The following is a 288,358-nucleotide window of genomic DNA, read 5'->3' as shown; positions in this document are numbered from 1 at the left end:
ATGCTCTTGGGACTCATCTGAGCGCCTGTTGGAGGGCAGTTAATTTAAATAAAGTGCCTAAGTCGTGCGAGAAACGGAAATATGCCTATGATTAAGGAATGACTTTTTTCTGAAACGCGTCATGCAAAATCGATTGTGAAGGTGAATACTATGCCCAGGGATGATGACTGCCTTTCGAGTGCGCTCCCAAGCTGCAGAAGCACCTGTGAATTGATGTATCACGCGCCGGCCTCGGGCGCGGGGAGCTGCACCACCCAGCGAATTCCATGGGGCCACGGGGCACGGAATTGTTCGATGCTCCGACATGTGGGGAAGACATACCACGGATTATGGACGCAGTTGACACCTCCGGCTCATCTGGGGGCCGATTTGTAATTAATTTTATGTCCACCCATTTGGGTTTAATGTGGACTGAAGGCACTGCATTTCCCAGGATGCTCTTGGGACTCATCTGAGCGCCTATTGGAGGGCAGTTAATTTAAATAAAGTGCCTAAGTCGTGCGAGAAACGGAAATATGCCTATGATTAAGGAATGACTTTTTTCCAAAACGCGTCAGACAAAATCGATTGTGAAGGTGAATACTATGCCCAGGGATGATGACTGCCTTTCGAGTGTGCTCCCAAGCTGCAGAAGCACCTGTGAATTGATGTATTACGCGCCGGCCTCGGGCGCGGGGAGCTGCACCACCCAGCAAATTCCATGGGGCCACGGGGCACGGAATTGTCCAATGCTCCGACATGTGGGGAAGACATACCACGGATTATGGGCACAGATGACACATCCGGCTCATCTGGGGGCCGATTTGTAATTAATTTTATTTCCACCCATTTGGGTTTAATGTGGACTGAAGGCACTGCATTTCCCAGGATGCTCTTGGGACTCATCTGAGCGCCTATTGGAGGGCAGTTAATTTAAACAAAGTGCCTAAGTCGTGCGAGAAACGGAAATTTGCCTATGATTAAGGAATGACTTTTTTCCGAAACGCGTCAGGCAAAAACTGATTGTGAAGGTGAATACTATGCCCAGGGATGATGACTCCCTTTCAAGTGCGCTCCCAAGCTGCAGAAGCACCTGTGAATTGATGTATTACGCGCCGGCCTCGGGCGCGGGGAGCTGCACCACCCAGCGAATTCCATGGGGCCACGGGGCACGGAATTGTCCGATGCTCCGACATGTGGGAAAGACATACCACGGATTATGGACGCAGTTGACACCTCCGGCTCATCTGGGGGCCGATTTGTAATTAATTTTATTTCCACCCATTTGGGTTTAATGTGGACTGAAGGCACTGCATTTCCCAGGATGCTCTTGGGACTCATCTGAGCGCCTATTGGAGGGCAGTTAATTTAAATAAAGTGCCTAAGTCGTGCGAGAAACGGAAATATGCCTATGATTAAGGAATGACTTTTTTCCGAAACGCGTCAGGCAAAATCGATTGTGAAGGTGAATGCTATGCCCAGGGATGATGACTGCCTTTTGAGTGTGCTCCCAAGCTGCAGAAGCACCTGTGAATTGATGTATTACGCGCCGGCCTCGGGCGCGGGGAGCTGCACCACCCAGCGAATTCCATGGGGCCACGGGGCACGGAATTGTCCGATGCTCCGACATGTGGGGAAGACATACCACGGATTATGGGCACAGTTGACACCTCCGGCTCATCTGGGGGCCGATTTGTAATTAATTTTATTTCCACCCATTTGGGTTTAATGTGGACTGAAGGCACTGCATTTCCCAGGATGCTCTTGGGACTCATCTGAGCGCCTATTGGAGGGCAGTTAATTTAAATAAAGTGCCTAAGTCGTGCGAGAAACGGAAATATGCCTATGATTAAGGAATGACTTTTTTCCGAAACGCGTCAGGCAAAATCGATTGTGAAGGTGAATACTATGCCCAGGGATGATGACTGCCTTTCGAGTGCGCTCCCAAGCTGCAGAAGCACCTGTGAATTGATGTATTACGCGCCGGCCTCGGGCGCGGGGAGCTGCACCACCCAGTGAAATCCATGGGGCCACGGGGCACGGAATTGTCCAATGCTCCGACATGTGGGGAAGACATACCACGGATTATGGGCGCAGTTGACACCTCCGGCTCATCTGGGGGCCGATTTGTAATTATTTTTATTTCCACCCATTTGGGTTTAATGTGGACTGAAGGCACTGCATTTCCCAGGATGCTCTTGGGACTCATCTGAGCGCCTATTGGAGGGCAGTTAATTTAAATAAAGTGCCTAAGTCGTGCGAGAAACGGAAATATGCCTATGATTAATGAATTACTTTTTTCCGAAACGCGTCAGGCAAAATCGATTGTGAAGGTGAATACTATGCCCAGGGATGATGACTGCCTTTCGAGTGCGCTCCCAAGCTGCAGAAGCACCTGTGAATTGATGTATTACGGGCCGGCCTCGGGCGCGGGGAGCTGCACCACCCAGCGAATTCCATGGGGCCAAGGGGCACGGAATTGTCCGATGCTCCAACATGTGGGGAAGACATACCACGGATTATGGACGCAGTTGACACCTCCGGCTCATCTGGGGGCCGATTTGTAATTAATTTTATTTCCACCCATTTGAGTTTAATGTGAACTGAAGGTACTGCATTTCCCAGGATGCTCTTGGGACTCATCTGAGCGCCTATTGGAGGGCAGTTAATTTAAATAAAGTGCCTAAGTCGTGTGAGAAACGGAAATATGCCTATGATTAAGGAATGACTTTTTTCCGAAACGCGTCAGGCAAAATCGATTGTGAAGGTGAATACTATGCCCAGGGATGATGACTGCCTTTCGAGTGCGCTCCCAAGCTGCAGAAGCACCTGTGAATTGATGTATTACGCGCCGGCCTCGGGCGCGGGGAGCTGCACCACCCAGCGAATTCCACGGGGCCACGGGGCACGGAATTGTCCGATGCTCTGACATGTGGGGAAGACATACCACGGATTATGGGCGCAGTTGACACCTCCGGCTCATCTGGGGGCCTATTTGTAATTAATTTTATTTCCACCCATTTGGGTTTAATGTGGACTGAAGGTACTGCATTTCCCAGGATGCTCTTGGGACTCATCTGAGCACGTATTGGAGGGCAGTTAATTTAAATAAAGTACCTAAGTCGTGTGAGAAACGGAAATATGCCTATGATTAAGGAATTACTTTTTTCCGAAACGCGTCAGGCAAAATCGATTGTGAAGGTAAATACTATGCCCAGGGATGATGACTGCCTTTCGAGTGCGCTCCCAAGCTGCAGATGCACCTGTGAATTGATGTATTACGTGCCAGCCTCGGGCGCGGGGAGCTGCACCACCCAGCGAATTCCATGGGGCCACGGGGCATGGAATTGTCCGATGCTCCGACATGTGGGGAAGACATACCACAGATTATGGGCGCAGTTGACACCTCCGGCTCATCTGGGGGCCGATTTGTAATTAATTTTATTTCCACCCATTTGGTTTTTATGTGGCATGAAGGCACTGCATTTCCCAGGATGCTCTTGGGACTCATCTGAGCGCCTTTTGGAGGGCAGTTAATTTAAATAAAGTGCTTAAGTCGTGCGAGAAATGGAAATATGCCTATGATTAAGGAATTACTTTTTTCCGAAACGCGTCAGGTAAAATCGATTGGGAAGGTGAATACTATGCCCAGGGATGATGACTGCCTTTCGAGTGCGCTCCCAAGCTGCAGACGCACCTGTGAATTGATCTATTACACGCCAGCCTCGGGCGTGGGGAGCTGCACCACCCAGTGAATTCCATGGGGCCACGGGGCATGGAATTGTCCGATGCTCCTACATGTGGGGAAGACATACCACGGATTATGGGCGCAGTTGACACCTCCGGCTCATCTGGGGGCCGATTTGTAATTAATTTTATTTCCACCCATTTGGGTTTAATGTGGACTGAAGGCACAGCATTTCCCAGGATGCTCTTGGGACTCATCTGAGCGCCTATTGGAGGGCAGTTAATTTAAATAAAGTGCCTAAGTCGTGCGAGAAACGGAAATATGCCTATGATTAAGGAATGACTTTTTTCTGAAACGCGTCATGCAAAATCGATTGTGAAGGTGAATACTATGCCCAGGGATGATGACTGCCTTTCGAGTGCGCTCCCAAGCTGCAGAAGCACCTGTGAATTGATGTATCACGCGCCGGCCTCGGGCGCGGGGAGCTGCACCACCCAGCGAATTCCATGGGGCCACGGGGCACGGAATTGTTCGATGCTCCGACATGTGGGGAAGACATACCACGGATTATGGGCACAGTTGACACCTCCGGCTCATCTGGGGGCCAATTTGTAATTAATTTTATTTCCACCCATTTGAGTTTAATGTGGACTGAAGGCACTGCATTTCCCAGGATGCTCTTGGGACTCATCTGAGCGCCTATTGGAGGGCAGTTAATTTAAATAAAGTGCCTAAGTCGTGCGAGAAACGGAAATATGCCTATAATTAAGAAATGAATTTTTTCCGAAACGCGTCAGGCAAAATCGATTGTGAAGGTGAATACTATGCCCAGGGATGATGACTGCCTTTTGAGTGCGCTCCCAAGCTGCAGAAGCTCCTGTGAATTGATGTATTACGCGCCGGCCTCAGGCGCGGGGAGCTGCACCACCCAGCGAATTCCATGGGGCCACGGGGCACGGAATTGTCCGATGCTCCGACATGTGGGGAAGACATACCACGGATTATGGGCACAGTTGACACCTCCGGCTCATCTGGGGGCCAATTTGTAATTAATTTTATTTCCACCCATTTGGGTTTAATGTGGACTGAAGGCACTGCATTTCCCAGGATGCTCTTGGGACTCATCTGAGCGCCTATTGGAGGGCAGTTAATTTAAATAAAGTGCCTAAATCGTGCGAGAAACGGAAATATGCCTATGATTAAGGAATTACTTTTTTCCGAAACGCGTCAGGCAAAATCGATTGTGAAGGTGAATACTATGCCCAGGGATGATGACTGCCTTTCGAGTGCGCTCCCAAGCTGCAGAAGCACCTGTGAATTGATGTATTACGCGCCGGCCTCGGGCGCGGGGAGCTGCACCACCCAGCGAATTCCATGGGGCCACGGGGCACGGAATTGTCCGATGCTCCGACATGTGGGGAAGACATACCACGGATTATGGGCGCAGTTGACACCTCCGGCTCATCTGGGGGCCGATTTGTAATTAATTTTATTTCCACCCATTTGGGTTTAATGTGGACTGAAGGCACTGCATTTCCCAGGATGGTCTTGGGACTCATCTGAGCGCCTATTGGAGGGCAGTTAATTTAAATAAAGTGCCTAAGTCGTGCGAGAAACGGAAATATGCCTATGATTAAGGAATGACTTTTTTCCGAAACGCGTCAGGCAAAATAGATTGTGAAGGTAAATACTATGCCCAGGGATGATGACTGCCTTTCGAGTGCGCTCCCAAGCTGCAGAAGCACCTGTGAATTGATGTATTACGCGCCGGCCTCGGGGAGCTGCACCACCCAGCGAATTCCATGGGGCCACGGGGCACGGAATTGTCCGATGCTCCGACATGTGGGGAAGACATACCACGGATTATGGGCGCAGTTGACACCTCCGGCTCATCTGGGGGCCGATTTGTAATTAATTTTATTTCCACCCATTTGAGTTTAATGTGGACTGAAGGCACTGCATTTCCCAGGATGCTCTTGGGACTCATCTGAGCGCCTATTGGAGGGGAGTTAATTTAAATAAAGTGCCTAAGTCGTGCGAGAAACGGAAATATGCCTATGATTAAGAAATGAATTTTTTCCGAAACGCGTCAGGCAAAATCGATTGTGAAGGTGAATACTTTGCCCAGGGATGATGACTGCCTTTTGAGTGCGCTCCCAAGCTGCAGAAGCTCCTGTGAATTGATGTATTACGCGCCGGCCTCAGGCGCGGGGAGCTGCACCACCCAGCGAATTCCATGGGGCCACGGGGCACGGAATTGTCCGATGCTCCGACATGTGGGGAAGACATACCACGGATTATGGGCACAGTTGACACCTCCGGCTCATCTGGGGGCCGATTTGTAATTAATTTTATTTCCACCCATTTGGGTTTAATGTGGACTGAAGGCACTGCATTTCCCAGGATGCTCTTGGGACTCATCTGAGCGCCTATTGGAGGGCAGTTAATTTAAATAAAGTGCCTAAATCGTGCGAGAAACGGAAATATGCCTATGATTAAGGAATTACTTTTTTCCGAAACGCGTCAGGCAAAATCGATTGTGAAGGTGAATACTATGCCCAGGGATGATGACTGCCTTTCGAGTGCGCTCCCAAGCTGCAGAAGCACCTGTGAATTGATGTATTACGCGCCGGCCTCGGGCGCGGGGAGGTGCACCACCCAGCGAATTCCATGGGGCCACGGGGCACGGAATTGTCCGATGCTCCGACATGTGGGGAAGACATACCACGGATTATGGACGCAGTTGACACCTCCGGCTCATCTGGGGGCCGATTTGTAATTAATTTTATTTCCACCCATTTGGGTTTAATGTGGACTGAAGGCACTGCATTTCCCAGGATGCTCTTGGGACTCATCTGAGCGCCTATTGGAGGGCAGTTAATTTAAATAAAGTGCCTAAGTCGTGCGAGAAACGGAAATATGCCTATGATTAAGGAATGACTTTTTTCCGAAACGCGTCAGGCAAAATCGATTGTGAAGGTAAATACTATGACCAGGGATGATGACTGCCTTTCGAGTGCGCTCCCAAGCTGCAGAAGCCCCTGTGAATTGATGTATTACGCGACGGCCTCGGGCGCGGGGAGCTGCACCACCCAGCGAATTCCATGGGGCCACGGGGCACGGAATTGTCCGATGCTCCGACATGTGGGGAAGACATACCACGGATTATGGGCGCAGTTGACACCTCCGGCTCATCTGGGGGCCGATTTGTAATTAATTTTATTTCCACCCATTTGGGTTTAATTTGGACTGAAGGCACTGCATTTCCCAGGATGCTCTTGGGACTCATCTGAGCGCCTATTGGAGGGCAGTTAATTTAAATAAAGTGCCTAAGTCGTGCGAGAAACGGAAATATGCCTATGATTAAGGAATGACTTTTTTCCGAAACGCGTCAGGCAAAATCGATTGTGAAGGTGAATACTATGCCCAGGGATGATGACTGCCTTTCGAGTGCGCTCCCAAGCTGCAGATGCACCTGTGAATTGATGTATTACGCGCCAGCCTCGGGCGCGGGGAGCTGCACCACCCAGCGAATTGAATGGGGCCACGGGGCATGGAATTGTCCGATGCTCCGACATGTGGGGAAGACATACCACGGATTATGGGCGCAGTTGACACCTCCGGCTCATCTGGGGGCCGATTTGTAATTAATTTTATTTCCACCCATTTGGGTTTAATGTGGACTGAAGGCACTGCATTTCCCAGGATGGTCTTGGGACTCATCTGAGCGCCTATTGGAGGGCAGTTAATTTAAATAAAGTGCCTAAGTCGTGCGAGAAACGGAAATATGCCTGTGATTAAGGAATAACTTTTTTCCGAAACGCGTCAGGCAAAATCGATTGTGAAGGTAAATACTATGCCCAGGGATGATGACTGCCTTTCGAGTGCGCTCCCAAGCTGCAGAAGCACCTGTGAATTGATGTATTACGCGCCGGCCTCGGGGAGCTGCACCACCCAGCGAATTCCATGGGGCCACGGGGCACGGAATTGTCCGATGCTCCGACATGTGGGGAAGTCATACCACGGATTATGGGCGCAGTTGACACCTCCGGCTCATCTGGGGGCCGATTTGTAATTAATTTTATTTCCACCCATTTGAGTTTAATCTGGACTGAAGGCACTGCATTTCCCAGGATGCTCTTGGGACTCATCTGAGCGCCTATTGGAGGGCAGTTAATTTAAATAAAGTGCCTAAGTCGTGCGAGAAACGGAAATATGCCTATGATTAAGAAATGAATTTTTTCCGAAACGCGTCAGGCAAAATCGATTGTGAAGGTGAATACTATGCCCAGGGATGATGACTGCCTTTTGAGTGCGCTCCCAAGCTGCAGAAGCTCCTGTGAATTGATGTATTACGCGCCGGCCTCGGGCGCGGGGAGCTGCACCACCCAGCGAATTCCATGGGGCCACGGGGCACGGAATTGTCCGATGCTCCGACATGTGGGGAAGACATACCACGGATTATGGGCGCAGTTGACACCTCCGGCTCATCTGGGGGCCGATTTGTAATTAATTTTATTTCCACCCATTTGGGTTTAATTTGGACTGAAGGCACTGCATTTCCCAGGATGCTCTTGGGACTCATCTGAGCGCCTAATGGAGGGCAGTTAATTTAAATAAAGTGCCTAAGTCGTGCGAGAAACGGAAATATGCCTATGATTAAGGAATGACTTTTTTCTGAAACGCGTCAGGCAAAATCGATTGTGAAGGTGAATACTATGCCCAGGGATGATGACTGCCTTTCGAGTGCGCTCCCAAGCTGCAGATGCACCTGTGAATTGATGTATTACGCGCCAGCCTCGGGCGCGGGGATCTGCACCACCCAGCGAATTCCATGGGGCCACGGGGCATGGAATTGCCCGATGCTCCGACATGTGGGGAAGACATACCACAGATTATGGGCGCAGTTGACACCTCCGGCTCATCTGGGGGCCGATTTGTAATTAATTTTATTTCCACCCATTTGGGTTTAATGTGGACTGAAGGCACTGCATTTCCCAGGATGCTCTTGGGACTCATCTGAGCGCCTATTGGAGGGCTGTTAATTTAAATAAAGTGCCTAAGTCGTGCGAGAAACGGAAATATGCCTATGATTAAGGAATGACTTTTTTCCGAAACGCGTCAGGCAAAATCGATTGTGAAGGTGAATACTATGCCCAGGGATGATGACTGCCTTTCGAGTGTGCTCCCAAGCTGCAGAAGCACCTGTGAATTGATGTATTACTCGCCGGCCTCGGGCGCGGGGAGCTGCACCACCCAGCGAATTCCATGGGGCCACGGGGCACGGAATTGTCCGATGCTCCGACATGTGGGGAAGACATACCACGGATTATGGGCGCAGTTGACACCTCCGGCTCATCTGGGGGCCGATTTGTAATTAATTTTATTTCCACCCATTTGGGTTTAATGTGGACTGAAGGCACTGCATTTCCCAGTATGCTCTTGGGACTCATCTGAGCGCCTATTGGAAGGCAGTTAATTTAAATAAAGTGCCTAAATCGTGCGAGAAACGGAAATATGCCTATGATTAAGGAATGACTTTTTTCCGAAACGCGTCAGGCAAAATCGATTGTGAAGGTGAATACTATGCCCAGGGATGATGACTGTCTTTCGAGTGCGCTCCCAAGCTGCAGATGCACCTGAGAATTGATGTATTACGCGCCAGCCTCGGGGAGCTGCACCACCCAGCGAATTCCATGGGGCCACGGGGCATGGAATTGTCCGATGCTCCGACATGTGGGGAAGACATACCACGGATTATGGGCGCAGTTGACACCTCCGGCTCATCTGGGGGCCAATTTGTAATTAATTTTATTTCCACCCATTTGGGTTTAATGTGGACTGAAGGCACTGCATTTCCCAGGATGCTCTTGGGACTCATCTGAGCGCCTATTGGAGGGCAGTTAATTTAAATAAAGTGCCTAAGTCGTGCGAGAAACGGAAATATGCCTATGATTAAGAAATGACTTTTTTCCGAAACGCGTCAGGCAAAATTGATTGTGAAGGTGAATACTATGCCCAGGGATGATGATTGCCTTTCGAGTGTGCTCCCAAGCTGCAGAAGCACCTGTGAATTGATGTATTACGTGCCGGCCTCGGACGCGGGGAGCTGCACCACCCAGCGAATTCCATGGGGCCACGGGGCACGGAATTGTCCGATGCTCCGACATGTGGGGAAGACGTACCACGGATTATGGGCACAGTTGACACCTCCGGCTCTTCTGGGGGCCGATTTGTAATTAATTTTATTTCCACCCATTTGGGTTTAATGTGGACTGAAGGCACTGCATTTCCCAGGATGCTCTTGGGACTCATCTGAGCGCCTATTGGAGGGCTGTTAATTTAAATAAAGTGCCTAAGTCGTGCGAGAAACGGAAATATGCCTATGATTAAGGAATGACTTTTTTCCGAAACGCGTCAGGCAAAATCGATTGTGAAGGTGAATACTATGCCCAGGGATGATGACTGCCTTTCGAGTGCGCTCCCAAGCTGCAGAAGCACCTGTGAATTGATGTATTACGCGCCGGCCTCGGGCGCGGGGAGCCGTACCTACCAGCGAATTCCATGGGGCCACGGGGCACGGAATTGTCCGATGCTCCGACATGTGGGGAAGACATACCACGGATTATGGGCGCAGTTGACACCTCCGGCTCATCTGGGGGCCGATTTGTAATTAATTTTATTTTGACCCATTTGGGTATAATGTGGACTGAAGGCACTGCATTTTCCAGGATGCTCTTGAGACTCATCTGAGCGCCTATTCGAGGGCAGTTAATTTCAATAAAGTGCCTAAGTCGTGCGAGAAACGGAAATATGCCTATGATTAAGGAATGACTTTTTTCCGAAACGCGTCAGGCAAAATCGATTGTGAAGGTGAATACTATGTGATGACTGCCATTCGAGTGCGCTCCCAAGCTGCAGAAGCCCCTGTGATTTGATGTATTACGCGCCGGCCTCGGGCGCGGGGAGCTGCACCACCCAGCGAATTCGATGGGGCCACGGGGCATGGAATTGTCCGATGCTCCGACATATGGGGAAGACATACCACGGATTATGGGCGCAGTTGACACCTCCGGCTCATCTGGGGGCCTATTTGTAATTAATTTTATTTCCACCCATTTGGGTTTAATGTGGACTGAAGGCACTGCATTTCCCAGGATGCTCTTGGGACTCATCTGAGCGCCTATTGGAGGGCAGTTAATTTAAATAAAGTGCCTAATTCGTGTGAGAAACGGAAATATGCCTATGATTAAGGAATTACTTTTTTCCGAAACGCGTCAGTCAAAATCGATTGTGAAGGTGAATACTATGCCCAGGGATGATGACTGCCTTTCGAGTGCGCTCCCAAGCTGCAAATGCACCTGTGAATTGATGTATTACGCGCCAGCCTCGGGGAGCTGCACCACCCAGCGAATTCCATGGGGCCACGGGGCATGGAATTGTCCGATGCTCCGACATGTGGGGAAGACATACCACAGATTATGGGCGCAGTTGACACCTCCGGCTCATCTGGGGGCCGATTTGTAATTAATTTTAATTCCACCCATTTGGTTTTAATGTGGACTGAAGGCACTGCATTTCCCAGGATGCTCTTGGGACTCATCTGAGCGCCATTTGGAGGGCAGTTAATTTAAATAAAGTGCCTAAGTCATGCGAGAAACGGAAATATGCCAATGATTAAGGAATGACTTTTTTCCGAAACGCGTCAGGCAAAATCGATTGTGAAGGTGAATACTATGCCCAGGGATGATGACTGCCTTTCGAGTGTGCTCCCAAGCTGCAGAAGCACCTGTGAATTGATGTATTACGCGCCCGCCTCGGGCGCGGGGAGCTGCACCACCCAGCGAATTCCATGGGGCCACGGGGCACGGAATTGTCCGATGCTCCGACATGTGGGGAAGACATACGACGGATTATGGGCACAGTTGACACCTCCGGCTCATCTGGGGGCCGATTTGTAATTAATTTTATTTCCACCCATTTGGGTTTAATGTGGACTGAAGGCACTGCATTTCCCAGGATGCTCTTGGGACTCATCTGAGCGCCTATTGGAGGGCAGTTAATTTAAATGAAGTGCCTAAGTCGTGCGAGAAACGGAAATATGCCTATGATTAAGGAATGACTTTTTTCCGAAACGCGTCAGGCAAAATCGATTGTGAAGGTGAATACTATGCCCAGGGATGATGACTGCCTTTCGAGTGTGCTCCCAAGCTGCAGAAGCACCTGTGAATTGATGTATTACGCGCCGGCCTCGGGCGCGGGGAGCTGCACCACCCAGCGAATTCCATGGGGCCAAGGGGCACTGAATTGTCCGATGCTCCGACATGTGGGGAAGACATACCACGGATTATGGGCACAGATGACACCTCCGGCTCATCTGGGGGCCGATTTGTAATTAATTTTATTTCCACCCATTTGGGTTTAATGTGGACTGAAGGCACTGCATTTCCCAGGATGCTCTTGGGACTCATCTGAGCGCCTATTGGAGGGCAGTTAATTTAAATAAAGTGCCTAAGTCGTGCGAGAAACGGAAATATGCCTATGATTAAGGAATTACTTTTTCCGAAACGCGTCAGGCAAAATCGATTGTGAAGGTGAATACTATGCCCAGGGATGATGACTGCCTTTCGAGTGTGCTCCCAAGCTGCAGAAGCACCTGTGAATTGATGTATTACGTGCCGGCCTCGGGCGCGGGGAGCTGCACCACCCAGCGAATTCCATGGGGCCACGGGGCATGGAATTGTCCGATGCTCCGACATGTGGGGAAGACATACCACGGATTATGGGCACAGTTGACACCTCCGGCTCATCTGGGGGCCGATTTGTAATTATTTTATTTCCACCCATTTGGGTTTAATGTGGAATGAAGGCACTGCATTTCCCAGGATGCTCTTGGGACTCATCTGAGCGCCTATTGGAGGGCAGTTAATTTAAATAAAGTGCCTAAGTCGTGCGATAAACGGAAATATGCCTAAGATTAAGGAATGACTTTTTTCTGAAACGCGTCAGGCAAAATCGATTGTTAAGGTGAATACTATGCCCAGGGATGATGACTGCCTTTCGAGTGCGCTCCCAAGCTGCAGAAACACCTGTGAATTGATGTATTACGTGCCGGCCTCGGGCGCGGGGAGCTGCACCACCCAGCGAATTCCATGGGGCCACGGGGCACGGAATTGTCCGATGCTCCGACATGTGGGGAAGACATACCACGGATTATGGACGCAGTTGACACCTCCGGCTCATCTGGTGGCCGATTTGTAATTAATTTTATTTCCACCCATTTTGGTTTAATGTGGACTGAAGGCACTGCATTTCCCAGGATGCTCTTGGGACTCATCTGAGTGCCTATTGGAGGGCAGTTAATTTAAATAAAGTGCCTAAGTCGTGCGAGAAACGGAAATATGCCTATGATTAAGGAATGACTTTTTTCCGAAACGCGTCAGGCAAAATCGATTGTGAAGGTGAATACTATGCCCAGGGATGATGACTGCCTTTCGAGTGCGCTCCCAAGCTGCAGAAGCCCCTGTGAATTGATGTATTACGTGCCGGCCTCGGGCGCGGGGAGCTGCACCACCCAGCGAATTCCATGGGGCCACGGGGCACGGAATTGTCCGATGCTCCGACATTTGGGGAAGACGTACCACGGATTATGGGCACAGTTGACACCTCCGGCTCTTCTGGGGGCCGATTTGTAATTAATTTTATTTCCACCCATTTGGGTTTAATGTGGACTGAAGGCACTGCATTTCCCAGGATGCTCTTGGGACTCATCTGAGCGCCTATTGGAGGGCAGTTAATTTAAATAAAGTGCCTAAATCGTGCGAGAAACGGAAATATGCCTATGATTAAGGAATGACTTTTTTCCGAAACGCGTCATGCAAAATCGATTGTGAAGGTGAATACTATGCCCAGGGATGATGACTGCCTTTCGAGTGCGCTCCCAAGCTGCAGAAGCACCTGTGAATTGATGTATTATGCGCCGGCCTCGGGCGCGGGGAGCTGCACCACCCAGCGAATTCCATGGGGCCACGGGACACGGAATTGTCCGATGCTCCGACATGTGGGGAAGACATACCACGGATTATGGGCGCAGTTGACACCTCCGGCTCATCTGGGGGCCTATTTGTAATTAATTTTATTTCCACCCATTTGGGTTTAATGTGGACTGAAGGTACTGCATTTCCCAGGATGCTCTTGGGACTCATCTGAGCGCCTATTGGAGGGCAGTTAATTTAAATAAAGTGCCTAATTCGTGTGAGAAACGGAAATATGTCTATGATTAAGGAATTACTTTTTTCTGAAACGCGTCAGGCAAAATCGATTGTGAAGGTAAATACTATGCCCAGGGATGATGACTGCCTTTCGAGTGCGCTCCCAAGCTGCAGATGCACCTGTGAATTGATGTATTACGCGCCAGCCTCGGGCGCGGGGAGCTGCACCACCCAGCGAATTCCATGGGGCCACGGGGCATGGAATTGTCCGATGCTCCGACATGTGGGGAAGACATACCACAGATTATGGGCGCAGTTGACACCTCCGGCTCATCTGGGGGCCGATTTGTAATTAATTTTATTTCCACCCATTTGGTTTTAATGTGCACTGAAGGCAATGCATTTCCCAGGATGCTCTTGGGACTCATCTGAGCGCCTTTTGGAGGTCAGTTAATTTAAATAAAGTGCCTAAGTCGTGCGAGAAACGGAAATATGCCAATGATTAAGGAATGACTTTTTTCCGAAACGCGTCAGGCAAAATCGATTGTGAAGGTGAATACTATGCCCAGGGATGATGACTGCCTTTCGAGTGCGCTCCCAAGCTGCAGATGCACCTGTGAATTGATGTATTACACGCCAGCCTCGGGCGCGGGGAGCTGCACCACCCAGCGAATTCCATGGGGCCACGGGGCATGGAATTGTCCGATGCTCCTACATGTGGGGAAGACATACCACGGATTATGGGCGCAGTTGACACCTCCGGCTCATCTGGGGGCCGATTTGTAATTAATTTTATTTCCACCCATTTGGGTTTAATGTGGACTGAAGGCACTGCATTTCCCAGGATGCTCTTGGGACTCATCTGAGCGCCTATTGGAGGGCAGTTAATTTAAATAAAGTGCCTAAGTCGTGCGAGAAACGGAAATATGCCTATGATTAAGGAATGACTTTTTTCCGAAACGCGTCAGGCAAAATCGATTGTGAAGGTGAATACTATGCCCAGGGATGATGACTGCCTTTCGAGTGCGCTCCCAAGCTGCGGATGCACCTGTGAATTGATGTATTACGCGCCAGCCTCATGCGCGGGGAGCTGCACCACCCAGCGAATTCCATGGGGCCACGGGGCACGGAATGGTCCGATGCTCCGACATGTGGGGAAGACATACCACGGATTATGGGCACAGTTGACACCTCCGGCTCATCTGGGGGCCGATTTGTAATTATTTTATTTCCACCCATTTGGGTTTAATGTGGACTGAAGGCACTGCATTTCCCAGGATGCTCTTGGGACTCATCTGAGCGCCTATTGGAGGGCAGTTAATTTAAATAAAGTGCCTAAGTCGTGCGAGAAACGGAAATATGCCTATGATTAAGGAATGACTTTTTTCCGAAACGCGTCAGGCAAAATCGATTGTTAAGGTGAATACTATGCCCAGGGATGATGACTGCCTTTCGAGTGCGCTCCCAAGCTGCAGAAACACCTGTGAATTGATGTATTACGTGCCGGCCTCGGGAGCGGGGAGCTGCACCACCCAGCGAATTCCATGGGGCCACGGGGCACGGAATTGTCCGATGCTCCGACATGTGGGGAAGACATACCACGGATTATGGACGCAGTTGACACCTCCGGCTCATCTGGTGGCCGATTTGTAATTAATTTTATTTCCACCCATTTTGGTTTAATGTGGACTGAAGGCACTGCATTTCCCAGGATGCTCTTGGGACTCATCTGAGTGCCTATTGGAGGGCAGTTAATTTAAATAAAGTGCCTAAGTCGTGCGAGAAACGGAAATATGCCTATGATTAAGAAATGACTTTTTTCCGAAACGCTTCAGGCAAAATCGATTGTGAAGGTGAATACTATGCCCAGGGATGATGACTGCCTTTCGAGTGCGCTCCCAAGCTGCAGAAGCCCCTGTGAATTGATGTATTACTCGCCGGCCTCGGGCGCGGGGAGCTGCACCACCCAGCGAATTCCATGGGGCCACGGGGCACGGAATTGTCCGATGCTCCGACTTGTGGGGAAGACATACCACGGATTATGGGCGCAGTTGACACCTCCGGCTCATCTGGGGGCCGATTTGTAATTAATTTTATTTCCACCCATTTGGGTTTAATTTGGACTGAAGGCACTGCATTTCCCAGGATGCTCTTGGGACTCATCTGAGCGCCTATTGGAGGGCAGTTAATTTAAATAAAGTGCCTAAGTCGTGCGAGAAACGGAAATATGCCTATGATTAAGGAATGGCTTTTTTCCGAAACGCGTCAGGCAAAATCGATTGTGAAGGTGAATACTATGCCCAGGGATGATGACTGCCTTTCGAGTGCGCTCCCAAGCTGCAGATGCACCTGTGAATTGATGTATTACGCGCCAGCCTCATGCGCGGGGAGCTGCACCACCCAGCGAATTCCATGGGGTCACGGGGCATGGAATTGTCCGATGCTCCGACATGTGGGGAAGACATACCACGGATTATGGGCGCAGTTGACACCTCCGGCTCATCTGGGGGCCGATTTGTAATTAATTTTATTTCCACCCATTTGGGTTTAATGTGGACTGAAAGCACTGCATTTCCCAGGATGCTCTTGGGACTCATCTGAGCGCCTTTTGGAGGGCAGTTAATTTAAATAAAGTGCCTAAGTCGTGCGAGAAGCGGAAATATGCCTGTGATTAAGGAATGACTTTTTTCCGAAAGGCGTCAGGCAAAATCGATTGTGAAGGTGAATACTATGCCCAGGGATGATGACTGCCTTTCGAGTGCGCTCCCAAGCTGCAGAAGCTCCTGTGAATTGATGTATTACGCGCCGGCCTCGGGCGCGGGGAGCTGCACCACCCAGCGAATTCCATGGGGCCACGGGGCACGGAATTGTCCGATGCTCCGACATGTGGGGAAGACATACCACGGATTATGGGCGCAGTTGACACCTCCGGCTCATCTGGGGGCCGATTTGTAATTAATTTTATTTCCACCCATTTGGGTTTAATGTGGACTGAAGGCACTGCATTTCCGAGGATGCTCTTGGGACTCATCTGAGCGCCTATTGGAGGTCAGTTAATTTAAATAAAGTGCCTAAGTCGTGCGAGAAACGGAAACATGCCTATGATTAAGGAATTACTTTTTTCCGAAACGCGTCAGGCAAAATCGATTGTGAAGGTGAATACTATGCCCAGGGATGATGACTGCCTTTCGAGTGTGCTCCCAAGCTGCAGAAGCACCTGTGAATTGATGTATTACGCGCCCGCCTCGGGCGCGGGGAGCTGCACCACCCAGCGAATTCCATGGGGCCACGGGGCACGGAATTGTCCGATGCTCCGACATGTGGGGAAGACATACGACGGATTATGGGCACAGTTGACACCTCCGGCTCATCTGGGGGCCGATTTGTAATTAATTTTATTTCCACCCATTTGGGTTTAATGTGGACTGAAGGCACTGCATTTCCCAGGATGCTCTTGGGACTCATCTGAGCGCCTATTGGAGGGCAGTTAATTTAAATGAAGTGCCTAACTCGTGGGAGAAACGGAAATATGCCTATGATTAAGGAATGACTTTTTTCCGAAACGCGTCAGGCAAAATCGATTGTGAAGGTGAATACTATGCCCAGGGATGATGACTGCCTTTCGAGTGTGCTCCCAAGCTGCAGAAGCACCTGTGAATTGATGTATTACGCGCCGGCCTCGGGCGCGGGGAGCTGCACCACCCAGCGAATTCCATGGGGCCAAGGGGCACTGAATTGTCCGATGCTCCGACATGTGGGGAAGACATACCACGGATTATGGGCACAGATGACACCTCCGGCTCATCTGGGGGCCGATTTGTAATTAATTTTATTTCCACCCATTTGGGTTTAATGTGGACTGAAGGCACTGCATTTCCCAGGATGCTCTTGGGACTCATCTGAGCGCCTATTGGAGGGCAGTTAATTTAAATAAAGTGCTTAAGTCGTGCGAGAAACGGAAATATGCCTATGATTAAGGAATTACTTTTTCCGAAACGCGTCAGGCAAAATCGATTGTGAAGGTGAATACTATGCCCAGGGATGATGACTGCCTTTCGAGTGTGCTCCCAAGCTGCAGAAGCACCTGTGAATTGATGTATTACGTGCCGGCCTCGGGCGCGGGGAGCTGCACCACCCAGCGAATTCCATGGGGCCACGGGGCACGGAATTGTCCGATGCTCCGACATGTGGGGAAGACATACCACGGATTATGGGCACAGTTGACACCTCCGGCTCATCTGGGGGCCGATTTGTAATTATTTTATTTCCACCCATTTGGGTTTAATGTGGAATGAAGGCACTGCATTTCCCAGGATGCTCTTGGGACTCATCTGAGCGCCTATTGGAGGGCAGTTAATTTAAATAAAGTGCCTAAGTCGTGCGAGAAACGGAAATATGCCTAAGATTAAGGAATGACTTTTTTCTGAAACGCGTCAGGCAAAATCGATTGTTAAGGTGAATACTATGCCCAGGGATGATGACTGCCTTTCGAGTGCGCTCCCAAGCTGCAGAAACACCTGTGAATTGATGTATTACGTGCCGGCCTCGGGCGCGGGGAACTGCACCACCCAGCGAATTCCATGGGGCCACGGGGCACGGAATTGTCCGATGCTCCGACATGTGGGGAAGACATACCACGGATTATGGACGCAGTTGACACCTCCGGCTCATCTGGTGGCCGATTTGTAATTAATTTTATTTCCACCCATTTTGGTTTAATGTGGACTGAAGGCACTGCATTTCCCAGGATGCTCTTGGGACTCATCTGAGTGCCTATTGGAGGGCAGTTAATTTAAATAAAGTGCCTAAGTCGTGCGAGAAACGGAAATATGCCTATGATTAAGGAATGACTTTTTTCCGAAACGCGTCAGGCAAAATCGATTGTGAAGGTGAATACTATGCCCAGGGATGATGACTGCCTTTCGAGTGCGCTCCCAAGCTGCAGAAGCCCCTGTGAATTGATGTATTACGTGCCGGCCTCGGGCGCGGGGAGCTGCACCACCCAGCGAATTCCATGGGGCCACGGGGCACGGAATTGTCCGATGCTCCGACATGTGGGGAAGACGTACCACGGATTATGAGCACAGTTGACACCTCCGGCTCTTCTGGGGGCCGATTTGTAATTAATTTTATTTCCACCCATTTGGGTTTAATGTGGACTGAAGGCACTGCATTTCCCAGGATGCTCTTGGGACTCATCTGAGCGCCTATTGGAGGGCAGTTAATTTAAATGAAGTGCCTAAGTCGTGCGAGAAACGGAAATATGCCTAAGATTAAGGAATGACTTTTTTCTGAAACGCGTCAGGCAAAATCGATTGTTAAGGTGAATACTATGCCCAGGGATGATGACTGCCTTTCGAGTGCGCTCCCAAGCTGCAGAAACACCTGTGAATTGATGTATTACGTGCCGGCCTCGGGCGCGGGGAGCTGCACCACCCAGCGAATTCCATGGGGCCACGGGGCACGGAATTGTCCGATGCTCCGACATGTGGGGAAGACATACCACGGATTATGGACGCAGTTGACACCTCCGGCTCATCTGGTGGCCGATTTGTAATTAATTTTATTTCCACCCATTTTGGTTTAATGTGGCTGAAGGCACTGCATTTCCCAGGATGCTCTTGGGACTCATCTGAGTGCCTATTGGAGGGCAGTTAATTTAAATAAAGTGCCTAAGTCGTGCGAGAAACGGAAATATGCCTATGATTAAGGAATGACTTTTTTCCGAAACGCGTCAGGCAAAATCGATCGTGAAGGTGAATACTATGCCCAGGGATGATGACTGCCTTTCGAGTGCGCTCCCAAGCTGCAGAAGCCCCTGTGAATTGATGTATTACGTGCCGGCCTCGGGCGCGGGGAGCTGCATCACCCAGCGAATTCCATGGGGCCACGGGGCACGGAATTGTCCGATGCTCCGACATGTGGGGAAGACGTACCACGGATTATGGGCACAGTTGACACCTCCGGCTCTTCTGGGGGCCGATTTGTAATTAATTTTATTTCCACCCATTTGGGTTTAATGTGGACTGAAGGCACTGCATTTCCCAGGATGCTCTTGGGACTCATCTGAGCGCCTATTGGAGGGCAGTTAATTTAAATAAAGTGCCTAAGTCGTGCGAGAAACGGAAATATGCCTATGATTAAGGAATGACTTTTTTCCGAAATGCGTCAGGCAAAATCGATTGTGAAGGTGAATACTATGCCCAGGGATGATGACTGCCATTCGAGTGCGCTCCCAAGCTGCAGAGGCCCCTGTGATTTGATGTATTACGCGCCGGCCTCGGGCGCGGGGAGCTGCACCACCCAGCGAATTCGATGGGGCCACGGGGCATGGAATTGTCCGATGCTCCGACATATGGGGAAGACATACCACGGATTATGGACGCAGTTGACACCTCCGGCTCATCTGGGGGCCTATTTGTAATTAATTTTATTTCCACCCATTTGGGTTTAATGTGGACTGAAGGCACTGCATTTCCCAGGATGCTCTTGGGACTCATCTGAGCGCCTATTGGAGGGCAGTTAATTTAAATAAAGTGCCTAAATCGTGCGAGAAACGGAAATATGCCTATGATTAAGGAATGACTTTTTTCCGAAACGCGTCATGCAAAATCGATTGTGAAGGTGAATACTATGCCCAGGGATGATGACTGCCTTTCGAGTGCGCTCCCAAGCTGCAGAAGCACCTGTGAATTGATGCATTATGCGCCGGCCTCGGGCGCGGGGAGCTGCACCACCCAGCGAATTCCATGGGGCCACGGGACACGGAATTGTCCGATGCTCCGACATGTGGGGAAGACATACCACGGATTATGGGCGCAGTTGACACCTCCGGCTCATCTGGGGGCCTATTTGTAATTAATTTTATTTCCACCCATTTGGGTTTAATGTGGACTGAAGGTACTGCATTTCCCAGGATGCTCTTGGGACTCATCTGAGCGCCTATTGGAGGGCAGTTAATTTAAATAAAGTGCCTAATTCGTGTGAGAAACGGAAATATGTCTATGATTAAGGAATTACTTTTTTCTGAAACGCGTCAGGCAAAATCGATTGTGAAGGTAAATACTATGCCCAGGGATGATGACTGCCTTTCGAGTGCGCTCCCAAGCTGCAGATGCACTTGTGAATTGATGTATTACGCGCCAGCCTCGGGCGCGGGGAGCTGCACCACCCAGCGAATTCCATGGGGCCACGGGGCATGGAATTGTCCGATGCTCCGACATGTGGGGAAGACATACCACAGATTATGGGCGCAGTTGACACCTCCGGCTCATCTGGGGGCCGATTTGTAATTAATTTTATTTCCACCCATTTGGTTTTAATGTGCACTGAAGGCAATGCATTTCCCAGGATGCTCTTGGGACTCATCTGAGCGCCTTTTGGAGGTCAGTTAATTTAAATAAAGTGCCTAAGTCGTGCGAGAAACGGAAATATGCCAATGATTAAGGAATGACTTTTTTCCGAAACGCGTCAGGCAAAATCGATTGTGAAGGTGAATACTATGCCCAGGGATGATGACTGCCTTTCGAGTGCGCTCCCAAGCTGCAGATGCACCTGTGAATTGATGTATTACACGCCAGCCTCGGGCGCGGGGAGCTGCACCACCCAGCGAATTCCATGGGGCCACGGGGCATGGAATTGTCCGATGCTCCTACATGTGGGGAAGACATACCACGGATTATGGGCGCAGTTGACACCTCCGGCTCATCTGGGGGCCGATTTGTAATTAATTTTATTTCCACCCATTTGGGTTTAATGTGGACTGAAGGCACTGCATTTCCCAGGATGCTCTTGGGACTCATCTGAGCGCCTATTGGAGGGCAGTTAATTTAAATAAAGTGCCTAAGTCGTGCGAGAAACGGAAATATGCCTATGATTAAGGAATGACTTTTTTCCGAAACGCGTCAGGCAAAATCGATTGTGAAGGTGAATACTATGCACAGGGATGATGACTGCCTTTCGAGTGCGCTCCCAAGCTGCGGATGCACCTGTGAATTGATGTATTACGCGCCAGCCTCATGCGCGGGGAGCTGCACCACCCAGCGAATTCCATGGGGCCACGGGGCACGGAATTGTCCGATGCTCCGACATGTGGGGAAGGCATACCACGGATTATGGGCACAGTTGACAACTCCGGCTCATCTGGGGGCCGATTTGTAATTATTTTATTTCCACCCATTTGGGTTTAATGTGGACTGAAGGCACTGCATTTCCCAGGATGCTCTTGGGACTCATCTGAGCGCCTATTGGAGGGCAGTTAATTTAAATAAAGTGCCTAAGTCGTGCGAGAAACGGAAATATGCCTATGATTAAGGAATGACTTTTTTGCGAAACGCGTCAGGCAAAATCGATCGTGAAGGTGAATACTATGCCCAGGGATGATGACTGCCTTTCGAGTGCGCTCCCAAGCTGCAGAAGCCCCTGTGAATTGATGTATTACGTGCCGGCCTCGGGCGCGGGGAGCTGCACCACCCAGCGAATTCCATGGGGCCACGGGGCACGGAATTGTCCGATGCTCCGACATGTGGGGAAGACGTACCACGGATTATGGGCACAGTTGACACCTCCGGCTCTTCTGGGGGCCGATTTGTAATTAATTTTATTTCCACCCATTTGGGTTTAATGTGGACTGAAGGCACTGCATTTCCCAGGATGCTCTTGGGACTCATCTGAGCGCCTATTGGAGGACAGTTAATTTAAATGAAGTGCCTAAGTCGTGCGAGAAACGGAAATATGCCTATGATTAAGGAATGACTTTTTTCCGAAACGCGTCAGGCAAAATCGATCGTGAAGGTGAATACTATGCCCAGGGATGATGACTGCCTTTCGAGTGCGCTCCCAAGCTGCAGAAGCCCCTGTGAATTGATGTATTACGTGCCGGCCTCGGGCGCGGGGAGCTGCATCACCCAGCGAATTCCATGGGGCCACGGGGCACGGAATTGTCCGATGCTCCGACATGTGGGGAAGACGTACCACGGATTATGGGCACAGTTGACACCTCCGGCTCTTCTGGGGGCCGATTTGTAATTAATTTTATTTCCACCCATTTGGGTTTAATGTGGACTGAAGGCACTGCATTTCCCAGGATGCTCTTGGGACTCATCTGAGCGCCTATTGGAGGGCAGTTAATTTAAATAAAGTGCCTAAGTCGTGCGAGAAACGGAAATATGCCTATGATTAAGGAATGACTTTTTTCCGAAATGCGTCAGGCAAAATCGATTGTGAAGGTGAATACTATGCCCAGGGATGATGACTGCCATTCGAGTGCGCTCCCAAGCTGCAGAAGCCCCTGTGATTTGATGTATTACGCGCCAGCCTCGGGCGCGGGGAGCTGCACCACCCAGCGAATTCGATGGGGCCACGGGGCATGGAATTGTCCGATGCTCCGACATATGGGGAAGACATACCACGGATTATGGGCGCAGTTGACACCTCCGGCTCATCTGGGGGCCTATTTGTAATTAATTTTATTTCCACCCATTTGGGTTTAATGTGGACTGAAGGCACTGCATTTCCCAGGATGCTCTTGGGACTCATCTGAGCGCCTATTGGAGGGCAGTTAATTTAAATAAAGTGCCTAAATCGTGCGAGAAACGGAAATATGCCTATGATTAAGGAATGACTTTTTTCCGAAATGCGTCAGGCAAAATCGATTGTGAAGGTGAATACTATGCCCAGGGATGATGACTGCCATTCGAGTGCGCTCCCAAGCTGCAGAGGCCCCTGTGATTTGATGTATTACGCGCCGGCCTCGGGCGCGGGGAGCTGCACCACCCAGCGAATTCGATGGGGCCACGGGGCATGGAATTGTCCGATGCTCCGACATATGGGGAAGACATACCACGGATTATGGACGCAGTTGACACCTCCGGCTCATCTGGGGGCCTATTTGTAATTAATTTTATTTCCACCCATTTGGGTTTAATGTGGACTGAAGGCACTGCATTTCCCAGGATGCTCTTGGGACTCATCTGAGCGCCTATTGGAGGGCAGTTAATTTAAATAAAGTGCCTAAATCGTGCGAGAAACGGAAATATGCCTATGATTAAGGAATGACTTTTTTCCGAAACGCGTCATGCAAAATCGATTGTGAAGGTGAATACTATGCCCAGGGATGATGACTGCCTTTCGAGTGCGCTCCCAAGCTGCAGAAGCACCTGTGAATTGATGCATTATGCGCCGGCCTCGGGCGCGGGGAGCTGCACCACCCAGCGAATTCCATGGGGCCACGGGACACGGAATTGTCCGATGCTCCGACATGTGGGGAAGACATACCACGGATTATGGGCGCAGTTGACACCTCCGGCTCATCTGGGGGCCTATTTGTAATTAATTTTATTTCCACCCATTTGGGTTTAATGTGGACTGAAGGTACTGCATTTCCCAGGATGCTCTTGGGACTCATCTGAGCGCCTATTGGAGGGCAGTTAATTTAAATAAAGTGCCTAATTCGTGTGAGAAACGGAAATATGTCTATGATTAAGGAATTACTTTTTTCTGAAACGCGTCAGGCAAAATCGATTGTGAAGGTAAATACTATGCCCAGGGATGATGACTGCCTTTCGAGTGCGCTCCCAAGCTGCAGATGCACTTGTGAATTGATGTATTACGCGCCAGCCTCGGGCGCGGGGAGCTGCACCACCCAGCGAATTCCATGGGGCCACGGGGCATGGAATTGTCCGATGCTCCGACATGTGGGGAAGACATACCACAGATTATGGGCGCAGTTGACACCTCCGGCTCATCTGGGGGCCGATTTGTAATTAATTTTATTTCCACCCATTTGGTTTTAATGTGCACTGAAGGCAATGCATTTCCCAGGATGCTCTTGGGACTCATCTGAGCGCCTTTTGGAGGTCAGTTAATTTAAATAAAGTGCCTAAGTCGTGCGAGAAACGGAAATATGCCAATGATTAAGGAATGACTTTTTTCCGAAACGCGTCAGGCAAAATCGATTGTGAAGGTGAATACTATGCCCAGGGATGATGACTGCCTTTCGAGTGCGCTCCCAAGCTGCAGATGCACCTGTGAATTGATGTATTACACGCCAGCCTCGGGCGCGGGGAGCTGCACCACCCAGCGAATTCCATGGGGCCACGGGGCATGGAATTGTCCGATGCTCCTACATGTGGGGAAGACATACCACGGATTATGGGCGCAGTTGACACCTCCGGCTCATCTGGGGGCCGATTTGTAATTAATTTTATTTCCACCCATTTGGGTTTAATGTGGACTGAAGGCACTGCATTTCCCAGGATGCTCTTGGGACTCATCTGAGCGCCTATTGGAGGGCAGTTAATTTAAATAAAGTGCCTAAGTCGTGCGAGAAACGGAAATATGCCTATGATTAAGGAATGACTTTTTTCCGAAACGCGTCAGGCAAAATCGATTGTGAAGGTGAATACTATGCACAGGGATGATGACTGCCTTTCGAGTGCGCTCCCAAGCTGCGGATGCACCTGTGAATTGATGTATTACGCGCCAGCCTCATGCGCGGGGAGCTGCACCACCCAGCGAATTCCATGGGGCCACGGGGCACGGAATTGTCCGATGCTCCGACATGTGGGGAAGGCATACCACGGATTATGGGCACAGTTGACAACTCCGGCTCATCTGGGGGCCGATTTGTAATTATTTTATTTCCACCCATTTGGGTTTAATGTGGACTGAAGGCACTGCATTTCCCAGGATGCTCTTGGGACTCATCTGAGCGCCTATTGGAGGGCAGTTAATTTAAATAAAGTGCCTAAGTCGTGCGAGAAACGGAAATATGCCTATGATTAAGGAATGACTTTTTTGCGAAACGCGTCAGGCAAAATCGATCGTGAAGGTGAATACTATGCCCAGGGATGATGACTGCCTTTCGAGTGCGCTCCCAAGCTGCAGAAGCCCCTGTGAATTGATGTATTACGTGCCGGCCTCGGGCGCGGGGAGCTGCACCACCCAGCGAATTCCATGGGGCCACGGGGCACGGAATTGTCCGATGCTCCGACATGTGGGGAAGACGTACCACGGATTATGGGCACAGTTGACACCTCCGGCTCTTCTGGGGGCCGATTTGTAATTAATTTTATTTCCACCCATTTGGGTTTAATGTGGACTGAAGGCACTGCATTTCCCAGGATGCTCTTGGGACTCATCTGAGCGCCTATTGGAGGACAGTTAATTTAAATGAAGTGCCTAAGTCGTGCGAGAAACGGAAATATGCCTATGATTAAGGAATGACTTTTTTCCGAAACGCGTCAGGCAAAATCGATCGTGAAGGTGAATACTATGCCCAGGGATGATGACTGCCTTTCGAGTGCGCTCCCAAGCTGCAGAAGCCCCTGTGAATTGATGTATTACGTGCCGGCCTCGGGCGCGGGGAGCTGCATCACCCAGCGAATTCCATGGGGCCACGGGGCACGGAATTGTCCGATGCTCCGACATGTGGGGAAGACGTACCACGGATTATGGGCACAGTTGACACCTCCGGCTCTTCTGGGGGCCGATTTGTAATTAATTTTATTTCCACCCATTTGGGTTTAATGTGGACTGAAGGCACTGCATTTCCCAGGATGCTCTTGGGACTCATCTGAGCGCCTATTGGAGGGCAGTTAATTTAAATAAAGTGCCTAAGTCGTGCGAGAAACGGAAATATGCCTATGATTAAGGAATGACTTTTTTCCGAAATGCGTCAGGCAAAATCGATTGTGAAGGTGAATACTATGCCCAGGGATGATGACTGCCATTCGAGTGCGCTCCCAAGCTGCAGAAGCCCCTGTGATTTGATGTATTACGCGCCAGCCTCGGGCGCGGGGAGCTGCACCACCCAGCGAATTCGATGGGGCCACGGGGCATGGAATTGTCCGATGCTCCGACATATGGGGAAGACATACCACGGATTATGGGCGCAGTTGACACCTCCGGCTCATCTGGGGGCCTATTTGTAATTAATTTTATTTCCACCCATTTGGGTTTAATGTGGACTGAAGGCACTGCATTTCCCAGGATGCTCTTGGGACTCATCTGAGCGCCTATTGGAGGGCAGTTAATTTAAATAAAGTGCCTAAATCGTGCGAGAAACGGAAATATGCCTATGATTAAGGAATGACTTTTTTCCGAAACGCGTCATGCAAAATCGATTGTGAAGGTGAATACTATGCCCAGGGATGATGACTGCCTTTCGAGTGCGCTCCCAAGCTGCAGAAGCCCCTGTGAATTGATGTATTACTCGCCGGCCTCGGGCGCGGGGAGCTGCACCACCCAGCGAATTCCATGGGGCCACGGGACACGGAATTGTCCGATGCTCCGACATGTGGGGAAGACATACCACGGATTATGGGCGCAGTTGACACCTCCGGCTCATCTGGGGGCCTATTTGTAATTAATTTTATTTCCACCCATTTGGGTTTAATGTGGACTGAAGGTACTGCATTTCCCAGGATGCTCTTGGGACTCATCTGAGCGCCTATTGGAGGGCAGTTAATTTAAATAAAGTGCCTAATTCGTGTGAGAAACGGAAATATGTCTATGATTAAGGAATTACTTTTTTCTGAAACGCGTCAGGCAAAATCGATTGTGAAGGTAAATACTATGCCCAGGGATGATGACTGCCTTTCGAGTGCGCTCCCAAGCTGCAGATGCACTTGTGAATTGATGTATTACGCGCCAGCCTCGGGCGCGGGGAGCTGCACCACCCAGCGAATTCCATGGGGCCACGGGGCATGGAATTGTCCGATGCTCCGACATGTGGGGAAGACATACCACAGATTATGGGCGCAGTTGACACCTCCGGCTCATCTGGGGGCCGATTTGTAATTAATTTTATTTCCACCCATTTGGTTTTAATGTGCACTGAAGGCAATGCATTTCCCAGGATGCTCTTGGGACTCATCTGAGCGCCTTTTGGAGGTCAGTTAATTTAAATAAAGTGCCTAAGTCGTGCGAGAAACGGAAATATGCCAATGATTAAGGAATGACTTTTTTCCGAAACGCGTCAGGCAAAATCGATTGTGAAGGTGAATACTATGCCCAGGGATGATGACTCCCTTTCGAGTGCGCTCCCAAGCTGCAGATGCACCTGTGAATTGATGTATTACACGCCAGCCTCGGGCGCGGGGAGCTGCACCACCCAGCGAATTCCATGGGGCCACGGGGCATGGAATTGTCCGATGCTCCTACATGTGGGGAAGACATACCACGGATTATGGGCGCAGTTGACACCTCCGGCTCATCTGGGGGCCGATTTGTAATTAATTTTATTTCCACCCATTTGGGTTTAATGTGGACTGAAGGCACTGCATTTCCCAGGATGCTCTTGGGACTCATCTGAGCGCCTATTGGAGGGCAGTTAATTTAAATAAAGTGCCTAAGTCGTGCGAGAAACGGAAATATGCCTATGATTAAGGAATGACTTTTTTCCGAAACGCGTCAGGCAAAATCGATTGTGAAGGTGAATACTATGCCCAGGGATGATGACTGCCTTTCGAGTGCGCTCCCAAGCTGCGGATGCACCTGTGAATTGATGTATTACGCGCCAGCCTCATGCGCGGGGAGCTGCACCACCCAGCGAATTCCATGGGGCCACGGGGCACGGAATTGTCCGATGCTCCGACATGTGGGGAAGACATACCACGGATTATGGGCACAGTTGACAACTCCGGCTCATCTGGGGGCCGATTTGTAATTATTTTATTTCCACCCATTTGGGTTTAATGTGGACTGAAGGCACTGCATTTCCCAGGATGCTCTTGGGACTCATCTGAGCGCCTATTGGAGGGCAGTTAATTTAAATAAAGTGCCTAAGTCGTGCGAGAAACGGAAATATGCCTATGATTAAGGAATGACTTTTTTCCGAAACGCGTCAGGCAAAATCGATTGTTAAGGTGAATACTATGCCCAGGGATGATGACTGCCTTTCGAGTGCGCTCCCAAGCTGCAGAAACACCTGTGAATTGATGTATTACGTGCCGGCCTCGGGAGCGGGGAGCTGCACCACCCAGCGAATTCCATGGGGCCACGGGGCACGGAATTGTCCGATGCTCCGACATGTGGGGAAGACATACCACGGATTATGGACGCAGTTGACACCTCCGGCTCATCTGGTGGCCGATTTGTAATTAATTTTATTTCCACCCATTTTGGTTTAATGTGGACTGAAGGCACTGCATTTCCCAGGATGCTCTTGGGACTCATCTGAGTGCCTATTGGAGGGCAGTTAATTTAAATAAAGTGCCTAAGTCGTGCGAGAAACGGAAATATGCCTATGATTAAGAAATGACTTTTTTCCGAAACGCTTCAGGCAAAATCGATTGTGAAGGTGAATACTATGCCCAGGGATGATGACTGCCTTTCGAGTGCGCTCCCAAGCTGCAGAAGCCCCTGTGAATTGATGTATTACTCGCCGGCCTCGGGCGCGGGGAGCTGCACCACCCAGCAAATTCCATGGGGCCACGGGGCACGGAATTGTCCGATGCTCCGACTTGTGGGGAAGACATACCACGGATTATGGGCGCAGTTGACACCTCCGGCTCATCTGGGGGCCGATTTGTAATTAATTTTATTTCCACCCATTTGGGTTTAATTTGGACTGAAGGCACTGCATTTCCCAGGATGCTCTTGGGACTCATCTGAGCGCCTATTGGAGGGCAGTTAATTTAAATAAAGTGCCTAAGTCGTGCGAGAAACGGAAATATGCCTATGATTAAGGAATGGCTTTTTTCCGAAACGCGTCAGGCAAAATCGATTGTGAAGGTGAATACTATGCCCAGGGATGATGACTGCCTTTCGAGTGCGCTCCCAAGCTGCAGATGCACCTGTGAATTGATGTATTACGCGCCAGCCTCATGCGCGGGGAGCTGCACCACCCAGCGAATTCCATGGGGTCACGGGGCATGGAATTGTCCGATGCTCCGACATGTGGGGAAGACATACCACGGATTATGGGCGCAGTTGACACCTCCGGCTCATCTGGGGGCCGATTTGTAATTAATTTTATTTCCACCCATTTGGGTTTAATGTGGACTGAAAGCACTGCATTTCCCAGGATGCTCTTGGGACTCATCTGAGCGCCTTTTGGAGGGCAGTTAATTTAAATAAAGTGCCTAAGTCGTGCGAGAAGCGGAAATATGCCTGTGATTAAGGAATGACTTTTTTCCGAAACGCGTCAGGCAAAATCGATTGTGAAGGTGAATACTATGCCCAGGGATGATGACTGTCTTTCGAGTGCGCTCCCAAGCTGCAGAAGCTCCTGTGAATTGATGTATTACGCGCCGGCCTCGGGCGCGGGGAGCTGCACCACCCAGCGAATTCCATGGGGCCACGGGGCACGGAATTGTCCGATGCTCCGACATGTGGGGAAGACATACCACGGATTATGGGCGCAGTTGACACCTCCGGCTCATCTGGGGGCCGATTTGTAATTAATTTTATTTCCACCCATTTGGGTTTAATGTGGACTGAAGGCACTGCATTTCCGAGGATGCTCTTGGGACTCATCTGAGCGCCTATTGGAGGTCAGTTAATTTAAATAAAGTGCCTAAGTCGTGCGAGAAACGGAAACATGCCTATGATTAAGGAATTACTTTTTTCCGAAACGCGTCAGGCAAAATCGATTGTGAAGGTGAATACTATGCCCAGGGATGATGGCTGCCTTTCGAGTGCGCTCCCAAGCTGCAGAAGCACCAGTGAATTGATGTATTACGCGCCAGCCTCGGGTGCGGGGAGCTGCACCACCCAGCGAATTCCATGGGGCCACGGGGCACGGAATTGTCCGATGCTCCGACATGTGGGGAAGACATACCACGGATTATGGGCGCAGTTGACACCTCCGGCTCATCTGGGGGCCGATTTGTAATTAATTTTATTTCCACCCATTTGGGTTTAATGTGGACTGAAGGCACTGCATTTCCCAGGATGCTCTTGGGACTCATCTGAGTGCCTATTGGAGGGCAGTTAATTTAAATAAAGTGCCTAAGTCGTGCGAGAAACGGAAATATGCCTATGATTAAGAAATGACTTTTTTCCGAAACGCTTCAGGCAAAATCGATTGTGAAGGTGAATACTATGCCCAGGGATGATGACTGCCTTTCGAGTGCGCTCCCAAGCTGCAGAAGCCCCTGTGAATTGATGTATTACTCGCCGGCCTCGGGCGCGGGGAGCTGCACCACCCAGCGAATTCCATGGGGCCACGGGGCACGGAATTGTCCGATGCTCCGACTTGTGGGGAAGACATACCACGGATTATGGGCGCAGTTGACACCTCCGGCTCATCTGGGGGCCGATTTGTAATTAATTTTATTTCCACCCATTTGGGTTTAATTTGGACTGAAGGCACTGCATTTCCCAGGATGCTCTTGGGACTCATCTGAGCGCCTATTGGAGGGCAGTTAATTTAAATAAAGTGCCTAAGTCGTGCGAGAAACGGAAATATGCCTATGATTAAGGAATGGCTTTTTTCCGAAACGCGTCAGGCAAAATCGATTGTGAAGGTGAATACTATGCCCAGGGATGATGACTGCCTTTCGAGTGCGCTCCCAAGCTGCAGATGCACCTGTGAATTGATGTATTACGCGCCAGCCTCATGCGCGGGGAGCTGCACCACCCAGCGAATTCCATGGGGTCACGGGGCATGGAATTGTCCGATGCTCCGACATGTGGGGAAGACATACCACGGATTATGGGCGCAGTTGACACCTCCGGCTCATCTGGGGGCCGATTTGTAATTAATTTTATTTCCACCCATTTGGGTTTAATGTGGACTGAAAGCACTGCATTTCCCAGGATGCTCTTGGGACTCATCTGAGTGCCTTTTGGAGGGCAGTTAATTTAAATAAAGTGCCTAAGTCGTGCGAGAAGCGGAAATATGCCTGTGATTAAGGAATGACTTTTTTCCGAAACGCGTCAGGCAAAATCGATTGTGAAGGTGAATACTATGCCCAGGGATGATGACTGCCTTTCGAGTGCGCTCCCAAGCTGCAGAAGCTCCTGTGAATTGATGTATTACGCGCCGGCCTCGGGCGCGGGGAGCTGCACCACCCAGCGAATTCCATGGGGCCACGGGGCACGGAATTGTCCGATGCTCCGACATGTGGGGAAGACATACCACGGATTATGGGCGCAGTTGACACCTCCGGCTCATCTGGGGGCCGATTTGTAATTAATTTTATTTCCACCCATTTGGGTTTAATGTGGACTGAAGGCACTGCATTTCCGAGGATGCTCTTGGGACTCATCTGAGCGCCTATTGGAGGTCAGTTAATTTAAATAAAGTGCCTAAGTCGTGCGAGAAACGGAAACATGCCTATGATTAAGGAATTACTTTTTTCCGAAACGCGTCAGGCAAAATCGATTGTGAAGGTGAATACTATGCCCAGGGATGATGACTGCCTTTCGAGTGCGCTCCCAAGCTGCAGAAGCACCAGTGAATTGATGTATTACGCGCCAGCCTCGGGTGCGGGGAGCTGCACCACCCAGCAAATTCCATGGGGCCACGGGGCACGGAATTGTCCGATGCTCCGACATGTGGGGAAGACATACCACGGATTATGGGCGCAGTTGACACCTCCGGCTCATCTGGGGGCCGATTTGTAATTAATTTTATTTCCACCCATTTGGGTTTAATGTGGACTGAAGGCACTGCATTTCCCAGGATGCTCTTGGGACTCATCTGAGCGCCTATTGGAGGGCAGTTAATTTAAATAAAGTGCCTAAGTCGTGCAAGAAACGGAAATATGCCTATGATTAAGGAATGACTTTTTTCCGAAACGTGTCAGGCAAAATCGATAGTGAAGGTAAATACTATGCCCAGGGATGATGACTGCCTTTCGAGTGCGCTCCCAAGCTGCAGAAGCACCTGTGAATTGATATACATATATATATATATATATATATTACCTACTGGCGGTCGCCAGTAGGTAGTTATAGTTAGGACCGTGTTTCCATAGGAAATCTCAAAATTCTATTTTGAATAACTTTGGCGCCGGTTGAGGAATCCTCGCAAAATTTTCAAAACTAATGGGGCGCTCTGCTCAGCTCCTACCCTGAAAGTCTCGGGGGGATTTGACAAGCGGGGGCTGAGAAAAAAGGGGGGGTCCCAAAACGCGTTTTCCCCATGTATTTTTCCATAGGGAATTTAGTCGCAGCTACAGCCCGAACGGCTGATCAGAATTATGAGAAATTTGGCAGAGAGGTAGCCATAAGGTCCATGAAGTGCCTTTTGCAGGCTTGGTGTAAATCTGTTCAGTATTTCCTGAGAAATTAGCATTTAAATCAATATATATATCTGTACGCGCGTACCGTGCGCGCACTGAGCAAGTCCTGTGCGCGCACCTTGCCGATCGCGAGCGCACTTCTGATTGGTTCTTAGATGTAAGTAAACATTCGAATCGGTGGAAATCAGGAAGCGGCGGCCGCCATTTTGTCTCACGCATAAAGAGGGGGTGATAAACAAAGGGGGAGAACTTGAAAAGGGGGCAGAGTGGGGAGATATTGACCCACTAGGCAGTGTAAGGGGGTCACAGTAGGACCTTGTAGGGCAAAAAAAAAGATTTATATTTTGAAAAAAAATATCGCCGAGTGCGCGCACCCAGCGCGCACCGGAAAAATAAAAAAAAATAAAAAAAAATTGCCTTTAAGTGTTTAGATATAAGGTGGCTCTAAAAAGAGCCCTTGTGTTTATTGTGTGTTTTTCGGTACCTACAAGTAAGTACCGATGCAGAGTCTAAAGTTCAAGAGGAAGACTCTGTTGCCTTCATCAGTGAAGTGTACACCATCTCCTCTATAAATGTCTTGCATGTTGTAACGCAAGTTGTTGTGGTATATAGAACCCTTACCATAGTCTCTGAGGAAAGCAGAAATAGATTTGTTGACGTGCTTCCTTGCTTTGTCAATCTGCGGACAAAATTGGTTGGACCAGTTCCACTTTTGCCTTTGGCATATGTTAGAATATACGAAGGCAGATTGAGGAAAAAGCGACATCAATTGCAGAAAGGTGTCCTTAATAAGCATTTCCAGACCTACCCCAGTTAAAGTGCCTAGGTCATTTCCACCACAGTGCACAATAATAAGGTTAGGCAGTGGGAGATGTAGAAAGGTTTTCACCAAAGGCATTAATTGGTGCCACTTTAACCCTCTCTGACCAATCCATTTAATGTCTACATTTGGCAAAGCAAGGTCTCTCACCATACCTCTTTTTTCTGCATACTTTTCACTCCAGAAGACATAGCTGTGACCTACAATCCACACTGTGAACATCTTCCAAGGAGATCTGGATGCACTCAGGAGGTGTCTTTCAGTAGAAAGGCAATATGAAATGAAAGACAGTTGAAAAAAGGAGGCACACATACTTTTTTTTATAAAAAGAACTCATTGGCTGTTTCAAACCATTCTACACTAAAAACTAGGCTGTATGTTTAAATTTTAAAAAGCATGTTTTGTATTGGTTGAGAAAAATGTGTGAACAAAGAACATTAGTTTGGATTTGCTGTTAGGTTTGAAAAGTCAAGCAGTCTTGCTCTTTGAAAATGAAACATTGTCTGCTGAACTTCTGACCTCTCTGCTCACACCTGTGTTCCATGACCTGTTGCTATGGTAGCAGGCAGAAGTCAAGTTGGGGGAAGGGTACATTTGGAAAGGGGTTGAAGTTTTCAACCAATAGAAATGTGTGATTTCATTTGAAAAAATGTGGGAAGCACAGAGATTTGAAATTAACATGTATATGTGTGAAAAAAGAGAGGGAAACTGTGCCATTAACTGGTTCTGCTGAGAGGAGAGAGGTGTTCAGCTCAGAGATTCTGGTCTGATAAACTGCGGTGTGACTGTCACATTTCTTTCACAACTAACTAATTTTAAAGGTGAGTTATGAGTTTGAGAGGGGGTGTTTGTGGTTAATTTAGATATAAAAAAAAGAATTGTGATTATTTGTTTAAAGTTGTGATTTACGTTTTCTGTTTTGGGATATATTTTACTGTTTTGAATATGTAAAATATTATGGAGTATGTTTTCACCATAAGTTAATGTGTACTGGTAATAATGAGGAATACTGTTTTGTGCCTACCATCAAACCATGAGTCTGTGTGCAGAGAAGAATTGTTGACAGAGATTTAATTTGTGTTGCTGTTGAAAAGTAAGACTTGCAGTTGAAAGAAAAGGACAGCTTCTTTTTAATTGTGATGGTTAGCATTTAGTTCTGTAAGAATTGATAACTCAGGAAAGGGGCAGCCTGTGTTTTGTGCCTACCAACACAGCATGAGTCTGTGTGTATATAGGAATTGTTGTCTGAGATTTAATTTGTGAAGTTGTTGTTCAGTAAGAAATGCAGTCCTAGGAAAGGGGCAGCCTGTGTTATGTGCTTAAAATGATGGCATGAGTCTGTGTGCACACAGGAATTGTGGGCAGACGTTTAATTTGTGAAGATGTTGCTCAGTAAGAAATGCAGTTCCAGGAAAGGGGCAGCCTGTGTTATGTGCCTAAAATGATGGCATGACTCTGTGTGCGCACAGGAAATGTGGGCAGAGATTTAATTTATGAAGTTGTTGTTCAGTAAGAATTGCAGTCCCAGGAAAGGGGCAGCCTGTTGTGTTTATACAAATTATCCCTTAGCACACATGCACTGTTACATACATCCCTGCAGTCTTCATGCAGTTCTGGAAGTCTCTTTGCTCATCTGTCTTGCACCAGACAATACACAGTGTTCAGAAAGACACTCTTGGCACACACGCAGCAGCTTCTCCAACACTCTCATGTGTAGTACTCAGCTCTGTGTGCTGTTTCAGATAGCACTGTGTAATGCAAACACATTCAACGTCACCAAAGCCTCATTTAAATTGATCTAGTCTAATCACTCACCCTGTAACACTTGGTCATGGTCTTAAGGAGCTGTTAGGACATGTGCTGTTTTCTGCTTCTGTAAATGATAAGGGAAATGTATCAGGCTGTAACAGTAATTTGGTACTATTCAGGGACACTGTTTTGTTCCAAAAAACATAGCATGAGTCTGTGTGCGCACAGGAATTGTGGGCAGAGATTTAATATATGAATTTGTTGTTCAGTAAGAATTGCAGTCCCAGGAAAGGGGCAGCCTGTGTTATGTGCCTAAAATGATGGCATGACTCTGTGTGCGCACAGGAAATGTGGGCAGAGATTTAATTTATGAAGTTGTTGTTCAGTAAGAAATGCAGTCCCAGGAAAGGGGCAGCCTGTGTTATGTGCCTAAAATGATGGCATGAATCTGTGTGCGGACAGGAATTGTGGGCAGAGATTTAATTTATGAATTTGTTGTTCAGTAAGAAATGCAGTCCCAGGAAAGGGGCAGCCCGTTGTGTTTACTGAAATTTTCTATTAGCACACATGCACTTACATACATCCCTGCAGTCTTCATGCAGTTCTGGAAGTCTCTTTGCTCATCTGTCTTGCACTAGATAATACACAGTGTTCAGAAACACACTCTTGGCACACACGCAGCAGCTTTTCCAACACTCTCATGTGTAGTACTCAGCTCTGTGTGCTGTTTCAGATAGCACTGTGTAATGCAAACACATTCAACGTCACCAAGGCCTCATTTAAATTGATCTAGTCTATTCACTCACCCTGTAACACATGGTCATGGTCTTAAGGAGCTGTTAGGACATGTGCTGTTTTCTGCTTCTGTAAATGATAAGGGAAATGTATCAGGCTGTGTAGGAGAGTAGGGTCTGCTATCCTATGGTCACCCCAAATTTTTGCTTTTTGCTTCACTGGTTTTTGACATATTGAGGCTGTGGGCCTGCCAATCAGACCCCCAGCCTGCTGTTCTCTCTACTAAATTTACACTATGCACCCTAGGTGCATAACCAATTGGAAGTGGATCACCCTGTCAGCCCCTGTACCAGTGTACACTAGGTACCCAGGGCATTGGTGTACCCACGGCCTGCCAGGGGCTGAAGCATGTATTATGCCACCCCAGGCTTGGCCTAACAATCTGACACAACTGGCTGATCACTCAGCTGGGGTAAGTTGGTGTAATCACCTCTTACTTAGGTGTAGTATACCTGTACCTAACCTTAAATGGGACACCTGGTAACCTATAAGTCACTCCTATGGCAGGCCTTAACAATCCTGAAGGCAGAGTGCTTGGTTCCATGTGAGATGGTGCTCTGGCATGAGCTGAGCCTGTCTGCAGTGGTCGGAACAACTTCCTTCTACTGTTTCCAGATATCGTCATACCATATACTCTTAAGTGCATTATGAACCTCGCGGTTAAATGCTATCTTTGGTTTGGCTTTATCAAAACATGTCGAGTAAGGTGTCATACGAATTGGAATACTAACCCCTCGCCAATTCTGGCGACGGGGTTAGCATTCCACCCTTCTAGAGGGACACGACATGTACAGTACCTGAAACCCGGGAAAAATCAGACATAGCCTCAGCTCCACAAAATGGATGCTGCCACCACAGACACAAGTCTGCCCTCCTGCTGCTGGGAGTCCTTCCAGCTTGGGAGGTGTGGACAAAGGGTTTCCTGCCAGGGGAGGTGCATGCACCACCCCAGACAGGATTTTGTGTATTGGTCAGGTAGGGCTTGAAAGAAACCAGACATGCCTGTGGCTCACAAGGAGCCTCGGTGCATATGCCAGTTCAAACCGGTCCTGGGGCACACCAGTCCCGGGCCTGGGGCGAGCTGGACAAAGGATTGGGGGTGTAACCACCCCCCTTCCTGGTCCCACCCATAGGGAGGGACCTAGCAGGTAGTCCGGCCCCTAGAATCCGCTTAAAGGTAGGAGCTGTGTCCTAAGACTTCAGACATCCTGGAATCAACTTGAAACTAAGAAGAAGACGGGAACTTCGACATTCTGCTGCACAGAAGACTGAAGGAAATCTCCCCTGTGGTCAGGGAGTGACCACCTTGCTAACGCAAGCACCATCCAGCGAATCATTGTCTGCTTTGCCGCCGCCTCCCGCCGGAGCCCGAGCCCAGAGACTGACAAGACCTGGACCTCCAGACCTCTCACCGCCCGATCCACAGTCCCTGAAAAGAGGAGACCCGATGAGGCACCGAGACACGTGGAGCCAGCCATCTTGAAACGACCACGACAAGCTGACAAGTGCAACAACCGAGGCTCCCTTCAAGTTGTGCTTTGGGATCTGAGAAGCCCAACCCTCGAGCAGCATCTGTACCAAAGGTGAGCCCTCCAGCATCTCCACGATCTGCGTGGGGCCCTTCTGCATTTTGCCACTCGATGCGCCTAACCGGTTGCTGGCCCGCTGGCTAGTAGCCATCTTGGCGACGAACTTTACAAAATACACCGCTGGTCTGGTTGCTCCAGGCTGGCCCTTGCTCCCCTCCAAAGGAGCAGTCCTTCTGACCTTGCTGGTCAGAACCATCAGCTTATTTCATCTCCTACAAGAATTGCTTTTGCCAAGGCTTGTTTGCTTCGATCAAGTCGCCGACACCGCCGACAGCGAGAGCCTGCGTGCGACAGCTCGTGACCCGACTCCTGGACGTCGTCGACCTCCAGGGACCACGTGGCTGCAGAGACAAGCTACACCTTTCTTCCTGTTTGCACCCGACATTGCCTGGTACCCACCTGGTGCCACGCTGGTCACTGGCTAGTGACTGTGAACACTGTCCCCTCTGCTTACAGGTCTTCAACATCTCTGATCCACTCTTGGATCCACTGCATCTCTCCCGGACCGACCGCCTGCAGCATCTTTGCCTTCAAGCTCCACGGAACAGATAGAAGAAACCCGACGCACTTCGAGGCCTATGCACCCGCTTCCTGTGGGTGAGGTAAAGCTGGCACACCTGTGCCCAAGTGTAGTATTACATCTCTAGTGCCTGTGTTCCAAATCTTGAGTTCCTAGTCCATCCGGAAGATCCTCTTTGCAGTAACTTTGTACTTTTTACGCACCCATTGAAACCTATGGGAGCACGCGTGTGACTATTTGCTCTGCACACGCCACCCGTGGACCTCCTGGTCACTAACTGAAGTTAGCTCCTTGTAGTGTGGAAATGTGGATTTTTCTGGTCAGTTATGTCCCCTATCTTGGACCCCAACGGTTCTATGTGCATGTCACAAGTACATGTATGTTCCCTCCAGTTCCAGTTATGAAGACGCAAATACATGTGCGTCCACCGTCAACATGTCCTCTGTCAGATCCGCCATGAATAGGCCGGATATTCCATTCCTAAGTATGAAAAGCCATCGGCTTTATATGGTTCACTTATGTCACTTTTCAGTCCAGGCAAGTAGGCCCTGATTCTGTCATCAAAACTCCTCTTGCCTTCTGCCTCTGAAAGCTCCAGCCCGAGCCTGCATCTGTGACCATGAACTTTGTCTCATTCTCTGCGCGGCTCACGAAGCCTGACATCAGCCTACTCTCTGCCAAGAACTGTATTTCACCTTCGAATTATCTGCTTCCCCCTCAGCCGATGCATTCCTGCCTAGTAGTTTAAGTAAACATTCTTCCAGTTACCAAGCAAAAAGGCCCAACTTCTCTGTCCTCATGCAAGTAATTCATAGCCCTGTTACCATGGAATATTCCTACCCCCTCGCATTCAGTGTAGACACTTAGACGCTTGTACACGCACGCACAGTCAGTATAGAATAGATTCTGTCCGAGAGTCCTTCTTTTATGGATAACATAGTTCTTTAAACATAGGATGTTAGATATGATTTGGGATTAGGTTGACTTGACCCCCCAGACTTCTTGTCTCCACATGTAGAGCTAAATGTCAAATCCCCGTCACCCCCTAGTTACACGTCAATTACACGTCATACTGCTGCGCGCGCATCAATGCCAAGTATTATCTTATAGATCCACCTATGTATTACGTCATAACCAATCATGTTCCTTTTTACTCATTATTACACCCATTTTTCGGTTACGCAGCCCAAACGTCAATTTCCTTATCAATTGTTACGCCTACTGTATTCACTTCATTATAATGTATGTACTATAAAAGTTACTTCTTGTCAATAAAGTATGTACTTCACTTCCTGAACCCCCGTGGCGATGGAACTTGAAGCATCCGATTATAATCGCTTATTGGAATAAAGCCCATTCCGAACCTCTAATACCACGGATTCTGCCTCTCATTTTACTGAGCTATTTTATAATGTTTCTGTATCAAATTCAGTCCCGGTAAAGGAATTTTTATTTACCACATGATGGCGCCCGAACAGGGACACTTTCTCATCTCACGCGCCGGCGGTGCGTTGCAGGCCCGGTCTCCTGCCACAGCTGGACGGACAATAACGCGTACCAGCAGGATTTCCTGTATCTCCCTCCGGTCAAGCGGGGGCGACTGAGACTGCGATCAACACCCAGACGAGGCGGTGAGAAGTGCGAAGTATCCCGACCAGAGCCTAGCTGAGAGAGCAAGATCCGAGGTATACAGAGACCCACCAGTCCGAAGTCAAGCCCAGTGTCCGACGAGTCGAGTCGAGTCGAGTCCGGTCCGGTTCAAGTTCAAGTTACTAAGGCCTTCCGTTTCCGAAGCTACCCGGTGAGTACCATTGCTGGGGAGGCATTTCTGACGTGCACATAGGTTGTGCCGGTCAAGACGGGTTTGGGTACACAAATCCGGTCTGCACTGTTTTAGCAGTGTATCTGTACTGTTTAGCAGTATATCAAGTATTCCGAAGTATTCCGAAGTGTCTAGTTATTGTCTAGTTATTATCGAGAATTAAGCTTGGTGATTAGTTATGCAGACGATCATCATTGTTGTTTCAGTTAAAGGTTTAATGTTAAATGTTTAAAGTGTTTAAGTATGTTCTGAATATCGTGGTATGAATGACTGTTCATTATCGTGTTTATTGTATTAAGTCTGTTCAAATTCAAGTATCAGGTCAAAATCAAGTATAAGGTCAGTTCTCAATATGCCGCTCTTTTCGAAATTAAGACAGATCACTACCAGAAAAGGGGTTCTCGAAGAAGCCGTCCCTATTCCTCCTAGGGACACTCCAGGGCACTTTATGTATCACAAACATGGCTTAGACGCTATATTATTTCTTGATTTATGGGTAGACTATACCAAGGGATTACCAGAAAGTCAGAGGTGGCCCACAGCGGGAACCTGGGATGCAGAGTGCATCATGAAAGTCGAGGAAGAGTTATGGAAAAGAAAAGTCAGACAGTCACAGAAAGACGCCGTTGAATTATGGCGTAAAGAATCACATAGACGAACAGAAAAAGCACGTAGACAGGAAGAGAAGAGTAAAGAGAATTCCAATAAAGTTCGAGAGAATCTATTAATTGAGGAAGGTATCCGAGTGAAATCAGAACAAGTAGACAGACAAAGAAATGCCCTTATGAATGGTATGTATCCCCTTCTGGCCGAAGGATTACCTAAGGCTACTCCAGAGATACCGAAAGACTTGCCACCCCCATTATTCCCAATCAAGGTACATCCTAAGGGGCATCCTAGAACCGCAGAAGATGTTTTTCTTTCCTCATATTTAGATGACGCAGCACCCGAGTATGCTAATTCCGCCCCACGTAGACCGCATACCAGGGAGGTCCAACACCAAGATCCAGCACCCGTATCCCTGCAGCAACAAATCGAGTCACAAGTTCCGGCAAGCACATCTGTTTCTGCATCTGTTCCTACAAGTACTTCTATAGCTGAGTCCACACCTATAGTTGCTGTGTCACGTTCGACGAATCCTTTCACACCCGACGCCCCAGACGGGGCCACGGGAGGTGCTACCAATATTTTTTCTACGCCACCTAGAATAAATAAACTTATTTTTCAAGAGTCAGCGCATTCACGTACACCCAAATTCGTAAGTGATCGTACGCTTAAGGAACTTCTTATAGATTGTAGATATGACCCGGTGCTCGGCAAAGAGGACGAAATGATCCTGGCATCATTACGTATCAGACGAGCCGCAGGGTATTTAGCGAAGCTACCAGGAATGACTACGCATCTAGATAAAATATACCATTTTGTTCAAACAGGGCGAGATCCAGAATGTATTAACAGAGCTATGGAATACCAGAAAGTAGAGATACAGGGGGAACTGTTACGTTTCCTCATAAACTGTGTGATCAGAAATCAAGACCGACCGGGGGTAGATCCGGAAGCAATGAAAATTCTTACAAAATGGTGCCAGAATATATCAGAAGGGAGACACGATAAGCAAAATTGTATAATAGCCATGTGCCGAAAGATCCGTAAAGAAATAGAACGCCTACACGAGGAGAGATTAGAGATAGACGAGTTCGAACAAAACGAGGAAGAAGGGTCAGGACTGCCCACAGGACAGTCGGACACCATAGCCTATGTAGGTAGAGGAAGATCTTGTAATAGGAATCAGACTAGATATCATACTGACTCAATACATCCGATATGTCCAGATAATAACAGGAATTTTCAAATACCTATAATTAATATAAGGTCTAACGAGCATTCGTTCCAAACCGCCGACAAACTACTCCGAGAACGAAGGGGTTATCATTTTCTCGATTCTATGGATGAACAAGATTTAGCAAGGGCAGCTGTCCACTGGGTGGACAGTCCCGGAAAATATAGTGATGAGACAGTAGTACGCACATTTTTGAATCTTACCCCAGATGAACAAAAGCTAGCTGGGATTTATATGATTCAACAACTCATTATACTATATCGGAGTCAGCATTCGGACCCTGGTCCCTTACCTGACATATTGACTGAATTGCTTATGAAGAAATGGAGAGGTCCAGGTACCAAATTAATTAAAGAAATTCTAGTATCTAGAAAGCAGTATATTCTTTTTGTATGCTCAGAGCATGTCTCATTGCCTGTCAAGGAAAGAACGACGTATCACCTGGATAGACAGAATCCCTTACGAGAAGTACACCCAATAAAAGGCGAGGACAATGAGTTTAAACGTGTATTTGTATATACGCCTATATCGAAAATAGAATTGTTGGAAATGAAGAAAGTAGTACCCAGTCATGACAAAGACCCAGCGGGTTTTCACCGAGAAATCAAAGACATGTTACTCATGGGAGAGTATACCTACCCCGACATTATGACAATATTAAAGGTGTTGATGCCTGCTGGCATTTATGAGAAACTCAAGGAAAAAGAGTGGGAGGTAGGTGATCAAAAGATAGAATGGTCAGCATTAGAAGCAGAAGAAAGGGCGCGAGGTCCAGGTTCGGGGCTTGGGGACAAAACTAAAGCACTACCAGGTCTACTAGTACAGGTACTGCCACGTTTATTAACTACGAAAAAGGAAGATTGGGGTACAATTTCAGCCTGTAAACAGAAACAAGATGAAGACACTAGCGATTACTATGCCCGATTCGAGAAATGTTTTGGTATAAATAGTGGCATAAAAGCAAGTAGCGAATCATACCCGCATCTGTTTGTAACAAAATTAGTGGAAAATGCCCTGCCCCCAGTAAAGAATAGAGTATTAAAATTCGAGAGTACCTGGCAAGGTAACACTCCAACACAAATGTTACAAATGTTACAGTACCACCACAATAGAATTAAAGAGGAACAAGAACATGAACACAGACGCATGAAAGACACGAAAATGAAAATGCTAGTTTCCCAGACAGTTCCAGCTGAAGGACATAAAAAGGGTATGACACATTCCGATTCAGCAGGACCTGTAAAAGGGACATGCAATTATTGTAAAAAGCCAGGTCATTACGTACACGATTGTCCAGTGCTAAAACATAATATCGCCATAGGTAAAACACAAGAAAGATCACGGCCACTAAGACAAGATCAGAATGAACAAGGAGCTACGCAGCATGCCCAGGCCATGCCAGCCGCACAACAGCCAATACAGTTTGTGCCAGCTGCACCACCGTTGCCTGCTGCTGCCACACAGACAACAACACGACAAATGTATCAGACCGCACAGTATGAATATCCCGAGTATCAGCGTTACGCATGAACAAGCCTAGAGAGGGAAGTTGACTTACCCCTTATTGAAATCCCAGTAGACCAAGAAGGACCTTATGTACATAGTGAATTATTAGGCCAAGATAGAAAATTTCTACTCGATACAGGGGCAAGTCGAACGACCATAAAACGTAGTGAAGTTCCAGGGGCACCCCTCTCAGGCTCACAGAATATTTCCCTTGGTTTTTCAGGAAAACCTATTGTTAATGAAGTGTCACAGCCTCTTCCACTTACGATAGGACCCCTGACCCGAACTACAGATTTATTGCTTACTAAATCATGCCCAGAAAATCTGTTAGGAATAAAAACGTTGAAAGCTCTAGGAGCCATAATATGTTGTTCTCCGGAAGGAGTAAGGTTGTTTTTACGTGATTTTAAAGGTCACTATGTATCTAGAGACATGGATCCCCGACTGCAGACTTTACCTACACATCTATGGGCACAAGGCCCTACTGATGTTGGTTGCATGAGTATTACACCATATCGAGTCACACTAAAGGCAGGAGTGGTGCTACCACGAATGCGACAATACAAGTTACCACCAGATGCTGTAGTGGCTTTGCTGAAAATCATTGACGAGCTAATTGCCCAAGGAGTAGTTGTAGAAACAGACTCCAATGTATGTAATTCACCGATAATTCCGATTCTTAAACGAACAGATCCTACAGCCCCGCCAGTGTATCGATTGGTTATTGATTTACGCGAATTAAACAAATGCATTGTGCCACAATTTCCTGTGGTTCCAGATATCTCATCATTATTGACAGCCATTGATTCCGAAGCAACATTCTTTACTGTAATTGATCTCAAGAATGCTTTTTTCAGCGTCCCCATAGATCCGGAAAGCCAATATTTGTTCGGATTTAGTTTAAATGGGCGTAGCTTTAAATTCTCCCGCGCACCTCAAGGATTTACAGAAAGCCCCAGCATCTATAGCCAAGCACTGAAACGAGAACTTGACAGTATACACATGCCAGTTAACACTGCCCTGCTTCAATATGTCGATGATCTGCTGATCACCGCTAGAAGCGAACCCGAATGTGAGAAAGCATCACTGACAGTTTTACAATTTCTAGCCGAAAAGGGGCACAAGGTGTCCCCTTCTAAGCTGCAATTCTGTGTCCAGCGAGTTATTTATCTTGGTCACTCGCTGTCCAAGGAGGGAAGGCAGCTTACACCCGACCGCATTCAGTTAATAGCTAACATGCCAATACCCAAGACACAAAAGGAAGTACGGGCTTTCATAGGCCTCACTTCATATTGTAGGCAGTGGATCCCTCAGTATGCATTTCTAGCAAAACCACTCATTCAGTTAACCACACAGGAGGCAGCCACATCGACTGTTCACCCTTGGACTCAGGAACACACACAAGCTTTTGAAAGCCTAAAGAAAGCTTTATGTCAAGCACCCGTTTTAGCAACGCCATGTTACAGAAAACAGTTTACACTCTTTGTTACAGAACGCGAAGGTACTGCTTTGTCAGTACTCACACAGGATCAAGCAGGAGCACACAAACCATGTGCCTATTTCTCTAGTACATTAGATCCCGTAGCTCAGGCTTTGCCTGCGTGCCTGAAATCAGTAGCAGCGACAGCTTTAGCAATCAGACAAAGCGATGCCATAGTGTTAGGACATCTATTGACAGTTCAAGTACCACACGCAGTAGAGGTTCTTGTAAATAGAACGCAAACACAACACTTGACTATAGCGCGACTTACAGGATATGAACTTACATTGTTTCAGCCACATATAGAAATCAGACGCTGTAACACATTGAATCCTGCCACACTTCTACCTGTAATCGGAACAGACCCACTAGCCCATGACTGTATTGAAGTTATTACAATAACAACAAAACCCAGACAAGACTTAACCGATGTCCCATTGCCAGATCCAGACCTGACCTTGTATGTAGATGGTTCATGCATGAGAACAAGTACAGGAGAGTTAGTAGCCGCTTACGCAGTCACAACAGATACTGAAGTCATTGAAACTAATCGCATAAACACTTTGTCAGCTCAAGCCGCAGAACTTATCGCTCTGACACAAGCCTGTATTCAAGCCATGAATAAAAAAGTCAACATATACACTGACTCACGTTATGCATTCGGAGTTGTACACGACTTCGGCGTGCTGTGGCGAGAGAGAGGTTATTTAACTTCCCACGGTGCCCACATTCAGCACGGACCCCTCATTCATGCATTATTAGATGCAATACATCTACCCACTGAAATATCAATTATGAAATGTAAGGCTCATACGAAGGTTACTGATATCATTTCCCAAGGCAATGATCTAGCCGACAGAACAGCTAAACTGACTGCTCAAACTCAAACCCCCGACATGACAAAGACAATAGTCCCGACACCGACACGTTGTATGACAGTTAAAGATCCTACTCTTGACGTAATTGACATACAGACACATGCTACACCAGACGAAATAAAGAAATGGACTGAATTAGGAGGGATCCAAACGGACCAAGGATGGATGATGAAGGAAAAGTCTGTATGGTTCCTTCCTGATTCAATGGTCCAAGTTATAATTAACACTATACATAGTCCAGCACATCTAGGAGAAAAAGCTATGCTAGACAGCATTCAACACATTTGGTTCAATAAACATTTACGAGCAGCAGCAAAACAAAAGGTTCGTACCTGTATGATCTGTTGTCAGTTCAACCCAGGAAAAAGCGTTCCCGTAGAACAGGGTGGATTTCATACTCCTAATCATCCTTTTGAAGTACTCCAGATGGATTATATCCAGATGGAACGATGCAGAGGATTCAAATATGTTCTCGTAGTTGTTTGCGCTCTGTCCCGTTGGACGGAGGCATACCCGGTTTCAGATTACACTGCCCCGACTACTGCCAAACAGTTGGTTCGAGAATTCTTCCCACGATACGGTTTACCACGTGCTGTTTATTCAGATAACGGCCAGCCGTTCTCATCCGAATTAATGAAACACGTTTCACTTCTGTTAGGATATCAGTGGAAATTCCACTGTGTCCGACACCCCGAGGCAGCAGGTCTCGTAGAAAGACATAACCAGATACTGAAAATTAGAATGTCCAAAATATGCAGAGAGAAAGGTGTCGACTGGGTAGTAGCGTTACCAGTTGCACTCTTTTACATGAGCATGGTAGCACATTCACGAACAGGGCTATCCCCGTATGAGGTGATCTTCGGTAGACCACCAAATATGTGGGGGACGCCCGTACCACGCAAAATAACTGATATTGACTGTAATATGCTGACAGATTACTTGGCTTCCTTGATGTCTGCACTACAATCTTCTCGTTCACAGGTAGCTGCAGCTTTTCCCGACAACACTGAGGTGAAACCCCATGACGTTGTTCCGGGTAATCTTGTCTTTGTGAGGAATTTCGACCGAAAGACTCAGCTGGAGCCCAGGTGGAAAGCACCCAAGTTGGTCCTGTTGACCACAAGAACAGCCGTGAAGATCGAGGGCCGCAAGGGCTGGATTCATTCAAGCCACATCAAGAAATTTCGTGGACCATCCTCGGATATAGACACTGTGCCCTGCACTCCCTCACAGACTGATTCAAAACTTCCTTTGGTGGAAAAAAACTGAAAGCGAACTTTACAAAGTTAAGTTAAGGCCTAGGACGTCAGACGGTTTGATTGTTTAAGTCCTCCCCTAGGTGAAGCGGTTGAATCTGTCTCTGACATGTATCCTCTAGACCTGAATCATGAACAATCGCGAAAAATGATGAAACGACAGGCGTATTGTAAATCACTGCGTAGCCATTGTATAGGGACCTTATTAATTTTGTTTTCCTTAAGTCTTTTAATAATTATTACCAGTATGTTGTTGCACATATATTACCCTATTGCCAGAAATGTTCACAATGTTATTGCAGAACATTCTTTTAGTGACTTACCCCCGCATGAATTGTCCTATAGACTTGCGCTGCGCAATAACACTTTCATTAGTATGTTACATCATTCCCATCAGACTAGTAATGCCACCAATTGTTGGGTGTGTGGCCGACTCCCTCCCTATCAGAATTATGAAGGAGTCCTGCCTTTCTTTCCACATCCATTTACACATAATGGCTCCTGTGGAGCATGGTTCAGTTTAATCAATTCCATAGACTCAGACACAGCAGTTTACCAAGATCATTGGATATGGGGAAACCTGAACCTAGTTTTACTCAAAGTCTGCTACCCTGACAAGGAGGGTCGCCCCAAAAGAACAGGAACTGATCTAGAAAATGAAGTGTATGGATTAGGTAATTTTACACCTAATCTCATGATTCTAAATGTCGTATCCGAAGTTGAGCTAGTCTTACCCACCATGTCAGTATTCCCAGCAAAAGGTGAATTGTGTGTAAGAAAGGTTGGTTCCATACATATGGGCCATAGTAAATGCACTACTATAGTAGAATTCAGTGATCAAGGAAAATCTTCATTCAGAGCTTCTCGCCACTCCTACTTTATATGTGGTCAGACTGCATATATGCGTCTACCTCTAGATTGGGATGGTACCTGCTACATAGCATTCCTTTTGCCACCTGTTTTCCTAGCTCCTCCTGATTATTACAGAAATATTCATTTAGTACACAACAGAGAACGGAGAGATCTCCCCATTGTCGATTACACTGAGACGGCATGGGATAAGTATGTAGATTTTAATAAAGGCATCTTTCCCTATATAGGTACTGTTACTAATAGTAAGCTGATACGTAGATTAACTAGAACCCTTGAAGCAGTAGTGAATGAGACTATTTCCGCCTTAGGCAATTTAACGGAAGAGCAGTCTGCTATGCGGATTGTTGTGCTTCAAAATCGTCTTGTCCTTGACGTCATCCTGGCTGATAGGGGCGGAGCTTGTAGGGTCATCGGATCAAGCTGTTGCGTATTCATACCAGAAAATTCGCCATCTGTATATAAAGCCATCACTCGCCTTCATAAGATTGTAAGCCAGATACACCAGAACCCAGGCACTTGGACTTGGTCCAGTTGGTTTTGGAATGCGGTATCAGCCTGGGGATGGAGAGTTCTATCCTTCCTAGGTATTGGCCTTCTCATACTATTCAGTTGCTGTCTATGTCTGCAATGTGGACCAGCGATTTGTGGTCTGTGTGCCACATCATGTATTCCACATCAAGATTTTCATTCAAGATTCCGGAAGAAGAAAGAAGAACAAATGATGCTATATGAACAGATCAATGGATTGATGAAGATTGATATCTCTTGAAGGGCAAGGAGGGGACAAGGAGGGAATGTGGAAATGTGGATTTTTCTGGTCAGTTATGTCCCCTATCTTGGACCCCAACGGTTCTATGTGCATGTCACAAGTACATGTATGTTCCCTCCAGTTCCAGTTATGAAGACGCAAATACATGTGCGTCCACCGTCAACATGTCCTCTGTCAGATCCGCCATGAATAGGCCGGATATTCCATTCCTAAGTATGAAAAGCCATCGGCTTTATATGGTTCACTTATGTCACTTTTCAGTCCAGGCAAGTAGGCCCTGATTCTGTCATCAAAACTCCTCTTGCCTTCTGCCTCTGAAAGCTCCAGCCCGAGCCTGCATCTGTGACCATGAACTTTGTCTCATTCTCTGCGCGGCTCACGAAGCCTGACATCAGCCTACTCTCTGCCAAGAACTGTATTTCACCTTCGAATTATCTGCTTCCCCCTCAGCCGATGCATTCCTGCCTAGTAGTTTAAGTAAACATTCTTCCAGTTACCAAGCAAAAAGGCCCAACTTCTCTGTCCTCATGCAAGTAATTCATAGCCCTGTTACCATGGAATATTCCTACCCCCTCGCATTCAGTGTAGACACTTAGACGCTTGTACACGCACGCACAGTCAGTATAGAATAGATTCTGTCCGAGAGTCCTTCTTTTATGGATAACATAGTTCTTTAAACATAGGATGTTAGATATGATTTGGGATTAGGTTGACTTGACCCCCCAGACTTCTTGTCTCCACATGTAGAGCTAAATGTCAAATCCCCGTCACCCCCTAGTTACACGTCAATTACACGTCATACTGCTGCGCGCGCATCAATGCCAAGTATTATCTTATAGATCCACCTATGTATTACGTCATAACCAATCATGTTCCTTTTTACTCATTATTACACCCATTTTTCGGTTACGCAGCCCAAACGTCAATTTCCTTATCAATTGTTACGCCTACTGTATTCACTTCATTATAATGTATGTACTATAAAAGTTACTTCTTGTCAATAAAGTATGTACTTCACTTCCTGAACCCCCGTGGCGATGGAACTTGAAGCATCCGATTATAATCGCTTATTGGAATAAAGCCCATAACGAACCTCTAATACCACGGATTCTGCCTCTCATTTTACTGAGCTATTTTATAATGTTTCTGTATCAAATTCAGTCCCGGTAAAGGAATTTTTATTTACCACAGTAGGCCCAGCGATTCTAGAGGCCCTAGGCCTTTTCCCTTTTCTGTTCGTGGTACTTATACCACTATTTTAGTATATGGTTCGAGCGGCCACCAGGGCCTATCCATATAAAGTGCAACTTCTGTGTATTCTACTGTAATCTTGTTTGACGATTTGTGCTCCTGTGCTCATAAAGAGACTAGGGGTTACTTTGAGAAATAAATACATATATATTTTGAATATATATCTGTGTGGTGTCCTTTCTTTGGTATAAAAGGGGGTTGCATTTGGTAAAACAGCTGGCTTAACACGCTTCACGAGTTTAGCCTCAAAGACTGCTTAGCCTACGCTACCACTAGGGCAGCTAGTCCGAAAAGGTTGACTTACAACCACACCATAAGGGTTGCTTGGCATGGTACAAGGTGATCACTTTAACTAGTGAGCATCATATACCAGGCCAACTTCTCACAGGCTGTAACAGTAATTTTGTACTATTCAGGGACACTGTTTTGTTCCAAAAAACATAGCATGAGTCTGTGTGCGCACAGGAATTGTGGGCAGAGATTTAATTTGTGAAGATGTTTTTCAGTAAGAAATGCAGTCCCAGGAAAGGGGTAGCCTGTGTTATGTGCGTAAAAAGATGGCATGAGTCTGTGTGTACACAGGAATTGTTGGCAGAGATTTAATTTATGAATTTGTTGTTCAGTAAGAATTGGAGTCCCAGGAAAGGGGCAGCCTGTGTTATGTGCCTAAAATGATGGCATGAATCTGTGTGCAGACAGGAATTGTGGGCAGAGATTTCATTTGTGAAGTTGTTGTTCAGTAAGAATTGCAGTCCCAGGAAAGGGGCAGCCTGTGTTATGTGCCTAAAATGATGGCACGAGTCTGTGTGCGCACAGGAATTGTGGGCAGAGATTTAATTTGTGAAGTTGTTGTTCAGTAAGAATTGCAGTCCCAGGAAAGGGGCAGCCTGTTGTCTTTACACAAATTATCCCTTAGCACACATGCACTGTTACATACATCCCTGTAATCTTCATGCAGTTCTGGAAGTCTCTTTGCTCATCTGTCTTGCACCAGACAATACACAGTGTTCAGAAACACACTCTTGGCACACACGCAGCAGCTTCTCCAACACTCTCATGTGTAGTACTCAGCTCTGTGTGCTGTTTCAGATAGCACTGTGTAATGCAAACACATTCAACGTCACCAAGGCCTCATTTAAATTGATCTAGTCTATTCACTCACCCTGTAACACATGGTCATGGTCTTAAGGAGCTGTTAGGACATGTGCTGTTTTCTGCTTCTGTAAATGATAAGGGAAATGTGTCAGGCTGTAACAGTAATTTGGTACTATTCAGGGACACTGTTTTGTTCCAAAAAACATAGCATGAGTCTGTGTGCGCACAGGAATTGTGGGCAGAGATTTAATTTGTGAAGTTGTTGTTCAGTAAGAATTGCAGTCCCAGGAAAGGGGCAGCCTGTTGTGTTTACACAAATTATCCCTTAGCACACATACACTGTTACGTACATCCCTGTAGTCTTCATGCAACTTTCCTCACTAAAATATACCTTGTTAGAAATATTACATATATATCACAAGTACTTCTCTAGATGAATAAAAATTTTCTACACAAACCGTCTTTAAACCTTGTTAAAAAAGCACACATGCCAAAATAATTTCTGTCAAAGGAGTCCACAATTGTTTTTATTATTTTTCCTTTAGGCCAAATAGTAATTTCAAAATCCTTTTTAAGTGATATCTTCAATTATAATCCCTTAAAATGACAAAAAATGCTTTCTTCAGATGCAGTTTTTAGTTTTCAAAATTTAGGTTTCAGAAAAATTAAGTAAGAATTGGGTAAATCATAAGGCAAACGTTGCTTAAAAATCAATTGGGAATCATTACACAGTGTCCAGCCTTTTTCACATTTAAGATAAACTGTGTAATGTCCAGAAGTTACAGTAGGTCCTTCATGAAAAATTATTGCAACTGTAACAAAAGTTTTTCCAGAAATTGATAATTGCTCTCCTGTAAACTTCTTTATTAAAGTGTCCAATTTTGAACCATCAGCTCTACAACGTTGCATCATTAAAATTACATACTGACCATATTTCTGTAAAAATAACGTTGAAAACATGTCTGATTTACATTCAGAACATTCCATGTTGTGATTGGCATCTTTAACTAATTTACTAAAAGTCACTGATTTACTTTGTGGTAATGGTAAAAATATGAACCTTTCTGAATCAACATTACTACTGCATGTGTTCATACAGTTTTCACAGCAATGTTCCCATTTGTAAGAGACACCAAATAAGTTTTCTACTTCTACTCCTTCATCTTCTAGTACACTCAAAATATATATTAAGAATTCCTGTGCATCTTGCTGGACATTTTCTTTAAACTGTGTAGAACCACAACATACATCTAAAAGATTTCTCACATCAGTAGCACTTTCTATTTCAGTTTTATCAGTACTCAGCTTCTCATAAAGGAGACTCAGCAGAGAACACAATCTTTTTCCATGATTTACTATTATCTGTTCTAGCAACTTTTCAAGATAAAATACAACATTCAGCACTACATTTGCATAGCAGTTGACACCAGAGCTATTTTCAAAATGGCAACCAACAACCTCTTCAACACTGTCCTTTTTCTTTTTCCTTGCTATCACATCACTGTCCTTTTTTTTTCTCTCCTGTACATCCTCATTACAGATATTCTCAAATCTCCTTTTCCGACAAACAACATGTTTTTCAATCACAGGATACTGACCTAAATGAGGAGCATAGGTTCTTCTTAATCTGTTATACTCCTTTACACAGTTTGTATCAGCACTAACTTTTGAGTCATCAAAGTCTATCATAAATAAACCAGATAATGTTTTCACTCGTGACAAAGCAACATATGCCATACCTTCTTTGAACACAGTAGAACCAATGTTTACAAAAGCACTTTCTACAGTTAATCCTTGTGACTTGTGAATAGTTACAGCATATGCTAGAGAAAACGGAAACTGCTTCCTACGTACATATAAGTCTTTCACAAGCATTAAACGAACTGAACAACGACAAATATCTATAACTTCTTCTATCTGATCAAATTTTATTTTTAAACATTCAATTCCAACTTTTTTCTGGTAATTAATAAAACCCACAACTCTTCCCATAGCTCCATTCACTAAACCTTTTTCTACATCCAAATTTCTCTTTAAAATCACTCGACAATTCATGCAAACATATAGATTTTTTTCTAATCCAGCTGTTTTGGAAATATTCTTCTCTAGTGAATCCAATTTATTTTTCAGTTTGCCTGTTAATGTAAAAGTAATTCTTTCATGCTGAATTTTGTCCTCTGCTTCCATTTTCTTAATCTCTTCCTTTTCCAATTTCAAAAGTTCCTCATTGAATATTGAGCACTCACGTAGTGTTGGCATTAAGCAGATTACAGTTTTTTTTCTGCAATGTTCTGGTATATTTTCTCTGCAACTATTTCTTCATTTGGAAATAAGTTATGTAGCAACCGACTCTGTAATGCTTTTTTGCCAACTTCTGTGAGTAGTCCAATTCTGATATCTTTCAGAATACTTGCATAATCTTCGTCGTTTGCTTGTCTCATATTGGTAGTGAGTTCTTTGTACTCAAAGAACGACCAAATATTCGCATTACCAATGCTTCCTAATGACTTCTTCGTGTCTTCATGTGTGACAGTATTAAACACTGGTTGTCCTTTAACTGGAGTGAGCTGCAGAAGATCCCCAAAAACTATGACGTGTTTACCTCCAAATAACACGTCATAGTCTCTCTTAAGAATTTGTTGCATTCTTAAATGCACAAAGGCAAGCATTAAATTTGAAACCATGCTCACCTCATCAATAATGAGAACTTGCATCTTCTTCAACACTCTTGAAACTTCGAGGCATGCTTCTCCAGTTAGCTTGTGGTATTCTATTTTGTTCTCATGCTCCACTGGTAACATTAGCAAGCGATGTAAGGTAATTCCTTTTATGTTATAGGCTGCTAACCCAGTTGGAGCAGTTACCACACAAGACAAATTTGAAGCTGTTTTTTGCTGTAGGTAGCTTCTGATGACTTTTATTAAGAAACTTTTTCCAGTTCCAGCTTGTCCACTCACATACATCCTGATTGGTTCAAATGATGTGCATGAGCACTCTTTCTTTTCATGTAGTATTCCATGATCAATTTTTTTGGTGACTTCTTCATAAATTTCTTTTTGTTCTTCATTCAGTTGTTGTTCCAGATTTAGTAAGTCGATTGAATCTTCCTATGCTTGATTCATAGCCGTTTCTACTTCAGTCATGGCTACTGCAGCTTCATTTTCTATGATTGGTTGTCCTAGGGGATCTTGACTAAGTGTTACTGAACTTTGGCTGTCTTGAGAACTGTCTCTAGCTACTTCAGCTGCAATTTTTGCTTCCTGTTCATTTTCTTCATTTAACATTTGGACATAAGTTGAGAAAGTACTGCATTCTATACTGTCTTTGCTAGCATTAAAAGAATCTTCATAGCTTTGAAATTCTCCCAGTAGTTCGTCCTCTGAACGCCATGGTTTAAACAGCTGTAAAAGAGCCAAGTAGTAAAATTCCTTTTTGTCAGTAGTTTCGCAACTCAGCTTCCTGTGATTAATCAAACTTCCTTTTGTTTGCTTCACCAAACATCCTTCCTCACCAATGACTTTATATTTTCCATTGTTGATGTCTTCTGTGGCTTTCCGTGAATAAATGTAGTTCTGCAGCACTTCATAGAGACACATGTTCTCAAGATGATGACTTCTCTTTGGGTAATATGTGTCCAACATGTTTGATTTCAAAATATCTGTACTTTGTGGGTCATTCTCGGCCAAATATTCAATTTTTCCAACAGATTTCAGTACCCGATTTCTCATTCCTGCAAGGCCTAAGCTTACCCAAATTATTCTTCTGGATTTCGAGTAAAGACTTGCAGATGATAACCTATCTGAGCATTCGTAGGATCCAATTTCTCGATGGGATAACATCTTTAAACTGAAACTGTACAGCTTCTTACTGACAGTCTTCTCGTGAGAAATCTCTTCCCACATTTCCTTCAATTCTGTTTTCTCAGATTTAGTGATGTAAGATGTCACATACCGAGCAACAGCAATAGAATTGTCTGCCACATACTGAATATCCATGTTAGCATTCCACATGGATAAAACGACTGGGTTGAAGTCATTTATAAATTTTGACTCTTCTTTTCTTTTTAGGTTGTATGTATTTTTGGGAGATTTTCTGGTTATAGTATGTCGCACAGCTGACATTAAACTGTTGACTCTTCCTTTTGAAATAACAGGTCTAGGAAATCCAAATCGACACTTTGTGTAGAATTTATCTTTCGTCTTGTACTTCTGTCGACAGTATTTTCCACACCGATGACTTTGGAAACGTAAAACTTGCTCTTTTAACTTTTTCTCTTCTGTGGTTTTAGGTATAGCACATGTTGCATATTCTTCAATGAAAGATAACACTGCTTCATCAGTATCTGTTCCAAACTTTGGGGCATCCTTGATCCACAACAGCATATGAATATGAGGAGCACCTCTAGCCTGGTACTCTTTTCTCCAAAAGAAATCCACTACTTCTCCAAGAGGTGGATTTTTTTTATTGCAGATGAAGGACATCATAGCCTCAAATCTATGATTGAAATATCTGCAAACATTAACTGGATCCAATGAGCACAGTTCTCCAGCTGTCTTGTATACAATGTTTTTAATGTTTGAATTTGCCTCTCTTAGAAAATCCAGTAAATCATCCCAAGCGTACTCGGCACAGCTTAGGGTTAGAAACCATGTAGGAGTTCCTAAATTCCATAACATGCATTTTAATTCACCATGGCGTCGGTACCAATATTCATTTGTCCCACGCTGACAAGCCATCAGATTGATCAGTTGTGTTTCCAAATGATCATCTCGGTGCTGCACTTTCTCCATAAAATCCTTAGCAGACACATTTTGTAAATGTACTCCACTTTTTAAAATGTGATTTACTGCATAAGATAATGCAGACAAGTCGCTTTCAAATAAAAGATGGAACAAATAAGGAATACTTTGACAAAATCTTGGATCTTCTGCATATAGTCTTGTAGTCCGATACTCAGAAGCTGGAACCTGTTCTGGACGTTCATCGTATCGTCCTCCTTTTCCTGTAGGAAACAGCTGGGGAAAACATCGAGCTTCCAAGCTCTCCTCCCATACACTCATGGGAGTTCCTTTTGCTTTCTTCATCTGAAACAGATCAATAGTGTCTCCCATAACTTCTTTTGAATGAAGAGGATGTATGCTAAAATGTTCATAAATTTCTTCTTCCTTTGACTTGTCCACTTTTTCAATTTGACCAGTTGGTGTTTCTGTGTCTTCTTGTAAATCCTCTTCTTCTTCTTCTATATAAATTGATTCATACCATTTATTATTTTTTTTCAAATACAAATTTGCTCTTTGTACTTTTCGTACATCCACCAGCTCTTGCCAAATCTTCTTATTCTTTGTAGGTACACCATTAACCAGAATTACTAATGGTTCAGTTTCCAAAGTATCTGCATCAATAGTTTCCATATTTTTTTTCAAATCCAAGGGCAAATACACCACTCTTCCTTTTAAACCTCTCAGTAAATCAGAAGGAGGTATTTACCAGTTTTGGGCTCCATACGTACTATGGTCTGGAACGGATGAACACATTGAATGAGTATAGACTCATATGTATTTAATTCAGAAAGTTCGGCAGGAATAGCATCCAATTCTAAATTATTATGTACAGCTCTGGTCGGCATTCTATTTTCTTCTAACTTATTATAACAGTATTTACAAATACGCTGATCTTCACCCAATTCAAAACAATTTTCAAGAAATATATATGTTGCAAAATCCTTCCACTTATAATTACCTTCATTTTCACTTTTTTTATACAGATCAACACTCCTTGTTTGAATTTTATAATGACTTCTGCGGCAACAAGTACAAGTAATATTTGGTCTTTCGTTAGAGGTGATAGTAAATTTTGTCATTTCATCCTCAAAATTTTTAGTAATAATGAGTTCTACATTCTGTTCCTCATTTTCCTCATTTACTGTGTCCTTTTCTGCACTTTCTTGTTCTGGACCAAAGTAACAAAACTGAATCTCATCAGTAACCTTCACTACATCTGATACAGATCCACGGAACAGAGCATTATTCAACTCATTCAACTTTACTGCTGGACTTTTAGCAAAATACAATGTTCTCACAAACTTTCTCATTTCAGTATGATGAACAGCCAGCATCCTAAAATGATGAAAAACACTTTTACACACTTTTCTAGATAGACAAGCCAGAGAATGTCCATGCAAACCAGTATTTTCTCTCACTCTGCATGGATCTAGTGTTTGAAGCACCTTCATCTTCTGTTTTACACTCTTTTTACTATATTCTCTTAGAAAGTCACGTCATTTATCAATAGATTCCTGACGCACAGTACAAATACTACTACAGTTCCAAGTGTACACTGGGGCTTTTGGACGTCTCCCCATAGCCTCAGCAGCCATTACTTCTTCCTCATTTCTTGGGACCATTTTCTCTTTTTGCATCACACAACCATCCTTAACTTCATATGCTCTACCATTGGTGTCAACTGCATGCAACAAACTATTACTTTGAAGATAACTCTCTTCATTAAAAAATGGTTCAGTACTTGAACTGTGTTTCCATTCTCCCAAGAACACTTTACAAAAGTTACTTTTTTTCACTTCTCTTTTCCTTTTGCTTTGTGACTTCATTGCATTCACTAATTTTTCTAATCTACGCATCCTATTCAAAATTAGAATAAAAAGTTTTCTTTTTATTTCCAATGCCTTACTTACAATATTTTCTATACATTTTTTTTTCTTAATAAATTTTGTTTTTTTCTTATATTTTTTCACATCCTTTAGCAAATTTAACATCACTCTTCTATGAAACATTTTTTGACGAATGTTTTTAAAATCTAATTTTCGTGTTAAATCACTTTGACATACTTCTGATTGTTCATTAGCTTTTTTTTTTGCTGTTGACTGTGTTGTTGCTTTGTACATAAAACTCTCTTTTTTTTACAGTTATTTTTGCCATTTTTTTGTTTTTTGAAAATCTTTTTTAAGAAATCTCTGCTCTGCTTACCAGTAGACTTTTTCTTTTTGCCATCTCCAGCTTCTCCTGCTATTTTTTTTTTCCCAGTTTTGTCCAGATATACTTGTTGTTGCTTTTCTTTCCTTTTTCTTGTCCTTAAAGGCATTTTTTTTTCACTGTTGCTCAGCAATACCTGCAAGGAACTAAAAAAAAATCCTTTATGTAATTATAATTCTTTAAAATATTTTTTTTTTACTTTTCATTTATTTCAAATGTTTTTCCATTTGTCTCTCATTTGTGATTTACTAATTTGTGCACAGTACTAACCACCACAGTTGAAAAAAAACAAGCTGCCCCTTTCCTGCAAGTGCTTTTTTTAACAGAACAACCACAACACAAATTATATCTGTGGCCACAATTCCTGTGCGCACACAGCCTCATGGTGTGCTTCTAAGCAGAAAACAGAATTTGATTTGCAAATTCAAAGCACATTTACTACTCTGGTAGATCAAGTGATAATTGCTGTTACAGCCTTACACATTTTACCTGGAAAATCACAGAGGCAGAAAAGAGCACATTTCCTAACAGCTACTTCATACCATAAGTATCTGCAACCTGGGTGAGTGTTTAGAGTAGAGCAAAGAAAAAGAGGCCTTGGTGACGTTGAATGTGTTTGCATTACACACAGACCTGAGTAGTACGCATGGGAGTGTTGGAGAAGCTGCTGCGTGTGTCCCAAGAGTGTGTTTCTGCAGACTATGTATTGTCAGCTGCAAGAGACATGACCAAGGAGATTTCCAGGACTGCATGAAGACTACAGGGATGTACGTAACAGTGTATGTGTGCTAAGGGATAATTTGTGTAAACACAACAGGCTGCCCCTTTCCTGGGACTGCAATTCTTACTGAACAACAACTTCACAAATTAAATCTCTGCCCACAATTCCTGTGCGCACACAGACTCATGCTATGTTTTTTGGAACAAAACAGTGTCCCTGAATAGTACCAAATTACTGTTACAGCCTGACACATTTTCCTTATCATTTACAGAAGCAGAAAACAGCACATGTCCTAACAGCTCCTTAAGACCATGACCATGTGTTACAGGGTGAGTGAATAGACTAGATCAATTTAAATGAGGCCTTGATGACGTTGAATGTGTTTGCATTACACAGTGCTATCTGAAACAGCACACAGAGCTGAGTACTACACTTGAGAGTGTTGGAGAAGCTGCTGCGTGTGTGCCAAGAGTGTGTTTCTGAACACTGTGTATTGTCTGGTGCAAGACAGATGAGCAAAGAGACTTCCAGAACTGCATGAAGACTGCAGGGATGTATGTAACAGTGCATGTGTGCTAAGGGATAATTTGTGTAAAGACAACAGGCTGCCCCTTTCCTGGGACTGCAATTCTTACTGAACAACAACTTCACAAATTAAATCTCTGCCCACAATTCCTGTGCGCACACAGACTCATGCCATCATTTTAGGCACATAACACAGGCTGCCCCTTTCCTGGGACTGCAATTCTTACTGAACAACAACTTCACAAATTTAATCTCTGCCCACAATTCCTGTCCACACACAGATTCATGCCATCATTTTAGGCACATAACACAGGCTGCCCCTTTCCTGGGACTGCAATTCTTACTGAACAACAAATTCATAAATTAAATCTCTGCCCACAATTCCTGTGTACACGCAGACTCATGCCATCTTTTTACGCACATAACACAGGCTACCCCTTTCCTGGGACTGCATTTCTTACTGAACAACATCTTCACAAATTAAATCTCTGCCCACAATTCCTGTGCGCACACAGACTCATGCTATGTTTTTTGGAACAAAACAGTGTCCCTGAATAGTACCAAATTACTGTTACAGCCTGATACATTTCCCTTATCATTTACAGAAGCAGAAAACAGCACATGTCCTAACAGCTCCTTAAGACCATGACCATGTGTTACAGGGTGAGTGAATAGACTAGATCAATTTAAATGAGGCCTTGGTGACGTTGAATGTGTTTGCATTACACAGTGCTATCTGAAACAGCACACAGAGCTGAGTACTACACATGAGAGTGTTGGAGAAGCTGCTGCGTGTGTGCCAAGAGTGTGTTTCTGAACACTGTGTATTATCTAGTGCAAGACAGATGAGCAAAGAGACTTCCAGAACTGCATGAAGACTGCAGGGATGTATGTAACAGTGCATGTCTTCTCTCTTCTCTCTTTTACCATACTCGGGGACCTGAATTTTCATCTTGAGGATACGGGCTGTAATGATACTCACGCCTTGCTGGATTCGCTTAACGCATGTGGCTTCTCCCAAATGGTCAGTGGCCCTACTCATCAGGCCGGCCATATTCTTGATGGAGTATTTACCAGTGATCTGAGACTGGCGGTCGATCTACCTATTCGCTTGGCCTGGTCTGATCATCTGGCAGTACCCCTGGAGTTGAAAGCTCCTCTAGCATGTGTGGCTTTACGGAATACCTGTAACAAACAACTTAAAAGGAATTTCAAGAATATTACTAATGAATCCCTATCCCCTTTTATAAGGGCTGGGCCGTCTTCCTCTTGTGGGGAAGCTGGGGAAGCTGCACAAGCACTTGTTAACTCTATTTCTAGAGCAGTAGAAGCATTGGCACCCGCTTCTTTCCGGTACATAGCAAGGCGCAGCCCCTCGGCCCCCTGGTATAATGACACACTAAGACTCCTGAGGCAGTCCTGTAGGAGGCAGGAGAGAAGATGGCGAAAGACATGGGATCCCTCTGAAGGCGAGGCTCACAAGCGTTTGCTACGAGATTATAAGGCTAGGCTAATAAGTGAAAAGCAGGAGTTTTTCACCAACCTTACTGCCTCCCTTACCTCATCTAGGGAGCTTTTTAAAATTGTGGACTCCCTTTGTTCTCTACAAATGCCTGATCCGGTAGTTGGATCTCAGGAGCTCTGTAATAACATCTCAGACTTCTTTCATAATAAAATTGAGGACATATTAACTGCCCTGGAAGCTCAGAGAAGCACTTTGGGCCCCCAACCTCCTTTGGCCTATTTAAGCTCTGAAGCCTGGACGAGAGATCCTTCTAAGACGCTCTCCTGTTTTCCGCTACTATCTTCTGAGGAGTTGGATCTTCTCTTAAATAGAATAAAATCAGCCTCTCCTTTGGATCCCTGTCCTTTGAAGGTGCTGAAAGCATGTAAGGATACCTTAGCACCCCCTTTGATGGAGGTGATGAATAGTGCGTTAACACAGGGAGTCTTTCCGGCGGTCTGGAAAAAGGCAATTGTGAAGCCCTTGCTTAAAAAGCCCACCCTGGACCCGGAAACGCTTAAGAACTTTCGTCCGATATCTCTGCTTCCAGCACCGGCGAAAATGCTAGAACTCCATCTTAATCTGCATTTGTCGGCCTTTCTAGATCTTTCTGGATATCTGGATGACTCCCAGCATGGCTTTAGGAAGTGTCACAGCACTGAGTCAGCACTCACTATGGTGACGGACTATATTCGAAAAAAGGTGGATCAGGGTCAGACCACTCTCTTGGTCCTCTTAGACCTCACTGCAGCATTTGATACTCTTTCTCCCTCGACGTTAACATCTCGTCTGAGGGAGTTAGGAGTGACGGGTACTGCCTTGAGTCTTTTGTCCTCCTTTTTAGAGCGAAGAGAACAGAGGGTTAAGCTCGGCGAGTTTCTCTCCCCTGCTAAAGCCTTGCAATGTGGGGTCCCACAGGGTTCGGCTCTTAGCCCGACCCTGTTTAATATCTATATAGCCCCTCTGGCAAGGCTTGTGAAATCGCAGGGGATGGAGGTTGTGTCATATGCCGATGACACCCAAATTATGGTGTCCCTGACCCACTCGAAGAATATCTCAGCGTTCAACTTTAGGAGCTGCATGCAGGCAGTCTCCGAATGGATGATTTTAAACTCTCTGAAGTTGAACGGTGATAAGACCGAAGTCCTGATTTTCGGGAACAATCAGGACTGTTGGTCTGATGAGTGGTGGCCCCCTTCTCTGGGTTCTTGTCCTGTTCCATCTCAGTCCGCCAGGAACCTGGGCGTCATATTTGACACTTCACTGTCAATGACCCTCCAGGTTAACAGAACGGTTTCTACTTGCTGGGGGGTCATTAAGATTTTGAGGAGAATTGTTCACTATCTTTCTCCTCAATCATGTATGCAGATTGTGGTGTCATTGGTTGGATCAAGACTAGATTACTGTAACTCCTTATATGCTGAAATTAATAAGGGTTTGATCCATCGCCTTCAGGTGATACAAAATGCGGCAGCGCGATTTGTTCTATCTGTTCCTGCTGCATCTTCGGCCACCTTAGCCAGGAAAAGCCTTCACTGGCTTCCCATTCAATATAGGATTTCTTTTAAACTTCTGACTCTGGTTTTTGGAGCCTTAAGGGCAGATCCTCCTAATGCTCTGGGCTCTCTCTTGACTTGCTACGCTCCTTGCAGGGCTCTTCGTTCTGCAAATATGCACTTGTTAGTAATTCCTCGTTTTAAGAAAGTTAGATGGGGAAGTAGGGCTTTTTCTGTTGTGGCCCCACGGCTGTGGAATGTTCTCCCCTTTGATATCAAGGTTCAACCCTCTATGGCCATGTTCAAAAAAGCACTCAAAACCTGGTATTTCTCTAAGGCCTACCAGTAAGCAACTGTGATTGAAGATCCTATATTTGGTTAGGCGCCTTGACGCCCATTGGGCTAAGTTGCGCGTTATAAATTTATTTTCATTTCATTCATTTAATTTCATTTCATTTCATGTGTGCTAAGAGATAATTTCAGTAAACACAACAGGCTGCCCCTTTCCTGGGACTGCATTTCTTACTGAACAACAAATTCATAAATTAAATCTCTGCCCACAATTCCTGTGCACACACAGACTCATGCCATCTTTTTACGCACATAAAACAGGCTGCCCCTTTCCTGGGACTGCATTTCTTACTGAACAACATCTTCACAAATTAAATCTCTGCCCACAATTCCTGTGCGCACACAGACTCATGCTATGTTTTTTGGAACAAAACAGTGTCCCTGAATAGTACCAAATTACTGTTACAGCCTGACACATTTCCCTTATCATTTACAGAAGCAGAAAACAGCACATGTCCTAACAGCTCCTTAAGACCATGACCAAGTGTTACAGGGTGAGTGATTAGACTAGATCAATTTAAATGAGGCTTTGGTGACGTTGAATGTGTTTGCATTACACAGTGCTATCTGAAACAGCACACAGAGCTGAGTACTACACAAGAGAGTGTTGGAGAAGCTGCTGCGTGTGTGCCAAGAGTGTGTTTCTGAACACTGTGTATTGTCTGGTGCAAGACAGATGAGCAAAGAGACTTCCAGAACTGCATGAAGACTGCAGGGATGTATGTAACAGTGCATGTGTGCTAAGGGATAATTTGTGTAACAACATCTTCACAAATTAAATCTCTGGCCACAATTCCTGTGTGCACACAGAGTCATGCCATCATTTTAGGCACATAACACAGGCTGCCCCTTTCCTGGGACTGCATTTCTTACTGAACAACAACTTCATAAATTAAATCTCTGCCCACATTTCCTGTGCGCACACAGAGTCATGCCATCATTTTAGGCACATAACACAGGCTGCCCCTTTCCTGGAACTGCATTTCTTACTGAACAACATCTTCACAAATTAAACGTCTGCCCACATTTCCTGTGCGCACACAGAGTCATGCCATCATTTTAGGCACATAACACAGGCTGCCCCTTTCCTGGAACTGCATTTCTTACTGAACAACATCTTCACAAATTAAACGTCTGCCCACAATTCCTGTGTGCACACAGACTCATGCCATCATTTCAAGCACATAACACAGGTTGCCCCTTTCCTAGGACTGCATTTCTTACTGAACAACAACTTCACAAATTAAATCTCAGACAACAATTCCTATATACACACAGACTTATGCTGTGTTGGTAGGCACAAAACACAGGCTGCCCCTTTCCTGAGTTATCAATTCTTACAGAACTAAAGCTTTTTTCAAATGTGCTGCCATTTTCCTCTCTTTTCTTTCAAAGTGATTTCTGCTAAATGCTAACCATCACAATTAAAAAGAAGCTGTCCTTTTCTTTCAACTGCAAGTCTTACTTTTCAACAGCAACACAAATTAAATCTCTGTCAACAATTCTTCTCTGCACACAGACTCATGGTTTGATGGTAGGCACAAAACAGTATTCCTCATTATTACCAGTACACATTAACTTATGGTGAAAACATACTCCATAATATTTTACATATTCAAAACAGTTAAATATCTCCCAAAACAGAAAATGTAAATCACAACTTTAAACATATAATCACAATTCTTTTTTTATATCTAAATTAACCACAAACACCCCCTCTCAAACTCATAACTCACCTTTAAAATTAGTTAGTTGTGAAAGAAATGTGACAGTCACACAGCAGTTTATCAGACCAGAATCTCTGAGCTGAACACCTCTCTCCTCTCAGCAGAACCAGTTAATGGCACAGTTTCCCTCTCTTTTTTCACACATATACATGTTAATTTCAAATCTCTGTGCTTCCCACATTTTTTCAAATGAAATCACACATTTCTATTGGTTGAAAACTTCAACCCCTTTCCAAATGTACCCTTCCCCCAACTTGACTTCTGCCTGCTACCATAGCAACAGGTCATGAAACACAGGTGTGAGCAGAGAGGTCAGAAGTTCAGCAGACAATGTTTCATTTTCAAAGAGCGAGACTGCTTGACTTTTCAAACCTAACAGCAAATCCAAACTAATGTTCTTTGTTCACACATTTTTCTCAACCAATACAAAGCATGCTTTTTAAAATTTAAACATACAGCCTAGTTTTTAGTGTAGAATGGTTTGAAACAGCCAATGAGTTCTTTTTATAAAAAAAAGTATGTGTGCCTCCTTTTTTCAACTGTCTTTCATTTCATATTGCCTTTCTACTGAAAGACACCTCCTGAGTGCATCCAGATCTCCTTGGAAGATGTTCACAGTGTGGATTGTAGGTCACAGCTATGTCTTCTGGAGTGAAAAGTATGCAGAAAAAAGAGGTATGGTGAGAGACCTTGCTTTGCCAAATGTAGACATTAAATGGATTGGTCAGAGAGGGTTAAAGTGGCACCAATTAATGCCTTTGGTGAAAACCTTTCTACATCTCCCACTGCCTAACCTTATTATTGTGCACTGTGGTGGAAATGACCTAGGCACTTTAACTGGGGTAGGTCTGGAAATGCTTATTAAGGACACCTTTCTGCAATTGATGTCGCTTTTTCCTCAATCTGCCTTCGTATATTCTAACATATGCCAAAGGCAAAAGTGGAACTGGTCCAACCAATTTTGTCCGCAGATTGACAAAGCAAGGAAGCACGTCAACAAATCTATTTCTGCTTTCCTCAGAGACTATGGTATGGGTTCTATATACCACAACAACTTGCGTTACAACATGCAAGACATTTATAGAGGAGATGGTGTACACTTCACTGATGAAGGCAACAGAGTCTTCCTCTTGAACTTTAGACTCTGCATCGGTACTTACTTGTAGGTACCGAAAAACACACAATAAACACAAGGGCTCTTTTTAGAGCCACCTTATATCTTAACACTTAAATGCAAATTTTTTTTTTTTTTTTTCTTTTTTAAATTTTTTTGGGTGCGCGCTGGGTGCGCGCACTCGGCGATATTTTTTTTCAAAATATAAATCTTTTTTTTTGCCCTACAAGGTCCTACTGTGACCCCCTTACACTGCCTAGTGGGTCAATATCTCCCCACTCTGCCCCCTTTTCAAGTTCTCCCCCTTTGTTTATCACCTCCTCTTTATGCGAGAGACAAAATGGCGGCCACCGCTTCCTGATTTCCACCGATTCGAATGTTTACTGACATCTAAGAACCAATCAGAAGTGCGCTCGCGATCGGCAAGGTGCGCGCACAGGACTTGCTCAGTGCGCGCACGGTACGCGCGTACAGATATATATATTGATTTAAATGCTAATTTCTCAGGAAATACTGAACAGATTTACACCAAACCTGCAAAAGGCACTTCATGGACCTTATGGCTACCTCTCTGCCAAATTTCTCATAATTCTGATCAGCCGTTCGGGCTGTAGCTGCGACTAAAGTCCCTATGAAAAAATACATGGGGAAAACGCGTTTTGGGACCCCCCTTTTTTCTCAGCCCCCGCTTGACGAATCCCCCCGAGACTTTCAGGGTAGGAGCTGAGCGGAGTGCCCCATTAGTTTTGAAAATTTTGTGAGGATTCGTCAACCGGCGCCAAAGTTATTCAAAATAGAATTTTGAGATTTCCTATGGAAACACGGTCCTAACTATAACTACCTACTGGCGACCGCCAGTAGGTAATATATATATATATATATATATATAATTGTTTCCAAACCACTTTCGGTATTGCAGCTGCAATGCACAGAATGCTTACTCGTTTGTGGTTCAATGAAGAAAGATCGTAAATCCCTAAATACTGCTGAATCTTCTGTTTTAATCCAGAAAGACCAACAAACTCAACCCATGATCAAGGCGTGTTCGATCCCGAACTGCGTTGGGTTTGTTCAGCTTTTTGGATTAAAAGATAACGTTCAGCAGTATTTATGGATTTATGATCTTTCTTGATTGAACCGTAGACGTGTGCGTCTTCTGCGCATTGTAGCTGCAATACCGGAAGGGTTTGAAGATTGACGGGGCTCCTCTACCCCGATGCGCACCGGTGCTATATATATATATATTCACTGAAAAAACCATAGGTTTCAGGGGTGTTATAGTTAGCTGGACATTTCACTCTTACAAAACCATTGAAATTCCTCCGTTATAGTTAGTTCTAATAACTATAACTCGCGCGCCCACAATCCACTGCTGATGACGTCACATATTACATCGACTAGATGATGTCATCAGTGATGTCATTTGAGATGTCATCAGTGATGTGACTGACCATGTCATGAATGATGTAATATGTGACATCATCAGCAGTGGATTGCGCATGCACACCAGCCAAACCAAGTTTGCTATGGGAGGGCGGGAGACTCCCGCCCTCTCATAGCAAACAACAGTGTCCTGGGGGTGGATACCCCAGGACACTGCAGGAGCCGGCCCTGGGGGATGGCGGTCCCCAGGGCCCTCGAGGGCTTCAGGAGGGGGGCCACGCAGCCCTCCTCTCTCAATACATAAAGCCCCGGGGGGTGGTGGTCCCCGGGGCTTCGGGGGGCCCGTTGAGCCCCCCCCACAAATTATACAGGGAGGGGCTTTCGAGCCCCTCCCAATTTATTTTGTAGCCCTGGGGGGGTGGTGGTCCCCAGGGCTGGGGGGCCCCACTGGTCCCCCTTTAAATTTAATAATTTTGCCCCCAGGATTTGATCCCCCGGAGGCTAATTATAAAAAAAGCTCTGTTTTATTTATTTATCTTTACCTCAGGATCCACGCACCCTGCGCGCACTGTGCGGTTTAAAAAAAAAAAAAAAAAATTGGGGGGCCCTGGGAGTCCTTCTGGGACCCCCTAAGCAGGTCTAGAGGGTCAAGGTATTTCTACCCTGCCCCCTTTATACGTTTTGCACACTTATTCCACAGACTTCTTCAGCCTCGCTTCTACCGAGGCACAAAATGGCTGCCAACAGTTTCTGGTTTCGAATGTTGACAACCACTTGACAGCCAATTAGCATTCAGCACGTGATCGAGAGGGTGCGCTCAGGGTGCGCGGATCCAGCACAGCCGTAGATATATATGTACTTTTAACTGTAATTTTCTCAGGAACTACTGAACAGATTGACATCATTTAAGCTAAAGGCACGAGTCTGAACTGAGGACTACCTCTGTGCCAAATTTGGTGTAATTCCGTTTAGCAGTTCGGGCTGTAGCTGCGGCTAAAGGTCCTATGGGAAATTGCATGGGGAAAACACGTTTTGGAATCCCCCTTTTTTCTCGGCCTCTGCAACACGAATCATCCCGAGACTTTCAGGATAGGAGCGGACCGGAGCTGGACAAATGTTTTGAATATTTCGCGAAGATCCGTCAATCGGCGCCAAAGTTATTGGGAATAGAATGTTGCGGATTTCTTATGGAAAATAGGTCCTAACTATAACTACCTACTGGCGACCGCCAGTAGGTAATATATATATATATATATATTTCATGGCATATTGATGGTGTGTTGAACAATAAATGGCTAGCACCAAACCTGTTTCTACGTTTGTTTGTTTTTCGGAAAAATCACTGAAGGCGAGGTTCATGGCATATATATACATATATATATTCACTGAAAAAACCATAGGTTTCACACACGTTATAGTTAGGAATTAGCATTTAAAAAACCTTGCAAATTCACTGAAAAAACCATAGGTTTCACACATGTTATAGTTAGCTGTACATTTCACTCGTAAAAAACCAATGAAATTCCACGTTATAGTTAGTGCAGGCAACTATAACTCACGCGACCGCAATCCTCTGCTGATGATGTCAGATATTACATGACTGATGACATATGTGTCTTTATGAAAAATAAATATTTGTAATATATGTATAGCTAAAGATACAGTATTAGCATCAACAGAGGATCTAACAACCAATCAGAATCGCATTCGCGCACGTAAGCTTACCGTAAGCGCACGGTAAGCGCACAGAGAGCGCTTACAGATATATATATTGATTTAAATGCTATTTTCTCAGGAACTACTGAACAGATTTACACCAGAGTTCATATAGTTAGCATGAGCGCCATCTTTGAATGGTAAGAAGATACTGGATTTCAATGATTAGGTCACAGCATATTAACTTAAAATTCGACACAATCAAATGGACAATACATTGATATATCTATAATGAAATTACAAGTGTAAATTTATCGACTTGTCCAATGATTGCAGAACATAAATAATAAACGATTTCCTCATCGTAATTAAACCGGTCATGTCAGTTAACCCAAGTGGGTATGCTGTGATATGTGATTCATTTAACAGCCCCAGTGGGCAAACATTTCTCAATTGAAATTCAATCCTTTAGTTCATTTTTCAACAGATTGCTAATGCTGCATATTCTCAACCTCTGGCAAAAGCTCCGTCTCCTATAAAGAATAATAAATGTGTATCAATAAAATAGTATCGTATATACAAAGATTTTTTAAAAGACATTTTGAACATCATATCCAAGGAGGCAACGCGACTTCATCATAATTCTATTTACATTCTATTTACATGACAGTTCATGAAATTCAGAAAAGGTCAAAAAGATGTTTGTCAACCAAGGTGGACTGACAGTTCCTCATCTTTGTTAATGCCCACCGGATGTACCGTATCATACTTTATAATCAATCTGGATTCTAACCTGCGCAAATCTTGGATTCTATTCCCTCCCCGTTTGGATAAAGGAATTCTATCTAGGGCACAATATCTCAATAGACTGATGTCTTTGTTGTGGCATTCCTTAAAATGCCGTGCAATTGGATACTGTTTATCCTCATTTGTTATTGCCCGCATATGTTCTAAGATGCACAATTTCACCTGGTTGATGGTACTACCAATATAAACCCGTTCGCAAGGGCATAGACACAGAAATCTGACTTGCAGCTTAGATGTTTGGAAATAACAAATGGTTTTAAAGATTTTGACAAAACTATCTGTTTGCAGTTCAGACTATTCTTACAAGCTTTGCAAGAAGCACATTTATAGAATCCCTGAATTTTAAAATGGGGATCCTTCTCATCAGTTAGCATACTTTTACATAAAAGATCTTTCAGTGCTGGACACCGTCGGAATGTAATACTAGGATCACTTTCAAAGCTCTTTTCAAAAGTACTATCGACTCTTAGTACATTCCAATATTTTTTCAGACATTTTCTAACGTCATTTGCTTGATTACAAAAGATAGTAATGAATCTTATCGGTTCTGTGTCAGGGTCTGTTTCTTCTTTTCTGACAAGCAGAGCTTCTCTTTTTATTTTTCTAACCTTTTCACATGCTTTTTTAATGACCTTTTGTGAGTAGCCCCTCTCCTCAAATCTACTCTTCATGACATCCATTTCTTTCACAAAGGCCATTTCTGAACTACAATTTTGTCTGGCCCGTAATAGTTCCCCATAAGGGATACTGTTAATCAAATTTGGGGGATGACAACTTGAGGCATGTAAAATGCTATTCCCAGCCGTGTTTTTACGGAATAGTTTACTATCTAAATGGTTCCCATTCACTTCAACTAATACATCTAAAAATTCTATAGATTTTTTGTCTATTGTGTGGGTAAATTTCAGATTCAGACTGTTATCGTTGAGTGAATTTACAAACTCCATTGCCTCTGTTTGATTTCCTCTCCAAATGCAAAAGATGTCGTCAATGTATCTAGCCCAGAGGACGACATGGTCGTTAAAGGCACTGATGGTTTCCGCCACCTGCTCCTCCCACCAGCCTAGGTACAAACCCGCATAGCTGGGGGCAAAGCAGGTCCCCATTGCCGTCCCCTGGGCTTGACAGTATATCACATGATCAAATGTGAAAAAGTTGTTCTTAAGACATGCTGACATCATGTTTAGCAACATTTCAGTATGCATCAAAAAACACACAGATCTATCCTTTAAGTAATGCCTGCAGGCTTCAAGGCCCAACTCATGTGGTATGCAGGTATACAAGCTGTTAACGTCCAGTGTGAGTAACATCATATCCTGTTCCCAACAGACATCTTCAATTAATTTCAAAAAGTGTCCACTGTCTTTTACATAAGATGGTAATGCTTGTACATACGGTCTCAGAAAATGGTCAATGTATTTTGAAGTATTTTCAAACATACTACACATTGAAGAAACGATAGGGCGACCCGGTGGGTCTTCCTTATTTTTATGTATCTTAGGCAAAAGATACATGGCTGCCAATTTGGGATATTTACAATACAGATATTTATATTCATCTTCTGTGATTAGATTTCCATTCCTCCACCCATCCAATTTTTCTTTGTACAATTCATTGCTTTTCTCATAGATTTGTCTATTACTCTTAGTATAACTTTTAACATCATTTAGTTGTCTCATGCCTTCTTCAATGTACATGTTCCGTGGCCATACCACCACGTTACCCCCTTTGTCTGATTTCTTAATTACAAGAGATTTATTTTCTTGTAATTCTTTTAATGCACTTTCTTGCTTTTTTGTTAGATTACTGTTAAACTGTGGTTTATGTTTAGCCAACTTTTTAAACTCCTTCAGAACTCCTTTCTCAAAGACTTCAATAGATTCATTATACAATTGGGGCAGAAAAGTAGATTTGGGTTTAAACCCACTGTCACATGAGTTGGTGATCCCAATTTCTTCTTGTTCTAGGGTAATTAGAGGATCATCTACCCAGTCATCTGCTCCCAACTCCCTTAATGTATGTAATGTCTCTATGTCCCCAATAGATAGTGTGGGTTATTTGGGTACAGGAGTAAGTGTCTTCTGTTGTGTTTTGTTGGCATACCATTTTTTTAATTTCAATTTGCGCGTGAAAAAGAATAAATCAATTCTACTTTCAGTGTAATTGAAACTTCTAGTGGGACAAAAAGTCAAACCTAAAGATAGTACATCAATTTGTTCATTAGTCAAAGGGAAATCAGAAAGGTTCAATACCGTATGTGTGTCCTTCATTTTGGCGCCGTTTTGCCCCTTGTGGTCATTCCCATGAAGCTTTGAATATTTCCTTGCTGCTTTACGCCCCACTTGGCGCCTCTGCCTCCTCGACCTCGACCTCGTGCTCCTTGGGGACTCGAGAATTCTTGCCTTCCCTTTGCAATGATGTCGTACTTCTTTAAAATACTGGATTTTACTCCTTCCGGGGTTTTGTTCTGTTCATTTCCCCTAATTTCGTTGTCACATATTCGCGAGGTTGTTGCAGTCTCGTTTACAGTTTCATTCGTGATCTCGCATTCAACCACATTATCCGGTGTAATTTCTACATCGATATTGCGTTTTTCTCCTAGATGATCAAATTTCCTCCCAAAAGTAAGGATCTGCCCTTGCTTGTAATCTAGCTCATCACGATGAAACTTGCGTTGTTTTTTCTGCTTGATTTCTTCTTCTGCTTTTTCAAGTTTCTTTTTAAGTTTGGCCATTTCCATATCGAATTCATCCGTTGTTCTTTTGCCTTTTAGCAATTCTGATAATTTGTCAATTTCTGCCGCAAGTCGTTCAGTATCTTTCAGTGCATACTTAACTAGGAGTTTAAGCATGATCGTGGAACATTTATGGTTGTTATCCATCCATTCCTCTATTAGATTGGGATCTGGGTCTTGGAACGTGGGAGTTAGAAAAATGCGTAAACCTCTCGGTACTCTTCCGCAATCTATGTATTTCTGCAAGGCTGTCGCCTCCCACCATTTGGATTGTTCCATCTTTGCCGCTTTCCACAATTTGTCCCAAAGTTGGCGTTTGCTCTGCGCTCCTTCCATAGCGGTGCCGCTAGTAGGAACATCATTCCTCTGGCCATCTGAAATTGTTATGAAAAGCAGCTCCGCTGCTTCACGTCGCGTTGCCTCCCGGTTTGCCAACATTTTAATCCGAATGAAGGAGCCCTAATTCAAAGAGTTCCTGTAAACTGAAAAATTTCAGTTACACGCTTGCAGTATATGACGAGCCCGTCATACTGCTTCCACCAGCTTCTTAAAAAGAATCACTCACAGTGGTCCGCCGAGGAAAACGGGTTCTTATTCCGGGTTCTCACAAGCTGCAAGCAGATGAAACCGCGTAGTCTCCCGACAACACAGAATACAACGCTGCGCTGCACTCGTAGCCTCTCCGGAAATGCTCCCACCTCCGATAGACTTGTGAAGAAGTAAGAAGCGGGCAGAGGAAGATACTCAATAAATTCAAACCTTGTTTCGCGATATCCTCTGCCTCGGAATGGTGGCGGGCTGCCGGCAAGGACGCGACCCTTATTATTCCGTCAATCAATCCTTTGCTCGAAAAAGATTGCGATGAGCCCCAATTTAGTTGATAACAGCGTGCTTTATTCGATCAGGTTTGTGGCAAACAACACCCGACGCGTTTCGAAACCCTCCGGTTTCTTGGTCACGGGTCGATATGATGTTGACACTCGTCACATGATATAGTACACAATGTGTGAAAAAAATTATATAAACAAAGGACTACAATGCTGCCAAGTTCATATAGTTAGCATGAGCGCCATCTTTGAATGGTAAGAAGATACTGGATTTCAATGATTAGGTCACAGCATATTAACTTAAAATTCGACACAATCAAATGGACAATACATTGATATATCTATAATGAAATTACAAGTGTAAATTTATCGACTTGTCCAATGATTGCAGAACATAAATAATAAACGATTTCCTCATCGTAATTAAACCGGTCATGTCAGTTAACTCAAGTGGGTATGCTGTGATATGTGATTCATTTAACAGCCCCACATTTATTATTCTTTATAGGAGACGGAGCTTTTGCCAGAGGTTGAGAAATATGCAGCATTAGCAATCTGTTAAAAAATGAACTAAAGGATTGAATTTCAATTGAGAAATGTTTGCCCACTGGGGCTGTTAAATGAATCACATATCACAGCATACCCACTTGGGTTAACTGACATGACCGGTTTAATTACGATGAGGAAATCGTTTATTATTTATGTTCTGCAATCATTGGACAAGTCGATAAATTTACACTTGTAATTTCATTATAGATATATCAATGTATTGCCCATTTGATTGTGTCGAATTTTAAGTTAATATGCTGTGACCTAATCATAGAAATCCAGTATCTTCTTACCATTCAAAGATGGCGCTCATGCTAACTATATGAACTTGGCAGCATTGTAGTCCTTTGTTTATATAATTTTTTTCACACATTGTGTACTATATCATGTGACGAGTGTCAACATCATATCGACCCGTGACCAAGAAACCGGAGGGTTTCGAAACGCGTCGGGTGTTGTTTGCCACAAACCTGATCGAATAAAGCACGCTGTTATCAACTAAATTGGGGCTCGGCGCAATCTTTTTCGAGCAAAGGATTGATTGATGGAATAATAAGGGTCGCGTCCTTGCCGGCAGCCCGCCACCATTCCGAGGCAGAGGATATCGCGAAACAAGGTTTGAATTTATATATATATATATATATATATATATCCACACAAAAAGAAGTTTAGTTTGTGCGCTCTCAGTAATGAACAGGTAAACCACGAGGTAAATAATCCAAGAGTTTAATACACACTACGCGTTTCGGCGACAAGCCTTGATCACGTGTGACAATGTGTTACAAAACAGTCCTTGATAAAGCATTGAAAATACGAGGTCATCACAATGAAGAAGGGACTACGTTCAAACATAGGTAGCGGCCATCTTTGAATGGTAAAATCAGTAGATCGCATTGATATAAACGTAAACATTGCATACTCAAAGTAAATTCGAAAATCAAAGTTATATTTTATAATAAATGATGCAATAAGGACCGCCTCCTCAAGTGCGGAAAGTCCCTTACGCTACACTGCTGGACCAAATAATTGTAAAGGTAGCATACAAAGTGAAGAGTAGTTGCCATAGTAATGATGCCCGAAAAATGCGTGAGCTAAAAAATGGGTCACGTGAATAACACTCTCCGGGCAAATGCCCAGGCAACCTCCTGGTTATGCTAGTGTCTCGGGCTAAATAACGAGAACGGTCAACATAATACTAAAATAGTACTGCTCTAACACATGAAATGTGCAGGTGATGACTTAGGTCAATAGGACTTATCTTAAACCAAGAACGTGCTCATATGCTCTACCAAGGAACCGTCAGTGAAGAGGATTGAAGTGGTGAGCTAGTGAAGGGTGAAATCATGGAGGAAAAGGGTAGGATGCCCGTGCCGGTGAGTCAATGTGAAGGGCTCCTTCCTTCTCTCCTGTAAATAATACAAAAAGAATGAACATGTCAGTGCAACGAATAACATAGCTCATAAAAGTAACACACTAAAAAGTTATATAGCATAACATACACATGGAATAAGAGACTGTTTAAAATGCAGAGAGGCAAAACAGCTACAAATTGCTGTAAATAGGTGAGCATGAGAACACTGTATGCTGGAAGAGTAACGCAGCAGCTAAGCCAATGAGGATAAAGATATACCAATACTAGCCTGCTGCAATTACAATTACATGGTTGTTCATTGTTTTAGGTGGATTGACATTTCTTCGTCCATGTTCAATCCACCTGGGCTCTTTGTTTGAAAATCAATAATATACCTAGATTCCCGTTGTCTGAGGTTGAGAGTTCTGTCCCCACCTCTGGGATTCCTAGGTATATGCTCCAAAATAAAATAGCTCATGTCGTTGATGTTGGAACCATGTTTTACGAAAAAGTGACGGGCAACGGGGTATTTGGGGTCATTGTTGGTAATAGCCCTCAGATGTTCCATCACCCTCTTTTTGGCAGGACATGTGGTACTACCTATATACCAGAGTCCGCACGTACACTCAATGGCATAAATCACGAAACAGGTGCTACATGTGAGAAATTGTGTGATCCTCTTGGACACCCCACCATATGTCAGATTGTCTTTGAATGTGCTGTTTCTGCAGGCTTTACAGTGGCCACATGGGAAAAATCCCATGAGGCCATGGCCAGTATTAGTGGTGCGATCAGTGATATCATTTCTGACTACTATGTCCCTTATGTTCCTGTCCCTCCTATAGGTTATGCTGGGCCTGTCAGGAACCAGATTGCCAACCACCCCATCTGACTTCAGGATATCCCAATGTTTGGCGAAGATGCGTTGGATACTATGCGCATCAGAATTGTATGTGAGAATCACACGGACCGCATCAGCAGTATCTTCAGTAGTTCTCTCTACTCTGTCTTTGAGGGTATCCGCCCTATTAATCCCTTCTGCGCGTTCTTTCGCGTTCTTGAGAACCCAGTTAGGATAGCGTCTGGCTTGGAAACGGCTGACAATGTTATCCCTCTCAGCTAAGTAGGCATCGGGATTATTGCAATTTCTCTTTGCCCTCAGCAGCTCCCCGTAAGGTATACTCCATTTGAGAGTATCAGGGTGGCTGCTGAGGGCATGCAGGATGCTGTTGCCCGCTGTCGCTTTCCGAAAAAGAGTGGTGCATATCTTGTTCTGTATTACTTCCAGTCCTACATCTAGAAAGTCAGTTTTGATGTTATTGATACTCCCAGACAGAACAATGTTGTAGCTGTTGGTATTCAGTTTCATGATAAATTCCTCAGCTTCACCTCTGGTACCATTCCAGACGATGAACAAGTCATCAATGTAGCGACGCCACATGACAACTTTTTGGAGATCGGTTTCCAGGGTCCTGCTAGCTGTTATTTCTTGCTCCCAGTAGCCCATGAATAGATTGGCGAAACTGGGAGCAAAGCAGGAACCCATGGCAGTACCGTTCACCTGCCTGTAGAGGGCGCCATTGAAGGAAAAAATATTGTTTTTGAGACAAAAATCGATCATTTCCATTATCATACGACTATGTTCCCTGTATCTGATCGGTCTTTGCATCAAAAAATACTCCCAGGCTTCCATCCCCTGTTGGTGATTGATTATTGTGTACAGGGACTGGACATCCAGCACAATAAAGAGGTAGGTGGGCTCCCAGGTCAACTCCTCAATTTTACCAAGAAAATCCTTAGTATCCCTCAAGTAGCTAGGAAGGGATATGACAAATTCCCTTAAGAAATGGTCCACATACTTAGAGATGTGTTCACTTACACTCCCTATGGAAGAGACTATGGGGCGACCAGGAGGTCTGACTTTATCTTTGTGGAGTTTCGGCAGTAAGTACAATATGGGAAGTTTCGGGTGGTCCCTTTTAAGATAGCAGAATTCTTCCCATACTAAGAGGCCCTTGTCTTTCCAATCAGTGAGTTTGTCCCAGATCTCTGTGATACTCAAGTTATAGATGTCCCAAGATATAGTTATGTAAAAGTTAGTGTCTTGGAGTTGTCTTAGAGCTTCACTAATGTAGTAATCTCTGTCTAGGATAACCACATTGCCCCCCTTATCTGCCGGGCGTATGACTAGAGTGGTGTCACTGGCTAGAGTTTTGAGTGCCTGTCTTTGAGTGTAGGATAAGTTGTTGGTGCGGCTGCCTGAGTATTTTTTGCTGAATCTAAGATCTACTAAAGATTTAGCAATACAGTCCTGGAAAGTGTCAATGTTGTTGTGGGGAAGAGGGGGCACAAAAGTAGATTTAATTCTGAAATTAGTGCACGCTGCTGCCCCTTGGGTGAGATCCATATCCCTCAAGATTTGAGTGGTGTGGATCTCACTATCATTGGATGTATTGTCATGCGCTAAATCAGCCAAAACCAGAAGATTATCAATATCATTGATCATAAGATTACCCATGACATCATTATTGGCAATATCCCTACCAGGTACATGTTCTTGTCCTTTCAGTTTAAACCACTTTTTGAGTTTCAATTTCCTCACATACTTAAACAAATCAATCCGTGTTTCAGTGTAGTTAAAAGGGGAGGACGGACAAAAGGAAAGACCCAAACATAGGGTTCTCTTTTCTATATCGGATAAGGGCCTTTTGGATAGATTTACTACAGTTAAATTTACCATGTTCATATCCATTAGTAATTTTTGTTGGAGCGTGTTTTTCTGTTTCCCATGGCTCCCCTTCCTTTGTCTGTGTTCCCAACGTTGTTGTAATCTCTTTTTTCTGTTGCGGCGCTTCCCCTGCCTCGTCCTCTTCCTCGTCCCCGGGTTCTCGGTTGTTGATTGTCCCGTGTTGTTTGTCGGTCCCTCTGCAGGACCCAAAACTCCTCTAAAAAATTGACCTGTCTGACGTTCTCGTTATTTAGCCCGAGACACTAGCATAACCAGGAGGTTGCCTGGGCATTTGCCCGGAGAGTGTTATTCACGTGACCCATTTTTTAGCTCACGCATTTTTTGTGTTATTAGTGTGGGGCATCATTACTATGGCAACTACTCTTCACTTTGTATGCTACCTTTACAATTATTTGGTCCAGCAGTGTAGCGTAAGGGACTTTCCGCACTTGAGGAGGCGGTCCTTATTGCATCATTTATTATAAATTCTAACTTTGATTTTCGAATTTACTTTGAGTATGCAATGTTTACGTTTATATCAATGCGATCTACTGATTTTACCATTCAAAGATGGCCGCTACCTATGTTTGAACGTAGTCCCTTCTTCATTGTGATGACCTCGTATTTTCAATGCTTTATCAAGGACTGTTTTGTAACACATTGTCACACGTGATCAAGGCTTGTCGCCGAAACGCGTAGTGTGTATTAAACTCTTGGATTATTTACCTCGTGATTTACCTGTTCATTACTGAGAGCGCACAAACTAAACTTCTTTTTGTGTGGATATTATCTTTGCTGGCGTGCTCCGCTGGCGTGTGCGCCACCTCTCAAGGGTCCCAGCAGATCCGGAAGGAGCTTCTCTGTTTGTGGATATATATATATATACATATATATACACAAAAAGCTCCACTTTACTGGGGGCCTCCGACTCTGCAGGGCGGGCTCCCAAGCAGGTATGAAGAATCCTGTTAGTTGCACAATCGAAAAAGAACAGAGCCCACAGCTACGGCATCCTTTGAAACTGACGCTTTATTTGGTCAATGAGGAGTGGCAGCGTGAAACAACCCTTTAACCTTACGCGTTTCGGCGCCAAGCGCCTTGATCACAGGTGAGTTGATTAGTGTATGATTGTAGTCCAAGTGGTCACATGGTCCTTTTTCTGGACCACCATACCCAGAATGCATCAATATTCAAATAAATGTCTTGGCTCACATTTCAATGTATGCTGAAATAGCGTTGCATGATTGCCAGTCCAAGTGTTCACGATGCACACTGAGAAATAAAATAAGACGCACAGTGCAATTTGCTGTCGCTCCGAAAAAAATATTTGTTTGAAAGGAAACATATATATATTCAGTACATGTAAACTCCCGCAACCTCCAAGCGGCGAAGAAGGAGAGACGGACCACTCAATTCTTCAGGCAAGATGTTTATTCGACCATATCTTCACAGCAAATGACGCGTTTCGGGCTCGAAAGCCCTTGTTCACATGCGGATCATAGTCAAACTGAATGTTTTTAAATGCTGCATAGTGTACACCCACTTCCACGTATTCCGAGTCTCATGATCATGGACAGTGAAAACAGACTTCATAGGCATTGAAAGATCTTTACATCGAATTAGGATGAACCATATTAGATAAATAATGCAAAACATCTTAAAGCAATTGATTTTTCATTATTGAGTTTCAACCTCTTGAGAGTTCTATTTAAAAGAAAAATAGAAACATTATGCCGATTTAAGGACATATGGGAAAAGAACGTGCAAAACGTTATAACTGAACATCTGTTATTATAAATATTCAGAATCCACACATTGCAACAGAAAGATAGCTCTCTGCAGCAGAGCATATTTAAATAGATGCTCTTTTGTATAGTATTTCCACAATCAATATATATTTGTGGTGAAAATGTGAGAATGGGAGGGGGCATGTAAATATAAAAACACACTATAGCTCAATTGCCCTTCACCAAAATTAGGCCTAGCGCCTGTGACAGGAAAGGGCATAAAATTTGACATGGACGCATCTAGTTCTTCCACTGAAAATCATCCTTTTTTTTGCAATGTGGATTTGGGGGTTTGTCAGTGCCACCACCCAAGGAAACCTACCAAACCTGTACATTTCTGTAAACTAGACAAGGCTCTTAAAGCTTTTCTTACCCAGAAGTGAAGGACTGGGTTATTCTAAGACCCAGCGGTGCCAGGGAACAACACCTGAAACCTTCGTGGGTTACCTGTTCTGGCGTACAAAACACAGAGACACGGGACACTTCCAGCGACGTCAGAGATCAGCGTTTATTTACTGCAGGGATACAGAGGTCACAAGAAGTACACAACGTGTAGGTTCTCGGAGACTGCTTCGATTTGCAAAAGTGGATCGCTCCTTTTATACACGTTTTTGCCATTGCACAGTATGGCGAACAAAGGTTACAACTCAGTTCCCACAATAAACTTCAACAGAGTTGTGTTCATGTTTCAGGAGGCCGGAACATAATTACAACAGCATTGCCGGTTCCCAACTGTAAAAACATATCTTTTCTGCAATAAAACACATTCCATCCTGACCGTAAACACATTAGGAAAAGGGACGAAAACAGATGCAAAGAAAGGACAAGGATGCACAATAGATTAGGAAAGAGTGTTGGGAGTAATAAAGGAAACTTGATAACGGGATCAAAGACCTCGTGTCCAATGTATGCATGACTGAAACAATAGACCGGCACGGCAAGATGAGCCTCGGACGGGGCCATCTGCCTTCGCCGTGTCATTTCCCTCATCGTAAAAAGTCACCCTCAAAGAAACACGTGTCCCTCGTGTAAGCTTGGGAATCCCAGGGTCACGAAGCGGACAAAGTCCGTTCGCTGGCTACTTGAGGGCAAGAAACAAAATGGATGCTGTATCTAAAATGGAACCCGAGGGTTCGGATGAACAAACCCAAAAATAAGACGAACCATACGTGGTTGTATAGCGAAACTGAGTACACCCACTATACTCGTCATTTGCGGTTCGTAGACACCAAACTCATCCATATTCGTCACCACTCAAAAGTGTCGTTCCGTCCCACACGGAACCTCAGACGCTCCTTTTGCCCTCATGTAGGCAAGCACTAGTCAAGATCGGAATCTATTTCAATATTCATCAGATCGTTCAGCTGCTGCTGAAACATCATTCTATTCATCAACGTCTCCTTGGTAACAGATGGCCGTCTTATACACGTTGTAGCACAGAGGCCACATAAGGCAGGACCACACTGTACACAAAGACAACACGTGAACAGAAACGTTACAACAACCCCTCGATCATCAGAATCTTCCAACCCCAAGTTGACATCAGGCCCCAAAACCATCCTAGAAGCGTCCAATTACCTTCGTCCACGTGTATGGACTCGGAAATCTTGTGCAACTTCGAGATGGCTTGGTAGACAGTTGGAGCATTGTCAGGAATAAAAATGCAACAACTCGAATGGATAACTTTACACACACCACCTCTATCTGCAAGAATAACATCTAGAACCATACGGTTCTGCAACGTCATGAGTCTATCCGCCTGAAGTTCAGCTGTTAAATTACCAAGGGCACTTGCAGTAATATTAGCAGTCGACTCAACTACACGGGTCAACTGTCTTAGGTTCCTACTATTAACCATAGGCCCCCAAAACGGCAAGAAACCCTTAAAGAAGTCTCCTGCTTCTTGACCGGCAGTATCCTCTTTGCTAATAACGCCTCTCACAACTCTAGTTTTGTGATAGTCTGAGGCAACTGTGAAAGTCGGTGGTAAAAGATTCGCAATATAACAGGTACCCGAAAAATCACGGGGTAACCATGTATATGCGCGTTCATAACATACAAAATAAGTGCCCCTAGCGGTCAGAAAAACAGGGGAAGAGAGCATCGGTAGGACATACGTGTCAGTGCAAGCACTGTTCCCAAGTTGTGCTCTCGGATTTCGACCCAAACCTTTCAAGCAGAAATTACCGAGGTGTGGTACAATCCATATTGGGGACGAGCTCTTAAGCTGTCTATCACCCACTGACGTACTATACTCAGCCTCACTCAGATCCTTATAGGCCTGCACTTCTTCATCTGGGATAAGCGATGCATCAAAAACATCTCTATCTAAATCCGCTATCGCTATCGCCAAAGGCTTGTGATACGGCCCAGGACCAAAATTGACAGAACGTGGCTCTCGACTGGGGTGGGAATCTAGTGCACTACGGAACATAGTTTGGAATGCTCGAGCTGAGCCCTGGGAGCTGTAAGGAAGGACCAAATACGGAATACCCCTATCCATGGTATGTGGCATTAACCCACACACCCAACAATTGGTAGTATTCATCACCAACTGATGCTGATGTAGAAGTTGAACGAAGGAGTTATTCATAAATTCCGCACGTCTAACCTGTTCATGTAGAGGCAAAGGATGAAAAGAATGTGGGGAAACAGTGGTGAGGGAGCTTAGTTTGGGAGAAAGAGTAGGTGGAACAGAAGGTAATAACAACGGTACTCCAAAATACACTCCACCCACCAATAGCATAGATACGGTCAGAAACAGTAGGAACACCTGAAACAGAAAACATTTTGTTCGTACAACCCTCCGTAACTCTAATCTCTGCGCCGACATCCTTTCTACTTCCAACAGCTTAGAGAATGCCATCCTCTACAAACCGTCCGTGACGTACTTGACGCACTTCGTTCTGAGTAGCGATTATCAATCCCCAGGAGTTCCCAGGAATCGACAAAAGTAACCGACCTAGTGTCAGAAACCTGCTAAACAGAAAGGAGTACCCGCACGGCCCTACGGTAACCCGGATGGTAGGGTTTCCTCAAAACGTTCAGTTTTATTACAAATCTCTTAGCAGTGAAAAAGCACATAAGAACTCAAAAAGAAAGGATATAATTGTTCATAATACTCATAGCCTCAAAAAGCAAATATACAACTAATTTTCATTAGTCCTTGAACGAAGCAAGTATCGACTTCTTCCAGGTCGAGTTTGCTCTACAAACAATTGTTCAGCTGGCGCAACAGTGTTCGATGAAGTGAACGACGAGTCAGACCTTGGGTTCACTGCTACCGATGACTCCACATATGGGTTTGGCAGTGACAAATCATCCCCTACAGGTTGAGCGTCACTAAACGGCACAAAGTGTAAAGGAGTCTCAGTTTCCGTTGCCGAAATCCCAGTTCTCACCCAACCGTCTGTTGGTAAGGGGATCGGTACCTTTTTCGTATGGCTAGCGTGGACCCAGTTTTTCCGGCCCTCCAGTCGAACCGCAGTCCTCGTTGTCAACAAGACTTGAAAGGGTCCTATGAATCTTGGCTCCAAGTTACGTTTCCGACCAAAATTTCGGGTAACGACCCAGTCGCCTGGCCGGAGCTGATGTCCAGGACCCTCTGTCTGCGCCGGTAGAGCTTCAAAGACCTGTTGATGGATTAACCGTAGTTTAGTGGTCAAATCATGAAGGTAATCAATTAGCATTGGATACTCAAGACTATCAAAAGCCTTAGGTCTCCGGACTCCCCAAATGTTCGCAGGGCGGCCGAACACAATCTCATATGGGCTAAGCCCTACTCGAGAGTGTACAGTCGCTCCGGTTGATAGGAGAGCCAGAGGCAAGGCAGCTGGCCATGATAGACCAGTCGTAGCTTGTATCTTTGCGAGTTTGAGTTTCAGGGTACCATTGTACCCTTCAACCAAACCCGCTGCCTGAGGATGATTAGCGCTATGGAATTTTTGACAAATTCCAAGGCCCTTACACACACTCTGCATTACACTTCCCACAAACTCGCTTCCATGATCCGACCACACGATCCGTGGCATTCCATACCGAGGAAAGTATTCCTTCAGCAGGATTTTCGCTGTGGACAGGGCAGTATTATCCTTAAGAGGATAGGCCTCAATCCATCTGGAGAACGCACAAACCACAACCAAAACATACTTCAAGTTATTGCATCTCTCCATATGGGTAAAGTCCAGTTGGATAACCTCAAAGGGACAGACAGGAGGAGCAAAATGACCAGGTGGAGTGGGGGTGCCCTTGCCAGGATTGTGCATCAAACACACCATACAATTCTTAACCACTCTCTCGGCACACTTAGCAATACCCTCATTCTTCCATACAGGAGACAAGAACCTACATATTCCTTTTGCACTAATATGTGACAACCCATGAGCCATCGTCACGACAGCTAATACGTACGCATCTGGTAACATCCACCTCTGACATTCCGTCAGGTCAACCCAACATCCATGCATATCCAACTTCCCCGTACTTTCTTTCCACTTGGTCTTTTCAGCTTTAGTAGCTTCGTTCTGAATTGCTTTCACACTCTCAACAGTATTTTCACACATACCAGTCTCCGTCGGCCACCTCACTGAACTCGTAACATACATTCGGGTCGTACAATCCTTAGCCGTTTCCTTAGCAATCTCATCCGCAAACGCATTACCACGACCAACATCATCCGTCACTTTCCGATGTGCACTACATTTAACGATCGCCACATGTTTAGGCAATGTAAGTGCATCCAAAAGGTCATTCACGAGCTGCCCGTGTTGGATCTTCGTACCATGCGATGTCATAAATCCTCTTTCTCTCCACAGTCTTCCAAAGTTGTGCGCAACGCCGAATGCGTACTGACTGTCGGTAAACACATTCACTCGCTTTCCTTTAGACAAAACACACGCTCTTGTCAATGCAATCAATTCTGCCGCTTGTGCTGAATTCTGATTCAATCTCGCAGTTTCCACAACCGTGCTCAACGTCACTACAGCATATGCAGTCGTCACATCGCCATTCTGCAATTTGAAGCAAGAACCATCCACATACAAAGTACCATCAGGATCTGTCAAGGGAGTGTTTTTCAGGTCCACACGACCCTTTGTTTCTTCCTCAGTTCGTAAATAACAAATCATGTGGCGGTATATCATCTGATTCCATATTAATCGGCAACAATGTCGCCAGATTCAGTACATTACAACGTTTGATCTGTATATGACTTGCCAAAAGGGTCAGCTCGTACCCAGACAACCTTGCACTCGTCAGATGTTGAGTTTTTGTCCGGTTCAAGAGTGTCAACCGCATGCGGAACCATCACCATGAGCATATTATCCATGACAAGACCTGCGGACTGCCGAATAGACGCCGCTGCTGCCGCTGCCGCCCTCAAGCAACTTGGCAACGCTCTGGCTACCGGGTCTAAGGTCGAGGAAAAATATGCACACGGGCGCTGCTTGCCACCAAATTGTTGCGTTAAAACACTTAACGCACAACCTTCCCTCTCGTGGACGTATAGTGTGAATGGCTTGCTGTAATCAGGAGTACCTAACACAGGAGCCGAACACAACGCATCACGTAGTTCAGAAAAACTTTTCTGACATTCCTCCGTCCATGGCAAGGGAGTCGAAACATCCTTGCACGTGAGAGCTATCAATGGCTTCGCTAACAGTGAAAAATTTGGAATCCACTGTCTACAGTATGACGTGATACCTAAAAAGGCACGCACATCTCTCTGAGTCGTCGGCACAGCCATTCGAGCAATTGCTGCGATTCTTTCAGGGGTCAACCTTCTTCCCGCCTTTGACAATAAGTGACCTAAGTAGGTAACTTCTTGACAACAATATTGTAGTTTAGAAGGTGACACTTTGTGGTGTAAATCACAGAGATGCTGTAACAGTGACACAGTAGCAGTCTTGCAAACTTGTTCAGTGTCTGCAGCTACCAACAGATCGTCGACGTACTGAATCAAAGCCGCACCAGTCGGCAGCACAAATGCATCCAGTTGACTCTTAAGAGCTTGGCTGTAGATCGATGGGCTCTCACAGTAGCCTTGAGGTGCACGTTTGAACCGGAAGCTGCGACCTCCTAATGAAAAGCCGAACAAATCACGACTTTCCTCAGCAATCGGAATGCTAAAGAACGCATTCTTCAGATCGATTACCGAGAACCATGATGCAGAGGCTGGAATCAGAGTCAGTAAAGCTTTAATGTCGGGTACCACAGGAAACTGCGGGACAACAATTTTATTTACTTCCCGTAAGTCAATAACTAGACGGTACACAGGAGGCTTGGAGGGATCAGTTCGCTTCAAAATAGGCAACATGGGACTATTACACACCTTACCTCGTGTCTCCTCGATAACATCTTTATCGATCAGATCATAAATGATCGCTAATAGTGCCCGTTCACCATCAAGGGAGATACGATACTGTGGTATGCGTGGTAAGCGCGCATCAACTTTCAATTGGACAACATAAGGTGGTATATCCAGCAGGCCCACATCATTGGGACCTGTCGCCCACAAAGAAGCCGGAAGAGAACTCAATTCCGGTGGGAGCTTATCGATCGATAGATACATAGGAGAAATCACCCTCTCACCCAATGTAAGCTCCACACCTGTAGGAGAGCAGTACAAAGTCGCATGTAACCTCTTTAACAAATCCAAGCCCAAGAGATTCTCACCACAACCAGTAGTCAAAATCAAAGGAGCTTCTAACTCATGAGACCCAACCGTAAGGGGCAAGGGGCTAGAAACTGGATTGCTAACGGGGGCGCCAGAGAATCCAACGGAAACATTCGTTAAGCCAGACAAAGGTGCGCCAGGGAGTTTCGAATGCATAATGGAACTTTTTGCTGCACCAGTGTCCAACAGAAAAGGCTCAACGACGCCCAATGCAGCAACTGCAACATAAGGCCCTCTCTGATCAACCGGAACTGATACTTCTCCCTTCCTTTGTCTATGGCTGTCCTAGTAGATACCATCCGTATCAACATCACGCTCAACGTAATAGTCATCCACATGATACTGTGCAGATCTACCAGACGAGAGGTCGCGTCGATCGAAACAATTCTGCGAGTCTGAGGAAGTGGCAAGACGCTCGGCCTGATTCTGAGTAACTCCACGACCTCTACCACGTGAAGCTTGTTGAGGACCACTACGACCTCCTCGAGCTGACACACCATTGTTCCTATCACGGAGAACTGGACAATTAAGCTTCAAATGGCCCTCCCCTCGACAATACGCACACTGATTATATCCCAACACAAAACGAGGTGCGGGAGAGTCATTTCGCGTCTGCGACCTGGAAAACTGTGATTGTGATCGATTTGGCTGTTGCGAGTCACTGAAATTTGAGCGCGGAGGATACGCTTGCTGCAATAAGACCTTAGTTTTAAGATCCTTCGTTTTCTTATCTGCACGTTCACTTTCTTCCTTTTCTCTATTTTCGTAATATTGGGCCGTAGCCAATATTTGAGCAGTGGTAGAAACAGCCCACGAACTCTCAGAATTTTTCAACTTGTTGCTAAGTTCGGGCAACAAGTTCGATACAAACTTATCAACGAACAACCGCTGACCACCCTCCGAACTCATGTCCTGACCACTATGATCAACAAATGCTTCCTCGAATCTCGTAAAGAAATCGGAGACGCTTTCATCCCTCTTTTGCTTGCACGCGGACAACTTGTCCCAATTGACGCGCATCGCTGGCATAAGCGTTTTCATAAGGGTAATTATCCTCTGGGGCAGCTCCACAATAAGCTGTTCAGGTTTAGCCCCACCAACTTGCTGAGCGTCTGCCGCCGTAAGGGCAGCCCAGTCACCGCCTAACTCGGCCGCGTGATTCTCGTGACGAATTTTTGCCCAAATCGGCTGAGGCACTACATTGCCAAACAACATGTCAATATCAGCAAGGTTCATAACAGTAGCATCCACTAATTGGGACAGCTCCTTATAATAACCTGCAGGATTTTTACGAGGATCAGGCAAAGTTTGCTTCACCTGTAAAACTTCCGATCGTTTCCAAGGGAGGTGTATCCACACTCTCTGAAAACGGCCTGGGACAGCAGGGTTAGCATTAGGATCACCTGGCATCCACACTGGAGGAACTTCCCGCATAGGATATTGACCAGGTTTCGCCATCCACTCTGCGGTCTCTTCTTTAAACAATGCTCGAGGTTGCACTGTACACCGAAAGGATAACAGGCGTTCTAGAGCATCTCGAACCTTATCCCCTACAATCATGCCAGTCGTGAATTGATGCTGGAGCTCAGAAACCTCAGACGGTACATTATCGACCACATCATGATCCCACTCCTCCCTCAACGATTTACACATTTCCTCAAACACGAGTCGTTGCGTAGGCGCATTAAACTGAGAAAATGTTTCAAACACTACACGCGAAGTGTATTTAACAGGATTACGAATCCATTTACGTGCCATTTTTACCAACGATTCACGTTCCCTACCATCAGAAAGCTGGCTGCGCCTCTGGGCAACATCTGAAAGAGTCGAGCCGAGTATTGGCCCAAAAAGCGGAGAATAAAGAGTAGCAACAGCAGTCAGGAGACGGCTACGAACAGAAGGAGAAGAGGAAGAAGGTGCAGGCGCAGCAACAGTAGGAGTGGAGGCAGTAGAAGTAGACGCGGCACCAGGAGTAGCGGGAACGACAGTCTGAGGAGGGGCTTGGAGAGGCGCAGTAGGAAGAAAAGTCGGTAAAGGAGGATGAACGATCTGCGGTACAAGAGGATTCGGGAGAGCGGGCTGACCAGCTGCCGCCAAAACAGCAGGTTGAGGAAGAGGTAGAATCACAGGACCCACAGTATCAGGAGCATAGGGAGGTGGCGATTTCAACAAATAAGATAGTAGCGAATCCTCTATCGCTTCTTCTCCCGTCTTATCGGCATTAGACGGTAACACCGGATAACATTTATCCACCGCCATATGATGAAGTCGAGCACTAATTTCTTGCTCTTTCTCATTTTTGTTTCGCTGATACTGTTCTGCATTTCGCATCACCGTAATGACACCTTCTTTTTTATTTTTCTTACTCTGTTTGATTTCTTTCTGCTTGGCCTCTTTCCGCCATAACCGGAAGGAATCAAAAATGGCCGGCCTAGCCTTCTTTTTAAACAGTTTAGCTTCCAAATTATCTAAGACGGCAGTTTCGAAACTACCATGTGATGGCCAACTAAGAACGCCATCATTTTTAGTGTAGCGGACCCAATATTCATTATATACGATAGGACCCACGCCATGGCGACTATAGAGCTTGTAAATTGGAGTTCCAACCGGAGGTATCGGACACGAATCCTCCAGCCGGGAATCCATTCTGCAACATTTGAAAAACCCAAACAAAGTACTACCGCCAGGCATTGTGCACGCTAACCGAGTATACAAACTTCAAGAGCTATCGAATTATGATGTCCTCGCACAAAAAAAATGCAAGACCCTCGGTTTTTGGCAATTGCAATCGTCAAATAAAATCCAACAACTAAGAACCACAAATGCTATGGAATCATGCAAACAACAAAGGAACACTGGGAGCGACCCACAAATACTTAACTGAAAGAACAATGGCGTCACCAGGAAGGCCCGTCTATCGTCTCGCCGTACAAAGGACTACGCCAGGCGCCAAAACAGGTCGACAGTCAGGGCATCAGTCCGTCGCAGCCGTCAGGAGGCGGGGATCTTCGCGGGAAAAGTCTTCGGGCCACTTATTTCGACAACTGGATCGATGAAGCGGGGTGCACCTTCCCTCGGAGATTTCACACGAAGTTCCTCACGATCGTCGGGCTTTGGACCGGTACCGTTGATGTCGCCCCACGTGGGGCGCCAACTGAAGGACTGGGTTATTCTAAGACCCAGCGGTGCCAGGGAACAACACCTGAAACCTTCGTGGGTTACCTGTTCTGGCGTACAAAACACAGAGACACGGGACACTTCCAGCGACGTCAGAGATCAGCGTTTATTTACTGCAGGGATACAGAGGTCACAAGAAGTACACAACGTGTAGGTTCTCGGAGACTGCTTCGATTTGCAAAAGTGGATCGCTCCTTTTATACACGTTTTTGCCATTGCACAGTATGGCGAACAAAGGTTACAACTCAGTTCCCACAATAAACTTCAACAGAGTCGTGTTCATGTTTCAGGAGGCCGGAACATAATTACAACAGCATTGCCGGTTCCCAACTGTAAAAACATATCTTTTCTGCAATAAAACACATTCCATCCTGACCGTAAACACATTAGGAAAAGGGACGAAAACAGATGCAAAGAAAGGACAAGGATGCACAATAGATTAGGAAAGAGTGTTGGGAGTAATAAAGGAAACTTGATAACGGGATCAAAGACCTCGTGTCCAATGTATGCATGACTGAAACAATAGACCGGCACGGCAAGATGAGCCTCGGACGGGACCATCTGCCTTCGCCGTGTCATTTCCCTCATCGTAAAAAGTCACCCTCAAAGAAACACGTGTCCCTCGTGTAAGCTTGGGAATCCCAGGGTCACGAAGCGGACAAAGTCCGTTCGCTGGCTACTTGAGGGCAAGAAACAAAATGGATGCTGTATCTAAAATGGAACCCGAGGGTTCGGATGAACAAACCCAAAAGTAAGACGAACCATACGTGGTTGCATAGCGAAACTGAGTACACCCACTATACTCGTCATTTGCGGTTCGTAGACACCAAACTCATCCATATTCGTCACCACTCAAAAGTGTCGTTCCGTCCCACACGGAACCTCAGAAGCCCTTGCAAACATTCAACTTGGGCTAAAAACATACATTCTACTCACACATCAGTACTGGAAAGTTACGGAATCTGGAGTAGATTCACAAATTTCCTACCACCCAGTGTTCCCACATGTGTCCTGATAATAAGGGTGGCCCATATGTGTGGGTGGTCCAAGACATTCTACTCACCTATCTGTACGGAGAAGTTCTAAAATCTGCGGGGATCCACAAATTTCCTACCACCCAGTGTTCCCACATGTGTCCATATAACAATGGTACTCCACTTGTGTGTGTGGTCCAAGAGTCCACAACACAAAAGGCCCTAAAGTGCTACATTGATAGATAAGTGATAGGGGTGGCTGCGGAATTTGTGGCTGTGCCGTGGCGCCATCCATGCAAACCTAGCAACCACAGAAATGTTTTACAACTATATAACTGGGGTATTCCAGGGAGCTGTGCCTTTCATAGACTCCACAAAGTTTGTGAATACCTGCTGATTCAGGCAGTTTCCATCGCAGAAATGCATGATTTTAGGGAACGTTTGAAGTTTTCAGAGCATTGTGGGTAAGAAAACCTTGTGGAATCCATGCATAGCACACCACTCTGGATTCTCCTGGTTGTCTAGTTTTCAAAATTGTCTATGGGTTGCAGATTTGAATGGGTGTTGGATAAGCCCAATACCACATCTATTGCTGATCTCTCCATGCAATGCTTTAGGGCCTTTTGTGTGGTGGTTTCTTGGGGTACCAATGTTAGACCTGTGGGAACTTTGGCTGGAGCAAAATGTGTACATCTCAACAGATTCTGAAACTTTCTCACCAAGAGGTGTGAGGAAAATGTCTGACAAATTTTGAGGTTTGCAAGGGCTTCTGGGTTGGGAAAACTAGTGAGAGCCACACAAGTAACTCCAGCCTGGATTTCCCTAGGTGTTTATTTTTTAGAGGAAACATGTGTTTTGGGCCATTTTCTGTCACAAGCCCTAGGTCTGCCCACACAAGTGACATACCATTTTTATTGGGAGACTTGGGAGAATGCTGCATGGTAGGACATGTGTGGCTTTTTGTAGACTTCAGTAGATTCCCTCACAGAAATGTAAGAAAAGGTGTGTTTTTAGTCAAAGTTTGAGGTTTGCAAAGGCTTCTGTGCATGAAAACCTGATGAGAGCCACACAAGCTACCCCAGTCTCGATTACCTTAATTATCTAGTTAAAAAATGTTAAGGTTTGCTAGGTTTCCTTTAATAATTGCTAAGCTAGGGTCCAAAATCCACAGCAACCCACATCAACAAAAAAAGTTGTTTTCAGTGAAAAAATGTGATATGTCTCTTTTGCAATTTGGGCCCTTTCCTGTCACGGGGTGCAGGCCTACCCACACAAGTGAGATGGCATTTTTACAGGGAGACATGTGGAAACACAGAATAGTAAAACATTTGGTATTACCAATTTGATTCCCCCTCATTTGTGCCTTACAAATGTAAGCCAGTGTTTAAGAAAGAAGACATTTTGAAAAATATCCTCTGTATCACATGCTAGTATCCACAAATTTAGAGATGTACAAATAACCACTGCTTCTAAACTCTGTATCCTGTGTCCATTTCAGAAACACATAGGTTCCTTTATACTAATTTTTCACTCGTTATATTTTAACATATGAATTGCTCTATACACGGTACACAATGAAAAACAGTTCTACGATGCAGCTTAGTTGTTAGCTCTGAGTACCTTGGGTTCTTGGACAACCTGCAAATCCTATATAACCTCATAGACAAAAGGGTATAGGAAACATAAGGGTATAGGAAACATAATGGTATATTGGTTTGGTAAATCAAATATTGTGACACAATGTTATAGGTCAAAACTTTATCACAAATGGCAGGTTTTTCGTACTAATTTCCATTATTCTTGAATTTCAGCACTAAGGGCCATATGTAGGTAAGATATATTTACCGATTCATAAATACCGAATTTTACAGATTCGGTATTTATGAATCGGTAAATAGAATGTAGGTAAACATTCGGTAATTATTACCGAATCGGTAATATTCGGAATTTATGAATCGGTATTTACCGATTCGGTAATAATGCATCCCTTCCAATTCATTCCTATGGGCCTGGAGGCCCATAGGTATGAATGGGAAGCAATTCACAATTACCGTTTCGGTAAATACCGAATCGGTAATAGGGGGAGCATATTCATGGGTGGCAGGGTGTCACATTGACACCCTGTTGCACCCCTGAATCGTGCATGTGTGCACATGTGGCGCACATACATGCCCTAAGGGCATGTATGTTTGCCACATGGCACTTGTCAAAAAGCACAAAATTGCTTTTTAAAAGGTTTTCATTATTTACCATCAACTTGTAGTTGGTGGTAAATAACGAATCCAGACACCTAAAATGCACTCACTTGAGTGCCCCCTACATTGGATTTCAGGATTCGGTAATTTACCGAATCGGTATTTTACCGATTTCTTAAAATTCCGATTCGGTAAATTACCGAATCCTGAAATCCAGCCACCTACATCTCAATTGCCTAAATACCGGTCGGTAACGGGATATTTACCGATTTTCGGCCGTTACCGACCGGTATTTAGGTACCTACATATGGCCCCTAGTTTCTTTGAAAAAACCTGAGGGATCTACACAAATCACCCCATGCCTTTAAAATGTTGTCTAATTTTCAAAAATCTATAGTTTTGCGGTATCACCCATGGGTTTCACACAGGTTTCCACAACAAACTGGAACTAGGTAAAAGGGGAAAATTGGGCTACCTCTCTGAAAAATGCCAAAACAGTGGTAAACAAAATAGGTTTTTGATTCAACTCTGCATGTTCCTGAAAGCTGATAAGATGGTGACATTAGAACAGCAAACCTTATGTTGAGGCCTTTTTTTGAAAAAAAAAAAATAATCAGACACTTTTTTGGGGAACGCTACTTTTCTCAAAAACCTCAAAATGTAACTATATTTTGGCTATTTCTCGGTCCCCTCCAGGGGAAGCCGCAAAAACTGTGTATCTTTAGAATCATCATTATGTTGGAAAATAGACACAAATTTGGCGTAGGTAACTTATGTGGAAAAAACGTATGGAGGCCAAAGAGTAAACTATGCCAAATAGCTGAAAAAGGATGAAGAGCTTCAGTAATTATGGTGATAAATGTAGCTAACGCATGCCTACATGTTAAAATAGCGTGAGATATTGGGTTGTTGGTTGACCGGGGTGTGAGCCCTGGTCAAGCAACAGCCACAATCCCTTACAGGGTAAACCAAACAAAGTCTTTAAGTTAACCTGTGCTTAACCCTGGGTAGCTTGGCACAAAAAGTAGTTAGGCTTAACTTAGTGGCAATATGTAAGGTATTTAAGCAGCACAAAAACCGTAATAACGTGAAAGAACAATACAAGAAAAGTCCCAAACCATTTCAGAAAAATAGAGTATATTGTAATAAATTATTTGATACCAAAACAGCAAAAATACAATCAGCAGAACCGGAGTTATGAATTTTAAAGGTGTTCAGTGAAATCTAGCGCCTAGAAGATCAAAGCGCCAAGTGTGGAAATCTGGTCTCACAAGCCCACGTTAAAGTAAAAGTTAAGGACAGCTGTGATGAAGTGCAGTTCAGATAGAAGAAGTGGATCGGGCCCGGTCAGCACTTACCTTCAGACTTAGAAACATTCCTGAAGAAAAATGTATAAGAAGGTAGAAGTTCAGCAGGCCAAAGCTGCAGGGGTGTCCGAGGAGCGAATGTTGGCATTGTATGGCCATGCAGCGAAGCGCTGGTGGGTTTACCTTCTGACTTAGTCCCCTCAATGGAAGTCGAAAATCTCTAGCAGGACGAGGCAGAGGGCTGTAGCCAAAAACAGTTCTACGAGGTCGGATACACCTTTAGTGAAAGACTGCTTAAACAGATTTGCTGCTGCAGAAAACAACATAGCAGGAGAAGCCACAAAGTCAATTTAACCGAAGATACACATCGGGCAGCTAGGTGAGCAAGTTGGTCATAGTTTTACCAAATTTTGTCTTAGTCCTCCGTTTTGGATATTAGCCATCTAGGAAACTTAAGCACCACAACCGAGGCGCCAGGAGTAGATAGCGACATATTGGGGGTTCAGGACTCACTCAGGCTGGGCACAAGTGTGGGTTCAAGATGGTGGGAGCATGTTATGTTCCTGTGGCTCTGAACAGGAGGCCAGGAAACTAGCTCTTGAAGTCACTCCTTGTAGTCTTCGGTGCAGATGCAGATGCAGGGCACAAAAGCAGAGCTGGCCTCTGAGGGTTCAAGGCAGGCTCCAGCAAGGATGGCAGTCCTCCAGGTACAGAGGCAGTCTGTCAGAGTGCACAGCAGGTCACAACAGCAGGCAGTCCTCTGAAAATCCTTCCACATGGCCAGTAGTGAACTGAGGAGTGGGTCTGAGGGTCCTATTCTTAGATCTCATATAGACAGCGCATGCGCCGTCTCTTTGAGACATTTTGTTTACTGTTATACTTGTATCCCTTCCACTGCTTCCACTTTTGGGAGCTATTTTCTTCGGGTTGTTGAACCACGCTACAGAGTACATCTTTTGTAGCTGGCTCTGTTGGCTTCTCCCTCCTACCCTCCCATCTGTGTTGGCTTGAATATTTAGCTTTCACTATTGTGTGCAACTGCGTCTTGGCCATATCCTTACTGTTTTTTATTTTTATTTTCATTTGTCTGAGTTATGCATTTAACGTGTGACTGCGAGGGGACCTTGTATGTGAGTGTTTGTTTATTCTTAGCTCAAGTACACATGTTGTCATATTCAGGGAACTGTTTGCCTGTTACACACACAGTCTGTCGCACTCCTTTGAGAGAGGAAAATATGCTTCCAATGCTGATGCTGGACTTTTACGGGTTCCCCAGCTTCAAAGGACATTGATCTGCAGATAAGGAGACCTGCATTGCTATGTATTTCATTACGAGCCAAGCTGTGGCCTTTCAGGCTGGGGAACCCCATTCATGTCTCAGCACTGCCACAACTTCTTGTGATTGTGGTGCAGATTAGTTAATGTGGATATGTAAAAAAAAGATGATGCCAGTCCCCCTCCCCTTAACTGTAGGAGAGTAGGATCTGCTTCACATGGTTACCCCCATTTTTTGCTGGTGTTTCACTGTTTTTCGACTTTAGTCTGGCTGGGACCCTGCTAGTCAGGGCCCCAGCCTAGCTGCTTCCTCTCTAAATTGATTGCATGTACTATAGATACACTCCAGATTAGATTCTGGGGTACCCTTGTGAGTCCCTATTATATGGTATACTATGTACCCAGGGCATAGGTACCCCAGAGGCCTACCAGGGGCTGAAGCATGTATTGTGCCACCCCTGGAAAGCCCTCCAAAATGACACCACAGGTCCACTACTGCAGCCTGGGTAAGGTGGTGCATGCTCCCCTTACTGAGGTATATGTTCACTATACCTCACCTACCACTGCACATAGTAACCTATCAGTCACCCATATGGCAGGCCTTATCAATCCTGAAGGCAGGGTGCTTGGTTATATGTGAAAGGGTGCCCAGTCATAAGCTGAGCCCCTCTGCAGCCTTTGGAATCTATTCCCCGGGGTTGTCAGTGGTGCAGTCTGATCATATACTCTTAAGTGCATTATATCTTAAACGGTTAATGCTAACTTTGGACTGGCTGCACGGAAACATGTTGTGTTTAGTGTCAAACACCTGCGAGTCATACCCACCACACCAATTCCTGATGTGAGAATATGATCCCACCATTCTAGAGGGAGAGACATGGCAGTACTGGTATACCCGCTAGAAACTTAACAGAGCCCTGGCATCACAAAATGGATGCTGCAGCCACAGACACGGGTCTGGCCTCCTGCTGCTGACCGAAACTCCAGCAGGGGAGGCCTGGACTATAGGTTTCCTGTCACAGGGAGGTGTAACCACCTCCCAGACAGGCTTATGTGTTTTGGGGCTGGGTGGGAGCACTCTTAGAGTGATTTGAAGTCCTGCACTGGGGGCACATTTGGTGTTCCTGTACATAGTCCAGCTCAAACTGGTTCAGGGGCTCCCAGCCCCTGCTCTGGCATGAAACTGGACAAAGGAAATGGGTGTAGCCACCCCTCTTTCAAAACCCTCCCATAGGTGGGTCCCTAGAGCTAGTCCAACACTTTCCTTAGGTATAAGTAAGGAACCTCTGTAACCAGAAATTTAGATATCCCTGGACGAAACTCTGAAGCTGAATCCTGGAACTTCGATGCTCTACTAAAGACTAGAGGACTGAAGAAATCTCCCATGGGGTCAAGGAGTGACTCCCCTGCTTGGCAGGCACCAATGAAGCATTCTGCCGGTCTGAATCTCTGAAGCTCCTGCCAGACTCCGAAGTATTTACAGCCCAGGAAGAGGATTTCCAGACATTTCAGAGGCCGACCTGAGTCCCCAGCAAAGCTGAGACCCACAGCCCTCGTGAGTAGCGTGGAACCAGAACTCCTGGTGACCGTGCACATTTGCAAGTGCATTGACTCCTCGAAGTCTCTTGAAGTCGTGCTTGGGCTTACTTGTAGCCCCCACCTCGAGCAGAGAATCCACTGAAGATTGTTGGCCTGGTCACCCCGAGTGACCCGTGGGCCACAATTTTGTGTTTCCTTTGAGGTCCTTTTGCGATCCCTGGTCCGTCGACTGGTGGGTCCCTGAGGGGGTAACTTTGATTTTCATTGGGCTTCCCTGGTTGCTCCAGACGTGCCCTGACTCCCTACCAAGTGGTGAGTCCCCCAGACCCGAAGCATCTTTCTCCTTTCTGCGTCGGTTGCTGTTGCCAAGGTGTTTTGTGTCCAATCCGGGCACCGATGCTGCAGCACTCAACATCCTTTGTGGGACAGTTCAAATCCAGCTCATGGTCATCCTCGACACCTCCTCATCCTCGTGGCTGAAGAGCCAAGCTTCACCTTCTTTACCTGAAATCACCCGACATCGATGGACATCCGCCTGTCGTCCTCCTGGTCACTGGCTAGTGACCCAGACTCTGCCCCCTCTGCTTTCAGGTTCTTCTCGACTTTGATCCAGGCTTGGATCTCTTCGGACACATAGCATCTTCCCGGCAGCAGCACTTCTTTGCCAGCTCCCATTGAAATCGACGACGCAACCCAACATCATTTGACACCTATGCACCCGGCTTCCCTGGGCGAGGTAACACGAGTACTCCGGTGCTCCAGTGGGTGTTGACCCTAGAACTTCCTAAGTTCCAAAGGGTTTGGTCCTGACTCATTCTAAGTGCCCCTAATCTTTAAAAATCTAACCGCGATTCTCCCCATAGAAGCTAACGGGAGCTCACAGCTGTGTTCTTACACTGCACACTGCCCTCGTGGGTCCCCTGTGTCACTACCTTGGGTGGTTCCTTGGGGCCCAAGCGATTCTACAGACTCTAGGCCTTGTGTCTAGTTAAGTCGTGGTTCGTTCTTATACCACTATTTTAGTATATGGTTTGGCTCGCCCCTAGGGCCTTTACGTGTATTTGTGCTTATTACTGTGATATTTGAAGTGTAACTTATGTGTTTAGACCTCTAGCCTCATAAAGAGACTAGGAAGGTGTGTTTAGAAATAAATACATATATTTTATATATATACCTGGTATGGTTGTCTTTCATTTAGCCATCCAGGAGATTATAGACTGGTAAAACAAGCTGCTTTACATTCCTTCAAGACTGAGCCTGAAGGCTGCTCTCCATAGTTACCACTAGGATAGCTTTCAATAAAGGTTGTCTTTAACCTATCATCCATAAGGGGTTGTTTGGACTGGTACAGGATGCCCACTATAATTAATGGACAGCATATACCAGGCCAACTTCTCACATTAACATTGCAAGTAAAAGTAGAATGGGAAGCATATATTTAAAACGAAATGGACCTTGCATGTGACGGCTTGTTTATTTACCTTTATTCCACCTTGAAAAATGCTGCCTTCAATTATTTTGTTAAACAACTTTAAACAATAGTTGTGACTGCAAAAACCCAGAATGTGTGCAAAGTAGCAGGAAAATGTTACCCCTTCACTTATTTTAATGTATGGGTGTTCACAAACTGACCATGAGTACAACATTTACATACAGCTTCAAAATTACCTTTATTCCAGCTCAGACAATTCAGCATTTCATTTATTATTTTAGACACCTTTAAACAATATTTTCAATTGCACCTCAAGCACAACCTAAGTTGTATTCCCCTCGAACAATGCTGCCTTTCAGTTCTTTTGTTAGAAAGCTTTAAAAAATAGTTATGACTGCAAAAATACAGGATGTGTGCAAGGTATACAGGAAAATGCAACCCTTCGCTTATTTTAGCTTATGGGTGTCCAAGAAGCGACCAAGAGGGCAACATTTGCATTCAGATTTAAATTGATTTTTTCCTCAACTTCAAACAATGCTGACTTTAATTCTTATGTTAGATACTTTTAAACAATAGTTGACACAGAATGTGTGCAAGGTACACAGAAAAATGTTACCCTTCACTTATTTTATCTTTTGTGTTGCACAACCAAGAGGGTAACATTTACATTCAGCTTTAAATTGACCTTTATTCCACCTTGGACAATGCTGCCTTTCATTTGTTAAGTTCAAGAGCTTTAAATAATATTTACGACTGCACCTCACCCACAATCTAAGTTTTATTTTTAACTTTACTGTACGAAAAAAATAGCTCCAAGGACACACTTTATTAACTACCACTCTCTATATGAGGCACCCCCTAACCCCCATAAAAAAGTGCAGTGTTCACTATATCATAATACCTATTTAAGACAGTTGTCAATCATGTTACTACTTCTCTTCTGTAACAGTTTTCGAGACGCAACACCTACCAGTGATATGGGATGTGAGTTTTTATTTAAAGAAATCAAGAACATATAAGAGGAAAAATAACTTGTAGTCCTGAGTGTCCATCCACCATGGGTTTCCTTTTCCTCCTCCAGCAGGGTAACTCGCAGGCACTTCGTTCCCAAGAAGAAAGATGACCCTTGAGAGAAGACAAGAAGAGGTCCTAAGAAATCTGTAATATCTTCTTTGTTATTACAAACCTTCATTGTCACCTGAGCTAGTGCTACACCTCTAGTCATAACAACAGTTGCTTGTGATTCCCTGTGAAGTTTTGCCTTTATCTCAGTTGTATTCGTGCCACAAAATTAGTCTCCCCTGAAGTCAGGTCCCAATAACCAACATGTGGTAAATCTTTCCACCCAAAGACAAACTTGGGTAATGAAAATCCGGGTACTTGCCTGGAGCCACAGTTCCAGGACAGAGCGGAAGCAGTTGGGACCAGAGCTCCTTTCTCACAAGGGTCAGCGGACACCCACATCCATTTCTCCTCTTGCCGTATCTTCTCTCTCGTCTCTGTCCCTAGGGACTACTGGCCACTCTGCATCTCCTCTCCTTTCCACCTCCGATAGTGTTGGCGCATTGGACATCGTCTCCACTGATGACCTGGTCTCTGCTTCCACAGCACAGTCACTACTGTCTTTCAGATCTATACATCCCTCTGGATCCTCTTTGCATGCCAACTTCAGCTCACTCGGCATTCCAAAATACACCTTAATTTCCAGACTACGCCCTTCATATTTGTCTGGCCCCTTCCTTGTGGTGGTGAGTACATTTGCTGCTGGTCCACTAACGCCTGCAGCTCCCAGGCATTTGATATTGGCCTAGTTTAAATCCTTGGCTGCAGTAACTGATCCTGTGTCAAACCTTCGAATTCATATTTTAATTCATAGTTCATACTATCCCACACACTTTAACAAATAACAAAAGAATCAGGGCTGTTTCATAGCCATTTACATTAAAACTTTTAAACAAACTGTGTAACCACAGTGCCGTACGACACAGCTAAAATAGACCAAACTAGTAGCTCTGGCAAAGGCGAGACCTATTGGCTTCGCCAATGCTTGTTATATCCTCTGTCCTTCTCCTATAAGGTAGGAGAAGCTTCTGGAAAGATTATTTTAAGTGCATGGAAGATCCTGATTCCTCTGCCCTGGCTAAACGCTGATAGCAATGACAACACAGGGTTATTAAGCCTTTTAGGTGGACACAGCCTATTCAGGTGTAAGTAGGGCTGTTCTCCGCTCCACTTACCATCCTGCCACTGATGGCCCATTGAGGCACCCCTACTCTCTCTATTGTGTGACTGTCTGGGAGGAACTCTTAAAGTTGAACTGTCAACTACACCTAGTCATGTGACCCAAGACAAGCTGCATGCACAAAGCGCTAAGGGCAGGAAAAGGCCGAATTTTTCTAAAAGTGGCAGTTTCAAAATTGGATCCTACTTTGCTATTTTAGAGGGTTTATCATAATACTTCCATAGGTGCCAAACAAGACACATCCATCTCCTCTTAATTAGGAATTACTGCTTATTAAAGGTAATAAGGAATCCCAAATATTATCCTATAGGAGGGTGTGCCTACCAATAGGAAGAAACTGATTTGGGAGTTTTTCACCACCAGGCCATGTAAAACTTAATATTACATGTCCAAACTTTTAATTATATAGCACCCTGCCCCATGGGCAGCCTAGGGCCTACCTTTGGGGGAGTTTCAGGCTTGGCAACGAGGATTACATTCTAAGTCGAATTGGCAGTTTAAAACTGCATTCAGGCTGCAGTTGCAGGTCCCGGACATGTTTTAAGGTGCTACTTAAGTGGGTTGCACAATCAGTGCTGCAGGCCCACTGGTAGCATTTCATTTATAGTCCCTGGGTATATAGTATACCACTCTACAAGTGATTTACAAGTGGTTTACAAGTACATTAATTTGCCAATTAGGTGTATGCCAATCCAACCATGTTTAGGGAAGTGAGCAAAAGCACTTTGAGCACTTTACCACTGCTAACCAGTGCTAGAGTCCTAAGGACAACACAAACGAATTCGCCAAAAAGTGGAAAGTAAGAGGCCAAACGTTTGTGGGTGACCCTGCAAAGAAGGCCAGATCCAAATGTGTGCATTTTATTTCTAGGAAAAGCTGAAGTCTAAATTAATAAACGCAATGTGTCTTTGCATTCTTTCCTATTCGAAATGTTTTACTTACATGATAACTGTAAAATTTCCTAATTGGTTGCAACAGTACACCAGTTAAGTACAGGCTGGTCCAATCTATCTTGTTTTGCTGCAGATAATTATATGTTTGAACAACGCTTAGAGAAAATGGATTGTAGAGGATCCTGAGAAACTACTGACTTTGAGATGGACAAGTTACTTACATTATCTTTATCTGGTAGAAACTCTATCTAGGCATGGATTCCTTACCTTACAATATTCCCCAGGAGTCAGACTGGATACAGAAACTTTTTGAGCAGTACCTCTGCACGTGAGTAGGTGGCATCGATTGGCTCCGCGCCGGAAGTGACATGAACGATGCCTATATAGGTGACACAGAGTGTGTTGACATCAGTTACTTTTCATGACATTTCCACACCAGACGCATTGAGCAATGAAAGGTGCTGATGTACAAATGCTCAGACACCAAGGACCTCATAGGGCTCACACTATAAGGGGAAATCCATTTGGAGAGATGGGAGTGTGGGAGGGTCGGTAAGGAATCTGTGGCTGGATAGAGTCCCTACCAGCTAAGGCTTTAATCAAAGATAAGTAACTTGTTCATGTGATAGAGACTTTTAGCCACATATACCTTACCTTAGAATAGATACCCAAGCAATACCTCTCCAGTGGTGAGTCTGCAGACAGAGTTAGACCAGGAGGTCCTGGAGGACCAAACAGGCAATGTGCCAGTTCTGACAGAAATTACTTTCCAGGTAGTGGTACTTGGTGAACTTGTGCATAGATGCCCACAACTCGACCTGACATATGTTGCGGACAGGAACTCTGCAAGCTAAAGCAGTGGTCATAGCCTTGGCCCTGGTGGAATGAGCACAGAGTACGAGCCATCTTGAGATTGTCCTTATGTGCACAGCCTTTCCTTTCTTTGGCGAACTCAATGAAGAGTTGATTGTCCTATTGGTGTTAATTAGAATGATAAAGCTCTTTTTGGGTCCAGGCATTGAAGCTTCTCTTCCTCTTTGGAAGGGTGAAGCAGAGCAAAGAAGGCTGGTAGTGTAATGTCTGGCCATCGTGGAATAGTGTCACCACTTTTGGCAGAAAAAGACAAATGTTCTGAGAACTGGTTTGTATGGAGGGTGCTTGGATAGTGTCTGTAGTTTGCTAACCCTCCTGGGCAATACTATGGCCACTAGAAAGGCAGTTTTGATAGTCAGAAGACATAAAGGACAGATGAGCATGTTCGAAGGACGAGCACATCAAGAATGCCAATACCAAATTCAAGTCCCATTGGGGCATTAGGTTTTGGAGGGAACATATGTTGTAGTCCGTAAAGAGAATACGTCACAACGTGTGACTTAAACAGAGAGAGCTGATCTGGCAACCGCAAGAATTTTGATAGGGCTGAAAGATACCGTTTAACAGTGCCCAATGCAAAGCCTTGCCGGGCTAGTGAGAGAACAAACAACAAACCCTCACATAAAGGTTCAGAAAGGGAATCAACATTTTTGGAAGAATACCTAGACACAAATTTGACCCAACGGCAGGTGTGTACTGTCTTTGTTCAGTGACGTCAGGCTGCTAGAATGACATCACAGACTTCTGTAGGGAGTAAAAAAAACTGTCAACAGCTGCTTCTCAATCTCTATGCATGAAGGAAGAGCGTGTGCAGGTTCTGGTGCAGCACACACACTGCCCTGTTGCTATGACTGAAGATCACGCCGAAGGAGCAGCCTGATCGGAAGACTGATGCTCATTCTCTAGAGTTTGAGATGCCATACTCTCTGTGTCTAGGCTGGTGCGACAAGAATGACTTCAGCCCAGTCATTCCTGATCTTCTTGAGAACTCTGTACAGGAGTGATATTGGCAGAAAGGCTTACAGGAGGCCTCAGCTCCACTTGAGCTGAAAAGCATCTCCGAGCGACAGTTGTCTTAGAAGCTCCAATGCTTAAAATTGTTGACATTATGCAATCTCAGCAGTGGCAAATTGATCTAACCAAGGTTCTGCCCAATCTTGAAGAGACATTGCACCACTGCTGGATGATGATGGTATTCGTGATTCACTAGGCATCGATAGCTGAGCTTGTCCACTCTGGCATTCAGAGAACCTGCAAAATGTTAAACCACTAGGAATATATCCTGACTTTCCAGCCATGACCAGAGACGTGGGCCTTTTAACACAGGGTCCACAACTCGTACATGTTTGCTGCAATACCACATAGCAGTGGTGTTGTCTGTAAAAACCTGAACCAGGGTTCCCTTGATGGAAGGAACAAAGGTTTTTAATGGCAGGCGAATCGGTCTCAACTCCAGTACGTACGTATGTGAAGCTGAGACTGCCGGAGACCAGAGTCCTCTGATCTCCACCACTCCCAAAGAGCTGCTCCAATTCAGGAGTGATGCAGCTGTCACCACAGTCAGCTCTGAGTGGGTAAGGTAGAGGGGTCTGCCGCTGACCTTCTTTTGTAGTTCCTTCCAAAATCTGGACCAGGACTGAAAGATTTCCTGGATGCTGTGCCCACTGGCATTTCATGTCCCACTACAGAGCCTACATATGCCAGCGGGCATGTCTTTCCAGTAGAATGCAGGAGGCAGTAAAGTCCAGCAACCTCACAGTCTGTCTCACGAAAATCCAGGATAAAGGCTGAAACATCAAAACATAACCTGAATGTCCTGGATTCATTGCTCCAGAGGATAAGCCAGAAACTTCACTGTGTCCAGAATGGCTACGATGAAAGGAAGCATCTGAGAGGGAGTCAGGTGTGACTTTGACATGTTGATAGTGAACCGCAGTTAGTGCTGGAGAACTGCTGTAGACTAGAGGTTGGTGACAACTGTCTGGGGTGAGCCCACCTTCAAAAGCCAGATGTCGAGGTAGGGGAAGACTGAAACCTATTCAGGTGTGCAGCAACCACTGTCATCATCTTGGTGAACACCCGAGGGCAGTTAAGGTCAAAAGAGAGCACAGCAAAATGAAAGTGTTCATGACCCACTGAGAATGACAGGTAATGCCTTTGGGCAGGCAGGACAGGGATGTGGAAGTAGGCATCATTCAAGTTCAGGGCTGCGGGACCGGTTGTCAGGGTCCAGGGCAGACAGAACTTGTGCCAACGAGAGTATCTTGAAATTCTCCTTCTTCAGGAAGAAGTTGAGAGGGTGAAGTTCTAAATAGAGCAGAGGCCTCTGTCCTTCATGGGGACCAGGCATGGCATCTGAGTGCCAGTGATGATGCAATTGCTTTGCCTAGCTGCTTGGTTGTATCTTGTCCATAGCGAGTGGTGAACTTTGCACCATCTCTGTCATCGGCAATAGTGTGGGTCAGTATGACTTGGGCTTCCCCCGAGACCAGTGGCAGCACTTTCTTAACCAAATCACAAACTCTGTGGGTGTAGTGGCCCAAAAGGCATGTGGTATTTACTGACCGCAGTGCTAGGCTGGTGGAAGAAAAATCTTCTTGCCAAAGGTATCTAGCCTCTTGGATTACCTATCCAGTGGTGTGGTAGGTAACACACCAGAGCTAACTTTGGAGGTGGAGCCCTGGACATCAAGACTCTTTGGGGTGGGTTGCTGGATGAGGAAGCCTGGTCCCCAGGTGTGGGTTGATGGTGGCAGGCAATTGTCCTGTGCACAGGAGCACTTGTGGAGGGCTTGGCCCATGATCCGAGCAAAACATCTGTGAGGACTTCATTAAAGGGGAGGAGAGGTTCTGAGCTGCAACTCCCAACTGAAGCATCTCTGTCCAAACGTTTATCTTGATCGCCACTGAGGGCAATGTACGGTCCAGGATTTCAGCTGCCCTCCTCACCACTATGACAATAGAAGTCCCTTCCTCTGTAGTCATGCAAGGAGGAGTGATTAAGTCTGTGTCTGGTGAGTTGTCCAGACCACTGGCATCTGCCACTTCCTTGTACCCGTTATCCTTAGGCTCGTCTAAGAGATTCCAATAACCATTAGGATCCTCAAATCCATCCTAATCATACTCTTCTTATGGGCAATCAAAAAAAGTAGATGGTGGCTCTGGCTCAGATGGTCAAGTTCTGGTTGGCACCAGAGGCTAAACCAGATGGGGATCTGTCACAGACATCTGTCTGTTACAGGAACCACAAGGTTTAATCCCCACCATTTTTTGGAGGACATCCCTAACAGACTGGGAGGCAAAGTCTCCCAAAAACTTGACAAAACATTTTTAAAGTTGCCCATCACTCTCCAGATCTACACCGATGGTAATGAAAATAAGCATTTGCAATGCAATAGGTCTCGCATTTACTCGAGTTTAAGCTATTGGCATTGTAAATAACAATGCCTTTTATTTATGTTTTAAAAAAACAAAAATAATAGGCATTGTCATTTACAATACCAATAGCTTAAACTTGCGTAAATTCAAGACCTATTGCATTGCAAATGCTTATTTTAATTAGACACGTCTTATAATAGCGCTCAGATTGGTGGTATTCAAGCACTGTCTAGTACCAGCAAATTGTGAGATCGCTCACTGGGTTTATGCGCCTGCTACAGAACTTTTACAGCGCAATGCAGTGACATCAATCCAAACGTGTTTTTCTTTTTTTAACTTAGCGCTTCTTACAGCTCTTTTATTGTTTCTAGAAGCTGTAAGTAACAGATATAGACCTTTCACATGTGTTGCGTGCTGAGAGCGCTGCCAGGGTTCATGCCATTGACTTTGGTGCTTGAAGGTCTGTCTGCACATCAAGCAATGCATAACCCACTTTCCATTCCCCAAGGGATTATAAGCCACCCCTCACCACCCCGCCTCTCCTGCACTTGAAAGCTCACATGCACCATCACTATGCTTGGGGGGACCAGCGCTGCTGCATGCTTTGTAACGCAACCTGCGCATTTTATCACAGTTAGATTCCTCCTGCTCTCACTAATGATCAAAACAAAGACGTCCCTTCTGCCTTTCACCAGCACAAGGTTGTTAAATGTGTCGATAAATGGGCGATATGCCCACAACATTTCATTGACCATTTTCCGTACAATAGAACCATCAGAAAAAGCCATCTGTATGATGCCCTTTACCACCCTATTGGCCCTTTCACAGATCCCATTGCCTTGTGGGTTGTATAAGGATGTGCGATGGTGAGATATCCCACACCCCATGAGAAAGGATTGCAGATCAGAAGAGATGAGTTGGGTACCATTATCAGTAATGATTATAGAAGGAAGACCCTCATCCTTGAACAAATCTCCCAAAAATCTGATAGTGGTGTCAGTAGTAATATTGTTGGTAAATTCTACAACTAACCATTTTGAAAAAACGTTAACCACCACTATAGCATGTAACTCACCCATGGGACCAATAAAATCCAAACAAATAGTGTGCCACGGTGAACCTGGATTAGGTAGATGCCCCTGCGAAGTACCAGGACAAATCTTGAGTCTCTTTTCCCCCTCTCTGCATGTCGGACAGTTTTCCACCCAATCCACAACTTGAGAATCCATACCAGGCCACCAGAAATTGTCTTTAAGACGACGTTGAGTGAGAGTTTGACCCAAATGCCCCTCATGTGCCAAGGCCAAAAGTTTGCTTCTTAGGCCACAAGGAGGTATGAACCTTTCCCCTTTTGCGATAAGAATGTCCCCAACAAGCGAAAGATCATCCAAAACCTTGAGAAAAGGACGCACAGAAACTGACACCGCACTCTCCCTTCTGGAGCCAAGCGAAATAAGTTTGATAACCTCTTGCAACGTTGCATCCACAGCCATCTCTCTCTCCCAATCACAAGCCTGAAAAGCCCCTTCACCAACAAACACAGCATCTTCCACTGAAGCTACCGCAATATCATTAGAGGTGCTAGAAGTGGAGGAATCAATAACTGACCTCCAATCTAAAGACAACCTTGAAAGACAATCAGTTTGAGTGTTCTTCCAGCCCTGGATATGTTGAACAGTGTATTGGAATTCTTGGAGCTTAGAAGCAAGCCTAGCCAGTCTAGCTGAGCCCTTGCCCGTGCCCCCAGGAGAGAGAACTTTTATGAGAGGTTCATGGTCAGTTTTCAGCACAAACTTCAAACCCCACAAATAAGTTCTAAAATGATCCACCGCCCAAGCAGCAGCTAGAGCCTCCTTCTCAATTACCGAATAATTTTTCTCCGCATCAGTTAAAGTTCTAGAGGCAAAAGCAACCGTACACTCAGATTGATCATAAACTTGAGATAGCATAGCCCCTAAACCAGTAGCACTGGCATCCACCGTCACCACAGAAGTCTTTTTAATGTCAAAAGGAGTAAGCACCTTTGCATCACAGATCTCTCTTTTGATGGCCTCAAAAGACTCTTGCAACTGGGAAGACCATACAAAACTAACACCCCTCTTGAGAAGTGACCTCATAGACACAGTCTTATCCGAAAAAATTTTCACAAACTTTGAGTAATATTCAATAAGTCCCATAAAGGAACGCAACTGATCTTTGTCCTTAGGCCTAGGAGCAGAGTGAAAAGCATGACATAAGTCCTGTTTTGGACGTACACCACTCGCACTAATAGTGTATCCTAGGTAATCTATCTGTTCAGTCAAAAACGTACACTTGTCTCTACGCAACGTCAGCCCAGCTGACAAAAGTCTATCTAAAACAATCCTGAGAGTGACATTATGTTGCTATTCAGAATTGCCATAGATCAAAATGTCGTCTTGAAAAAAACAGTATTGCCCACACCTTCAAAAAGATCAGTTACCATCCTCTGAAACACACTGGCAGCCGAAATGAGACCAAAGGGCAAGCGTGTAAATTGAAACGTGCCAAACGGTGTGATGAAGGCTGTCAAGTGTTTAGAGTCCTTGTGAAGATTAATTTGGTGATAAGCACTTCTAAGATCCAACTTAGAAAACACCCTAGCACCATGCAGAGCAGTGACCAGTTCTGAAATGTTAGGAAGGGGAAAAGTATCCGCAATCACACAGTCATTCAACGACCTCAAATCAACACAGAAGCGGAGTTTGCCATCCGATTTTTTTGTAACGACAATGGGAGAAACCCAAGGTGAAGCCTCCACAGGTTCAATAACCCCAGAAACAAGCATGTCATCAATCATACTCTTAACCTCTTGCCTAACAACTATAGGAATGCGCCTGGCTTTGTGTTGCACTGGAACAGAATTCTCCTTTAACACAATACGATGGGAATACCCCTTGAGCTGACCCAGACCCTCCCTGAATACCAAGTTGGCCTTCTCTAGGATATCCAGTAAGCCACTGTCTTCTACAACCATTACTTGTGGAGAAGCACGGGGGTTGACAATTATCCCTAAGTCATACTGATGAATCCACCCAAGTATCGCTGGACCTACCTTTGACACATAAACCTTGCCATGTATTTTCCTATATGAGAAAGTAATGTTCGCTGTGAAATACCCCACAATGTCAATGGTCTCACCTTGATAACCCCCCGGGGAGATGTCCTTGGGTAAAAGGCACCTAGAACCCCATTTGTCCCTGAAAAGTTCATAAGGAATGATTGAGTACCTGGAACCTGTATCCACCATTAAGTACACTTCTTTACTATCAATGGTGAAGAGAGATTTAGGCCTAACCTTACGCCTATCATCAACTTTCCCTGCAGAGTCCTCATCAATGACCAAAATTTTATGACCCTCCTCATCAAATAGAATAGAGTCTTTGACAGTGGTGACAGAAGAGCGAGGTTTGCCGCGACAAACTCTGGCATAATGGCCCATTTTACCACACTTAAGACACTCTTGTTTGGCTGCAAAACAAAATTTTGAGTCAGAGGAATGGACAGAACTACCACATCTGTTACACATGCGAGATGAAGACAACTTTTGTGTATTTGGTGGTTTGGAAGTAAAGTTCTTTTAAAAACATTTTTGTTCTTAACTGCAGCAACATCAGACAGTTCACCAGAGGCAAAAGTTTGTTCTGAGTACTCTTGAGTCGAGATTTCATTAACATCACTAGACGGCTTCTTCTCCAATTCTTTCATATATCCTTCTGACTCTTCTACAATTTTAGCTAACTCAATAGCGGTTTGTAAGTTAGGATTTTTAGCCGCCCAAAGACGCTCTTGGACTTTCTTATTGTTACATTGTACAATAAGTTGATCTCTAATGAGCTCGTCAGTCATATTGCCAAACTTACATTTCACAGACATTTCTCTAAGTCTTTCCACAAAGTTATCAATCGTTTCACCCATCTTTTGACCCTTGGTATAAAATCTATACCTATTCATGACCAAATTCTCTTCTTTGGCATATCAAACTTCTAAGCGACAAATTGCTTCCTTATACTCATCTGGGACTGGTTGGCCGTTTGCCTGTAAGGCTTGTGGTAAATAGCGAAAAACGCGTTGACCTTCCTTGCCCAAAAAACCCAGTAGCAGGGCTTTCTTCCTTTTCGCGGAATACTCTTGTGCATCCAAAGCGTCTAGATAGTTCTCAAACATAGGGAACCAATCATCCCACGAGATGCTGGGTTGACCAGGACTAGCTAAAAAGCTTGGAGGGAGAACTATCGACGGATTCTCGTTGGTCATTTTAATTTAAAGAGAATTGGCGCGCATACACAGAAATAAATTCAAGAATAAGGAACAGAATACACACACACACACAGGAAGGACAACAGAACCTGTGTGTGTCTTCACCATACACAAAGCGTGTGTATCGCCGCTGTTACCAGTACAAGGCACGAAGGGAGATCAATGACAGACGGTGAATTGGGGCCGTAGTCTACACACACACAGAAAGAACAACAGTACCTGTGTGTCTCTTCACAATACACAAGGCGTGTGTATCGCCGCTGTTACCAGCACACTGCACTGGAAGATCAGAGACAGACGGTGAGGCGCGGCTGATGCGCGGCCGTAGTGATGACAACAGTGTAAACAAAGATGGCCGCCACGTACAGGACGTCAGAGCGTCAGAGCGTCAGAACGCTTGAGCACCTCACACAGGACATCGGATTCCGAAGGACGAGGATTCCACTACACCGCTGCAGAATTCCACAACGTCACCATTCCGACTGCAGTCACCAAGAGGAACGAAGCTCCCGCTGCACCAACCGTCAACTCAATGCCAACCGGCACAGGAGACAAGGCAGAAGACAACGATGCGCAGCAACCTGCAGCTGGAGACCACCAGGACTTGGCTCAGCCTCACACACCACCAAATCGCACCCGCAGCGACTCGAAGCACTTCAATCCTGTTCAACGAGCCTTGAAGTCAGGACCGTCAAACTCACCGCCTCAACGCCGACGAAACGTCGTGAAATCAAGCCTTGGTCCGATGAAGACTTAGATCAGGAGGCCAGAAGTGCACACCAGAAGGTAAGAGTGGGTGTGAAGAGTGAAGATCTTCCGCTCTTGTGCAAGAACTGCTGTGTGCCTTGAAAATGCAGCTTAGGTTGATAGCCAGTCGTCGCCAAAATTGTTGTAAATAAGCAGGCGTAGATAGGTATCTTCTTGTAGGGTAGTTTAATAAGTCAGAGCAAACACAAGAACGGACTCTCCACGACAGAAGCCAACAGCAACGGTCTTGGAAGAGAACCTAGAACTCACAAGGCAATGAAGAACATAGGAGAATAAACATTCCATGAGCATAGAGAACATTGAGCATGTACTACAACGTCCCTTCTGCCTTTCACCAGCACAAGGTTGTTAAATGTGTCCACGAAGTCTGCCAGCACAGCTGGTCTCTTACAAACTTTCCAAAGTGCCTCGAGACTTAGAAGTGGGTCTTGTGCTGTGCACAGCACTACTGCATTCTTCAGGCATGCTCATGTTTTTAATGCGTGTACCTTAAGTGTTTGTGAGTTATGAAGCTGTTCAAATCAGAGTGACGATTTTCAGTGGAAAAGAGCGCACACTGTTAATGATAATTTGTATTATAGCAAGACCACCGTGTGGTGGTCTGCAACCACCCACACGTTCCACATCACTGCCTAATAAGGGGCTATTCAGGAATGTTAGCACTGCTACCCTGCCGTGACCCACCCATATCAGCTGATGCAGGCACAGCAGAATTAAGCCGCGCTCACCTCCTCACATATGAACGACTCAGCGCAGCCTCTGTTCCTCGTGCCATGAACGGAAAAATGGACAGAGTGCTACCCAGCTAATAACAAGCATTGGCATAGCCAATAGGTCTCGCCTTTGGGACCGTTTATGTGTTTAGCCAGAGGTATTGGATTTTCCAATGTGTTTAAGAGCATTGTGGCTGTTGTGCAGCATGTTGAAAAGGTATAATAAAAATGTGTTATAAGCATTTTTGTTACTTTATATATAACCAAGAATACATTATGTACAACTGAATGACCCAATAAAAAAAGAACAAACATAAAAAAGGTCTTGTTGTTTTTTTGTCGTTGCAATGTTGTCAACTTCTTCCTGCCTGTTCTAATTTGGAGGTGGTGTTGAGTGATGTTGTGGTGGTGCTGAGTGGTGGTCTGCAGCGGGTGGTCGCTTTCTGCCCTTAAGCTGTTTTACCCATGTCACTGAGGTTCGGTCGACTGGGTGCACTTTCTGTCTCTTCAAAACATCCATGATGTTTATTCACAAAGCCCTGACAGCGATTGGCCACAGTGCTTCATATACAAATAAATAAATGCGATCTCCCAATGTATTGCTCAGGAGGTCACTGCAGCTTGCATTAGTTAATACAACTACAATCACTGCCACATGCCAGTATAAACGCTTCCTACTGAACATCATCACATTTAGACAGTTTAAACCATTCAAAGCTACACAAAGCAGTAAGAATGGCTTGGACGCGCAAAACTAAAAGCTGGTGTCGAGCCTCAGCAAAGACTGGCACAATTTACGCACTGACATTTGTGCATTTGGTTTTTCCTTCTGTTTACACATTAGTGTTTTTCACAATCGTTCCCCATTTTAACTTATAAAGGTACTGTTTATTTACATGGTGCTGCTGCGCCTTTGCTTAAAAGAACTGGCAAATTAATAAGGAAAATGCTTTCTTGCCTGTTTCTGAGGACCCTGTCCTCACCCTGAAGGCAGAAGGATTTTGAGGTGAGTGATTTAAGTGGTACCAAGGCCAGATGAAGTGCCGAGAAGTGGAAAGTGAGGTCACAGGGAACCCAAGGCGCAACACAGAACAAAGCTGAAGACCACAAATCCAGTGGATAGACGCTGTACTCTGATGTGTTTGTGTTTGCCCATTTTCTGACAGAACAGATTTTGGGCAGAAATAGGAGCAGAACATGGCAAGCAATAATAATTCCAGCACGAGAATAAATTGTCTCCGCACACAACTAGTGTAGTGCACAGTAGGTGCACCAAGTTTGCTAAAGTGCAGTACTCGAGTATATAACGGGTGAGGTTTGGCTGCAGCACATAGGGGTATCAAGTAGCTTATGCCACATGTGCATGAGCTCCACAAGGGGGAGCATAACCTGTGTACCAAGGGAGGAGTGGCAAAGACCAGATTAAGGCAAAGCAGGGAGCACAATAGTGCTAGCAATGGGTGAGGTGGGATTTAAACACAAATGGAGTACATCAGCTGGGGGAGACTTGCTGCACATGATAGATATTTAGGGAATACATATTTTGCCATGCACAGACACTTGGCTGTGTTTACTTGTCAGAGGAGTAGATGATAAGGGAACGTTAAGAAGAGAGTGGAAAGAGATGAAAGAACAGAGAAGAGGGCAGGAAAAAGTGACAGAATAGGAGAAGGAAACAAGATTGAACAAAGAGCAGAAGAGAAAGGAACCAGATTTAAGGAGAGGAGAATGAGCGAGGGGCAGAAAGAACATTAAAGCAATCAAGCAAATGTGAGGGGGGCAGGGTGGGGAAAAAAAGTAGAATGAGGAACTTGCAGAGACCCGTAATTTACATTAGTGTAGCAGGTACAGAGACAGTGGAGTTCGTGGATGTGATTGGTGCACTGCACCTCATTTATAACAGTCTTAATACAAAATGGGGGAGGGGAGGGCTGGTTTAATTGCCAGCACTAGGTCCCCATGACCCAGATCCACCGCCGCCAATTTATCAACCTATAGTCAATGATAGGTAGCATTTACGCAAAAGATCCCTTGTCTTTATAGCAATTCCCAAATCAAAAACATTTATACTAGAGATTCACAGCAACTTTACATACAATTGAATAAACATTGTAAGGAAAGCCACGCTTGTCTCCAAATACCCTCCCTTCCGGGTGGTGGGTCATTTAACATACATACGGATTTACATTCCAAGCTTCACCGCATATGCAGACAAGCATTGGCATAGCCAATAGGTCTCGCTTTTGGAACCTTCTAAGTATTTAGTAATGCAGCACAATATCCTTGGTGCAACCATATCAACTGTTGCGTGGCTAAACACTTATAAGGTCCCAAAGGCAAGACCTATTGGCCATGCCAATGCTTGGTGTGGTTGTGTGTGTGTGTGTGTGTGTGTGTGTGGTTGCTTGTGTGTGTGGACGTGTGTGTGTGGTTGTGTGTGTGGTTGTGTGTGTGTGTGGTTGTGGGTGTGGGTGTGTGGTTGGGTGTGGTTGTGTGTGTGGTTGTGTGTGGTTGTGTGTGTGGTTGTGTGTGTGGTGTGTGTGGTTGTGTGTGTGGTTGTGTGGTTGTGTGTGTGGTTGTGTGTGTGTGGTTGTGTGTGTGGGTGTGGTTGTGGGTGCGGGTGTTTGTTGATGTGTGGTTGGGTGTGGTTGTGTGTGTGGTTGTGTGTGTGTGGTTGTGTGTGGTTGTGTGTGTGGTTGTGTGTGTGTGTGTGGTTGTGTGTGGTTGTGTGTGTGGTTGTGTGTGGTTATGAGTGTGTGTGGGTGTAGTTGTGTGTGTGGTAGTGTGTGGGTGTGTGTGGTTGTGTGTGTGGTTGTGTGTGTGTGGTTGTGTGTGTGGGTGTGGTTGTGGGTGCGGGTGTTTGTTGATGTGTGGTTGGGTGTGGTTGTGTGTGTGGTTGTGTGTGTGTGGTTGTGTGTGTGGTTGTGTGTGGTTGTGTGTGTGGTTGTGTGTGTGTGTGTGGTTGTGTGTGGTTGTATGTGTGGTTGTGTGTGGTTATGAGTGTGTGTGGGTGTAGTTGTGTGTGTGGTAGTGTGTGGGTGTGTGTGGTTGTGTGTGTGGTTGTGTGTGTGGTTGAGTGGGTGTGGTTGTATGTGTGTGGTTGTGTGTGTGGTTGTGTGTGTGTGGTTGCTTGTGTGTGTGGATGTGTGTGTGTGGTTGTGTATGTGGTTGAGTGTGTGTGTGGTTGTGGGTGTGGGTGTGTGTGGATGTGTGGTTGTGTGTGTGGTTGTGTGTGTGGTTATATGTGTGGTTGTGTGTGGTTGTGTGTGTGGTTGTGTGTGTGTGTGTGGTTGTGTGTGTGGTTGTGTGTGTGTGGTTGTGTGTGTGGTTGTGTGTGTGGTTGTGTGTGTGTGTGGTTGTATGTGTGGTTGTGTGTGGTTATGTGTGTGTGTGGTTGTGGTTGTGTGTGTGGTTGTGTGTGGGTGTGTGTGTGTGGTTGCATGTGTGGTTGTGTGTGTGGTTGTGTGTGTGTGTGTGTGGTTGTATATGTGTGGTTGTGTGTGTGGTTGTGTGTGTGGTTGCTTGTGTGTGAATATGTGTGTGTGGTTGTGTGTGTGGTTGTGTGTGTGTGGTTGCTTATGTGTGTGGATGTGTGTGCGTGGTTGTGAGTGTGGTTGTGTGTGTGTGTGGTTGAGGGTGCGGGTGTGTGTGGATGTGTGGTTGTGTGTGGTTGTGTGTGTGGTTGTGTGTGTGGTTGTGTGTGTGTGTGGTGTGTGGTTGTGTGTGTGGTTGTGTGTATGGTTGTGTGTGTGGGTGCAGTTGTGGGTGTGGGTGTGTGTGGATGTGTGGTTGTGTGTGGTTGTGTGTGTGGTTGTGTGTGTGTGGTTGTGTGTGTGGTTGTGTGTGGTTGTGTGTGGTGTGTGTGGTTATGTGTGTGGTTGTGTGTGTGGTTGTGTGTGTGTGGTTGTGTGTGTATGTGTGTGTGTGTGTGTGGTTGTATGTGTGGTTGTGTGTGGTTATGTGTGTGTGTGGTTGTGTGTGTGGTTGTGTGTGGGTGTGTGTGTGTGGTTGCATGTGTGGTTGTGTGTGTGGTTGTGTGTTTTTGTGTGTGGTTGTATGTGTGTGGTTGTGTGTGTGGTTGTGTGTGTGTGTGGTTGATTGTGTGTGTGGATGTGTGTGTGTGGTTGTGTGCGTGGTTGTGTGTGTGTGTGTGGTTGTGTGTGTGGTTGTATGTGTGGTTGGTTGTGTGTGTGGTTGTGTGTGTGTGGTTGGCTGTGTGGTTGAGTGTGTAGTTGGGTACTGCCTGTGAAGCTGGCTCAGCCTGGGCTGACACACACAACAGTGGGGGGGCTGGTGCCCTTTGAGCCCTATGGGCATTGTGCGCTGACTACCCTTGTGTCAGCTCTCAGCAACGAGGCCACATGTGTGGTTGTGGTTATGTGAGTGGTTGTGTGTGTGGTTGTGGTTGTGTGGGTGCGGTTGTCGGTGTGGTTGTGGGTGTGTGTGTGTGGATGTGTGGTTGTGTGTGGTTGTGTGTGTGTGGTTGTGGTTGTGTGTGTTGTGTGTGTGGTTGTGTGTGTGCGGTTGTTTGTGTGTGTGGTTGTGTGTGTGTGTGGTTGTGTGTGTGGTTGTGTGTGTGTGTGGTTGTGTGTGTGTGGTTTTGTGTGTGTGTGTGCTTGTGTGTGTGGTTGTGTGTGTGTGTGTAGGTGGTTGTGTGTGTGTGTGGTTGTGTGTGTGTGGTTGTGTGTGTGGTTGGATACTGCCTGGGAAGCTGACTCAGCCTGGGCTGACACACACGACTGGGGGGGGCTGATGCCCTTTAAGCCCTATGGGCATTGCACACCTGACTACCCTCGTGTCAGCGCTCAGCAACGAGCCCACATGTGGGCCGCACCAGTGCTTACTTTGTTAAAATGTAAGTGCCAGGGCCCGAGGTCTTCACACCAGCTGGCACTACCCACAGTTCCTGCTACCACTGCTGAGGAATGCCAGTGCCAACTTTACTTATCATCACACCAAACCAGTGGGAAATTTTGGACAATTTCAGGTCAGCGGGAAGACGTGGAAGTGCCAGTTCTGTATCCCTGTGGTGCAATCTTACAAGTGCTGGTATTGAAAAATAAGTGCAGGCGATTGAGCTTGCTTGAGCCAAGACTCAAAGGGAAGCAAAAACAGTAAACTTGGAAAATAAATTCATAAAGCATGTTTCATATGTAAGAAAAGGGGGGACGCTCATCAGATTTGGAGTGCACCACCTGTGCCTTTTTAAAAATACAGCACGAATTTGGAAACTAACGCCTCCTGCGCGGGGACCACAGGCAAAAGAAGTGTTTGACTTAAGCTGAAAGAACCTATTGTGGCCTCACCTGTGGAAAGGTGCCACGTCGTAGAAAGAAACTCTTATGGAAATATTCAATACAATGCTTACATCCCAGATACGTCTCTACCGTTCTGCGCCGTATATTTGACAACTAACTTTAGATGTTCGGGTCTTTCCTCGGAGCTTTGACCTTCATGCAGTGAGTGAGCAGTGAGCTGGCCTTGGAAGCCCTTCTACTGGCTACTCATGGCATGGACGGTTTATTAGAGATCTCAAGCGCTTAGATGCCACTCTTTCTTGAAACACGCAATATCAGGGTAACTTTTGAAAGGGCAGTAGGTGTGTTACTGCCCATGTCTAATGGAAAGCTATTTACTGGCCCATCTAAACAGTCACTTCCAATAGTAGTGAAACGTCACTCCTACCCTGCAATATGGTGCAGTTCTGTCACTGATACATAACTTTCATAGTTAGCTTCATTTTATTAAATGTGTAGGGCGTCTTCTCCAGTGTCACATCGAATTATACAATGCATAAAACTGTGAAGCAACAGCATTGACCTTTAAGATGGAAAGAAAGAAGAGAAATTGGGGAACAAAGTGAGTAAAGAGGCTGAGGGCTGGTGCCTTCATGAGGAGAAGCAGCAGCGTTAGTGCCCCCCCCCCCTAGTGCCGGTACCAAGTCACAGGAAATGGACATGAAAATGATTTTACGTTGGTGAATGGGGAGCGCTCCAGCTGGAAAATTATAAAATGCCTGGAGCTCTGAAATTACTCCCACCATTCCTGCTTGGGGGCAAGCACAAAAAAAGAAGAAATTGAGACTTGCCAATAGGTGGACAGCGCGAGACAGGAGAGGCAAGGTGGCGCTGGCACATGGAATGGCGATTGCGGCCAAGAATAAAGGCCGTCATAACTGAAGACAAGTCAAAGCTCAAGAGCACCGGTGCATTTAAATGTGGTGCAGAGGATCCAACAGAGAAGCAAGAGCGGGTGAGGGGGCCAGCAACAAGGAGAAAGGAGTAGCAGGAGGTAAACAGATAAGAATGTCAACAAAACAATAGAACTAGACCTAAGTGTGGCTAGAGAATGAGCAGTGAGTATAAGAATGACGTGACTGTGATATATATGCATTTAATGTCGATCCACACCCAGACACTGATTGTATCCTCATAACAAGCGGCAACGTAGATGGTCTCATGGAGGAGCCAGGGCTTTAGGTCTATTGGTGTGGGGGGGTGGAAAAACATACACGAGGGCGACAAATCAAGATTAAGCAACAACGGGGTGGGTGGGGGATTGAGATGATGCCAGTGCCCGGGTTAAAGTGAAAGCAGGCGTCCATGTGCTGCCTGCAGTAAGAACAAGCATTGGCCGCGCGAGAACAAGCTTCGTGGCACCGGCGCTTTACTTTGAACATTATAAGTAAAGCGCGGGTGCCGCGATTATAGCAAAAGTAAAGAAATAGATGTTTTTTTCTATTTCTTTACTTTTGCGTAAGTGAAAGTCATCACGGTTCTAATGACCCGTGAAAGACTGCTGGGGCCGGCTGCGCGCGTTCACGCTCATGTGAACACAAGCGCTAGGCCAGCCAGCAGCACTTTGAAAACTCATCTACAAAATGTCTCTCTGGGCAGCGCATGCGCGCAGACTCAGCGAGACCTAACAAGGCCTGGCTGGACTGCGCAGCATAGAAAAAGGGAGTTCACGCTGTTTGGGTTGACATTTGCTTTGATAAATTCACAGGCAGTCTGAGTGGAAAGAGAACACAAAAAGTCTTAAAACACTGCGGAAAAATTTACTTCAACCTCGATAGTGTATGATCTCCTAGGAGGTGGGTATACAGCAGGGGTGTTAAACTACTGATTTTATTGCTGGATGGGGAGGGGAGGGCGAGGGGGGCGTTCAAGTGGTAACTGAAGGCTCATTTTATTTCAGATGTGCTTAACAAATTTACCGTGACCTTTGGCTGATATTCCTTCACCATTGATTCAGAACGTGTAGCACTGAATCCTTCAACTAGCACGAGGCAAACCCCCCGTCCGTGAGATAAGGGGCTATTATTGTGGCTCATTTTGTTCAATGCAAATACAGCATTTCCATGCAGCACGAAAGCAAATAAAGATTCCATAAGAAATAGTGCCGTAACGAACCGATCATAACGCAATTACTGTTAACTGTTCAAACGATCGTCTGTGCATACACGTTTATGCGGAGAGAAAAAAACATGCCAGCGCTGTATGCTGTGAGGTAGCAACTTGGGCGTGCAAGGAGCAAATTAAATGGATATTTAAAACAAGCAGCGGGACCGCCGGTCTTTAGTCACTACTGAGCGTTCAAGCAGAAAACCAAACACATAATGAAATAAATAATAATACGAACAAGCACTAACTGAGCAGCGGGACGGCTAGCACTTTGTGGGAAGTTTAACAACGCACCACAAAAGCAAGATAAAGCGCGGAAGGGGGCGCTTGAAAAACAAGCGAGGTGAGTGTGGTGCGACTGTCACAATTTAAGTAAGCTGTCAAGTGCTCGGTGGGAGAGTGCTCACCACGCTCTGTGCTTCCCCTGGCAGGTTAGCTGGACTGCTGCTGTCCCCCGCTGTGCAGTGTCCGTAGCTAGACTAGCAAGGGAGGTCAAATTCCTAACTTGTGCTGTCTCTGCCTCCCGATGTGAAATGTGAATATGCCTACGTTGTAAGGCATCGTGGGCATGCGAGACAAAAGAGTGCAAATTGACCCACCTATCACATGCCAAACAAGCATTTCTTAATGCAAGAAGATGCGTTTTTACGCGAACAACTAGTTACTTACCCACTTAACGATGTATCTGTAAGAAACATTAGTTAGTTAGATTCCTCACCTTAGAATATCCCCAGGCGTCAGGCTGGATCCGGAAAGATTTTTGTAGTAATACCCCTTGCGCGTCGCTAGGTGTCGTCTGCGGCTCCGCGTCCGTCGTTGGCGTCGTGCGCCGGAATGACGTCGTCGGAGTACTTAGACGCCGCCCTCGCGCGCTGACATCAGTTCTTGTACATAGCTTTCCGCGCCAGGGACGCTGAGCCATGCAAGAGACCGACACTGGTGCCAAAAAATCTAGGGCCCTGAAAGGGAGAACCTGAATCCTAGATGTCGGTTCGCAGAACGGGGAGGCTGGGTGGGTCGGTGAGGAATCTAACTAACTAATGTTTCTTACAGATACATCGTTACCGAAGGTAAGTAACTAGTTCATCTGAAAGAAACACGTTAGTTAGATTCCTCACCTTAGAATAGATACCCCAGCAATACCAACCCCGGTGGTGGGTCTGTGAACCAAGATCACACCAGAAAGTCCTGGAGAACAGAACGGCCAAAGTGGCCATCCCTCCGGACTTGGCTGTCCAGGCAGTAATATCTCGCAAACGTGTGCAGCGAAGCCCACGTCGCCGCCTGACAGATGTCTTGCAAGGGGACTCCCTGTCCCAGTGCAGTCGTGGCCGCCGTGGCCCGAGTAGAATGGGCCCGTAGCCCAACAGGAGGAACCTTTTTCGCCAAAGAATAGCAGGTCTTAATACACAACACGACCCACCGAGAGATGGTCCTCTTGTGTACAGCTTTACCCTTCTTAGCCCCAACGTACCCAACAAAAAGTTGGTCGTCCACCCGGAACTATCTTGTGCGGTCCAAATAAAAGGATAGCGCACGTTTTGGGTCCAGACGGTGGAGCCTCTCTTCATCTTTTGAAGGATGCGGAGGCGGAAAGAAGGTGGGCAGCGTGACAGATTGCCCGATGTGAAAGGGAGTCATGACTTTAGGCAGGAAAGAAGGACGTGAGGCTTGGATGACACCCAGCTGTTTCGCAGTGCCCTCCGAGATCAAGACGTGGTCGGACAGGTTGCCTCGATGCTGGGCCCACTGAAACTTCAGGTCCCACTGCAGAGCCCGCATCCGCCATCTGGCGTGAGGTACTAACAGGATGCAGGAGGCCATCAGCCCCAGAAGCCACAGCACCAACCTGACCGAAATCCAGGACAGAGGCCGGAAGATGGGAATCAGGGCTCGAATGTCCAGGACCCGCTGTTCCAGCGGATAGACCCGGAACTGCACCGAATCGAGAACCGCCCCTATGAAAAGGAGCTTTTGGGAGGGACTCAGGTGCGACTTCGGCACATTGATGGAAAACCCCAGGGAATGCAGGAGGTCTGCCGTAGTCTGGAGGTGGGAGACGACTTGCTGGGGCGAGCCCGCCTTCAACAGCTAGTCCTCGAGATAGGGGAAGACTGGGACCCCTGATCTGTGCAGATGAGCTGCGACCACCACCATCACTTTCGTGAACACCCGAGGGGCACTGGTGAGGCCGAAGGGGAGCACGGTGAACTGAAAGTGCTCCTGACCCACCGTGAACCGCAGGTAACGCCGGTGGGCCGGCAGGACGGGGATGTGGAAATAAGCGTCCTGCAAGTCCAACGCTACCATCCAGTCTCCAGGGTCTAGGGCAGCAAGAACCTGAGCCAAAGTGAGCATCATGAACTGTTCCTTCCGGAGGAAGGCGTTCACGCTTCTGAGATCCAAGATCGGGCATAGGCCCCCTTTGCCCTTCTGGGGAACCAGAAAGTAGTGGGAATAGCAACCACGACCTACTTCTGGACCAGGAATGCGCTCGACGGCCTCTTTGGCCAAGAGGGCCGAAACCTCCTCCCGGAGAAGATGCAAATGATCCACCGACATACGGTGGTTCTGCGGTGGCATGGCTGGAGGGGTCGTCTCAAAGGGGAGGGAGTAGCCCCTTCGGACGATTTGCAGCACCCACCTGTCCGAAGTGATGGAGCGCCAGTGGAGCAGGTGATGGCGAACTCTGCCCCCCACTGGCGTTGAATGGGCCTGAAAGCTCGGACTAGGAGGGCTTTGAGGCGGATGCTGCTGGGGTGGATGTGGACTGATCGGCACGTTGTCCTCCAGAACCGGCGGAAACTACGTCCGCGACTGCGTGCAGGTTGGTTCTGCGGCCGGTGGCTGGGCGAACGTGAGGAGGTGCCCCTTCCTTGGCCACGAAAGGGACGAAAGGTGGAAGTTTGCGCCCGCGGGGCCGAAAGACCCAACGACTTGGCCGTGGCCCGGGAGTCCTTGAACCGGGCCAGCGCACTGTCCGCCTTCTCGCCAAAAAGGCGAGTGCCATCGAAGGGCATGTCCATGAGGGAGCTTTGGACATCCCCTGAAAATGATGTGGACCTCAGCCAGGCGTGACGCCGAAGCGCCACCGTGGTGGAAATTGCCCGACCCAGTGAGTCCGTGGTGTCTAGTCCACATCTAATGGTGTGCCGCGCTGCATCTCACCCGTTAGCAAGTGCTTGGGTGAGTCGCTCCCTGGCCTCCTCCGGGCACAAGGGCAGCACGTCCTCCACCGCATCCCACAGCGAGTAGGAGTAACGGTCCAAAAGGCAAGCGGTATTTAAAGACCGCAGTCCCAAACTCAGGGACGAGAACAGTTTCTTGCCAAACTGCTCCAACCTCTTGGATTCCCTATCCGGAGGAGTGGACGGGAAGGAGGATTGGGAGGTTGAGGCCTGGATAACCAGGCTCTCGGGGGTGGGGTGGTGGGAGAGGAATGTGGGGTCGCCCGGAGCAGGGCGGTGGCACCGGGCAACGTTCCTGTCCACAGGAGGGACTGTGGAGGGCTTGGACCAAGTGCCCTGGAGAACGTCAATGAGGGCCTCATTAAACTGAAGCGGAGGCTCAGTGGAGCTTCCTGTCGGTTGAAGGACCTCGTTGAGGACGTTAGACCTCACAGCCACAGCAGGCAACTCGAGCCCTAGGGCTTCGGCCGCCTTGCGCAGCACCACAGAAAAGGTTACACCTTCCTCTGAGGCCACAGTCGGAGGAGAGATGAATCCAGCGTCTGGAGAGGTATCCAAACCGCTGGCGTCCCCCAATTCCTCTGCCCAGTCCTGAGACAATTGGGCCTGTTCGGCCAGAGGGTCCTGAGACCCCTCCCAGTCGCCCTCATCATCCAATTCCTGGTAGACAGGAGGAATGATCGGAGCCGGACGGTGGATGAGGTGGTCACCCATCGGCGCCGGTAACGGTCCGGAACAGGGCTAAACCGAGGCTCGACACCGTGCGGGGACGGCGTCGGGGTCGGAACCGGTGTCGGCGCTGGTGGAGGAGGGGTCGCAAGGTCGACCGGTGCCGGCAGAGATCCAGGCCTGGATCCCTCGGGGACCTGCGGCGTCGGGGCCGGAGCCCTCGATGGCGCTGGGCTGGAGCCGCCGGCACGCGAGGTCGCCCAGTCAACCCTGTGGGGCCCGAAGGCGCAACGGCAGGCGTCGACGGCGGAGCCAGATTCCTCATGGCCGAGAGGAAGGCACTGACCTCCGCCGGAGTCGCGTCAGTCCCAGGGACCGGAGGGTATGGGGACGAGCGTGGTTCCTGCGGCTCCGACTCCTAACTTTAGGACTCATAAACTGAGAAAAATCCTAACTTTAAGACTTTGAGTATTCACAGAAGGCCTTTAGGAGTCCTAAAGTTAGGAGTCCTAACTTTACTACTCCTAAATGGAGAAAAATCCTAACTTTAAGACTTTCTGTATTCACAGAAGGCATTTGGGAGTCCTAAAGTTAGGAGTCCTAACTTTACTACTCCTAAACTGAGAAAACTCCTAACTTTAAGACTTTCGGTATTCACAGAAGGCATTTAGGAGTCCTAAAGTTGGGAGTCCTAACTTTACTACTCCTAGACTGAGAAAAATCCTAACTTTAAGACTTTTGGTATTCACAGAAGGCATTTAGGAGTCCTAAAGTTAGGACTCCTAACTTCTGTGAATACTGAAATGAGTAAGTGCCTTCTGTGAATAACAAAATGAGTAAGTGCCTTCTGTGAATACCAAAATGGTAGTAAGTTTAGGATTTTGCCTTAAGTTAGTTCTGTGAATCGGGCCCCCAGACACTACCTTAGTGGCAGAAGTCCTCTTAAAATGGTGTAGCAGATATACTGACCATTCAAAAGGCAGTTCACGGCCTGTGCATGTGCGTAGCAGTCTATCTACTGCATGCCAGTATACACTTATCCGGGGACAGCTCCATAACATGTGTATCAGTTCAGCCCCTAGTTCAGCACATCTCGGGCATGTTGCATCTGTGCGATTGAAGTATCGATTGACCATGGCAGGCGTGAGGTAGGCAAAGGCAACAATTCTCATGTGACAAGAGGACATCCAATGGGAGAGCAAGGAGGAGAGGCCATCACACCCTGTACAGCGTGATGGCCAAACAGAAGGATCTCTTAGTGAAATTGCCAGTGAGGGAGATAAGCCCTCAAAGGAGGGACATTTAAGCAAATGCACCAATAACAAGTCAACATTTGTAAGTGTCCCAGATAAGAGTCAATGGCAACTGGTGGGTGTGCCAAACCCCAGAGAATAGCTATAACAGGTCGATCAAGCCCGACCTAAAATAATAAGTGATGTCAGCATACTGGGTGGCACCTATGTAGGCACATTCAATGTCGCGTCCTGTGTTGCAGATGCAAAGCCAATCGACCAGTGGCGGCTCCTTTATTAGAGCAAATGGGGCGTTGCCCCCCCTATATTTGACCCCCACACCTCCCGAATTTAATGTCAATAAACCTAGTTTGCATATTATTTTTCCGGTGCGGTGTGCATTTTTATTTTAATGGTCACGATCCGGGCTTAAAATAATTCAGATCTGGTTACGCCGTCAACACACACTTGCATTTCAAAGTGTGCATGTCAGGTTGGCCGACTGGCTTTCAGCGACCATCCCAACATGCGCACTAGAAGGCTTTCACCATCTGTGCATGGTGATAGGGATGGGGCGGGCAGCCGCAGACCCCTGCACTCCGAATGAGCACAGGATCCACCTTCCGATTCAATCCTGGCGCTGCTTTCAGCAAAGGAGTAGGGTCTGGATTGGACAGTACTTGCAGCACTAAACTGCAATTGCACTACAAGTCTGGGCGGCAGCTCCTAGGTCGCCAGGAGACAGAGTGGCAGTGTCTGAAAAGAGGCAGCACTTGGAGGCAGCTGAGCAGCACTAGAAGCAGCACCAGAGCTAGAGAGAACCACGTTGACATGGCTGTAAAGGTGCTCACTGGCCACAGGCCTTCCTTCTCTTGGGGTCATCACCCCTACAGTGCTCTTTGTACAGATTGTGTGTGCAGCCCATTTGCTGAGTGGGTGTCACCAGCCGCAACTGGGTGAAGCTTTCCCAGTCTTGCCTTCCACGAGCAGGACCCAAGATGTCCATCGAGTTTGCCCCCCTCCCCTTGCTAATCCTCTCCCCTACAACGGAGGCTGCAGACCGCTACCATCATAAAATAGGAGTACTACTTCCTGACTCTCGATAACAACCTGCCAGTGGCCACTTCATAGCTCTGTGGCATCTGAGCAATGTGTGGCTGAGACAGCGCGGGGGTTGCTCTGCCCGCTTGCCTTTTCTCTACTTTCCTGTACAGTAGCCCTTTTTACAAGGAAGTGAATAATCAAATGCAAACACAGATTTGTTGCTTTGTTTTTCTGTAGAAGATGCATGCTAACATAAACAGTCGTAAATCTATTTTATTGTGTTTTTTAATGAGATTCTAATCTAAAACCCTACCGAGAATTGCTGTTAAAACATACTGCCTGCCTTTATTATTGTCTCCAAACATACAGGACAAAGGGACTGTGGTATTATCTTCCTAATTTCCCTTTGTTTGTTTATTACATGAAATATCCCTCTCCGGCGGTCCTATAGAACCCTAAAAATGTGTTGGCAAATACAGACAGCTTGTAATATAGCCCAGTGAAATGAGATGTCCTCGATCTCTTTGTGTTAGTCGAGCAGGGGAAAGTGGGTATCCATGTCTTGTGCCTCGGGATATAACGATTACTTGCTGTGACACTGCTGTGTATTCGTAGTCTGGGACACTGCTGTGTATTCGTAGTCTGGCCACAACTGCTGCATGCATGATGCACCCTTCTGTGAGGGCCTTCCAGCCCAGCTGTGAATTCATCTAAACCCTTTGCGAGAATCACTGTTAAAATATCGCACTTTTGTTATTTTACCCGAATGCATGCTAGCGGACTGTGGTATCTTCCTAATTCTCCTAAACAAAGGTGAATATCACAAAATAACACTCTCTACCTATAGACAGCCACAGGGGACATTTTAGGACCACATGGCTGTCTTACTAGATGTGAATTTTGGTATTTCCCAGCTCCTTCCATACCTCTGGGCAGATTAGTGTTGTTTAAATAAATCCCCTTTTCAAAACGAACAACTAAAAGGAAGCTGTATGTGACAAGATCTTCTCTTGAATTTGGTGCATTACACTTTGCTACAGGAGTGCATAGTTATCTCATCGGATTACAGTATCAGGGCGTTTCCAGCATATTTACAAAGCGTGGCAACACTGTAGGAGAGTGTTATGCTAACTATGACAGAAGGATTTTCACAAAGCATTAAAACCTTGAGTACATACATTCTCAGTCAGTGTATTTTCACAGAACTGAAGGATAGCGCGCCTCCAATGTGGATAAATAATTTAGAAAGAACCCTTTCCTCAATGTGTTAAGCGCCAGTTCATTAAGTTTTCCAGGCAGACCGAGACAACGCATGTTTTTAATTTTCTCACATTGTTTACAAATGGGTTAACCCTTTTGGTGCCTGTGTTGGCCAATGGCCGACGCATGCACTACCTCCCTGGTGCGGCGCACGTTAAATGACTGACACCAGGGAGGGCCCCCTTAAACACCGGAGGTTTCTTTATCTTTTTTCCCCTGAGGGAGATGCAGATGGCTTTTGGTGTCTCTCCCCGCCCATCTGTGATGTCAGCATGCCGCAAGGTGCTCTGACGTCATTCCCCCCGGAGCCGAGAAAGCAGCAGGTAAGGTTGCGCTGGACTCCGATGGGGAAAACAGGCCAAAAAAGGCCTCCCCAGCTTTCAGGAAGGCCTCATTTGGCCTTCCTGAAAGAGGTTTCTGGCTGTGGATCGCGGAAGCGCTGCGATCCACGACCAGGAATCCCCACTAGACACCAGGAATGTCTTTGGGGGGGTTCGGCCCTCGAGGGAATGGGCCAGCCCCGCCCTCCGGGAAATATATATATTTTTTTTAATAGTTTGGCTTTCCCTGGGAAGGGAGGTGGGGCGATCCCCCCCGAAATAAAAAAAATGTTAAAATAATAAATGGCAGCAATATTGGCATGGGGTCAGTCCTCCTCCTCAGTGGCCGACCCCCTGTGAGGGCTAATGTGTTTTTTACAGACATATGCGTTCCGTGGGGTCCACGATCAGCCCCAGGGAAGCCATATCTATAAAAAAAAATATAGTGAAAGAGAGTTCTCTCTCTCTTTATATATAGAAAGAGAGAGAGAGAGGGAGAGTCTTTCTCTTGGTAGACTACATATGTATATATATATATATCTATTACCTACTGGCGATTGCCAGTAGGTAGTTATAGTTAGGACCTATTTTCCATAGGAAATTCGCAACATTCTATTCCCAATAAGTCTGGCGCCGGTTGACGAATCCTCGCGAAATTTTCCAAGCTTTTGGCCAGCTCCGCTCCGACCCTGAAAGTTTTGTGGTGATTCGTCAAGCGGGGGCCGAGAAAAAAGGGGGGACCCAAAACGCATTTTCCCCATGCAATTTCCCATAGGATCTGTTGTCGCAGCTACAGCCCGAACCGCTGAACAGAATGACACCAAATTTGCCAAAGAGGTAGTCCTCAGTTCAGACTCGTGCCTTGTGCATAAATGGTGTGAATCCGTTCAGTAGTTCCTGAGAAAATTAGAGTTAAAAGTACATAAATATCTAAGGCCGCGGAGGATCCGCGGACCGTACACGCACCGTACGCGCACCCTCCCCGAACCGAGCACGCACCCTCCAGATCGCGTGCTGAATGCTAATTGACTGTCGAGTGTCTCTCTACATTCGAAATCAGGAACTGTTGGCGGCCATTTTCTGCCTCGGTAGAAGCGAGGTTGAAGAAGCAAGGGGAATAAGTGTGTAAAACATATAAAGGGGGCAGAGTGGAAATACTCTGACCCTCTAGAGGTGCTTAGGGGGTCTCAGAAGGACCCCCTGGGCCCCCTTTTTGTTTTTTAAACGGCAAAATGCGCGCACGGTGCGCGCATCCTATCGCGTTGGGTGCGTGGATCCACGGATTTTTTTTTTAAAAAAGACAAGAAATCTTTGGTTGTATGACTACTTTGTACACTGAAAGGTAGGGTGTATATTTCTGTTTTTTAAAGGTATGATTCTTATTGGTTAACAAAAACAGATTGTAAGGAACATTATATATGATTAGCTGATATGTTGAAAAGTGAAGCACACTTCCTCTCTTGTGTAGGAACATTGTGTGCTGAACTTCTGACCTGTGTGCTTAGTGCAGTGTTCCATGACCTGTTTCTATGATAACAGGCAGAAGGCAGATTGGGGGAAGGGTTGAAATGCATTTCAGTTGGAAAGGGTTGAAATGTTTAACCAATAGAAATGTGTGTTTGCTTTTGAGTTTATGTGTGAAGGATTGTGATTTGATGTTTACATGTATATGTGTGGAAAATGAAAGGGAAACTTTTCCATTCTTTGTTTTTGCTGAGAGGTGCACAGTGCAGAGATTCTGTAAAATAAAATATGGCGAGTGACTGATATACTTCTCAATCTACAAAAGAACTTGAAAGATGAGTTATTTAATTGTGAGGGGATGTATGTAGACTATTTTGATTTTAATCAGACTAATGTATTTCTCCTGCTAAAGTGTAGGGAGTACTTTTTTCTCTACAATCTTATTGACAGTGTGTGTGCATGTAGAAACCATTCTGTGATAAGCATTTGTGTTTTTCATGTGTTTGCAGACAGATAACTGTGCTGTTTTTATATTTTGGTAGAATTAGAAACCAGTCATTGTTTATGAATTTGTGAAATGACTTATGTTATGTTTCTATACTAAAATGTAGTACTACTTCTAGATGAAGAAATGTGTTTTGGTATAGTGCAAGGGATAGTGTTGTTTGTCTAGAATCACATAGTGAGTCTGTGTGCATTTGGGAACCACTGTGAGAGAAGTATTTGGTAACATTGTGTATTTGCTGACAGATAACTGTTTTAACCTGTCATGTTGTGAAGTTTTAGTAGTATTAGAAGACAGTTATGGGTTATGATTGATTAAATGAGTCAGGCTTTGACAGAAAAGTACAGTCCTGAAATATGTAGATTGTGTGCAGTTCCCTTACCACTTGCACTGTAGTGAATGAGTTTTGGGAAACGCCTAGGGATAGTGGTGCTTGTCTAGAATCACAGTGTGAATTAGTGTGTATTTGGGATCACTGTGAGAGAAGCATTTGGTGACATCATGTATTTGCTGACAGATAACTTTTTTAAAACCTGTCATGTTGTGAAGTTTTAGTAGCATTAGAATTCAGTCTTTGCTTATGTGTTGATTAAATGAGTCATGCTTTGAAACTGATGTGCTGTACTTAAATATGTAGATTGTGTGCAGTACCATTAACTCTTCTAGACTAGTGAATGAGTTTTGGTAAACTCCTAGGATAGTGTTGGTTGTCTAAAATCACACTGTGAGTCTGTGTGCATTTGGGTAAGGATTGTGAGAGAAGCATTTGGTAACATCGTGTATTTGCTGACAGATAACTATTTTAAAAACGGTCATGTTGTCAAGTTTTAGTAGCATTAGAAGCCAGTCTTTGCTTATGCTTTGATTAAATGAGTCAGGCTTTGACACACAAGTGCAGTCCTGAAATATGAAGATTGTGTGCAGTTCCCTTACCACTTCCACAGTAGTGAATGATTTTTGGTAAACTCCTAGGTATACTGGTTGTTGTCTAGAATCACACTGTGAGTCTGTGTGCATTTGGGAACCACTGTGAGAGAAGCATTTGGTAACATCGTGTATTTTTTAGCAGATAACTCTTTTAAAACCTGTCATGTTGTCAAGTTTTAGTAGCATTAGAAGCTAGTCTTTGCTTATGCATTGATAAAATGAGTCAGGGTTTGACTGACACTAAGGTGCAGTACCATGTACTATTCTCTTCACTGTGGCAGAACTGAAAATGTAAAAGTTTTACCTAAGCACTGTCCTAGAAGTAGTCTGATTATTTAGTCAGTTTCTAAGTACCAAATAGATTGCTTCAAATGTCTATGCAGTATGCATGTAGTGTTCTAACATACTATACACTTGTCTTTTACACCTTCAATTCCATAGTCAGTATCCATACACTTCCAGGAAACACCCTGTCACTCCCTTTGCAGTCCTCTAGTGACCCATTCAACACCATGTACTAATCCATTCACTGTGCCAAAACCCAAACACTTATATATTCACCAAGACACTCTCTTTCCAGTACTCTAATGATTCAGTCACTGCCTAAGTATTCATGCACTGAGTCAGGCCTTAGCACATGGACTTCTTCAAACCCCTATCCACTATGCATGCAGTCCTCTAACCATCTACACACTTGTCTTTCACACCTTCAATTTCCCAGTCAGTATCCATACACTTCCAGCAAACACCCTGTCACTCCCCTTGCACTCCTCTAGTGACCTTATTAAGCATCATGTACTAATCCATTCACTGCGCCAAACCCTAATAAATTCACCCAGGCACTCTCCTTGCAGTACTCTAATCATTCAGTCAGTACCCAAGTACTCATCCAGTGACCTAGGCCTTAGTATATGGACTGCTTCAAACCCCTATCCACTATGCATGCAGACCTCTAACCACCTACACAATTGTCTTTCACACTTTCAATTCCCTAGTCAGTATCCATACACTTCCAGGAAACACCATGTCACTCCCTTTGCAGTCTTCTAGTGACCCATTCAGCATCATGTACTAATCCATTCACTGTGCGAAAACTCAAACACTTATAAATTCACCAAGATACTATCTTTGCAGTACTCTAAACATTCAGTCAGTGCCTAAGTATTCATGTACTGAGCCAGGCCTTAGCACATGGACTGCTTCAAACCCCTATGCACTATGCATGCAGTCTTCTAACCACCTAGACACTTGTCTTTCACACTTTCAATTTCCTAGTCAGTATCCATACAGCCCAGCAAACATCTTGTCACTGCCTTTGCACTCCTCTAGTGACCCATTCAGTACCAAGTACTAATCCATTCCCTGTACGAAAAGCCTAGCACTTATAAATTCACCTAGGCACTCTCCTTGTTGTATTCTAATCATTCAGTCAGTACCCAAGTAGTCATGCAGTGAGCCAGGCCTTAGCACATGGACTGCTTTAAATGCCTATGCAGTATGGATGCAGTCCTCTAATCACCTACACAGTTGTGAGTGAGTGAGTGTGAGTGTCTATATAGGTGTATAAATGCATATGATAGTCCTGTACGGAGTGACTGTAAGTATGAGTGACTGTACAGGTGAGTGAGTGGAGATGTATATAGACCTAAGAATCAATGAGTGGGTATGTAGTTATTGATATTGGAGTATCTATGGTTTTAAAAATGGCCGCCTGAAATTTTGAGTCGGTGTATCAAAGGTTATATTAGGGTGTGAGAAGATGCACTAATTTATTACATGGATGACATCATCAGTGATGTCATCAGTGATGTCATTTGAGATGTCATCAGTGATGTCATCAGTGATGTCACTGACCATGTCATGAGTGATGTAATATGTGACGTCATCAGCAGTGCATTGCGGGGGCGCGAGTTATAGTTAGCTGAACTAACTATAATGGGGGAATTTCTAGGGTTTTGTACGAGGGAAATGTCCAGCTAACTATAACGCCTCTGAAACCTATGGTTTTTTAAGTGAATTTCTAAGGTTTTTTAAATGCCAATTCCTAACTATAACGTCCCTGAAACCTTTGGTTTTTTCAGTGAATATATATATATATATATATATATATATCCATTCCGTTTGTTTTCCTGCAAACCACACGCTGTACTCCAAAGCGAAGGGCTTGGGTGTCGCCGGATGGACCTCACAGGAATGGTCCAAATAATATTCCCTCCCAACACAATCCTCTCACAAGGAAGACGACGCCATGTGCGATTGCCAATGTTCTTTATTGTCAAGCCGCCATTGAACGAGTTTCGACTGATCCCAGCCTTGTTCACCAATGGCGAGGCGGCATTTACGGCAGTCTTTTAACTGTGTTCATTTTGTTACGTGAAACTACTCATGTAGCAACATAGATGACAGACCTGTAGTTTTTCAACATTTTCTGCTCAATAGCATTACAAAACGATAAGCATCCACAATCTTTAACAGTTTGTATCTCAAAACAGGCTCTCCTTAGTAGTATACTTGCGAAACCAATTTTACGAATAATTTCATAAAAGTTACAGTTTATATCTGAACTGGGCTCATATCAATAGCATACATGCGAAAACAACTTTCAAAATAATTGCATAAAAGTTATCTAGCGGCATGTGCAATGTCGAAACTTTACAACTCACAGGATTAGCACTGCATTTTCATTATCTCTGTATTTCTACATGTGTATTAGAAGCCTTTGTGGGCTATACTATTCATGCCGCACTCGCCCTAGTGTCCTGCCCAAGTGGGCCTAGTATACATTTGCTCTGCGCATCAACAGGTATTTTGCAACAGTTGCGCAAAAGATTTTAGGGGCAAATTGTTACGTGATAATGAAAAAAATGAGTTTATAAAACCAATCAATCAATCAATCAATCAACCAATCAGGGCATTTATAGAGCGCGCTACTCACCCGGGAGGGTCTCAAGGCGCTGAAGGGAGGGGGGAAACCGCTATTGCTGGAATAGCCAGGTCTTGAGGTGTTTCCTGAAGGTGAGATGGTCCTGGGTCAGTCGTAGGTGTGCGGGGAGGGAGTTCCAACTTTTGGCTGCCAGGTAGGAGAACGATATTCCTCCGGTGGTGGTTCTGCGGATCCAAAGGGATGGTGGTGAGAGTGAGGCTGGCGGAGCGGAGCTGGCGTGTGGGGGTGTAGAACGAGAGACGGCTGTTGAGGTATTCGGGGCCCATGTCGTGGAGTGCTTTGTGTGCATGGGTGAGGAGCCTGAAAGTGATCCTCTTGATGACGGGGAGCCAGTGCAGGTTTCTCAGGTGGGCGGATATGTGGCTGTGGTGAGGGATGTCGAGGGTGAGTCGTGCGGAGGCGTTCTGTATGCGTTGGAGTCGTTTTTGAAGTTTGGAAGTGGTTCCTGCGTAAAGGGCGTTTCCGTAGTCCAGTCGGCTGGTGACGAGGGCCTGGGTGACGGTCTTCCTGGTTTCGGTGGGGATCCACCTGAAGATTTTTCGGTGCATGCGCAGGGTGTTGAAGCAAGAGGACGAGACGGCATTGACTTGCTTGGTCATCGCGAGCGAGGAGTCCAGGATGAATCCCAGGTTGCGTGCGTGGTCTGATGGTGTTGGCACGGAGCCCAGCACTGTGGGCCACCAGGAGTGATCCCAGGTGGATGGGGATTGTCCGAGGATGAGGACCTCCGTCTTGTCTGAATTCAGCTTCAGGCGGCTGAGTTTCATCCATTCTGCGACGTCCTTCATTCCTTCCTGAAGGTTGGTTTTGGCGGTGGCTGGGTCTTTGGTGAGGGAGAGTATCAGCTGGGCGTCGTCGGCGTGGGAGATGATGTTGATGTTGTGTTTGCTTGCGATGGCGGCGAGGGGGCTCATGTAGATATTGAAGAGAGTTGGACTGAGCGAGGAGCCTTGGGGTCCACCGTAGATGATCTCGGTGGCCGCTGAGCGGAAGGGAGGGAGGCGGACTCTCTGGGTTCTGTCGGAGAGGAACGAGGAGGTCCAGTCCAGGGCCTTTCCTTGGATCCCAGTGTTGAAGAGGCGGGTTGTTAGGGTGCGATGGCATACGGTATCGAAGGCTGCCGAGAGGTCTAGGAGGATGAGAGTGGTAGCTTCCCCGTTGTCCATCAGGGTCCTGATGTCGTCGGTGGCTGCGATGAGGGCGGTCTCGGTGATGTGGTTGGCTCAGAATCCGGACTGGGATGGGTCGAGCAAGTTGTTTGCCTCGAGGAAAGCGGTCAGCTGTTTGTTGACGGTCTTCTCGATGACTTTAGCCAGGAAGGGAAGAAGAGGGATGGGGCGGAAGTTCTTGAGGTCTTTGGGGTCCGCTGTGGGTTTCTTCAGAAGAGCGTTGATTTCTGCGTGCTTCCAACTCTCAGGGAAGGTGGCGGACGTGAAGGAGTTGTTTATGATGTTCCGGAGATGAGGTGCAATGATGGTGTCGGCTTTGTTTCAGATGTGATGGAGGCATGGGTCAGAGGGGGAGCCGGAGTGGATGGAGTTCATGGCGTTGGTGGTGTCTTCAATGCTGATGGGGTCCAGGCGCTGAGGGTGTTGGTCGGGGTCATTGGTTCGATGACTGGAGGCGTAGTCTGGGTCCCGAAGCTGTCGTGTATGTCTGCGATCTTGCGGTGGAAGTACGTGGCGAGGGTGTTGCAGAGGTCTTGGACAGTGTGATGTCGTTGTTGCTGGCGCTGGGGTTGGAGAGCTCTTTGACGATGCTGAAGAGTTCCTTGCTGTTGTGGGTGTTGTTATCTAGCCGCTCTTTGAATGATGACCTTTTGGTGGAGCGGATCAGCTGGTGGTGTTCGTGGGTGGCGTTCTTGAGGGCTGCCATGTTTTCTGTTGTCCGTTCGTGGCGCCAGGTTTTTTTGAGGGTTCAGCAGGATTTCTTTGATTCTTTGAGGGCGTCTGTGAACCTTGAGGTTTTCCTGTTGCCGGTCTTGCCTGGGGGGTTCTTCAGGGGGGCGAGGTCGTCAGCGCAGTGGGTGATCCACTGTGTGAGGTTGTGGGCTGCGTTGTTGGTGTCAGCAGTGTCGGCTGGCGGGTTCTGGCTCAGCAATGAGAGGAGCTGGTCTGTGGTGATTTTGCTCCAGCATCTGCGGGGGATCTGTTGCGTGCGGTGGTGGGATGTATTCTTTTTGAAGGCGAAGTGGATGCATCTGTGGTCGGTCCAGTGTAGTCCGGTGGAGTGGCTGAAGGAGACGTGGTTGCTGGCAGAGAAGATGGTGTCTAGCGTGTGGCCCGCCAGATGGGTGGGGGTGTTCACCAGTTGCTTGAGTCCGAGGTTGGCGAGGTTGGCGAGCAGGGTGGTGGTGTTGTCGCTGTTTTTCTCCAGGTGGAAGTTCAGATCCCCTAGGAGGATGTATTCTGGTGAGGCTAGGGCGTGCAGGCTGATGAAGTCGGCGATGGTTTCGCTGAATTGTGTGCACGTGCCCAGAGGTCTGTAGGTGAGTGTTCCTCTAAGGGTGGTCTTGGGGTCGGTGTGAATCTGGAAGTGCAGGTGTTCGGCGTCGGAGAGTGTGTCTTCGGTGTTGGTCGTGATGTTGATGGTGTTCCTGTGGACGATGGCGATCCCTCCTCTGGTTCGGTTGACGAGGTCTTTCCGGGTGATCTTGTAGCCGTCCGGGATGGCTATGGCGATGTCGGGGGCCGAGGAGGCGTTCATCCAGGTTTCCGTGAGGCGATTCATTAAACTTGTTACAGAAAAAATAATTAAAAACACATCAAAACAGTACCATTAGGTGGGAAGTTCATATTCTTTACAGTAATACATTAAAGATGTGTGTGCATGTCTTCACCTATATTCAGGTCGTTCGGGCTCTTTGTGTCAAGCTCTATCTGGATTCGAGCTTTCTTAAGCTCTTCTCTCTATTGCCTCCTCTCACATTTGGTTTTACCGCATCTATCACATAGTATGTGAAACCCTTTGCATCTTTGTTATGTTGCTCACCAAAATGGTGTGCGAATGGATAGCTCTTGTCGCCATTTTTTATTGCGCGCAAGTGCCCTAAAATGCGCTTATACACATCCAAAGTGGTGCTGCCTACATATTTGAGCCCACATAGGCATTGCAGCACATACACTGCATAATCTGTTTTGCATGTGTTTTTTCCCTTTACTTTTTTAACTCTTGGATTTAGCCCTGATGAATATGTTTCTGTGTTCTTGCCATAGAGGTAAGCCTTGCATTTTGAATAGTTTACAAATACTTGCTTCCTAGTTAGCAATGCTGTACCTCTCTGGGTTTTAGCTTCCTTTAATGTATTGGTCACTAGTTCTTGTTTCATTGAGGTCACCCTTCTGAATGTTATTTGCGGGTTTCTGGGTGCTACCTTGTTTAGGACTAGATCAATCCTGATCAAATACCAATATTTGTTCAAGATCTTTCTTATAGAGGCTTGCTGTTTGTTATATGTTGTTACTAACCTAAAATGCGTTAGAGTTGTTTGCTTTGGATCATTTTTCCTTCTTTTTTCCTGAAAGAGCACTTGCTCTCTTGGTTGTTTACTCACTTTGTCCAAAGCTTTCTCCACCCAATCATCCGGATAGCCTCATGTTTTGAACCTGGATTTGAGTACTTAGATCTCTTTCCCAAATTCTGCGCTCTCACTGCAGTGACGCTTTACTCTTAGTCCCTCCCCATAAGGAATACTTCTCATGAAGTTCTTTGGGTGGGAACTTGTAGCATGTAATAATGTATTCCCCACTGTCGATTTCCTTAACAGCTTGGTCCCCAGCCTTCCATTAAAAACATACACGGTTATATCCAAGAAATTCACTGCTAACTGATAGTACTTGTGAAGTGCAAATTCAAATTATTTACTTCAATTAATCTCAAAAATGATTCAGCCTCCTCCTTTGTGCCTCTCCAGACCACAAAAAGGTCATCAAAAAATATATATGATTGTCCCATATTGCTCCTCCCACCAGCCCATATGCAAATATGCATAGCTGGGGGCGAAGCAGGTGCCCATCGCTGTATCACATTCCTGCTGGAACAATTTGTTGTTAAACAAGAAATAATTGCTATTAACACATCTCTCAACCATTTTGAGCAACTTCTGTGTATGGTGCCAAAGCTTAAGTGGCCTAGCTCCAAAAAAAGTGTCTTACCGCATTTAGACCGTCACAATGGACAATACTAGTGTACAATGTGGATACATCAATTGTAATCAATAAGAAGTTCTCTTCCCAGGGGAAATCATAAAGCCTTTTTAGTAAATCTCCCGCGTCCCGAACATAGGACGGGAGATCTCTTGCAAAGCTGTGTAAAACAGAATCTACATACTTGTACATAGATGTGTGTTCAAAGGCACTGCCTATGGCAGAAATAATAGGGCGTCCGGGAGGGTTAACAGGATACTTGTGGACCTTGGGAATAAGGTACATCACTGGTGTTAGGGGTGTGTCCACTATAATGAGTCTCTTTGGAGTTACATGAAAAGCAGTAAAGTGTGAAACTGCTGCAGAGTAAAAAAAATTCTGCTAGAGAGAGAGATATCTGAGTTTTGTCTAGTGGCAGTTTTGACACATTAAAGTAACGCCGAGGGCATCCTGGAAAGAACAGATCTGTATTATCTGGATAGCTAAGTGGATTAGTAAAGCGACGCATTAGAAATGCTTTGAAACAAATGAAATGAAAGAGAGAGGGGCTATGGAGAGATGAGGGGCACGTTTGCTGGATGGTAGTGAGGGAATCCAAGGAGGTCATTGTGTGCATTTGTAAAGCACACGTTTCCCCGTAGGCATCTTGGCACTAAACAGCAGAGATTTATTGGAGGTCATAGGAGGGGGCGCTAAAATGATTGTCGCACTGGCTGCCACCAGTGCTAAAGGCTGCGATGATGGGTATGTGGCAAGGTAAAGTAATACTGTGTCTTCTCTCTTTCTTAGTATTTTTGGAGACCCTACGGATTTAGCAAAGGAAAGGTAAGGTGACTTCGTCATAACTTACTGACTGTGACTGTTGCACACATCACACACATACCCACCTACACTTTGAAATCAACCACCTCTCTGTCTTCTACGTAGGATAGTGTTTTAAAAGGAAGGTTTTAGGCACTAGCAAAGATGGCTTATCATTGGATGAATGCTGCCCAGGTACTGAACTGGTTCAGGAGTCCAGCTCTGAGGCAGGATCAAAGACTGAGACAGCAGATACTGAGACAGCATCTGAAAGAGAGGACAATGGAGCAAAATCTGGGAGGGATTTTTCAGTCGGCGCAGTTCCATCCGACGACTCATATTGCAGCGAATCTGAAGGAGACGATGTCAGTCGTGCTGTTCCTTTGCAGGCACAGGCTGTGCAGCGGGACACTAGTAGAAGGTTACAGCAACCCAGAGAACAGGCATGTGCGGCCTCAAGCACAGACGGAGCACTCTCTTGGCAGCCTCCCAATTTAGTTCAGCCCCCAATTTGGCCTTTCACTGGTGACGCTGGATGTAAAGTCGATACGGCAATTTTTTTGCCGATTGACTACGTCCATCTCTTTTTGGATGTTGACTTCCTTGATGAAATTGTGTAGCAAACAAATTTGCGTGCCAAACAATTTCTAAGGACGCATGGAGGCAATCTCGGGCCTCATTCTAGGGCACACAAGTGGACTCCCAATTCATTCGGGGAGTTGAAGATATTTTTAGGCTGCACGCTTAAAATGGGGGAAGTGCTTTTATCCAACCTTGCTGTCCTGCTGGTCTACTCGCATGGTTTGGTTAACCTCCATCGTTGCTTCGTACATGAGCGGAGATCGTTTTTGCTATCTCAGCTCATGCTGCATTTCAATGACAATTTTGCATTGCTCCGGAACCATCCAGACCATGACAGGTTGTTCAAAATTCGGCCTGTTGTGGAGCATTTGTCTGCCAAGTTTCCAGACTTTTATACTCCTGGAAAGGATATAGCCATCGATGAGTCCTTGATCTTGTATAAAATAAGCCTGGGCAAAGCACTACGCTACGCTCGCGTAGTTTGCGAAGTTCGCGCTACTTCGCACTACGCGAACTGCACGTAGCACAGTGCGAACACGCGTAGCGTAGTTTTGCGTAAGGCTGCGGTCATTTTTTGCTTGCTCGCGGTCCTCAACGTCAAGTTGGCGACCGCGAGCAAGCAAAATGACATCCCGGCGAGACTTTTTCCTTGTTCGCGATCAGCAACTTCAAGTTGGTGATCGCGAGCATGGAAAATAAACCTCCCGGCGAGATTCCCAATGCGAGGAGGTCAGGTTTCTCATTGCGAGTGGTCGTGTATGCTCGCGACCGCTCGCGATGAGAAACTACCAGTTCGCGTTGAGAAAGCTGAATCTCGAGTAAAAATCTACTCGAGCAGCAGAAAACTACAGCTCGCACTGTGCAAGATGCCATTTTCAATGATTGCACAGTGCCGGTTGCTTGTCCGCACTGTGCAATCATTGGCTGTCTTGTTTTTAAAAATGTATAGGTTTGCTAGATTTCCCTAGGTGCTGTCAGAGCGAGGGCTCAAAATCTACAGCTAGGCACTTTGCATAAAAAGGGTCAGTTTTCACTGAAAAATGTAGTGTGTCCATTATACGTTTTGGGCCGTTTCTAGTCAGAGGCACAAGGCCTAAACGCACAAGTGAGTAACCATTTTTGTGATGTGGGTGGAATTTTGTGGACCCACACAGATTCCAGAACTTTCCATCACAGAAATGTGGGGAATATGTGTTTTTATTTTACAAAGTTTGAGGTTTGCAAGGGATTATAGCTATCAGAAACTGATGAGAACCACATAAGTCTAGGTTTGCTAGGTTTCCCTAGGTATCTGCAGAGTTAGGGCTCACAATCTGCAGCTCCTGTTGCCCCTTAAATACTCCTTTCTCCTCTTTCGGCCCACTTATTCTTTTCCTTTTCCTTTTCCTTTCCCCCCACAGCACTACACTTATAATCTATGTGACAATTTGTCCTGATGATGACCTGAAATCGATCAGGTTGAAACGCCGTCGACTTCCCAGCACAGAACATTGGCGCTGTAGTGGTCAATCTAACTAATGCGATTGGCAACCAAATGTGTATATACTTGTCTTCTCATTGACCATTGTCTGTAATTATTTCTCGCCATTCACGCTGTCATTTACACTTTGTGTCACTGCGCCGTCACTTATCACTGGTACGCCCAGTACCCACTTGTGTAATTTGGTCACTATTTTCTTTAGTTGTATAGTAGTGCTGCTATAAACTACCTGCAATCACTAAAAACTTAATTTCATCTTTTCCTCGTGGTCTCCCTTTGTTCCCTTCCCCTTGTGTATGATAGAGACTTCTTTCTCTAACTGTCCTTGGTAAATGTTTCCCAGTTGAGACGCTGTTATATTGCTATACTAATTACCCGGTCTCACCTGGGTCAATGGGTTCTACTCCTGTAACTATTACCTTGATACTGAGCAACCGCTGGGTTGCGAGAGTCTTTTCCTATAATTTACACATCAAAGTGTTACATTATGTGCAATTGATTTACATATCATGTCCTCTAGGGAGACCCCTACCTACACGGATGACTACATCCAACGGATTCTAAGTGGCCCCTCTCTACTCTCACACACGTCCACCCCTCTCCATAGTGCCCGAATACTTTAAGGGCATTACTTGAGTAACTTGAAAATCTAAAGAAAAAACAGATACGTACAGATTTACACGCACGCATGCTCACGGAGTACCTCAAGTCTGATACAATACAGTTAGGACTCCAAATACGCAACATCCCTACTATCTTTACCCAAGACCCAAAATTTCGGACAGGTTTCAGCCACCTAGCCACCACTTGCTCCCGACACTGGATGGTGTTAGGCTTTGACACAGCTATAGAACACAGCCATGAGGAACTCAAAGAGATCGCCGAACTCGAAAAAATCATTTGGGCAGACACCTCCATTTCTGACTCAAAGGCTCTATTAGACAAAATCAACAACACCATTGCCACGTTCCACACTTTTCAACAGAACAAGAAGATAAACAAAATACAGAGGGACATCAAAAACGACAACAAATACACTATTTACCCATACTTGCTGCACACATTTTTTAATGCACCTTATCAACCACCTAGAAACAGAAATTGGGGTAGATACAGGAACAACCAGGCCATTACATTCTCAGATCCTTCCAACACATCAGTGGAAGATACAGAAGAAGGGGAAGGGTCAAGAACAGAATGACCCAGACCTCTCCCACCACCACTACTACCACCCGGTTTTTTGGGTGGAAACCGCGGATGCGGTCGGGGTCAGACAAGACCCAACTACCGGTAATGACAGACACGCCGCACATTTTATCAATGGGGCCCACAATGATTCCCATTGACCTCATTGCAACTCCTGACAACCTCACACACACAGACACTGCTTCGGATTTAACTCTGACCAACCTCATTATGGGACATCACAACAGTCCCTCAGGAACCCATACTAACTCGGTCCATCAGCGTACACTACCCACTATACCTATTGCTCTCACTGAAAACCCCACCATTACTACAACCAATTCAGTAGCCTCTGACTCCACCATCCCTATTTTCAACTTATCTAAACACACACTTTCCACTTATGAAATTACAATCCTCAGCAAAGGCCTCTCCTTTGTCCCCACAGATCGCAGTAACTTCTTTAAACTTCAAGAGGACCTACTTCGTTTTTTCAGACGTATTCGCCTTAAACAATTTTTTGCAGACAAACCTGACTCTAACATGCCTTATGAGAAACAATTTCACCCAGCATCTACTTTCCTTCCCCCATCATCTACGATGCCCTCTGAAATTTTGACTTTCGAAAGACTAGTCACACATGAGATCAAGCAAATACAGAACCAGCCTGAGTTTGTCCCTTACAATATCACACTATGTGAGAAACAGGCCCTTGACACCTTACGTGATAACCCACAAATAGTTATCAAACCTGCGGATAAGGGAGGAGGCATAGTGATTATGGATTTAGATAAATACGACTCGGAAATCCTACGCCAACTCAACAACAACGCTCATTATCGCTCTCTTCCTAGTGACCCCTTACCGGATATTCGCAAAAAAATACAGACGGTTACCGGTATAGCCCTAAACTCAGGAATTATCTCTAAAAAAGAACACACCTTCTTAAATATTAAACATCCTCGTACTCCAGTAATCTATGTGCTTCCCAAAATCCACAAAAACTCTAGCAAACCACCAGGACGCCCGATTGTTTCTGGTTGTGGCTCCATATTGGAACCATTGGGTAAATACATCGACTTCTTCTTAAAGGATTTTGTACCTTTAACCGACACCTTTGTAAGAGATAGTACCTACCTCATTAACATCATCGAGGAAGGCCCTATGATATCGACAACAATCTCATGGTAGGACTTGACATAGAATCATTGTACACCAATATACCTCACACAGAAGGGTTGGCCATAATCATATGTTTCTTGGACACACGCTCTAGACCACACTGTATTCCCAGCGACTTCATCATGGATCTCCTACAAATTGCACTTAAAAATAACTACTTCCTTTGCAAGGACACCTACTTCTTACAGGTGAAAGGAGTTGCCATGGGCGCCTGCTTCGCTCCAAATTTTGCGATCTTGTATGTACATCACCTAGAAACCACCATTTTTCTATCTAATGACAACCCTTTTCTCAATAACATCAACCTATGGCGTCGCTACATCGACCATATCCTTTTACTATGGCAGGGTACAAAGGATGACTTCACATCCTTTATAACCTGGCTCAACAATTCACAAATGCACCTCAAATTCACTTCTGATATCAGGCTCAATGACCTCCCCTTCCTCGACCTCACCTTACATGCAGACGAAGGTGCCTTGGGTACTTCACTGTACCGCAAACCCACCAAACGCAACACGCTATTGATGTATTATAGCTACCACCCCAGAGGCCTTAAAGATGGATTACCCTACGGTCAGTTCCTCCGCATCAGGAGAAACTGCAAATGGTGTAAAGATTATTTTAGGGAAGCGACTGTACTCTCTGAAAAATTGATCAACCGAGGATACCCTAAATGCATAGTTTCCCGTGCCTCCAAACGGGCATGATACTGCCCCAGGGAATTCCTCCTTAGCCCAACGACCAAACGGATCAACCAACGGATCCCCTTTGTATCTACCTACTGCCCCTCGAGCAATAAGATCAGCAAGGTCATAAAAAAAAACTGGCCCGTCCTGCGATCTTACCCCTCTTTTAAGGAACCCCCACTCTTCTCCTACAAAAGAGGCACCAATATAACAGACAAACTAGTACATGCCATCACATGGCCCACAAAGGATAAGGGAATGCAGTCATAGACCTCAACGTGGGGTCTTCCACCTATCATCGGACACTTCAAGTGCCAAACCTGTCTAGCATGCAACCTGACTTCAAACACTAAGGAGTTCATCACTGCAGGACATTTTTCTAACTGTCGAACTACAAACGTCATCTACGCGATACGGTGCCCTTGCAACCTCTTGTACATCGGCCAGACAACCCATATGGTTAAACAACGGATCCTCCAACATCAAAGCCGCATCAGATGCAACATTGTTACAGCACCACTGGTTAGTCATTTCAAAGAAAAAAACCACACTGAAACAGATTTCCCATGGCAAGTGATTGACCATCCGACACTCCCTACCCATGGTGGTAACTTGCGACTTCTGTTGAATAAATGTGAATGTCATTGGATCTCCCGTTGTGACACTGTCAATAATGGATTGAACACTCTAGATGAATGGAATGCGGTCATTACCGGCCCCTAATGCTCCCTGATCACTCTGACTTCCTTGATACAATCCCCTTAACGGTACATCAGACACCACCATGGTACCTGCCCTTGGAGATACACATCCCCTGTGTATCTCCTCTTCCCCCTTTTCCTCCCCCTTTTTTGCCTTTTTCCCCTCTTCTTTCCCTGCCCTTCTTCCTCCCTCCCCCCGCATTGCTGCCTTCCCACCCCCTTTTCACACTTTTATTGTGTCCTTCCTATACTTTACATGACTGTATCCCATAGATAATGGGTATTTGCCAAATGATAGAACTGGTATTGTTCAAACTGTGTGCACAACGCCATTCTTTATTTTTATTTTCACTTTGCTGATTCGCTCACGCACAACAGTTCTCCAGTTGTTCATCATGCATTGTACGCATGTACCCCAGAGTCATCAAGTGATGCTCTCTATTTATTATACTATGCCATCCAAATTGAAATATTCTTGTCCTTAAGTAATTTTATTTGCTCTATTGTTTCTTGCACAATATACTTTGCATTTGTATGAACTTACTAATTTGCACAAAATTCTTGACCACACTGCAGCCTTGAACTCCTGTCCCTGTATTGTCTTTCTCCTCTTTTCCCTCGGTCTGTTCCCCCGGGGCACCCGCTCCACGCATCTCCCTCTCTGATAATCCCCCAGGGGCACCTCTCTAATCCTACCGATCCCGTTCTAGCTATGCGTCTTCCTCCCGACGCTTCTTCACCGCCCCCTTCATATTCACGGCCCACCACGAGACGGAAGCTCTTGACGCTTCACTCGTCTCCGGTTATCCTCATCGGATTTCCCCCGCATCAGGCCGCCATTGATCATCGGCCCGTATAATTAAACACGTACCGGATTGCTACTCATCAGCACGTGCGGCATCATTAAGTAAAACCTTCTTTCGCCCGTGCTCGCTGCCCCTGTCTCCTGTACTCGCACAGTTTTGCCCAACCCAAGGCGTCGGTTCCGCACTTACCCCAATGCCTTTCTCCCACAGATTGCCTCATCTACTCACGCTCCAGGAATTAGCCGTCCTTCCCCAGGATCAGGTAACCCTTCACTTTCTCACGATCTATTTAGGCACTTACAGCTGCTCCCTTCATTAATCTACATTATGCTACCCCCACAGCTGCCCCGGGATTCGTTCGTACGCTGACCTACCTTGGACCCCATTATTGTTTATACTGGATCTCTGACCGCCCATATTGGCTTCTATCTTGCACCTCCCAGGTATTTCCACCGGCTCCTGTCGCCCCTTCAATACTCCTTTCTCCTCTTTCGGCCGACTTATTCTTTTCCTTTTCCTTTCCCTCCACAGCACTACACTTATAATCTATGTGACCATTTGTCTTGATGATGACCTGAAATCGATCAGATTGAAACGCCGTTGACTACCCAGCACAGAACCATGGCGCTGTAGTGGTCAATCTAACTAATGCAATTGACAACCAAATGTGTATATACTTGTCTTCTCATTGACCATTGTCATGTAGCGTTTTGGGCCATTTCCTGTTGGGGGCACTAGGCCTACCCACACAAGTCAGGTACCATTTTTATCGAAAGACCTGGGGAAATGCGGGGTGGGTGGAGTTTTGTTGACCTCCGCAGATTCCATCACAGAAAATTGGGGAAAATGTGTTTTTTCTTTACAAAGTTTGAGGTTTGCAAGGGATTGTAGGTAACAGACTCAATGAGAGCCACATAAGTCACCCCATCCTAGATTTCTCTGGGTGCCTAGTTTGCAAACACGTATAGGGTTGCTAGGTTTCCCTAGGCGCCAGCAGAGCTAGGGCTCAAAATCTACAGCTCGGCACTTTGCAAAAAAAAGGGTCAGTTTTCACTGTAAAACTGTAGTGTGTCCACGTTACGTTTTGGGCCGTTCCCTGCCACAGGCACTAGGCCTACCCACACAAGTGAGGTACCATTTTTATCAGAATACGTTGGGGAATGACGGGTGGGTGGATATTTGTGGACCTTCACAGATCCAGAAATTTCCATCTCAGAAATGTGGGGAAAATGTTATTTTTTTACAAAGTTTGAGGTTTGCAAGGGATTCTGGTTAACAGAACCTGGTGAGAGCCACACAAGTCACCCCATCCCGGATTCCACTGGGTGTCTAGTTTTCAGAACTGTATAGGTTTGCTAAGTTTCCCTAGGTACCAGCAGAGCTAGGGCTCAAAATCTATATCTAGTCACTTTGCAAAAAAAGGGTCAGTGTTCACTGTAAAACTGTAGCGCTCCACATTGTGTTTTGGGCCATTTCCTGTCACGGTCACTAGGCCTACCCACACAAGTGATGTACCATTTTTATCGTAAGACTTTGGGGAATGCGGGGTGGGTGGAGTTTTGTGGACCTACGCAGATTCCAGAACTTTCCATCACAGAAATGTGGGGAAAATGTGTTTTTGTTTACAAAGTTTGAGGTTTGCAAGGGATTCTGGGTAACAGAACCTGGTGAGAGCCACACACGTCACCCCATCCTAGATTCCTCTAACTGTCTTTTTTTAAAAAAAATATATGGGTTTTCTAGATTTCCCTAGGCGCCAGCAGAGCTAGGGCTCAGAATCTGCAGCTCAGCACTTTGCAAAAAAAGGGTCAGATTTCACTGTAAAAATGTACTGTGTCCACATTGTGTTTTGGTCCGTTTCCTGTTGGGGGCACTAGGCCTACCCACACAAGTGAGGTACCATTTTTATCGAAAGACCTTGAGAAATGCGGGGTGGGTGGAGCTTTGTTGACCCACGCAGATTCCAGAACTTTCCATCACAGAAATGTGGGGAAAATTTGTTTTTTCTTTACAAAGTTTGATGTTTGCAAGGGATTGTAGGTAACGGACTCGATGAGAGCCACATAAGTCACCCCATACTAGATTTCTCTGGGTGTCTAGTTTGCAAACATGTATAGGGTTGTTAGGTTTCCGTAGGCGCCAGCAGAGCTAGGGCTCAAAATCTACAGCTAGGCACTTTGCAAAAAAAGGGTCAGTTTTCACTGTAACGATGTAGTGTGTCCACGTTACGTTTTTGGCCGTTCCCTGCCGCAGGCACTAGGCCTACCCACACAAGTGAGGTACCATTTTTATCGGAATACATTAGGGAATGAGGGGTGGGTGAATATTTGTGGACCCACACAGATCCAGAACTTTCCATCTCAGAATTGTGGGGAAAATGTTTTATTTTACTAAGTTTGAGGTTTGCAAGGGATTCTGGGAAACAGAACCTGGTGAGAGCCACACAAGTCACCCCATCCTGGATTCCTATGGGTGTCTAGTTTTCAGAAATGTATGGGTTTGCTAGGTTTCCCTAGATACCAGCAAAGCTAGGGCTCAAAACCTACATCACGTCCCTTTGCAAAAAATGGGTTGGTGTTCACTGTAAAAATGTAGCATTCCACATTGCGTTTTGGGCCATTTCCTGTCACGGGCACTAGGCCTTTCCACACAAGTGATGTACCATTTTTATCGTAAGACTTTGGGAAATGCGGGGTGTGTGGCGTTTTGTGGAACTACGCAGATTCCAGAACTTTCAATCACAGAAATATGGGTAAAATGTGCTTAATTTTGCAAAGTGTTAGGTTTGCAATGGATTTTAGGTAACAGAACCTGGTGAGAGCCACACAAGTCACCCCTTTCTGGATTCCTCTGAGTGTCTAGTTTTAAAAAATGTGAAGGTGTGCTAGGTTTCCGGAGCTCCCGGCAGAGCTAGGGTTCAAAACCTCAAGCTAGTCACTTTGTAAAAAAAGGGTCAGTTTTCACTGTAAAAATGTACTGTGTTCACATTGCGTTTTATGCCGTTTCCTGCCGCGGGCACTGGGCCTTCTCATACAAGTGAGGTACCATTTTTATGGAAAGACTTTGTGGAATGCTGGGTGGTTGGAAGTTTGTGGACACATGCAGATTCAAGAACTTTCCATCACAGAAATGTGGGAATAATGTGTTTTTTTTTACAAAGTTTGAGGTTTGCAAGGGATTCTAGGTAACAGACCTGATAAGAGCCACATAAGTCACCCCATCCTGGATTTCTCTGGGTGTCTAGTTTTAAAAAATGTATAGGTTTGCTAGGTTTCTCTAGGCGCCAGCAGAGCTAGGGCTCAAAATCTACAGCTCAGGACTTTGCAAAAAAAAGGTCAGTTTTCACTGTAAAAATGTAGTGTGTCAATGTTGGGTTTTGGGCAGTTCCCTGCCGTGGGCACTAGGCCTACCCACACAATTAAGATACCATTCTTATCGGAAGACTTTCAGGAAGATGGGGTGGGTGGAATTTTGTGGACCCACACAGATTAAAGAACTTTCCATCACAGAAATGTGGAGAAAATGTGTTTTCTTTTTACAAAGTTTGAAGTTTGCAAGAATTCTGGGTAACAGAATCTGGTGAGAGCCACACAAGTCACCCCATGCTGGATTCCTCTGGGTGTCTAGTTCTCGAAAATGTGAAGGTTTGCTAGCTTTCCGTAGGTTCCGGCAGCGCTAGGGTTCAAAATCTAAAGCTAGTCACTTTGTTAAAAAAGGGTCAGTTTTCAATGTAAAAATGTACTGTGTTCACATTGCGTTTTATGCCGTTTCCTGTTGCGGGCACTGGGCCTACTCATATAAGTGAGGTACCATTTTTATGGAAAGACTTTGGGGAATGCTGGGTGGGTGGAAGTTTGTGGACACATGCAGATTCCAGAACTTTCCTTCACAGAAATGTGGGGATAATGTGTTTTTATCACAAAGTTTAAGGTTTGCAATGGATTCTGGGTAACAGACCTGATAAGAGCCACATGAGTCACCCCATCCTGGATTTCTCTGGGTGTCTAGTTTTAAAAAAAAATGTGAAGGTTTGCTAGGATTCCGCAGGTACCGTCAGAGCTAGGGTTCAAAATCTCCAGCTAGTCACTTTGTAAAAAAAGGGTCAGTTTTCACTGTAAAAATGTATTGTTTTCACATTGCGTTTTATGCAGTTTCCTGTCGCGGGCACTAGGCCTACTCATACAAGTGAGGTACGATTTTTATGGAAAGACTTTGGGGAATGCTGGGTGGGTGGAATTTTGTGGACACATGCAGATTCCCGAACTTTCTATCACAGAAATGTGGGGAAAATGTGCTTTTTTTTTAAAAAAGTTTGAGGTTTGCAAGGGATTCTAGGTAACAGACCTGATGAGAGCCACATAAGTCACCCCATCCTGGATTTCTCTGGGTGTCTAGTTTTCAAAAAGATATAGGTTTGCTAGGTTTCTCTGGTCGCCAGCAGAGCTAGGGCTCAAAATCTACAGCTCGGCACTTTGCAAAAAACGGTCAGTTTTCCCTGTAAAAATGTAATGTGTCCACATTGCATTTTATGCCGTTTCCTGTCGCAGGCACTAGGCCTACTCATACAAGTGAGGTGCTATTTTTATGGAAAGACTTTGGGGAATGCTGGGTGGGTGGAAGTTTGTGGACACATGCAGATTCCAGAACTTTCCATCACAGAAATGTGGGGAAAATGTGTTTTTTCTTTACAAAGTTTGAGGTTTGCAAGGAATTCTGGGTAACAGAACCTGGTAGGAGCAACACAAGTCCCCCCATCCTGGATTCCTCTGGGTGTCTAGTTTTCAAAAATGTGAAGGTTTGCTAGGTTTCCGTAGGTACCAGCAGAGCTAGGGTTCAAAATCTCCAGCTAGTCACTTTGTAAAAAAAGGGTCAGTTTTCACTGGAAAAATGTACTGTGTTCACATTGTGTTTTATGCCGTTTCCTGTTGCGGGCACTGGGCGTACTCATACAAGTGACTTACCATTTTTATGGAAAGACTTTGGTGAATGCTAGGTGGGTGGAAGTTTGTGGACACATGCAGATTCCAGAACTTTCCATCACAGAAATGTGGGGACAATGTGTTTTTTTACAAAGTTTAAGGTCTGCAATGGATTCTAGCTAACAGACCTGATGAGAGCCACATGAGTCACCACATCCTGGATTTCTCTGGGTGTCTAGTTTTCAAAAATGTATAGGTTTGCTAGGTTTCCCTAGGTGCCAGCAGAGCTAGGGCTCAAAAGCTACAGCTCGGCACTTAGCAAAAATAATGGTCAGTTTTCACTGTAAAAATTTAGTGTGTCCACGTTACGTTTTGGGCTTGTCTCTGCCTCGGGCACTAGGCCTACCCACAAAAGTGAGGTACCATTTTTATCAGAATACGTTGGGGAATGAGGGGTGGGTGGATATTTGTGGACCCACACAGATCCAGAACTTTCCATCTCAGAAATGTGGGGAAAATGTTTTTTTTTTTTTACAAAGTTTGAGTTTTGCAAGGGATTCTGGGTAACAGAACCTGGTGAGAGCCACACAAGTCACCCGATCCCAGATTCCTCTGGGTGTCTACTTTTCAGAAATATATAGGTTTTCGAGGTTTCCCTAGGTACCAGCAGAGATAGGGCTAAAAATCGACATCTAGTCACTTTGCAAAATAAGGGTCAGTTTTCACTTTAAAAATGTACCATTTCACATTGCGTTTTGGGCCATTTCCTGTCACGGGCACTGGGCCTACCCACACAAGTGATGTATCATTTTTGTCGTAAGACTTTGGGGAATGTGGGGTGGGTGGAGTTTTGTGGACCTACACAGATTCCAGAACTTTCCATCACAGAAATGTTTGGAAAATGTGTTTTATTTTGCAAAGTTTGAGGTTTGCAATGGATTTTAGGTAACAGAACCTGGTGAGACCCACACAAGTGACCCCATTCTGGATTTCTCTGGATGTATACTTTTCAAAAATGTGTAGGTTTGCTAGGTTTCCGTAGGTGCCAGCAGAGTTAGGGTTCAAAATCTACAGCTAGACACTTTGCAAAAAAAGGGTCAGTTTTCACTGTAAAAATGTAGGGGCAGATTTATGTTGCCTGGCGCATCTCTGCAAATCAGCAGGGATGCGCCAGGAAACGTGCGGCACGCAAGTTTATCCTTGCGCCACCCATGATGCGCCGCATTTAAAATGCGGCGCATCATGGCTCAGGAATAAACAGATGCGTGTCGCATCTGGGGCGTAAAGTTGGCGCAGTGCTGAAGTAGTGTTGCGTGCGACACGCAACTTCAGCACTCTTTCAACTTGCCCTATCTATAATAACGTGGTGCGTCAAGCCTTACGCCTGCTTCATATATTAACACAATGGGGTGACCCTGTGTCCCTAGGAACCTGGGTATTTAACGTATAAAGAACAATGGTTCCCTTGGGTAGAAACAATGCGTATTGTAGTTAGCCGTGGTTACTTCAGCATAACATATAATACATTTCTGAAAGCAAAAACATTTCTTGAACAAAAGGGGAAAGAGGAACAAGAACACAGAGAAAAGATTTTCATTGATTTATGTATCAGAATTGATAACATTGCAGAATTTTATACTTCCAAATTCACCAGCTTGAACAATGGAACCACCCCTGGGACTGGGCAGTATCCTCTCAAGTACAAGCCATTTAAGACTAGTAGCTGTGTGCAATTTGTTTGAAAAATGTTCAACTAGGGGTGCTCCTGGGACATTGCATCTCACCCTGCTCATATGTTGCAGTATCCTTGATTTTACCTTCTGGGTTATTCCATACAATTGTGTTTTACTCACATCTGAGTCAGCACTTATAATACCTTTCTACTTCACAGACATCCTGTTAGAATAACCATACCCCTCCAATCAATTTGCCTTGACCTCCCTTGAAATCCTAGGGTGAGTTTATGTAATTCAACTCAATTCTTAATTTAATTACTGTCAAATATTAGGAACTTGAACACTCTTTATTATAATACTCCTTCCCATAGGCCTCCTCCTCCACAGTCCTGATGAAGACCCGCTTGTGACACTCCACCAAGCGCCCATAGGGTTGAAACGTCGACGATCTATTGTGGCACAGATTGCAGGACATAGTTGTTACCAACTATTTAATTTGTTTAACTTACTTGTTACTGCATTTTGAATCTGGCCTTTCAAAAACAAACCACATCCTCCCACCCTCACCTCACTGCACTATGTATTTATATCACCACTGAGCACCACTATCTCACTTTTTTGTATCACTGTATGAATTTGGAAGTATAAAATTCTGTAATGTGTTTCTGTTTATCGAATGTTATCAATTCTGATACATAAATCAAAGAAAATCCTTTCTCTGTGTTCTTGTTCCTCTTTCCCCTTTTGTTCAAGAAATGTTTTTGCTTTCAGAAATGTATTATATGTTATGCTGAAGTAACCACGGCTAACTACAATACGCATTGCTTCTACCCATGGAACCATTGTTCTTTATACGTTACGCCTGCTTCAAGCAGGCGCAGGGTTTTGACGCATCAGCGTTGGAAAAGTGACTCAGTGAAATCTTGTAGATTTCACTGAGTCACTTTTCAGGGGCGTTCCTGCGACGGAACACCCCCCCTGAGTAGAATAGCCCACATGAAACCTGACGCAGGTTTCATGTGGCGCAGGGCTTTACACCGTGACGCATCTCCATAGATGTGTCACGATGTAAATAGGGCGCAGCGTGGCGCAGGGTTTACGCCGCCGCTGCGTCACAAAAGTGACGCAACGGCGTCGTAAAAGTGGCGCAAGTCCAACATAAATCTGCCTCGTAGTGTGTCCCTGTTGCGTTTTGGGCTGTTTCCTGTCACGGGCACTAGGCCTACCCACACAAGTGAGATACCGTTTTCATTGGAACACTTTGGGAAATGCAAGGTAGGTGGAATTTCGTGGACCCACAGAGGTTCCATAACTTTCCATCACAGAAATGTGGGTAAAGTGTGTTTTCTTTTTACAAAGTTTGAGGTTTGCAAGGGATTCTGGGTAACAGAACCTGGTGAGAGCCATTCATGTCACCCCGTACTGGATTCCTCTGGGTGTCTAGTTTTAAAAAATGTATAGGTTTGCTAGGTTTCCCTAGCTACCAGCAAAGCTAGGGCTCAAAATCTCCAGCTAGTCACTTTGCAAAAAAAAGGTCAGTTTTCACTGTAAAAATGTACTGTGTTCACATTGCGTTTTATGCCGTTTCCTGTCACGGACACTAGGCCTACCCACACACGTGAGTTACCATTTTTATCGGAAGACTTTCAGGAATGCGGGGTGGTTAGAATCTTGTGGACCCACACAGATTTCATAACTTTCCATCACAGAAATGTGGGAAAAATGTGTTTTTTTGTTTTACAAAGTTTGAGGTTTGCAAGGAATTCTGGGTAACAGAACCTGGTGCGAGCCACATAAGTCACCCCATCCTCGTGTCTAGTTTTCCAAAATGGGAAGGTTTGCTAGGTTTCTGTAGGTACAGGCAGAGCTAGGTTTCAAAATCTCCAGCTAGTCACTTTGTTAAAAAAGGGTCAGTTTTCACTGTAAAAATGTACTGTGTTCACATTGCGTTTTATGCCGTTTCCTGTTGCGGGCACCTGGCCTACTCATACAAGTGAGGTACCATTTTTATGGAAAGACTTTGAGGAATACTGCGTGGGAGGAAGTTTGTGAACACATGCAGATTCCAGAACTTTCCATTACAGAAATGTGGGGAAAATGTGTTTTTTTGTTTTACAAAGTTTAAGGTTTACAATGGATTCTAGGTAACAGACCTGATGAGAGCCACAGGTTTCCCTAGGCGCCAGCAGAGCTAGGGCTCAAAATCTACAGCTCGGCACTTTGCAAAAAAAGGGTCAGTTTTCATTGTAAAAATGTCATGTGTCCACGTTGGGCCGTTCCCTGCCGCGGGCACTAGGCCTACCCACACAAGTGAGGTACCATTTTTATCTTAAGACTTTGGGGAATGCAGGGTGGGTTACATTTTATGAATCCTTGCAGATTCCAGAACTTTACATCACAGAAATGTGTGGAAAATATGTTTTATTTTGCAAAGTTTGAGGTTTGCAATGGATTTTAGGTAACAGAACCTGGTGAGACCCACACAAGTGACCCCATTGACCGTGGGCACTAGGCCTACCCACACAATTAATATACCATTCTTATCGGAAGACTTTCAGGAATGCGGGGTGGGTGGAATTTTGTGGACCCACACAGATTCCAGAAATTTCCATCACAGAAATGTGGGGAAAATGTGTTTTGTTTTTACAAAGTTTGAGGTTTGCAAGGAATTCTGGGTAACAGAACCCAGTGAGAGCCAGACAAGTCAACCCCTGCTAGATTCCCCTGGGTGTCTAGGTTTAAAGAATTTATAGGTTTGCTAGGTTTCCATAGGTGCTGGCAGAGCTAGGGTTCAAAATCTGCAGCTAGGCACTTAGAAAAAAAAGGGTACATTTTGACTGTAAAAATGTGATGCCTCCACGTTTACGTTTTGGGACGTTTCCGGACACAGGCACTAGGCCTACCCACACACTTGAGGTACCATTTTAATCGAGAGACTTTAGAAAATGCGGGTTGCATGGAATTTTGTAGATCCACAAGACCTTACTGCTGTTTGTTTGTGCTGACCCTGCATTCCAGAGGACATTTGCCGTTTTTTATTCCACGCCTCGCGGTACCCGCTGCGCGGGTCCCGCTTCGCTGCGAGGCACTATCCAACACCAGGGAGCAGCTGACTGGGGCGTACCTGGGGCTGAGGGCTGCGAGCACAAGGGATAGGACTCCATCTCCCAGGAGTCTCTGGTCATCCCCCGCCCGCTCCACCTGGGCCGCTCTCCCTCATCGCCCCGCCCCCAACAATCCTCCCACCTCTGCAATATCCACAAAGGAGTCTGCATCTGCCGCTGCGCGGGAGCGCGCGGGAGCACGCCAGGAGAAGCCCGGGACAAGGGCGGGACCGTCTGTGGCCGTCCGGGGCCGGAGGAGGCCGGGCTGGGCCCTATTATTAACATTTTCTTCCTAATTACGTAATTTTGACCCTTATCAACTGGTATAATTATTATTGTTACTGATTGTGTCTAAAGTGACGTTACAGTCCCCATATTTGGAAGGATAAATACTGTGGCCTGAGTGGCTTCGCTGATTGAGCATTGAGGTTGGTGATATCCCCGCCCGCTGTATTTTAATAAGAATAACAAAAATGCCTTTAAGGTCTGGTAAGGAGAGGCAAGTTCAGGTCTCAACCTCTAATGGTACTTTTACTGGTACAATTGATCAGTTTTTTAAACGGTCTACTGCTATATTAGAGAAGGAGATCGCCCTGGTTGAAAAACGCCTCTCGCTTGATATTATTACAGGCAAGCGGTCTTCACTAGGTAAAATCAATGAGGCTGTCTCCCCTGTCCCACTTTTCACGTTGAACTCGGACAGTAATGTAGAAGTAATGTTGGTAACTGCTCCTGAGATTCATACTGTGGAGATAGTGGATTCTAACCAGGAAAATGCTTTTAATACTGCGCGCGTTAACCTACTAAATAGCGGGACCACTTGCCTAGATCAGTCCAGGGATAATTCTGGTCTTTCAGACTCCCCAAATTTCAATATTAGTGCTGAACTAATGGATTCCCTTTCCCATCCACAACAAACACCCACTCATAACCCTGGGAAACGCAAGAGGGTAGACTTACCGGACATGGAGGAACAAGCTGAGGGGTTGGGAAATGCCTCACCATCCCCCCCACAGCTACCCAATACTAACACTACTGCCCAGCAAGGGGGAGGTGAGACTATGATTAGTATTACAGAAGAGATATTTTTGGCTAAAATTGAGTTGCTATTTAAATCTCTACTTTTACCTCTTTTTGAAAGGACAAGGTTATTAAATACAAAAATGGATTCCTTAGATCTGCTAGTGAAGGATAATATAGCGACCTCTGACAGAATCCTCGCCAGCTTAGAAATTGCTGGTCCGACCCCTTCTGTCCTGACCATTCCAAAGCCTATGAACAATAAAGCGGGGGGTAATAGTTCACAAGTGGGACCCTCTATACCCAAGGCCCCGCAAAAAACTGTACCTGCCCCTAAGAAAGCAGTTTCTACAGAGAACCCTGCAAGGCCAAAGCCTGTAAAAAACCAGCAGGTTCAGAAAAACCTAACTTCCGTTAGGGGCAAAAATATTAGTCATCAGTCCACCGCCAAACCCATCCCAAAGAAACAGTGTGTGAACCTTCCACCGGAGTCAGTGCCTTATACAATTGTTTTAACTGGCGTGGCTCCGCTAGTAGATGGTAAGAGGGAAACAGACGAGGATCTTTACAATAAGGTTACATTTTGGCTTAATAAAAACCGGCCACTCCCTCCTAACCTAAACCCTGAAATACTTAATGTAAGGAGGGTGGATTGGATAGGTTTTGGTAAGAAAGATCTTGAGGGGGATTGTGTGGTGGTTAGCTTTAGAGAGCCTTGGGTTGCCGAATACATTTGCAGGGAACCAAGATTCGGTAGAGTTGGGGATGTACAAACTTTACTATTGCATTATTTTTATCCAGCTTTATATGCAAATAGATCCCACACCCCGTTTCATCACTCAAGAAGGGACAGGCCTAGAGGGAGATTCCATTTTGACACTCCGCTCTATCCAATGTTTTATCCCCACCTTGCGAACCGGTTTGCTCCCCTTTCCGGCCTGGAAGGTGTGGATTGACATGATGTAGAACAATCGATTACTGGGTGTTCTAGGGCTGTAGTAACTTGCTCTTTAAATAATGTAAGTGTCCCTGGGGTAGAGACTGTCCTTGTGTCTAGCGCAAATTCACAGAGGGTGGATATAAGGGAGACACTCTTGTCAGGTACCCATAGACAGACGATCACCAAGGCTGTCGCCAACCCAACCGCCATGATGGCAGAGAGAACAAATTACACCCTCGTAGTCTTGTCTTGGAATATAGCGGGCTTAAGGGGGAAAGCGTCAGAGGCTGACTGGGGTTCCTTTGTGGATTTACATGATGTTATTATCCTGCAGGAAAGTTGGTCAACCGACGCTATTTATCGGGCTGGCTACCTTAATTACTACAAACCAGCTAGTAAAGGACCGAAGGGTCGCCCTTCAGGAGGTCTAGTTATTTGGATTAGACAATCCTTAGCCATTACTATCACGGAACTCCCTACACTGAGTAATGACATCCTAGCGTTGAAATTAACCGGTAAAAATAACCAGGACATTTGTTTGTTCAACATATATGCTAGAGGGTTACCAGGTGGGAAGCCTGCGGGAGTGGTAGCTGAACTTGACTCCCTACTGAATAACATTAGTAGTGACAAATGTGTCATGGTGGCAGGTGATTTCAACTGTTGTTTTGAACCGTTTCCTAATCTTGATAGCGGGGGATATGGGGAAATTGATCAGATTTGGAATATTCCCCCTTTGTCTATTCCTCCAATTAAAAAAGTCACGGAGGCAGTTATGCAGTGGTTGGGTCTTTGCCTTGAATGGGATTTGCGTGCAGCGAATGGAAGGACCAAATCAGACCAGATGGGAAACGTTACATTTGATAATTTCCTAAACTCGAGCCGCATTGATTATTTTTTGTTAAAGATAGAGTTTTGGAAAATATTGGTGGACATGGAAATAGTCACTAGATCCGAGAGTGATCATAACCCCCTGGTTATAAAATTATCAGTGGATGAGGGTCTCCGCATGAATACTGCAACAAATATTGATACAGCAGATGCTGGTCTCACAAATGATTGCAGAAGGGTAAGATGGGCTGGGCTCCAAGACAATACTGCTATTATTAGCGGGATTGCCATGGAGGTCCTTGCGGCTACAAAACAGATGGTACCCATACTTGAAGCTGGAACCCCACTTGACCAAATCGGGACAATTCATGAGTCTCTTTTTAGTAAAATTAAGTCTTTTTTTATCAAACCCGTAAAAGGAGGAATTAATGGCCCAGTACAATCTAGGTCGAAATGGTATGATAAGACCTGTAGTATTGCCCACAGCTCTCTGTTAAGGGCTATTAAATCTAAATCATGCCCGGATATAAGAATAGCCAGGGTGAATTATAAGAAAGCATTAAAAGAGGCAAAAATCAAATGGGATGATCAGCGTTGGTTAGATTTATACCAGGCAAGTACCTCATCTAACCAACAAAAATTTTGGGAGGTTGTGAAATGGGGAGGGCCGGGGGAATTACATACTCCAGTAAACCACGTCCCTGCAGAGCAATGGGTCAAGCATTATGAGGCACAGTTCAGCCACACGGAACGGATCTCCCTTACTACCATTAGGGAAGATGCCAGTGTGCAGTCTGAGGTGTCCTCACTTGATCACATTGTTTTCACTGAAACTGAAGCTATTTCTGCTCTTAAACAAGTGCAGAATGGCAAAGCCCCCGGCATGGACTGCATCCCTGCGGACCTCTTCAAATACGATCAAATACACTGGGTCCCGTACATATTAGTCTTAGCAAATGCCATAGCTAGAGGGACCAGGATCCCAAACTCCTGGAAAGGGGCTGAGATTCTGCCAGTGCACAAAAAAGGGGATAGATCTGATGCGGGAAATTATCGCCCCATCAGCCTTATCGATGCCCTACAAAAAGTAATAGCCAGAATGCTGTTAGGGAAGATCCATTCGTGGATGTCAGAAGTAGATATTCTGTCTCCAATGCAGGCGGGTTTTAGAGCACACATTAGCACAGTTGATCAGATATTAAGATTTGTCATGATCTATTGGAAAACCGTGTTATTGAGAGACGGGAAGATCTTCGCTGCATTTGTGGACCTCAAATCAGCGTTTGATCTGGTCCCCAGAGGGAAGATGTGGGCAGCATTGAGAAGGATGGGGGTCCCTAGTGCACTATTAGAACTTACCATCAGGATGCATGAGGGTAACTTTGCAAGAGTCAGATGGGGTTGTCAGGGCCAGGTTACCGATTCCTTCCCCGTAACTCGCGGTGTGAGGCAGGGTTGTGTCCTGGCCCCCACCCTATTTGTACTCTTCATTAATCAGGTGGTTAAGTTCCTCTCAGACACCCCCACTGATGCTCCTTCACTGGGTGGGACCAAATTCCCTCTTTTAATTTTCGCAGATGATACTCTCATATTGGCCAAAACACAGAAGGGTTTACAGGTAGCAATAAATAAATTCATGGACTTTTGTAATATGAATGATCTTGAGATCAATATTAATAAAACCAAGTTCATGGTCCTGACTAAGAAAAAGCCACTGAGGGGCCATGTTTTAATGAATGGGTCTAGATTGGAGCAGGTTGATGTAATGACTTATCTTGGTGTTACCTTGGATTATAGGCTACAATGGAAAGATCAGGTAGCAGCACTCTGTTTGAAATTTGCCCGCCTGACTGGTTGTTTAGTAAAAGAACAGCGGTGTTCCCTGACTAAAAGAGTACTGCCCGCTCTTAAAATTTATAGTGCTAAAATCAGCTCAGCCATATTATATGGGGCCGATATTTGGGGATGTGTGGACCTGGTTGCCTTGGATAGGATACAGAATAAATTCCTTCGAAACCTAGTTAGTCTCCCCCCCTCAACACCAGTCCTTCCACTTTTGATGGACATGGGCATGCATACCATTAAACACCAGGCCCTCTATAGGATGGTGGCGTTATGGAGACGCATATGGTCCACCCCGGAGTTGGCCATGTTTGCCCGTGAATTACAGGATGTGAGAATGCAACAAGGGGCAGGTGACGTACCGTGGCTAAAGCTAATTAAGAACACTCTTACCGAAATGGGTCTTCCCTTGCTTTGGTCGGAGCCGGGTTCTCAAATCTTCCCTACTAAGAATGAATTTAAACTTCTCTTTTGGTCTATGGTAAAAACGGAACTTGTGGCTCTTTCTGAGAAAATGAATCTGACAGGCCAGTTTTTGCTCCACAAAATAGTACCTAACAAAGAAGTATACTGGGATGTTATCCTTAAAACATTAGATAGGAAACTATACCATCAGTTCCGTGTAGGTACACTGCCTCTGAGGGCTTTTACTAATGGCTGGCAGAGGTTGGAGTCAAGTTTTTGTCCCTGTTGTACCGTTTGCAAAGAAACACTAGGTCATTTTTTATTTGTCTGCACTGCTTATTGTGAACCACGTAATAAGTGGCTGAAACCTATATGTTCTAGACTAAACACCCGAGTGAGTAGTGAAGCATTGTACATCTTGAGAACCAACACTTCTGAATGGCTAACCATAGGATTGGCCAAATTCCTTGGGTGGGCTTGGCTGATAAGGATTAAGTCAGTCAGCTCATAGTATCATGACCCAAATAACTGGTATATTGTGTTATCCCACTGTTTTTTTTTTTGTCCCATGATTTTATTAGTATTGATGATCTGCTATTTTTTTATATATGCCCAAATGTTTATACAATTTTTTTTTTTGACGTCTTTATAAGTATGTTTAATTGAGATTTTTAACTAGTTTTGCCTTGCCTTCATTTTTCTTGTTTTGTTTCTTTTTGATTTGTTTGTTAGTATGTGTATTTAAATATTTATGATTTTATGACTTTGGCGCACTAATTGTATCTAATGTAATTTTGTGTATATGTGTGTCTTTTATGATGAAAAAATCGAAATAAAGACGTTAAAAACTGAAACTGAGATCCACAAAGATTCCAGAACTTTCCATCACCGAAATGTGAGGAAAATATGTGTTTTTTGAAAAATGTTTCAGGTTTGAGGTTTGCAAGGGATTCTGGGTAAGCCACACAACTCACCCCATCCTGGATTACCCTGGGTGTATAGTTTCAAAAAATCTACAGGTTTTCCGGGGTCCAGAAACCAGAGCTAGGCACACTGCATGAAAAGGGTCTGTTGTCACTGGAAAAAAATGATGTGCCCAAGTTTCGTTTTGGGCTGTGTCTTTTCACGGGCACTATGCCTACCCACACAAGAGAGGTACTATTTTTACAAGGAGACTTAGGGAAACACAGAATAGTAGAACAAGTGTTTTTGCCAATTGACATTTGGTTCAAATTGTTTTTATTGTTTTTTAAGAAGACAACAATACAACCTAAACTACCTTCATCCACTGGCCGGTGGTTATACATTTGAGTGCGTGTTCAATAGGCTTTAAGCAAATGAAAGTAACTAAGGGGGAGATTACGATGGCAGTCGGATTTGGTCCTCCCACCATCGTACCAGTGTTTGGGACCGCCAGCCAGACATGCGGCGGTCCCTCCACTGCAAATAGGATGCGCGCGCCAGTATGGGTTTTTAACATTGTGGGCGGTGCTGCTGGCTGCAGCACCAGATGCAATGTTAAAAAAGCGTGCAGAGCATTTCCCTGCACTCCGTGGCAGGCACCACGCGGTGCCTGCCACTTGGTGCATGGAAATGAGGGGGGTACCCAATACCCCCCAGTGCAGTGACACTCCTCCACAAGGGGGGCCCGCAACAGGCCCTCAAACCAAATCCCCACCTGTCTTTCCGTAATCCCTATGGCGGTGCCTGCAAGGCACGGCCGCAATGCTGCCCTGTGTCCTGGTTCCGCAAGGCGGGCGGAAAAGGACCACCTTGTGGGACTTTGGCGGGCAGACCGCCGCGAACACATTGGGATTCCCACCGCCATCCTAATTTGGCGATGGGAATTTCCTATGTGATGGCAGAAGGACCACCACCGCTGGCCTGGCGGTGGCGGTCCTTCCGCCATCATATTGAGCCCCCAAGATTTAACACCAATATTGCCAAATAAAGTTAAGAGGGGAAAGACATCAAGGAAAGGAGGGGGGAGGGCAGGTTCCGGTTTCCTGACATATTGACACCCCTGAAAGTTGACCACAGGATTAGGTGTGTGGGGCGGGTCCGGTGGCTGTAAGGCGCAGGATCCGCAGATAGTGCTGGCACGTAAACTTGTGGAACTCGTCTGCCAAGTACCCTATGCAAGACCGGCACATTTTATCAAAACGGGGTAATTGTTGTGTGGCTACTGCTGTCAATTTTTCTATTCCTAAGATTTCCCATAATTTGTGTAGGCAGTCCTGATGCGAGGGTATCCTATCTGTTCCCCATCTGGCCAATAGGAGTTGTTTTGCCGCCCCCAAGGTGAGAGTGATTGCTATGTCTCTGGGTGACTTAAGTGGATAGGTGATTGGGTTAGTGAGGCCCAATAGTGTGTTGCTGGTGAATTTGGGTATATCCGTATTAAACATTGTTTTGATTGCACCAAACACTTCTGCCCAGTACATTTCTATATTTGGGCACTGCGATATGATATGCGTAAGTGTCCGCTGTTGTCCACACTGCCGCCAACACATCCTGTCCTCCCTTGTGTCCCAGTTGGCTACCCATGCTGACGTGAGATACCAATAATGGGCTATTTTAAGGAGCATTTCTTTACTAGTAGTGTTGAGGGCAGATGTTCATGCCCAATGCAAGATGCCACTCCACCCTTTATTAAAAAAGGGACATTCGAACTCTCTTTCCCATCTATCCCTGTCGGGGGGGGGGCAGGGGATGCTGCGGCTGCATCAAAAATGCATAGATGGCTGACATCAATTTCTTGTCTGCATGCATGTGGTTGGAGCCATGGCCGAGTGACCCAGTGGGCTACTGCTAGATATTGCCATCTCACTGAGCTCTGCAGCAGATAGCATTCCTGTAATTTGGTCAACTCCATGAGTCCATCGTCGTCAAATAAGTGCCCCACCCGTTTACAATTGGCGTCCTCCCATGCTCTTAAACCCGAATCTTCCAGTGCTGGCGGGAATTGCGGTTTGCCTATCAGTGGGGTCTGCGGGGATATCGGAGTGGAGAGGTTGTGTCTCCACTGTATCTTATCCCAGACTTCCACTGTCGCTCTTGTGGCTGGTGAAATGTACACGCTCCTCGGTCTATATGGTTTAGGCAACCATGGCACCTTCCACATGTGTATCCCGGCTATAGCTTGGTCTATAACGCACCTGTGCTTTTCGGTAAGTGTGCGTGACCATGCCACCATATATCGTAGTTGGGCTGCTTGGTAGTATTTACGAACGTTTGGAATCCCCAGACCGCTCCTGTCTACTGTTAGGAAAGCTCTTGATCTAGTCATTCCTGCCCTTTTACCCTCCAGATAAAGTCCCAGATTAGGGTTTGTAGCTTATTTAGTATTCACGCAGGGGGTTGAAGTGGTAGGGTTTGCATCACATAGAGTAATTTGGGGAGTAACGTCATTTTAACACCACCCATGAGAGATTCTGTGACTTCCATTTAGTGAGGTCTGACCGTGCCATGGCAAGCAATTTTCCATAGTTGTGGTCCACAGTAGCCTTGACCGTGGGAAATATCTGTAGGCCTAAGTATGGGACTCCTCCATCTGCCCACTGACACGGGAACTGCTTGTGCAGTCGTGTTTGCTCAGGTTCATGCAGTGTCAAGTCTAGAACCAAGGATTTCTGTGGGTTGATATTGAAACCTGAGGCTCGCCCGAACACCGAGCATTCTGCCACAACTGATGTTAAAGAATCAAACAGGTTTGTGAGGGTCAGGAGTACATCATCTGCTTATAGCATAATCCTGTGTTCCCTCCCACCCAACTGGATCCTGGTTACCCCTGCATTATCCCTTATGCGTTCAGCCAGGGGCTACATGAAGTGAGCAAAAAGGAGAGGGGACAGCGGGCACACCTGCCTGGTTCCTCACCCTAAGGAGAAGAGGGGGGATTGGACGCCATTTACACCAACGTTAGCCTGAGGGGTTATGTAGCAGGCCTGTACTCAGCCTCGGAATCAAGGACCAAGGTACATTCGTTCCAGCACTCGGTATAGATACGGCCAGTGTACCTGATCAACCACTTTTTCAGCATCTACTGTCAATACAAGGGTTGGCGTCTGAGAGCGTGGCGTCTTGTCCAGGAGGTGGCATAGTCTTTTCGTGTTGTCACTGCACCAGCGTACCTGAACAACCCCAGCTAGGTCCAGGTCGACTATCCCCTGCACATATGGTGCCAATCTGAGCGCAGGTACGGTCTTGGCGTCCACGTTCAGCAAGGAAATTGGACGGTAAGATGCACAATTTCTGGTGTCCTTGCCAGGCTTGGGAATTACCACGATAGTGGCATAACGCATTGATTACGGGAGCGGTCCATGCATATCGATAGAATTGAATAAACAAGTGAGTATCAGGGCCAGGTGGGCAGCAAAGGTTTAGTAGAATTCCCCACTGTAGCCATCAGCATCCCTAATGCCGTTGCAACTTAAGTATGGTGGCGAAAACTTCCTGCACTGTAAAGTCCTTCTCTAAAGCAGCATACACAGGTATCGCCACTACAGGCAGGTAGACCCGAGCCAAATATGCCTCAACGTCTGCTTCATGTAAATGGTCTGGGGTGGCGGAGAGAGCTAAATAATGATGATGGATTAAACCCAGATCAGTTGACTGAAGGTGAGTGCTTCCAATGCTCAACCCTCCGTCCATCATACCCTTTGGTTTTGCTTTGTTCGCCATAAGTTGGCATGGTATGCCCAGACGTGGGTCCCTTGCTCACTTTGCTACTGGATTCAAGCTAACCTGGCTGATGATGGCTGATTAGCCAGAAACCGGTAGCAAGCTATCAATTAATATGGAGTTAAAACATTCTACACCTCATAGCATAAAGTGTAACCACACAGGAAGCCATTAGTAACAACTAACTGAAACAATAACTTTTTTTTTTTTGTAAAAATATATTTTTATTTTTATTTTAAATATATTTTTTGGATAAGTTTTGTATATAAATATATATTCTTAGTTGATTGCATAACTATGCATATTCAGCAAAATAATACACAGATATAATATATACATAGAAAAAAGGGAAATAAATTCGATTGATGCATTCAATAATTATTTCTTCCGGGACAAAATTGATGAAGGCTAGTGGTAGATGACAACTACGTGCATTTCGGCACTTCGACCTTTGTCAGGAAACCGTCTATAGCGAAAACCAACTGGAAAAAGGTACAAAAATAATTGTATTGTGGTTACACTTCTATAACAAGGAAACAAATTTTATATACATTTTTACAACAACATCGACTTGGACCTAGAATGTTAGAAATCTCTCATTATTATTTTTCATTCAAGTATGTAATGAGATAGATTAATAGACGGTCAATCAAACAAATATATAAGCAGATTGCATTGGGAGTTACAATACATAAATTTCACCACATTAAACATACATTTTAATACATTTTGGGATACATGTTTTATTCACCTTTCTAAAAGATATAGCTAATATGTCTTAATTGATCAGCCCATCTCAATAGAGAATAAAAGAAAAATAGAAGAGAATAGCAGGGTAGAGCAAAAGAAAAACATAGACCCCCTTTTTGTGTGTAGCCTCAAAAATCGTTTGGTCCTAGTAGCGCCCCAGATGACATACAATATAATATTCTATCTATGGCAAGCAACCCTGGATTAATCCTTTAGTCCAGGGAGCCTTCCAGGTAACATACAATATAATATTGTATCTACCGTCACTCCAGGGAAAGTAAACTTGGCTTAATTCACAATAGGCCTTGCCCTTTTTACTCTACCAATGATCCTATTACCAAGGAAGAACAAAGGTTCATACTTTCCCATTTGATGATAATGCTTAAGATTAGAACCAAGTATACAGACGGTAAACTATTATATTAATTACCTACACTAGAATTTTTATGGGACCCATACCATTGGTCATATTTTAAATGATTCGTTCACTGTGTATATACACTTTTTATTTTTTCACTGAAAGGTTTCAAATTAATGAACTCCAGGCATTTAATTAATGGTGTTTATGTTTTTCTTTTGCTCTACCCTGCTATTCTCTTCTATTTTTCTTTTATTCTCTATTGAGATGGGATGATCAATTAAGACATATTAGCTATATCATTTAGAAAGGTGAATAAAACATGTATCCCAAAATGTATTAAAACGTATGTTTAATGTAATGAAATGTATGTATTGTTACTCCCAATGTAATCTGCTTATATATTTGTTTGATTGACCATCTATTAATCTATCTCATTACATAATTGAATGAAATATAATGATGAGAGAATTCTAACATTCTAGGTCCAAGTCAATGTTGTTGTAAAAATGTATATAAAATTTGTATCCTTATTAGAGAAGTGTAACCACAATACAATTATTTTTGTACCTTTTTCCAGTTGGTTTTCACTATAGACGGTTTCCTGACGAAGGCAGAAGTGTTGAAACACGCGTAGTTGTCATCTACCGATAGCCTTCATCAATTAATGCATCAATCAAATTTATTTCCCTTTTTTCTATGTGTATATTATATCCGTGCATGATTTTGGTGAATATGCATAGTTATGCAATCAACTAAGAATATATATTTATATAAAAAACGTATCCAAAAAATAGATTTAAAATAAAAATAAAAATATATTTTTACAATAAAAAAACAGTTATTGTTTCAGTTAGTTGTTACTAATGGCTTCCTGTGTGGTTACACTTTATGCTATGAGGTGTAGAATGTTTTAACTCCATATTTAATTGACAGCTTGCTATTGTTTCTTTACTAAATACTTTGTAATTTGTAGGGGTCCCCCTTTTTTCAAAAATATAGCCAGAAACCGGTCCCAGGATGCTTATTTCCGGTCCAGGGAAGACATGGGTTGGCAGTTCGGACTGGAATGTTCCCATGAGGCACAGGGTCAGACTGATTTGCATATGGCCATGTCTGAACTGGGGTGGCGGAGTGAGCTAAAGAATGATGATGGATTAAACCCAGATCAGTTGACTGGGAGTGAGTGCTTGCAATGTTCAACACTCCGTCAATTATCCCATTTGGTTTTGCTTTGCTCGCCCTAAGTTGGCAGGGCATGCCCAGACGTAGACGTGGGTCCCTTACTCACTTTGCTACTGGATTCAAGCTAGCTTGGCAGATGATGGCTGATTAGCCAGAAACCGGTCTCAGGATGCTTGTTTCCGGTCCAAGGAAGACATGGCTTGGCAGTTAGGGCTGGACTGTTCCCATGTGGCACAGGGTCAGACTGATTTGCATATGGCCATGTCTGAACTGGGGTGGTGGAGTGAGCTAAAGAATGATGATGGATTAAACCCAGATCAGTTGACTGGGGGTGAGTCCTTGCAATGTTCAGCACTCCGTCCATCATCCCATTTGGTTTTGCTTTGTTCGCCCTAAGTTAGCAGGGCATGCCCAGACGTAGACGTGGGTCCCTTGCTCACTTTGCTACTGGATTCAAGCTAGCCTGGCTGATGACGGCTGATTAGCCAGAAACTGGTCCCAGGATGCTTGTTTCTGGTCCAGGGAAGACATGGCTTGGCAGTTCGGGTTGGACTGTTCCCATGAGGCACAGGGTCAGACTGATTTGCATATGGCCATGTCTGCACTGGGATGACGGAGTGAGCTAAAGAATGATGATGGATTAAACCCAGATCAGTTGACTGGGGTGAGTGCTTGCAATGTTCAACACTCCGTCCATCATCCCCTTTGGCTTTGTTTTGTTCACCCTAAGTTGGCAGGGTATGCCCAGACGTGGGTCCCTCGCTCCCTTTGCTACTGGATTCAAGCTAGCCTGGCTGATGACGGCTGATTAGCAAGAAACCGGTCCCAGGATGCTTGTTTCCAGTCCAGGGAAGATATGGCTTGGCAGTTCGGGCTGGACTGGTCCCATGAGGCACAGGGTCAGACGGATTTGCATATGGCCATGTCTGAACTGGGGTGGCTTAGTGAGCTAAAGAATGATGATGGATTAAACCCAGATCAGTTGACTTGGGGTGAGTGCTTGCAATGTTCAACACTCTGTCCATCATCCCCTTTGGTTTTGCTTCGTTCGCCCTAAGTTGGCAGGGTATGCCCAGACGTGGGTCCCTTGCTCACTTTGCTACTGGATTCAAGCTAGCCTGGCTGATGATGGCTGATTAGCCAGAAACTGATCCCAGGATGCTTGTTTCCGGTCCAGGGAAGACATGGCTTGGCAGTTCGGGTTGGACTGTTCCCATGAGGCACAGGGTCACACTGATTTGCATATGGCCATGTCTGAACTAGGATGATGGAGTGAGCTAAAGAATGATGATGGATTAAACCCAGATCAGTTGACTGGGTGAGTGCTTGCAATGTTCAACACTCCGTCCATCATCCCCTTTGGTTTTGCTTTGTTCGCCCTAAGTTGGCAGGGTATGCCCAGACGTGGGTCCCTTGCTCACTTTGCTACTGGATTCAAGCCAGCCTGGCTGATGATGGCTGATTAGCCAGAAACCGGTCCCAGGATGCTTGTTTCCGGTCCAGGGAAGACATGGCTTGGCAGTTTGGGCTGGACTGTTCCCATGAGGCACAGGTCCAGACGGATTTGCATATGGCCATGTCTGAACTGGGGTGGTGGAGTGAGCTAAAGAATGATGATCGATGAAACCCAGATCAATTGACTGGGGGTGAGTGCTTGCAATGTTCAACACTCTCTCCATCATCCCCTTTGGTTTTGCTTCGTTCGCCCTAAGTTGGCAGGGTATGCCCAGACGTGGGTCCCTTGCTCACTTTGCTACTGGATTCAAGCTAGCCTGGCTGATGATGGCTGATTAGCCAGAAACTGATCCCAGGATGCTTGTTTCCGGTCCAGGGAAGACATGGCTTGGCAGTTCGGGTTGGACTGTTCCCATGAGGCACAGGGTCACACTGATTTGCATATGGCCATGTCTGAACTAGGATGATGGAGTGAGCTAAAGAATGATGATGGATTAAACCCAGATCAGTTGACTGGGTGAGTGCTTGCAATGTTCAACACTCCGTCCATCATCCCCTTTGGTTTTGCTTTGTTCGCCCTAAGTTGGCGGGGTATGCCCTGACGTGAGTCCCTTGCTCACTTTGCTACTGGATTCAAGCTAGCCTGGCTGATGATTGCTGATTAGACAGAAACCGGTCCCAGGATGCTTGTTTCTGTTCTAGGGCAGACATGGCTTGCCAGTTCGGGCTGGACTGTTCCCATGAGGCACAGGGTCAGACTGATTTGCATATGGCCATGTCTGAACTGGGTTGGCGGAGTGAGCTAAAGAATGATGATGAATTAAACCCAGATCAGTTGACTGGGGGTGAGTGCTTGCAATGTTCACCACTCCGTCCATCATCCCCTTTGGTTTTGCTTTGTTCGCCCTAAGTTGGAAGGGTATGGCCAGATGTGGGTCCCTTGCTCACTTCGCTACTGGACTCAAGGTAGCCTGGCTGATGATGGCTGATTAGCCAGAAACCGGTCCCAGGATGCTTGTTGCCGGTCCAGGGAAGACATGGCTTGGCAGTTTGGGCTGGACTGGTCCCATGAGGCTCAGGGTAGACAGATTTGCATATGGCCATGTCTGAACTGGGGTGGCAGAGTGAGCTAAAGAATGATGATGGATTAAACCCAGATCAGTTGACTGGGGGTGAGTGCTTGCAATGTTCAAAACTCCGTCCATCATCCCCTTTGGTTTTGTCCTGTAAATGGTCGGCGGTGTAGAGGGCCGCCTTAGAATTCTCCAAAGGTATTTGCGATGCCCTCATCCGTATTGAAAGTGGCACCATCTGATCCACTAATTTCGGCTATACGCCGATCCAGTATCTGTGCCTGAAGGCGGTGTGCTAACATGCATCCTGCCTTTTTGCCTCCTGCGTAGTATGTCTGACGCAGGCTTAGTAGGGCATATTTTGCCCTTCCCATATCTATGGCCCGTAGCTGTTTATGAGCGGCAGTTAGTTGTATACGCAACACTACGGATCCCGATCCGCTATGGGTTGACTCCAACTCTTTAATATGGCTTTCTAGCTGGTTTCGCTTGTCTTGTTGCTCTTTGTCATACCCCGACACCAATAAAGTGACTCCTCAGGACCACCTTTAGCGTCTCCCATAGTGTGTCTATAGCCGTTTCATTGGTGTCGTTGTGTTCTACAAAGGTGGTCAATGCCGCCAGAGTGGCCGTACGGACCTTATCGTATGTGAGAAGTTTTGTGTTGAGTCGCCAGCGGTTAGAGGTTGGTGGTGACATTGTGAGGTGGAAACGTAGGGTGATGGGGAATGGTCAGAGAGGGTCGCTTCCCTGACGTCTGCAATTATTATGGCCCTCGTTATTCCCGGCGTAGTAAGGAAGTAGTCAATCCATGTGCATGTTTTATGTACTGTTGAAAAGTATTGATAGTCTACTTCTGTGAGGTACAAGTGTTGCCAAGCATCACTGAGGCCTGCGTCGGTCAGCCCACCTTTGATGCCCGTGGTAAAGCCCCTATCCTGGCCCAGCCGCGGATGGCACCTGTTCAGTCGCCCATCTATTGTAACATTAAAGTCACCCCCCAACACCATCGCCTTGTACGGAGTAGGGATTAAGCGTCCCAGGACGTCCTTGAGGAACAGTTCCTGTTTGTTATTAGGGGCATAGACAGAAACCACTGTGTATCTGGTTTCTTGAATTTGTATATGCCGTGCTAGCAAGCGCCTGGTACATCCAAAAAGACGCCCTCCACCCTTCCTGCAAAGTGTGTGGCAAGCAAGATGGCAACCTCTGCTTTTTTGGCTGGGCTGAAGGAGAAGAACTGCTGGTCGAACCAGCGGGAGCCAATCCGCTGCCAGTTCTGCTGAACCAGATGGGTTTTTTGTGGCATACAGATGTCACATTTTGTGTCCTTGATTAACAAAAGTACCACCAGCTGTCTCGTAGGGGAGTTAAGGCCTCTAACATTGAGGCTAAGTATGGTCACCATGCCTAGTCTAGTCGCGCCCCTCTTCCTGCCCACCCAAACGCCCCGTCAACCCGTAGCTGATATGAACATCAAGAAAAATGAGGGAAGGGAGAGAATAACAAACATAAATCAAAAAATAACACAATGAGAATAATAAATCTGTCAACATCTCCCACCCAGGAATCGGAATAAGCACGAGGTTGGGATCCATGAAACAGGTAGGTGTACGAGTTGGAATTGAAGAAATTATCTTGGTAGGCCCCACCGGTAAAACCATACGATTGGGGGCTTGGGCAGCAACTTCAGTCTAGGGCCTACAACACTTATGTGGTAGGCCACCAGTCACTGCACATGTATGGTGTGGTCATACAACTTGAGCTTTTAATGAACGCCCGATTAGGACCCGGAGGCTCCCACATTTTGTAGATGTTGGAGAAGTCATTTGCATTCCTCTCGGCTGGCTGCTTCTGTCAGCTTGTTCAGCATTTTCAGCCCCCGTATGGATGAGCGCCTTATTCTTTGTCCCTCGTCCGAGGGTTGGTGGGTCTGCGACCTCGAGGGGGAAGCTTACCACAGGTCTGGCATCTCCGACAGTGCACCGCACCTGCCTTGGCTAAGGTGCGGACCGTTCGGACCTCCTCCTTCCAAATGAACTGCAGACGGAAAGGATGGCTTCATTTGTACCGGATCTCCTGGGCTCGGAGGCGGTCAGTCCATGGCTTCAAGGCTCTACAGTGCTGCAGTGTGGTTGGGGATAGGTCTTGATATAGCCAGATCTTGAATGCCCTCAAAGTCAATGGATCTCAGGTCCCTGGTTGCAGACATTATTGCTTATTTTTGCTTATAAGAATACAGGCATGTAAGTAGGTCCTGAGGTTGGCCCTGTGTAGTCGCTGGTATCCCGGCTCGATGTGTGAATTATTTCCTGTTCTTGTAGTGAAGGCCCCACATGCCTGAATAACCAAATCACAAACCCTTCCATGTCAGTCGGGATGGCCAGGGTTTATACTCCTTTAATACGTATGTTGGAGCACCGCAATCTATTCTTCTAATCCTCTCGTAGAGTGCTGAATAAGTGCTCCAGAAATGCCTGCGTGGGTGGGGGCTCCTCTCTGCCCTCATCCTCCCCACTGGCTTCGTCTGGATACTTCCCTTGGTCTTCGGCCTCTTGCGTTGCGTCTGACTTTTTTATGTTTGAGTGGGCAAATATGTCCTTCACTGAGTGGTCTTTTTTGGCTTGTTGATGAGTGGACATACTCGCAAGATTCCTGACAGCACGTGGCTCCCCGCTGTGTTTCAACTGCCTCACTCTTCCCGGGGGTCGTTCCAGTGGACACTGCTGAATGAACTAATATGAGGCCAATCAATCATCTCCTCTGCAGATCTTTGTGTCCAGGGGGGTCAGCCCCTTGTGCACGAGCGTAGACAGCATGAGACGGGCCGGCTCACCACCTATGGACATCAACAGGCCGTAATCCGATGCCCTCACTGCCGCAGGACTGGTCCTCAACCTGCCAAGACACTGCCACATCTCCAAGCACCTGCGCACACTCCACTGGTTTCCCATCAAAGCTAGAATCACCTTTAAAATCCTCACCCATGCACACAAAGCCCTCCACAACATCAGACCAGCATACCTGAACAGACGGTTCAATTTCCACACACCCCAAAGAACCCTAAGATCAGCCCAGCTCTCCTACACCATGGTTCCCTGCGCCAGAAAGACCAGATCGTTAGACCGCTCCTTCTCCTTCCTCGCGGCCAGAGCCTGGAACGCCCTACCGCTCCACCTCAGACAGACAACATCACTCCCCATCTTCAGGAGAAACCTCAAAACTTGGCTCTTTGACAGACCCCCTCCTTGATGGACTGGAACCTGCACCTCCCCTCTTCCCCAGTGCCTTGAGACCCTTATGGGTGAGTAGTGATGCTTAACAAACATGTAATTGATTGATTGATTGATTCCGGTGGGGCAGTCCCAGGGAAGGGGGACAAATTAATATGAGCCACAGAGCATGTCTCCAGGCATGTGTAGGGAGTAGTACAAGCTCGCTGGCCCACCAGCGCTCGTCCCCGCTCGACCACACTACAGCATGCAGGCCCGAGTATACTGCAATGGCCTCCTGGGCAGGCATCGGGGACCCGGGAGCAGGAATATAACTGCCGCGATGGCACTCGCAGGTTCTGGTAAGAAGGGGGGGACGGTTGTAGTGCTGCTATATTTGTGTACAGAGATGGGCCAACTCACAACTGCGGGCCGCAGAAGGCCTTCCTATAGGGCCCTTATCTTGTGTTCCAGCTCTGTGGTCTAAAGGGCACTGCTGCAGGCCCCACAGCTGCACCCGAGCGGGGGGGGGGAGATAGTGCAACCACAACAGAGGGAGCACAGTGTCCTAGACCCCTCTGCACTTCCAGGCCAAGGTGTGGCTGTAGGGGTGGGCGGAATTTGCGTAGTCACGCTACGCAAAGCTCTGGGAAACGGTAAAAAATCTCAGCGAACACGTATAAATTCCGCGAACACGAAAATACTTGTTCGTAATGCCTTTTTCCTGTTCGCTAATGCTGTTTGCATGCTCAGGGGGAAATATCTTGCGAACACGCATTTTACACACCGAGGTCCTGGCATCGTTCAGTGTATGTGCAGAATCCCTACAACCTGGCGCACCTAACGTTTGGTCTGGTTCTTATTTAGGAGGCACTTTCGTAGTACTTGTGCTTGTCCACGATAGCCTTGCTTCTGTTTTCCGGAAAAACAGCTGTGGCGGCATAACCTACCTAAATTGATCTTTATATAGTTTTTTTCAAACTTGATACGATTTAAAGGTTTTATTATTCTTTTAAATTACTACCCTTTTGCGCTGCCATGCATTAAATTGTTATTCTTTCTTAGTCCCTATGACTGATGTCGATATTGCGGCACATAGTCGCGCTCCACTCCGTAGTCATTTGAACGCATATGGAGGGCCTGACGCGGGTTTCACACTTATTTTTATGATTGAAGCTGATCCGGCTTACCACTGTGAGGTGTTTTATTCTTGGGTAACTTTTCCAGCGGTGAATGGAGATGCTAACTTGTTCCATGTATACACTCACACTGCAACACCTAATGTATATCTGCCTTATAGGACTCTTGAAGTTCCGATTTCAGCATGGAAACACCGTCTTTGGTTTAATGGCGCCCTACCCCACTCTGTGACTCCGTTCCGTTTAGGCCCTTAGGTCAATTCCAGGGGCCACTTGGCCAGTTTTGGCTGGGTACACACCACATCCACGTTATCTAGAAGCCTCGGTAGACGAACTGCGTGTTTTACGCACCTCCTTAATAGAGGTGCATAGGGCTCTAGTACAATATGTCTCACACAATCTCCAGGTGGGAGCACGTGGGGTTGCAGCACAACCATCTGGACCTTGCGGACTGACTATTAGTCCCATCATGGTTAATTTGGTTATGGGCAAGCGTCCACAGAATAAGGATGATTTACCTTACTGGCTTGCTGAGAAATTTGATCAACTGGAAGCGGTATTTCCAAATACCACTCCTGTGGAAAAACACAGGATTTTAACTATTATTTTGTAGAAAGACTTAATACCCAAGTAACCGATTGTGAAAATTGGGGCAAAGTGTTTGCGGCGGTGAATGCGAAGTGTTTTGGCACTCCCTCTATGACTGTGCTCCCCTCCGTGATTAAGCGTGTTTAGGATGAGCACGGCCCAGAGGCGGCTGTGGAGTTGGGTATGAGGTTAGTTGGAGTGTTCGGCGTAGTTGCTGATCTGATCCTTGCTAACATCAAGGGAGATGCAGTTAACTTTCAAGTGTCTAATGCTTTGCACCTCGTCCCAGAAGAGGAGAAACCCCGTGAATTACCAAAGATTATTGCAGATTCTTCTAAGACCATTGGACGCAATAGTTTGGGCGTTAAGCCTTTGGCTAGAATACCAGCACAAAAGCAAACACAGACGGTGCAGTCTACTAAAGACGACCGCCCTATTTTTCCTAAAAAAATTGGAAAAATAAAAAGCAGGGGAATCAACAACAGAAACAAGGGTCGAGTGCAGCATCACAGGAACCCGAGTCTTCTGAGCGCACTTATGATTTGAGCGACCACGCGAGAATTAGGTCTCCTGACAGGTTTCAGGTTCCTGAGCAGCATTCTCCTCGTTCCTCACAGGAAATATCGGGCTCACAGGCCGGTGGCGGAGGACACCAGGAGTGCGGCAGAGGTCGAGGTGCCCGCAAGGACGTGGGCAACCTCGTCAGACTGACGGAAAAGGGAAGCAAGATGATTTTCCTCGTCAGCGCCCACAGTTTCATAAAAAGAAAGTTGCTGCTTTAACAGCAAGATATGCCACAGACGGTGAGGACCCGGCTCTGGAACCTATCATGGGCAGTAACGCTGCTAGACAGCGCAGCGAAGGTTACCATAGTGCGGCAAGCACTATGTCCATTTATGGAGGCGACAGCAACTCAAACTTTCATCACAGTTGAGACAGCTGACACCCAAGTGGCTCCCTCTGACAGATTATATGATATAGTTCTTCTGATTGAAGGTGACATACAACGTGTAATTAAAGGGACTTTTTTGGAAAACCTGACTTCTTCTTATGACATTTTGTTGGCAGAGGCAGATTGGCCCCCGCCTTTAGTACTAGCAGCCCCGCGGGGTGAGGAGGTTATACTCCCAAGTTTTTCACATAATGTCTCCAAGGAGCAGGCAACAGCTTTAGCAGAAGAGTGGGCTTTGGTGCTAGCACTGGCGCAATACCGTACTCAGGTGGGCTGGGATAAAGATTCTCCGCCGCATGAGATACCATTACGGTCTATGCCCCAGCCACATCCCCAGTATCCCCTCCGGCTGTAAGCTAAAACACCAGTTTCCGAGATTCTAGATCAATTAGAGTATCAAGGAGTAATTGAGACATGTGTGTCACCGATGAATAACCCTCTTTTTACCGTAACCAAACCCGATGGGTCGTACCGCTTAGTTTTGGACTACCGGCATTTGAACTCTCATTGTCGCATCTGTGCGGTTCACAATACCCATAGTTCTGCTCTAGTAGACAGTCTTGTTCGTAAAAAATATAAAACTACGCTTGACATTTCCAACGGCTTTTTCAGTCACAATTTGTCCCCTGAAAGCAGTCAATGGACCGCCTTTACCGCCGGCGGAAAACAAAAACAGTTTCAGCATTTGGCCATGGGCTACAAAAATAGCCCCGGTGTATTCACCTCCCGTGTCGTCTCTTTGTTGGACGGCATAGATCCTGATGCGTACTCGCAGGTTGGTGATATTTTTCTCACGGACGATGAATTATGGCTGCATCTTTGTCGCATGGACTGCATCATAGTTTTGTTTGCGGACTACGGCTATAAATGTAACTTTGCAAAATCACGCGTTGCAGAGTACACAGTGTTGTTCTTGGGCATCGAGCTCAGTAATGAAGGTAGAGGCTTAGTGCCTCACTTCCTGGAGAAAAGCGTATGTTTGCGTCCTGCAACCCTGAAAAAACTACAGTCTTTGCTGGGATTTTTAAATTTCGGTCGAACTTACATTCCCGAATATGCCCAGCGTATCCAGCCGTTGTATGCTTTGATACAACCTTCTTTTTCAAAAACCTGCTGGCTTCCGGAACATTCAGCTATTCTGTAATCCTTGCAGTCTGATCTTTTTTTATCTAAATACTTGTTGACACATGACAACCACACAAACCTGGTGATACGTATCATGCCAAGCGCACTGGGTTTCACTTATTTGATGTTTAATGAAGGTGACACAGTGCCTAGTGCTTACAAATCACATTTGTACACTTTGGCTGAACTGCAGTTTTCCACTGTTGAAAATGTTTTAACAGCTGTCCAGATGGCAATCCTAAAGGAACGCTCTCTGGCTCAGGGGAAACACATTTTGGTTGTGACACCATATCCTGCTCTTGAAGCAGTTACAAAAGCAAGTGTACCAAACTCAAAGGCTTTGCATCTGTGTTGGATACAGTTGGCTACTTCGTTAACATCTCCAGATGTCACGTTTATCTTCGACTCCTCACTACAAACACAGGAGTTTTTACAGTATGAATTTGTTCATCCTGCTCCTCTGCCTATGCGTCCGCTTCAGGAGTACCATTGTATCATTTACACCGAAGGTTCGGCGCAACCGGCGACCGTGTCAAAGCACTCTTATTCCCGACATGCACTATTGTGGCAGGTGCCATAGTGAACGGAGAGTTCAAGTCCAGTGTTGTACACACACAGGCACTAGGTGACTGTACCGCCCAATTAGCAGAGCTGCATGCTCTGGTACTTGCACTGGAGTGTGCAGATCCAAATGTGACTACTTTAATTGTAAGTGATTCTTACTACTGTGTTCAGTCTTTCAATGACAACTTCTTATTTTGGTCTCAGAATGACTATCGTGATTCTAAAAGCAACGCAATTAAGCATAAAATGCTTTGGGTTCGAGTCGCTGATCTTAAAGACAAATGCCTCTCACACATGTGATTCATACTTTTGGCCACCAGCACGTAGGAGTACACGTGGTAGGCAATAGTTTAGCTGATAAGGCAGCTAAATCAGCAGTAGCCACGTGTTCAGTTGCAGCAGTTACAAGATCCATGAATAAGATTGATAATGACATCTTGGCAGCAATATATGCTACAGAGAAGGGTGGTAATTACCCACAGGGTTTCCCTTCAGAATACTGTTATCATTTAAGTACTGATAAGCTTCCTTATGTGAGAATTCATGATGTTGGTGACAGGTTGATTCCCAACGCAGACCGCAGACTATCTCTGATAACTGCCGCACACAAATTCATGGCTTCGGCACATGCTGGAGTGTCTGTGACTGCTTCTATCTTACAGCAGCGTTACTGGTGACGTGGTTTATATAAACAAACTCGTAATTATGTGCTTTCTTGTGGCATTTGTCAGCAGATTAAACCATCTACGGTAACACAGCCACCACAAACGCAGATGTGCATTTCTAATAAACCTTTTGGATGTGTTTATCTAGATCACTGTGGTCCATTTTCTTCAGATACTGCCTATAAATCCATCTTAGTTGCAGTTGATTCGTGCACACGTTTTCTTTGAGTCTGGCCACAACGCAGTGCTGACATACAAACTGTCATCAGGGATTTGCGGGTCTTTCTGGGAATTTTTGCATGTGGCATCTTTCATGCCTCTAAGGCGTACAAGGATGCCATGAGGTTTTGGGGGTGCAAGTCAAATTTTCGTCTCCATACAGGCCTGAGGGCAACTCAGTTGTGGAACGAATAAACCATGACTTAGAGCAATCCTTGACAGCTAGGGTCTGAGGTACTGGCAGGAACTGGTTCGCCCATTTGTATAGCATACAACGTGCACTAAATAATCTCCCTAGAAGATCTCTGGGTGGGCGGACCCCATACGAAATGCTTTTTGGCATGAAAATGTTTGTGCCAGACATTAATGGTCTAGACATGGCAGCGGCTGCCGCATCCTTTGACCTAGATAATCATTCTGCTATGTTACAGAACCTACAAGAGACCCAGAACCTACAGAGTCTTGCAAAGGGACATTTACCCTCTGCCACTGATGCAGCACTGCAGATTACGGTAGTCGGCTGGCTACCCAAAGTCTGAGATCTGGTCCGAGAGAAGGTGGAGAACAAAAAAGAGTTTGGTCTCTCTTATCGTGCACCTGTCCCAGTGCTTGGCGTGAAGGGAACTTGTACAGTAATTTTACCACCGCTTCTTAGTCGCAAGGAAAACAGAAACATCTCAGTGGACAATGTCAAGCTACAACGTATGTCTGATCCTGAATAGTATAACACCAGCGGCGTCTTGTCCAGCTTTGTACAGAAATCGGATGTTGGGCGCTTCTGACATCACGCAGCGAGACACTGCCATAGAGATGGACTCTGTTACTAATCCTTTGCTAAACCCCCCTGCTTTCAGTCATAATGAAGAAACTGAATATGCTTATCCTACTACCGAGTCATTGCCTGGTTTGCAACCAGATACCCTTAACCAGTCACGTTTTTCTTTTGACTCGCACTTCAAATCATCATTGACCCCCATACCAAATTCTCTATCTTTGTCACCTGGTTAAAACAGACTTATTTGGTTCCGACTTGGACATACATCTGGTTGGTACTCATCGCCATTTTTTTGTTCATGTCATTTGGATTTGTGACATTATTTTTCCTTCTAATCAATGGTCAGTACCTAGCTGAACGCTCTGAGGTAAAACTGGTTGGTGGAACTTTGGCTCCGCACTCTTCTTGTCACATCATGAAAAGAGACCAGACTTTTGTCAACATCACCACCTGGCCAGTTGTGGATGGAATAGTTTGGGATGCATTGGAGTTCCAAATTCATGGCCCTACAGAAATAATTAATGTACCAAATGTACTTCGTGTGTCAATGGGTGATGTAGTGAAACATAACATATGATCTGATGATTGGGATGTGCAAGCCGTTCAATCTTTATTTTCAGACTTGAAGTATTATGCTGCTTTTGATGCTGAAGATTTGTATTTGAATATTGTAAATTATGCTGATTTGTTTTGATACCAGCATTATGGACATCACTACCTGCATAAAGCTAATACATTTAGACATGTTTTTAACTATAGACAGTGGTAACATTGCCCGACTCCTTTGGAAGGCAGCTCAAAAACACTGTTGAAAAAGTTTTCATATTTCACAGATTTTGATAAGTCAAAACCAGAGTCGTTCTACTTTAGATTAAATACTTCAACCAATCCCAAGGTAATGCTCACCAACACTAAATATTGTATTCCATATCCTTTATTGATAAATGGTCAGTGGGTGGCTATGATCTGTGGAAGGCCACGTGGATCTTAAATCTGTTTGGGGTTCTAGATCATGGCAAGTGAGGGGCACAGAAGCTTTACATCGCGCATGCCTCATCCCAACTCAGATTTTATTTTTAAAACATTCGGTCTATCAAACTACTTGTTTTAGATTGGCTACTTCAAAGCAAATTAATGCCCCAATGATTCCTGCTCTGGCTAAATATCAGAACTGGAGCAGTCATACCAATTGAAGACTTGCAGTCATTGTCTACAAATGATAACTTTAATATTTCTAGTCTAGACCCCCTAGGTTGGTTTGTTTGGCAGACCAGTTCGGATGCTTGCCAGCTCTGCTTCCATGACAAGGCCCCTGGCTACACACAGGATAGACCTGAGCCACGTTTTTCTAACTCCCGTTCGGTTACCACTTATTCAGTGGGTAAGTTATGTCAAATTGGTTACAACATTCAACACTTTCATCATTAAAATAACATTTGTCGTTATTATCAGGTGACATTGATTTGACAGATTTCATAAAAGGGCCTGCTGCTCCTAGATCAAAAAGATTTCTATATGCAGCTTACAATGAAATCTGGAAGATGTCCCAAATTGAAGCTGCTTCACGTTTAAGGGCAATAGACCAGGCTAATCTAGAAAAGGTACTTGCAGTTGTTGATAATAGTATTAACACGCTTTCTTCCCACATTTATACATTGGATAATATTGTTTCGTCTGTTGTTGATATTGTACATGATGATGTGTCTGTCTTATATCATGGTCAAAATCAATTGCGTTCAGTTATGCAATTTGCATGGACTTTACAAACTTTGAAAATGGGGAAAGTTCCATGGGACTATTTGAACGCGTCATCGTTATTTTTGCCTTTTAACTTGACAGCCAAACAGCAATTTATGTCCATGAAAGATGCTTCATACACTCTTTTACATATTGAAAGGTTAGATCCTTTACTATTCTCTGTGGCCGAAACTGATTCTGCTGTCTGGCTCATCCATGGGGTGGTAACCCTGACGTTTTCTTTGTTTAAATTTAGCTCATGCATGAAGCATTATCCACTAGGCCGCTTTGAATCCTTAGGCACTGCTTTCCTTCATGAGGTGTGGTCGTTACCATTCACATACAGATGCCCGCGGGATGACAAAGACGTTTACTTTACTGGGGACTCATGCGATTCAACCATAGGTCATTCTCTGGTTTGCAAGAACATAATGGAGCCTGTAACCTTACGGCCCCAAATCTTGCATGTTTTAAAGGGTAATCCCATGCCAGCTATTACACCTACACTCACCCTGCTTGCAAACTGTAGTTATCTGCTTTTAAATAATGAGGATTGCTGTGGCATGCTTGCCAGCATCCCTTACATTGTGACAGTCTCTCAACGTGTGGTTTGCTGTAAAAATGTACCTTTTCCACCCCCACACGGGAGGCCTGATAACTCGCCTTCCATTCCAACCTTGAAGGCAGACTTCAATAAATTGAGCAGAATAAGAGCATTATTATCCCAAAAAGAAGATTCACTCACATCTGCTCGGGAGACATTCGTCCTTCATGTAGCAAACACCCGGACAGAGGTGCAAGCCCTTCTTAATACTGACCTCCCACTGCATTTTGGTGAGTTAATTCATACCGTTTTTGATGCCTCTGACAGTACTGGCTTGGGCCATTTTTTTAAGGTTGTGGGCTCTGGCCTTGTGACTTCTTTCCAAACTATATTTCGTGTGATACCGGCATTTATTCATTCTTTTTTTTACAGCGTCTTTGGTAGGTTGCCACAATTACTTGCCTTAGCTGCTGGAGTTCTGCTGTTGATTTGCCTGCTGCAAAATGTCTGCTCCTCTTGTCGCCCTGCACAGCCCAGACCAGCTGTAGATGCTTTGTTGCCGTATGCTTGAATGCTACGGGACTCTGCCCCTGGCTACACTCAGCGTGGCTTATTGATTATCCTTTTGTTTCACATATTACACTTGCGTGCAACCAGTCTTCACCTGCTTGAAATGTTCATTTGAATGGGCATTGGATCTTTGCCTCTCCAATATGGTATCTCCTGCACCAGATTTTGATCTACTAATGAGTCCCTTAGTGTCCCATAAGCAAGAGTGTTCCGGTGTTGGGATTATGGCCTAGCGGCTGCGCTTGGAGTTTTGGCGCAATGGGATATCCGTGCAGCTGCACAGGATTTCCTCCAATGGAGTTACATCGAGTATCACGCAAGTTGTCCTCTGATGGTGCTGGAGGCACCCATCATTGAAGAACACATATGTTCATTCTGTACATTAGCCATAGACTGGATGGCGTCTCTTTTTTCTGACGATAACAATGACTTCCTGTTGGAAGCTGTTGCAACTTACTGCTCATACACACTGATGGATTAACTTGGCTGGTGCCCATCATCTGCCGGATTCTTTTTTTGTTTGTTGTTTGTTAACTTTTTACACTATACATTCTTTTTTCCCTAGGCTGTTGTGCAGGATTTCAAATTTACTCTCTTTGCCTAAATTTGACGCCACATCAATTTAGATGCTCTTAATTCTTGCTCACCCTTGTTGAACTCTGTGTTTCATAAAACTCTGTCCGATGGCCTGACCAGGGGAGGGTGTAGTGGGGACATGGGGTTAACAGCGGACATTGCTAAAGTTAGCATAAGTTAGTATATGCTTGGCCGCCATTTGCTGCCTTTTGCACGTGTTACTACATGGCTCTATTCCCGTAAACACTCTGCTTGCGCTTTTTCACATGAGAACTGTCTGCCTTTCACACTTCTAACTGTGCACTGTGTTCCTCGTCTGCACAGCGTGTTCAAGGTCGAAAAACAATGTATGCTGTTGATTCACTTTGGTCAGTCCCATGCCTGTAGACATAAAATGAAACACAGCTGCACTACTGAAACTCGGGTGCTTTTAACATGGCATTACATGCATGAAGAAGCACTTAGAGATAATCATTCCAACGAAGAAGAGCTGTGCTTGTCCTGAGAAGTAAATCATTGCATCTGAGCTTGGAGGTATGGGGCCCCCCTGACAAAGCCTAGAGGTCTATAGCAAGGGGAGGGTGGTAAGGCGCTGTAGTCCTGTTTCCACTGTCATTAGAATATGGTTTCCCCTTTTTTGCTATATGGAATTGTAACAATGCTGATTATATTGTTCTTATGCATTTTCCTGCTAGTATTGGCTCGTGTACTGCCTTATAGAGGACGTTAGTTAAAATAAAGATTTTAAACTATACAGTGTCTCTGTTTACTCACGTTGTGGACAATTATGAGTGTTAGAACGAAAGAGTGTTCCTCTTCCCACGATTCCTGAGACGGCCGGAGTGACATGTTCTAGGAAGCCCAATCATTGGTAGCTTCACTTTAGTACGGAGAACGAATGAGACACTATAGCTAGTCGGATTGGGGTTCTGGGCACCGAGGTGGGTTTTTTGGTACACCACTACACACCGAGGTCCTGGTTTCCTGCCCATAGTTCTGTGTATGTGCAGAATCCCTGCAACAACACTGTGTAGAAAATTTTAATTTTCTAACAAACGCCTGCCTGTTCCTGAAAGCTGGGAAAATTATGATTTTATCACTGCAAACGCTTTATTGATACCATTTGCATTGAAAAAAACAGACGCTTTCTTCTTCAGCACTTATTTCCAATTTTTCAGCAAAACCCAAAAATGTTGATGTATTTTGGCTAATTTCTGGGTCCCCTCCAGCGGAATCCAGAAACCCTGGGTACCTTTAGAATCCTCAGGATGTTGGAAGAAAAGGACGCAAATTTGACGTGGATACCTTATGTGGACAAAAAATTACAGGGGCCTAAGCGCAAACTACCCCAAATAGCCAAAAAAGGGGTCACTGGGGGGGGGGGGCAGCAGTTCAGGGATTGAAGATTGACTGTTTTCTGCTGGCCGGCTGCTGGCTCCGTGCCTCACCTGGGCATTCATTGAAATGCAGGCCTCACAATGCGCATCTGAACTTTTACAAAGGAAAGAGCATGTTGTTTTCAAAGAACCTTGCTGGCCTGACACCTACTGTTTTGTACTAATGTAATTTGCACAATGGACATCAAGGCAAGGATATTCTCCTCCAACATAAGAATGGGGGTGATGTGTTCATATTTCTTCACCCCCCCGAATTAGACTTACAGTGCCTTGTAGGGTGCCCTACTGCCTTTTAATATTTATTTCTTGCTGTCTCATTGTGTCCAGTCATACAAATCACAATAACTTATATTTTCTCAGATTTCATTTGTAAAAAGGTATATATATCTATAAATAAAGAAATGTGTGAGGTACTTATCTCAAAGTTCTGTGGTTATTCTGAATAAGCAGCTACCTATGTCATTATCATAGGAAATCTTTCTTGATGTCATAACCAGAATTTCACAAGTGCTTTATTAACCTTCTTGCCTTCTCAAATACGTTTGAAAATGCACTATTTGGGGGGCGTGGCTAATCTCTGCAGTTTTAGAGTGGCTCCATAGCAACAGACGACCAACTCCTTCCCATCCGCCAATGTCCTATTATGCAGGGCTGAGACGGACTTACTGGATCTGTGTGCCTGGTGACAATCCTGCGGTGGCTGCCGGTCTGAAGGGGTGACCAGCGTGTGTGTAGGTGTGTCTGAAAGCCAAGTGGTTGCGGTAAGTGAGCCAGCAGGGCAGTGACGCAGTATGTAGGCCGAGCGGCTCAAATAGCAAGAACCCAGGCTCAATATTCGATGAAGGACAGCGGGGGCCGCACAGCTGGAGGCCCCGGCCGACAGTGTCAATATTGTGGCAGTCAGGGAGCCGAGCCTGTCACTGGAGGTGAGGATCCGAGAATCTCGCGGCAGGAGGTGTAGAGTCGAGAGGAGAAGGGGACAGGCGGAGGCGATAGCGGCTGTGTCCAGACTCGGTGAGCCGCCTGGGATTGTGTTTAGGCCGGGCCCGCCACACCCCAGAGCGGAGATAGAGGTGACTGGAGGTGTAGGTCGGTGAGGCTACGACTATGTGGAGAGACATCCTGGGGCACATGAAGACCTGTGGCCCCTGGGGTGTTCTAGCACACTAGTGGGCTGCTGGTGACCTGCTGCTGGAACTGTGAGGCCTTGTGGCTGAGGCAGTGAACGGAGGCAGCGCCGATCACGCCCTGGAGCAAGCAGCCTGGGCCTGGAGCCTCTTTGACTGGAACGGCACCTGAGTTGAGAAGAGGCCTCTGCAAGGGGGTCTCCGCATAGGAATGGTGTAACATTTTGAGGTGCTGGATGGCTGTAGGCCCCCAGGGTGAGGCTGTGGGGTGGACGGTCACAAGTGACTGAAGGCACTGGAGATCAGCCCACTGAAAGGCACTGTGACAATGGACAGACTGCACTGAGATTGCAGAGGGCCTGGTATAGTTGCAGAGTTTTTTTCGATGGTGCTCAGTGGCAGATTTGGGCCCACTAAGTTGCCGTAGGGGACTGGAGCTTGCGGCTGTCCCGGTTTAACCGCTGCAGCGTTCAACTCTGGATGATCCACCCTACAGACGGTTTTGCATTCTATCCTTGCACGTGGTAAATCAGACAGCTATTTGGGAGTCCCTTCTCATCTACTACATGGAGTACAAGGCCAATTAGCGGGGCACTGGTGGGCAAAGTCCGGAATCATGGGCCAAAACCCACACAGCTTAACAACATGAATAAATAAATGGTGCTAATGCCTACCACGGGCGGAGTTACACAGGAGGAGACCGGGGGCGATAATCCATCGAGCCAGCCTGCTTTCCCTACTGGCTCACCATTCCTGAGGGAAATAGGGGCCACGATTCAAGGGCTTCAAAATACAATTGAGCCTAAACTTGATGCTGTCACCATCGATGTCACCCTCTTGAGAGCCAAGTGAAGATGGCAGAAACTCAGATTAGTGGATTTCAGTCCACGACAAAGAGACTGGAGGAGCATGATGCCATTATGGGGGTGGTTGGGGTCCCAGAGGGAATGGAAAGGCCCGTTGTAGACTTTTTTCTGGAGGAATTAATTCTTAAAAAGCGCTTGGCTAAGTTCTTTTATATTTAGAAGGCCACCGGACGTTGGGCCGTAGACCAAAACTGGGAGCTTCGCCGTGCACTATTATTGCACGCATTTTCAACTCTAGGGACTGTGATGCAATCCTGCAGACGGCCAGAGTTCATGCAGATCTACATGTCGACAATGCAACTGTAAGACTCTTCCCAGACTACATTGTCCAAGTGCAGAAGCAGCAATGCAGTTTTGAGTGTCAAGCGAACACTGCGTGATGAGGAAATAAAATACATTATGCTTCACCGGCCAAACTCCTGGTCATCTCTGAAGGCAAGATGTGGCATTTAAATTCTCTGGAGGAGGAAACCTAGAACTGGTTGGAGGGTTGATGAGTAGTGAGGCGGAAAGAAACAACGACTGGACGCCTGGGGACTGATCGACACGCTGATGGTCATACCACCCCAGCCTGACGGAGGCATCAGGAGTCAGAAGCGGACAAGTGAGCAAATCCCAGGCAGGGGTACACTATATACCCAGGGCGGGAAGCCCGGGTAAGGTTACACGCCAGGTTTGGCTTGTGGTTATGGCAAAGCTGAAGTGGTTGGGTGACTGTTCTGCTCGATTTTCCTGGCCTTCTTGTGTTAACAAGTGATTGAATGTGACTTCAGTCTCTTACCATTCAAGCCTAAGGGTTAGAGTAGTGGATGGAGCCTATTTACTAGGCACTTCGACATGATTCTGTGCTCTTCCCCATAGATCAGGGCTTGCACATATAGCCTAGGGGATAGATTCGTTAGTATTAGGGATAACCTGTCCTGTAGTGAGGGTATTTCATGGAGCCGTGCTGAATGCAGGCCTGGTAGGCCTCAAACGGGAGAGACTCCATCTTTCTTTCTGCTCCGGCAGCTTGGGATTCTTCTAGGTCAAACGTAATGTTTTAGTTATGAGGTGTTATTCGCTTGAAGAGAACCGGTTCAGGCCGGCCCTTATCGAAGGATTGTATTTTTCTTCATGCCGAAGACACTACATCAGGCCGGCCGGCTGGGAACGTGTCCTTGGTACGGGGAGGTACAAGAATTTGGTGGGCGGCAGGTTACGGGCCGGAATTTTCCATGAGGAAACGCACCTCTATATTAGTGAAAGTCTGAGGCAGTTACAGGGGCAGTCCTTAGGCGGCATCTAGCCGTTAGCAGTAAAGCTACTACTTATTCCAGGGAAGACAGACGCCATCTTGAGGGCGGAGAAGAACTGAGAGACAGATGCTTTCCTAACAGAATAACCAGAGAGGAGAGAGTAGCCGATAAGGAAGAGGTCCCAGTGACTCGGAGAAGGGTGATTCCAGGCGAGCCGAGGCACAGACGAGAAGGGAGCCTAGATGACCACTGAGTGCAGGCTACATACTACTAAGGTGATGTCGACCCTTTCTTATTAGAGTGTACAACTTAATCTTTCACTTTTCTTTGCAGGTTATGTGTTATATCGTAATGTTATGTGATTGTATGTGCAATGAGTAATAAAGTATCCTGTTTGTAGTGAACCAACATATGCTGTGTGTTCTTGTATAAGAGGGTAGCCTATTCTTCTAGTCAGCTGCGGCTACATGAACAGATGTTAACCCTGATCAGGTAAGTGGTAACTGAATAAGGGAAAGAGGAGCCCCTCAAACCTGAGAACAGGCTATGCCCGAACTGGCAATCCTTGTGTGATCTGATGAATAGTGAGACTGATTCCCTTTTTGTATGTTATGGTGATCATAGGATGAACTGTCGTATGGGACTGCCGTCTAGGTAGAGAGGTCTGGGTTCGTATGGGACCGCGAGGCCGCCACTTGTGATACTGTCGTATGGGCAGAGAGGTCTGGGTTCGTATGGGACCGCGAGGCCGCCACTTGTGATACTGTCGTATGGGCAGAGAGGTCTGGATCCATATGGGATCGCGAGGCCGCCGATTGTGCTGAGACTGCCCTCTGGGTAGAGAGGTGTGGGTTCGTATGGGACCGCGAGGCCGCCACTTATGATACTGTCGTATGGGCAGAGAGGTCTGGGTTCATATGGGACCGCGAGGCCGCCACTTGTGATACTGTCGTATGGGCAGAGAGGTCTGGGTTCGTATGGGACCGCGAGGCCGCCACTTGTGATACTGTCGTATGGGCAGAGAGGTCTGGATCCGTATGGGATCGCGAGGCCGCCGATTGTGCTGAGACTGCCGTCTGGGTAGAGAGGTCTGGGTTCGTATGGGACCGCGAGGCCGCCACTTGTGATACTGTCGTATGGGCAGAGAGGTCTGGGTTCGTATGGGACCGCGAGGCCGCCACTTGTGATACTGTCGTATGGGCAGAGAGGTCTGGATCCGTATGGGATCGCGAGGCCGCCGATTGTGCTGATACTGCCGTCTGGGTAGAGAGGTCTGGGTTCGTATGGGACCGCGAGGCCGCCACTTGTGATACTGTCGTATGGGCAGAGAGGTCTGGGTTCGTATGGGACCGCGAGGCCGCCACTTATGAGATCTTGGTATGCATAGTAGGAATCCCCTGTCCTTAGGTGATAGATATATGTGGTTGTAGGATTGTAAATAGGTTCTAGGGAGGGGGTAACGTTCTGGCTGGGTTAGTGAGGCTCTGATGAGCGGGTTCTATCTGATCCGAAAACCCAAGCAGAACAGTGACCAAGAGAGGGATAGGCCTGGCTCTGTTGGACTTGGGGTGCTGCCTTTTCTGGATGCTGATATGGGACATGTAAAGTAAGTCAATAATATCAACTTTTATAGAAGGACAATTGGTCGTCTGGACAAGCAGTGGTGGAATAGTCCACCCACATTTTCAATTGTTCAATAAGGGGCAACAGGCACTCTGCAAGTTGGGGTTGTGGGCAGGATGCAGGGAGGGGGTTGTTGAGGGTTATGAAATTGCATTCTGGTGTCATAGGGAGTTTTACCACCAGCAAATATCCCCAGGTTAGGGGAAGCATGCTCAATTTTGTTTATCTACTTTGTCTATGGTTGTGTTAGTACGTAATCTTGTTTGCTCATGCACAGAGGATACGACTGTGGTGGGGACTGATGGAGTGCGCTGGGTGGTATGCCAACGAGGGATGGGCAGTGCAGAGATGGCAGGCCTGGGAGTGATATGATTCCTTATCATGGAAGATGTTGATCAGAATGGGTTGAACATTTGGACCAGGAATGTCAGTGGCCTGGGGAATAAGATAAAGTGTACACTACTACTCCAATATCTCCGTAGGCACTCCCCGGACCTAGTATTACTCCAGGAAACACACCTTGGGGGTAGTCAATATAGGGCTCTGAACAGATTTGGCTAGAAACTGGTTGTCCATGCTGGATACACCACTGACTCCAGGTGGGTTAGGATTTTACCTAAACAGTCAATACCATTCATAGTCCGTCAGACATGGCAGGATCCTGGGGTTCACTTTGTGCTCATACCAGAGGTATTAGAGGGACTCATCCTTAATGTATATTTGCTATATGTCCCGCTGCGACAACATGCAGTTATGTTCCCAGAGGTGAGTGCTCTGCTGCTGAGGGCGCCGTAAGGTATTTGGGTTCTGCGAGGTGATATGAATGCAGTGATGGACCCATGCTGGGATAGGAAGATGGGTGTGGACATGCCTTCTGAACAGAGTACCCTTAGGCCCTTCCTGGAAGGATTGGGTATGGTAGACCTCTGGAGCCTGCAACAGCCACAACTCCGACAATACACATATTTCTCCTTAGCCCACAGTAGTTTCACTCATCTGGAATATTTCTGTAGTCATTTGGGCAGTGCTAGTCGCTTTAGGGCAGCCTGCCATTATCCACTAGGTATTTCGAATCACTGTTGAATCCGATTGAAGGGACTCTAGGAGGCCCCATGAAAGATGTCTCCATACCCCAAAAAATAGGACCATGGTATCTGAAAGATGAGAAGATTAGACGACAGCTTAGCGAAGGGGGGGAACAGTACTTCACAGAGAATGTTGGCTCGGTCGAATCCATGTGAGTGGTGAGGGAGGCTTTTAAGGTGGTACTGCGGGGCCAGGCTCAGTCATTGATCGTGGGAGAAAAATTAGCATAGACTAGCCTGTTGCACGATTGAGAGGGAGATTACCCGATTGGAGGTAAGGGTGGTACGCGATGGGGAGACAGGATTGAAGCATCAGCTACGCCTCAAACAGCCTAAATTGAGATCCCTGACAGAGTGGGTGGCCTGGAAACATGCTTCGGTGATGCAGTGTCACCTTTACGATATTGGGGACAAGGCAGGCCAACTCTTGGCTTGACTTGAGAAGCGGAATAAGGATCACTCCTAGAGGTGAAGGATAAATCAGGCATGCTCCAGACCACTAGTTCCGCTATGGCCGACTCCTTTGCTGAATATTACGAGGAACTGTTTAAATCTACAGGGGTTCAGTTCCTAGCTGACAATGTTGACCTCTTGCAAGATTTGCCCATACCCGTACTTGATGAGCAAGACAGTCAGGCTTTGGAGGCTGATCTAAATGAGGGTGAGCTTGTGACAGCGATGCAGTCTGGCAAGGCGCCCGGACCTAATGCCCTGCCGGTGGAACTTTTTAAAGGGATGCTGAGTAAGGTGGCAGCACACATGATGGCTATGGTCAGTGGGAGGAAGGGAGTCTTTCCTCGGGCCAGAGGACTGCTGTTATAGTGGTCATCTAGCAAAAAAGGGTAAGTCTCCAATGGAGTGTGAGTCATATCGACCTATACCCCTACTCAATGTTGTTGTTAAAGTATTGGCAAAGAATGTGGCATCCAGGTTGCGATTGGTAATTACAAAACTCGTACATCCCGACCAGTCACGTTTTATGCCTTTTTGCACGAGACAGGAACCAGAAATCTAAATGCGGCAGTGGCAACAGTATTGAATGGAACTACCTGTTCGCTGCCCTGTTGAGGCTTAGCTTTGGGCCAGGTTCTGTAATTGGGTTTGGTTTCTTTACCATCAGCCGTTGGTGAGGGTGTGGGTTAATGGAGCAGTGTCTCGGGTTTTCCCACTGCGGAGGGGCACTAGGCAGGGGTGCCCTCTCTCACCGATGCTCTTTGCCCTGGCCCTTGAGTTGCTGGCAGTCTGGACACAGGAAGAGACAAGGTGATGCTCCCCTGATCCTGCCAGGTTCTGCTCCGTGTGTATGGCTTCCAATACCACAGGATATATATCACTAGTGAGCTCCTGGACATTTTAGCCAAAAACCTCCTGCCAAACTTGGAAAGACTAAAGGGGGATGTGAAACATTTGGGTACGCTTTCATTAACTCTAGTGGAAAAGGCGGCATTATATAAAATTATGACATTGCTGCGATTGCTTTATGTGCTCCAAAATACGCCATACTAAATCCCCAAGGACATTTTCAGGAAAATCGAGGGCAAAGTTTGCACATTATTGTGGCAGGGTGGAACACAGTGCATAGCACTAGCCAAGCTGCAACAGGGGGTTTTTGAGGTTGGATTGGGGATTATGGTCATTACCAAATAATATTGGGCAACCCACCTCCTCGTGGTAAACTAATTGTATTTGTAGACCTGCAGGAGCCGGCATATTGAGTTGAGGTGCAGTCTAGGGGGCAAAGGGGCTATGGGAGACTCCTCTATCAGGGGCAGATGAATAACGGGTTACATATGCAGGCGATAGTCAGGGCATGGAGAGACTACGGTCTTTTTGGGGTGGAGGGGGCGATTAATGACTATGATCTCTCATAGTGCAGTGACTTGCTTAAGGAGGTGGGTAGGTTGCGGGGCTTATTCAGGTGGGAGATTTAGGAGATAGAACATTAGGGGGATGTTTGGCACAATCAGGCCTATATCACATTTGATGTCCTAGGTCAACATTATGAGCTGTGTGACACGGAGAGTTATAGATATCTCTAGCTGGGGCATGCCCTAGCACGGAGTATTCAAGAGGAAAAACAGTTGCTGGATGCCTCCCCCCTGGAGGATCGCCTGTTGACTGACCACATTCCTGACAAGGCATTATCCATAATATACCTTAAATTGGTCAATAATTCACCAGATCCTTTGGGGGCACTAAGGGAGGCCTGGGCAGAGGATCTCAGTGGCCTAGATGATGAGGATTGGCAGGAGGCCCTTCAGAGTCCTCAGGAGTGGACATTCAGGTGAGATTTTGACTGGTTCAGCTCGCGAGTTCTTCATCTCTCCTATTTTTCCAGGACTAGGTTGGTGACAATTGGGATATCATCCACTGTGCTATGCCTGCGGGGTTGTGGCGGGTAGTGTACCATCTTCCATATTCTTTGGGAGTGCCCGGTGAAACAAACGTTTCTGATGGGGTGATGCAGACAATGGCAGAGGTGCTTCCCCAGGAGGACCCTATGGACTTGAAGAACAAGTTACTTACCTTCGGTAACGATGTATCTATAAGAAACATTAGTTAGTTAGATTCCTCACCTGAGAATATCCCCAGGCGTCAGGCTGGATCCGGAAAGATTTTTGTAGCAATACCCCTTGCGCGTCGGTAGGCGTCGTCTGCGGCTCCGTGTCGGTCGTTGGCGTCGTGCGCCGGAATGACGTCGTCGGAGTACTTAGACGCCGCCCTCGCGCGCTGACGTCAGTTCTTATACATAGCTTTCCGCGCCAGGGACGCTGAGCCATGCAAGAGACCGACACTGGTGCCAAAATATCTAGGGCCCTGAAAGGGAGAACCTTAACCCTAGATGTCGGTTCACAGAACGGGGAGGCTGGGTGGGTCGGTGAGGAATCTAACTAACTAATGTTTCTTACAGATACATCGTTACCGAAGGTAAGTAACTTGTTCATCTGAAAGAAACACGTTAGTTAGATTCCTCACCTTCGAAAAGATACCCCAGCAATACCAACCCCGGAGGTGGGCCTGCGAACCAAGATCACACCAGAAAGTCCTGGAGAACAGAATGGCCAAAGTGGCCATCTCTCCAGACTTGACTGTCCAGGCAATTGTGCTTGGCAAACGTGTGCAGTGAAGCCCACGTCGCCGCCTGACAGATGTCCTGCAAGGGGACTCCCTGTCCCAGGGCAGTTGTCGCCGCTGTGGCCCTGCATATCCAACAAAAAGTTGGTCGTCCACCCGGAACTGTTTTGTGCGGTCCAAATAAAAGGTACAGCGCACGTTTTGGGTCCAGACGGTGGAGCCTCTCTTCATCTTTTGAAGGATGCGGAGGCGGAAAGAAGGTGGGCAGCGTGACAGATTGCTCGATGTGAAAGGGAGTCATGACTTTAGGAAGAAAAGAAGGACGTGTCCGGAGGACAACCTTATCCGGATGAACCGAAAGGAAGGGAGGCTTAGCTGACAGAGCCTGGAGCTCACTCACCCGCCTAGCGGAGGTGATAGCCACCAGGAAGGCAGTTTTCAGAGTCAGTAGACGAATTGGACAGTTGTGAAGGGGCTCAAAGGGAGCACACATCAGAAAAGTGAGAACAAGGTTCAAGTCCCACTGAGGCATTACGAATGGAACAGGAGGGAACATATGAGTAATGCCCTTAAGAAAACGGGAGACAACAGGGGACTTGAAAAGAAAAGGCTGATCAGGAAGCCTTAAGAAAGCAGAGATTGCAGCAAGATAACCCTTCAAGGTGCCCAGAGCAGAGCCCTGCTGGGCCAAAGAAAGAAGAAAGAGGAGAACCTCAGAAAGAGGGGCAGAAAGGGATCCACAGCCTTTGCTGTGCACCATGCCACAAATTTGTTCCGCCGGCAGGCGTATACCGTCTTTGTGGAGGGACGCCTGGCTGCCAGAATGACATCACAGACTTCAGGAGGCAAGTCAAATGGCATCAACTGTCACCGCTCAATCTCCATGCATGGAGGTGGAAGCTGGACAGGTTTGGGTGGAGGACCGTCCCCTGCTGCTGCGACAGAAAGTCCTCCTGAAGAGGCAGTCGGGGGATCGATGGACATACTGAGTAGCTCGGGATACCAGTACCTTTGTGCCCAATCCGGAGCCACCAAAATGACTTGGGCCTGGTCGTGCCTGATCTTCTTCAGCACTCTGGGCAGAAGTGGTATAGGCGGAAAGGCGTACAACAGACCGCAACTCCACTCGCGACGAAAAGCGTCTCCGAGCGAGTGCCGCCTTGGAAATTCCAACGCGCAGAACTGCTGACATTGCGCGTTCTCTTCGGTGGCGAATAGATCTAACCAAGGCTCTCCCCACTGCAGAAAGAGACCTTGCGCCACGTCCAAGTTCAGACGCTTTCGTGATCCATCATGCACCGGCGGTTGAGTTCGTCTGCTCTGGCGTTCAGAGAGCCCGCCAGATGTTGAACCACCAGAGTGATGCCCTGATGTTCCAGCCATGTCCAGAGGCGCAGAGCCTCCTGACAAAGGGTCCACGACCCCACCCCGCCCTGTTTGTTGCAATACCACATGGCGGTGGTGTTGTCCGTGAACACCTGCACGACACTTCCCCGGACAGAGGAAAGGAAGGCTTTTAGTGCAAGTCGGATCGCCCTCAGCTCCAAGAGGTTGATATGGAGCAGAGTCTCCGCCGGAGACCAGAGTTCTCTGATCTCCGCCTCTCCCATATGGCCCCCCCATCCCAGGAGGGACGCATCCGTCACTACGACATGCTCCGGTTGGGGTAGGGAGAGGGATCTGCCGCTGACCCAATCGCGATTCGTGAGTCACCACTGCAGCTGTTTCGCAGTGCCCTCCGAGATCAAGACATGTTCGGACAGGTTGCCTCGATGCTGGGCCCACTGAAACTTCAGGTCCCACTGCAGAGCCCGCATCCGCCACCTGGCGTGAGGTACCAACAGGATGCAGGAGGCTATCAGCCCCAGAAGCCGCAGCACCAACCTGACAGAAACCCAGGACAGAGGCCGGAAGATGGAAATTAGGGCCTGAATGTCCCGGACCCGCTGTTCCGGCGGATAGACCCGGAACTGCGCCGAATCGAGAACTGCCCCAATGATAAGGAGCTTTTGGGAGGGACTCAGGTGCGACTTCGGCACATTGATGGAGAACCCCAGCGAGTGCAGGAGGTCGGCCGTAGTCTGGAGGTGGGAGACGACTTGCTGGGGCGAGCCCGCCTTCAACAGCCAGTCGTCGAGATAGGAGAAGACTGGAACCCCTGATTGGCGCAGATGAGCTGCGACCACTGCCATCACTTTCGTGAACACCCGAGGGGCACTGGTGAGGCCGAAGGGGAGCACGGTGAACTGAAAGTGCTCCTGACCCACCGTGAACCGCAGGTAACGCCGGTGGGCCGGCAGGACGGGGATGTGGAAATAAGCGTCCTGCAAGTCCAACGCTATCATCCAGTCTCCAGGGTCTAGGGCAGCCAGAGCCTGAGCTAAAGTGAGCATCTTGAACCGGTCCTTCCGGAGGAAGGAGTTCACGCTCCTGAGGTCCAAGATCGGGCGTAGGCCCCCTTTGCCCTTCTTGGGAACCAGAAAGTAGTGGGAATAACAACCACGACCTACTTCTGGACCAGGAACGCGCTCGACGGCCTCTTTGGCCAAGAGGGGCGAAACTTCCTCTCGTAGAAGATGCAAATGATCCCCCGACATACGGTGGTTCAACGGTGGCATGGCTGGAGGGGTCGTCTCGAAGGGGAGGGAGTAGCCCCTTCGGACGATTTGCAGCACCCACCTGTCCGACATGATGGAGCGCCAGTGGAGCAGGTGATGGCGAACTCTGCCGCCCACTGGCGTTGAATGGGCCTGAAAGCTCGGACTAGGAGGGCTTTGAGGCGGATGCTGCTGGGGTGGATGTGGACTGATCGGCACGTTGTCCTCCAGAACCGCCTCGGCGGAAACTACGTCCGCGACTGCGTGCAGGTTGGTTCTGCGGCCGGTGGCTGGGCGGACGTGAGGAGGCACCCCTTCCTTGGCCACGAAAGGGACGAAAGGTGGAAGTTTGCGCCCGCGGGGCCGAAAGACCCAACGACTTGGCCGTGGCCCGGGAGTCCTTGAACCGGGCCAGCGCACTGTCCGCCTTCTCGCCAAAAAGGCGAGTGCCATCGAAGGGCATGTCCATGAGGGAGCTTTGGACATCCCCTGAAAATGACGTGGACCTCAGCCAGGCGTGACGCCGAAGCGCCACCGTGGTGGAAATTGCCCGACCCAGCGAGTCCGTGGTGTCTAGTCCACATCTAATGGCGTGCCGCGCTGCATCTCACCCGTTAGCAAGTGCTTGGGTGAGTCGCTTCCGGGCCTCCTCCGGGCACAAGAGCAGCACGTCCTCCACCGCATCCCACAGCGAGTGGGAGTAACGGTCCAAAAGGCAAGCGGTATTTAAAGACCGCAGTCCCAAACTCAGGGACGAGAACAGTTTCTTGCCAAACTGCTCCAACCTCTTGGATTCCCTATCCGGAGGAGTGGACTGGAAGGAGAATTGGGAGGTTGAGGCCTGGATAACCAGGCTCTCGGGGGTGGGGTGGTGGGAGAAGAATGTGGGGTCGCCCGGGGCAGGGCGGTGGCACCGGGCTTTGAGGCGGATGCTGCCGGGGTGGATGTGGACTGACCGGCACGTTCACCTCCAGTACCGCCCCGGCGGAATCCACGTCCGCGTGCAGGTTAGTTCTGCGGCCGGTGGCAGGGCGGACGTGAGGAGGCGCCCCTTCTTTGGCCATGAAAGGGACGAAAGGTGGAAGTTTGCGGCCGCGGAGCCGAAAGACCCAAGGACGTGGCAGTGGCCCGGGAGTCCTTGAACCGAGCCAGCGCACTGTCCCCCTTCTCACCAAAAAGGCGAGTGCCATCAAAGGGCATGTCCATGAGGGAACTCTGGACATCCCCTGAAAATGACGTGGACCTCAGCCAGGCGTGACGCCGACGCCGAAGCGCCACCGTGGTGGAAATCGCCCGACCCAGCGAGTCCGTGGTGTCAAGTCCACACCGTATGGCATCTCGACCGTCAGCAAGTGCTTGAGTGAGTCGTGCCTGGGCCTCCACCGGGCACAAGGGCAGCACGTCCTCCACCGTATCACACAGAGAGTGGGAATAAAGGTCCAAAAGGCAAGCGGTATTTAAAGACCGCAGCCCCAAACTCAGGGACGAGAACAGTTTCTTGCCAAACTGTTCCAACCTCTTGGATTCCCGATCCAGAGAAGCGGACGGGAAGGAGGATTGGGAGGTTTAGGCCTGGATAACCAGACTCTCGGGGTGGGGTGTTGGGAGAGGAAACTGTGGTCGCCCGGAGCAGGGCGGTAGCGCTGGGCAACGTTCCGGTCCACAGGAGGAACTGTGGAGGGCTTGGACCAAGTGCCCTGAAGAACGTCTATGAGGGCTTCATTAAACTGCAGCAGAGGTTCAGTGGAGCTTGCTATCGGTTTGTGGTAAATAATTTAATTACCGGGACTTAATTTGATACAAAACATAATAAAAATAGCTCAATAAATAAGAGGCAGAATCCGTGGTATTAGAGGTTCGGAATGGGCTTTATTCCAATGGACGATTCGAATCGTGGCCTCCAAGTTCCATCACCACGGAGGTTCAGGAAGTGGAGTACATACTTTGTTGATAAGTAATTACTTTTATACAATAGGCATTACAGTGAAGCAAATGCGAGAGGCGTAACAATTGATAGTGTGGATAAAACATACATACGTAGCAAAAGTAGGTGTAACTGGGTGTGACTAAAGAACGTCATCAGATGTGATGTCATAATAGGGTGGTTCCATGAAAGAATTTCGCAATGTCAGCAGAAATACTTGGCAGAAATGCGCGCACAGCAGCATGACGTGTGATTGACGTGCGACTAGGGGGTGAAGGGGACTTGACATTTAGCTCTACATGTGGCGACAGATGTCTGGAGGGTCAAGTCAACCTAATCCCAAATCATATCTAACATCCTATGTTTAAAGAACTATGTTATCCAAAAGAGAGGTCTCTTAGAGTAGAATCTTATTCTATACTGACTATACTGACTGTTAGTGCGTGTACAAGCGTCTAAGTGTCTACACTAGATGCGAGGGCAGAAGTCTTCCATGGTAATAGGGCTATGAATTACTTGTATAAAGACAGAGAAGCCGGGCCTTTGCTCGGTAGCTGGCAGAATGTTTATTTAAGCTACTAGACAGGAATGCATTGGGCAGGGAACGGAGCAGATAATTTCGAAGGTGAAATACAGTTCTTGGCAGGCAGCAAGCTGATGTCAGGCACCGTGAGCCGCGCAGAGGATGAGACAAAGTTCATGGTCACAGATGCAGGCTCAGACTGGAGCTTTCAGAGGCAGAAGGCAGAAAAGCTTGATGACAGAATCAGGGCCTACTTGCCTGGACTGTAAAATGGCATAAGTGAACCATATAAAGGCGGTGGCCTTTCGTACTTAGGAATGGAATATCCGGCCCATTCATGGCAGATCTGAAAGAGGACATGTTAACGGTGGACGCACATGTATTTGCGTCTTCATAACTGGAACTGGAGGGAACATACATGTACTTGTAACATGCACATAGAACCGTTGGGGTCCAAGATAGGGGACATAACTGACCAGAAAAATCCATATTTCCACATTCCCTCCTTGTCCCCTACTTGCCCGTCAAGAGATATCAATCTTCATCAATCCATTGATCTGTTCATATAGCATCATTTGTTCTTCTTTCTTCTTCCGGGATCTTGAACGAAAATCTTGATGTGGAATACACGATGTGGCACACAGACCACAAATCGCTGGTCCACATTGCAGGCATAAGCAGCAACTGAATAGTATGAGAAGGCCAATACCTAGGAAGGATAGAACTCTCCATCCCCAGGCTGATAACACGCTCCAAAACCACCCGGACCAAGTCCAAGTGCCTGGATTCTGGTGTATCTGGCTCACAATCTTATGAAGGCGCGTTATAGCTTTATATACAGATGGCGAATTTTCTGGTATGAATACGCAACAGCTTGATCCGATGACCCTACAAGCTCCGCCCCTATCGGCCAGGATGACGTCAAGGACAAGACGATTTTGAAGTACAACAATCCGCATAGCAGACTGCTCTTCTGTTAAATTGCCTAAGGCGGAAATAGTTTCGTTCACTACTGCTTCAAGGGTTCTAGTTAATCTACGTATCAGCTTACTATTAGTAACGGTACCTATATAGGGAAAGAGACCTTTATTGAAATCTGTATATTTTTCCCATGCTGTTTCAGTGTAATCGACTATTGGGAGATCTCTCCTTTCTCTATTGTGTACTAAATGAGTATTTCTGTGATAATCAGGAGGAGCTAGAAAAACAGGTGGCAAAAGGAATCCAATGTAGCAGGTACCATCCCAATCTAGAGGCAAACGTACATATGCCATCTGACCACATATAAAATAGGAATGGCGGGAAGCTCTAAATGTCGACTTGCCTTGATCACTGAATTCTATTACAATGGTGCATCTACTATGGCCCATATGTATGGAGCCATTCTTTCTTACACATAATTCACCTTTTACTGGAAATACTGACATGGCGGGCAAACTTGGAGTAGCTTCGGATTCGACATTCAAGATCAGGAGATTAAGCGTAAAATTACCTAATCCATATACTTCATTTTCTAGATCAGTTCCTGTTCTTTTGGGAAGTCCCTCCTTGTTGGGGTGGCAGACTTTAAGTAAAACTAAGTTCAGATTTCCCCATACCCCGTTGTCTTGATAAACTGCGGAGTTCGAATCTTGGGAATTAAGTAAACTAAACCATGCTCCACAGGAGCCGTTGTGTGTGAACGGGTATGGAAAAAGAGGTAGAATTCCTTTATAGTTCTGATAGGGAGGGAGTCGGCCACATATCCAACAATTTGTAGCATTGCTAACCTGATGGGAATGATGTAACATACTAATAAAAGTGTTATTGCGCAGCGCAAATCTGTATGACAATTCATGCGGAGGTAATTCACTAAAAGAATGTTCAGCAGTAACATTATAAACATGTCTAAAAATAGGATAACATATGTGCAACAATATACTTGCAGTAATTATTAAAAGACTTAGGAAAAACAAAATCAATAACGTCACTGTGCAATGACTACGCAGTGATTTACAGTATGCATGTCGTTTCAACATTTTTCGGGTTCTTTCTCTATTCAGGTCTAAGGGATACATGTCAGAGACAAATTCAACCGCTTCACCTTGGAGAGGACTTAAACAATCAAATTGCCCGACTGGTTAGATCTGAGTTTTAGTTTATATTGTTCGTGACTACTTGATTCAACCAAAGGAAGTTTTGAGTCAATGGGTGAAGACACGCGAGGTGTGGTTTTTACATCCGATGGTAGTCCATAAAATTTCTTGATATGACTTGAATGTACCCAGCCTTTCCTGCCTTCGATCTTCACGGCTGTCCTTGTGGTGAGCAAGACCAGTTGCGGCGACCTCCACCTAGGATCCAGCTGAGTCTTTCGATCAAAGTTCCTCACCAAGACCAGGTCCCCCGGAACTACGTCATGGGGTTTCACCTCAGTGTTGTCAGGAAAAGCTGCAGCTACCTGTGAACGACAAGATTGTAGTGCAGACATCAAGGAAGCCAAATAATCTGTCAGCATATTACAGTCAATATCAGTTATTTTACGTGGTATAGGCGTCCCCCACATATTTGGTGGTCTGCCAAAGATCACCTCATACGGGGATAGCCCTGTTCGAGAGTGTGCTACCATTCTCATGTAAAAGAGTGCAACTGGTAATGCTACTACCCAGTCGACACCTTTCTCCCTGCATATTTTGGACAATCTAATTTTCAGGGTCTGATTATGTCTTTCCACGAGACCTGCTGCCTCGGGGTGTCGGACACAGTGGAATTTCCACTGATAGCCTAAAAAAAGTGAAACGTGTTTCATTAGTTCGGATGAGAACGGCTGGCCGTTATCTGAGTAGACAGCACGTGGTAAACCGTATCGTGGGAAGAATTCTCGAACTAACTGTTTGGCAGTAGTCGGGGCAGTGTAATCTGAAACCGGGTATGCCTCTGTCCAACGGGAAAGAGCACAGACAACTACGAGAACATATTTGAATCCTCGACATCGTTCCATCTGGATATAATCCATCTGGAGAATTTCAAAAGGGTGATCAGGAGGCTGAAATCCACCCTGCTCTACGGGAATGCTTTTTCCTGGGTTGAACTGACAACAGATCATACAGGTACGAACTACAACGTCTGATTTCTATATGTGGCTGAAACAATGTTAATTCGTAACCTGTAAGTCGCGCTATAGTCAAATGTTGTGTTTGCGTTCGATTCACAAGAACCTCTACTGCATGTGGTACTTGGACTGTCAATAGATGTCCTAACACTATGGCATCGCTTTGTCTGATTGCTAAAGCTGTCGCTGCCACTGATTTCAGGCACGCAGGCAGAGCCTGAGCTACGGGATCTAATGTACTAGAAAAATAAGCACACGGTTTGTTTGATCCTGCTTGTTCCTGTGTGAGTACTGACAAGGCAGTACCTTCTCGTTCTGTAACAAAGAGTGTAAAATGTTTTCTGTAACATGGTGTTGCTAAAACAGGTGCTTGGCATAGAGCTTTCTTTAAGCTTTCAAAAGCTAGTGTGTGTTCCTGAGTCCAAGGGAGGACAGTCGATGTGGCTGCCTCCTGTGTTGTTAATTGAATGAGTGGTTTTGCTAGAAATGCATACTGAGGGATCCACTGCCTACAATACGAAGTGAGGCCTATGAAAGCCCGCACCTCCTTTTGTGTCTTGGGTATTGGCATATTTGCAATTAGCTGGATGCGATCTGGTGTAAGCTGCCTTCCCTCCTTGGACAGCGAGTGACCAAGGTAAATAACTCGCTGGACACAGAATTGCAGCTTAGAAGGGGACACCTTGTGTCCCTTTGCGGCTAGAACTTGTAAAACCGTCAGTGATGCTTTTTCACATTCAGGTTCGCTTCGGGCGGTGATCAGCAGATCATCGACATATTGAAGCAGAGCAGTGTTGACTGGCATGTGTATACTGTCAAGTTCTCGTTTCAGTGCTTGGCTATAGATGCTGGGGCTTTCTGTAAATCCTTGAGGTGCGCGTGTGAATTTAAAGCTTCGTCCATTTAAACTGAATCCGAACAAGTATTGACTTTCTGGATCTATTGGGACGCTGAAAAAGGCATTCTTGAGATCAATTACAGTAAAGAATGTTGCTTCGGAATCAATAGCTGTCAGTAATGAAGAGATGTCTGGAACTACGGGGTATTGTGGTACAATACATTTATTTAATTCGCGCAGATCAATAACCAATCGATATACTGGGGGAGCCTTTGGATCAGTTCGTTTAAGAATCGGAATTATCGGTGAATTACATACATTGGAGTCGGTCTCCACAACCACTCCTTGGCCAATAAGCTCGTCAATGATTTGCAGTAAAGCCATTACAGCATCTGGGGGTAACTTGTATTGTCGCATTCGTGGTAGTACCACTCCTGCCTTTAGTGTGACTCGATATGGTGTAATGTTCATGCAACCAACATCTGTAGGGCCTTGTGCCCATAAATGTGTGGGTAAAGTCTGCAGTCGGGAATCCATGTCTCGAGACACATAGTGACCTTTGAAATCACGTAAAAACAATCTTACTCCTTCCGGAGAACAACATATTATAGCTCCTAGAGCTTTCAGTGTTTTTATACCTAACAAGTTTTCTGGACATGATTTAGTAAGCAATAAATCTGTAGTTCTGGTCAGGGGTCCTATCGTAAGTGGAAGAGGCTGTGATACTTCATTAACAATAGGTTTTCCTGAAAAACCAAGGGAAATATTCTTTGAGCCTGAGAGGGGTGCCCCTGGAACTTCACTACGTTTTATAGTTGTTCGACTTGCCCCTGTATCAAGTAAAAATTTTCTATCTTGGCCTAATAATTCACTATGTACATAAGGGCCTTCTTGGTCTACAGGGACCTCGATAAGGGGTAAGTCAACTTCCCTCTCTAGGCTGGTTCATGCGTATCGTTGATAATCAGGATAGTCATACTGTGCGGTCTGGTACAGCTGTCGTGTCGTGGTTTGTGTGGCAGCAGCCGGCAGCGCTGGTGCAGCTGGCACAAACTGTATAGACTGTTGTGGAGCTGGCATGGACTGTGCATGCTGCGGTGCTCCTTGTTCATTCTGATCCTGTCTAGGTGGCCGTGGTCTTTCTTGTGTTTTACCTGTGGCGATATTACGCTTCAAGACTGGGCAATCGTGTATGTAATGACCTGGTTGTTTACAATAGTTGCATGTCCCTTTTACAGGTCCTGCTGAATCACCGGACTGTGTCGTACCCTTTTTATGACCTTCAGCTGGAACTGTCTGGGAGACTAGCATTTTCATTTTTGTGTCTTTCATGCGTCTTTGTTCATGTTCTTGTTCTTCTCTAATTCTATTGTAATGATACTGTAACATTTGTAACATTTGTGATGGGGTATTACCTTGCCAGGTACTCTCGAATTTTAATACTCTATTCTTCACTTGGGGCAAGGAATTTTCAACTAATTTTGTCACAAACAGATGTGGGTATGACTCGCTACTTGCTTTTATACCACTATTTATACCAAAACATTTTTCGAATCGGGCATAGAAATCACTAGTGTCTTCATCTTGCTTTTGTTTACAGGCTGAGATTGCACCCCAGTCTTCCTTTTTCGTAGTTAATAAACGTGGCAGTACCTGTACTAGTAAACCTGGTAGTGCTTTAGTTTTGTCCCCAAGCCCCGAACCTGGACCTCGGGCCTTTTCTTCATTCTCTAATGCTGTCCAATCTATCTTTTGGTCTCCTACCTCCCACTCTTTTTCCTTGAGTTTTTCATAAATGCCAGCAGGCATTAATACCTTTAATATTGTCATAATGTCGGGATAGGTATACTCTCCCATGAGTAACATGTCTTTAATTTCTCGGTGGAAACCCGCTGGGTCTTTGTCATGACTGGGTACCACTTTCTTCATTTCTAACAATTCTATTTTTGATATGGGCGTATATACAAATACACGTTTAAACTGATTGTCCTCGCCCTTTATTGGGTGTACTTCTCGTAAGGGATTCTGTCTGTCCATGTAATACATCGGTCTTTCCTTGATGGGCAGTGAAACATGTTCTGGACATACAAAAAGAATGTACTGCTTTCTGGATTCTAGTATTTCCTTAATTAACTTAGTACCTGAACCTCTCCATCTATTCGTGAGTAATTCAGTCAATATATCAGGTAAGGGACCAGGATCTGAATGTTGGCTTTTATATAGTATAAGAAGTTGTTGAATCATATAAATCCCAGCTAAACGCTGTTCATCTGGGGTGAGGTTCAAAAATGTGTGTGCTACTGTATCATCACCATATTTTCCGGGACTGTCAACCCAATGAACGGCTGACCTGGCTAATTCTTGTTCATCCATAGAATCGAGTAAATGATAACCCCTTCGTTCTCGCAGTAATTTGTCAGCGGCTTGGAACGAATGCTCGGGGGACCTCATATTTATTATAGGTGTTTGGAAATTCCTGTTATTATCTGGTCATATCGGACGTATCGGGTCAGTAAAACATCTAGTACTATTACAAGATCTTCCTCTACCTACATAGGCTATGGTTTCTGACTGTCCTGTGGACGGTCCTGATCCTTCCTCCTCCTCGTTTTGTTCAAACTGGTCTACCGCTAATCTCTCTTCGTGTAGGCGTTCTATTTCTTTTCGGATCTTTCTGCACATGGCTATTATACATTTTTGCCTATCATGTCTCCCTTCTGATATATTCTGGCTCCATCTGGTAAGAGTTTCCATTGTTTCCGGGTCTACCCCCGGTCGGTCTTGATTTCTGATCACACAATTTATGAGGAAACGTAACAGTTCCCCCTGTACCTCCACTTTCTGGTATTCCATAGCTCTGTTAATACTTTCAGAATCTCGCCCTGTTTGGACAAAATGATATATATTATCTAGATGCACAGTCATTCCTGGTAACTTCCCTAAATACACCGCGGCTCGTCTGATACGTAATGATGCCATGATCATTTCGTCCTCTTTGCCGGGCACAGGGTCATATCTACAATCTATAAGAAGTTCCTTAAGCGTGCGGGAATTTATGAGTTTGGGGGTACGTGGATGTGCTGACTCTAGAAAGGTAAGTTTATTTACTCTGGGTGGCGTAGAAAAAATGTTGGTAGCACCTCCAGTAGCCCCGTCTGGAGTATCGGGCGTGAAAGGATTCGTAGAACGCGATACAGCAACTATAGGTGTGGACACAGCTATAGAAGTAGCTGTAGGAACAGATGTGGAAACGGACGTGCTTGCCGGATTTTGTGTCAGGTTTTGTTGTTGTAGAGATACAGATACAGGATCTTGGCGTTGAACCTCCCCGGCCGACGGTCTATGTGGGGCGGGGTTAGCATACTCGGGAGCTGCGTCATCTAAATATGAGGAAAGAAAAACATCTTCTGCGGTTCTAGGATGCCCCTTAGGATGTACTTTTATTGGAAATAATGGGGGTGGCAAGTCTTTTGGTATCCCCGGAGTAGCCTTAGGTAATCCCTCGGCCAGAAGGGGATACATACCCTTCATAAGGGCATTTCTTTGTCTGTCTACTTGTTCTGATTTCACTCGTGTACCTTCTTCAATTAATAGATTTTCTCGGACTTTATTTGAATTCTCTTTACTCTTCTCTTCCTGTCTACGTGCTTTTTCTGTCCGTCTATACGATTCTTTACGCCATAATTCAATGGCGTCTTTCTGTGACTGTCTAGCTTTCTTTTTCCATAATTCTTCCTCTACTTTCACGATGCAATCTGTATCCCAGGTCCCAGCTGCGGGCCACCTCTGACTTTCTGGTAATTCCTTAGTGTAGTCTACCCATAGGTCAAGAAATAATATAGCGTCTAAGCCGTGTTTATGATACATGAAGTACCCTGGAGTGTCCCTAGGAGGAATGGGAACAGCTTCTTCGAGTACCCCTTTTCTAGTTGTGATCTGTCTTAGTTTCGAAAAGAGCGGCATATTGAGAACTGGTCTGATACTTGGTCTTGAACAAACTTAATACAATAAACCACGATAATGAACAGTCATTCACACCACAATATGCAGGACGTATTAATACATTTAACATTTAACATTTTAAATGAGCAACAATGAAGATGACGATCTAAGAAAACTTAATCACAAAACATAATTCTCGACATTAACGGAATTATTCTGAATTTATATACTTGATATACTAGATATACTGCTAAACAGTACAGATACACTGCTAAAACAGTGCAGACCGGATTTGTGTACCCAAACCCGTCTGGATCGGCACAACTTATGTGCACGCCAGAACGCCTCCCCAGTAATGGTACTCACCGGGTAGCTCGGAACGGAAGGCCTCGGAACGGAACTGAACTGAACTGGACCGGACTGGACTCGACTCGAAAACTTCGGACACTTCGGGACATCGGAAACCTGGTGGGCCTCTGTATACCTCGGATCTTGCTCTCTCAGCTAGGCTCTGGTCGGGATACTTCGCACTTCTCACCGCCTCGTCTGGGTGTTGATCGCAGCCTCAGTCGCCCCCGCTTGACCGGAGGGAGATACAGGAAATCCTGCTGGTACGCGTTGTTGTCCGTCCAGCTGTGGCAGGAGACCGGGCCTGCAACGCACCGCCGGCGCGTGAGATGAGAAAGTGTCCCTGTTCGGGCGCCATTCATGTGGTAAATAATTTAATTACCGGGACTTAATTTGATACAAAACATAATAAAAATAGCTCAATAAATAAGAGGCAGAATCCGTGGTATTAGAGGTTCGGAATGGGCTTTATTCCAATGGACGATTCGAATCGTGGCCTCCAAGTTCCATCACCACGGAGGTTCAGGAAGTGGAGTACATACTTTGTTGATAAGTAATTACTTTTATACAATAGGCATTACAGTGAAGCAAATGCGAGAGGCGTAACAATTGATAGTGTGGATAAAACATACATACGTAGCAAAAGTAGGTGTAACTGGGTGTGACTAAAGAACGTCATCAGATGTGATGTCATAATAGGGTTGTTCCATGAAAGAATTTCGCAATGTCAGCAGAAATACTTGGCAGAAATGCGCGCACAGCAGCATGACGTGTGATTGACGTGCGACTAGGGGGTGAAGGGGACTTGACATTTAGCTCTACATGTGGCGACAGATGTCTGGAGGGTCAAGTCAACCTAATCCCAAATCATATCTAACATCCTATGTTTAAAGAACTATGTTATCCAAAAGAGAGGTCTCTTAGAGTAGAATCTTATTCTATACTGACTATACTGACTGTTAGTGCGTGTACAAGCGTCTAAGTGTCTACACTAGATGCGAGGGCAGAAGTCTTCCATGGTAATAGGGCTATGAATTACTTGTATAAAGACAGAGAAGCCGGGCCTTTGCTCGGTAGCTGGCAGAATGTTTATTTAAGCTACTAGACAGGAATGCATTGGGCAGGGAACGGAGCAGATAATTTCAAAGGTGAAATACAGTTCTTGGCAGGCAGCAAGCTGATGTCAGGCACCGTGAGCCGCGCAGAGGATGAGACAAAGTTCATGGTCACAGATGCAGGCTCAGACTGGAGCTTTCAGAGGCAGAAGGCAGAAAAGCTTGATGACAGAATCAGGGCCTACTTGCCTGGACTGTAAAATGGCATAAGTGAACCATATAAAGGCGGTGGCCTTTCGTACTTAGGAATGGAATATCCGGCCCATTCATGGCAGATCTGAAAGAGGACATGTTAACGGTGGACGCACATGTATTTGCGTCTTCATAACTGGAACTGGAGGGAACATACATGTACTTGTAACATGCACATAGAACCGTTGGGGTCCAAGATAGGGGACATAACTGACCAGAAAAATCCATATTTCCACAGGTTGAAGGACCTCTGTGAGGACGTTAATTCCCACGGCCACAGCAGGCAACTCCAGCCCTAGGGCTCCGGCCGCCTTGCGCAGCACCACTGAAAAAGCTGCACCCTCCTCCGAGGCCACAGTCGGAGGAGAGATGAAGCCAGCATCCAGCGAAGTGTCCAGACCACTGGCATCCCCCAGTTCGTTTGCCCAGTCCTGTGCAAGTTGACCCTGGAGGGCCATAGGGTCCTCACACCCCTCCCAGTCGCCCCCGTCATCCGATTCCTGATAAACAGGAGGAACGAGCGGAGCCGGACGGTAGATGAAATGGTCATCCATCGACGTCGGGTGCGGCGCCGGGTCCGGACAGGGGCTGAACCGCAGAACAGCGTCGTCCGGAGACGGCGCCGGTGGTGGAACCGGTGTCAGCGCCGGCGGAGGAGGCGTTGTGAGGTCGACCGGTGCCTACCGAGATCCAGGCCTGGATCCCTCGGGGACCTGCGGCGTCGGGGCCGGAGCCGTCGACGGCGCCGGGGATGGAGTCGCCGGCACGCGAAGTCGCTCAGTCGAACCTGCGGGGCCCGAAGGCGCGCCTACATGCATCGACGGCGGAGCCAGGCCCCTCATGGCAGAGAGGAAGGCACTGACCTCCGCCGGAGTCGCATCAGTCCCAGGGACCGGCGGGGATGGGGATGGACGCGGCTCCGATGGAGCCATGGGGGTGGGACCACCCTGACCCTCAGCCGAGTCGCGCAACCGGCGAGGGGAGTCCGAAGAGCGATGTCGTCTCTTGGACTTCTTGGAGTGCTTTGACTTACCCGAAAGACCCCGACGAGCGATGACGATGGCTGCGGCTCTGCGATCGGTCCTTGGACCTCCTCCTGGACCATGACCGAGAGCGGCGCGGAGCCGAGTGCCGAAGCTCGAGAAGCTTACGGGACCGCTCCCGCCTAGCTTTCGACGTCAAGGCCTGGCAATCGAGGCACGACTCCTTGTCATGGTCGGCCCCCAGGCAATAAAGGCACCGGCGATGGTGATCCGTCACCGACATCAGGCGATGACAGGCGTCACAGGCCTTGAAACCAGGCATCCTACCAGCACCAGAGTCGAGTCGATAGACCAAAAGAAGTCAAAAAAGTTAATAAAAAAATGACTGGGGGTAAGCTCTTCCCAGGTCGGCGCTTACTGGCGCGGAAAAAAAGAAGAACTAACGTCAGCGCGCGAGGGTGGCGTCTAAGTACTCCAACGTCATTCCGGCGCACGACGCCGACGACGGACGCGGAGCCGCAGACGACGCCTACCGATGCGCAAGGGGTATTGCTGCAAAAATCTTTCCGGATCCAGCCTGACGCCTGGGGATATTCTAAGGTGAGGAATCTAACTAACTTGTTTCTTTCAGATATGGCTTTTGTTAATGATTTTGGGTGAGACAGTATGGTCCAAGTATCAACAAATTTAGTTGGCATTGGTTGCGGGGGTGGCTAAAAGAAATATAGCCAAAGCCTGGGGCTCAGCGATCCTGCCCCCCACTCCGTGATTGGAAAGCTGACCTGGACTGGTGCCTGCAGGCAGAAAAGATAGTCTACCAAAGCAGGTGCTGCCCGAAGAAGTTGGAAAAGATCTGGGGAGCATGGCAAGGTTACAGGGGATTTTGTTGTTGATGAGGAGGATGTTTTGATGGTCCGTACAAGAGCTCCTGTAGCCCTGATTACTTTACTGCAGTCTCTGTTATTTGTAATGTCGGTGCTATGTTATTCGACATGTCCAGATGTGAATTCTTCTGTGCTGAGCATGTTTGCAATAAAAAGAATTAAAAAAAAAAGAAAATGCACCATTTGCCCATACTTTTTTTCAAAGTTTTCTTTGGGGGGAGAACCTCCCCGAGTCCCCTAATAAATGTCGGGCTTGCTCGCTGCACTTGCTTGCCACCACCAAGTCTTACCAAACGTTTACGCCCCATCACCTTCAAATAGCAGCCACTGCAATTGACACCACCTACCAGTGTGCAAACGTACTGCTTCAAAGTTTCTGCATCCAGTCTGACTCCTGGACAATATTCTAAGGTAAGGACTCTACAGCTAGAAGTGTATATCAGATTGTATCTTTATTTTTTGATCTTTTTAAGTTAGCGGAGAGTAGGTGTGAGAAAGTGGTTCTGCCAAACTTACCTGCACAGATTTTTCGCTTATTGATCACATGGTTTTTGACCTTTTACTGTGGAAGAGCCTCATAACCTGTGCCTCACCCATGGCAAACTCATGGTAAAATGGACTGCTTATGTTAACCGCCTGGGTCCACCTTTTAAGATAAGGCTGCTGTGATGCTGCATGGGTACGAGGCATGTTGCTGGTTACACGTAAACACATGTGAAGACTATGCACGGGAGACTCCTGTTGTGCACAGCCCCGGAACTGCTCACAGGTAGCCTAACGCATAAAGGACTCTGCAGGTTTGGGTACTGACCTGGGTTAGGTCTTATAATGTTGGAGTACACAGATAGGGAAAGTCAGTGTGCTTTACTGTCTGGTCTGCAGTGACATTCTGTTCTACACTATGAGAAAGGCTGCCTTAGAGTCCAGCTCCACTTCCCCTTGGTCTAAAGACACCAGGGTCATACCAATGTACAGTACAATCTATCTGAGAAAAACTGCTGTAAAGTCCAAAGTCATAACTGTACAGCTTATGGGTCATCCAGGAATGTCATATTTATCTGGCTCAGGATCAGAGCCCAGACCTTTTGTCACCCTGTTTGGCTGGGGTAATATTTGTTTTCTCAAGCAGCAGGAACAAAGGCCTCCCCTTGCAAAGGGAGCAATTAACCTTGATTAGGTCAATACCTCTGAAGCAAGGGCTGGGGTGGATTGCTCTCCATCAATCAGCCAGATTTCATCCTGTGCCAGGAAGAGGGCAGGTTCAAGCCCACTAAATAAAAGAAAGGGAGCCCAGACCCTCAGAGCCCATGTGGCAATTGACTCCTGGGTGACTCAATTTGAAGTATCCCAGAAGGATGTTCAGGAAGGTGGAAACAGAGGCAGAGAAGCGATGTGGTACATCAGAATAGGCCATAGGTGAATCTCTCTTCCCTCAGCCTGCTATCTTCATTCCTTCTCCTCTACTGTTTTTCGGGATAGGCTAGTGCTTTGAGACCCTTGGGTGAAATGCACGCTTAATAAAATCTTATAACATAACATAATACCTTCTGTCCACCACTTTAAAGGACTTGCACAGGGTGGAGAGCTCTCTCTTGGATGTGCTTTTTCTGCGGACCACTGGGACTGGATGCTGACACCATGGACAAGTGAAAGGAAGAACCCTGTGACTGTGATCTGTACTCTGCCTCTGATTGACCCCAGTACCAGTGGGGCACTTCCCCAGGACCATGGACTCTGGTCCCCTTACACCTCTGAGGATCAGTTGGGCGTAAGACTTGGTGTAGCAAAGTAGGATCTGCTTTCATGGTTACCCCCACGTTTTGCTGGTGTTATTCTGTTTGCTGACTAGTCTGACTAGGATGCTGTTTTTTGGGACCCCAGTTACTGTGCTTCCTCCCTAAATGTGTTATGGTAAGTACTTTAGTACCTCCACAATTGGCTACTGGTGTACCCTAGTAAGTCCCTAGTATATGGTACTGAGGTACCCAGGGCATAGGTACACCAGGGGTCTCCCATGGGCTGCAGCATGTATCATACCACCCATGAGAGACCACTCAAAACTGTGACTACAAGCCTGCCATTGCAGCCTGTGTAAGTTGGTGCTACCACCACTTACAACAGATATACGTTTCCCTATATCTGATGTCCCTGCACTTAAAACCTAGGCCTTTCAATCCTGAAGGCAGGGTTCTAGGTTATAAGTGTGAGGGCGCCGTGCATGAGCAGGACACCCCCTACAAATCCCAAAGTTGATTCTCCAGGCTACATAAGTGCAGTCAGCCATTTAATACATATAGTGGACATCAAATCAAATACGAGATGTCGGACTGTATATTGGTAGCACCGTAACATGTTTGGTATCAAACATGTTGGAATCCCACCCCATCACCAATTCCAGTGTGAGGGAGGCTCTCTGACGGTGCCCCCTGTATTCCTGGTACCAGCCTTTCAGGGTCTAACAGCAAGCTAGTGCTGCAGCCGACCACAAACACGGTTTTGCCCTCCTGATGCTGAGCCAAGCTAGAGCAGGGGAAGGTAGAACAATAGGTTTACTGCTGCAGGGAATTGGGACCATCTCCCCAAACAGGACCTAGTGTATTGGGTTGGGGTGAGGACAACGTTTCTTGCCTGACTCACAGATATGACACAGTCTGTATCTATTTAAAACAGGGTTTTTCATGAGACCTTAAAGGCTGTCTCAATGGTTAGGCACCGTGCCTTCATCTGATATGCATAAACGGATATATTGTATCCGGAAATGGTGCCGAAGAAGCACTCAATATCGGCTTGCTTTGGTGTACGTGGCACGGTCTTCCTCGTCGTGACTGTGTCATATCTGTGAGTCAGGCAAGAAACGTTGTCCTTTGGTCCATTGAGACCCGGATTTGATCAAACACAAGGGTGTTTGTAACCAAAGAATTTTCGAAGAATATACATATAAGTGAATATACAGAACTGTTGGCAGGATCCTTATGGACATTGCTTACTAAAAGACTCATGATTTTAACTATTGGGACTGTATTGTACTTTTCCTGAAGAAGGTGCTGGCTGTGAATCTTGGCCCACCGAAACGTGTCGATGCTTTTAAAAAGGAAACCACTCAAAATCTATAAATATTGGTTTGTGTGACATATATTCGAAAAGGACATTTATTTGGGTCACAATTGATAAACTTCTTGATTTGGTGATTTCCTTATGTCAATAGGATTATATTTACAATTTTTTCCTTGTATGTTGTTCCCAATTTTAATGTTGTGTTGTGCATTACTGTATAGGTCTCTCTTATTTTCGATCAGATTGACTGTTTTTTAATATCTATATATTGATACGATGAAATTGTCTTTGTTGCATTATTAACTATTTGACTTTGTACATCGTTTGTATCTGTATATTGTTTTTATTATGCTTAATAAATTTGTCTGATTTATTTCTTCTTATTTGTGCTTTATGCTGCTGCTGTCCATCCTCATCCCCTTGGTACGAAAGGTGCGTTGGTTTGAATGTGTTGTTGACAAGGAGGTCTTTTCCTGACTAAGGTCTACAAGAACCTTCAGCATCTCTTCCGGCCAACACCACTTCCTCTTCTCCGTAGGCCTGTATGTTTGGTGAGCTACTCGAGGTCCTCTTGCGACTCCTGTGCCTTCAGCCTGTGGGTGCTCCTGAGGGGGATCTTTGGCTTCAGTGGGCATCCCTGCTTGCTCGGAGCCTGCTTTGACTCTCCTGCATTTGGTGAGTCCCTTGGACCTTGCTGGTCCCAACTCTGCACCTTCTTCGATTAACACGTCAGTTGCTGCTGCCAAGGCTTGTTTGTGCTCCTGCTGGACACCCACTCCCTGGTTCTTGATGTCTGATGTGGAACAGCTCGTGAATGGCTCCAGGTTTTCCACAGCATCGCGTGGTCTGCATAGCTGAAGCGACAAGGTCACCATCATCACTCCTGCATCTTCCGTCATTTGTCTTCTGTGTCTCCTGGTCACTTCCAAGTGACATACACTCTGCCCCCTCTGCTTTCAGGAACTCCTCTTCAAGAATCCATCCTTGTATTCCATTGGACTCTTTCACCTTCTTTGCAAGCAGCTTTTTTTATGTAGTCCTCCATTGTGGTCTACAGCAGTTTCTGACGTCACTTCGCACCTATGCACCCAGCTTTCCTGGTGTAGGTGTCCTGGTTCCTGGGGTATCCTACCTCTGGTGGCTCCTTATGTCCCCAGTCTTCTTGTCCAAGTCCCGACTTCAGTCGCAGTTCGCATGCCACTTCTTTAGTATATGGTGTGGTCTCTCCCTGGAGACCACTGTGTATTTGTGCTTACTTACCGGTTTATAGTTAAAATATTGTGTGTATTGTGTTGATATCTCTGGGTAGAAAATATACCAATGTGTTGGTGAGTGTGTATAATAAATATAACTATTTTACTACACTGTGTGGTTCTTTTTTGTTTAACCAACACTATATGATTAGTTCTAGTAAAACAAGCTGCTTAACATTCCTTCTGAACTAAGCCGAAAGGCTGCTCCCCACAGCTACCACTTACAGAGCTTTCTATGGTTGTCTAAGACCACAGAAATCACCATCAGGGTTGTCTGGATTAGTGTGGGGTGCTTCATATATATAGGTGTGCACCATATACCAAGCCAGCCTCCTATACTTGGCTTATACGCAGGAAGGAGAGAAGCCCAGAGGAGGAGCAAAGCAAAAGGCTGGTGCACGGAGCCAGTGAAACCAGCTCCCTGCACAGTTTGTTACATTGGAGGCCAGGAGGCCTGAAGATAGTGCTCCAGGTGGCCAGGACTCGCCACCAGGACCACAACAAGACCAAAACCATGGAAATTGTCTCAAGGGGGCCTTAGGTATGCCCTGGTGAAGTTTCTGGTCCAGGGAGAACCTGGCTTGGCAGTTCAGGCTGGACTATTCCCACAAGGAACAGGGTCAAGACTGATTTGCATATGGCTCGGTCCAAACTGGGGTGTTGCAGTGAGCAAAAGGATGATGGATTAAACCCAGATCCGTGTCACTGGGAGTGAATGTTTGCATTGTCCAGCATTCCGTCCATTAATTGTTTCTTTTGCATATGTCGCTCTAAGTGGGAAGGGTATGCCCAGACGTGGGTCCTTGCTCACTGCACCACTGGATTCTAGCTAGCCTGGCCGATGAAGGGGGATGCCCTGAAACCGGTCCAAGGATGCTTGTTTCTGGTCCAGGGAGGACCTGGCTTGGCAGTCCGGGCAGGCCTGTTACCACAAGGAACAGGGTCAAGACTGACTTGCATATGGCTGGGTCCAAACTGGGGTGGTGTGCTTAGCAAAAGAATGGTAGATTAAAACCAGATCCTTGTGACTGGGGGTGAATGTTTGCATTGTCCAGCATTCCGTCCATCAATTGTTTCTTTTGCCCATGAAAAAGACTGCGGGGAAGGTACGTAGCGTTTTTTCGCAACAGCAGAAGTGGCCCAGGACCCTATCCCTGGGCCCTGAGAAGACAATTGAGGAAGGGAGCCCTGTTGCGCTTCTCCCAGTTGAGGAGGAAGGGGGGGCACAACCCCATTCCTGGGCCCCCAATGCGATGAGGTAGCTCAGCCATGCTCCTCTGTGAAGGGGCACAGGGCTCCATCCCTGGGCCCCGAGCTGTGGTAGACCAGCACGTGCTGCAGCAAAAGCAAATGGCTCTTGATCGCTCCCGCAGTCGCACAAAGGAGTGCTGCTGCGCACAGGTAGCTTACTCAGGCAGCCTGGGGTTGGGCCCAAACTCTGTCCCACCACGTTGGCTGTATGTGGAGTGCCCCAATATGAACAGTCCACCGAAACTACCAGGCTAGGTCCTCCTTGAACCAGAACATAAGAGACCCAGGGTTTTTTTGCCCTTGGTAGGGCTCATCAGCAAGCTTGGTTCTATTGACACCGTGTGCACTTCAGATCCACAGCACAGACAAACAATGTGGATCCAGACCAATCTTTATTCTTCTCAGTCTACATGGCTATAGTAAATACAATTCAGATATATTTGAATACTTCCATTCTCATAGAGCCTGTGTAGAACCAGAGAGCCCATTCTTGCCTCTGCCCAGTCTGCATTGTGCGAGGGCCCCATGTCCTGAACCCATATGTACCACAAGGCAAACATGGCATCCATGGTGTTTCTCACCAGTGTATGATAGATTTTGGATATTACTTTTCCCTCGTGAGCAGACAGTGTAACGCTTGCATCTAAACGGCTGTGTTTGGTAAAGATTGGAATTGCCCATCATATGTGTTTCCAAGGCATGGCACAATTTAAGGTATCAGATGAATTGTGACCTATGCATGTTATCAGTCATATATGAAAATGGATGAATGTGATTGCCAACCCATATATTACCCAGTTCAGAAATGCCTATGTTATTCTAATGTTGAAAGCCCTTCAGTTGCAGCATCTGTCGCAGCCAAGAGCCACCCCTGTTGGGACTAAAAAGCCTCTTGCATGGTGACAGCAGTGCACCCCTACCCTAGATGGCCCAGCTGCAACGCTGTCTGAATCACTGGTGCTGATTTTTAGTTGTCATGTGAAGGAAGTGGCCTGATTTGGTTCACCTGGGTCACTAATGACCAACTCTCAGCCTTCCATTCCAAAAGAAAAGTTGATCAGATAGTTGAGAATACAAATCAATATTTGTTTATTTAGGTATTCTCAGAGTGGAGCTCAGTCTGGCCAGTCGCTAATAGTGCTGCAGAGGGACTAAAATCAACAAGCATAAAGATACATTATGTACATTTCGTAACTTGGCTAGAACACACCCATAATGGAATTTTCCAGGCAGGTGCTGCAAAGCAATGAAATACAGGAAATCAGTTTAGATTCTAAGGCCGGGCACACACTATCTACTACTCAAAGTCGCTCTGCCCATGCCTACCACCAGACTAGTGGGAGAAGTACTTATCTAGTGGGAATGGTATGCGTTAAGAAAGACAGTGTATTCATTAATGAAGCAAAACTCGGCCTTGGCGAAATGCTACTCAGCAGAGGCCTTTTCTCAGAAATAGCAAAGTACCAGTTTCAACCGTGATTCAAAATGGCGCCCAAATAGAAAATGGTGCCGCGAATGCTCGCTTACATATGATAATCATTTATATTCTAACACATGAGGAAACATGGATCATGTGTGTGCCCCATGTGTGTGTGGGGCCTTACTTATGGATTGCGGTCTTGTTGGACTGGGAAGGGGGTGCCTTTTCCATGTAGTAAACTTAAGTAGCGCGAGTGGATTGGTGGACAAATGCAGTGTAATGATCAGTAGTAGTGAACAGGCCTTTTTACCTGTGTCACCTGCGTTACTGGAGTGAGGCCTAAAGGCCTGCTTATGTAAAGTTCTGCTGCTGTGAGCTTAACTCATCCTTGATCAACATCAAGTTAATATGTAATGCTGGGCAGTGCATGTGTGGTGGTATGCATTTTCTGTGTGTATGTGTGCCTGTGAAAGTTACAATACGTGGAGGACTCTAGTTTCTATTTCAGGAGACTCGGGCTGAATGGAGGAACATGTAAAAGCAGAGGAATCCCCCAGATAGATTTGTGGATTGTTGCATTACTGAGAGCAGCGTAGGACACACAAAAACAAGAGGATTGAAGAGCTTGGCTCTTCAGTACACTTCAAAAGGTGCTCTTTGATTCAAGGAGAGGTAATTTCAAAGGGATCTGGCCACATCTCAGGTAGGATATGGGGCTGATAAGAAAATCATAAAGAGTAAGGCTGGGGACCTGAGGTAACCTTTTAATACGCATATCATTGTGGCCGAGATCCAAGAGTGAACTTCTAGTCCCTGGGTGGAGTTCGTGTAGCCGCGCTATGCAGAACTCGTGAAGCGGTAAAAAAAACTCTGCGGCGCTATGCGAAGTTCCACGAGTGGGCGGACTTGCTTATCCTGCCTGTTCACGTGATGTTTCTGCCGAAGGGCAGCGCGGAGTGCGTGTTCCGGGGGAAAAATTGCACGAGCTGCACTACGTGGTCGCGCAGGAGCAAGCTATTTTGTTTTCTTCTCAATCTTCCATAAATCCTTTCAATACTCCATTCCCAAAACTATTTTTCTGATCTTTTTTATTTATTATCTTTCCCTCGGTCTTCTTAAGTGTAGATGTTGCTTTCTTTTCTACTTTTGTGTGGTTTTTTGTGTGGTTTGTACTGTTTTTCCCTATTTCTTGTTTCCTAACGGTTTTTGCTTCCTTCTTCTCCCTTAATTTATTTATACTTTCTAAAAAACTAATTCTGTCACCCCCAACATCATGGCAGAGACCCATGCCAATGAAAAGGCGGCAAGAAGAGCCACCATCCTTGCGTAAGGCGGTACCCGGAAGGGTCCAGTGACTAAATATCGAGGAACAAAATATCGACTACACAAAAAATCGACACCAAAATATAGAGGGACAGAATATCGACTCCCTATCTACAAACAGGTAAGTACTAAAATATCGATTCCAAAATATAGTTAGCCAAAATATCGAATTTTTTAAATGTATTAAAAATAATATAAAATTTATTAAATATTAAAAACAATTAAATAAAACATACATAATATAATATAAAAAAGCTTAAAATCTAAACATAATATAAGTAATTTAAAAAAGTCGAGATTTTGTTGGATAGTGAGAGCGTAAAAATTACTATTCCCACTCCAGTGAGTGCAACAGTAGGGAAAGCGTTGGATAGCGTAGGGGTAAAAATTACTATTCCAACTCCAAACAGTGCAACAGTAGGGAAAGCGTTTGATAGCGTAGGGGTAAAAATTACTATTCCCACTCCAGAGAGTGCAACAGTAGGGAAAGCGTTGGATAGCGGGAGGGTAACAATTACTATTCCCACTCCAGAGAGTGCAACACTAGGGAAAGCGTTGGATAGCGCAGGGGTAAAAATTACTTTTCCCACTCCAGTGAGTGCAACAGTAAGGAAAGCGTTGGATAGCGGGAGGGTAAAAATTACTATTCCCACTCCAGAGAGTGCAACAGTAGGGAAAGTGTTGGATAGCGGGAGGGTAACAATTACTATTCCCACTGCAGAGAGTGCAACAGCAGGGAAAGGGTTGGATAGCGTAGGGGTAAAAATTACTATTCCCACTCCAGAGAGTGCAACAGTAGGGAAAGTGTTGGATAGCGGGAGGGTAACAATTACTATTCCCACTGCAGAGAGTGCAACAGCAGGGAAAGGGTTGGATAGCGTAGGGGTAAAAATTACTATTCCCACTCCAGAGAGTGCAACAGTAGGGAAAGTGTTGGATAGCGGGAGGGTAACAATTACTATTCCCACTCCAGAGAGTGCAACAGTAGGGAAAGCATTGGATAGCGTAGGGGTAAAAAATACTATTCCCACTCCAGTGAGTGCAACAGTAGGGAAAGCGTTGGATAGCGTAGGGGTACAAATTACTATTCCCACTCCAGAGAGTGCAACAGTAGGGAAAGTGTTGGATAGCGGGAGGGTAACAATTACTATTCCCACTCCAAAGAGTGCAACAGTATGGAAAGCGTTGGATAGCGGAAGGAAAAATTAACTATTCCCACTCCAGAGAGTGCAACAGTAGGGAAAGCGTTGGATAGCGCAAATGGAAAAATTACTATTCCCACTCCAGTGAGTGCAACAGTAGGGAAGCGTTGGATAGCGTAGGGGTAAAAATTACTATTCCCACTCAAGTGAGTGCAACAGTAGTGAAAACGTTGGATAGCGTAGGGGTAGAAATTGCTATTCCCACTCCAAAGAGTGCAACAGTAGGGAAAGCATTGGATAGCAGGAGGGTAAAAATGACTATTCCCACTCCAGTGAGTGCAACAGTAGGGAAAGAGTTGCATAGCGGAGGTTAAAAAATACTATTCCCACTCCTGAGAGTGCAAAAGTAGGGAAAGTAATGATTTAAATTTAAAATAAGATTACATTAATTATCAATACCGATAAAAAGTTAATTAAAAATAATTACCAATTAATAACAATTAATTACCATTTAAAAATATTAATTATCAATTGTTAAAAATTAATTACCAATTAATAATAATTAATTACCAATTACAAATTAATTATCAATTATCAATACACATAAATAAAAAAAATAATATTTACTTTATTACAATTAATTTACTTCCCGCCCAATTCCCCTATAAACCCACAACCCACTCCCAATAATAAAAAATACAATTAACATTATTATCAATTAATCAATTAATAAAAAGAATTTTGCAAATAATAAAAATTATTTAGCAATTCATACAAATTATTTACCCATTAATACAAATTATTACCAATTATTAATTAATTATCAATTAATTATCAATACACATAAATAAAAAATTAATTATTTACTTTATTACAATTAATTTACTTCCCACCCAATTCCCCTACAAACCCACAACCCGCTCCTAATAATAACAAATACAATTAACATAATTATCAATTAATCAATTAATATAAATTAATTACCAATTAATAATTAATTATCAAATAATTAATTATCAAAACATATAAATATAATTAACATTTAATTAACCATAATTAAATTTCTTCCCACCCTATTCCCCTATAAACCCACAACCCGCTACGGAATTAAATTACGCAATAATTAAATTGCATAACATTCATTTGTTGAAATAAATTAAACATACATTACAAAAATAATACATCAGTCTAACACATATACTACCATACATAACACAATTTTTTTTTTAGATATTATGGTAATCTATATTTTAAAATTCGATATTATGGTATTCTATATTTTTAAAGTCTATATTTTGGAAATCGATATTTTGTACCCCAATTTCGATATTCTGACCTATCTATATTTTGATAAGTCGATATTCTGTCCACTCTATATTTTAACTTCGATATTCTGGGCAGTCGATATTTTGGAATCGATATTTTGGGTGTTTACCCCCGGAAGGGGTGCAGCCTTGGGCCTTATTTTCAGAGGTGTAGGTGGCAGCACTGTTTTTTTGTGTGCAGCACCACCTTCCCTCCACCCTGGCAGCAGGCGGCAGGCCTTGGTCCGGGTATGAGCTCCGGGAGCCCCAGCAGCAGTAGGTGAGGGTATGCCAGGCAGTGTATCACTTCTATGGGGTCCGGCGTACCCGCAATCAGCTGTCACAGTGGTGGTCCAACATCCTGGACCGATAGCAGGACCTGTTAGATTGGCTAGTGGTTGTAGTTGCGGAGCTTGGTGAGTAGCTAATTATTAATATTATTATCACTTATGTGTTCTCTGTTATTGCAAATATTTTTTTCCCAAATAGCCAGCATGCTGCTCACTTGCGGGTAAGTTACATTTACAAATCTTATATTATGTGATCGTTATTCTTCTAGACAGGTGCTCAATGCCACCTAATCGTACTTGTTTGCAACTTTGCACTCGCTTGGGTTGATTATGTAAGAACTTAAGTTAATTAATGCTGACTACAGAGAGTCTCCTTTCCTTTGTATAGTCACTAAGATAGTGGTGGTTAGCTATAGTAATTTAGCGTTGCGCGTCCTCTCACTTCAGTTCTTAGAACCTTTTTTGTAGCTGGTACAGTAACAATCAACCAACCAATTAGGTGTATGTATCCGTCGATCTATGCATTCAAAGAAAAAATGCAGACTTAGGTGCCGATCACGATCCGGTAAAAAAATTCCCCGTACGACTCGTATCCCGTCTTTTTACCGTACGAATCGTACAAGTGCCGTACAAACTGCCAATCACGATTCGCATGGTAAAAAGTCCATACGAACCGCATTGGGAATTATTCCCCACACGTCCTCGGGTCGGAAAATGTGTCCGACATGTCCTCGGACGATTTACCGTACAAATGTGAAAAGTGAAGTCCGACCGCAGAATCACGATACAGCCCGTGCGTCCAATGTTACAACCGTATGGAAAAAACACCGTCCGCACCGAACTCCCATAGCAACCATGGAGACATGTGCCCGCATACGCGCCCAACACCCCCCCAGCCCTCCTATGTACGAGTCGAATCCCCACCCGTGTATGTACGACCCGTACCCCCACCCCAACCGTGTATGTACGACCCGTACCCTCACCCGTGTACGAATGGAGCGTACCCCCACCCCAACCGTGTATGTACGACCCGTACCCTCACCCGCGGACGTATGGAGCGTACCCCCACCCCAACCGTGTATGTACGGCCCGTACCGCCACCCCAACCGTGTATGTACGACCCGTACCCTCACCCGCGTATGCATGGAGCGTACCCCCACCCCAACCGTGTAAGTACGACCCGTACCCTCACCCCAACCATGTATGTACGACCCGTACCCTCACCCGTGGACGTATGGAGCGTACCCCCACCCCAACCGTGTATGTACGACCTGTACCCCCACCCCAACCGTGTATGTACGACCCGTACCCTCACCTGCGTACGTATGGAGCGTACCCCCCACCCCAACAGTGTATGTATGACCCGTACCCTCACCCGCGTATGTATGGAGCGTACCCCCACCCCAACAGTGTATGTACGACCCGTACCCGTACCCTCACCCGCGTACGTATGGAGCGTACCCCCACCCCAACCGTGTATGTACGACCCGTACCCTCACCCGCAGACGTATGGAGCGTACCCCCACCCCAACCGTGTATGTACGACCCATACCCCCTACCCAACCGTGTATGTACGACCCGTACCCTCACCCGCGTACGTATGGAGCGTACCCCCACCCCAACCGTGTATGTACGATCCGTACCCTCACCCGTGTACGTATGGAGCGTACCCCCACCCCAACTGTGTATGTACGACCCGTACCCGCACCCGCGTACGAATGGACCGTACCCCCACCCCAACCGTGTATGTACGACCCGTACCCTCTCCCGCGTATACATGGAGCGTACCCCCACCCCAACCGTATATGTACGACCGGTCCCCCCACCCCAACTGTGTATGTACGATCCGTACCCTCACCCGCGTACGTATGGAGCGTACCCCCACCCCAACCGTGTATGTACGACCCGTACCCCCACCCCAACTGTGTATGTACGACCCGTACCCGCGTACGAATGGAGCGTACCCCCACCCCAACCGTGTATGTATGACCCGTACCCGCGTACGTATGGACCGTACCCCTACCCCAACCGTGTATGTACGACCCGTACCCTCACCCGCGTACATATGGAGCGTACCTCCACCCCAACCGTGTATGTACGGACCGCACCCCCACCCCAACCATGTATGTACGACCCGTACCCTCACCCGTGTATGCATGGAGCGTACACCCCACCCCAACCGTGTATGTACGACCCGTACCCTCACCCCAACCGTGTATGTACGACGCGTACCCCCACCCGCGTACGCCTGGAGCGTACCCCCACCCCAACCGTGTATGTACGACCCGTACCCTCACCCCAACCGTGTATGTATGACGCGTACCCCCACCCGCGTATGCATGGAGCGCACCCCAGGCCCCAACACCAGCACCTTCACACAACATCGCGCATGTACGAGTCGTACCAAGCCAGACACAAGGACAGCACTGTACAACAAAATGCCCGAAGTACACACCGTAAACACGTCAAAAACGCACGTACACAACCAGGACAAAGCAAAACAGCACAAGAAGACACCATTCGAATGGCACAAAGCCACTAAACATGTCCAACAAGCACAAAAACAACACAATCACTGACCTGCAACTGCCAAAATCCAAAACAGAGGCCCAAAACACAACCACTCCTTATAACACACCCACCCAAAGTTCAAACACAGCCACACCCACCAATGGACCAATAAAAAGGGCCCACACACACAAACCATGAGCCTTTGCAACAGACTCACTGCTGCCAGACCCCACAGACATTCTACAGCACCATACTTGAACCTTTACTACACCTTACACTTGCACACCTTCACACACACACCTTCACAAACACCCCCTCATCACATTCACACACACACCTGCACAACCACACCCACACACCCACAACCATCCACACCCACACCCCCCCAACCATCCACACCCACACCCCTCACCATGCCCACTAACAAGAATCCAAAGTTCACTAGCCGAGAGATGGAGGTCCTTGTCGACTAAATCCTCAGAATCGAGCCACACCTCTTTGGAACATTGGTCAGACAGACCAGCATTTCCAATAAAACAGCCATGTGGCAGAGGATTGTCGATGCTGTGAATGCTGTTGCGGCCACCAGAAGGACCAGGCATGAATGCCAAGCCAGGTGGTACGATCTGCGGAGGAGGGTCCGAGCCAAAATGACCGACGAACACAACCAGGCCAACGTCACTGGAGGAGGGCCGCCCCACAGACGCGTAGAATACCATCCCTGGGAGAAGAGGGTGATGGCCATACTGCCGGTGCTGGCAGTGGACGGATTAGAAGGACTCCGAGACCCGGGTGAGTACACAAACAACTCACCTCACATGGGGGGAACGTCATCCACAACCAAACTCACAAACAGGCACGCAACCACCCCAAGCTATCGCATGACTCAACCACACTCCATGAACACGCACATGCCACTGGCGCCACCATGCCCCATGCACCCAGCTGGACAATGCCAAGTCACAGGCCACAGAAAACACCAACACAAGACACGGTAAGCCGGATGGCGGGAGTGTGGGCCCCAAAAATCACATAGTGCAGCTCAGAAGCAGACAACAATGCCCCCTGCCCATATGGCCTAGGTCACAGCCAGACAAACAGTGTGTCCCCACACAGGAAAGACTTGCCAGCAAATGGCGGACGCCTTGCATTAACACATGGGGGTGACGGCACGTTCTTGCACATGACAGCAGCTAATGAACAGCCAACACTGTGAAAGAGTGGCAGCACACACCACCACAGCAGCAGTGCAGACACAGACACTTCACCCAATGGGTGCCTGCAGATCAGAAACAAACTCACATCAACAATCCAAGGGCCATTCAAAGATCTGCTAACAGTGTGTGCCCAGGAAGCTGGGCTGAGGTGACAGAGGGTGACACACAGAGGGAGGGAGAGGGGGACAGAGAGGGAGGGAGACACAGGGAGACGGACAGAGGGAGGAGGCTGACACACAGAGGGAGGGAGAGGGGGACAGAGAGGGAGGGAGACACAGGGAGACGGACAGAGGGAGGAGGCTAACACACAGAGGGAGGGAGAGGGGGACAGAGAGGGAGCGAGAAAGGGACACACAGGGAGAGCAAATCAGCCTTGTGGTGTGTGGGAATATCTGCTCGTCAGCAGGTGGACTGCGTGCATGTAGACAAGGGGGGCCAGTGCCAGAACCCCCCCTCTTCTCCATGGCAAAACACAGGGCCATGTCACAACCTGTGCACGAGCACAACGCCAGCTACCTGCATTATATAAGTGTGTGGAACAACTCCATGTGCCGACGTACAGTGCAACACGGAAGGCGCCAATGCATGGCTCGCCACACCTGCCCACTCCACTGCTGACTGCAGTCACAATTGACGCAGCAAGTAAGACTGTGCCACACATAGGTAAAGTCGCAAAAGCTGTGGCCAAGGGACATACCCATGCACAAGTGCACTGTGAGTGGAATGCAAGACATATCCAAATTCCCAGAGGAAATGTGCCAACTTAGAAACCAATGAAACATGGATGTTGCATGGAACAAAATTAACATTGTCTCTCTCACACACAGGTCAACGTCGTGGATCACCCCCCAACACTGGGGGGGAAGACTCACAGGACCCGGCTCGGCAGGATGACGGAGCCACCGGCAGCGATGACTCTCACCACTCTGTGGACGAACCCGACCAACCTGGCCCCTCTGGTGTCCAACGACCTGCAGCACCTGCGTCAGGTACAACTGGGCCAACCACCACCCCCACTCCTGCCACATCCCAGGAGACACCCAGGATCCCTGCCCCACCACCACAATGCAGCCAGGCTGGCCAGGAGGGACACGGTGTCCCGGGCACCCAGGAGGAGGCAGGCGACAACGCCAATGCCACCCCTCAGGGGTCCCGGAGACCCGATGTGCCCACAAGGGCAGGCCAGGTGCAAGTGGGCAGGGGTGGTGGGAGTGGAGGACGGCGGAGGCGCGAGCCTGACCAGTTGGCTGGGGAACCGGTATATTCCCATGTCCGAAACATCCTGGACACATACCGGCAGGACACCACGGGCATGGCCCAGGTTGTGTCTACCCTCAACGAGATGAAGGGGACCCTCGATGAGATCAAGAACCAGCAGGCCCAGCAACATGCGGAGCAACATGCCTGTCTACTGCGACACCAAGGGCGGATGAAGGACAGACAGGCTGAGCTCGTGACGGTGTTCACAGGAATTCACAGTACACTCCGTCGGATAGCCGACAACATGGGCAACCCTCCCTGTGCCATCAGACGTAGAACATCACCACCCACAGGGAGGGATCAGGAGGAGGAGACATCCGACGGAGCATCCCAAACATCGTCACGGCCTGCTTCTGAGGGTCCCCGCAGTAGGGCGGGTTGTCCACGGAAAAGACCGTGAGGGTCGGCGCAACAGCACCATCTCCCAGGACACCTGGCCTGGCACCTGGCCCACTCGAGCAACAGCAGCACAGCAGCAAAAGACATTCTCTGCCACATGGACTTGCTGGTCACTGTCTGACCAATGTTGACAAAGACTGTGGCATGGACTCTGAGGACTTCAAATGGCAAGGACACCAACTCCCCTAGTGAACTTTGGATTCCACACACCCGGAAAGCCCCTCATGTCAACCCCCCCCTACCCCAACCAAAATAAAAAGTCACACCATAAAGAGAATATGCCTACTTATTGCATTATTACCTTACATGTGTCTTGTAAAGTCTAACCATGCCTGAGTTCTCATTTGACTTCAACCATCCACACCCTGGGGCCTGAGTCTGGCACAGGACACACATGGGTCACATTGTATTAGGCAAGACAGACATGGAGCACCATACACACCCATGATGGGCCCAACCAGCTGAGGGGGTGGCCGCACAACCGTGCCGACAGACATTTTGAGTACAGCGACAGCCATGCGCAGAGGTCAGGGATCATGTGGAGTGTCCTGTGGGGCACCCAGGTATGTGTGGACAGGTGGCAGAACCATGTCCTGCAAGCTTGAGTCAGGTGGATGCAGAGAATGGTGGCCTGGCCAACGTTGGATGCATGGGGATGGCACATGTCACAATACCCACACTGTCATGGACATCATGCACAATACACAGTCTAATCCCACACAAACAGCTTGCATCTTGCTACTCTACACATAGACACATAGCCACTATCACGGAAAACCATGCCAGACATGCCGGATGCACCGTGGCAACACACCAGCATTGACTGAGAAGAGGCACCTTGGAGGCATAGGGACACCTTTATTAGTCATGTATTCTGGATTGCAGAGGCAACTCGGAGTACACATGAACGGGTCATGTGGAGTAACATGTGGGTCCAACACTGGAACCCCCCTTCTGCAGCACAAATGCGTGATAGCCATGGAACTGGCACACAAGTGTCGGCTAACAGCTTAACACCCCCTGCTGCTCACGGAGAGACTGCCATACACCATTGATCCACTGATGTGGAAGTCCCACACCATGTCAAGCCAATGCAAACCGTATGTGTCCGAGGGCAGTGTAACACACATTGATGCCATCATCACATTCCACAATCCCATCACTGGAGACTGTCAACAAGTCTGACCATCTATTCAGGTGTACCCAGCTGCATGTCATGTGTACCATGGTGATGCGACATGTCTGCAGAGGAACCAAACATCGACAGGGGCAGTGTGCATACATCGTAAACAACTGCCACACCCAATACACCCCTGATGCATCCCTTACCCTAAGGAGACTTCCAAACTTGTCCGTGCGTGTAACGCTGAGTCAGCACACGATGACGTGTCCATGAGGAATAGCAGTGCCACAACAATGCAAGCAGCAGACGGCATGCGCAAGTACCTGGGGAAGAGAGACACACAAGAAGTCAGCCACAAAAAGCACAGCCACTTGCATGTGCATGTACTCGACACATGTAAGGATGACAACATGCTAGGTCACAATTATGACTGGGGAAATACACATCACTGGCACCATCACTCCAGTGACACATCCACACACACCTCTGACTCACGTGCCATACATGCAGATGGACACACACATCGCAACACATGCCACACGGGGACCCATGCGTGCACACACAGACACTGGTACTCACCACTAAGCAAAGAAGTCGCGTATGAGCCGAGTCCGGATGTCCTCTTGCGGAACCACATCCTCCTCATCACTAGCCCCATTGCCAAGACCTTCGTCCTCCACGGGTGGATGGTCCTGCGCTGTAAGGCATGACACTTGAGAGACTAACTCCCATGTCTGGACTCAGCATCAGTGCCAACTGACATGGAACCCACATGTACTGAACTGGACAGGGCACAGGCAAGGTCCCAAAACCTGTTTCACACCACCCCCACACATGATGCTACAGGCATAGTTCACGTGGAGAAAGCGCCAGCCTACATTACCTTGTGAAGGAGTGACTACACACAGACCAGGGAACACATTGCAAGGAGGGGAAGGGAGGCAGGAGAGCACCGCTATACTGTGGGTAACAGGATCTGCACAGCACCTTTAAACCCTGGCTGTGTATCCATGCAACTGTGCACTTACAAATGCTGGTGACACACAACAAACACACATGTACCTACCCCCTTCCTGCTGCTGCTTCTCCAAGTCTGGAAATACCACCGCCAGCACACGCTTGTGGATGTGGGTCAGACGGTGGCGCCCGCGGTTCTTATGGGTCTCAGGTGAGTCCCCCAGCAGGACCCGTGCGATCCTCCGCGTCCAGCACCGGATATCCTGCCAGCGTTTCCTCACCTGGGCCAGGCGCCGCTTGCGACCATCCGCACTCCTCCCGGCACTGACGGCGGTCAGCCATATCTGCTTCTTGGCAGAGGCGCCTACCTGTGAGGATGAACAAGTGACACTACATCAATACACCAGGCACATGTCACAGAGAGACATATTAGAACAAATTTGCTGTTGACAACAAGGCATAGTATGCATCCAACGCATTGCACCTTTGTCATAGGGACATGATCCTCTGGGGAAGGGCAAAAGCAGTACATGCCATTTAAAGTACACAGGTGGAATGAGGGCAACTACACAATCAATGATCCAGGCTCACACTGTGCATCACAAGCTACACCAGGATAATGTGCAGCACCTCTAAGCAGTCACATGCCACAGGCCACTGACGCTACCGCAGCAGAGTACACAGACACACACAGGCACAGGACATTCACTTCCCATTGCCAAATGCAGCGACAAACCTCACTCTGCACATGTGCCACTAGACGGGGGGGGGCTCACAGGTGTGGGGCTGGCTCTGCACGTCAGACACACAGCACTGCTCCCTGCTCACATCACATGGGCAGGGTATATCCATCCCTCATGCAGCCCGGGTGCTACACTCCACATATGCACCCACCCACATGACAGGGGACTTACACACACACCGATGTCCAGGGTACGAACACATCATGTGGACACTCTCAGCACAGGTACACAGAACTAACACACATCTGTGGGTACAGTCACCTGTCACACTGGGCTGACCACATAATCACATGAGGACTGTAGAGGCTACATTCCCAGGAGGACAAGACAGGCAGAATGTGGCATGCACCATGCAGTGATTGTCACAGTAAACACAATGCAAGTGAGGACGGCAGACATGCATCACAGCATGCACTGGCTGGGAGACATCAGGCATTCCCCCCCCGGGATCCCCCTACAGTACATAGCATGTGTGTCACACCTGGACACAATGCCAGAAGTCACAGTCACAAACAAGGGACACAGTCTGTGCTAGTAGACTCTGCACTCACCTGATACCCTGGTCACCCATACAGCAGGGGGTACTGTGGGAGGATCACATCCAGCAAAGCCAGGTTCTCCTCCAGGGTGAAAGGCTGTGACCTCTCCACAGACCTTGACATGGTTCCAGGGAATCAGTAGCAGCAGCTGGGTCGTCGAATACAAAGATGTGCAGGCAAGTGCTCCCTCATGGGACCTGGCTGCCTTATATCTGCCTTGCTGGCCTGTTTCATGCACAGGAGTACAGAGTGATTGGTCACTCACATTTGCATCCTATGTTTCCTCCAATCCCTTCAAACCTAGCACAGTCAGTGGGTTCTTATTGTGTTTTTTTCTTGAGCATGATGTCAACTCCAGAACCACATTGCAACAAAGTAGATTCATTCAAACTGACTACTGCTGTGCACCTGCTTAAAAAAATTCAAACTTTAAACTTGGTCTCCCTGACAACCAGCATGCATGTAGGCCTTTATACTTGTCCCTCATGTGTCCCCTATGTAATTTGGAGCTTCACACACAGGTACGGTGCGTCCCGGGCCCTAGGGCACCCTAAATGCATATCAACGGCCCGTACAGGCGTGTGTACGGTCCGAATCACTATGGGTGTTCTCGCATATGCGTACTCATAGTGGTACGGACCGTACACACGCCTGTACGCTCACTATCACTATGGGTGTTCTCACGTATGCGTACTCATAGTGGTACGGACCGTACACACGCCTGTACGCTCACTATCACTATGGGTGTTCTCGAGTATGTGTACTTATAGTGGTACGGACCGTACACACACCTGTACGCTCACTATCACTATGAGTACGCATACGCGAGAACACCCATAGTGAGATGGACCGTACACACGCATGTACACTCACTGTCACTATGGGTGTTGTCGCGTATGCGTTCCCATAGTGATACGGACCGTACACGCGTGCGTACCCTCACTATCACTATGGGTACACATACGGCAGCACTCCCATAGTGATAGGGAACGTACACAGGCCCTCTTAGCGAAAGTACGGTGCCTTTCACACATCCCAGTGGTGACAGGCAGCACACAGGAAGGAATAGGGCTGACATACTTCTCCATGGATGGACATCGAGGCATTGTCTGGGCAGTACTACATGTGTGGGGCACAGGTGTGAAAGGCTGTGATGTGGCACATTACTCCTGAGTGGAGAAGGCACCAGATGTATGATGAGATGTGTACAGATGTTATGTGTGACGGTGCAATGTGTGCCAGGCATGCCCTTAACTCCTTTGACATGTGTGCATGTCGCACTGCACACTTGGGATGAGCGTCACTGGCATGGCACAGTCAACAACACACGCAAGTGTCCCCTGATGCCCGCTACTGGGGTTACCACACCAGAAATGTGACTACCCACGGTGCACGATGTGACTTTGTCATGTATGTGTGGGGGGTGGCCATTTGCTTGATGTTGGAGCTCCCTCAAAAGCATCAGCTGTTGCAGCTACCAACATGTGTCTGTGTGTAGATGGACATGGCACACTGTTCCGCACACCAGGCCACATGTGGTATCGGATGTGAGGTGCGTATGTATGCATGGGACACGGAGTAGCGTAACAAGGACATGTCTGCATTCTCTCTATGAATGTGTGGTGAGTCATTACATGTACACCTTATTGGCAAGGTGTGTGGGCTGTCCTAGTGTAATGTCATGTGACCTGTGCCTCCAGTGTTCCGCTACCAGTCTCTGCAATCGACATCCTACTTCTGCTGATGTGTTGATGTATGTCACTCCTGTGTTGCGTCTGGCTGTTCACTTACACTGGGACACAGCTAATCCCATGCCATGGCATGTGGAGGTTCACAATCTCCGTGTGTAGCTGGGTCTTGGTAGGAGTGTCACCTGGCAGCCATACGTGTCCAGGGCATGTGGCACATACCTTACTCCGTATGTCGCATATGTGTATTGACAGATTAACATGTGCTCAGCACCAAAAAATTGTTGTAGTAGTGCACTCACTCTTCCTTGTCACTTCCAAATTACTGCAGAGCGCCGCCTCTTCCCCGAGCAATTCCGGACTTGGCTGACATGCGGGAGAATGACTGTATCCGGTGCTACCGCTTCCCCCAACCGTTGATTCTGGAGTTGACGGCGAGGCTGGCACCACACCTGCAACCGCTGCACAGGTATCCTACGGCACTGACACCCAAGCTGAAGGTAATGGCAGCCCTACATTTTCTTGCCACGGGTACCTTTCAAAATACCATTGCTCATGTTGGTGGCATGTCCCAGAGCATGTTCTGCCGTGTGTTGCATGATTTCTTAGAGGCCATGTTGCTTCACCTGGATGAGTTCATCCATTTCCCAACCCCTGAAATGTTGACTGGTGTCAAGCGTGGATTCTATGCCCTGGGAGGGATGCCCCATGTCATTGGGTCCATAGATGGGACACATGTGGCTTTGGTACCACCACAGGCACAGGAGGTAGCGTACAGGAATCGCAAACACTACCACTCCATCAATGCCCTTGTGGTGTGTCTGTCCAACATGGTGATTTCACATGTCTGTGCTCGTTTTCCAGGATCAGCACACGATGCCTACATCATGAGGCGTAGCAGGGTGCCTGAAATGATGACGCAGCTGCGCAACGAACGAGCATGTGTTGTTGGTGGGTACACTCTGTCTGTCCTGTATTTTGCGTAGACTTCCAGCACGACCGCTTCTCCTGTCCTACTCATGTCCATGTGGTTTCCATGTAGGGGACGCTGGCTATCCCAACATGCCATGGCTGATCACACCTCTCCGCAACCCCATCACGCCGGCCCAGCTCCGCTACAACACCGCCCATGGCCGGACAAGGCGAGTGATCGAGAGGACATTTGGCCTCCTGAAGAGCCGATTCCGGTGCCTCCACAAGACCGGCGGCGCCCTCCCATATGCCCCGGCGAAGGTCTGCAAAATCTTCATGGGATGTGCATGAGTGTGCGATACGCATAGTGCAGGGATGGTGGCGTGTGTTGCAGTCATTCCCATTCAGGACCATGGAGTTGTGTGGCCACTACTGTCCCCTGGGGCATATTTTCCTAGGTGTCATGTGTGTCATCACAAAACGTGGACACTCTCAGTGTCTACAGCATAGGTTGTGCTCTGTGCCATTGTCCCCTGGCACCATGTATATTGACGTGAAATGTGGTACAAGTGTCCACTGTACAGCCTGACCTGATTTTCCTCGTTCATACTCACAGTGGCCAGTGCCTGTGTGTCTTGTTACAATCATCTGATGATGGCCATTTGTACATGATTATTTGGACAGGCGCACCTTGGGTATTTGGCGTCCAATCTTGCATTTATGCAGCCCCTGTGTATTTCACCCAGACTAAGAGATGTAAGTGCCACCTGTGTCTCAACAAATTGTCTCATGTAGGGGGTGGTTGGTGCGGGCCAAGCCTACATGTCAAAACCAGAATTCTCCTTGCTAGGTCTGGCCAGTGTGTGATGTTTGTCTGGACATACACTCAAGGTGCAGTGAGCCAGTCATGGTGGGCATGTTTTCAGTATTACCTATGCAGCATGTGCCTCAAGTTCATGGATATGGTCCCTGCTCATCCCTATTTTCGGCACCGCTGTGTGGTGCAGATGCAGTGCTGGATTGTCCCCAGGGCCTGGCTCCTATGTCAAACTCCATTTCATGTCATTTGCTATTGTGTCATGCTCTCCATGGATTTTCAGTGGCATGGTGGGTCAACCAACTGTGTGTTGCATGCCCTACATCTGTACCTTGTTTTGTAGATGTTACTGATCTTTCTTTGCAGGCTATGCACTGTTACCTATGTAGATTGGACTCATGTGACATATGTATACAGGTGTGTGATTAATTGCTGTCTCTTCACCTTGCCCACAGCATCGTCGGGGGACACGGAGGGAGACATGAGCACAGACGGAGCGGAGGGACCGAGCACCAGTGCCAGCGTTGACATCGTGGCTGGCACATTGAGTGGTACTGAGGCGGAGGAGAGTGAGGCCGAGGACCTGTCCACTGGCACGACAGAATATGAAGCTGACGGGTCCGAGGATGATCTCTTCGAGTGGGCGGAGGCTGCACCAGCAGCTGACAGCGGCACAACATCTCACCCCGCCCCCTCCATTGCCATCAGCCGCCTCCCACTTGCTCGTGTCCCTTCCCAGCGTGCCCGGTCACCACATGTCTCCTTCCTGCCAGGCACCGCACCCCCTGCCCCTGTCTCCACTGCTGCCGCCAATGCCGAGTCTGTGGACATCCAGCGGCAGTTGCAGGTTGGTCAGGCTGCGATCCTTATTGTCCTCCATGGCCACAGCCAAGTGCTGAACAACATGGAGGCATACTTGGAGGGCATTTTTTCATCGCAGGCTGACCAACGCAACTTGCTGAGGTCCATTGACTCGACACTGACTGCAGCAGTGGGTCTCCTGCAGCGCTACGTCCAACCCCCTACCCCTGACCCATCCACACTTCCCACTCCCATGCCTGTCCCACGTACACCCAGACATCAGCATGCACCCACCACAACAGAAACAGGCACCACACCAGCAGGGAAGGTCATACGCACACCTCCTGGCACGCACACACAGGGGGAAGTAGGCACACCCACTGGATCGGGGGGCAAACGTAAGTCACGCAGCCAAAGTGGGAGTCCGCATTCCACCAAATCCACTCCCTCCAAATCCCCTCCCCTCAGCTCTCCTGGCCACATATCCGGCAAGGACTCCTTCATGGCCGCTCTGTCCCTGAGCCCCACTGTGACACCACCCCGCAAGCGGTCAAGGGAGTCCCCGGTCAGGGTGGTTGAGTCCCCCCCTGTCCACACCCTCCCCCAGTGGCGCTGCGACCCATCCCTCTGACCCCCCCCCCTCCTTGGGGCCTGTGGTTCCTTCGGGGGCAGGGGAAATGCTGGAGGACCTTGCTAAGGTGTGCAGCGCCATCCTGGCCTCCGCCTTTGGCCCTGACCCACCCCCTGTGGTGGAGTCCTCCATCCCTGCACCCACGACGCCTACCATTCGCCCTCATGTCCCTGCGGTGCCTGGTCCTTCCCCCCCACATGATGCCCTCCCCGCTGTGGAAGACGAAGGGGTCTGACTGTGCAGGCAAGCTAGGGGACACGAGTCCCACTGTGTCCCCCATCCAGCTGTGACTCATGGACTGCCCTATGGGCTTTGTAAATATTGAACTTTATCCACACACACTTTATTTGGAAATGCTGAATAAAGCCTTTTTCTTTTTCCTTAGAACACTACTGCTTTTGTGGTATTGCTGTTGGTGGGGCTGCTACATGATTTTGGGTGGTGATCATGTGTTGGGTGTGTGGGAAATGTAGTAGTGGGCTGGTCATAGGGGGTACCCTGGTATCTGTGTGCCATCACAAGGTGTTAGCTAGGTTTCTCTGTTCATGTAAGCAGTTCCTGCATGGTGAAATTGTCCCAAGGTGTGTTCCTTCCTCTGTGTACCCTGACATCTTCCCTGCAGGGTGTTCCCAATATTTAGCGCTGAGCTGTGTCTACATTAGCTGGGTGTGTGACGGACCCCTTCAACTTTGGCCATGCATGCAGAGCGATGTCTCCACCTGCAGCATTCGTGGCATCCTTGGTGATCACTGTACTTGTGTATGTAGTCTGTTGACATGACTTCATGTGGACATGTTCCCTTTTAGGCTGTAGGCATGTGTGTACTCCCAGCCTCACACACATGTGTTACATGTACTGCAAGGTCTTTGTGCACCTGACTGACAATTGTGGCAATTGGATCTGTGGGTACTCCACCCTTTTTTTTTCTATGGGCACTGCAGGTGGCCTCTGCACCCACCCCTCCTGTCTCTGGGCACTGCTGGGAGGACTCTGCACCCACCCCTCCTGTCTCTGGGCACTGCTGGGAGTGATAGGCACACACCCCTTCTGTGTCTGGGCACTGCTGGGAGGACTCTGCACCCACCCCTCCTGTCTCTGGGCACTGCTGGGAAGACTCTGCACCCACCCCTCATATTTCAGGATATGTACGCTTAGAACATACACGGGTGTGGGTTCGCTCCATGCATACGAGGTGGGGGTAGGGTCCGTACATACACTGTTGGGGTGGGGGTACACTCCATAGATACGCGGGTGTGGGTACGGGCCGTACATACACGGTTGGGGTGGGGGTACGGGTCGTACATACACTGTTGGGGTGGCGGTACGCTCCATACGTCCGCGGGTGAGGGTACGGGTCGTACTTACACTGTTGGGGTGGGGGTACGCTCCACACATACGCGGGTGTGGGTACGGGCCGTACTTACACTGTTGGGGTGGGGGTACGCTCCATACATACGCGGGTGTGGGTACGGGCCGTACTTACACTGTTGGGGTGGGGGTACGCTCCATACATACGCGGGTGTGAGTACGGGCCGTACATACACTGTTGGGGTGGGGGTACGCTCCATACGTCCGCGGGTGAGGTTACGGGTCGTACATACACTGTTGGGGTGGGGGTACGCTCCATACGTACGCGGGTGAGGGTACGGGTCGTACATACACTGTTGGGGTGGGGGTACGCTCCATACATACGTGGGTGAGGGTATGGGTCGTACTTACACTGTTGGGGTGGGGGTACGCTCCATACGTACGCGGGTGGGGGTACACGTCGTACATACACGGTTGGGGTGAGGGTACGGGTCATACATTCACTGTTGGGGTGGGGGTACGGGTCGTACTTACACTGTTGCGGTTGGGGGTACGCTCCATGCATACGGGGGTGGGGGTATGGTCCATACATATGCATCCCCACGCTATGTGATGCTTGTGCCCAGGCCTTTGCCACGTGGGTACAGCCGTCCCGCTATTGTTGGGATGACGTAGGTGTGGGCGTGGTACGACTCGTACCCACGCTCTTAAGGCGTGGGTATGGGACGTACCTGTATTGTTGTGTTGCCGGTTCGCGTCGTCAAGCACTTCCGTTGTGGCGGACGCTGGCTTTGCTGGACACGCCCCCACCCCCTCGTAGTGACCAGGGCCTGGGGGTCAGGTATGTCCAGGGCATGTGTGCTGTGTGACTTTGGTGGGTGTTTTGTGGCCTGCCCCTGGTCCTGCCCCCCCCCTTTCCCCCCTCCCTTTGTTGTTCTGACCTTCTGCGGCATCTGCGTCGTAGCCTGTGGAGGAGGTCGACTGCTATGAGGGCCGGGATGACACGTAGGTTCGGGTCCATGTCTGTCTGTCGCGTACAGGTACTCCTTGTTCGCGTCGTCCTGATTTCCCAGCAGTTTTTGGCTGCCGGAAAATATTCACCGTGCGGGATGACGTCGGTGCGAATCGTGATTCCTGGTTCGTGAATGGCAGGCTGCGTGTGTCCATAATTCACGTCGGCGCTTTCCCGGATCACATTTGTATGTTTATTTTCGTCAGTCGGGGTTTTGTACGATTCGTACGGAAATGGTGTTTCCGTGCGAATCGTAATTCCATGTTTGTATATTTTTAAGACCGGGTACGCGTCGGACGGAGAATATGCTCCGTCCGACGGATCGTACCCGGTTTTTACCGGATCGTGATCGGCACCTTAGTGAATTGGGATTGGAACTTAGAAGAAAATATACTTCATTGCAATTTATTCCAAAGTCTTGGAATAGGCGTGTCAGGTAGGTTTAGGAAATGTGGAATAGATGGTCATGATACTAGTCGACTACTACTAGTCGATATGATTAAGGAAAGTTCAATGTTTTTTCACTTGCTGTTTCCTGTCCGAAAATAGTTTTGGAGAGAATATTTACCACTGATTATTTCTTGTCTCTTTAATTATGTCTTATATGCATTAGCATCCACGGACAAGAGGTCGTCCGAGGCGGGAGAGAGAGCTCGAGGTGCCTCCCAGCAGGAACAACACTCCTTGGCAGAGGGCTCTCCTGGCCCTAGTAAGTCCTCCTGTTGTTAATATTAATATATATTTCCCTAACTTTTACTGCTTCTTCATTTGAACTATTTTCTACCTGTTCACTGATTTAATTTTTTTCCCAAATCCTCTTCGATCTTTTTGTTTAAAAAATCTTGGTATTCCTGCATTATCCTACTATTTACTAAGTTATTTTATATTTCTAGTGTCTGTTTGCACTTCACCTCAAACTGCCTCTGTCTGTAGCTTCCTTTCTTCTAGTTTTTTAGTCAGCATTCCCTCTCCCCATATATATTTTGTGAACTGCCTAGTGGTGGTACTGTAAGACTCAGAGAACCCATTGGTCATTACTACTCTACTAGTACTATTAATACTACTCTGCCGTGCAGAATGCATGCCCAAGTAAGGTATTCTATGCATGTTTGTTGAGATGAGAAGGCTTTCTTTCACTTTCTCATGTTCAATCAGTAAAACAAGAGAGTGGCCAGGGTCATGTAGGACACCCAAAAGTTGTATCTTCTTCTTATCTAGGCCTAATAATATTAGCAGCAGTTGATGGTGAACTGAATACTGTGCACCATGTCTGGAAGGAAGTATGAGGAGGAAGAGGACAGCACCATTACATTTGCAAACCAAGAAGACTTTATGTCCAATTGTCTGGCCAGTTGGCCACTCTTATTTCTTTTCAAAAACTCAGAATCACTATTAGCTCTAGCCACTCAGTTCAGTCCTTTACAGGTTGTCTTCTTGAGACTGATAGAATTGAAACGTAGTAATGTCAGCTTACTCGTATCTTACCCAATAGTATGTTAGCATTTACATGGCTAATACATCACATTTGCACATCATGAGAAGACATATTTAGTACATATAGATACTGCGTTAGCTAGGTTGACATCGTTGCCGCCATTTTAGCTCTTGAAGACGCCATTTGTTTTTTACAATCAAAACTGTTACTTGCTCATTTACGAGAAATGGTCCTTCGTAAGTTTTGTTTCTCCAATGCTGAAACTTGCTCGTTAACGCATGCCTTTCTTGTTACATAGAGGCCTTCTCCCACCTGTCTAGAAGGGAGGATAGGCCAGCAGACCTTGGATAGTAGATAGCTTGTACCAGGCTGTGGAATTGAAACTCATGTTTTGTGCCCCCCATTGTATTACGACAGCTACCAGTATTTTTCCATAATTGGTGGGTCTTTGTGGGCTCCGCAACCTACATAATGTAACTTTATGCTTGTTTGAGTCAGTCCTTCGTCAGCCATCATGGGAGGCTGGTCCGACTGGACTCCACTGCAGTGTATCTTGTGAATAAACTAGTTAGCTTGCATTCTCTACTGCGTCATTGACTCTTCATTACTGGAAGGCGAGAGGAGGTCGAGAGTGACCCGGGGGACCCTAGTTGGGCCACTTCCTTCAAGACTGAGGCTTTTCAAAAATTGCCACCAACAAAAACATAATGCCCAACCAGATATTTTATATTTTTGGGTAGGACATACCGCAACTGTACTCAAATTGCTAGTGATGTGTGTGGTTTATGTATTTTAAATTTCGCCTCGGAAAAAAATAAAAAGGGGGAGGCGCATATGGCATTGAAAACAATGTTTAATGTTTTTTCTAGCCGCAGTGAACACCAGTGCCAGCGGGGACGGCGGTGCCACCCAGGGAGAAGATGCGGCAGTTGCAGGGGGTAAGCCAGCGGCAGTGGCAGGCAATGGTAAGTCATTTTGCTTGCTTATTGACAATTTATATACTCACTGCAATGGTGTACATTGTACTGTTGAGAGTGAGACTAAGTTGTGAACAGTTTAAGTCACCCCTCTTTACTTAGCCATAGCATATACAGTGGGAGTTGAGTAACTAATGGTGGCCTCTTCTATCTTCAACTCAGCAAAGAAAGTTTCATGAAGAAGAGTCAGACCTTGATGGGTTGATGGGGAAAAAGGATGGAAGGACGGGTGAAATGTAATATGACTGGCAGAGAAGAATGAGTGGTTAAAAGGATGCATACATGTGGCTTATAGGATGCATGCATTGAAGGATGGATGAAAGGTGAAAGAAATTATGCCTCCCTGAATGGGTGAAATTGTATAGGTGAAAGGAATCCTCCGGGCAGTTTTATGGGTCAAAGCAAGGGCACATAGGTTGTTAAAATAACAAATGTATGTTGGTGAAAGGTTTGTTGAGAATTATAGCCATGTTTGGATGGATGGATGGTACTAGTATTCGTAGTGAAGACTGGATGAAGAGAATGTAAAACTTAAACGGTGACAAAGTAGCAAAGCCAAAGGTGAAGATTAAAAATAATTTCTGAAAGAAAAATGCATTGAAATTGGAAATATCCCTGGGAAGAAGAGTAAACAAGGAACCTATCATCATTAAACGCCTCCCTCCGAGGCCCACTCCTTACCCATGGTATTTCGCCAGTGTAAGCCATAGGTGGCCTATCGGCTGCATGGTTAAAATAGTTGTACCTCACGCCGTGCTATATATCATTCATATATTAGTAACTATTTATCTGCCTTGTTGTAGTCAGGGTGAAAGTGAAAGTGCGCATTTGATTTAACAGTAGTAGAAATCTTTATTGCGCAGTTAGTTAAAACCATTGCAATTATTAACATATAAAAACCGTAAATTAAATACAATTGGTGTTTAAAAAAAGAAAATAACAAATATATATATACAGCAAGATTGGCTTCGAATTATAAAAAAGGAGTAATTATAATGATTACAGAAAAAAGCACTATCTGTTTATTTTGCGCCTTGATGTTGGCCAAGCTGTGGTATTTATTACTGGGTCTGCTGGGTCGTGACAGTCCCCTGCAGTGTTATTGTGGCCTATTTTACCATTCGTATCAGGCCGTTACCCATATCAAGTGAGATGATTCCTTATCAATTTTGGGTTTCGCTTCGTTAGTTGGTATCGGCCAGTTTTTCGCCCTCTGTCATTCTTGTTTCTTTTCTGCTTTGTCCAAGAATTTGACAACGTGGCTTGCTAATTGAATGTTCGTTCCGGCCAAGCAGGCCTTTACTGCCTGCCGGCGAGTTCTTATGCCCATCCTGTTGAAGTGCTTTTTTAGAAGGGATCTGCGCTCTGCGTCCAGGCCTTTGCAGGTACATAATAGATGCAGGATGTCTTCCTTTGAGTTCCCACAAATTCGACAATTGATGGTTTCTTTAGGTCTTGTCCATGGGGGGAGACGGTTTTGCACTGGAAGTTGGCCCAGCCGTAGACGTAGGAGCTTCTCCTTTGTGCGCCTAGTAAACCCGACTCCTAGGTAGCTTAAGCAGAGGCTGGTTGTATAGCTTTGAATAACTGTCCAGCCATGGGCCCGGGTTGCTAGGCTTGCTTTGTCCTCGATTAACGACATGGTTCTGACTGATTTATTGACTGATTGTTTGAAGGTGTTATGATGAGATCCGCTGCTCATCCAGGCTTCTTGAAGACTCAAGGAATTTAAGGAGTGGTTAAGATATAGCGCAGCCGCGCTCTTACTCTTACTTTCCATCTCTTTCCATAGATGATAATTTAGGCTTGTGGGTTCCCCTCTCTGTATCTTATGCCAACTTTTGGCATAGGTACCCATTCGCTCTAGAGTTTGGTTTCTCAGGCCAAATTCCAGCCTGATTTGTGCCTGAGAGATGTGGTTGGGCAGACTGAAAATTATTCTCATGGCCTTCGCTATTGTGGTATTCAGTTGCTGGGCATCCCTTCCTCGGAGGCATTCGCTTCCGTAGGTCAGTGCCGGTGTTAGTTTTGCCTGTAGCACTTGAAGCAGAGGTGTAAAGCTTCGGCCGACTGCTTTTGTTTTAAGGTTCCTTAGTGCAATCCCTGCGCTAGTGCCCCTCCGTTTTATTGCTTCCTTTTGCTGGTTGAATGAGCCCTTTCTGTCAAAGATTACCCCCAGGTACCTATACTCCTCTACTGTCTCCAGTGTAGATCCTCCAATGTGCCAATGAAATCCTGCTGGTGGTCTTTTTGCGTTGATCCTCATTGTTTTGGTTTTTGAAAGATTGATGATAAGGTTATTGTCTGTCGAGTACTTAAACGTGGTGCTGATCAGATGTTGTAGCCCTATCGGTGTTCTGCTTATTAGGGCAATGTCGTCAGCATACATTAAGTTGGAAATAGTAAGGCCGCCTAGGCTAGGGGCGTGAGAGTTGGTTTCGTCCAGCAGCTGTACCAGGTCGGACATAAAAATGTTAAAGAGTGTTGGAGCTAGGACACAGCCTTGTTTTAAGCCTTTCGAGGTCGTTATTTTTCTTGAAAGGAAATCTCCTTGCCCTAGCTTGACTTGGACCCATGTGTCCGTGTGAAGTAGAATCAGCTGTGTGAGAAGGCCTGATGGGATGTTCCTTTTTTCCAGTTTTGACTATAGTAGGTTTCTATTGACGGTGTCAAACGCTGAGGTAAAGTCAATGAAGCATACATACAGGGGGAGGTTGGCTGCCTTTGTGGCGTCAATGAGGAGCGAGAAAGCTAGCATGTTTGTTGTTGTGCCCATTTGTTTGCGGAATCCTGTCTGGGTAATAGGAATTACTGCGTTTTCTTCTGTCCAGTCCTGAAGCTCCTCTAATAGGAGACCAGCGTAATATTTGGCTTCGTTGTCGATTAGGGCTATTAATCTGTAGTTTTTTGGGTCCTTTACACTGCCCTTCTTGTGTATTGGTGCTATTATAGAGCCTTTCCATGACGCTGGGATTGTTGCAGTGTCTGTTATCTGCTTGAAGAGTGGCACTAGGACTGCTGCCCAGTAATCCGGGTTTTGTTTATACAATATTGGGGGAATCCCATTGGGGCCTGGCGCCCCCTCCGCTTTCCCCTTCGCGATCCTGCTTATTATTTATTTTTCCGTAGGGACAAAAGCGTTCATGCCCAATTGTAACGTCCGTGATGGGTTTTTTTTGGCCTTGTCCAGTCGCCTAGTAAGTATAGGCTGTGGCGCTGTGTTGAAATGTTCCTGAAGATGATTGGCCCAGGCTTCCTCGGATACATAAGAGTCAATGATCGGAGTCCTGGAGTTCTGGAGTGAGTTAACTGTTTTCCAGAATCTTCCGCTTGTGTTGGTTCCTTTAGCATCGTGTAGAAGTCTTGCCCACATTTCATCCTCTTCTGCCCTTTTTCCCTGCCAGATTATTCTCTTTTTTTCCTGTTTTAAGTTATGCATCTCCTGTTGGATTATGGGGTCCGGTCCGTCACGATGTAGTTTGCGCAGCAGTTTATTGATGTTACTTTTCAGGTGCTTTATCTTGATGTTTTGATTTAAGGCCTTGTCGCAGTTGCCAGTTGAGTCAGTTCTCTTACCTTGACTTTTGTAGCTTTGGTGACGAGTCATAGGTTTCCTTGTGTGGGCCTGTCCCAGGCTCCTCGTGAAGTGTTCCCAAGCGTTCAGGTACTCAGTGTCGTTTGTGATGCACTTTTCCCACCGGCTTTTTGCGTCAGTTGTAAGGCCTTCCAGATTTGACGTTTTACATTTGATTCTTTTTTGTGCCACCTGCAGTGAGCAATCCATGTTTATCGCTGGTCTGGCTTGCACCACCCCCTGGAGTTTAAGGCCAAATTCTTGGGGCTGATGGTCGCTAGCTGACATTGTGCCAATTCGAAAGTCCGTGATTTTCGCGAAGAGATGCAAGGATACAAATGTGAAGTCTATGGAAGAGCTGGATGTTGAATTGTGAAATGTAGCTGATGGGGGGCTGTCGTTTGCAAAGCGGCCATTTAGTGCTACCAGATTAAGGTGTTCTAGATCCTTAATACTTGATCTTGACAACCAGTTTTGGTTGCCCCATTTGCTTGTTGCTTGTTGTGGGATTTCCCATGCGAGGAATAGTTCTTCTAACAATGTGTCCCTTATTTGAGGCCCTCCCAGAAACATATTGAAGTCCCCTGTAACTATGAGGCTTGTATTCGCTGTCTCAGGCAGTGTTTTTGAGATCTCTTCTAACAGGAGGGTCATTCCTGATTTTATTTTCCCGGGGATGAAGGTATACATTCATCCACCTTAGGTTTTGTATTGAATCTTTTCCCCTTACTTCTAGTTCTATTGTGAGGGTGCAATTGTTACCTGACTGTTTCGCACTTATGTACTTTGATTCGTTAAAAGTCTTTATAGCGGTGTATGTTGTAAGGCCACCCTTTGGATGGCCATATTTAGTAGTTCTAGTCGCTGGGTGGTGATATGTGTTGAAGCCTTGAATGTGATATGGTTGTTCTAGCCAGGTCTCCTGTAGGGCTATTATGTTCAAATGTTTGAAGGTAGGAAAGTAGCTGAAGGTCGTCTCTTTTATTTCCTAAGCCATTAATATTCCAAGAACATGTACTTAGTTGTTGCTGGATGGCTGGATTTTGTTAAGTATTTTGTCAAGACCTTTCGGACCTTGTGTTTATTGTCCTCGCTATCCAGTTCCAGTCGGTTAGATCAGTTGGACGTTGCTCTTGCCTGTTTGTCCTGGACGCTGAGTGGCTTCTGGCCCCCTTTAGGACACTTTCAGTTTTTCCTCGTAGTAGCTTGCTTGTTGACTCGTGGATTTGTCTCTCTTTATGTGCCTGGCATAGTGGTTCCGGGTATCCTGTTTTTTCCATTCTTTTTAAGCGTATCCCCCAAGATAGAAAGGTTGACTCAAATTCCATAATTCTCTTCGCAGTTTCATTCCTTAACCATGTTGTTTTTGTAACCTACAAATTTGACAAGTGGTAACTGTGGATAAATTCCACTGCCGCTAGATCTTTTGTGCTGATGTCAGTCAGACTGCTAATAGTAGATAGTAGGAGTAAGATGTTGCCTCGATTGAGGATGTCCCCGCTTCCTCTTGAGTTATAATCTGGAATGAACAGTATTATGCTGCTATCGGTGTCCGCCTTTGATTTAACAGAGCATAGCCATAAAAGGAAAAGAGATAATTGTGTGGTACAGCTGCCCCGATTGCAGACAGTAGCAAAGTACAACGTGCCACAAGTATGTCTGTCTAGGCAAGCTGAGCTGGCAAGCTTATATTAATTAAGCTAAATAAGAGACAGTTCTTCTTTTATCTGTGATTAGGTGAATCAATGGCTGCATGGTTTCCTAAGGTTCCATGGTGGTGGTAGTAGACACTGTAGCAGCATGCGTGTGGACTAGTCGTCGAATACTAGTAAAAGCACAAGATCCAGAAGTAAGGTTCCGCTCCCTCCTAGCTGAACTTAAAGTGAAGGATGAGAAATGTTCTTCACTGGAAACAAATTAAGTTGAAATAAAAACGGAGTTAATGCTGCTTTATATGTAAGCTGTGCAAAAAAAATAAAGACATCACCAGAGAGAGACTAAAGTACGACTAGTAGTAGTACACAAGAAGAAGACTGTCAAATGAGAAAACATACTGAGCAATGCTAAAGTAAAATAAATAACAGATGGTGAGCTAGTAAAAGTTACAAACTGAAGTCGACTCAAGCTATGAAGTGGAGAAGCCTGACCTTTAGTGCTGGAAGGATGATGCTATGAATTATTTATTATGGTACTCCGAAAAAAATTAAATATTGAATACTGTGCATGGATTGGCAATCTTATATACATAATATTGCCAGTGTGGGCTATACTTAGAGCAGAAGAAGATCCTCAGCCTGCCTCCATTGAGTTGGTGTTGCTTTCACCATATCCACCCCACCAATGTGTGTGTGATCAGTTAATGGTGTAAATTAAATGTAGTCACACCTCAATCACACAGCCCAGGGGAAGAGGGTTAGGGGTTCGATGAATGGATGAAAGGGGGATTTGAGGGAAAAGTTTGACAAAGAAAAACAGTATGCGAGGACCACATTCATCTTGGCAGCTGACCATCAAAAATGTGTTATGGGAGGAAAAGGAAAAGCATGCACGATAATGAGTACTAGTACAGGTGACCCAAGTTACATTATGTTATGTAACTATTGTCCCGAGCTTTGAAAGATATCAAATACAATTAAAACATCTGTGGGATTCAAGTAAACAAACATAAAAGTTGAAATGATTAAAGAGAAAAAAAGATACTGTATTGCCACATTGGGTGTTGCATCTGCATTCCTTTTGGACTGTTTGTCAATCTTGGGTGCCTGCTAGATGCGGTTCAGTAAGGTAAATGTGAGTATGTTACATTGTTTTTTCAGTATGGTGCAGGTTAAAAGGCCAGGGCCTGTAGATTGAAAAGCAAAAATGATATTGAAGAGTCAAGGAGGAAAGTTAAATTGCATAAGGAGGACTGCAACAAGAAGAGAACACTCAGAGGCTGCTTGGCTAAATATCTGTTTCCGGCAATTACCCCAACAACAGGACCCCCAGCCAACCACCACTTAGCTTTGGATTTAACGACAAATTTCAGCCAGACAGCACTGAACAGTGAGCACACAAACAGCAACATAGCATTTTCCCAATCAATTAGAAAATCAACACGCCACTGTCGGTCAAACCACTCACCACTATATAAACATGTGTAGGTCTGGCGCTGTTGTTTGCCTCTAGGCCACTTCAAAGTCATCATCTTCCAAATCGGTTGATTTCAGTGAAAACGTCCATCTTCTTCTGGTAGCATTTCTCGAAGTAGTCACGCTCACACCCACACCCAGAAGGGCAAGGTTGAGTTCCTTTTCGTAGACTAGATTTGTGTTTGCAAACTTTACATTATCTAAGGGACTGGTCAGGTCTGAGACTTTGACGGACTGTGGACTATGTGGAGTGGAGTTGGACCCAGTGAATGAATCTCGCTGTCCTGTCTTTCAAAGGGGAAGGAAAAAAATAACCTTCAGGGGAAAATTTTAAATTATTGATCAGCCGCCGGTAGGCCAAGAACATTCTGAATCTCAAATATTCATCACTTACACATTAAGCACAACAAGCAAACACCCAGTCTTACACTGCCTGCCAGCACATGAATCATCTCATCTCTTCTCAGTCTCAACAACATGATGATGACATATCACAACAAGTTCACATCACAACAAACAACAATCACTCAGTGTGCAAAGCATGCAATACATTTACATGTTCTTCCCTTGTGCTCGCCATGATCGATTGGTGGCACATTGCATAATGCAGATCCTCCATTTGTTCATGAAGCGGAGAATTGCCGGTGTATATTGAATTAAAAATGTTACATATGTGTGGGGCGGTCCCTCTAGGGGAGGAAAGCATAGACAGTCACAGCCCTGAGTTGGAGGCAGGCACACATTTGTTTGTATTCTCCATCCAATGTCTGGCTTGAAGAAAAATGGCTTTAGGGGGTGAGTCGAGACTCAAACTTCTTCACTGACTGCACGCAGTTGCAACTCCAATCCAGCAATAAAAATGTGTCTAAAAGTAAGTTGTGGGGATGAATTGGTCAACCAGACAGTCAGGCAGACACAAATAATAAAGTAAATGTTCCCTAGCTGTATATTATTTTTTGGGGCATCAAAGAAAGGAAGCCTAGTAGTCAGGGTAGTAAAGCTTGTCCTCAAACTCTGGTGGTTCACCCAGAAGTAGATCATCTAACACACTATTTCTATTACCTGAGTCTCCGTAATCTTCTTCCTATGGTATAAAGGCCTGATTCATTTTGATCATGGTTAATCTCTCCACTTTTTGGGGCAAGAGTCTGGTCCTTCTCACTGTAACAACAGCACAAGCAGCACTGAAAATGCGTTAAGATGAGACACTGGCTACAGGGCAAGCCAGATAGTTTATTGGCAGACTGCTAAGCACTGGCCATTGGTGCCTCTTCCCATACCAATACACCAATGGGAATTGATCAAGGTAGACCTCTGTTGCGTCATCTAGATAGGCCTGGACCTTTCGCTCAATGTTCATTGCTAGTGCTCCACTTTGCTCGACCTCTTTTGCCTTTGCCTCTGCATTGGACTTAAGCCCTGCCATTAGAAACCATTCAGTTGCAGATTTTTGGGCTAATGCTCCTGGTCTTCGTGTTATTGATGGTGTTTTTGTCATTGTTTTTGGCTGCTGTGAGCCCACAGGCTCTGAACTTGAAGGCTACACCACAGGACTTGTGCATTTGACTAGTGGGCCTCTAATTCCCTGCCATTGTATTCTAGCTCACTGCCTTGCTAAGCTATCCATGTTTTGTATTTTCAAACATCCCCCTCTGACAAAGGAATAAAAGTGGTCAGTAATGGTTTGCACCAGGGATCAAGAATCGTGGCACATATGTAATGTTTGTAGGACACATGTCTCTTTGCACCATTGTATAGAAGAAAAGCAAAGAATTAAGCTGTCCACCAAGTCATACACATCTTTTTTTTCCTCCACACCTGTGTACATTCCAGACACCTCCTTTATATGTTCTGGTAGCGTGTGTAACAATTGGATAGTTTGGCCCATGGTACTGTCCTCTTTTCCGACTTCCTGTGTGAACACCTCAAAAGGAAGCAGCATCTGTGTCAGGCATTTGAAAGACCCCATTGGTCCAACTTAATGATTATGCCTTGTACAGATGCAGCTCCTCTTTGCGTGACATATTCATTGATAGGTCTGTACTGCTGAAACAGGCATTCAATATTTCAAAACATAAGAGCAACCCATATGTTCCTGTGAACTGGGTGTTAGCTATTTAGCTGGTAACAAATATTCACAAGGAACTTATTAAAAAGCAATTAGATTTCAGCACGTATGTACTTTTACTATGATTCAGTCATAAACTGAAACAGCTGAGGGTCAACCAGCGTGATAATAATACCTGTTAAAGCATTCATACAAGAGGAGCCAACATGCTGGAACTCCACTTATTACATGCTTAAATGCTTGTTTGAAGGGATAAGAGTAGAGTATCCAAGTAAATTAGCTACATGCAATTACATTCATATTCAAAAATTCAGAAAAATAGGTAGCCCACAAAGTTTAACTGATTTTACTCACTTCAGCCGAAATGAGTAACATATTTATTCATTACAAAAGGAGTTTTGTCTTAAAAAAGCATGTTTGCACACCGAGTATACATACAGTACAAAAAGGAATTCTTTATATTCATATTTGTGACATATGTGACATACGGGACCCCAGTGCAGAGACCATAAAAGACTTGTCATTGAAACAAGGTGACTTATTTACAGAGGTTATTGGGAAAAAAAGGATGTCTATCAGATTCTGACTCAATTTCCAGCAACAACACTTGCAGTTTTTTGGGTGCTAAGGTGCGCCTCCCAACAGATCGTATGGTGCTTTCTCAAATGGGTTGTTCGGCTCCCGGTACCATAGTGTGTACCAAGCTTACCCCAAATAACACTTGCTTTGCAAAGGGAGCATATAGCAATGTTCGCCTCCTTTTGGCTAACCAAAAAGTAATTCCAAATGGAGGAGCTCAACTTTCTGATGCTGGTGCCACTGCCAATGTCGGATGCACTGGTGGAAGGTGGGCGTCTTGACGTTTTGTAGTGAGGAAATGGGGTTAACTGCAGACATTGCGAAATTAGCATAAGTAGTATATGCTTGGCTTCCATTCTACCGCTTTTGCACACAACACTGCATGGAAAAACTTTGCTGGCGCTACTTCACATGAGAACTGTCTACCTTTCAAATATTCAGCGGGGCACCTCGCTCTCTGTCTGTACAGCCTGTTCAAGGTCGAATAACAATGTATGCTTTTGATTCACTTTGGTCAGTCCCACGCACATAGACATAACATGAAGCACAGCGGCCCAACTGAAACTTGGGTGCTTTTAATATGGCATTACATGCATGAGAAGGCACTTGGAGAAACCCTTTCTAACATAGAAGAGCTGTGCTAATCCTGAGATGTAATTCCCTGCATTTGATCTCGTAGGTATGGGGTCTCTCTGACAAAGCCCAGAGGTCTTCTATAATTAATCTAAACTAGCTCATGAGCCTGGGGAGGGTGGTAAAAGGAGCTTTTGTCCTGTTTCCACTGTCATTATATAATATGATTCCCTCTTTTGTGCTTTATGGAAGTGTAACAATGCTAATTATATTGTTTTTATGCATTACGATGCTCGTATTGGCTAGAGTACTGCACCTTAGAGTATGTTAGTTAAGAATAAACATTTTAAACTGTACAGTGTCTCTGATTACTCACGTTTTGGACAAGTATGAGTGTGAAGGAAAGAGTGTTCTTGTTTCCCACCATTCCTGAGAGTTTACTAAGTCGCATGTTCGAGGTTGTCTAATCAATGGTAGCTTCGCTGTAGTACGGAGAACAAATGAGACACAAATGCTAGTCGGATTATGGTTCTGGGCACTAAGGTGGCTTTTTTGGTACATAACAATACACCCAGGTCCTGGTTTCCTGCGCATAGTTCTGTGCATGAGCAGAATCCCTGCAACAGTTTGACTCTCTGGAGTACCAACTGAGGTGGTTGTGGATGTAGGTCGCTGCTGGGACTTTGCAAATATGGCAGCTGGCGTTGGATGGATCTGTGGTTCCACTGCCACATCTGCCTCTGGAAGTTAGAATGGGGTAATGTCGGTCTCCACTGGGGCTGGGTTAACATCCATGATGAATGGCTCGTCGTCGTCCTCCTCTTTTACATCTGCCCCATAACTCTAAGACTTTCGGGAACCTTCCTTTTGCCTAGCCTTATTTGAGTCATCTCGTGGCATGTCTCTCTCCCAGGCTGAGGCAGGATCCAAGTGGCGTCTAGATCATCAGAAGGTAGGCTTGAAGAAGAAGATGATGCACCACTAACCCTCCTTTTCTAGCTGGGGATCTGGAAGACAATGGATCTTCTGGAACAGATTGCTCTACTTTCTCAGCATAAAGCTCAATCTCTTGAACTGCTCCTAACACGGGAGGAACTACTATTGGCAGTTGTGGCTGTTGTTCTTGTAGTTGTCCACTTCTCTGAGTTTCCTGGAATGATTGAGTACTTCTTTGCTATAGAGAAAAGCCAATGTCATTATCACTGCTTGTCGGCGTTGCCATGGTTAGACTGCTGCCACTTTGACATACATGGGTTTGGACCTAGATTAGGGTGGGTCCACTGATTTGGGGGTGTTGCTCCCAGCTTGCTCCCCTTAGGCTGGTGAGGCAGGCACAGTTTTCTGTTTTCCCAAAAACTTCTGGTGTGACATACCAGTGGTGGTGGTAAGCTCCTCCTTTTGCTCACTGGCTACTTTCTTGATAGCAGTTTTAGACTTAGCAGTGGCACCTTTCTTTAGGGCCATCTTGAAGCTGTCAGTTAGCAGTGGCACTTAGCATCACAAGTTCAAGAGATGTCCGATGTGTGGGTCACTCAAGTGTCACACTAGACACCCTGCACAGGCCTTCTTTCTGGCAGTACTGTGAGTGATGATGTGTTGATGTCTTCTTGTTGTGCACCTAAAAGAAAAGAAGCAAGAAGGTCATCAGTGAAACGTGGCATTGTTGCTGTTAGATTAGTAGCACAAACAAATAAATATCATTTAGTGTGGTCACTGCTGTTACTCCCTTAATTAACAATACAGTATGAGTACATCTACTCATTCGTAAAATGAAAAATCACACCCACCTATACTTTTTATGGTGACTGACCACACAAGATAAATAGGAGAGCAAAAACAACAACATACAGATGAAACTGTTTGCTGTAAGTGAGGCATGTGACTTCACGCCAGTTTTGACTTGTCATGTGGCACTGAGGAAGGTGCACTTGACAAATGACAATGGAAGGAATAATCCCTAGACAATAAATGCTGTTGTGGCCCTATAGCAGGCATGGGGCTGATTTGATTGATGCAAGATGTAGTGGGAAATGGTATAAAGATTTTGTTTTTAATTACACAAAAAATCAGGATCCAAAAAATGTCTGCCACCCACATGGTCACAACAAGATTCAGGAGGCCTAGATCAAGGAACGCATGCAGGCCTATGGCAAAAGCACACTGGCTGCCTACACAAAATGGCCACCAGCCACATGGTCACAACAAGAAGCTAGAGGCCTAGAACAAAGAACGCATGCAGACATATGGCAAAATCACACTGGCTGCATACAAAAAATGGCCACCAGCCACATGGTCACTTATAAGCTACAACAACAAGTCCACTAACTATGTAAAATGGCCCCTGACCAGTAGCCACATGGCATCTGGAACAAAGGCAAATGTTGACCTATAGCAAACACACAAACACACACACTGACCAGACAAGGGAAGCATGGTAAAACAGAGAAAACATCATTAATTCAGCAATGCCAAAAATGAAAATTATTGGGCTAAAGAAAATGTTTACAACACGACACATCCTTCAATCCTTGAAAAGCATTACCCCACCTAGTCCTGACTCCTATACATATCAAAAAAACATAAAATACCACAAAAAAACACATTTCCTATTTCAATCTAAATCCACCCATGGCCTAAATGCTGTAAACACCACAGAAACTGTTGTTTCATGGACCAGTAACTAGCACTTGGCCTGCCATCTGGAAAGCCAATTGGCAGACTAAGCCATAGAGTGTATTCAATCACAGAGCGAATTCAATCAAAATTTCATACGTATTAAAAAGCATATAGAAAATTTAGTAAACTGTGAAACATTTTTCCTTTACAAAGAAGAAAAATTAAATCACTAGGCCCCTACTGAAACGTCAGGCCACCCTCCACAACCAATCTTAAAAATCGATTAAAAGTACAAATAAATCCAGGTGCATGGCCCCAATAAAACAAACCACATCAGTTTTTCAACTTACTTACGAAATTTCAAATTCAAAATACTTAAATCCAGTGTTATATATGCAGCAGACACAAAGAGTGATCCTGCCAGCTCCAAATCCAAATGAAAGTGACCAGAGAAGGACAAAGCACTGGGAGAAGCCTGCTGGACAGGAACAGGAAGTTGTAGACTTTGGGGTACTTCCTTCCAGTTGAAAAAAAAAAGGCTCCTCGCACAAAAAACAACCGCCAAATGTCAATTCGAGGAGGTTTTTAAATCCAAATCATCTGTTTGGGAAGATTTTGATGCTGCTCAAGGAGAGAAGTTTCCCCAGACTACAGCCGAGGTAGGTCCTGCACATTTCGGATTGCATACAATAAAAAACAGCCGGCGTAAGTCCGCTGGAGTGCCCGAATGACATGTTGCCGAATGCAAAATCTCACAGTGGCTGGCTAGAAAATCTTATGGTGCCCGCAAATGGCACCTCTAAATCCTGTAGGCGATCGCGAGCGCCTGGCAAGTTGCTCCAGCACACGTGATATTGCATTTCGAGTGAGCAGATCAAAAAAACTCTGCTGTGTTGCAGAGTGCAGAGTTTAACAGTAACTCCACGTTATCCGTGAAACGTGGAGTTGCCAAATTCAGCAAACTACACAAATGGAGCAGAGTTTTACGCCTGGGATTAAAAAAACTCCCCCATTAACTGGGAAAAACTCCTCTCCCAGCACTACACTCACCAGCCCTGGAACCCTTCTGCCAGTGAGAGATTGTGATTTTTTTTGGACACTTGGGATCCCCCTTGTAGTGTTCATACTCGAAGCACTCACAGCACTTGATGGTATGGGCTGCTGACTCTTGTCAGGGTAGTTTGTCTTCTGGTGGACAGATTGGGATTGAGCACCAGACCCTTTCCTTTGTGAGTTGTTTTAGGGACCCTTAGAGAAATCTGTCTTTCTATCCTGCCCCTTTCTTCCGATGGGAACCCTGACCACCATGTTGGATTCCCCCCCAGTTATCTTCTTTGACACTCTGTTGCTGACCCACATGTCCACCTCCTCAGCAAGCTTCCTGGGGTCAGAGAGCTTACTATCAACCAAGGTGCCGATTACGATCCGGTAAAAAAATTCCCCGTGCGACTCGTATCCGGTCTTTTTACCGTACGAATCGTACAAGTGCCGTACGAACTGGCAATCACGATTCGCATGGGAAAAAGACCATACGAATCGCATTGGGAATAATTCCCCACACGTCCTCGGGTCGGAAAAAGTGTCCGACACGTCCTCGTACGATTTACCGTACAAACGTGAAAAGCGAAGTCCGACCGGGGAATCACGATCCGTCCCGGGCGTCCGAATGTACAACCGTATGGTGAAAAGACCGTCCGCACCGAACTCCTATAACAACCATGGAGACGTCCAAACAGGTGCCCGGTACGTGCCGTACCCCCCCCAGCCCCCGCATGTACGCGCCGTACCCCCCCCAGCCCCCGCATGTACGCGCCGTCCCCCCCCAGCCCCCGCATGTACGCGCCGTACCCCCCCAGCCCCCGCATGTACGTGTCGAACCCCCCCCAGCCCCCGCATGTACGCGCCGTACCCCCCCAACCCCCGCATGTACGTGTCGAACCCCCCCCAGCCCCCGCATGTATGTGCCGTACCCCCCCATCCCCCGCATGTACGTGTCGAACCCCCCCGTGTATGTACACCCGAGTACGTTCGAGTCGTACCCCCCCGTGTATGTACACCCGAGTACGTTCGAGTCGTACCCCCCCGTGTATGTACACCCGAGTACGTGTCGAACACCCCCGTGTATGTACACCCGAGTACGTGTCGAACCCCCCCGTGTATGTACACCCGAGTACGTTCGAGTCGTACCCCCCCGTGTATGTACACCCGAGTACGTTCGAGTCGTACCCCCCGTGTATGTACACCCGAGTACATTCTAGTCGTACCCCCCGTGTATGTACACCCGAGTACGTGTCGAACCCCCCCGTGTATGTACACCCGAGTACGTGTCGAACCCCCCCGTGTATGTACACCCGAGTACGTGTCGAACCCCCCGTGTATGTACACCCGAGTACGTTCGAGTCGTACCCCCCATGTATGTACACCCGAGTACGTGTCGAACCCCCCCGTGTATGTACACCCGAGTACGTGTCGAACCGCCCCGTGTATGTACACCCGAGTACGTGTCGAACCCCCCCATGTATGTACACCCGAGTACGTGTCGAACCCCCCGTGTATGTACACCCGAGTACGTTCGAGTCGTACCCCCCCCGTGTATGTACACCCGAGTACGTGTCGAACCCCCCCGTGTATGTACACCCGAGTACGTGTCAAACCCCCCGTGTATGTACACCCGAGTACGTGTCGAACCCCCCCGTGTATGTACACCCGAGTACGTTCGAGTCGTACCCCCCCCGTGTATGTACACCCGAGTACGTTCGAGTCGTACCCCCCCCGTGTATGTACACCCGAGTACGTGTCGAACCCCCCCGTGTATGTACACCCGAGTACGTGTCGAACCCCCCGTGTATGTACACCCGAGTACGTTCGAGTCGTACCCCCCGTGTATGTACACCCGAGTACATTCGAGTCGTACCCCCGTGTATGTACACCCGAGTACGTGTCGAACCCCCCCCGTGTATGTACACCCGAGTACGTGTCGAACCCCCCCATGTATGTACACCCGAGTACGTGTCGAACCCCCCGTGTATGTACACCCGAGTACGTTCGAGTCGTACCCCCCCATGTATGTACACCCGAGTACGTGTCGAACCCCCCCGTGTATGTACACCCGAGTATGTGTCGAACCGCCCCGTGTATGTACACCCGAGTACGTGTCGAACCCCCCCGTGTATGTACACCCGAGTACGTGTCGAACCCCCCGTGTATGTACACCCGAGTACGTTTGAGTCGTACCCCCCCGTGTATGTACACCCGAGTACGTGTCAAACCCCCCCGTGTATGTACACCCGAGTACGTGTCGAACCCCCCCGTGTATGTACACCCGAGTACGTGTCGAACCCCCCCGTGTATGTACGGTGCGTACCCCCAGCGCTGCTTTATATGCAAGCTTTGCAAAAAAATACATCACTAGAGGGAGACTAAAGTACGACTAGTAGTAGTACACAAGAAGAAGACTGCCAAATGACAAAACATGATAATCAATGCTAAAGTAAAAATAAATGACAGACTGGTGAGCTAGTAAAAGTTACAAACTGAAGTCGACTCAAGCTATGAAGTGGAGAAGTGTGACCTTTAGTGCTGGAAGGATAATGATGCTGGGAATTATGAATTATGTTACTCTGAAAAAAAAAAAATATCGAATACTGTGCATGGGCTGGCAATCTAAGAAGAAGATCCTCTGCCTGCCTCCCTTGAGTTGATGTTGCTTTCCCCATATGCTCCCCACTATGGTGCCGATTCCGATCCGGGTAAAAATTTTTGCGTACGACTCGTATCCATATATTTTCACGTACGAATCGTACAAGTACCGTACGAACTGCGAAGTACGATTCGTGCATGAAAAATACATACGAATTGCGTCGGGAAAATGGTCCGAGAGGGAGCCGTAAATTTTTACGTCCGAATAGCGTCGGGAAAAGTGTCCAATAGGGAGCCGGACATTTTTACGTGCAAATCGTAAAACTGAAGTCCGAGCGCGCAAGTACGATCCGTACCGGCCGTCTGAATACACAACCGCATGTAAAATGCCCCGTACGGAGCGAACGCTGTAGCACACATGTACACGGGTAAACTTGTGCCCGGATACGAGTTGTACAGCCCCCCTCACCCCGCACATGTCAGCACCGTACCTCCGTATGTTAGCACCGTACCCCCCACACCGTACCCCAACACCGTAGCCCATCCCCGCACCTGTATGCACCGTACCCCAACACTGTAGCCCAGCCCCGCACCTGTACGCATCGTACCCCAACACCGTAGCCCAGCCCCGCACCTGTACGCACCGTACCCCCACCCCCGCAGGTACGCTCCGTACCCCCACCCCCATATGTACGCGCTGTGTAGGTCTGGTGCTGTTTTTTTGCCTTTAGGCCACTTCAAAGTCATCATCTTCGAAATCTTCTGGTAGCATTTCTCAAAGTAGTCACGCTCACACCCGCGCCCTGAGTACTTCCATCATTTCTAATCCTCCTTAGTCTGACCCTGAGTCCAACTCCATACCAACAGTGTCCCGAGTCCTGACTCAAAAAGCAATAGATCGGCCTGTAGTAGTACAATTTTATTATTGAACAACGAGAAGGGAAATATTGAGTTCCTTTTCGTAGATTAGATTTGTGTTTGCAAACTTTGCATTATCTAAGGGACTTGTCAGGTCTGAGTCTTTGAGGGGTACAAATATAAAGCAGAAAACAATAAAAAAAAAAAAAAAGCACTGTGGACTGTGGACTATGTGAAGTGGAGTTGGACCAAGTGAATGAATCTCCCTATCCTATCTTTCAAAGGGAAAGGAAAAAATAACCTTAGGAGAAAATTTAAAATTATTCATCAGCTACCGGTAGGCCACGAACATTGTGAATCTCAAATTCATCACTTACACATTAAGCGCAACAAGCAAACATCCAGTCTTACACTGCCTGCCAGCACATGAATCACCTCATCTCTTCTCAATCGCAACACACATGATGATGGCATATCACAACAAGTTCACATCACTCAGTGTGCAAATTATGCAATGCATTTACCTGTTCTTCCGTTGTGCTTGCCATGATCGATTGGTGGCACATGGAGCAGAGAATTGCCATTGTAAATCGAATTATAAATGTCACATATGGGTGGGGCAGTCCCTCTAGGGGCGAATAAGTTGAGAACTGTTCTTGACAAAAGACTAGGTACTTTATCCAGGCTTCCATGGAAGGGGCAGCATGCATGCTTGCCCCAATACATGGCCACTGTGCGCTTCGTCAACAAAAGTAACATGGCCAGAAGGCGACGATCTGCAGGAGTAACATCTTTCATAGAGCCAAACAAGCACACTAGAGGCGAGCACTGCAGCTCCGCCCCTGTAATCTCTCGGACCGCATCATACACCTCCTCCCAGTATCCCGCTATCGGTGGCTACTGCCCTGCAAAATGAATGAAAGTGGCTCGCTGGCTCACGCAGCGCCAGCAGTTTGCATCTGTTCTTAGACCCATTGTAAAGATCTGAGGTGGAGTGACAGGCATGTAGGAGCCTTGCGCCCCATGCTTGGGGCCTAACTACAGTGGAAAGTGAAAGGAGTGCAGGCGCGCTGTGGCTTACATGTTTATGGTGATGATTGGGAAATCCTGTGCTTCCTTCACAATCTGATTTGCATTCCATGATCTAAGCATTCACTACCGTTACTGAAGTGCATATGGTGATCTTTTGATGATTCATATGTTTCCTTAGTCTAAGCAAACTACTGCATTTCATGCCCTGATGTGAGAATGTATGTATTTTGATTCTTGCAGTATCAGGATAAAAAGTACTGACTCAAAATTGGAATAGTATGCACAGTTTTTATGATTCATGTTGTTTTGGCCTAAATGATATGTACAATATATGCAGAGCCTATACAAATAAAATGTGAACACCTCTCCCTCTCTTAGCCCAGGAAGACCATCAGTATGCCAATGTAATCCCTGTCACACCCAACCCTTCCTGTGTGACGGCTGTCTGGAAAGTATGCACAAAGTGTAGCTGTCACCCAGGCCTAGACGTGGATTGGAGTCAGGCTGCAAGCACAAAGAGTCATGAGCAAAGACAAAGGCCCATTTCTAAAGTAGTAATGCAAAATCCACCTACACCAGGAAGCGGGTGTTATTACTACCATTCTAAAGACACCAAACATGAAAATGCACTCCTTTCAGATCAGGAATTACTACTTAAAAATATATAAGGGAATTCCCAATGTTAGCCTATTAGAGGAGTAGGCCTCACAGCAATGAGAAACAAAATAGGCGGTTTGTCACTACCAGGACATGCCACACAATAAAGGCGCATGTCCTACCTTTTACTTACACAGCACACTACCCATAGGGCTTACTAGGGCCTACCTTACGGGTGAATTATGCGTAATAAAAGGGGAGTTTAAGCCTTGGCTAGTAGTTTTAGCTGCCAAGTCAAAGTGGCCTTATTACACCTCCCCCGGTGCCACTTCGACCTGCACCATATCTGCAGCCGACGCCGGTTGTGTCCCCAGCCGGCTTTGACCCCGGCCTCCACCTACAGGTAGACGAAGAGCCGGACTGGCGCCAATGGGTACTTTCATGCCCCTGTTCAACCCTGGCTCTTTGAGACCAGATTGGCAGCCAGAGGAGGGTGAGGAGGACTGGGAGGGGTCTGGAGAACCTTTAACTGACCAGTTAGGTTATAAACCGGACTGGAGAGAGGAACTGGGGGAAGCCAGTGGTCTGGATACCTCATCACACCTTGGCATGTTGTCTTCTCCTACCGTGGCTAGGGAGGAGGGAGCGTCTTACGCAGTGGTGTTGCGTAGGGCAGCCGAGGCTCTCAGCCTCGAGCTACCTAAGGTGGCAGTTAGGACTAACCTCCTGACAGAGGTGCTTCAACCGGCAGCGAGCTCTTCGGAGCCCCTGCTGCCATTTAATGAAGCCCTAACAGCTATCCTTTTGGGCACCTGGTCCAGGCCCAACACAGGGGCTCCTGTGGATAGGATGATTGCCCGATGCCACTGCCCGGCCCCAGGCGACCCCACTTTCCTCTCCCAAAATTCCACCCCTGAGAGGTTGGTGGTCCAAGGCTCCACTTCCAAGGGCGCATTCCCTAACGCTCCACCTGATAGGGAATCCAAGAAGCTGGACCATCTTGGGAAGATGTTTTCTTCCTCCAGCTTGGTACTGCGGTTGGTAAACACCGCATGTCTGTTGGGCCGTTACACCCACTCCATGTGGGATACGGTTGCGCAAGTGCTGCCTCAGTACCCGGAGGACACCTGGGCCGAACTTTCTAGGGCAGTTGCCAAAGGGAGAGACGCAGTGAAGTTTTCCATCCGCTGTGGGCTGGATACCGCCGATTCACTAGGCAGGATGATTTCCACGTTGGTAGCCCTTCGACGCTACGCCTGGTTGAGGTCGACTGTTTTTTCAGGAGATGTCCAATCCGCCCTCATGGACATGCCCTTTGATGGCCATTGACTATTCGGTGACAAAGAGGACAACGTGCTGGAGCGCTTTAAGGACTCTCGGGCTACGACAGGGTGCTTGGGCCTCTCCACCACCCGCCCTGCACAGTCTACTTTTCGCCCCTTTCGTAGCTACGGAAGGGGTGCCCAGCCACATCCCTCCCAGAGCCTCAGGCCAGCGCAAGCTGTTCAGCTCCCTCTCGGCCGGGAACCACCGCCGTGGTTCTGGGGGCCAAAGACACATAATTGATGGATGGAATGCAGAACAAATCAAAACATTCACTCCCAGTCAAGAGATCTGGGTAAAATCCATCATTCTTTTGCTCACCATGCCACCCCAGTTTAGACCTGGCCATGTGCAAATCAGTCTTGACCCTGTGCCTCATGGGAACAATCCAGCCCGAACTGCCAAGCCAGGTCCTCCCTGGACCGGAAACAAGCATCCTAGGACCGGTTTCGGGGTTTCACCCCTCTTCTGCCAGGATAGCTTGATTCCAGTGGCACAGTGAGCCCAGGACCCACGTCTGGGCATACCTGGCGCACTTAGGGCGAGATAGCAAAAGACACATAATTGATGGACGGAATGAAGACCCGATCAAAACATTCAACCCCAGTCAAGAGATCTGGGTTGAATCCATCATTCTTTTGCTCACAATGCCACCCCAGTTTAGACCTGGCCCTAATCAGTCTTGACCCTAGCTTGATTCCAGTGGTACAGTGAGCCCAGGACCCACGTCTGGTTCTGGAGGCCAGCAGGTGGGCCAGTCCACCACAGCTCCCTCTGCAACAGCCCCCAAACCCTCCTAGTCCAACCAATCGCCAATGGGTGGCAGGATTCGCCATCACCTCCCCCACTGGTGCACCATCACGTCGGACAGGTGAGTTTTGAAAATAGTCTGAACGGGCTACTCTCTCCCCTTCAAAACTACCTCTCCATCCATGCCACCTCAGTACCATCGCATGTCGGAGAATCATCTGGCCCTTCTCCAACAGGAAGTTTCGGCACTCTTGCCCAAGGGGCCATCAAGCGAGTTCCTGTCCTAGAAGTAGGTTGTGGCTGCTATTCCCACTACTTTCGGGTGCCCAAAAAGGACAAAGGCCTGCGTCCTATCTTGGATCTCAGGAACGTCAGCCGTTTCCTCTGGAAGGAGAAGTTCAAAATGTTGACACTAGCTCAGGTCCTGTCTGCCCTCGACCCTGGAGACTGGATGGTAGCATTGGACTTGCAGGAAGCTTATTTTCACACCCCTGTCCTGCCGGTCCACCGGCGTTACCTGCAGTTTACAGTAGACCACAAGCACTTTCAGTTTACCGTGCTCCCCTTTGGCCTTACCAGCGCCCCTCGGGTGTTCACAAAAGTGATGGCGGTGTTTGCAGGTCATCTGCGTAGATCAGGGGTTACAGTCTTCCCCTATCTCGACAACTGGCTGTTGAAAGCGGGCTCGCCCCAGGCAGTCGTCTCCCACCTCTAGGCTACGGTTCTCTATCAATGTGCCATAGTCACACCTGACCCCCTCTCAGAAGATCCTCTTTATCGGAGCGGTTCTGGACACGACACAGTTTCGGCTCTATCCTCCCGAACAGCGAGTCCGGGATATTCGGGCTATGATTCCGATCGTTCAGCCTCTATCCCGGTGGATCATGCCAGGTGGCATATGCAGTGTCCAATTATGTTCAGATCTCAGAGGGCACTGCACGACAATTGAAGTGGTGGCTATAGAACCAGTATTGGATCAACGGCAGATCCCTCCCCCTTCCCCAACCAAAGTTCACAGTGTTGACCAATGCATCACTTATGGGATGGGGTGGCCTCATGGAAGAGGCAGAGACCAGAGGCCTCTGGTCTCCGGCTCCACATCAACCTTCTGGAGCTTCTGGTGATTCGTCTTGCAAAGCATTTCTTCCCTCTGTCCGGGGAAGATTAGTGCAGGTGTTCACGGAAACACCACCGCCATGTGGTACAGCAACAAACAAGACGGGGTGGGGTGTTGGACCCTATGTCAGGAGGCCCTCCGCCTTGGGACATGGCTGGAACATCAGGGCATATCCCTGGTCGTTCAACACCTGGCAGGTACCCTGAACGCCAAGGCGGACGAACTCAGCCGCAGGTGCATGATGGATCACAAATGGCATCTTCAATCGAATGTGGTGCAAGGTCTTTTTCGACAGTGGGGAGATCTATTCACCACCAAAGAGAACACGCAATGACTGTAATTCTGCACATTGGAATCTTCAAGCGACGCTTTTTGTCGCGAGTGGAGTTGCGGTCTTCTATACACCTTTCCGCCTATACCACTTCTGCCCAGAGTGCTGAAGAAGATCAAGCGCAACTGGGCCCAAGTCATTCTTGTGGTTCCAGATTGGGCATGAAAAGTCTGGTATCCCGAGCTGCTACACATGGCCATCGATCCTCCGATCAGATTGCCTCTTCAGGAGGATCTTCTGTTGCAGCAGCAGGGGACGGTCCTTCACCCGAACCTGTCCAGCCTCCACCTCCTTGCATGGAGATTGAGCTGTGGCAGTTGACATCGTTTGACCTGCCCCCCAAAGTCTGTAATGTTATCTTGGAAGCCAGGTGTCCCTCCACTAAGACAGTATACGCCTGCCAATGGAACAAATTTGGGACATGGTGCATAGTAAAGGTTGTTGATCCCCTTTCCACCGCTCTTTCTGAGGTTCTCTTGTTCCTCCTTTCTTTGGCCCAGCAGGGATCAGCTCTGGGCACTCTAAAGGGCTACCTGTCTGCCATTTCAGCCTTCCTTAGGCTTCCTGATCAGCCTTCTCTTTTTAAGTCCCCTGTTGTAAATCGTTTCCTTAACCCCTTCCCCGCTCATGACGGAGCCGCTCCGTCATGAGCCACGGTTGCCGTGTGCTCATGACGGAACGGTTCCGTCATGACACGCCCATTGGCGGCCGCTCCGCCTACGCGGCGCTGTTTCCCCGCCTGTGCGGGGGGACAACGCAACTGGGCGGAGTCATGACGGAACCGTTCCGTCATGAGCACAGCCCAACCGTGGCTCATGACGGAGCGGCTCCGTCATGAGCACAGCGCCACCGCGCTGCCCCCCCGCACCCCCCAGCACTGCGGCGGAATGTCCGCCGCAGCGAAGGGGTTAAATGCATTACTCATCTTTTTCCTCCTGTTCCTTTCGTAATGCCCTAGTGGGACTTGAACTTGGTTCATACATATCTTATGTGCGCTCCCTTTGAGCCGCTACATAACTGTCCTCTCAGGCTTCTGACTTTGAAAACTACCTTTCTGATGGCCATTAGCTTTGCGCGCAGGATGAGTGAGCTACAAGCTCTTTCTTTCAAGCCTCCCTTTCTGGCTGTACATCCGAACAAGGTCGTCCTTAAAACTAGACCTTCCTTTCTTCCCAAGGTGGTTACTTCTTTCCACATTGGCCAAACCATAACTTTGCCCACCTTCTTTCCGCCTCTTCATCCTTCAAAAGAGGAAGAGAGGCTCCACCGTCTGGATCCAAAACATGCGATTTCCTTCTACTTGAATCACATCAAACAATTCCAGGTTGAGAACCAGCTCTTTGTTGGGTACGTGCGCGACAAAAAAAGTCGGGTAGTGCACAAACGGACCATCTCCAGGTGGCTCGTTCTGTGCATCAAAGCTTGCTATTCTTTGTCAAAGAAGGAGCCTCCAGTGGGACTGCATGCCCAATCCACCAGGGGGAAGCAGCTACCACTGCTTTGGGACGGGGAGTCCCCCTGAATGACATCTGTCAGGCAGGTATTGCTGGGGTATCTATTCTAAGGTAAGGAATCTATAACTAATTGTTTCTTTCAGATGAACAAGTTAATTACCTTCGGTAACGATATATCTGTAAGAAACATAGGTTAGCTATAGATTCCTTACCACCCCACCCATCCTCCCTGTTCTGCAAACTGACTCCTAGGGTTAAGGACTTCTTTTCAGGGCCCTAGTTTTGTGCAGCAGTGGTCAGTGTCTTGCATGTCTCTGTGCTTCTGTTGTTGAAAGTCGTGTACAGAACTGACGTCAGCGCACAAGGGTGGTGTCTATGTAGCTACCACGACGTCGTTCCAGCGACTACGACTCCAATGACGAACGCGGAGTCGACCAATGCCACCTTTCGACGCGCAGGGGTATTGCTGACGAAAGTTTTTCTGGATCCAGTCTACCTAGTAATTCTAAGGGAAGGATTCTATAACTAACCTATGATTCTTACAGATATATTGTTACCGAAGGTAAGTAACCTGTTCAATTAGCGCCAAGATGCCTACGAGTGAACGTGCGCTCTACAAATACACATGTTATGTGATGTTTTACCTATCACTTGGTCAGACAACCTGGTGCACACATGATATGGACACTGGGGACAGCCAATCTGTCAAAAATAAAATGTACAGGCAGTCTGACCAAGTTAAGGAAAACATCAGAGCTGAGGTCAGCAAGATGCGGAAGCTAGGGATGATTGAACCCTCTGAAAGTCCCCGGGCCAGGCCAGTGGTATTAGTCCCCAAACTAGAGATGAGGTTTTGTGTGGACTACAGGGGTGTCAATACAGTCACAACGACTGATGCTTACTCTATTCCAAGATCAGATGAGCTTATTGACAGGCTGGGTGCAGCAAGGTTTCTTAGTATCTTTGACTTAACATCAGGGTACTGGCAAATTGGTCTCACCCCAGAAGCCAAACAAAATCAACATCCTCGATCCCAGTTGGATATGATCAGTTCACTGAAATGTCATTTGGATTTAAGAACTCCCCTTCAACCTTCTAGGGGATGGTGAACAAATTTGTGAAATCTTAGTGTAGCATATATTAAAGGTATTGCTGTCTATAGCTCCACTTGGTAGGATCACCTAATCCACCTTGGGCAGGTCCTTGAGGCTCTGTAGAAGGCAGGACTCACTATCAAGGCCAGCAAGTGGGGGATAGGGCAGGGATCAATTTTATACTTGGGCAACCTTGTAGGTGGAGGCCAAGTTCAACCCTTACAACCCACGATCCAACCCAGACTCAAGTCAGGGCATTTCTTGGCTTGACTGGGTACCACAGGAGGTTTGTGAAGGGATAGTGTGCGATTGTGGCACCCCTCACAGAACTGACCTCCAAAAATCAACCAAAGAAACTAGTCAGTTAGCTTACTTTTGACACTCTAAAAGAAACAATGTGCTCAGCACCCATACTCAAAGCTCCAGATTATTTTAAGTAGTTCATTGTGCAGACCGAAGCCTCTGAACATGGAATAGAGGCAGTCATATCCCAGACCATCAATGAGGGCCATGGCAATCCTTTTGCTTTTATAAGCAGGAGGTTACTCCCCAGAGAACAGCTTTGGAGTGCCATAAAGCGTGCAGCCTTGGCAGTGGTTTGGTCCCTGAAGAAGCTGAGACCATACTTCTTCGGTACTCGCTTCCAGTAATTCTCATCTTTGGTGTTTGCCACAGGGGGAGATGGAAGCCAGTAGCAAGTATCCATCTCCACCCAATCACCAAAGAGGCCCAACAAGGTCAAAGTGCTACAATGGTGAAACAGGGAAGAGGGGAAAATAACGTTCAAAATATTCAGGTTTGAATAGGAATCTTCAGGATTACAAAAAATGCCTGCAAAAAGGCAAGAGGTATTTGTATACAACATAGAACTAATAAATAGCAACAATCCCAGCCTTCCCCCAGCATTGCAGTGTTTTTATTTCTATGACATGACTATCTGTGAATTTCCCCTCTTCTGTTTAAGTTATAGGTATCAGAGGCAGGGAAGCACTTTTCTTCCTATATAAAATAATATGCGTATTAGGTTGTGTCAATGAGAGTAATGTATGACTAAATATTCAATGTAATAACCTTTGTAGGGAGATATTAACTCATCAGAATAGTCCCAAAATATAATAATCCAATGGAAAAATGCCAAAAAACATATTTCCCGACAGGATGGAATGGACCAGCGTAATAAGGAAAAGAAAAAAATATATACCAAAAAATATGCAGGGCTGATGTAGCACAACAATATGGGACCTATTATCATGGCAGGCGGATCACCAACGCCCGACCGGTGGTGGTGAACCGCCCGCCAAAACTCACCACTGGGCGTCCATTTACCCCCCACCACATTAGCTTGGCGGGGGTACCGCATCGGACGAAAAGACCGTCCGCCGTTTTTTCGCCTGCCGGCAATCGTCACAATTGCCTGCCGGGCAGAAAAGGCCCATAATATGGTGGCGGTGCCTGCAGCCACCGCCATCCATATTATGATTGGTGCGGTAGAATGCCTTTCCATGGTGGAGACTCCGCCATGGAAAGGCATGCGGTCTTTGGCTGGGGGCCCGTTGCGGTCCCCCGGGTGATGGGGGTGCACATGGGGGGTCATTGGCATGCACATGTGCCTGTCACTTTGTGCGCGCCAATGCACAACATGCCTTTTTAACATTGTGGCGGGTGCTGCTTACAGCACCGCTCGCAACAATGTTAAATATGCGGGAAGCGACCGCCAGGGTGGGGGTCGCATCCTAATAGGCACAGCTGGACCGACGCACCTCTGGCGGTTGGTCCCATTTACCGATACTGTGGCGGGCGGACTTTATCCAACCGCCATCGTAATGGGCCCCTTAGTTCCTTAACTTCTGGATTTGTTTCATTACGATTATTCTTACTATCTTTTTGCAGCTTGCTGCAGTGCACAATAGGAAATGGAATCTCTAAACACTGTGGAGACACATCAGATAAGTATAACCAAAGATACAAGATAGCCTCACGTGAGCTCGAATTTGAACTGCTGATTCTTTAATTATCATTGTTTTTTGTCTTCTTTTTTTAGGCTGTTGATGACCCGAGTGGTAGCAAGGCCAGCAGCGGAGGGGAAGTATTCCCTGGAGTACGGGAATCCAACGAGGAGCAGCCCGCCGCTGAATGCCGACATCGACTGCCGATGGGACCCAGACATGACAGGTGAGTTCAGAGGTCAAGGACAGAAGACGGGCACGCATACACTAAAACGCAAAGCACTCTTCACTTCTCGCCTGCCCTCTTTATTTCGGATTTGCTCTGCCTCACCCACACATGCTGTCGGACTCAAAGCAATCCCGACAGTACACCCCCTCTACAAAGCCCCCTACCGGTTTGGGTTTTCCAGGATATCGTCTATGCACCAATTGAAGTAGCCTCAGGACCATATCCATTTCCAGTGGATCAAGTATTGTAATCTCCGTCTAACTCTACGTGAATCTACTATAGACTCCACTTCGTATTCAGGTTCATTGTCAACCAATATCATAGGGGGTCATATAGGTAACATGGTACCAGATGCCACCGGTTTCAGAAAGGAAACATGAAACACGGGATAGATTTTCAGGGTCGAGGGCAAGTCCAGTTTCATGGCCGCTGCATTCACTACCTTCACAATTGTTTAAGGACCAATAAATTGCGGCTTGAACTTATGGGTTCCCTTCACTGCAATGTTACAGGTGGACCACCACACCTTGTCTCCCACCACATAATTAGGAGAGGGTCGACGATGAATATCCGTTTCTCCCTTGTACACACTCTTAGCTTTATCCAAATTGATTTGGGCAGATTTCTGTACGCCATGTGTGTGTTCCACTAACTCCTGGGCTGCAGGAGTTGGAGTAGTATCAGAGGGGGGGTAAAAGCAGAGATTGAGGATGAAATCTATAGTTACAATAAAAAGGGGAAAGGCCAATTTAAGAGTACATTCCGTTATTAAATTCAAACTCAGCTGTCCACAAAAAGGTATCCCATTCGTCAGAGGTTTGTAACAATTGACATTGAAAATATTGCTCAAGACATTGGTTAATTCTTTCCATGTAACCATAAGTTGGAGGATGGTGGCTAGAGGACAGACGAATTTCTATGTATAACAACTTACCCAACCCCCTCTGAAACTTAGATACAAACTGGGGACCCTATTGGATATAGTCACAGAAGGAAGACCATGCAATCTCAGTATATGTTGTAAAAATATGTTGGCTAACTCTGTGCACGTATGTAGTGCTCGTAATGGAATAATGTGAGACATTTTGTCCACATGTCTACCATCACTAGAATAACTATGTAACCCGGAGCAGTCTGTGGTAGCTCCACTATGAAGTCCAAAGAGATGGAATGCCACGGTTTAGGAGATGTGGGCATTGGGAATAATGATCTAGCGTGAAATTGATGAGAGCTCTCACTCTGAGCGCAGATATGACTTTTTTATATGAACTGTTTCGTGTCTTGGGCCATTGTAGGCCACCAAAATGATCTTTTGAGGAAGTCCAAGGTTCTTTTATGCCCTGGATGCCCTGACAACTGGTGTGCATGTGGGTAAGTAGACATAATATCGAGTTTAAAATATCGTTACATTAACCCCTTGAGTGCCCCGCCCTTTCCACCCCCTGTGCCGGGCGTTTCATTAGCGGGCGGGGCTCATGACGAGATAGTATCGTCATGGGCACAGCGCAACCGCGGCCCATGACGAGACCATCTCGTCATGGGCACTCAAGAGGTTAAAATATCATGTTTTTAATGTCAATAGTCAATAATATTGTGGTATGTAATATAGATGTCAAGAATATTGATTTAGCATGTTGTTTAAAATATCGTTGTTAAAAATATTGATTTTGAAAATATCGTTATAATGTAGTGTATTTATTTTTATAGTGTATATTTGTAAACATACTAATATTTTCAAATAAATTGGATATTTTTTATTGGAAACTTGTTTTAGGAGCGGGATGTTGGGTTTAAAGGGGATAAGGGTGGGGAGTGTTTAAAAAAAAAATAATAACAATAATAAAGACATTTATAGATATCTTTTAGGAGTGGGATGTTGGGTTTATAGGGGATAAGGAGTGGTTTGCATTTCATTTTAATTTATAATCTTTTTTTAACTCATAATAAAGAAAATTATAAATATTTTTTAGATGTGTAATGAAGGGTTTATAGGGGATAAGGGTAGGGAGTGTTTAATATTTTTTTTATAATAATTACAAAAAAAAAGAATAGTGGGATGTTGCATTTATAGATGATGGGGGTGGGAAATATTTCAAAAATGAAAAGAAAATGTAAATAGAAATAAAATTTAAAAAATGTAAAAAAAAATCCATTAAGAGTAGGACCTTGAGGTTATTGCAGATAAGTTTGTGGATTAATTTCTAAACTTATTTTTTTTCAAAATAATTAATTAAAATAAAAATGAAAAACAATGTAAGCATTTATTTTTGTTTTAATAGGGGATAAGAGTAGTGATTAAAAAAGATATTTAATTAAATAAAATAATATACATTTTAGGGAGAGGTGTGTTGTGTTGAGATGGGATTAGTGTCTTGTTTTTGTTGAAAAATGTGTAATATATTTAATTTTCAAATAAAAAAAAGTAAAAAACAAAATTGGAGGATGTTGAATGTTTGAGTTTTTAATGATTAATTTTTTCAAAAACAAAAGTAAAAATTTGCTGTGATGGTTATTATTTTATAAATACTTTTGTAATAAAAAATGTAATAAAAAAATAAATGTGAATATTTGTATTAGAATGTCATTTATAATATAAAAATGTTTTTAGGTTTAAAAATAAAAATGCCATAACTCTTCTGGATATGTTTTTAGAAGTGGGAATAGGATAATATATATGTGTAATGTGTAGCATGTATTATCTTTATGAAGTTTGGATTGGGAATATTACATTTTATGAGTTTATTGTCCAGCATCTTCCATGTGTTAATGTTGTTTGGAGTAGGAATACTATATTCTATATGTTTAGTGACCAGCACTTTCCCGGTGTTATTGTAGGTTAGAGTGAGAATAGCAAACTATATATGTTTAGTGTCCAGCACCTTCCCTGAGTTTTTGCAGTTTGTAGAGGAAATATTAAATTATATATGTTTACTGCACAGCACTTTCCCTGAGTTAATATAGTTTGAAGTGGGAATACTATATGTTATATGTTTATTGACCAGCACCTTCCGTGATTTAATATAGTTTGGAGTGAGAATAGTAAATGATATATGGTTATTGTCCAGCACCTTCCCTGAGTTAATATAGTTTGGAGTGAGAATAGTAAATTAAATATGTTTAGTGTCCAGCCTGTTTCCTGAGTTAATAGTTTGGAGTAAGAATAGTAAATTAACTATGCTGAGTGTCTAGCACCTTCCCTTAGTTTTTTTAGTTTGGAGTGGAAATAGTATATTTTATATGTTTATTGTCCAGCAATTTCCCTGGGTTAATATAGGGTGGAGTGGGAATAGTATATTTTATATGTGTATTGTCCAGCACTTTCCCTGAGTTAATATAGTTTAGAGTTGGAATATAATTTTGTATATGTTTAGTGACCAGTGCCTTTTGTAAGTTAGTGTAATTTGGATTGAGAATAATAAAACATAGTTGTTTATTTTGGAGCAAGATTAATGAAAATAATGTATGTTTAAGTGGTAATAGTATGTAATATATGTTTATTAATTTTTTTATTTATAATAACAAGTAAATGCAAAACAATCATTTTAATTCAAGTATAGTATAAGCAAAATAATATAGGAATTAACGAGGTTATCGTTGCGGGGATTGGGACCAGCCACCATGCATGCGGCGGCCCTGCAGTCCGAATTTGGATGCAACTGCCACCATGGCAGACACACCTTGCAATTTAACTTTGAGGTAGGTGCTGCTGACTGCAGCACCCGCTGCGATGTCAAAAATGCATGTTGTGCATTTCACTGCACTACGTGGCAGGTACCTGCCACTTGGGGCAGTGAAATGTAGGGGGGTACCATGGTTACCCCCATTGCACAAACACCTCTACGGGCCCCCAAAACCAATCCCCGCCAGCCTTTCAATGTCCGTTTACCCACCACGGAAAGGCTGGCTCCGGCCAGCATCCTAATCTGTCGGACGGTGCCTGCTAGGCACCGCCACCATTTTACTGATGCTGACTGCTCCGCCAGGCAATCGTAACGATTGCCTGTGGTGGATCCCACCCGCCACTGTCGTGGTCAGATTCCCCCCGCCATCATAATGTGGCGGGGGGATAATTGGCGGTGACGGGCCTTCCGCCATCGTAATGACCCCCAAAGTTCATAACAATATTTATATTTTATTTATTTATTTTCATTCAAAGACTCAAGAAAATAAATATAGTGCATTTTATTTTAATTACAATGTTTCATATATATTGTGATAAACCCCAAAAATGATAAATGAAATGTCACATATTTATTACTTATTTAACAAAAATATACAATTTTTAAGCATAGTAAGTATGAAACAATTTTATGTTTTATATAATGTAGAAGTTGTAAAATATGTATATTTTTTACAAACAAAAGATGCAGTTATCCACTGGTTTGAATACACATTTTTATATATATTTTTTTAACAGTTATTAAAAAAATATTGTAAATATACACTGGATAATTATTTACAATTTACATTATTCATAATATACATTTTGTAACAATTTTTTCACTGTATTTATTTTATGTATTTGCATAATTGATACTAAATATTATTTTTTGTTTAATATTATTTGATTTGTCTTAAGAATTAATATTATACAGCTAAGGGGCCGATTCCGATCCGTATCGAAAAGCACTCCAACCGAGCCGGATCCGGAGTGGTTTCCGACCGAGCCGGAGTCCTGCATTCCGAACGAGCGAGTACGATGCGACCGTATGCTTTTGGATTTGGTTCGGTCGGACTCCCATAGAAGTCAATGGGAGCCGGTCGTACGACGCGTACATGGGCTCCCATTGACTGAATGGGTACGTCGCGGACAAGTGCGCCCCCTACAGTGAGTGCACGTGAGTGCCATCCACACCGTACATGCCTGTGTTGGGGAGACCCATGGGTCTCCCCCTGTGTCCGAGTCATAGGGCTGCGGGTGACAGGGGGTCCGACGCGGACCCCCAAAGGCAACCACCTGGACAATTTGCGAGCCGGACACTCTGGCTCGCACAGGCTGTCCGACGCGTGCATCGTACTAGCTCCGTCATGAATCGCATCCATTGCACACCACGGTTAGCTTCCGACCGAGACATACGGAGCGGTTTGGACCCGGAAACGAGTCGGTCGGTGAATTTCATGTAGCTCGCCTCGTATTTGCTCGCTCGTACAGCTGTATGAGTCGGGCGGAAAACACGCGTACGGCGCGTAGTTTTTCTGGCCGAATCGCATTTGGTGCCCTTCCGACCCGGATCGAAATCGGCCCCTAAGTAAGTATTTTGTAAAAGAAAAAGAATTTTTAACACAAATAACATTTTTCAAATTTTAAGCAAGCAGTACAATCTTGCATCTTCCAATACGTTATTAAAATTTGTTTAATATACAATAATAAATATTGTGTTGTAATATTCATTATTAAACATTTTATTATTTTTAACATAACAGAAAAAACATTTTTTACATTTGTAATATTAATAAGTATGTTTGAAACATTTTTTGGTATAACATTTCTAATTTATATTGAGTTTAATGTGGGAAAGTATTTTTGTTATTTTAATTAGGCGGGCATTTTTTAAACAAGGGGCTGATTAGGGCAGTGGTGCACCACCATCTTGCAGCCATTCTCGGCCCGCCAGATAAGGATGGCGGACGGATTGCTAGCAGACGGGAAGTCCGTTCGCCACGGGTCCAACACAATCAATCGTTACTATTGCCTGTCGGACCTGCCCTGCATCCACAAAATGGTGGCGGTGCCTCGCAGGCACCGTCCGCCAGATTAGGATGCTGCATCTCCGCCAGCCTGTGTATGGTGGTTCAACCACCATTCATAGGCTGGTGGGGATGTACTTTGGGGGCCCGTAGCGGGCTCCCCTTCAGCAGGGGGACTCAAGTTTTGCACTTGGGGGCACCTGCGGTGCCCTGAACATTTCCCTGCACCATGTAGCAGGGAAATGCAAAACTTGCATTTTTACAATTATGGCGGGTGCTGCAGCCAACAGAACCCACCGCAATGGTAAAAATGCACAATGAGACCACCACAGTGGCGGTTGCATTGTGATTGGACTTGCGGTACCGCCGCCATATAGGCGGCCGGTACCAATTCCCGTGACGATGGCCTGCAATTGTAATGACCCCCTAAGTTCTATTTTCTAGGCTATCAGTGTTGTTTTAGGTCATTTCTGAGAGGAGAAGCTCATGGTTGGAAGCTGAGTCGCATCGGTTAGGGTAAGTTTAATTTAATTGCTTTTAGACTAAGGTGCCGATTCCGATCCGGGCCGGAAAGCACTCCGACCGAGTCGGTTCCGAAGTGTTTTCTGACCGAGCCGGACCCCTACAATCCGACTGAGCGAGTACGATGCACACATATGCTGTCGGACTCGGTTTGGTCACACTCCCATTGAAGTCAATGGGAGCCAGTTGTGCGACGCGTACATGCCCTCCCATTGACTGAATGGGTACGTCTCGAACTAGTGCGCCCCCTACAGTGGGTACACGTTGGTGCCATCCGTGCCGTACATGCCTGTGTGGGGGAGACCCATGTGTCTCCCCCTGTGTGTGAGTCGAACGGCTGCAGGTGTCGGGGAGTCCGGCGCGGACCCCTGAAGTCCAACTCCGGGAGCTGTCCGATTCAAGCATCATTTGGACAAGAATCGTCTCCATTGGGCGTGTCGGTTTGTGTGCGTCCGAGTCGGACGGATCGGGTCGGAGCCGGGAACGAGTCGGTCGAAGAATTTGCGCATCTTCGCATCGTACTTCGTCGTCCGGACCCGTGTACGGAGCGGTCGGAAAAGAAGCATCGGAATCGGATCCGCTACGGCAGAACCCGATTCGGTGCACTTCCGACTGAGATCGGAATCGGCCCCCAAATGTAGGGGTAGAGCGAAGGTAGTTAGGTACTATATAGTGTATTTAAGGTTTGGATTTTACGTTGGGAGAAGGATGCAGTTTTTTTTTTAAAGGAAATGTCTATTAGTTTATAGTAAACTAATAATTATTTTACATTTCCTTTGTTTCAGATTTTCTTTGAGTTTTTCTTTTTTTAAATGGATTTTTAGTTTTTTTAATGGTTCTACACTATGGATATTTTGTCGGCGGAGTTTTTTCACACAGTTTTTCCATTTTGTTTTGGGAGATTTAACGGTATTGGAATACCTATATGTTTGGATTTCTTTCGGCGGACTGGATTACATTTTTCAGCTACAAAAACGTTATTTTAAATTATTTATAGTGGGAGGAAAATGTTATTTGTATAATTGTTATTGACATTTTTTATGTTATAAAATATTAATTGTGTCAAATAATAAAAAACATTAAAATTAATTGATATTATATTTATATTTTATATGCTAGATAAAAAAAGTTTAGTTAAGAACTTAGGGGCTCATTAAGACGGTGGACGGACATGAGTTTGCCCGCCATCGTTGCGGTGGTTGGGACCGCCCGCCAGTAATGCGGCGGTCTCACAATACATATTATGATGTTGGCTGCAGCACCGTTCGCAATGTTAAAATGGCACGCACTGCATTTCCCTGCGCTGCGTGGCAGGTACCACGCGGTGCCTGCCATGCAGTGCAGGGAAATGCAGGGGTGTACCATGGGTACCCCCCCATTGTAGCAACACCTCCCGCCAGAATAAGGGGGGGCTGCAATGGGCCCCCAAACCCCATCCCGGCCAGCCTTTCCATGGCGGTGTCAGAGCTCAAGCTTCCTGTGTCATTAAATGGCCTCACCATTAACTAGATATAGAAGGAGGCATGCAGAGATGAAAGACTCTTTTAAGAGATTCCCTTGCCATGCTAACATGAGGAGGTGAGGGTGTTCATACACGCTCCCTTAGGTTTCAAATTCAGGTCGTCAGATTGGACCGTTGCTTGGCTTTCGGTCCTGGACTTTCAACCACGCCTCCTTCCTGTGCCTCCTTGAGGAACCCTTCTTTTCAACTCCTGGAACTCTGATTTCGTTAGCGGTTTTCATTTCGTCCTTTCCACTGGCCGCGTCTTTGCTTTTGAACTCGCGGCTGCATTTGATGTATATTCGCGGCTGCGTCTTTGCTTTTGAACTCGCAGTCGCGTTTGATTGTGTATGCGCGGCCATGTTTTTGCTTTTGGATTCGCTGCCGCGTATATCTATTAACACTGCGGTTGCCTTTGAAGTATCTTTTGCTACCGCTGTTCTGGAACTCCTTATTCGCGACCTGTACTGCAATCTGTTTATCGCGCGGTCGAATTCTCTTAATTTTTTAGCCCCTGATTTTTTTTTGGGGGCCGTTAATTTCATTACAAATTTTTGGGGGCTTCTCCTAAGCGTTGAGCACTTTTGTTTGTACTTGTTGATCATATTTGTTTTCTTTTAGGGATAAGAATATACCTGAACAGTGGATTATTTTTGTGATAAGAGCACACCAGGATAGTGGATTATTTCTGAATCACTGCAATTAACGGCCACTTGCGACTGCCTGTAAAAGAACAAAGAAGCCACTGAGTGTTTCGCCTTATGTATGCAGTCTGTCTCTTATTTCTTGTGGAGAATTTCAGCTGGTAAGTGGGATTTTTCATCTCTGCAGAACAAGCACGTTAGTAAGCTCTGTTGTGGTATAGCTGGGAAAGAAACTTATGAGAGTTGTTTTCTTTTCTTTCTCTTAGGCTACTATCTATGATTTTCTCCTCTGACCCGATACTCTTGAGCCTGCTGGGGGAATTAAGAGGTGGCCGTTTGTCTTGGCTCTATTCCCCACATCTCCTTCAGTTAGCTTTCTTGTATGAGACTTACTAAATTCCATATTAGGGGCTGCCTTCGGGAGTGTGGGAAGCTTCTCTTCATTCCTGTGGATTGGGCCTAACTCCAGGTTAGTGACTTCCGAAAAAGAAAGCCAAGTCCACAAATTACTTTCCATCCGAAGATGAACCCGGAAGGGGCATGTTCCACCCTAAACCACGCACTCCAGAGTCCTTCTTTGGAGGAACTTGCGGCAGCCATAGTTGACTTACAGAGTGAAGTAGGGAGGCTAAGAGTAGAAAATCAGCGCCTCCATACGGAATTAGCTCAAGCTAGACTTCAGACTTCCCTAGACAGTAGTGCAACAGAGATGACTCAAAAGAATAGGAAAACCTATATTCAACCAGCCCGTTTCATGATTCCCTCTTCCGCTATAGGTCCTGCTTCCCCAACTACTGAAAATCCTCAACCTGTACTTCTAACAGTTCATACACCTAGCCCTGTCCCTCTGGCCAGGCCAGAAAGATTCAATGGAGATAGCTCCAAATATAGTGTGTTCATAAATCAATGCCTTCTACATTTCATGTGTAAAGCGACATCTTTCCCCGATGATGCCATGCCGCCAAAGTGGCTTTCGTAATTTCTTATTTAGGTGGAAACGCGGCTAAATGGGCCGTTCCTTTTATTAGAAAACAATGATCCTCTCTTGTATGACTTCCATCTATTTAAAGAAAAGATGCAAAGTCTGTTTGCAAAGCATACGTTTGTTCGAGCCAGTGACAACAAATTACTGAACTTAAAACAGGGGTCTAAAGATCTTCTTACCTACCTCACAGAATTCAACAGACTTGTAGTCGAAACTCAATGGCCAGAAGAAAAGATGACCTCCTTGTTTTACCGTGGGTTAAATGACGATTTAAAAGACCTTCTCTCTCAAATAGTTGGTCCTTCCGAAGAATGTCATGCTTTTATTGATCTAGTAGTCAAACTCGATCATCGGTTAAACGAAAGAAAAGGTGAAAAATCCCGCAATACTCTGGTGCCGATTACGATCCGTGAAAAACCGCGTACGAACCGTCGGTCGGAGCGAATACCCCGTCCGACTCGTACCCGGTTGTAAAACTTTACAAACATGGAATTACGATTCGCACGGAAACACCATTTCTGTACGAATCGTAAAAAACACCGACCGACAAAAATATACATACGAATGTGATCCGGGAATGCTGCGACGTGACGTCGGGACGCTTTCAGGCAGCGTTTCACGAACCAGGAATTACGATTCGAACCGACAGCAGTCCGGACGGCAATATTTTCACGGCACCCAAAAAGTGCTGCAAAAGCGAAGTACGGCGCGAATCGACCAGAGTAGGTGGCCCGGTACGCGCCGTACCCCCCCCCAGCCCCCGTAGGTACACGCCGACCCCCCCCAGCCCCCGTAGGTACGCGCCGACCCCCCCCCAGCCCCTGTAGGTACGCGCCGACCCCCCCCCAGCCCCCGTAGGTACGCGCCGACCCCCCCCAGCCCCCGTAGGTACGCGCCGACCCCCCCTGTGTGTACACCCGTGTACGGTGCGTACCCCCCGTGTACGTTCGAGTCGAACCCCCCCGTGTACGCTCGAGTTGTACCCCCACCCGTGTATGTACGGTGCGTACCCCCCCGTGTACGCTCGAGTCGGACCCCCCCGTGTACGCTCGAGTCGAACCCCCCCGTGTACGCTCGAGTCGAACCCCCCCGTGTACGTTCGAGTCGTACCCACACCCGTGTATGTACGGTGCGTACCCCCAGCGCTACGCGCTGGGGGTACGCACCGTACATACACGGGTGGGGGTACGACTCGAACGTACACGGGGGGGTTCGACTCGAGCGTACACGGGGGGGTACGCACCGTACATACACGGGTGGGGGTACGACTCGAGCGTACACGGGGGGGTCCGACTCGAGCGTACACGGGGGGGTAAGCACCGTACATACACGGGTGGGGGTACGACTCGAGCGTACACGGGGGGTCCGACTCGAGCGTACACGGGGGGGTACGCACCGTACATACACGGGTGGGGGTACAACTCGAGCGTACACGGGGGGGTTCGACTCGAGCGTACACGGGGGGGTTCGACTCGAACGTACACGGGGGGGTACGCACCGTACACGGGTGTACACACAGGGGGGGTCGGCGCGTACCTACGGGGGCTGGGGGGGGGTCGGCGCGTACCTACGGGGGCTGGGGGGGGTCGGAGCGTACCTACGGGGGCTGGGGGGGGGTCGGCGCGTACCTACGGGGGCTGGGGGGGGTCGGCGCGTACCTACGGGGGCTGGGGGGGTACGGCACGTACCGGGCACCTGTTTGGACGTCTCCATGGTTGTTATGGGAGTTCGGTGCGGACGGTCTTTTCACCATACGGTTGTACATTCGGACGCCCGGGATGGATCGTGATTCCCCGGTCGGAGTTCACCTTTCACGTTTGTACGGTGAATCGTACGAGGACGTGTCGGACACATTTTCCGACCCGAGGACGTGTGGGGAAATATTCCCAGTGCGGTTCGTATGGACTTTTTACCATGCGAATCGTGATTGCCAGTTCGTACGGCACTTGTACGATTCGTACGGTAAAAAGACCCGATACGAGACGTACGGGGACATTTTTTACCGGATCGTGATCGGCACCTCTGTCTTGTTTTGTGTTAGCTCGGGGTGATAAAAAAGAAATTAGAGAAAATAAAGATACTAGCGAACCTATGCAGATAGGCGGGTTGAGAGCCCCTCTGACTGTGGAAGAAAAAGATAAACGTAGAAAGAACAATCTATGTTTGTACTGTGGCAAGGAGGGCATTATGCTAGAGAAAGTCCGGCAAAACCTTGTTCATCCCCTAAAACCATAGCTGGAAGTCAAAATTATGTGTCTTCATCGGAAAACTAAACAACTTGAAGAAACATGAGACCGGTTCTTCAAGTTGTTGGCCCCTTGATGTCTCTCAACATTTAGCTCAGATAGTTGCTCCTGTTGCAAAACATTTCACCTTGTCTGTTACACTAATTATATCGGACCAGCGCAGAAAAGCGATCTCCATTCTTTTAGATTCTGGTGCTACTGGCAATTTTCTCGATATCCGTTTAGCAAATACGTTTAGGCATTCCTTTTTTGCCCAAATCTCGACCTGAACCAGTGAGGGCAGTAGATGGGAGTGAATTGTCCTCTGGTCTAATAACTTCATCATACTCATGACCTAACCTTGGTATGCACTAATGGTCATTCGGAATCTCTTTGTTTTGACTTGATAGATGCACCCAATTTTGGAGCTATTCTAGGAGTCCCTTGGTTACAAACTCATAATCCTCACAAAAACAGGACTACTCGTACAGTCACTCTGAAGTCCCCCTATTGTTCGTTACACTGTTATAGTGAAGCCAGTCAGATAGAAAATCCTTTGTGTTGTGCACTTGACACAGTTGGAGAAACACTTAACCCCTTCAGTGCCATGCCCTTTCCCCGCCCTGTGCCGGCCGTTACATTAGTGGGCGGGGTTTATGACGAGCTGGACTCGTCATGGGCACAGCGCAACCGCGGCCAATGACGAGTCCAGCTCGTCATGGGCACTGAAGAGGTTAAAATTCCTTCTATCTATGAAGACTATAAGGAAGTCTTTGATGAAGTCAGTGCTGCAGCTCTTACTCCGCATAGGAGTTATGATTGCCGAATCGATCTGATTCTGGGAGCTGAGTTACCGGTCAGCAGAGTTTAAGCTCTGACCGAATCCTAAACAGAATATCTGCAAAAATATATAACCGAAATGTTGGAGAAAGGGTTCATTCGGCATTCCACGTCTCCTGTATCTTCACCCCTTTTCTTCATTCCTAAAAGAGAAGGAGGTCTGCGTGCCTGTTTGGACGAACGCACGTTGAATAAAGTCACTATAAAGAATAAATACCCTCTGCCCCTTTATTTCAGTCTTGTTAGATCAGATACGTGAAGCCAAGATTTTCACCAAACTAGATCTCAGAGGGGCCTACCATCTGATAAGAATCAGGGAAGGAGATGAATGGAAGATTGCTTTTCGAACTAAATTCGGACTGTCCGAATATTGCGTCATGCCTTTGGACTCTGTAATGCCCCTGAGGCTTTTCAGTTCTTTATCAATGAGATCTTACGAGAATATCTGGGCCTATTCGTGATTGTCTATATAGATGACATCTTAATTTACTCTCAGACCGAAGAAGAGCATGTGGGACATGTGAAGAAAATCTTGAAGCGACTCAAAGATAACCACTTGTTTGCTAAATTAGACAAGAGTACATTTCACACTACCAAAGTAGAATTCCTAGGCTTTGTGATTTCTCCAAAAGGAATTCACATGGACCCCAAGAAAATAGAAGCCTTGATTAACTGGCCTAGCCCCACCTCAGTAAAGGAAGTATAATCCTTTATAGGATTTGCAAATTTTTACAGAAGGTTTATTGACCATTTTTCTGAACCTATTTCACCTATTACTCGATTGCTCTGCAAGGGCATTACCTTTACGTGGTCCCACAATGCAGAGCAGGCCCTTGTACAATTTAAGAAGAAATTCACTACTTCTCCCATTCTTACACATGCAGACAATACTCAACCTTATTATGTAGAAGTGGATGCCTCCCAATTTGCTGTAGGAGTGGTTTTTTCACAACGAGATCAGGTGACTGGCTGTCTTCATCCGGTGGCTTACTTCTCTAAAACACTCCCTGCTGAACAGAATTACACCATCGGAGAGCGTGAGTTGTTGGCCATAAAACTGGCTTTTCAAGAATGGAGACATTATTTATTGGGATCCCCTCACACTGTCACTATTTATACGGTTCATAAAAATCTACAGTTTCTTTTATCAACCAGAGCTCTAACATGCCGATAAATGAGATGGGTCCTGTTCTTTAGCGAATATGACTTTATTATCACTTATCGACCAGGCGCTCAACAAGGGAAAGCAGATGCATTATCTAGAAAAAGACAAGAAAAGAAGACCCATAGGAACACATTTCAACCCCATTGTACCATGCCATAATATCATAGGGGTAGGAGATCAAAAGGAAAACCCATCACCACCATTTCTTAATCAGTTATTACATCCTTATTCTGCCATCCCTACATCTGACTGGTTAAAACACCCTAAGAATACAATTCTAGAAGACTTGTACTACCATGACGGAAGATTGTACATACCTACTGTTGACTTACAGCTGCAGATTATTAAATGGTGTCACAACACTTCTCTAGCTGGACATCCAGGTGGGGAGAAAACAGTTCAAACGTGCCAACGTTGGTTTTGGTGGGATGGGATGACTAAGGACATACTGACCTATGTTAAATCTTGTTCTGTTTGCGCTAGACAGAAAACATCTCATTCAGCCACTGCAGGACTATTACAACCCACAGCAGTTTCCGAAGTACCATGGCACTCCATCAGTATAGACTTCATTACAGATCTCCCACAGACACGAGGTTACAATACCATCCTTGTAGTGGTCGACATGTTCACCAAGATGGCCCACTTTATACCTTGGAAAAAGTTACCTTCCTCTAAAGAGTTAGTACAGGTGTTCCTTGAACAGATAGTTCGATTACATGGCCTTCCCTCTGTAGTAATAACGGATAGGGGGGCTCAATTTGTGTCCCGGTTTTGGCAGGGAATATGTACCACACTTAGAATAGACCATAGACTCTCCACTGCATATCACCCGCAAACAGATGGTCAAACTGAAAGAACCAATCAAACCCTTGAACAGTATTTACGATGTCTACTCGTTACTATCACCTCTGATTGGGTTCACGATCTTCCATTGGCTGAATTTGCATATAATAATATCACACATTCTTCTAGTGGTTTTTCTCCTTTTTTCCTTTCACAGGCTCATCACCCTCGATTCTTACCCTACCCGTTACCTACCCCATTAGTGGAGATCCCTGTAGTAAATATACATCATACAGTTTTGTTAGATAACTGGAGAAAGGCTAAACACAAGCTACTAATAGCGTAAGAAGCCATGAAACAGCAAGCAGACAAACATCGTAGCCCTGCTCCAGCATATAAGGTAGGGGATCAAGTTTGGCTGTCCACCAAGAATTTAAGACTAGAAGGTCCCAGAAAAGTACAACCTCGATACATAGGTCCTTATACAATTACCAAGGTTATCACCCCTGTCACTCTAAAACTAGAATTGCCAGAAGAACTGTGTATCCATCCAGTGTTCCACACTTCATTGCTCAAAAGACATATCCGTTCTTCTGGGCCCGAAGTGCCTCCCCCCCGTCTTAGTAGAAGGAGAAATAGAATACGAAGTGAAACGTATTCTTGACTCACGCAGATACAGAGGCAAACTACAGTACTTAATAGATTGGGTAGGTTATTCACCTGAAGATAGATCATGGGAACCAGCAGAACATGTACATGCTCCTGTTCTTATACCTCGATTCCATGCCCTTCACCCTACAAAACCCCGTCCTGTGAATAGACCTTTGGGTGGGAGAACTGTCAGAGCTCAAGCTTCCTGTGTCATTAAATGGCCTCACTATTAACTAGATATAGAAGGAGGCATGTCCTGCAGAGATGAAAGACTCTTTTAAGAGATTCCCTTGCCATGCTAAAATGAGGAGGTGAGGGTGTTCATACACGCTCCCTTAGGTTTTAAATTCAGGTCATCAGATTGGACCGTTGCTTGGCTTTCGGTCCTGGACCTTCAATCACGCCTCCTTCCTGTGTCTCCCTGAGGAATCCCTGCTTTTCAACTCCTGGAATTCTGATTTCGTTAGTGGTTTTCATTATGTCCTTTCCACTGGCCGCGTCTTTGCTTTTGAACTTGCAGCGTTTGATTGTGTATGCACGGCCGTGTCTTTGCTTTTGGATTCGCGGGCGCTTCTGAAGTATACTCGCTGCCGCATACATCTATTAACACTGCGGTTGCCTTTGAAGTATCTTTTGCTACCACTGTTCTGGAACTCCTTATTCGCAACCTCTACTGTAATCTGTTTATCGTGCGGTCGCATTCTCTTACTTTTTTAGCCCCTGATTTTTTTTTTGTTGGTTTATTTCATTACTCATTTTTGGGGGCTTCTCCTAAGCGTTGAGGACTTTTGTTTGGACTTGTTGATCATATTTGTTTTCTTTTTAGGATAAGAATGTACCTGAACAGTGGATTATTTTTGTGATAAGAGCATAACAGGATAGTGGATTATTTCTGAATCACTGGAATTACCAGCCACTTACGACTGCCTGTAAAAGAACAAAGAAGCCACTGCCTGTTTCGCCTTATGTATGCAGTCTGTCTCTTATTTCTTGTGGAGAATTTCAGCTGGTAAGTGGGATTTTTCATTTCTGCAGAACAAGCACGTTAGCAAGCTCTGTTGTGGTATAGCTGGGAAAGAAACTTATGAGAGTTGTTTTCTTTTCTTTCTCTTAGGCTACTATCTATGATTTTCTCCTCTGACTCGATATTCTTGAGTCTGCTGGGGGAATTAAGAGGTGGCCGTTTGTCTTGTATCTATTCCCCACATCTCCTTCAGTTAGCCTTCTTGTATGAGACTTACTAAATTCCATATTAGGGGCTGTCTTCTGGAGTGTGGGGAGCTTCTCTTCGTTCCTGTGGATTGGGCCTAACTCAAGGTTAGTGACTTCTGCAACAGGCAGCATCGCCGCCATGGAAAGGCCTTTTCTCCACAACATCCTAATTTGGTGGACGGTGCCTGCTAGTAAATCGCTTAGTGATGGCGAAAGGACCGCCACCGCTGGCCCGGCGGTGACGTGCCTTCCGCCATCCTAATCGGCCCCTAAGTTTACAATTATTATTTTTCTATGTTTATGTGCTAATGTTTTAAAGTATGGATTTTGCTCTTGTTTCTGAATATTCTAGCCCTTTAGAGTTTGGGTAGAGCCTTACTTTGTATTTTAAGTGCTCGTACATTGTTTTAGCCTGTTTAGTTAGTTTTGGACATAGCTGTGTTATAGATTATTCTAGTCTTAAGGGCAGATTCCGATCTCGCTTGGTAAGCCCTCTGTACGAATCGGACCTAGAGTGGTTTCCAAGCGAGACGCGCTGTGCGAGTACAACCGAGCGAGTACAATGCAATCGCATGGTTACGGACTCGGTTTGGCTGGACTCCCACAGCACTCATTGGGAACTTGTGTACGGATGGCTACACAGGCTCCCATAGCAATAAAGGGGTGGGTGGCGAAAAGAGTACACTCAGTGGCGGGCACCCAATTTTGCCCGCCACTCTGTGCATGCTTGGATCTGGGGGACCCATGCGCACCCCCCTGGACCGATTTGGAGTGCTCCAGGTGGAGGGGGGGGCCTGCTCTGGCCCCCCGAAATCCGATTGCGACAGATGCTTACACTCACTGAGACCGAGTCGACACAGCTGTTCAAATTGGGCATCGTACTCACCCGTTTGGAATCTGGCTCCATTGCGCGGTATGATTTGGCTCCGCATGAGTCGGACGGATAGATTCAGGTTCGTAAACGATTCGGTCGGCGTGGGCGCGATCTTCACATCGTACTTGGTCGTTTGTAACGGGGAACGATTCGGATGGAAAGATAGGCTCCGAATAGGATCTGCTCTTTGCGAATCCCGTTCAGAGGCCTTCCTTACGAGAGCGAATCAGCCCCTTAGTTGTTGGTAGCTCTGTTCTTTTTGTATTGATTCTAATAATTTATATAGGGTTGGTTGTTTTCTGCTTTTTGTGGCTTGAAAAGCATTATGCCATCCTTTGACAGCGTTATTCATTTTTGCTTCTTTGTTTAGGGTACTGTTCTAGACCATCCACCATGGCATGTGGAATTTGGGCTGTCTTCTGTGTCCAGATCTGTGTAGCCTTCCCACCCAGGTGTCCCCGAAATAGTCGAGTAGGGGACTTAGTTCATGTACATTTGTTTGGTAGTAGGGGCTTTCTATTAATAAATTGTAGTGTTCTGCTACATCAGTTGTTGGGACATAGGCTAGTGCAATTAGCTTTTTAATTTCATATGCAAAATTGCTATTAGTTGCATATTTTACACTAAGGATAGATTTTTGAAGGTGTCTCCATATGCATTGATTAAAGTGGTAATAGAAACCTTGTATTGCTGAATGTGGGTAGTTTTCAAGCATAGCTTGTATCATTGACTGTTTGAAGTCTATGATCACTTTTTGAGGGTAGTAGTTATAAGTTAAGTTCTTGCTTTACTTTTGTTAGGAGTTCTAAATAGGTAGTTGTTTGTTTGGTAAAGGGCATCTATAAAGGGGATGTTGCTATTGTGATACTGTCCATGGATTGTGTTTAATTGATAAAATGGTTTGGGAATATAATTTAAATGTTCCATCAATCATCCAAGTCTCACAATTGTGTAGTTTAAGTAGGTCTGTAGGAGTTGCTAATATTATAATCCTTTTTTCATTCGATTTATTATCATAAAGAAGGAATTATTCTTCATTATGAGTTAGAGTGAGTTCAGGTGGTATTTGAACTTCACGGAAATTTTGGGGGGCAGGTCAATTTTTTTGTTCCAGCTTTTAAGTTTTTTTAACGTCGGGATGGAGGGTAATTGGCCAGTTACGCATTCTGGAACTCGGGGTAGTATGTTCTTTAGTGCTTCAGTAGTAGGTTTTTGAATGCTAGTGCTAGCTTCCTAAAGAGTCTCCAAAGTATCTCTTACTTCTATTTCTGCTATGTTAGGTGGGTGGTTGTGTTCTTTAACATTTAATACAGTAGTATCTTTTGTTGTAGCCTTCCCATAACATGCATTAGCATAATATTTGCTGCATTTCCAATTAATTTTGTTGCCCGTTTGTTTTTCTTCGGTGTAGACATATCCCATATAGCACAATAAAAGTTTTCCATTCTGTGAAGGGATGAATTTTGCACCTTCAGTTCATGTTTCAACTGCTATGAGAAATTTATATACAAAATGTTACATATATTATAAATGTTTTTATTGTTTTACAGATTTTTAGAAATAAAATTATACTTTTTAATTTGGAGAACTTTTTTGATGTTGAGATTTTTTATGTTGGTGCTTGGCTTTAGTTTTTCCTTTTATTTTCTTTGGGTTGGAATTAATAGTTGTTGCATTAGTATAATTTTAATTTATATTTACTTAATGCCAAGGTGGTTTTTTGATGTTGTTTGTAGTTAGTTGAGTGTTGTTTGGAGTTTATGTAGAGGAGATATAATTAAAATAAATGTTACGTTACTTATTTAATTATTTTAAAAGTACTTTACTTATCTTTAATTAAGTTATAACATTAGCTTTATTTTTCACCTACTTTGTAAAGTTGACATCTGAGTTTTCAAAGTGGGAGTCCGATGTTGTAGAAGCAATCTGGCAGAGATTTCCCTTATTTTTGTGTTTCCTGTTGTAGCATTAAAAATTTAATTTTTGTTTAGTTGTTATAGGGCATCATTAGGATGGCCGCCCGCCATCCTGACGGAAAACGGGACCGCCCGCCATATGTGCGGCAGTCCCATGGGGGAGATTAGGATGCCCCCGTCACACTGGCGGGCGCATCACACAGTTTTAACATTGTGGCAGGCGGTGCTTTCAGCAGCACTCGCCGCAATGGTATAAATGCATGTTGTGCATTTGTATGCACAAAATGGCAGGCACTGCGCGTTGCCTGCCGCATTGTGCATGCAAATGCAGGGGGTACCATAGGTAACCCCCATGTGCACCCCCCACTCCCCCAACTTCCTGGGGGCCCGCAACGGGCCCCCAATTGTAAACTCTGCATGCCTTTCCGTTGCAGCAAGATTTTGTTGTGTTATTTTGTGTGTTTATTTAGTGCCAACGATATTAGTTTGAACGATATTATTGATTTCGATATACGTTATATTGATGTTTGCGATTGACGATATTTGCGTTCCAATATTTGTTCATTTTTTTAAACTAAGTATATCATATCGATATTTGTTTTCGATATTTGTATTTTGATAATTCTGTATGTCGATATTATACATGTCGATATTGTGTCAGTGATCTGTGCATGTGACCACTCTAACGCTTGCTGCCGTAATGGCAACATAGACAAGATCTGACCCCCTTGAAAATATATCAGGTGTTGTATTCTGAGGCCCATATGTTTTTGTTCTAATTCTTTGATTTCTTTGCAATACGTTGCCTACTTGATGTAAATAATTCTCTTCAGAACAAATGGCCCCTAAAATGTTTTTCTGGGCTATAATAGAGGGGTGGTCTTTTGATAGTTCTACCTCTTCTTAACCCAATCAGGACAAGGCATCTGCTTTTTCATATTTTTTGCCTGCTTAATTAATTATTATAAAGTTAAAATCACTGAAATAGTGAGACCAGCGTAGTTGTCTCCTGGACAGAGATTTAACTGCCTTTGAAAACTGTAAATTCCTATGATCAGTGAAGACTGTAATGGTACGTAGGGCACTCATCAAGTATTGATGCCATTCTTCAAAGGCCATTTTAATGGCAAAGAGTCCTCTGTCTCTGACTGAGTAGTTTTGATCTGTGGGAGTTGGTTATGTGAATGAAAGGCCAAGGACGATTCCTGGTGGCCGCCTGCCCTGGGCACTACTCCCAAACCAACGGACCACACGCGCAACCTGGGCTTCATCCTGGACTCCTCCCTCTCGATGACCAGACAAGTCAACGCTGTCTCCTAATCATGCTTCAACACCCTGCGCATGCTCCGCAAGATCTTCAGATGGATCCCCACAGAAACCAGGAAGACCGTCACCCAGGCACTCGTCACCAGCCGACTGGACTAAGGAAACACCCTCTACGCCAGAACCACAGCCAAACTTCAAAAAAGACTCCAACGCATCCAGAACGCCTCCGCACGACTCATCCTGGACATCCCCCGACAAAGCCACATCACCGGACACCTGAGAGACCTGCACTGGCTCCCCGTCAGCAAAAGAATCACGTTCAGACTCCTCACCCACGCACACAAGGCTCTCCACGACCTGGGCCCTAAGTACCTCAACGACCGCATTACCTTCTACATGCCCACCCGCCAGCTACGATCGAACAGCCACGCCCTCGCCACCGTACCACGCATCCTCAGAGCCACCGCCGGAGGAAGATCCTTCTCCTACCTGGCAGCCAAGACTTGGAACTCCCTCCCCATCCACCTTCGGCTAACCCAAGTCCATCTCTCCTTCAGGAAGCAGCTCAAGACCTGGCTGTTCGAGCAGTAACGTACCCCTCCCCCCCAGCGCCTTGAGACCCTTACGGGTGAGTAGCGCGCTATACAAATGTCGTGATTGATTGATTGATTGAAGGATGTAAATAGCCCGTCTCTTGATCCCTTTGGGACAATAATCCCCCTATGGCTACTTGAGAGGTGTCAGCCTCTAGTATGAAATGTTGAGATGAGCCAGAATGCTTCAATACAGGGGCAGTAACAAAGGCATGTTTCAACTTCATAAAAACTTAATCTGCAGCAGAATACCAACTGAAGGTAATCCCTTTATTTAACAGTGCAGTTATAGGAGTTGCCAAGGCCACAAAATCAGCAATGAACCGCCTATAAAAAGTGACTTCCAAAAACTTTGTACTCCCTTTACAGAACACGGGGGCTTCCAGCTGGTTATAGCATTTATTTTTTGAGGATCCATACTCACCCCGTCTGCGGATAGCACAAAACCCCAAAAAGTTACTGCTGGTGTGTGGAATTCACACGTATCCAACTTTATGTATAAATGGTTGTCTTTTAGCCGTTCCAAGATGGCTTTCACATGATTATGTTTTACAAGTTCAGTAGTTAAAGAATATATCAAGATGTCATCAATGTATGCTATAGCATAAATATCCAACATATCTCATAAAGCTTCCTTAATAAAGAACTGAAAGCCTGCAGGAGCATTACAAAGGACAAAAGGCATCACCAGATAATCTTAGAGACCGAATTTTGTATGGAATGATGTTTTCCACCCATCTCCCTCTTGTACCCTTACCAGATAATAAGTTCCTCTTAAACCAAGCTTGGTAAATATACTAGCATTTTTAACCTGGTCAACCAGGGACTGATTGAGTGGCAAAGGATATCAATTTTTTACAGTTATGTTATTGAGGGCTCTATATTCAATGCAGCATCCGAGAGCACCCTCCCAATTTGGAAAGAAAAACAGAGGTGAAGAAGCAGAAGAACAAGAGGGTCTTATAAAACTGATATGGAGCATTTCATCCAGATATTCCAGCTAATACAGGTTTTCTTTGTCAAAGACTTCTACCATGTCTGAGTAATAGGAAAGTAGTTCAGGTATGTTAAATGCTGTGATTACTGCGATTTCTTTTTGTGGTCCTAGGGCAGAAAGACAATGGTTCTTACACACTTCAGAACTAAAAGACACAATATGGTTACACCAATCTATATCCGGGTTGCGTTACATTAACCATGGAAAGCCCAAAATAGCCTTGAACTGAGGTGATTGAATGAGATCAAACTGCACTGTCTATTGATGGTGCTTTCGTATAACGAGTAAAAACTCCACAGTAGCATGGGTAATGCGACCAGATTTAATGCTGCTCCCGTCAATGGTTTCAACCTCATCCATCCTTTTCAGTTCTACAGGAATATTCATCTGTGGTAAACAACCTTTACAACGCAACTTTTACAACGCACTACCATTACAACGGGATTTTTACAACGCAAGTGAATTTACAACGCATGCTTTTACAACGCCTGCTTTTACAACGCAAGTACCTGTACAACGCAAGTACCTTTACAACGCAAGTATTTAGTTTTCTATGTTATTTTTTTTTAAATTATTATATATATTATTAAATTATATTTCTGAATTATTATATTTATTGAATTAAAAAATGTTTTAATTTAGTGAAGTTGTTTTATTAATATTTAAAAATAATAAATGGTAAAAATACTCAAGTATTGAGAAATAATACTTTAGTATTAATATTTTAACAAATAGTAATAATATTGAGAGGTAAATTGAAAGTGTTATTAATTGAAAAAAATAGTATTGAAAGTGAGCAAATATATAAAAATTAATGTTTTAAAACTCAGGTATTAAATATTATTATATAGATTTTTTTTAAAAAAATATATTGAAGAAACAAAAAAAATTGGAAATTAATACTCTAGTATTCTTTCAATAAAATATACTGAGTACATTTGGGAATTTAATTTTAATGTGGGAAAAATTATTTATTATATTTCAATTTAAAAAAAGTAGTGTAAAGGTAATAATTTAATACTTAGGTATTAAAATTAAAATTAAAACAAAATTATATAAAATAATACAATTCTTAAAATGTATTAAAAGATAAATGGTAAATATATATATATTTTTAAAATAATTATTAGTTGTAAAAATATTTTAAACTATTATTAATAAAAAATGTCCCACGCTTTTGCATTGTTTTCTATGGGAAAAATTGTCCTTCATTTCTTTCCATATATGAAGCTGTTTCTCCCGCGGAACTGAATAGGAAGGTGTTAAAAAAGAAGAAAGGGGATCTTTTGCAAGGAAATGGAGTAAGCATCCAGGTAAGGATAAAATTACGTTATTTTACAAGTAATAACATACAATTAAGATGTATAGATAAAATAAATACATTAATAAAAATAAACTTCACATAGTTTCGTAAATAATTTTTTTATTCGAAAAATATAGAAAAAAAGCACTTTTTTGTTGTTGATATTTTCACATATTTACAAATTTATTTTGAAGTAATATATTATTTAATTAAATAACAAAAGTAATTCTAAAGATAATATAAATAAATAGTCCGTTAACAATCTTTGCAGCTTCAGATGACGTAAGCACGTAAACGTGAACGTAAGCGGCCATTTTGAAGAGCATCGATGGAGGAAGCATCAGGAAGCTGATCTACGTCCAGGTAGGAAACAATTTAAACTTTATTTATACATGTAAAGTTAAAAAAGGATACATATATTGAAAATAAAGGATTTGGAGAGGTTGCGGTTTAAGAATGTAATGTTAAACTGTTAAAAAAGCATGTCGCCGATCGTGTTATTAGAGTATGCCTATGTCGGGTCAGAAAAAGTAATCGTGAAAAGTTATTTGTGTTTACAATTGGTTTGAAAAAAAAGATAAATAAGTATAATATAAATGTTTAATACAACGTATTTCTTTACGAAAAGCTGTATTTAAAAATGTATTTTCAAGAAATAATCATGCTGGTTTTGCTTTAAAAAAACAGTCTGAAATGTGGTTAATTTACTATGGAAAAAAGCTTATTTTATTTATTAGTGATATTTTGGATAGAAAAACTTTAAAGAAAAAATATTTACTTTGTTTGCGTTGTTTTGTTAAAGTATTATAGTAGATATAGTGAGAGTATGGTTTGGTAGGAGGTAGTAATTGTTTAATTTTGAATTGGTTGGTCAGAAGAAATACGATTTTATTTCTGGTGCAAAAAGGAAACTAGCACAGGTTGACATAGGGAGAATATGTTTTCGTAGGAGGTAGATTTGGATATATTTTTAAATAATGGAAGTACATTTCTGCATTAAATTGGTAAATAGCAAGGGTGACATAGTGAGAAAATGTTTTGCTAGGAGTTAGTATTTTATTTAGGATGCTGTTATAGTACTGTCATATTTTTGCACTATGTTTGAAAAAAATTAAGAAGATGGATCTACATATTCAATCAACAAGGAGTGCAAAAGAGTTTGAGTTTTCGTTATCGTGTTCTTCACCTGGATGCTTATGGACAAGGATTTTTTTGATTTTACCAAGAAGAAGAAGAATGGATTTCTTGGATTTTTTCGTTTTTTAACTATGGTTTTGTTTTAAAAGAAGATTTTTGGGACATCAAATACTAATTAGGAAAATATTTCCTCTTAGAAATTTTTTTTAACGAC

This window comes from Triturus cristatus, chromosome 3_1 (assembly GCF_964204655.1).
Source record: "Triturus cristatus chromosome 3_1, aTriCri1.1, whole genome shotgun sequence".
Lineage (NCBI taxonomy): Eukaryota > Metazoa > Chordata > Amphibia > Caudata > Salamandridae > Triturus > Triturus cristatus.
The sequence above is the reverse complement of the archived record's forward strand: the minus strand, read 5'-3'. Positions refer to the sequence as shown.